The sequence below is a fragment of the Oenanthe melanoleuca genome, chromosome 4 (assembly GCF_029582105.1).
Source record: "Oenanthe melanoleuca isolate GR-GAL-2019-014 chromosome 4, OMel1.0, whole genome shotgun sequence".
Taxonomy (NCBI): Eukaryota; Metazoa; Chordata; class Aves; order Passeriformes; family Muscicapidae; genus Oenanthe; species Oenanthe melanoleuca.
In genome coordinates, this window is record NC_079337.1 from 6,043,446 (window position 1) to 6,264,673 (window position 221,228).

At 39.2% G+C, this 221,228-nt stretch overlaps 7 protein-coding genes and 1 long non-coding RNA gene across 14 annotated transcripts; 5 read left to right on the forward strand and 3 right to left on the reverse strand.

The window, feature by feature from the left end:
• Positions 1-33,908: 33,908 nt before the first annotated feature.
• INTU (inturned planar cell polarity protein) lies at positions 33,909-66,378 on the forward strand. 2 transcript variants are annotated; one of them, XM_056490039.1, is made up of 16 exons: positions 33,909-34,064; positions 37,592-38,178; positions 45,177-45,262; positions 50,439-50,642; positions 54,055-54,173; positions 54,472-54,561; positions 54,959-55,036; positions 55,843-56,008; positions 58,381-58,434; positions 59,566-59,628; positions 60,615-60,836; positions 61,207-61,683; positions 62,112-62,209; positions 62,806-62,995; positions 64,706-64,860; positions 65,672-66,378. In XM_056490039.1, the coding sequence occupies exons 1-16, from the start codon at positions 33,922-33,924 to the stop codon at positions 65,781-65,783; spliced, it is 2,844 nt and encodes a 947-aa protein (XP_056346014.1). In that variant the 5' UTR covers positions 33,909-33,921; the 3' UTR covers positions 65,784-66,378. The 2 variants fall into 2 exon arrangements, with proteins under 2 accessions (XP_056346014.1, XP_056346016.1); XM_056490041.1 differs by having other exon boundaries at positions 61,207-61,611.
• Positions 44,237-58,456, reverse strand: LOC130252478 (uncharacterized). Of its 3 annotated transcripts, none has more exons than XR_008840370.1 (4): positions 57,481-58,456; positions 54,971-55,091; positions 52,229-52,324; positions 44,237-46,454 (listed from the first exon to the last, which is right to left on the reverse strand). It is a non-coding gene; the product is annotated as an uncharacterized LOC130252478 (long non-coding RNA). The 3 variants fall into 3 exon arrangements; XR_008840369.1 differs by lacking the exon at positions 44,237-46,454 and adding an exon at positions 50,650-51,302; XR_008840368.1 differs by lacking the exon at positions 44,237-46,454 and having other exon boundaries at positions 51,325-52,324.
• Positions 66,379-74,219: 7,841 nt separating the features above from the next.
• HSPA4L (heat shock protein family A (Hsp70) member 4 like) lies at positions 74,220-98,002 on the forward strand. The gene is made up of 19 exons (XM_056490042.1): positions 74,220-74,462; positions 77,774-77,831; positions 78,448-78,588; positions 79,481-79,603; positions 80,963-81,062; positions 81,877-82,010; positions 82,629-82,873; positions 82,959-83,035; positions 84,178-84,329; positions 84,795-84,901; positions 85,333-85,466; positions 86,696-86,898; positions 88,967-89,068; positions 89,578-89,715; positions 90,058-90,183; positions 90,822-90,929; positions 91,849-91,968; positions 92,312-92,473; positions 92,919-98,002. The coding sequence occupies exons 1-19, from the start codon at positions 74,356-74,358 to the stop codon at positions 93,111-93,113; spliced, it is 2,532 nt and encodes an 843-aa protein (XP_056346017.1). The 5' UTR covers positions 74,220-74,355; the 3' UTR covers positions 93,114-98,002.
• Positions 98,003-103,336: 5,334 nt separating this feature from the next.
• PLK4 (polo like kinase 4) lies at positions 103,337-115,340 on the forward strand. Its single transcript, XM_056490038.1, has 16 exons — positions 103,337-103,525; positions 103,985-104,080; positions 104,541-104,636; positions 104,732-104,846; positions 105,236-106,268; positions 107,816-107,916; positions 109,106-109,479; positions 109,916-110,020; positions 110,404-110,506; positions 110,958-111,107; positions 111,485-111,615; positions 112,007-112,098; positions 112,327-112,465; positions 113,264-113,401; positions 114,293-114,399; positions 114,764-115,340. The coding sequence occupies exons 1-16, from the start codon at positions 103,496-103,498 to the stop codon at positions 114,861-114,863; spliced, it is 2,910 nt and encodes a 969-aa protein (XP_056346013.1). The 5' UTR covers positions 103,337-103,495; the 3' UTR covers positions 114,864-115,340.
• A 559-nt stretch (positions 115,341-115,899) lies between these two features.
• On the reverse strand, positions 115,900-126,078 carry MFSD8 (major facilitator superfamily domain containing 8). 2 transcript variants are annotated; one of them, XR_008840367.1, is made up of 13 exons: positions 125,923-126,078; positions 124,825-124,910; positions 123,767-123,810; positions 122,522-122,762; positions 122,072-122,185; positions 121,315-121,459; positions 120,656-120,714; positions 119,957-120,065; positions 118,847-118,981; positions 118,371-118,474; positions 118,024-118,283; positions 116,451-117,314; positions 115,900-116,365 (listed from the first exon to the last, which is right to left on the reverse strand). XR_008840367.1 is itself a non-coding variant. In XM_056490043.1 (12 exons), exons 1-12 carry the CDS (start codon positions 126,024-126,026, stop codon positions 117,099-117,101), a joined length of 1,617 nt encoding a protein of 538 aa, XP_056346018.1. In that variant the 5' UTR covers positions 126,027-126,078; the 3' UTR covers positions 116,124-117,098. The 2 variants fall into 2 exon arrangements, 1 of the variants encoding a protein (XP_056346018.1); XM_056490043.1 differs by having other exon boundaries at positions 116,124-117,314.
• Positions 126,079-126,527: 449 nt separating this feature from the next.
• ABHD18 (abhydrolase domain containing 18) lies at positions 126,528-144,489 on the forward strand. Its single transcript, XM_056490045.1, has 14 exons — positions 126,528-126,784; positions 128,309-128,454; positions 129,228-129,336; positions 130,429-130,513; positions 131,008-131,108; positions 132,786-132,864; positions 132,956-133,040; positions 133,531-133,558; positions 135,391-135,529; positions 137,235-137,324; positions 137,584-137,685; positions 138,571-138,949; positions 140,954-141,116; positions 141,779-144,489. Exons 3-14 carry the CDS (start codon positions 129,245-129,247, stop codon positions 141,828-141,830), a joined length of 1,395 nt encoding a protein of 464 aa, XP_056346020.1. The 5' UTR covers positions 126,528-126,784; positions 128,309-128,454; positions 129,228-129,244; the 3' UTR covers positions 141,831-144,489.
• A 2,857-nt stretch (positions 144,490-147,346) lies between these two features.
• Positions 147,347-173,876, forward strand: LARP1B (La ribonucleoprotein 1B). 3 transcript variants are annotated; one of them, XM_056489103.1, is made up of 19 exons: positions 147,347-147,846; positions 154,502-154,563; positions 155,295-155,354; positions 157,163-157,331; positions 158,697-158,834; positions 161,361-161,504; positions 161,613-161,781; positions 165,517-165,661; positions 165,873-166,047; positions 166,845-167,017; positions 167,187-167,558; positions 168,399-168,519; positions 169,033-169,238; positions 169,605-169,711; positions 170,192-170,349; positions 170,650-170,794; positions 171,262-171,371; positions 171,592-171,719; positions 171,922-173,876. In XM_056489103.1, exons 1-19 carry the CDS (start codon positions 147,624-147,626, stop codon positions 172,141-172,143), a joined length of 3,027 nt encoding a protein of 1,008 aa, XP_056345078.1. In that variant the 5' UTR covers positions 147,347-147,623; the 3' UTR covers positions 172,144-173,876. The 3 variants fall into 3 exon arrangements, with proteins under 3 accessions (XP_056345078.1, XP_056345079.1, XP_056345080.1); XM_056489104.1 differs by having other exon boundaries at positions 170,195-170,349; XM_056489105.1 differs by lacking the exons at positions 147,347-147,846; positions 154,502-154,563; positions 155,295-155,354; ... (2 more) ...; positions 161,361-161,504; positions 161,613-161,781 and adding an exon at positions 162,661-162,789.
• A 3,648-nt stretch (positions 173,877-177,524) lies between these two features.
• PGRMC2 (progesterone receptor membrane component 2) lies at positions 177,525-189,951 on the reverse strand. The gene is made up of 3 exons (XM_056489106.1): positions 189,588-189,951; positions 179,781-179,936; positions 177,525-178,745 (listed from the first exon to the last, which is right to left on the reverse strand). Exons 1-3 carry the CDS (start codon positions 189,913-189,915, stop codon positions 178,648-178,650), a joined length of 582 nt encoding a protein of 193 aa, XP_056345081.1. The 5' UTR covers positions 189,916-189,951; the 3' UTR covers positions 177,525-178,647.
• Positions 189,952-221,228: the final 31,277 nt, after the last annotated feature.

Here is a 221,228-nt window from a genome sequence, read left to right on the forward strand (position 1 = left end):
TGAATGCAAAATAAAATCTGTTGCAAGATATGTAAAAAAAAAAAGGGGGGAAGGAATTTCTGAAGGTCACATTTATGAAAGCTTGAGAAGAGATTAAAGTCATGCTGCTGATCTTCTGTTGGTTCTTAAACAGAGCCCTCTACAAATATTTAATTAGTGATACTTTTACCATGCTGAGAGAATGCTGCACATAGATTACTGTGGAAAATTGTTATTTAAAACAGGAGATTTGAAATCAAAGAGGAATCTGGCTAATCCCACCAGGGTTACCATGTTTGAAATTCCAGACACCATCTTCAGTGCTACACAGGCAGACCCACTTTAATTCTCCTGAAGTTCAACAGATAGGAAGAGCTACAGTACAAATGATTGTTAATTCAATTAATTACAATGTTAATGTGTGATAAATATATTAATGCTATACCAATTTTCACTATGTTACCTAAAGCAAAATGACCAGAATGTATAAATTAGAGTTCTAGTTCCAATGGGCAAATTGAATTTAAAAGCATATCCACACATGTATCTAGCAGCTACGTATTATTTTGCTGAATAATTCTCAGAATTTTGCTGACAGATAGATGTAATCATACTCAGTAGACACTTCTGTCTCTTGGTTTGTAGCTCCATTTTATCAGTTATGTTCATTGGCAATGTCCAGTTTCCAAAGCCATTTTCTCTGCCTTTTGAGCTGAATACTGAAAACAATCCCTCATTGAGATCTGGCAGATCACAGGAGCTGGAGACAAATTCCTCTCATAGACCCTTGACCAAAGCAGTTTTTATAGGTGTGCTGTGATGTAATTTTGTCTTTCAATTTTCTGATTTGCATTCTGTGTCTCACATTACCAGGAAAGAGAGGTTGTAACAGAGCAGCAGTCTCCTGAGTGCTGCAGAAGTTGCAAATGGAAACTGCAGCAGAGTTATGGCTTGTGCCATGTGCTCTGCTGCCTGATTAGAAACTGTTTTATTGCTGGATTCATGTGCTCTCTGGGATATTTTTTTCGTGACAAACATTTCACTGGATTTCAATTCACCAAAAGAAAAATGTGACTGTCTCTGTTGACAAACAATTTTGTGTAACACAAAAGGAACGAGAAACTTTCAGAAGTATTTCTTCACTTTTTTCTTTAAACTGATATAAAATATTGTGATATAAGAAAGCTACAGGAGTAAACGAAAGTATTGAGTTTCAAATATTCAATTCACCACCTCTTGAAGATGACTACCTTCCACTTATCCAGCATTAGAGACAAAACAATATATTTTTTAAGTCAAGAGGATGTCATTATTGTATTCAGTTAGTTCTTTGTGTTTCCTATTCGTTTTCTGCAAGGCAAGTGGTCCAAAGTGCAGAAGGAGTCAGAAACTTCCAGGAAGGGTAGATCTACTTCTCTGGTAGATAAGAATCTTAAAGAGATAAAGAGTTCCTACCCCTAATTTCACAACAGTTAAAACACTTACTAAAAGAGCAGCAGAGACTGACTTTGGAAAAAAATATAACTGGAGCACAAGTGTACATAAGGATTTTTGTAACTGACAACAAACATTTAAATCATGTTGAAAAGAGGTGGGAAGGCAAGGATAACTATATATATATAGAAATAAAAGGAAAGCATGCTGCTTTCCAGTGTCAGCCTAAATTATTCTTCAAAAGCAATCCAGTGCTACAACAATTTCAAAACAAGGAAATATCTATTAAAATGTGTTTCTGCAACAATAAAATCAAAAATTCTTTAAGCCTACCCAATATTATATTTATGATATGCACTGCATCTACATTGAGAGGTATATCTTGAAGGAGTCTCAGCATAGACCAAAAAATCTTCAAAATTTTTCATATCCTAATTCTTATAAATGTATGCAAACTACTCAAAAATAAACAGTTAAAGATAAGCAATTATATATTTTGCATGTAAAAGAGCAAACAGCAAAAGTAACCCAAATGTTATTAGCACTAACCTCCTACAGCTAAATTCTTCCTACCTATATAAATTCCATAATAATTCCAAAGCCAGGCTATCCATTGTTTACATTTCTCTGTATTAAGGGACAAATGGGTTTCTAATTCATGATGTCATCAACCTGCAAGTGCGCAGGATGTTACTCCACTGAACTCATTGATACAAAACAACAAAGTCTTGGGTTCATCCAACACACTTCAGTGAATCAATTGTTTTAAGGAGCTCCTTGAGGGAATCAATCCTGTAAGAGCTCCATTCCACACAATAACAGTCTCTCAAAGCAAACAGGTATTTATGCTTCTCTATTCCATGGTGCCCTACTTATAAAAGACTTCCTTCTGAATAAATCAAAACCAATGACAAAGAATTTTTTTCCCTCCCCAGAAATATGGTCCTTTGAGTCAACTTTTTTGCAGTTCCTCTGGGCAGCGCTGCTGAAGAAGGTAAAGGCTGTAACCCTGTTCCTCATTTTATGTGCATCAGAGCCCTAGAAGAACAGAGATGATGCTATAGATACCATAACATGAGGTAGCTATTTCCTATGGGACAGCAATTACTACACTGAGGGGGAGTAGCAAGAGCTGATTTGCTCTTCTGGCCCCCTTCTTTAATTAACAGAAGCAACAGTGGCTCTCTGGCCTTCCCTCATTCTCACAGGCAGAGGAGGAGGAATGAAGCATAGCAGAGAAAAGGGAGTTTTGGTGATTAAAACAGGTTTTGAAACCCTTTAAAAAAAGGGCCAGGGAAGGCTACATAATTTCACAAAGGTGGGAGAGGTGGAAAAAAGCAATTACATAACTTTCCCAAGTCCTTAAAACACCCCTGTTGTCTTACCCATTCAGATTATTTACTAGTTTTATCTCTCTCTCTCTCTCTCTCTGACTCCCAACACCTTTCTTTCTCCTTCTCAACTTCCATTTTCTTCGGCACTCTTCTCATTTGCACCCTCTTTATCTGCTCCAGTTTTCACTGATCCTATCCAACTGCTTTTCACCACCTCTGTCAGAATCACATCTCCACAAAAATGAACTTTGTTTGCACTGTTGAGATGCTCTAACCCAGTTTCCTCTTCACTGTCAAGGGTCTTTGATCCAGTTTGCATTCTCCAAAATTTGGAAATGTTTATCTGGTCTGCAGTTCTGCAAGGTCTAGAGTAGAATCACTCTACTCTGTACAAAGGCATTTCTGCCCAAATGGAAGTCTAAAGCCAGGTATTAGGATAGAAGATTCACCCTAACAGAAAGCAGGTGATGTTACAGATACCAGCTGGCCCTCTAAGTCCTTTCTTCATCCCATGGTTTTTAAATTTGTCTTTGACCCTTCTGAATTTCTTTCTCACATGGACACATAATCAGTCAAACAACGTAGTGTTTCCTTGGTTGGTTCATCAAACAGGGATATTATATAGCTTTTAATTTAAACAAAATGCAGAAAGTTGACACGGCATCTCTTTTTAACAGGTTTCAGACCACATATGAAATTACGCACCTTCCCCTCTCCTCCCACAATACTGAAGAAGAAACTTAAATTGCATTATTGTTTTCATAAACGTGTGTGTAGATATTTAGACATTGATCAAAACTAGTGCTGTTCAACAGATGTTACAAAGAATGAAAGCCAAAACACTGAAACTGTTGCATTCCTAATGAGCAAACTGTTCCCTTTTTTATTGTCTTGGTTGTGGTGCCTTGCTGGAATCAGCCAGCCATGATACATGGAATGGTACAGAGATAGTCAAACACTGTGCAGGTGTGCCTCGTTAATGTCAGGCATGGAAAGATGGCTCCTCTGAGACTGGAGATTTATAGAGCCGAATGCTTCACATACTCTTTGCTGGAACAAGCTCGATGCCACATGTCTAGGCCAAAGCAAAGCCAAAGTTCACAGCTAGACTCTACAACACAACTAGCAATCAACCATCTGAAAATGGAAAGCAGAACTTCTGCTTGCAAAGTACCATGGGACATAAACCCACATTTATTTCCAAGTTCTGCTGGAGCTGAAGTCAGAACATTTTTTTGTTTATCTTTTTTTTTTTTAATTTCTCACTGGAAAGGGTAAAAATATTATTGCAAGAAGAAAAAATGCTGTGGGTTTTTGGTTTTTTTTTTCTCAGAGAACATACCACGCAGTCCTAGGATTGATTTGATCACCAGTTCTTTGGAAGAGGGCAATGGAAACTTTAGCCTGCTATCAGTGCTAACTGGTGTAGCCAGCAATTCCTCATCATGTGGCACAGTCATGTCCCTGTGGCTTCCTCAGACACAGGGTCCTGGTGTGATCCTGTGATCTTTCCATTAAAATTGCAAAAATAATATCAGAACAGATTGGGCTTTTAAACTCAGGTGTTATGACTCTTCTTCCCACCATAGACTAGAATTTGCTGCTCTTATTCCTGAATTTTCCATGTGCCCCAAATAGGATGACTCATGTAAAAAGTAAATAGATCTGATAGTGTTTTAATAAAATTAGTTCAAAAGCCACAGATTAGTTCAATATCTATGTCACACTGTAGAGTTTTGATTTTAAAATTCTTTCACCTTTTCAAATAAAAAAAATCTCTAGCCTATTTCAGTTTTAAAAAACCCTAAAATTGTTTCATTTAGTGCAGGCAATTCAAATGGACCTTTGGAATTTAAAATATTCCTGACTCATTTTTACTTTCAATTTTTCTGCTTCCTATCAAACCCTTTTTTTTCTTTTGAACTGTCAGGCTAAGTGCCACTGAACTAAAGGTTTCAGCACACATCAGTAAGGGTTTTCATGGGCGGTCAGGACACAAAAATCTCAGCACACACCTACATATTCTCCATGGAAGCAAGTGGGACACAGAAAAAAGGGAATGGGAGAATGTTTTTTGTACCCCTTAGTGTGCCACTGAGTGGCAAGAAACCTGGGCAAAGCTGGTGGTATTCATCTGGAGGTACTACTTGTCTAGTAGGAGAGGGAATCCAGGATCCTTTAGCACTTCTGTGCAGTACTCCCCTTTCCCCATCATAGGATATGACTTTTGACATCATCTGTTGATATGAATTGAATTATTACGGCTTATGTTTTAATGCAAACATCTGTAAGTACTCCTGTAAATATTAGAAATTTCACTGCACACATGTTCTAAGGTCTGACCTCTTCAAGGGGGGAGAAAGGGAGGTTAGCTTCCAAATATAGAGGTGTTTATCTTATAAATTCTTATTAGGAAAGGCTGCAGTTGCCAAAAATATGCAGTTTTTCACTTGAATGCATATGCATACATTATGGGTATTTCCAGGTTCACAGCAATGTGAATCACATCTCCAGCTTCAGAAGGAGACTGCAAATCTGAAATGTTACAGGTAACACAGAAAGACTTTTCCACCTAAAAAGCAAAGTCCAACTATTTTGCTGAATTGTCCCTGTACTACATGACAGAAGTCAGGCTTGTGCAAAGTCAAACAATTTAGGGAAGATGCCAGAGGTTCATAGAAATTTTCATTCATAGCTTGAGAAAACAATTTCTATGACAGTGTGCACAAACTGCTGGCTGTGTGACTTCAGAGCAGTGACAGGTTCAAAAGAATCTGGGACAATGGATGTGATGCTCTAGGTCCACTTTAAATGACAAATGTTCAGTGGGGGTTACAGATTGATACACAGATCCTTGAAAGGTGCTGGAGCGGATGGATCTGTTTTGTCCATGGTTAGTATATGCTGCATTACTCTGAAAGGCTGAGCAGCTGGAGAAAAGCTCCCTGTTGCCATTGCACTGGTTGAAGTTTTAGGTCTGACAGGAGTGTCACCCCCTCAGAGCAGGTAAACTTGCTCAGCTCAGAACAGGTGCATTTTGTAGTTCTGTGCTCTCCTCATATTTGAGGGGACATCTTCATCATAAGAAAAATGGATCACAAAGGCACCTTTAAGTTCTGGGTGCAATGGAGTCCTGTCCCAAACATTCCTCCTCTGCTTTGCTGTGGTTTTGTGAGATGCCAATACAGAAATAGAACCTTTGTACAAGAGTGCTGGCTCTGAGGGAACCTGAGAAATTAAAACGAATCATCATTTTCTGTTCCCACCAAGACCAGCTACATTTCAAGAGTGTTGCCATCAGCAAATCTTTGGCCTGTTAGAAAGCATGCAGCTTTGAAGTGAGAAGAAAAAGAATTAGCTGGGTATGCCATTAAAGAAAGAAAACAATAGAAGGAAATTAATTCATCTGTCAACACCCTTCAGAACAAAGAATAGCAACCAGCATCCCGCGGAATAATGCAGGTCATCCCTGCTGGCACCAACATCCAGTCATGGATGAAAAAACCACAGGGTATTGATACACTCACTGATGTGGATCGATAAATTAAATGAATCTGATAAATGAAATAGAATGAAACTTTCAAAAGTGTTTATTTTATCTCAAGGTCAGATAACTCTAGGGGGTATTTTGCACCTTGTGTTCAGGGCAAATTAGACAGACACCGAGATTTTCTGAAAGCCCCACAAATAGGGGTTCACTAGTAGCTCAATTACAGACATGTAAACCACTCACTAAAGGCAGATGAGTGACATTAGATCAGAACAGATCCTATCCTCACAGCTTTGACTACTGCCAGCATACCAGGTTCCAAGTTCTTTTGATAATAGTGTCCATAGCAGATTGGGGACTTGAGAAGCTCTCTGATCCACGCCATTGCCAGGAGGCAGCATTAAGCAGACAAACCATCTCTCATACATGTTTTTCTAAACTGTTCTTAAAAATGTGCAACAGGTTCTCTCTGAGACCTGCTCTGTGTTTATCTGTCTTAGCTACAAGATACTAATAATTCAATATTTGATCCCATAAAAACACAGTCTCTGTTTATTCCTACCTCAGTGCAGTGGGTTTTACACACCATGAGTGAATTGCATTTTTAAATACTTCAAAAGTTTACTGCAATTGACCTTTGCTTTAATAAAATATTCTATTCCATCATTCACATTATTAGTGAAACAATGAACAACAAACACAGGAGACACTCCTGAAGAGCTCCACTTGGTGTATTTTTCCATTTTGCTTGGAATCTTTGATGCATAGAATATTACTTTCCAGCAAAATCTGAATTCACATGGGAGTAATTTAATCTACACCAAATTGTACTCATTTGTTCAGCCTGAATGTCATCAGAGACAACCTGAGAAGCTTTTTTAAGGTGCATGTGACATGCTGTTTCTAATCTACACAAGGAATCCTGCCAGAGATGAAAAATAGATTGCTTCAATAGGATTTATCTTGAAAATTCCATGTTTGTTCTTTCTAGTCACCTAATTACCTGCTAGGAAATTCCAAATAGGTCAGCTGATTATTTGCCTATTTTTCTGAGACTTTTAACTTGGGATGACTCATGTATAATTTTCTTTCATTAATTTCATTGTGAAGACAGGGAGGGTTACTGCACATGAATCTCACCTCTTCTTTATGAGTCCTCAAATATTTTCAGCTTTTATACATCCAAGGTCATGACAAGAAGGCATCATGAATATATGACACTTTTTTTCACATGGCAATATCACAGGCATGACAGAGCTGTACTTGGTTCCCACATAAACGAGAGAGCACCAGAAAATGGAGGTAAAAGGCAAGAGGAAGTATGTGGACAATACTGTCAAAGAGATTGAAGTGGTTGCTTTTTTAAATAATTTTACCAGTTGAATAAAGTTACAGTAAGCCAGTTTACACTATCTGGAAATGTCAATAATAATAAACCAGAAAAAAACTCAGAGAAAGAGAAAAAAACCCAAAAAGTGTTACTTTTTAAAGATTAACTCAGCAAGCATCACAGGCCACTTCACCAACAAGACTGCATTCCCAGAGCTCAGCATTAAACATGTCACATCACAAAGTGATAATCAGAAGACCTAAAAACAGTTGAAGTCTGTGAAAGTGAAGAACGTAGCGGAATGATATGGGACCAAGAAAACTTTTGCTATAACAGCACTTGAAATTGAAACAAGAGTGTGACTTAGTGTAGCAGGGATTGAGGTGAGCAAAACTACATGCATAGTCCTTTTAAGAACCTTTCTTCCTTTTTATTTCCTTTAGAGCTGAAGTCAAGCAAGAACAAGCTGCATCTCATGTGTTGGACAGATTTTTACCCTCAGTATAAACATCAAAGAGAGCATCAAATACTGTTTTTACCACTCAGCACAAACTTCATAGATTTCCCCAGCACATGGAGAGCTTCTATCACAAACCAGTACAGAACATCTTGAATTGTTATTATGTTCCAACAAAAATTATTGCCATCATTACGGTGGGGCTTGCATAGATCAACAGAGGCTTGAAGGAATGGCTAGTCATATAGACTGATATTAAATAATGGTCTTGTTTGGAATTGCCACTGACTTTAATATTAGAAATACAGATGTATGATATAGATTTGGAAGATCTACACTTTGTTGATGACATAGTTTTAATTGCTAGCTCAATAAAAGGGACAAGACAAAAGCAGTCTCGCATTATCCCCCAAAAATATTTTTCTGTTATTAGAAAATGATCAAAATTATTTTTTCGTAAATCTCCTGGGAAGAGAGAGTGTATGGGAACTAGGATTTTCATCCCATTTTCAAAGAATCATAGAATGGTCTAGGTTGGAAGGAACTTTAAAAATCACCTAATTCCAGCCCCCTGCCATGGGCAGGGACACCTTCCACTAGATCAGTTTGCTCAGAGCCCCATCCAACCTGGCCTTGAACATACCCAGGTATGGGGCATCCAGTTTCTCTGGGCAACCTGTTCCAGTGCCTTACCACCTTCATATTAAAGAATTTCCTCCTAGTATCTAATCTAAACCTACTCACTTTCAATTTAAAATTCTTGTCCTGTCCAGGCTCTTGTAAAAAGTCTCTCTCCATCTTTCTTGCAGGCTCTCTTCAGGTACTGGAAGGCTGCAGTTAGGTCACCCCAAAGCCTTCTCTCTTCCAGGCTGAACAATCCCAATTCTTTCAGCCTTTCCTCATAGATGTGCTCCACCTCTCTGATCATGCTGAGGACCTCAGCATGAGGTCCACTGCAGGTGGGGTCTCACCAGAGCAGAGCAGAGGGCCAGAATCCCCTGCCTTGACCTACTGCCCACAGAGCTTTGGATGCAGCCCAGGACATGATCAGAACATGGCCCAGTGCCACTTTAAAACTCAGTGGTAAAGCCCTATTAAACCCAAACAAAACTCTGATACCACAGAAAGATTTCAGACTTCAAATAATCTATAAAAGGTATAAACCAGGCATATTTAAAAAATATTTACTTGAATTATATCCTATTTATAGTTCTTGCAATTGGAATCACTTGCTGAGAATTCAATGTAATAAGAAAAAAGTACAACATACTTGATCATTAGCTATAAAAGAACAGGAGTCCATCTGGAAACCATGTAACAGATATTAAAAGACTATTTATAAATGGAATTTAATTTAAAGTGTTTCTGAGATTTGATCCTTAAAAAGTTTTTAGTTTATTTCTATTGGGCAAAGTCAGCTTTCTAGCATGTATGAAAATATATAGAACTGCTTCAGGTTATTGATCAGACATGTTGCCAAATCCATACTCTGTATTTGGGACTAAACTTTCCATTATAGTAGGAAGAGAAAAATCCTCACCTCCAGCCCTCTTTTACAGATGCTTATTAGTCAGCAGTGCCAGCAAGAGCCACTGGAAGAATGCACGTTCCTGTAGAGTGGCAACCATTGTCATGGCATCCAGGGCATCCAGGATTTTTACCTGCCTGTGTGACAAATGGAAGAGCTGGGCTGGAAGAGCTGTCCTTCCTTATCAGCAGCTGGAAACCAGCTGGGATACACCAAAGCACGTGAAATAACACTAGATACCTACACCTCAGGTATGTGACTCATCCTCATTTTTATATTCTTGCGTATTTTATCAAAGTACCAAAAAAACAATCACAATCTGATTACAATGTATACAGAATGAGGTACAACTTACAGCCATAACTTAATAACTTATGAGCTAAGCCCATGCACACACATCAAACAAACAGATGGAGATAGTTCCATTTTCATGTTGCTGCTGTTAATCAGTCTATCTGAATAATATTAGTTTATCTGCACTCATGGCACACATCACTGTTTAGATAAAAATATTTCATTTGGAAGGATAGGTTTTTGAATAATTTTATCCAGATGTTGGACAGAAGCTTCCAAAATAAAAGAGTTTACAAGTGCCAGATCTTATGCCCCTTATTTGTTATCACAGCTGGGAAGCAGGATGTTGTCACCCAAATACCCAGTGGAGGACCACCTTGTTTGACACAGAGAGATGTGGAAGTAACTAGTGCTGTTACTGAAGAAGAACACTAAAATGGGATTCAAAGTCCAGCTCATGTTGCAGACAAGATATTATTGGACAAAAAATGAGTAAGGGCAGAGAATGACAACAAAAGCAAAGGAAACAATCACATCTCTACCTCTGACTGCTCTGTTAATAATTACAGACAATCCATTAATTCTTCCATAACTGTTACCCATCCAAAAAAGTGAGTTGTATTTCAAACAACACAAAAGACTACACAAAACTACCCCACAATGCCTGACTGACAGCTTTGAAACAAACTAAACAAGATGCCAGGACAAAACAGCGCAAATCTCTTCCCATTTCCAGTATTTTTAGCCAAGTACTGCAGTGACTCTCACCGACAGTTTTGTATCAGTAGGGCAATCTATTTTTAGCCCATGGAATTTCCTGTATCACTTTAGTCTGTCAAACAGAAAATGCTCTCAATGAATCTAAGCAATGACAGAACTTACAGAACATGACTTTTTCCCATCTAAGCCTTTTCTCTCCTGCCAAGCCTAATAACTTTTTATAGAACCACTGCCTTTCCAGTTTTGTGCCATTTTGTCCAATGACCTCAAAAGGCTTAGCCTCCCACTGTGAAATCCTCAGCAAACATTAATTAAAGACACAATAATTGTAACCAATTATTAAGAAAATCATAATGAATGTCCAAACAGAATCAGGTACAATACTTATTGTTCTTTAAACATATGATTGCTGGTTTGGGCACGCAAGAACAGAGCTTGAGCTGCTTTTCTATTTTCAGAAAAGACTCTCTCACCGTATTATATAAGGGTATGTGGAAGAGCGAGTCAGTCCCCCAAGAAGTACAGACTATAAAGTCACAACACAGTTTTAATAGCAGATACTCTTTTTATCAGTTCCACTGACACAGCTTTGAAGACATTGTATAGCAAAAAGCATAACCTGATACACCATTCCCAAACAAATGGAGGAAAATTTATTTCTTCTGCACTTTTTTACTCCTATGCCTCTGTAATTCTTCTAAGGATGGACATTCCCTAAATTTTTAAAGCCACAAAGGCAGATTTCCTTGCTGAAGGGAATTCATTCCTGTCCTGTCAGGTGATGGGTGATGTTTCCTCAGAGCTTTCATGAGTGTAAAATCTGGGAGTATTTGCAGAATTATTTTTACTTGACAAAGCATGTATTTTACTTGATAAACCCAAATCACTGATGATATTCACAGGAATCTGAAATATTAACTTCACCTTCCTAATGAAAATCCTGCATCAAAATCACTTCCAGAGAAGAAATAGTGAATCTTCTCCATTATTTTCATAGTTTCACTGTAGGTATCACTAAGGAAAACTAAAAAACTCCACATTTCCTCAAAGGCTGAAATTCGAGGAAAACAGCCTTTGTGGATGGAAGAAAGTACATAGTCCTATAAAATGGCCAACTAAATCCATGATATCGTTTTCTCACCTATCAAAATCTTTGGAATTTATGTTTAGCACTTCCTTTTATTTATTCCTGTGTATGTAATAGAGGCATATTTGACTCTTGCTACAACTGTAGCTAACTCAACTTCTGCTGCAATAAAACTAGACACAGGAGCAATTAAAACTTTTTACAGGAGAATAGTCCAAAAAATTAAGATGCTGCATGATAGCAGACACAGGAAAGAGACAGTCATACACATATGCAGTAAATCCTCAGAAACATTTGTGCTCCAAGATTTTTTCCTTGCTGTCCCCCTCTCGATTACAAAGCCTCAGAAAAGTCACTGGTGTTGAAAAGGAAAACATCTGACCCATCCTATTGATAGAAACAATTAGCATGTTTGTTATAAGAGCAAATGGACTAGGTTAAGGTTAGGGAAATGGGAAAGAGAAAAGATTTGGAGACCTGGAATCAGTAGAGTGGGAGGCAGACAATGAGGTGAGCCAGCTGTGCTCTTACACTGGAAGAGCTGCATATGGGTTTAAAAACAACAGGTGCCCTTTGTCACCTTGAGAATCACTCCAGACACACAGCTGAGGGTGAGTTTTAAGACGAATTCTTAATATACAACACAAATACGCATGCTAAGAAGGCAAATTCTAATGGAAATTTCTTGAATGTGTTTTTCAAATTATTATCTCTGTAACTTCATAATGTTTTTCCTTCAAGAAAGAGAAGTGAAGGTTGCTGTTCCTATATTTAATGCATTTCAAACAAAAGTAGCATGGTTACTGACTTTTCTGTGTGTGTAAGGATGATTTCAATGGCATGTATGTAAAGAGACTCACTTCTGCTTTACTGTTATTTTTGAACCGAATTTCTTCTACAATGCCATTTAAAGAAAGAAGCCTGGGGTTTTTCCTCTGTTGTTGTAATTCAAATAGTAATAAAACCTAGTAAAGAAAATGATTCAGAGTCTCTTATTTTGTTCTCTGAAACAGAACTGCTGATTATTAAATAGTTGCTTTTGAGCTGCTTGTTCAGAATCCATTATACAATCAACTCTGCCAGTTTGCCTGTTACTGATCTGCCTGAGGCAGATTGCTATGTTTTCAGAACAAACAAATATTAAAATACGTCTAGAATTCAGCTGAATGTTAAAAACAAGGGAGTCTGTTCATAGCTCTAAGCAATGTTCTCATAACAATTGAGACATTTTATTTTATTAAAGTAATTTAAAGCTCTGTTTATCACAGCATTTCTATTGATGTTTTCTCTCTGGATGGTCTATTTAAATCATCATTAAGTGATACAATGAGGCTGGTTTAAGTTCTACTTTAGCACTCTCTCCTCCAGATTTTATCTATCTGATGTTTCTGGACCATAAGTAGTAACACCATTTGCAAGGAGAATTTTGGCAGACCAAAGCTGTGGCTCCAACGATTATATCCTGTGCATTCAACCCTATCTAGTCAAGAATTGTGTCATTTGAAAAGGGGAACACGTAATGTTAAGTATTTATTATTTTCTGCCCTGCATTTGTGCTCTTGCCTGCTAACCATTTTCAGGCCCTACTTTATTTTTCAAAAACAGGTAAAATCCTGAATTAATACATAAATAACACATATAATAATTTTTTGGCTGAGGCTTGATGGGCTTTTTGGTGCAGCAATGATTGTAGAGAAATTTAGATGTCATGTTGAAATTAGTAATGAATGGCTCTATCTTCATTAACCAATATTCACAACTTGCTGACACTTCCTGTGAAACTATTTATCAAAAGAAAGTTTTACTTGCTGAATTTGTCCAGTACCTTTTTTGCCTCAACACCTCACTTACCCATTTTAGGGGTAGGCAAACAAAATGAAGAAGGCTGTGGTGGACCCTAAAACACAAGGGATCCCAGTTGCTGTTTTTGAGATGTTCTAGATCTCCCTTGTCTACTATAGAAACAGTTAACTATCCCAAATATGCTTTAAAGAATCATTGGAACAGGAACTTCTTTGCTCATAAACTAAGAGTTCTTGTCACCAAGTCAGAGAACTGTTCTCTCTCAGTCCTTCTGAATCAGGGCACACCTCAGCATCTTAAAGAAAATTACACAGCTTCTGCAGCAGTGCCTTTATAGAGGTACAAGACAATCCTGCTCCAGTATAGTCACGATTCTGGAAGACAGATTTTTCAGGGTCAAATACAGAAATGTCTCCTATTTTTATTTGTATACTCCATTTGCTTTACTTGTAAGGTCCCCAGCCACAGGACTACTATATACAAGAGAATTCCCTAATCTGCAATATTTATGGGAATTTGAGTTGAAGGTTATGTGACTGTATCTTGAACACTTAGTGACAACTTAAGAGAGAGGCTCTTCAGAAAATTTTCTATTCCCATCCCTTTCACTTCTATTCCCATCCCTTTCACTTCAATCTCTGCTTACTGAAATGTAACCAGGTCACAGTAAACAAATTAATGCGCTGGTTTCTTTATCGTTCCACTGAAATAGGCTCTGCAAGGGTCAGCTGACTCTTCTGGAGCACAGTAAATGATCTCCACAATGTCAGGTCAGGTTAAGCTAAATTAATTGTAGCTGAACGGCCCTTTTGCTCACAAAGTCTGCAGGCATGTTTCTGAAACACAGGAAGAAGTTTGTGTCGGAAGGAGCAAGAACTTAAAGGACTAATGAAAGCATAATTAGATCCCAAATTTTGTCCCTTCTCAGCTGGTCACCATGACCTTTAATTTTTTTAAATTAGCTGCATAACTACTGAAAGCTCTCTTTATTTACATAAATGTTATTTACATAAATGTAAACAGTGCCTTAGGGTACAGGATGTAGCAAATACTACATCTGGTAACTGGTTACACCTATCTTACTCTTTCCATGTAAGTCTACCTTGTGTCATCTGGGATGTGTTTTACTCCAGCCTTGCTCTGCAGGATGCATTAGTCATAAACACAATAGCCTGATAGGGCTTAATTGAGAAAGCTGCTGGTTCTTTGCAACAATATCAAGCTTTAGTCTGTTAATTCAAAGTTCTCAAATATCTAAGACAAGTTGCTTTGCCTTAAACTTCCTTTTTGACCTTTTCGCTGGCATATCCCTTCGCCTTACACTCTTTTCCAAATAATCTCAGCTTTTTCTTGACTCGAGTCCAAAATGTTCTGTTTGAACTCTCTCAGCAACAATTCCTCCTCTACACAATTTTGTGTTATCTGCTCAGTTTTTCTTGTTTTCTTTGACATTCAGCAATCAGCAGGCCTGGCCTGTGATCAAATAAGCACTAGAGCTGAGTCCCCCCTGAGCACATGCAGTGGCTGCTGACATCACAGGGTCAACTGCAGGATACACTTTCCTGGAGCTTTTGCTGTAGGGTATCAAATGAGCTGGTAATTGCTCTTGTCCTGAGACATTATACCTATTAGTGTCCTAGAAAACTCTAATATCATAGAGGAAAATTCTGTGGGCTAAAATTACTGGAGAAAAAAAATATTTACCAGTGGAAGAAGTCATATTGCTGAAGATTTTCATTCACTTGTTCTCCATAATGAGGATTTTAGTTCTGGCTTTTTGATAACAAATCAGACTCCAAGTAGGTTTTATGAAATGCAGGGTCTCAATGCCTTACCCTCCACACCTGCAAACACCTGTGCATAGGATTCACCATGGAAATCTCTTGCTAACATTTCCTCTTGAGACTGTCTTGTCCCAATCCAATTTTAAACATTCAAGAATCAGGAAGTATGATCAGTTCCAGTTAAGAACAACTTGAATCATTAAGTTATTTAAGGTCTTGCTCCTCTATATATACAAATCTAATAGCACTCTGTGGTCAATTTAGGAATGTCCACCATCCAACCATCCAACCCAAACAGTCTGAGAGCCTAAAAACTTGTGAGCTAATGTTTTTCTCATTTGTTTATCAGGCAATTAGGCTTATTTATATAATTTAAATTCAGGCATGACCGGCCTTTCTATGTACATAAAGAATTAGATCTGATATTCTAGTGGAGCCAAAAGAAACTACGTTCATTTGGGAAAATGAATACAAGGCCATTACATTTCCCAAATCATACCACTATAACTAGTTTTTTCCTTAACATACACAACAACTATACCTCTTGGAGTTCCTTCCATGACTGTTCTATCATAAAAATTGAGCTCTAAGGAAAGACAAGATGAGAAATTAGAGCAGCAAAAACTGAGTGTTAGAACAACAAGGAAGATGTGTCAGTAGTACAGGACAAAAAGGGAATAGAATGGAGAGAGATGAGCTGTTAAAACCTCTGCAAGGGAAGGGAGGGAAAAAATAGAATCAATACCAAGCCTGAAAAAAGAGTCAAAACGTGGGGAGAGGTGGGGGAAGGAAGGTGGCTTATTTTTGTTGTAGAAAGAAATATGTTCAAGGTTTGGGGGGGAAGGAATAATCAAGGATAGAAAGCTATAAAATTATGAGTTATTGCCTGGAATTTCATCTGAGGCTTTGTGACTTCAGTTTCACTGTTAATAATTTAACTTAATAGACCCACCCGCTATTCTGATAGAAAAATGGCCCCTTGGTTTATACTGCACTGTTTATTCTATATTTAATACTCCCTGTAGGTGATGGAACACTTGAGACTGCCGACTCTCAACACAGCCATCTGACATTCAGTATTAACGAGTCAATAAATATGCCCCCTTTGTTATGTGCAAAGGCCCAAGATGTTCCTCTGTCTTTGATTTTTCCTATTCATTAAAAATACACAGCCTTTCAAAGCATTCCCTGTCAAACAGAGATAATGGAGATTTCATTGGCCATTGCCTTGTACATGCTGATATATCTTCTAAACAAAAGTGTCAGAATGTTGACACAGGAGGAATCTGGCCAGCTGGAGGGCTTTAGCGAATAATAAAATATAAAATTAAAGCATTTGTAACTGTTGCATTTAATATAAAAAATCTGCAAAAGTTAATGACTGGATGGGTAATTTAAAACAAAAGCTCCAGCAGGCAGAGAAATATAACTAAAAGCTAGCAAGGGGAATTCTTGATCCAGCTCTCTGGAGAGCATAGTTGGAACATAGCATGTATTTTTGCAATACAAAGCAATTACAGGCATCTCCAAACAATAAAAATCCATAAAATGTTCTGGTGTTCTGATTATTTTTCTTTCATTAGATAAGGTTGAGAAGTTACAGGATCCCATTTCATGCTGACAGCTCTCCACATCTGATAGGAACACTAGGAGATAAAAATGCTTAAGTAATCAAATGCTGTGCATATTTTTAAATGCACCCATTATGTTTAGTACGCCATCATGAAAATAAATATGTGAACTTATAAAAACTGAGAGCTGTATTTGTCCCTTAGAGAATCAAATTCAGTGTGTGTGGACATGCTGAAACAACCCAAAGTACAGCCAGTACAAGATGTAAAACATCAAAAAATCAAATCTGGCCTCTAATAAGTCATTTAAATTGACATTTGCAGCCTCTTGTTGATAGTGACCATAATCATGCACTGTGAGAAAATGATTTGCCTTGACTCTGCAATCTGATGGAAACTTTCAATACTCAGAAGTAAAAGAGATTTTCAGTTATTTTGAAAACCAGAAAGTTCTGCTTCCAGATTCACTCTATAGACACAAATCAATAGCAAACGTGGTTTTGTAAATCTTCTTCCCATTTCAGTTAATCAAGATGTGTTAAGCTGATCCTAATAAGAAATATTAAACATAAATGAAAAAATAGATTGGACTCATTAAATAAAAACTTCACATTGTAAAGAAGAGTAAAATAAAGAAGCTTTCCTTGATTTTGCACCACACTATAAACTGAATAGCAATATGTGTAGATTTTTTTAATTATATCTGAAAAAAATATTCTTTAAAATAGCACATTAACTAACTTGAAGAAATTTGTTTATATATCTCAAAGTGTATATCCATTAGAAATCCTAATTTAATAAAACTGCATCTGATAGGATTTTCTTAGTACTAGGACTAAGTTTACTGGTATTTAATATTTTGATCTATGATCTGGAAGTAAACATAAAATTGAGTTGGTAAAATGTGTGGAATCCATGAAGAGTGCCAGACTGGAAGTCTGGGGGATGAACTGGAGAAGGTTACGCCACAGACATGAAGGCACATTCTGCTCTCCTTGCATCACCTTGGAGTGAGAGAATGTACACTGGTCAGCCTATTTATTTAAAAAAGAAGAATAAAAACCCAACAACTGAAGAGTTGTCATCTTCAGAAAAAGAAAAAAGATAAACTCTGTTTAAGAAGAATAATGTGGACAATGGCTGTAGCTGAAGAAAGACAAATTTAAACTGCAGATAGGGCACAAATTTTTAACTGTATTCACCACTAAAGGAATAGATGCCTCATTTATAAAACATACTTCAAAATACTAATGAGTTATTATTCTTCACTATATAAGAACAAGAAGGTAACAATATTGTCCCATTTAATTTCTTAAGAATTCTTAAACTGCCTTTTTATAAGTTAGAATGCTGGCCAGCCACTAGAGAGATAGCAAAGTAGGGAAGGAAATCTTTCAAAATGCTTCTAGTTTTCCATTATACCTACAAGGTTGTTAACTGCCTTTGCCCAAAGGAAGCCTTCCATGACTCAGCACAACTGTCACTAGAAAATGTCAAGGATTTTGAAAGTTCATGTGCATTGATTGTATCAAATAAGACAAAAGAGATAATGACCTATGGTACAGAGAAAAGTTACCAGGAACTTCTTACTGACACATGAAGTTTAAAGTGATTCCAGGCAATTCTGGTCAAATAACAACATACAAAGTAATTTGCAGTCAGCTATTTCCTTGTCTCTCCCCTTGGCTTACTAGTCAAGAAAAGTTCCCATGATTTCAGGGGAAGCAGCTAGCTGCTGTTTTCAGTGTTATCTGCAGATTAAGCAGAATTTGCTTCTTTAAATCCTGAACGTGAGAAAACACTCTATTATTGAGCACAAAGTATGAGCTGGAATGTTTATTTTTATATCTGAGAAAACATAAAAGCTTTCAAATACAGAAATATTATTTAAAGGTTAGCTATAGTATAAGTTGTTAGGTATAATGACCTATTAACTTAAAAATAATGTCTTACAATTGATGAAATAGGTACTGGTTTTAAATCTTTGCTTTAATGTATTTTAAAATTGCACAGTATGAATATTTGACTTTAGTCTTCTGTGAAATCGTATTGTGTGCATTTTCCAGCCTTTAATCAGTAACACCCTGCTGTTACTGTTGGCCTCTTTTGTGGAGGAGATCAAACTGGGATTCTCTCCAGAAATGTAACTCCTTAACCTTTACAGAATTCCTTAACCGGCTAGAGGGCAATTTGTCGTGTTCTCCCCTTACAGAGCTGAAAGAGCTGCCTCTGCTGTCCCATAGAACAATGAGAGCAATCAGGCCACATCCAACCTCAAAAGAATTCTGGAAAGTAACTTGTTAGTAACTTTAAGTTCTGTTTTGGGGGTGCAAAAGAACATCCTGGACTTGCTCTCTCTAGGCATTCCTCAATACTTAGCATGAAATCAGAGATTCTTCTTGAAAGCTCTATCTTCTAGTCAGATGCTGAACTACTCTTTAAAAATCTGCATACATTCCAAAATTTTATTCCTTATGGAACTGATGCATTATGAATGACAAAGTTTTGTTTCTTTTTTCATGAAAGGCCTTAAAGCTGAGAATCAAATTCTCCAGGTTTAAGATGTGCTTTTAGTTACTTGATCAGCTGCTGTTTTCAGAGCTCTTTAACTATTCCTCTCTGTCCTGAACACTCATTTACAGTGACATAAAAAAGAAAACTGGATGCTTTAACCAGTAAATATCCAAAGATATGCACAGCACCACTACAGGCTACTTGTCAAAAAAGCTGCCACAGCTACTAAGATCCATGAGCTTTGAGGTGTTTGTGTATTAAATTATTTTTAAGAGATTTTAAAATAATGTCTACATGTAATACATGCAGAAATATTCTAAATGTTTCAAATAACATTTCAGGGAAAAAAAAGAGGAGTATTTTAGAGTTCACTATGAGATGGAAACTAGTGCATAATCTAAACAATATGATTGCACCTTGCCCTTCCAGTGATCTCCATTAAATCCATAGCCTGACCTCATCGGTTACCAATCAGAAAACATAACGCTAAGCTACAATATGATTTTATGGCATAACTTGTCACTGATTTATTACAATAATGAAGGTCTGTTATGCATCTTGACATAACTGGGCATTAATAAAAGCAGAGTTGCATTAGCTCTGCCTTTATAGATGTTTCTGGAATGTATCGGTATTATTTTGGCATGGTGGTTTAAATTGAAGAGATGTGCTCTGCTGCACTGCAGTTTAATTTTTTCTTCCTATAAACCACTTGTGCTTAAGAGAGCGCCAACTAAACATAAGTTGCAGTGGTTTGTGCAGCAGGTACTAGATATTACAAAGAGTTTGAATCTATTTTCCAAATTAACAGATTATTTCCTTTTTCCCTGTATATATCATGGCAGTCTCCCTTCAATGCAGCCTGGAGTTTTCATATCCCTTTCCTGCTTGGCAATAGGCTGATTTGTTTTCTCTTCTTAATAATCTTCCTGATGAATCCCAGTCTTCTTTCTCAATAAATTACTGAATATTAGCAGGCAGTCACACACTTGTTCTATGCACATTAAAAATGTACACATAATTTACAGATTAAAGCACTTGAGATTCTACCAAGAAGGAAATGAGGTTTTATCTTGCTAATTTAAAAATGTAATTACATCTGCATAAAGTACACTGTGACTTTAATGTTCATGTTTTCCTGTTGAAGTCAAAGGTGCTGTCATCAGGTTAGACAACAGCAACAGTCAATAAAAAGTATTTTAATTAATTTTGATCAAGTTCTGGTTGTGCATCTGGCTCTTCAACCTGGCTACAAACACTTGTCCCATGTTTCACTTGGTCTGTGCCAGGAATGTGCTGAAATCCTGCCACAGTCTGTGCCAATGAGAATAGACAGTAGCTATTAAAGTTTATGTTGTTTGGAACCTGAAAGCTGCAGATTAATGCATGGATTGCTGGCAAGGTCACTACCAAAGAAGCAAAAATAATTTTCTGACTAGCCATAGCAAGAAAAAAATTATTCTATGATTTGCCACTACCTGGAATGGATGACAAGGTAAGCACGGATGCCCAAGTTCTTAACTACAGCTGATTATAAACAGAAAGCATATTTGAGAGGTAAAGAAAATAAGATTTAAAGATAAACATAATGATAAAACACAAGGTATTTCTGGTGCAGAAGGTGCAGATTCTGTGCTTGAGTTCCAGAAGACCCCTTGTTCAGTAACTTTCATCTCATCAGTGTAGAGCTATAGCTGATCTGTCAGCAGCTAAATTCCCTGTCATAACAGCTGCTACCAAACAGCAGAACCCATGGCATCTGACACTGAACAGAAACATGTTCAAATCTTACACTGCAATTGTTCCAGTATAAACTAGAGCTAGTGGCCTCTCCAGCAGTTTTTCATAACAAGAAAGCAAGCAATTCCCAAAAGCATGAACAGTCAAACACAAATCTGATGCTGCTCCACTGGAAAATGCTACAGGAGTTCTGGTCCTCGTTTTGTAAACTTCCATTGAAGATATTCTGTAATTTCCAAACATTTTTGTGTAACCTCAAGCCTCACAGATTTTTATTGACAACTTGTAAAGAATGCAATAAGATGTCTGTTATTTTTGTTAGCCTCAGGGCTTAGGACAGGTAGAGAGAGCTCATTTGATGTTCTCTCTTGTTGAAAGTTGTTCTTTATTCCTTGTTAGCAGATAAATATACAATATACTATAACCTTGTCACAAGTGTTCTCAGAGCTGATCACATTTCTCTTCTTTTTTATTTTGAATTACCAGATTTTTTGGAAGTGAACTTGAAAAACTGATCCAGTGATTAAAAAAAAAATCATTTCCCTTTCTTTTTCCCTATAAAACATACCTTTTTGAAATTGTATACAATATTGTATATTGTAGCCAAAGTACCAAAATCAGGTCCTCAAATAATAGGTTTTCTATTTGTGAAAGCATGATTTTAGTCACCATTACTTTTATCTGCAAGTCAAATGTTACATCCTACACCGGATTTTGCACAAAAGCTTTAATCAAAAGAGAAGTGTTGTCTGCTTGTTTTCCTACTGCAGACCTTCCTAGGATTCCTCCCTATGTGTCTTCATTCTCTAACAGGAATATGCCTTTGCAGAGACTGGCCTAACATCATGGGAGGCAAATTTCATTAGAGTCAGCTTTCTGATTTTCTGATATTCCTGATAATGACATCTGTGTCTGTATGTATTCTAGTTCTCCATTTCCTGTGATTTTACCAAAACAGAAAACTCAGACAGAAAAATGAGTAATGTATTTTTCTTGATATGAAATCTACAACATTCCTGAGAAGAGTTCAGTTTTGACAGATGCTGTTAAGCAGCTACATGGGCTGGATAAGTTACCAATATGCAAAATTACTTAAGGAAAAACATCCAGGCTTTACCATTTTTGGTTAAACACTAAAGCCTGTGATAGTGCACAGCTCTGTGAAGGTTTGCCAAGCTGTCAGGAATCAGGGAAGCAGGAGGAGGCTGCCTTTCCTTGCATCACTCCCTCACCTCCAACACTGTGACACCCTTTGCACTTTTAAAAAAACAAACCAAAAAACCAACCAAACAAAAACTACAAACAAAACACAAAACCAAAACAAAGCAAACAAGAAAAAGACCAAGTACAATCCCCTTTGAAGTCTGACACATGCAGACACAAACAGGCATCTAAAACAGATAAAGAGATAAGGGAGGGAAGCAACTTGTCTCCTCAAAGTAAGACATTCCTCTGTGCATCCCATATGAGCAATTCTGTCTCAAGAATTCTCTGCGTCCTTGGAATTTTTCCTGCACTGTTATTTCCGGGAAGAACAATCAGTGACATTTTATAGGGGACAGAAGCTTCTGAAAAGCCTGATGTTTTGGCAGCAGAATCAAAGGACAGTCTTGCAAATTCTACAGCCATCACTGACTTCCAAATTACTCCTAAAATCTCCCCTTTGTGCATATACATTGTGTCTGTATTTTTCTTCTCTCTTTATAAACACAAAAGCACAATTTTGAATGCCCTTAAAACTGACCTAGTGAAGTTATCAGCATTTTTTAAAAATTTGAAAGGAATTTGCACTATGCATATGGGGAAAAATATTCTACTTTTCAGACCAGAGATTGCTTGGAATATATAACCCTGCCAGCTGCCAGGCACAAATTACACAATTCTATTTGCAGAAATGGATATCCTTAGCATAGTTTTGCTTCTATTTTCAGAGAAATCCATGAGCAGCTTCACATTATATTGGTTTTGATGTGTGTGCTATGTGTGCTTGCTGACCAAAGCAAACACTGTATTTGTCATTTAAGTACCAGAAGGTCTTTTGCAGTCTGCAAATTGTCTCCACAGGTTTTCCTACCATGTTAGCAAGTTTTTATTAGTTAATCTGAGTTATTTATTAGTTAACTGAGAAGACTGCTGTTACAGAAGAGCACTGTGGAGTTACTATATGGATAAGCAGAAAACTTGCAATGCCCTCTAGTGTTTCTTGTCTGGAAATTAAAATTTAGAGTGAAATTTTGTGTCTTTGAAAACAAACCCATTGTAAATACAGCCACACCGTGAAACACAGACTCTCTGTACGATGGAAGGCAAACAAATTAAGAAATTAAAGCTGCACTGTAGCTTGATTAGAATTGCATTATCTCAGAGACAGGGAGAGCACCCCATCCCAAACCTCCATTTCACAACTGCCCTGAATTTTATGTGTGTGTACAGTGACAAACAGTCCTGATGTTGTAAGACAACAATCAAGCCAAGACATGACACAATGTATTTACAAAGCTCAGAAATCATAAAAGCTACGTGAACATCAGGATTTTGTCATCTAGCTAGAACCTATCTAAGAAATAACAATTATTTTTGGAGCAGTGACAGCTTTGATTAGACATGCAGCACAGCAGCAGCAATGTGTCATTACAGCACTGTGCCCAAGCTAAACAGCTTTGATGGCGCTTTTATGTTCAAGCAACTCTCTCACACAGTATCACTCTTGTTCTGCAAGGCTCTGGCTTGGTAGCTGAGATCTCCCCTCCCTCCTGCTGTGTGTACTCAGGAAGATATGTCCCTAGTATCTCTTAGATTCCTAGTCAGCAATTTCTTGATTCTGCTTCATTCAGCTGAAGAAAAAATTCCATTTTTAGTTGGTTTTCATACTTCAAGCACATCAAAATAGGAAAAAAGTTTCAAAACAATGTCATTGCAAACTCCCAAGTTATCCCATACTCATTTGTGAGAGTTTACCTATTTGTTGGTTTGTTTATTTTATGAATGTGCTGATGTTTATTCCAGGAATGTGTTGGCTTTAATTTTTTTTTACTTCACAAGAAATGACACACAAGTAATTTTTAAAAAGTAACATAAGCAAAACAGTGGCACACAAAGTGGTGTTTGTGGGACAAAGTGATCATAATGATACCATCAGTCACTGAGGAGGAAATGAATGGGGAACTTTTTTTCAGAAATAAATATATAATGCCTAGAAATTGAATTCTTAGAGATCCATCCTCAGACATCAGCCCATGGATTTTGACAGGTTTCAGGCAGCTGAAGTCCTTTCAGGATATAGGGATTAACCTCAATTAGCCTTTTATTTCTGAGCCCAGAAATAGCAGAAATGAAGAAAAAGAGTGGTGAAATTCACTTTTATCTGGAGTTTCTAATCATCCTCAAATCTAAACCAGCTGAAGAAAAGCCTAGAAATCATATTTTAAACAATAACTCCTTACATATATCCAGACTGTTTAAGCTATAAGAACTTTTTCTAAAGTCTCTAAAAACTGGTAAATAATGGATAAAGATTTAGAGTGAAGAAAGGTCTACAAGAAAAAGGAGCCAAAACATTAATAATAGAAATAGTGATAAGGTTATTTCTTTATCTGACCTCCAATTGATATTGTGAAACCCACTGGTTTATCTGCACAGCAATAATCTCAAACTGAAATTGGAACCGATCGTAAAAACTTTGATCAGCACCAGGTGGTGCTATTTTGCTTTTTAAAAATTTTGTAGCTTGGTAAAATATTTACATTTTTAAATAATAACCTCTGATGAAAACTAAATGAGTGAGAAGAGCATCCATTTTCTCATGCTGTAAATTAGTTGTGGCTGTTTTTGGTGTTATGCATTTATATATTTAAGAAAAAGAGAATTCCCAACACACCTGATAGGAAAATGTAAAAAGTCTTTAGCCTTTAAAACAATCCCACTTCTTTCACAATTAAGCTAGTTTTATAAACTGTTTAATCCATAAAAATTCTACATATGCTTCTCTCGGATTCTCACACAAAAAAAAGAAAATTCATATTGATCCAAAAGTGCTGTTTTGTGAGGTGGCACATATAAAGCATGTGTATTTGCTTGTAAATTTTTAAATTAATTTTGAATTAAGTTTTTGGCTGTTCCAAAGCAATGCACCAAAGTCTGTGCCTCCAGAAACTCAGACAAGTCCAGAAGTTGGGGATAAGAGGGAGGGAGAGATTTAAAATCAATTCTAGAAAAAAAAATTTGGGGTCAAAGATTTTTTTAAAGTTAGCATGTTTGCCACACATTCTTATACTTTGCCCAGATATTCATTTAAACCTTAGTAGCCCCTTTTTACAGTTCTGATCTATTTCTCACAAGAGTATATGGCCACAAACTGTATTTATAGACAAGTTTACAAAAATGTTATCAGCTTCAGTTTAACAAATTCTAATGATGTTTTGCAATATATCAGTCCCGTAATAATTTTTAGGGTGGCTTTTTCAATCGGGTTTAGGTTTCTCGTTGGTAAAAAAACTGTCTTAGAGGAAGCAAAAAGAATCCAGCAAGTTATTTTAAAGGCCATGAAGTAGCCACGTGTTGCCAACCTATCCTCACTGTTCTGCAAACTGAAGATTCTTTGCAGAACTGAAAGATTGATATGAAATGAGTGACATCATCCTATGCTGCTCTTCAGCTTATCATTACTCCTTGGATTAATGGTTTCCCCACAGACTATAAATTTGTGTTTCCAGGGGTTCCTGTACTGCTGACTTCACCAGTTTGCCAAAAGAATTGTCTTTGTGGCTGCTTTTGGAGAGAGCCCAGAACCGTAGGAGATTCGTTTGACAAATGAACTGGGTTTTCTCTCTTGCTGCTGCAAGGCTGGACTGAAGGCAGAGCCTGGAATGAACAGAATGTTTAGTGCCCTGCAGTCTGAGAAGAAGAGATCATTAGATTCAGTGCAGCAGAGCTGTTCCTTCTACTCTCTGCAGTGCAGGGCTGATGTCACACAAGGAAGGTAAAAGAACAGTTTGGGAACCCAGCTGTCTCCATACAGACACAAAACAAGAAGCTATTCTTTAACAGATGAAGTAACACCAAAATCTGTGTTTGGGTTTTTTTTCATATGCCACTTGCCTCAATGAGAAGAAAAGCAAATCCAAAGGTGGATGTCCATATCTGATGGTGTCAGAAGTGAAAATTAGAGTGTTCCCTCTGCCTTTTAGAATCTTTACAGTTGTTTGTAGACAAGAGGCAGAAAATACCCTTCCAATCCCACTCTTCAGTCTTTCAAACATGACAACAGACAGACAGTAGCAGCCTAAGGACGCATCTTCTGGGGAGGGAGAACCTACCCTGTTGTCCAAGAACAAGACCCACGCCACAGAACTGCCATCACTATCCACTGTTAATCAGCAGAAGATCAAGTTATATCAGAAATAAACCACTGCAGATTTGAGGAATGTTTCTGATAGAATGGCAGAACAGGAGAGTACCTTTACCCTAACAAACATTTGCCATGGTCCCTACTTTGGGAATTGAATACAGTAAAGTACAGTGTTCCTTACTCACAGCTATCATCAAACAGAAAAAAAAAAAAATATAGGGACTTTTTTCCTTCAGTTGAAGGAATGAAGTCTCTCACAAAACATTTCAACTCTCCCCATCATGTGCTAACATCTCATGAATTATGACATAAATGATACATCACACATAGGAAGTAATAAGACGATTTCCACCTTGTACAGCCCATGAATGCTGGTTAATCCTTGATCCCTGGGCATACTAAAATTCACTAGCCAAGTCAAGGAGATCAAAAGTGTTTGAATATTGCAAAAGTAGCTTTAACATATCTTTTAGTCTTTTCCAAAAGGGGATTATGACTCAAAAACTTCTGACCTTTTCAGCATAGGAAACAGTCACATAATATGTTAGAGCCTAACATCCGATGGAGAAAAAAACACTGTAGCATTCCAGAAAGAGGAGTATATCATAAACACAGCATCACAGTATTTTGCTATTTCATTTCTTCTTTCACATCAGCAACACCAGAATTGTTCTGTAACAAAGCAGAAGGGTTCTAACAAAGCAGTTCAGCTGGCAGCAGAAGTACCACTAATAGAAGGGGAGCCCAGGTATGCTATTGTTACCTTGTAACTTTCTCCAACTGCACGTATTTTATTTTCAGAAAAATGTGCTGTAGTGCCATGTTCTCATTCATGTACAAATACAAGAGCTGACAAACTTCAAATGGAATAATGACCTTCCTTTTAGGCAGCCTAAAATCTTGCAGAAAATACAATGCAATTACATTTTGTATTTTAGTGAAACTGCAATCTATAAAAATAAAGAAATTCTTGTAAATGTCAAAGGCTGGGGTATCTGCAGAAGTTCTTACAGGATTAATGCTCAGACCTCTTTCTTTTAACTTTAGAAACTTATGTGCAACTAAGGTAATGTAAATATATTCAGGAAAAATTATAGGGCTCTGAAAGTATCCACTGTATCACTTTTGACTCTCTTCTCCTCTTTCATTTTCCAGTTGTGTCACCCATAAATATTGACTCTAGACATACTAAATGTGGTAGAAGTTGTAATTCACACCTAGAAAAACATTCTACTTGATTTTAAATCAGTAATCTAGCCTGTTTATCAGCAGTGTGGTGCTTTGTGATCTTCCATTTCATAACTTACACAAAACCTAAGTCACGTTCTTTCATTTTGGCACATTTTGGGAGTCTCTACACTTATATTTACATGTTCTAGTTTTGCTGAGTTGTAAGCAATTCTAATAAAGATCTTCACAATCAATTTTAAACCCATGTAAAAGTAAAATACTAGTAGAAGATGATATTACCATTAAATTCAGCATTAGCTCAGTAGTTTAAGAAACACCAAAAAAAAAAAAAGTGAGAAGGAACCCAGGGAAAAATAAAAGATTACATGGATTTTGGAAAGGCCTTCTGGACACACAGTGTGATTTTGATGGTAATATTTGGGGGTTTTGTTGTTTTCTGCCATCAGATTCTAGACCCAAAAAGGTACAAAGGTTGAAATATGGATGGTGCCTAAGTATTTTTCTAAGGCAATGATGACACAACCACCACAAATTTTCCATCAAGAAAATCAAGATGATTTTTGATCATGATTTCTTTCCGAAATCAAGATGTAGGTATTGCAAAAAGTTATTTGCTCAGTGCCCACTGTGTGCTGATCTTGATACTATACATACCAAACTCCTCCAGTCACTGATACTTAGACACAAAATCCTGGTGTACATTCAGCTTCCCTGGCACCCTGGTGTGAAAGATTTTATGGTCATAATTTTTAGTCCTGCTCGCCTCAATGGATGACAGTGTTACTGCATCTTTGACAAGAGTAGGATTCAGAGGGGATTGTCCTTCTCTTTAAATTTCATGCTGGTATCAAAGAAAAAAAGAAAACAACATTTTAAGAAAAGGAAAAAAACGTTAAGACGCCTAAACATTTGAGTCACACTACTCAGTGAGAATCTCAGTCACAGACTTATGGTATTTATGCATTCACCCTCTCCAAACTGAGTTGTTGCCTCCATCTACTCAAGCCAAAAACTCTAAAAATGCTGAAGCTTTTGCTCTGTGTGGTGGCTACCATCCCACAGAGTTTGGTGCCAAAATATTCAGTGGTTTCCAGTTTGCTATCCATTATGTGTCATGCCAGTGGTCCTCATCTTAATGGTCTTTCTGGGTAACTACTGCATTGCTGTGCTGCTGTTATTACCTCAGGCACAATGTCTGAGGGAAACTAAAATTCATGGGTTTTGTAACAGATTGCAAGACTTTATTAGCTATTGATCTTATGTCAGCTGCTGGAGATAACCTGGACATGACCATACGATGAGATGAAAAATTCTCATCATTAGAGAAAACTGATCTCATAAAAGGGAACAGAGAAAATAAATTTTAATTTACAGGAAAGAATAAAAATGGTGAAGACATAGGTTTTAATACATTCACACTGTTCATTCAATATACTGCATCAGCATTTTACAGATGGGAACCCAGTAAAGAGTCCTGTGATCATCTAAAACCACTTGTAACTAATATTTTGTGAAAGAGGGAATCAAAGACTGGATTGGACTTCGTGGGATTGGAAATTATTCATATTGTTACTTAAGGAAAGAAGATCAAGTGGGCAATTCACTACTTTGACCAGCAGGAAAATACATGGGGAAAAACTATTTTCTCACATAACGGGAGCTGGGGATGAAGCTCCGGAGAGAAAAAAAAATATATATATATCTACGGCTGCAGCTAGATATTGCTTTACTGCATTTATGTGAAAGTCGGGTTCAGACAGAAAGCATGCAGTGCCACAGCGCAATCCCGGCAGGAGCGGCCGCGCTGTCCCGGCGGCGCAGGGCGTGCTTCCCCCTCGCCCCGCGGCGCGGCGCCGCTGGGCCCCGGGCGCGGGCGGGCGGCGTGGCGGGGACGGGACAGGACGGGATGGGACGGGCGGGCTGAGGAGCTCAGGGGCTCCCACCTGCCCGCGGCCGCCCGCAGTCCCGGAGCCGCGGGCCGGGCGATGCGGGGGCGGCGGCCGCCCGCGATGTTCGGGGCGGGCAGGTACAGCATCCCGCGGCCCGTCACCAGGAACCTGGAGGACCTGGACTCGGTGCAGAGCGTCCTGCTGCACAGGTCAGTGCGTGCCGGGGACGGGGGGCAGCTGCCCGAGATCGCTGCCCGAGCTCGGGAGGCTCCGGGACCCCTGTCCCTCCGCCGAGCAGCGCCCGCCAGGCGGAGCGACAGCGGAGCCACCGGATCGCCGGCGAGGTCCCGTTCTGCAGTGGCGGCAGAAGGGCGAGGGGCCGTGTCCTGCCGCCGGGAGCCGGGGCTGCCCCTGTGTGCACGGCCAGGGAAGGGAAGGGGCAGCTGCGGGTGGCGAGGGCTTCCCTCCTTCCTTCCTGGAGAAGGGGAGGACGTGCAGGTGAGGGGAGCTGCGGGGCTACATGTGCAGAGAAATGTGCTGATACTCCTTGATATGGATGGATGCTGTTGCATCCATGCCATAAGCGTTCTGAACCCTTCTCTAAGGGGAGGCGATAATGTATTCTAACTCGCACACAAATCCAAGAGGGATGGGAAAAAAATCCCTAAGTGGATGTACAGGAGGCGGCACACTATGAGAAGCAGCTGCTTTTCCTCCTGCATTCACCATCCCTAACGTGCGATTTTCCACGGTATCCCCCCACAAAAACCATCTCGACAATAGGATTTTGCCCAATAGGCAGGACTCTGAAAGCCACACTTAATGGCATTTTCCATGTGCTAGCTGAGAGCCACAGAAACTTTACAAAGAAAAACGCACCCCATTGTGCAGAATCCAAGGAGGCTCGTCCCCATTTCTGCTAAGTGTCCGTTTCCTGTTCCTCAGCCACCCCGGTTTATCTCCAGCTACACAAAAAAAGCACATGGGCACTTGCAGTGCCAGGTCCAAGCCGGCCTTGCCATGGAAACTCACAAGTGGTTATTAACTCCAGCTCAAGGTGTCAGACGGAACAGCCGTGTGAAATCCATTCCTGTGAGCGCTGGGGATGCAAGCACTGAGCAAAGCAAGGAGAGCACGCTGCAGTCAGCCTGCTCCGGCACGGCACTCTGAGGCTGCTTCTTGCACAATAAATGTGCTCGTATGCACACAGAACCCCACGGACTTCTCAGAGAGCTAACAGAAAATGTTCAGTTTCAGAGCCCGATTAAAAACATGCTGCCCCATCGTACTGCATACGTTAATATACTCTAACTGGAAAAGGGATACTCATGCTTGAAACATTTGCGTGTTGACTGACTACAAATACTGGTTTTCTTTCATGCCTGACATGCCTGCTATGCATAGCAGGTGGTCCTAAAAAAAATTTAAAGCACTTAAAGCAGTAGGAAAAAAAATGAAAATTACAATTGCTTTTCATTCTCAAGAGAACTCTTAACTCTATAAGTGTTTTTCAAAAGAATGAGATGGGTTGTACTACTCTTCCCAGATTCTTCACGGCTGTCTTCCTGTCGGTTTTGTGTTCTCCTGAAATACCTTCTGAGATCAGAGCTGACAGAGAAAGCTTAAGAAGTCAGAATACTCTTTCTATTTCATTTACTAAGCACTAGAGTGTTTACTCACAAAACTTCTGTTCCTTTGGTCCCAGAGGTAGCCTTTATTCTCCATGGAGTCTGTTTATATGTAAATATCCCAATGAAAATGACAGCCCAGTGTCACTCTTCAGTTCAGGCCACTTTGCTGTGGATGGTCTATACACAGTCTTGTCAGAGGAGTTGTGAACAGAAGATTCTGTAATCAGAGTCTTACACAGTTTAATGGAAACTTTGTAATCAAAAATCTTAATTATTAAGGAATCCATGTGAAATATGTATTTTGCCCTTTAAGAAAGACTTGGGCAGGGGAGGGGAAAGTTGTGTTGCTGTCATTAATATTTAAAAAAGAGTGAATTATTTTTGACGTATTTTGCTCATGCTGTGTGGAGGAATAAAAAAACCCAGGAATCAATAGCTGAAATATAACATCACTCATGTTTTTTATTAGCTTTTCTTTCAGTAAAGCAGGTGTTAGCAAGAAACACAACTGAAAAACAAAAGATGAAACTATTTTCCTCTTAATCTGCTTGTAATGTACCATGTTTTAACTGAAATGTATCATTGTGTCTGTCCAGTTGTTGGTAGAGCCTCCCTGGAAATATTAAGTGATCTGAAAAGAAGCAGCAAGCCAAAAAAAAAAACATTATCAAGTCACTTAAGGCCTTCTTACCTCATTATAACTAATGAAGAGCTGCAGTTTGAAGCATGGAACCAGTGTGTCCTATGCCCTGTCTTCTTTTAACTTCAGTCTCCTTCTGAATATAGGCATGGATCAAGGCAGGTTGCTATTTTTAAAGCACAACAGTTTCTAAAACAGGTTAAGCAAAAAAAAATTAAAAAAAAAAAAAGAAAAGAAACTCTTGTTCAGGAAATAAATTTCCACGCACGGATTTAGTTCTTTGCAGGAACAGCTAATCAGAACAGCCTTCAAGCTTTAATTAGCCACTCCTAAGTGCTCATTACCCAGCTGTCCAGTGAGGGTGAACAGTGCTACTGATACCAGTGATGCCCCCTGGCAGATTTTTACCATCTGCATGTTAAAAACAGCAACTTGGCATAGAAGGCTCATGGATTCCTTAGTGAGGAGCATCAGCCCCAGCTACTCAGATTAAGTGTAAAGTGTCTGCCAGAAGACAAATTATTTCAAGTCTCATCCTAATATTTATGCCCAAGAAATGAGAGGCTTTCCTCTCAAGGGGGATTGTGTGGGAAAATCTGTGTCTTCACTAAAATGAGATCCTGCTGTGTGAGATATATCCTGCAATCTTTAATTGTTCCCACAGCAGCAAAAATTCCACATTTGTTTCAGCAAAGTCTTTAGGTGGCTCCCAGCTACTCCTCTCAGAGGACCAAAGCCTTCCATCATCCTTCCATTCATAATATGCTTATTCCTATAAAATAGCATGGTGTAAGACCACTGCCTTCTTGAGAGAGAGCCTGCATTTCTCACTTAGTGAACAAACAACTGGAATCAATTAATCAGCTCTTGAACTCAGCGAAATTTAACTAACACAGCACCATCTGGCATTGACTATCACTTCTCTACAGAAACACTTCAGTGTGCTGCTCAGTGTATTAAAAGTGCTTGCAAGTGTAAGCATAATTAGGGAGAGTGTGACCGTGTATCTCACCTACTTCTAAATGAAAGCATAGTAGAACAAACTTTTTTCTTTAGGAAATGTTTCTGTCTCATCCTCTGGATAGGTGTGTAGTCTTAATAACCATGCAAGAGTAATTTATCTTGTGAAATCAGGTCTTGTATAGGAACTTCAGAATGGCCACAGTACTTAATATAGGTATTTTTACTCCAGTTGAAGCCTTAATCACACGGATATGAGTCCAAAACATTCCTGTCTGTTAATTCACTTGAAATCACACTTACTAATATATGCTTCCCTAAAGCAGTTTCAAGTACAGGAATTTCATACGAGGATTCTGTCACTCCTCCGTAGTGTTCCAGCACTATAAAACCTCTCTGCTGAAGCTGTGCAACTATCCCACTGAGCAGAGATTAAATCCAGCACATTAAACTGGATGTTCCAACAATTACTCTCCATCCCTTTCCCTGCTCACCATGTGTGTCCTGATGGGTTTACTGACACAGCTACACAGCAAGTTGTCTGCAGGGCTTCCATAAGTCTTGTTTTTCATGGATGTGAATAATTTAAGTCCTGTAAACCGAGTAGGGTTATTTTTCTGTCTCTCTCTTGACTGTGCATGATTTTACACATGTGGACTGCATGGGATATTTTAAGGTACTTGTTTGGCCTTGTCACATCCTTGCTTCTCCTGAAGCGCACTGCTCTCCTGACAAACCGAAGGAGAATCTAATTTCTCACACTAGTTAAATTAATATAATAACATATAAAATAAAGCACAGAGGCATCTCACTGCTTACCAATTGACCCGAGAATCACTTTTTACCTCATGTTTCCCCCTCATGATCAGTGTTTGGTTACAATGCTCTGAGCTTCACCTCAGGACTCTCAAGTTTCACTAATGGTGTCTTTTATGGGATGGGCGCTGGGAACTTGGAATCAGGCAATTAAATAAAGTCTGGTTCTCCATGTTGCGTTCCTGTTGAGCCAGGGAAAGACGTCTGAGGGCCGGGTGAGGCTGGGCACATGGGAATTCCCATTATAATGTAGGATTTACCCTCAGCGCGGAGGGCCGGTCCCTCACGGCCGGGCCCTCGCGCTTCCCGCCGTCTCCATGGCGCGCACGGCGCCGGCCAATGGGAGGGCGCGGCGCGCGTCACGCGGCCGCGCGCGGCTGTCATGGCGTCCGGGGCTCCCGGCGGGAGCGGCGCTGCTGAGGGGATGGAGCCGGAGCTGGAGCCGACCGGGGCTGAAGGCGCTGAGCCCGCGGGCAGCGGCAGCGAGAGCGGCTCCTGCGGCTCCTCCCTGTCTGCCAGCTCCGAGTAAGGGCGGGGCCGGGAAGGGCGAGCCGCGGAGGCCGTGGGAGGTGTGCGGCAGTGCCGCGGTGCAGAGCCCTCACGGTAGCACAGAGCGGGTTCGGCTGCGGGCAGCGCCTGCACTGAGCCCTGCATCCAGCTGGGAAGGAGGCACTTGGCGCCTGCTTCAGCATGAACTGTGTAGCCTTTCTCGTTAAAGTTAGGCAGTTCTGTAATAGTGCATATTTTAAAGTTATAAATGCATCTTCCAGCGTTTTAATTTATTGGTGTATTTTTTAATTCGTATGAAGCTAAGCTTACAACGTTAACTTGGTTCCCTGTGTTATAACAGTTCTGCTTTACACTTCAAATGTGTATTTCAGGGCCGAGTGAATAGCGTTGTTGTTTTCATCATGCTGTGCAGAGGAGGGAAAAAAAATATTTAGGTAGGAGAAGTTAGAATTGTGTTCCAATGTACTTTAATTTGTAGTTGCCCTGTATCTCTGGCTCAGAGACAAAGCTGTTGTATGTACACCTACCTTACTTTATTCTTGTATTTATAAGCCAGAAATCAACTGTAGCATTTCAGCCTGAAGCCATGTTTTTTTATATTTTGTGTGTTTGAGTTTTTTCTTTTCTCAATTCTTTCATCTAAAATGCCATTTTGCTGTCATTCTTTGTATATATTTAGGGGATAAAGCTGTTGCACAAATTTCAGCACATAACAGTCTAATACTTACATGTAATACTTTTAATAACTTGTCTATATAACAATTTATCCAGCAGACCATGGATCCTTTCTTTCCAATTTATCTTTCTTCCATAAATAGACAATTTCAATCAGTGCAATTTTTTAGCCATATATCCCTAGGAGGAAATATCTGTGTGGAATCAGTGAAACTATTATTACAGAAATGCAAGCCTTCAAGTTATTTAGCTCCCTTGACTGAAGCTTCCAGTCCTAGAGGCAAGCTGAAGCTATTGTGTAAGTATTTGTTTTGACACAAGGGAAAACAGATCAAAATAAGTGGTTTTTTTATTATTTTTTTTCCTTTTTCCATTCCTTGCTTGGTTTAAACTTATTGTGACAGTAGAGCATTAGGGGGAAAAAACCTCTCCTAGTTGCAGGCTTCTTGTTTCAAATTTTCCTTTCCAGATGTCTGGATCTCTATTGGGAAAGTGAGAGGTTTTTTACAGTACACTTCCTTCTTGACTTCTCTCTGGAGTGGTTCTGTTTGGGTGAACCCAGAGTAAACACCAGACATGCCCACACCATTTTTTTTCCCCCTGGTCCATATTGTTCTAATAAAAATAGACAACACAGCTGGAGAATATGAGTGTATGGACTGACATCCAGGCTGAAACATTGACATCTACCCCAAAGAAGAAACAGCTTTTCCAAAGATCACAGTCTCTTTTAAAAAGGGAATAAAAATGCTATCATATATGACAGGAGTTTTTGTTAATCCATTAGTGTAAATTTCTAGTTTTCTTTTTTTGTCTTTTTTGGGGGGGTGGAGGGAGTTGTTGATTGGTTGATTTGAGGATTTTGGTATTTTGTTTGTTTGGTTGGGTTTTTTGTTTCTTTTTGTTTGGGTTGGTTTTTTTTTGTTTTGTTTTGTTTGTTTTTGCTTAATTTTGCTTACAAAGGCCAGAATGTGGGAGTACTCCTAAAAAAAAAAAAAAAAAAAAAAAAAACAAAAAACAAAACAAGGAAAAACTCTTTTAATGTTATTTCTTGCCTACCACCTTCTGAGAGATGTTGGGTCAGTGTGTCCTTGACAGCCTTTAGGTTTTGTTAGCATTCTGATACTTTCTTGCATAAGGATTTTGTGGAAGACTCAACAGAAATCACAAACTTTGATTTATCCATCAAGTATAGCCAAATTATCACAATTGGTGGCTCTTCTTTTAAACTATCTATTTGGGCAAAAAAAGCTAATAAATACAGAGGAGGTAGGTGATGTTACTTCCTGTCTGCAAGATCCATAGGCTTTTCTCAATAATTGGGGCTCCAGAAAGAGAGTAATGCCAGTGTTTTCTGTATATTAGTCCAGCCAGATCCTCTTGTTGAGCCCTTAAAGGTGCTGTGGTGCAATGTCTGTAATGTTCTCTCTTCAGCTAAACTTTGAAACTTTTTCATTTATCTGTGTTTTCAAGTTAATGCTCTATTTGATTCTTTATTACTAGCTTTAAACTGGATTTGCGTTCTTTATTCAGAAGTAGTTCTAGTGTAAAATACATTAATGTGTGTTTAAACTACTAGATTAATTACTATGTCAATCTCTTATTTTTTCTTATATGATTTCTATGAAACAGAATGTCTTCTTCTCATCTGGTTAGGGAGAATTAACTGATCTTGTCTGTTCCTGAAAATCTTCCATGTAGAACAGATAATTAAACCTCTGAGTACTCTTCTTACTTTGGCCATTACTGATTCTCACCTATCTAACACTCCATAGTTCACCTTGAGGCTCATTTGGTCTGTTTCCCCTCAGCAGGCATTTTTTGGTTGATTTTTTTCTTCTTTCCCTCAGCCAGAAGAGTATGATTTCCTTCAGTTTCCTTCCCTTTAAATGTGTTTGTAGGCTACTTAGCATTTGTCTCTTTGCTCTGGGTATGTTCCAGTTATTACATCTTTCTTAAAACCTACTATCCAAAACTGGACATGGCTGACACATTGGCATTTCCAAATTAGGACAAAAATTTTTTTGCACTGTGCTGATGATGTTTCTGTTATATCCTAGGGCTGTTTTGCCTTTGCTTTGCTGAAGTGTCTTGCTCTTGACTTTGGGTGATCCACGCCAGCTGCCAGATCCTGTTTCTGCAGCAGTGCTGCCTCTTTGCATTTTTAGTGTGTATTTTTGCAAATGCTGTTTGGAACTCGGCTTTTTAAAACTATTACCTAAATTTCATCTTAGGTTGTTTTGATTTTGATTTTTTTTTTTTTAATGTTAAATCCAAGTGATTTTTCAAATGTTTATCTTTTCTTTCCAAAGGGCTAGCAGTGCAATCTGTGTTCCCATAGCATTACAGAATATCCTGAGTTAGACAGAGCCCACAAGGATTAAAAAGTCCATCTTCAGGACCACCTCAAAAATCATGCCATGAATATATTACAAATGTACAAGGGAAAAAATAATGGGAGATAATAAATAGAATGGAATTTTTTCTTCATAAGAGGAAGTCCTGTTATGCACATGAATGTAATTACTAATTAAAGCTTGCATATCAAAGAAATATTTGCTTTCTCAAAAGAGAATAGTGCTTTTTGCAATGGCTGTTTTCCTCTAAGGCATTTGAAGAAACTGTTTTATTGGTGAGAGGGATGTCTTTCCTTGCCATGTCCATCATTTATCTAAAACGAGCTCTAACCCTCATGACAGACTTAAAGCAGTTGAGCTGTCAATGCTCAGGAGGCAGCTATTTTTTTTTCCCTGCTTTTTATTCAACCCTTTCACTCTCCGTGTCCTCTCCCTACTTAAATATCAGATCTCACTTGCACAGTGATATTCCTTATTAGAACTCACTGATCATTCTTGTTTCTTTCCCAGTGACCTTGAGCCTGAATGGTTGGATAGCGTGCAGAAAAATGGAGAATTATTTTATTTAGAATTAAGTGAAAGTGAAGAAGAGATTCTGCTTCAGAACAGCTGTCCAGAAATGCCAGCAGTGAATCATGTCAGGTTTCGTGAAAATGAAGCTGAAATTATTCAAGAGGGATCACGAAAGGAAAGGAAGTATGAACTGAAGAAATGGACCAAAATGCTAAAAAAGAAGAGTCTTTTACCAAAGGGTTCTGGTAAGAAAGGCAACGGAAGCTGCAGTGTGCTCCCCTCAGGTCCTACTTCCATATTGAAACACCGGTCTGCTCAGAACATGGGAGTTCCTGTTCAGCAAAAGTACAAAGATGTGTCTGTTTATGTAAATCCCAGAAAACTCTACAGTGCTGAGGAAGAAGAGCAGCAGAGGCTGCTGGAGGCCTTGGTAGGGATTGTCCATCAGTCTTCATGGAGCAGCAGAAGAGTGGAAAAACAAGGCAGGAGGGATAAAGGCGCCAGAGGAGTCAGTGAAGAGAAGCTTGTGGTACATGGCTTGGTGCCAGGTAGTGCTGCAATGAAAACAGGTCAAATCCTGATTGGTAAGTAACTGAAGGAATAGTTAACTTCTGCACTCTTCTTTTAATATGAAGATTTATGGGTTTTTTTGCTGTTAGAGGCAGCTGACTTGAATATTCCTGAGACGTAAGCAATTACATCAGTTCTCGAGGGATTATTTCAAGTCAGTGTCATTCCATCTCATGGTTTGTTGCCTAGTCAGTTTTACTGTACTATTTATTTTAAGAACATATGGCATAATCTGACAAGTGTGAATACAGTAAAGAGATGACCATCCTTAGTGTTCAGAGCCTGAGAAGCTTGGAGCAAGAAATGCCCCACCATCACCTTTAATTTGGGATTTGCTCAATGGATTAGTGGGACTAGAGCAAACCTATAGTCTGCCAGATACTGTATTTAGATTTCGTTCTTCTCCACAGCATCCCCCTTAGATAAAAAGCTTTGCTGTATATATGCTTTCAATGGATTTTTTATCATAAAAATGAGGGGAAAAATACTGAGTAAGATACATTATTATGTTACAGACTTTCTCCACAGCAGAAAACTTGCAAGTCCAACAGCAGCTTCCTCAGCAGCTGTGACTTTGGGAGGCTTCAAATCCATGGGCTGCAGTTTGGGGAGGCAGTGAGCCAGTGCAGCCTTTGTGTTGGTTTGGCTGCTCAGGCACTTCCATGATCTGAGGAAATAACCTGGCAAGAAACTAACCCAGAAGAGAAATTGGCTGTCTAGTACTTTGCTGGTGCAGTAAGTTAAACTTGGGTCACAGAAGGTCTGACAGGCACCCGAAGGTGAATGATGGAGGGGAGTGTGTTGTGAGGGGTAATGAGGGAGCACTCCCACTCTCAGCTCTGAGGCCACTCAAAACTTGGAGACAGTAAATGTGAGACAACCAGGCCACATCCGTAAAGGGTAAAAGATTATTTAATTATCCTTGAAGCTCACAGAGTGGGAGAGCAAAGATGTGATATTGGTTAGAAGATCATTAAAAATCTTATTGCTATAAGTAGCACAAATCCCACAAAGTCAGCATGAGTGCTTTTGAAATTCCAGTGCTGTGTGTATAAAAAGACACATCGTGCTTCGATTGGCTGATTGCTCCAGCATGTGTTTTTGGTAGGGATGCTAAAGAATACTCCAGAGGGAAAATTGGATAACTTTCAAATTTTACCAGCAAGAAATGATTAGTCAAGAAGTGGGGGATGTGGGTTGAGGGGGAGGAGAGAGAGTTTCAACTTGGTCTGCTTATGGGTGTTTAATCTATTTAGTGTAAGAGTGGGTGTTTGTAACCTGTAAGTTAATTTTGGGACACAGATTTGTAAACAACATTTTCGTGAGAGCAGGTGTGAAGTCAGAACAGTGTAGGCAAGTACCAGATCCAGGAGATCAAGCTGACCTAACCAGAGATAGTATTTCATCTGCTGCACTTAATGCTTTCAAGAGCTGTTGAGGACAAAAACTGTGGGGTTTTTTCTGTTTGTTTCAAATAGAATAATATTTAGTTTAATCTAAGAAGAGTCTTGCACTTTATTATGTCCTAGGCTATCATCAACCCTTGCCTTGTTTTTTTGCACATTGAAAATGAAATAGTTTTAAGCACACTGGGGTTATTCAGCTCTTCACTGGGAAAATGAGCTGTGTTCAGTGCCAACAGTGGAAAATGTGTAATTTTCATATAAAAATACTTTAAAATTATATATCTATAGTGAAGCTGAGTACTCCAGAATTTTTATGTGGTGTCTAGAAATAGGGATGCTTTGCATAAATTAGATGCTCAGATTTCAATCTTGTCTGCATAAAGAATATACAGGAAAAAAATTCTGTTCTGTCAAAAATCTGTCCAGTTTACTGCTTCTGTACAGCACATCACAGGATGGGATAGCTGTGGTGTACACCCAAAGCCTGATTTAGGTAGCTCCTCAGATTGTCACAGGGGCTGGAGTTTGTCAGAAAGTTCAACAACAGTAGAACTTTGCCTTTCAATTGTTCTTATCAAAGTAGTTTTTAGGAGTTGTGTGGAGTAACAGCCAGTAAAGGACATTTTCATGGTCAGTCTAAAACTGAAGAAGCAGCACAAAAGTGAGCATCTTCTTAGGCCATCAAAGAGGAGAAATATTTGATGAGCACAGCCCTATGCTGGCTGCTCTGCTTATAACTTTGTTCATCTCCATTGGCCTCTATGCACATAAACATTAACCTGTTCTTGTTCAGCTTTATAACATTTCAGTGGCCTTCAGTGGTCCACACCAGCTTGCCAGTAGTCTTTTGTGAGGCAAATCAAAATTATATTTTCCTTTAACAATACATACTTTAAAATGACATCTAGTTGTCTTCCTGGTGACCAGTTTGCAGCACTCATTTTGACTCACAAAGTGGTTTATGCTTCAGCATTTTTAAGTGAAGTAACTTCTTTTTCCATCCTTAATAATCACTTTCCTCAGGTGGCTTCTCGTATTTGTTTTGAAATGTGTATCCCTTATAGCTTTGAACACTTAAAACATCTGTTTATTATTTGTGCAATACACTTTAATTTTTGGTTTTTAAGATTGCATATGGAAGTCGTAAGTCTTGTTGCTGTACTTTATTAACCAAGTGGAATACAGGCGCTGACCATATGAAAGTAAATACAACAGTTTTGCAAGCTAAAAAACCCTGCTGCTTTGTAACTCTAAAAAGATGGCACTCTATCCGTGTGTTTATCAGTTCATTTATCTTTTTTTTACATTTAGCAGTCCAGCATCCATCTTAAATTTTCAAAGTGGGAAAATCCTCACTGATTTTTAAACTCGTCACCACTTTCATTTCACAATTCTATCTCGTGCTTTTCAAGTGCCTTTTGTATCTTTGGCAAAACATTTTCCTTGCTTCAGTTAATTAGTAACATTATGCAAAGCTTGGTCTGCTGTGGAAAACCTGGAGCATATCTTCAAAGAGGAAAAACAACTCAAAATACTTGCATTTAGATCCTGACGAATAAGGGTAATGCCATTATAATTTGGTTCCCACCCCACTTCAAATTGAAACCTGTTAGATTCACGCTGGGGAAAAGTTCCTGTAAATGCTGATGAGCATCATCTTTACCATAGGAAAAGTAAAAAATTAATTCCAGTGATACTGAAAATACAGCAAAGCTCTTTTCACCAGCAAAGCATACTGTGGTTGTCCTCTTTGAAAGTATTTTATTGCTCTCATAACCAAATAGCTCAGCATGAATCTTCTCTTTTTATCAGTACCTACAGTTGTCAAAAAATTGTGAAAACTGCCCACTGACAAGAATGAATCGTGTTTGATAGTAAAGATGTGCTATAATAATCCAGTTTTGAACATGTATGCAAAATGTACAGCTGCTGTTGCAAACTTTACTTGAAAGGTCCATATCCTTAGAGTCCTGTCAGGAAAAAAAGCCCATGAAAGGACCAAAATACTGGGAGGGTTTGAGATTTTTATGTGGAATTACCATGGTATGTTTGTTGAAAAGACTCTCCAGAGTAGAGATGTCGTGTTCACAAGATGGAAACAGAGTTTGTGTAAGCTTTGCTGTGTTCTCACTGTGGTGTTTGAGATGTGGCTTTTGTTCTTTTAATCTCATCTTGAAGCATAGCAGCACTGGGTTGGATGAAAGCAGCCTGCTAATGTATAAATTAAGTCATTGATCTGCATTTCTTCAGTAGGAATGCATTCCAGAGTTTGCCTCTTTTGGAAAGGCCTACTGGAACTTATAAAAGTGCTCCCACCAAGTCATCACCAAGAACAGAGAAAACTAAATACCAGGATTCCATGATAAAAGTGTCCTCTATCCTCTCCCATGGGAACAACTTGATTCTCATGATTCCAGAAAAATAATGTGCACTTCTCATCACAGGATGGAAGTGGTGCTCACTTGCCAGTCAGTGTCCCTGGGCTTAATCCAATGGGGATCTACTTTTGGAAATGGTGCTTGCAGGTTTATCTCTAGGGAAGGGATGGTTAACAGTAGTCATAGTTTTCTGATAAGAACAAATAAAATAGAAAGAATTCCTGTCTCATCTCTATCTATTTCATCACTCAAGTGACGTTCAGCCCTGCCTAACACTGTGCAGATAACATGCATGGATGTCTTAGAGTTTCTTTGTGAACTGAGAATCTTTCCACACTAACTGATAGAACTCAAAAGCTTGATCATTCATTATTATGAAATTTAAGTAAAGCTTACTTCATTCCTTAAAGAGAGTCATAGAATCATGGAACAGTTTGAGTTGGGAGAGTCTCTAAAAGTCAGCTGGTGCTAACCCCACACTACACCTATCCAGCCTGGCCTTGAACCCTGCTAGGGATGGGGCAGCCACAGCTCTACTGGGCAACCTGTGCCAGGGCCTCTCCACCCTCACAGGGAAGAACCTTCCTAATAGGTAATCTAAAGTATTTTCTTTCAGAAGGACATGTCTTTTTTCTAAAGGTAAGTTTGTTGACTTAAGGAAAGATACCCTGGAGCTGCCTGAAGAAAATTCCGTTCTTCTATTGCAGTGGCTTACTGCATGTCTAAAAATGGAACTGAGTGACATTTTGTTTTCATGTTTCTCCTTATATCTCTAATTCAGTGATGTTTTTAGATTGAGATCGTTTGACTTAACTCTGCAGACCATTGGGTCTGCAAAAGTTATTTACACTTTGATTTCATTTAACCTGAATTGTTTAAGCATTAGGTAAGTGAAATTAGATTAAACTTTATACAATTGCATTAATTTTTTAACATAGTTAATGTCTGAAGACCTGAATCAGTTTGACTTTCTGTAAGTTTTTCACACTGCTAAAGGGCAAGAAGCAATTCCTAAATAAAATGTAGATGTCAAGCTCTTAAAAAGTATGACTTGCATGTATTAACTAATTCTAACTGAAGTTAATTATCACACTGAGTAGATCTTGTGGTCATGTCTTGCTTTAGGACTACTCTGGGTTCAAAATTTTACATAGCTCATACTTTGCCCAGTTATGTTATTTATTCTGTTACTTCCTAGTCTCTATTCTTTGACTGCTGTTGTGTGTGGCAAAAAGAAAAGTAGCAAAACATTGAAACACCCACCCTCCCTGCTTCCACTCCCAATTCTGGAAAATCCAAACTAATCAGGAAAGATTTTCTGTTGTGTATCAAATTGCTCTTCTTTGATAGTGATACACCCATTTTCTGGCAGAAGAAAGGCAGCCTTACAGAACTTCTTGGGCTGTGTGCTCTGGAAAGCTGTTCCATGTATGCCATGATTACATTTTTACCAATTGGGTGGAATAAATATTTACTGCTGCAATGAAAGTTTTACATGTGTACATTAGGCATTGAATAAATAAAACACTTGGAGTATGTAACATGTAAATACTGATGGCTCTTCTCCTTTCCAAGTGTCTCTGTCTATTCCGCCCTGGATGATGTGGTTCCAAAACATTCCCTCAAGTGCTAAGGTGTGGGTGTCCTCACAAAGTGTGTGCAGCTCCTCTGAATGGCTTTACAACAATTCCTATGGAACACAACACAAACAACTTCTGTGTAAACAGATGAGTTTGAATACAAGAGCAATTTATGCTTTCTCTTTTAGTTGTGAATAATGATCTTTAATACAGTGTTCTTAACAAAGAACATAGTAATCCTGTTTATAATTCTTGTTATATTAGAGTAGCCTGAGTGCTCTGCTTTTCATTACTAATTTTCGTGTCCTGGGGCTCTGGCATGGACTTACTGAGTTCCTTTAAATGCTGTTTAGCTTTCAGCTTTTCTGTCTTTGAATTACTGTTGTGTTGAAGATTTGACAGGCTAAAACTTAACTGTGCTGTGCATCAAGAAACACAGAGGTTAGGGAGAGAGCTATTTCTTGAAAAACCCAAAACATTTTTATGTGTAGAATAAAATGTAACCTTTTCTTAGTTTTGCATTCAGAAGTAGAAATTAATTCCCTTTTAATGTAAAAGAAGAGTGAGCAACTGGTTTTTGCCTGGTGTGTTAAAGAGGAATATTGCTTGCATTTTGGAGGTATTCAGTGTTTCCGTAGTGGTTAGTTCAGAATAATGTTTTTTCTCTTGTTGGCCTTCATTATGTGTTGCACTGATTTTGAGCAATCGTACCTGGGAAGTTGCAATTTGAAGATATTTAAAACAAGGTAGACATAGAAATAATGGTAACTCAGTCTCCTGAACTTGAACATTCTGTGGCCTTGAATAGACTCTCAGGGAATGGAGAGACCTGAGAGACTCAGGCTGTGCTTTTCCATAATGTGCATGTCATTAGCACTGTCAGTTTGAGCTGAGCAAACTTCTCCCTGGAAAACTGACATACAACCTTACAGTGGTTCAGTGCTTTATTTCTGCAGTTGATGACATCTGTGTTGCCAAGTCAAGGCTTCAAATATAGCTATGCTAAACATGCACTTTTGCTGCAAATCCATATCCTTTTTCTAATCCCTTCCACAGCCTGAGTGATGAACACTACGTTAATGATCTTGGAGAGGATGTGGAGGCACTTTCTAGGGGAGTCTTTGTGCAGCTCAAGCAAAATGAAGCTTGGTTTTCCATTTGGTTGTTCAGTTCTTGGTATTCTTAGTTCACATGTAAGAATGACCTTAGGACCACTGGAATACTTCTTGAGAATATTTTCTTTCCCTTCATATAGAAATCCCAGTTTGATTTTTGTACTTTAAATGTGGATTTTAAGTTTTTAAGCTATAAGTCGGTTCTGTTTACTTTTGCAGCTGGTGCCTTTAATTTTTCAAACCTTTTCCTCTTGCAGTTAATGACTTTGTCTTTGGGACCCTTAGGGGCTTTTTTTCCTCATTTCCAGAGATGGTAAGGGTGTCAGAGGTAAAAAACACAAGATGCCATTAGTGAGACCGAGGTAATAGACTAAAAGTGGTAAATGTTGCATATAGCAAACATCTACTTAAATGCAACAAATGGAATTTATGACAGCTTCAATGGCATATTACTTTTTTAAATAAGACACTGTTTTACTCTATTGTGATGCAGTACCAACTGGATTTCTCATTTCCTGTCTGTTCTACTGCAGGAGATGTTCTTGTTGCTGTAAATGATGTCGATGTGAATTCTGAAAACATAGAGAGAGTTTTGTCTTGCATTCCAGGTCCTATGCAGGTACAGTATACAGTACAGTTGAACATTTATTCCAAAAATTCTCTGTAAAAGTTAGTACTGCTTCTAGCCTTTTTTTCCTGAGGAAACAAAATTTATGTGGTGTTTTTCTTAAAACTTCCTCTTTTATCTTTTGAATGTGTTGGTTGACTTCAGAGTAGAAATTTCAGAGTTTAATTCTGATAAAAATCCAAATCAGAAAAACCCTATGAAAATAGGTAGGTGCTGATGTCTAGTTTAAAAATAAATATGTCAGCAGAATAGTAGTGGATTTTTTTTACCAACTACTGTATTTAAAATGGTAATAATTGCTCTGAAAGTACTTAAATAGAATAATTATATCTTCATCAATATAAACAAGACTCACAAACCACAAGAGAGTAAAAACAAGTCTGAATTAACAAGGAGTGCTATTAAAAATATTTAAGAGCATTTAAATGGTGAAATTTATACTGGTTTAATATTTAAATACAAAAATTAATGCTTGGGTTCTAAGAGATGTTAGATTGAATACTTTTAAGATCTTTCAAAACTCAACAGTGATGAAACTTATGGAAGTCAGTAATAAAAATTGATACCAAAAAAAATGTTCCAAAATACCTGACCTGATGAATGATGTTTCTTTCCTCAAAACCTACTGCATATATTTTTTTCTTCTAGCTAAACAATTTTGGAGCTCTAATGAAGAATTAAATAAGTAATGAAGAATTAGATAGCTATTTCAGAGCTAAGTCAGGAGAGTGTTACTTACCTAGGATGTTACTAGCCTAAAATAAAATATTTTGAGTTATTCTGCTTAAATCCTCTTCCTGATGGACATGAAGACAAAATGAAAGTTGAAACTTAGACGAATGAGCAGTTAAAAATTAGTCTCTTGGTAGTGTTTGTTTGGGTAGAATGTACAAGGTGATGATAACAATAGAAGTATTTTACAGTCCAGAGATTTTTGAAAGTGGAAATTTTATGTTTTCTTGAACACAGAAGTTCTGTTCGCAACTTATGGTACTTCAAGTTCCTGTGGAAATAGATCTGCAGTGAGGTTGAGTACTGGGGATGTCAGTTCAGGCAGCTTTCCAAGATCTCTGACAGCCTGAAGTTTGCCTGAGCTACTGGAGTTGTGGTCAAGTACTGGCAGAGCTCCATGGACCAAAAACCTTCTCTTGTCCATCTTTGACCAAATACGGAGTTGCTGTAACTGTTGTTAAATACAGAATGATTAAAAAGGCAGAGATGATACAGTTGTGTAATTGCATCCTCTCTAGATTAGGGTGTAGGTATTCCTTGTTGCTAAAAGGCAGTGCAGCCCTTCCCAGAGCAGTTCCTTGTGGTGCAGTGTCAGTGTTTGCACTGTCAGTAAATCTGTCAAGCAGGCAGCGATTACTTGAAATGTGTAACAGTTTGTCATGGTGCCTTTCCAAATCCTTTCATTAAAGTGCAATTATTCCTTTTCTACTGTGCACTTTGAGTCAAGCCAGACAAGTGGTGGCTAGAATAGACCATGGAGATGTAAATAATGACTTCTGGGGTTTTTGCAATGCAGTACACTGCAGTTGTGCTGCTGAAGGAACAGGGGATTGTTGTAGCTGACATTTTGTAATACAAGCAAAATTGTTACTGTGTTTTCATTCATCTTATGTTGCAGAATATCAAAAAATATGCAGTTTAAAGCCTTTATACTTATATATAAGTTATTTCCTTAAGTGAAGTCCCTGCACTTCTGGATTCACGTTAAAAATTGCTGGAATTTCCAGAATTTTATTTTTCTTACCTCAGTTTAGGCAACTAGATCTATGCTTGTAAGGGCTGGTTTAGTGCATTTACTGAGCAATAGAAGTCCAAATGCTACATTCATCCTTTGCTTTACATTTCTGTAGTCAAAATAGTTGCGGTTTCCTCACACCGTGAGACAGAGAAGACAGAATAGGAACAGCAAGATATGCTAAAGGATTACACTTTTCTTTACTCTGATACTCAGAATTACAGAACCATTTTACTGAAAACTTTCTAAAAATACCCAGCCTGAGGCAGACATCTAGAATCAGAAATTTCAGCCTGAAATTTTGAGTTCCAGTTGTGCAGACTATAAGCACGTGGCAAACAGATACCAAAACAGGAAGCAGCAAGCAGCCTTTAAAAGGCAGGCAGTGCCCCAGGTCTGTCTGTAATAAAATCCATCTTCAAGCCATGCTGCTTTCTTGCAGATGAAATCATGCCTTTCTGGGGCAGACCAGTGGTACAACAGCTACATTTTCTACTCTGAGAAATGTATAATACTATTAAGAAGCAGATTAAATACAGAGTGACCTTCCAATCATTACTTTCCAGCAGTTAATAGTAAAGGACTTATAACATTAGTTAATGGTTTCTATGTTCTCCTTTGTTTCTTAAAATTCCTTAGATCTCCACAGCATCCTGGAGCACTGGTTTATGTAACTGATCAGTTTTATGTTAATTATCACTGGCTTTCAAACTGCCATCCAATCAAGTGCATGTCATACCCGCATGTCCTGTGTTATGAGAAAAAGTTGGACTGTTCATATCTTACCCTGCCTTGGCTGTGTAGAGCACTGTCATGTTCCACTTTGTCACCTTTCCTAAGCAGAAAATGATGATCCATGTCCCTCACAGTTTGCTGTTCCTGCCACCTTCCTGCCGTTTGGTTCAATTCTTTTTGAGAAATGTTCTAAGTATTGAGAACGTGAGCATGATGTATAGAGTGGAATATTAATGTTTTTCCCATTCTTCATGTCATTTTGTTTTCTGTTTTCTGTTGTGCATTGAAATGATTTTCTTCAGGAGAACTGGAATCAAAGCTGGGGAAGGTTTCACAGTCAGTCCTTATGAAAAGGGACTTCAGTAGTAATATTTAATCAGATCCTATGGACTGCTTGGGATGAATATTCATTTCTTCTCCACCAAAACAAACAAACAAACAAAAAAAGGGATATGTAGTCATCCAATCTCTGGTCCGTTTTTATCACAGTGATGTGGGAGGCAGCATGGATGACTCCAAGTTCAAAAAGAATTAAAGTTCTGTTCAGTCCAGTTTGCTTTGAGCATCTTCCCTGGAGGATCATATGGTTGTGTATCTAAGACAAGACTTAAGTTTGTTTTTTTAAAAACTGAGCGACTAAAAGATAGACTGCAGCATGAATGACATTTGTGTGTCATTAGTGTAGAGACTGTAGCCTGTCTGACTAAATGCCCACAGACAAGATGCAGTAGAAGTTAAGAGAAATACCTATTTAGCCTTGAGAAAATCTGTAAAAAGTTAGAAGGGTATGAGGAAAATACTCTGAAATATGTGCAGGTAGCCTGACAAAGAAATAGAACCGAGTCTTAGAATGTTGGAGAAGAAAACATACACTTTTGAAACTGTCAACTATCAAGTTACTGGGTCTTAGCAGCTGCTTCTTATCTGGGTGTTCCTGCTCCTCTGCTCACGTGCAGTGTCAGGAATCAGAACTGATCTGATGAGGAGAGGGTGAGGGAGGAGTTACTGCCAGAAAAGAAAGGGGTAGTACAGGACAGGAGAGCAAGACTGACTGCAGTGCTGTACAGGGAAAAGGAAGAGAAAAAAGGCTGAGAAAAAAAAAATAGGAGAGAAGAAAATTGATGGAAGGTGTTGGGAGAGGGAGTAAAGTGGAAGGGGAAGGTGGCAACCAGTGACATAAATGTAGCTGTAAGAGCTGATGATGGCACTTCTCTCTGAGCTAGTTTGACAGGCAGTGGGTGTTTTAAAGCATCATTATTTCTAGCTGGTGCTCCTCTTCTGAAGTTTGTGTACACACACATACAATTATGAAAATGATCTGGTTTTACATGTATAAATTACCTCTGCTTGGGCTTCTCAAAATTTATCACAATTGGGAAAATAAAAATGGATTTTGTTGCATCAGTCCTCAAGCTGAATTGCCACTGATTTTAACAAAGAAGCAAGATTTGGTGTGATGTGTTATGTTCAGAACTTCCCAGTCAATAGGCATGTTACAGGTATTTCAAGGCAAACAGTCTTGAGTAAAAACATGTGAAAAAGGGAACTAAGAGCATGCCTACTTAGTCCAAATATATCTTCAGTTGCTTTGAAGACTGATAAAAAATAAGGTCTCATCCAATTCTCATCTCATGTCATAAATGAATTTTTTCTCCATGGAAATTGCGATTTTATTCTCAGTCATGAGATGGCTGTTTCTCACATCTCCTCCCTTCATACTTAGGAAAATGTGTTCATTCACAAAAAAAATCACTTTCGTGACTGCTGAAACCACTAACAAACATAATTTTTGTAAGTCAGGCTTAAAAGCAAATTTTGAAACATATTTCACATCAAGTTAGGATAATGTGTTATTTGTGTATCAGGAAATACACATTTATTCTAAAACTCCTGGGTTTAAACTTATTTGGGAAATAAGGGACAGTAAACATCATATAATTTTTTGGCAAATAAAGCTTGATCATCTAAACTTTTAAGGTTTTGTTTAAGAGAGGATGCTTTGTGTTTTGATCTTTTTTCTTCTGAAGACAGCACAGTAAGGGATGTAAACAATTTTTAGGCTACTTGGTAGTTGTGCAAATTGTTCAATACAGCAACAAAACTTATATTCTGATTTTACAGTTAAAAAAAGGAAAGTTAACATATTGAAAATGAAAAAAAATGCTACTGTTACAATTTAACAGACTTTTGTAGTCCAGTGTAAATTTAAATGGATTTCTCTGTGCAAATGTGTCAGTGCACTCAAAATGGCAAAGAAATGCTCAAGAAAGTGCCTTCAGGATATGTACTTGAGAAACTGCTGACATTTTGAAAGATGTCAAATACTGTGTGTTTTCAAAGGCACAGTAATGGGTGTTTTTGCTCAAACAAAGCCAGAGCAGTAAGTATATTTTTCCATTCTCAAAACCATAAGAATTAAGTATGAAAACACAGCAAACCACATGCTTACTCATATGGTTCATAGAGCATGTAATAGCTGGCTTTGTCCTTTGTAATAGATGGTTATGTAGTGCTGAATGTGTATTTGGTTTTCTTGAAACAGCAGGAATTTTGTTTGCTTACATCTTCGTCAGTAAAGCTGAGGCTGAGAAGACCTAACCTCTTAAAGGGCTCAAAGTTTCATTTGATGCTGGAAAGTAATTTTAAGTGCAGCCTCATTCTCACAGTAATTAATTACCTTAATAGGTTAAACTGACATTTGAAACCTCGGTATTTGAGCCTGAAGGAACTTCTGAGCAAAGGAACAGACAGACACAGTCAAGTATGAACAACCTGGTTCGGCTCCTGTGGGGAGGGGACAGTCTGGACCTTCAGCAGGCTGTGCAGGATGTGCCTCACATTGTCATGTTCCTCACACTCAAACTGGACTCTGAGACATCCAAGGATGAGGTATGTGGTTGATTCAATAAACCTGAGCTGAAAGGTAGCCACTAACCACAGCAGCTACTAGGACATCTGATGTAAAAGGATAAATAAAAAATCCTCTTAATGGTTTGGAGTTGTGAATCGTTCGTAAAATACCCATTATGGCAGAAATAAGGCCTGAAATTGCAGAGGAGAAGAATCAGCATCAGTGCTGAGGAACTCCTGACTGGCCTTGAATGCAGCTGAGCTCTCTGAGCAGCAGCAGGTGAGGAGCAGCCCAGGTGCTTTCCCCAGTGCCCTGCTGTCTCTGGATGCTCACAGGGATCTGCCTAGTCAAAAAAATATCCCCCAGCAGGGGCTATTGGCAGTCCACATCCATCATCTGTCTGGCTCCTCCTGTTTCAATATGCTAATGTGCCTTTTCTTAGAGGGCTCTGGCATGTCTGCAGTTAGCAGTCAGCTGCTGATTCTTGCTTGGGCAGGGTTTTTAGAACCACTGAAGTACTTTTCCTTTGTCCTGTAAAGCTGCTTTTCACGTCTCTTTCCTTTTTGTGTTCTTCAGGAAAGTTTTGCCAGTGTGCATGTAAGCCATTGTAAGTTTGTGTAGTTGTTCAGGATGTAGCCATAGCTACAAATACTTCTCTCCACCAGGGACACAGAGCTGAGGTTGGCCTCTTGCCCAGTCTGTAAATGACAAGTGGACAAAGTGGGCTTCTTAGGAACAGACATTTGGGAAAAGAGTCTTCTGCCCTTGTGTGAATTCAAATTTAGCATTGTGTCGCAGTGCTGAGGAGACATCAAACAAAGCACAGATTTTTCAGTCCCCAGGGACTACGATGGCAGGATAGTGATGGAGTGGGGAGCAGAAAGAAAACATTTTGCTTTCTCTCCCTTGGAATTTATCCTTAGGTTGAGAAACTTTTACCTTTTTTTATATCATTTTTCAGCTGGTACAAGTCTACGTTCTGTTGGTGATGTGTAAGAGAGGAAAAGTGTTACAGCTACACAAAATAGGGTTTAATTGTATTTTCTAGAGACAGGGCTGAGGAGAAACCTAGAAAATTACATGATACCACAATATGTACCAAGACCAATGTTTTCTTGACCATATAAACTGGAAGAAATACTTCAAATAAAAATTTCAGGGCCTCTGGCTCCTCTCTTACACATGTAAATGCCTGATTGCTATTCTGCACTTCACAGTAAATTGAATAACTGGTTTCTTGCCCCATTGTAGCTTTACATTCTCCCAAGAAACAGGATTAATCCTGAGCATTGAGCAGAGGTAAAGGAGGGATTGTAATGCCCTTGTTGTCCCTTCACAACATGGAATAATTCTTTCCTGAGAAGTCTTGGCAATTATGTAGCTCCAAATATGCTGAGAGATGCTTTGCTGATATAATGATGCTCTTTGTAACATTTCCTTGCTAAAGAATGCTGCCTTCTTTAAGGCATTTGTCTTTAATTTCATTTTCTGAACCTTAGGCAACTTTTATCCTGTAGATGTACTGTCCCAGATGTAGTTTAAACAGTACTTGAAATGGAGTTATGGTACACCAAAGCCATCCTGCACAACAGAAATATAATGATCCTTTAAGAAGCTGCTTTACCCATATCCAGAGGAGGCACGGTATGCAGATCACATCCGTGTAAACTGTGGCAACTGGAACTTGTAAATAAGTATTCCAGTTGTGAGCTTTTGGCACCTAAAATAGAATTAATGAGCTTTAAGACTTATAAGCTCTGCCTGCTCAGCTCTACAAGGAGGTAGTATTGGGAATCATTTGGGCTGTGTGTATGCCTGTGGGGGGTGTCCCTATGGTAACAGTTTCTCAGTGAGTAAGGGCAATCCTGCCTTTTTTTGTATTTTAGTTTAAGGTGGGTATTACAAGTATACGCTATTTGTAGCAGTGTACAACACTGCCATCTTTGTCTTTGACCTGATTTTGGCAATAGCATATTTTAAAAGGAATAATGTTCATGTTCCTCCTTCTGTTACTAGAAGACTGTTCCAGGTTTGGGGGTTGGGTTGAGGGAAAATTGACACTTGCAGAAATGAGCTACTTGTGTTTATTAATTCCATTGTCATTGGCCTGTGACCTTTGGGCTGTTGATCTGCCAGTTGATCTGGTGGTATGTGCTGGCCCTTGTTAAATCACTATATCCACACATGATAACAGCTCTGCCTGTTTGTTACAGTTGGCTTTTCTTTCCCTGGGAATGTGTTCAAATAATTCTCTAACAAATTTTGTGTAAAGGCCCCAGCTCATAGTGAGGAGGGGGGGGAAAGGCTCTTTCTAGCCCTTTGCAGTTCTGCAATTAGAAAACAGCTGGGTTTCTCCAGTTGGGGGATTGATTCCAGAAAAAAAGATCCTTGTCACTAATGAGTATTTATAAATAGAGTTAATTAAATTGGATATGAATGAAGAGTTTGTCAGGTCCTTCTGTAATGAAATTTTGCATTGTTTGAGTGTTGATGAAGGAACATTTTTTAGTGGGTGTTGGCACTAGCTGAATGTGCTTAGTGACATAAACAGGAAAGTTAATGATGCCTGTGTTTCATTTATTTGTGGAGAAAGATAATTTACTATAATCTTTGCAGCAGATATGCTTATTATTACATGCATTATTTTTGGCCCATCGTGATTTGGCAGAAAGCAATAAATGACAGACAATCATGTTTGCTTGTGACTATATTTTATAGCTGCTGAAATAATACATTTTTGAAAGTGCTTGAATAAAAGAATTATTTGTTCTAAATGATTAGAAAAAATATCTCACAAGTATTTATCTCTGCAGAGCTGTAGTTTCAAATTACTTGTGTATTTGGTCAGATGTTTCATGAGAAATCTTAATGGTGTATTTTAAAATTTGAGCATATGCATCAGCTATGTTTTATGCTATCCACATAAAGCAGCTAGGTAGGGTTGTACAGAGAGGTTTGAGTTTTCCTATTCTCTTATTACTTTTGTAGAGCTTTATGTCTGATAATAGTTTAAGTCAGGGGCAACCTGTGCCAGGGCCTCAGCACCCACACAATAAAGAATTTCCTCCTCTCCCTTGGCATCAATATACTAACAGTGTACTTAAAGTTGTAAGATGCAGTGGTCACACAGTTTGTCATTTTATGTTTCTCCATGTAATAATTATTCTAATTCATGTAATAATTATTCATGTAATAAGTCCTGCTTTTCTATAAAATAGAGAATTTAAAACTGTCAGAAACATTCATATGCCTTTTGGAACTTTCCAGTATGCCCATGCAGCACACTGCTTGTTTCAATGTCATATGAAAAGATATAATAAAAGATTTAATGTTTTTTTAAAAACCCAACTGTTAGCATACACAAAAAAAATCATTATCTTGTTTTCTATGGGGATTTTTGGAGGGATTTTGGTTTTGGCTTGCTTAACTAACAGCTAACTTTCTTCACAGCAAGAAATTATTTATCAGTACCCCATATCTGAAGCATCCCAAAAACTGAAAAGTGTGAGAGGGATATTTCTCACACTGTCTGACATACTGGAAAGTGTTACTGGTACCGAGATTATCAGGTAAAAGTGTTTGAAATGTAATTACTGTTTTTTTTTATTTTATACATACATGTACAGGACACATGGGTCATGCGTCAAGTTCTAGACAAACCAGAGCAATTCAGCATGTTTAGGCAGTAACACTTTAACTGCAACAGCATGCCTGAAGTTGGAGTGCTCAGCCTGGATGTAAATTGATTTGGGGGAATTTCATTGTAGTGGGTTGCAGTGACTAGGATTTTTAGCTCAGTGAAATGATTTTCAACTCCTTTATAACTTCCTAGTGTTAACAGAAATACTTCTGGTTTCATTTTTCTAGTTCCTCCCTTTTCTTATGTGAAAAACTGGTTCAAGTTGTTTACTGGAAAGAATCTGACAAGTTGCTTGTAATTGGCCTTCCTGAAGAAAAGTGAGTTTCAAAGGAAAGGTTTTGTTTTCCTTTAAATTTTGTGTCCTCAAATTTATTTTGTGTACTCTTCTAACAAAAAAGGCAAGAAAGGGCTTAAAATGTACTCTTTTTACTCTAACTAGTTTTTATGTCTGTGATTCCACTATTTTGATTGATTTTATTCACATCTTTCATATATCCATTGTTGTTGTTTCTTTTTCATTTCCTCTGAAGAGAATAAATCCAAGAAATATTTGTAAGTTAGAAAAGAGTAATATCCTAGGATTTGTTAAAGTCAAGTTCTTTGCAGAACTGCTGAATAACAGTAATAATACATATATGCATGTTCTAGGAGGAGTACTTATTCATCATAAAGATGTTATAACCATAGCTGTACGTTTTAATTTTTATTTGTTAGTGTGCCACTTACTCATCTGAGGAACATGATTCAAGATGTTGTCAGGACCTTGACATTCATGTACAGTTCTTTGGACAGGTGAGTTCTTTCAGAAGTATTTTCTCTTCAGTCACTCATTGTTCATTGATGCTCACTGAAAAAGTCAAATAGTAGGGTTAATTTTAATGTTTCTAGGGAATTTCTTTGCCTTTCCTTTACACTTGTATAAAAACAAGAATTCTGTTGTTCTTGCCTTTTGGTCTCAGTCTTAACATTAGTAAGACACTGTTAAAGCAGTCTGTGTCGCTTCAGAAAGTTTTGTCCTTGATTAGATTAAATCATTCCCATAATCCAAATCACTGTGGATGTCAGCAGCACTCTGCAAATGTTATCCTCTGTGTCTGTAAAACATAATGTGTATCAGTGTTAGATTTTTAACAGAGTAAACACTCTGGACTTCTCCAGAGTGAGTGTCTGGAGTGCCAGACTCCATTTGGCAGAGTGAGTGTCTTTCTCTGCATTTGGAAATCACCCAGGAGATTTTCAGTCTGATTGTTACCTAAATAAAATTGCCCAGGTGGATTACTCATATTCTTGCATTTAACTCACAGTTAATGTGTGTACACCATAGTGAACAAAACAGAATAAATCTCAGTTTCCAAATAGATGAGACTGATGTTTCACTCACCATAAGTTGCTTTCAAACATCTACTGATACCATACTGGTTTAGTTTGCTCTTTGTTTGTAGGTACTGCCTGGATATCAGCCTAGTGGCTTTTTCCACGTTAAAAATACATCCAAATGTAGCATCGTGCTGCAAAGAGGCTTGTGCAGCACTGAGGGTTATATAAACAAGCTGCAAATTTCTCAGTGTTATTCTAACTTGGAGTTCATGTTTGTCCAGTGCTTTTTGCCAGGTGGAAAATGTTTCTCGCCTGGATCATTTTTTCAACCTGTTCTTCCAGCGTGCCCTTCATCCTGCGAGGCTGCAGCAGCAGGATTCCTGCAGTGCCCTGTTCCTGGACAGCCTCCCAGGCCTGCGCTGGCTGACACTGCCTCAGGAAATCAAGGTCAGCTCCTTCTCACACCTCTCCAGGAAACCTGGGCATGACAGGCCAAAAAGTCAATGCAGGTGTCTTCTGCTCTTCCTGTCTGATTTACCTAAGTGCTCTGCCCATCCCAGAACATCCATTTTCTTATAAATTTCAAGTTTGGAGTTACACCATCATTCCCACAGGACTTCTATTGTGAGTGCAGTTTGGTGACTTTAGAGTTACCTAGGAAGGGCTGAGAAAGCAGCCCCTGGTATGGAGCTGTATGTTTGATTTTGACCACTGAATTACTTGGCAGGCAGGAAATATTATTCTAGAAGCCCATGTACTTCTCAAAATTTAGGAGAATTATAAATGGCTGTCAGAGAATCAAAATAAATATCCACATGTCATTTGTTGACACCAGACAGGTACAGTTTTTCTGCACCATTTATTTAACTGTGCCAGGTTATCTCCATGTTAGAAACTGAGTTGTGCTTTAAGCAGTAGGAAGAAAAAAGGTAGGTCACTGTAAACATTTCATTGTAAGATTAATAACATTTTAGCTGCCAGTCATAAATCTCACTTTCATTACTTTAGTATCTGTGACTCCAGTTTAAAATGTTAGTCTTGTCACCATAAAGCTGGTTTTTTAATGACTATCTGGTATGATTTAATGCAAATAAAACAGCTGGGAAATTTTAAATTCAGAGTTTTCTTTCATGGAGAGACACAAAATATTTGTAAGTTTGTAGATTACATAGTTAAGGCTAATTCTAATTATTAGAAAATTATTCTGATCTGAGCTGACAATAAACTCCATTATCCAAACGTACTTCATTAGCAACAAAAAAAGAAACCACATTGTACTCGCTGAACTTAGAGGCTGTGAGATGGAAAATTAAAATTGCTTCTCAGAATGGCTCTGGGAAAGGCTCAAGTCTAGATGTTCATAATGACTTTTCTGCTACATATTCTATAATTTATAGGTCTTTATTTGAAGGTAATATTAACTAGGACTTTGCTGCATTTATGTTTTTATGTTTAGTAAGACCTCAGTGTATAATTTTCTTGGGAAGGAATGAAGGGTTAAAGTCTTTCAGTTTGCTGTTGACAGGGTTTGCAGAATGATTTCAGGTTTGCTATGGTTCAGTAAGAGTTGTCAGGGATGTTCCAAGTTATGCATCAGTCTGTGCCATTGTTTCCAAACAGATTTCTCTTTGCCAATGTGGCTTTCTCCCTTTTCCCCTCCAAAGGAGAATTGTCTTCTCCTTTATCTTTAGTCACAGACTGATAATTATTTAATTCTTTCCACCTTGCACTGTAGTTGTTTTATTACTTTTTTACAATTTGTTGATCAGGGTTTTTTCCATGTTTTTTTCTTACTTCTCAAGTTTCTGTAGAGAGGCTCTGTTGTCCTTTGGTCTCCATTTTGGCTTGCAGGCTGTATTTTTTTCTCACAAAATAGTAAGTTTTAAAAGGACTTAGAAAACAGCATCATTAATACTCACAATATAGACATCACTTTCCAGAGTTCTTTGAGATCGTTCCTATTTGCCAGAAAAGTGTTGTTGTTGCAGAAGATGACATTTCCAGTTAGTGTTCGGTGAAGATCTTTTTATTTTGTAAGGAATACAAAACTAAAAATGTCAGTTCTTCAGGCAGAAAGCCATTTAAATTTTGACTGGGAAAAAGCTAAGAGGTTAGTTAGTTGTCAAGTGCCAACAGCAGACTTGCTGACATTTCTCTGTTTGAAAACTGGCTGTATTTCAATTAGAGGCAGCCTGTTAACACAGCCCAAGAAGTTTGTAATTATGTGATTTAGGTTCTTTTCATTAAGTAGCACATTTATGTCATGAGTTTCAGTGCCTAGGACCAATGAAAGTACTCTTGGTAAAATTTGATTTAACCAACAGCTCTTGCAGTTACAGAAATAAGGAAGTTTAAAGCAGTTTCAGTAGAACAAAAAGAATGTGTGAGAGAGTTTTGGCGACTTCCATAGAGACAAAAAGCTGAAATCCATTGGAAAAAAGATTTTTCTGAAAACTTAGCTGGATGCAGTAGTGTGCCAGGTTTGTCTCTAGACCTCGTGTTTTAAAGCACACTGAAAGTAAGAGTGACATTTCCTTTACACCAGACACTGGGGTCAGCAGGCACACAAGCGGAGAAATTGTACACTTCAAAGAGCAGGGAAATAGACAGCAATTAGAAAGGATTTTTCTTAATTCTTGCATCTCTAGGTGTTCTTGATACTTCATGTTACTAATAAAATATAGGTGAAAACTTTTATCTGCTCACTTTGTACTCATGAATCCTAATCTGAGACGAGCAAGACACAGAGCAAGATGTGCTACTACTGGAAATTAATGTGTTGGAAATCTCTATTAAAAAGTATTTTTTTACTATTTCAGATGGAAATTGACACAGCACTGAGTGATCTGGAAGCAGCTGACTTTGCAGAGCTGGTAAGCATTTTATTTTTGTTTGCTTTGCACAATATCTCCTTGCCTTGGTGTCACATCCAGTGGTTTAAACAAGCACTAATCACAAAATCCATGAACTTTTAATCAAATGGAAGTCAAAAGAGTTTATCCTGAGTTTCTCTCCATGCTTAATATTGTAAGGTATTATAATCCTATAGGATTGGTCACTGAAAATCCATGATTGAATGTAATTTAAATCCATGGATGTCTACAAAAACACTAATTTCAACAGAAGGGATTGTTGTTACATTTCTTCTTTGTGTAAGTAACTTTGTGTAAGTCCCAAGCAACTGTGAACAAACTTGGAAACATCTATGGATCAGAATTTAATTTTCCAGCTTACAGAAGGCAATTACAAATTCTGCTTAGTTTTAGTACTGTTTAAGAAGGTAACAGTAATATAATTTACTTAGGTAACTCTTAGCTCAGCAAGGTGTAAACGTATTGACATTTTAGCATTATTTTGTAATGAAAGAGCTCTCTTGAGCTCATGTTCCAGAAGAGTTACTCTAAAATTCTGTTGAAAAGAATCCCTGTACTAAACAACCTGGATGATTATTTAGAGAAATCAATGTTTATATTTTACAGTTTACTGTGCAGTAATTGATTCTACCTACTTAATTTAAAATACAGTATTTCCATCTAAAAGCAATGCTGCTAATGGGAGAGCACTGGCATTGAAAGATGAATGAATGGGAATATTTTGAGTAAAATGTCAAAGGCTGGAAAAAAATGCTTTGACTTGTAAGTTTTACTCTAGGAGGGCCCCTGGTGTCAGTAGTTATGCTAAAGCTACTTTGCTGTTAGCTGTGAGAATGAACATATCCTAACAAAAAGAGTTCATGAACACATAACAATTAAATAGAAACCAGTTATTTTGAACTGAAATTTTTATAGAAAATTGTAATAACATGAAATTCAATAGTGGAGGCTAAAAACTTGGTATTTCCCTTAACTGCTCAGTATTAACTGCTGTACTGGCAATAAAAGGTAGTCAAATATGAAAATATTAAAGTATTGATTACAACTGACCAGAATTAATTCACTTGCGTTTGGTAAATAAAATAAAAATCCTGAATTAAAAATTACAGTGCTTTTCTTTTCCCCTAACAGTCTGAAGACTATTATGACATGAGAAGACTATATGTGATCCTGGGCTCTTGTCTCTTTTACAAGGTAGTATTATGATTATTATGATTAAGACTTAAAGATTAGGAAAATGCATCTAGAAATCTGATTAGTCTTTCAGAATCTCAAAAATTTGAAGTGAATATATGACTGATTTAAGCATGTATTTCTAGTAACATACCTAAAGCTCAAAACACCATAACAGAAAAAATCAGTGTCAGGAAATTATATGTACTGTTTGAACAGCAAGAACAAAAGTATTTCTTTAAAACTGGAATTTCTTGGTCTACAATCCAAGGATTGGAAAGAGAGAGTAATAAGAAAGTAGTAAGAGTCAAACTGAGACTGTAGGATATTCTGATGGGAATGTTGTTTATTCCCATGTTTTAGTAACAGGTGCTCTATCTTGAATCTGTCTTTAAATCCAAGACTTGAGAAATTATATTGACAGCTTTTTTCATTTTGGCCTCATTCGTAACTTTATTAATCTTTGGTAAATATAGACAGTGTAATCAACAGTATAAGAAGCAAGGTAGCAGCCTTTGCTTTAAGAAAACTTGCATTTTAAGGATTTTATCAGGCAACTGTTCTTTGTGCTGGGAATGTTATGAGAGAAGAGAAGCTGCACAGTATCTACTATACCAGCACTTCAGCTGTAAAGCCCTTAATGCTGGAACCACCGTACTGTGGATCTTCTTTAGGAATTTTATTAATTCCAGTGAAAGCTCACTATTTTTGGAGAGAGAAATAAATGAGAATTTGTAGCTGTTTTGCAAGCTGGAAAAGTCCAGGTCACCTCTGATAACTTGCATATATGCTGATGGTTGATTTGTTTTTATTTAGTGTTTTGATTATTTAGATGTGGCCCAAAAACTCAGTGTTGTACAACTGCACACCAAAAAGACAGTCTGTGGCCAGAAACCTTAAGATCTCAGTGCATGTGGAGCAGGGATATCTCTGTATGAAAAGGACTCTGAAGTGCTGTGTGGTGGTGATATATTTCTCACTGAGCACTTCTTTTTTGTTTAATTAAGGGTTACTTGATTGGTAATCACTTGCCAAAGGAAGACCTTCTTGATGTGGGTCTCTACTGTCGGCACTACTGCCTGTTACCCCTGGCAGCAGAGCAGAGGATTGGGCAGTTGGTGATTTGGAGGGAGGTGTTCCCACAGCACCACCTCCAGCCCTGTGAGGAGGCAAGTCTGACAGGATACAGGGAACCTGAAGCAAGATACTTCCTACTGATAGTTGGCTTGGTGAGTTAATGCTGCAGCATGCCCATTCTCTGAGGTCCCGTTTGCTGTTCTGAGTTGTCTGTTCACTACATCAACACCTTCCATGCATTTCTTTGGGTAATTCTTCAAAATACTCAAATTGTAGCTGTTTCATGAGATAGAATTTCCCAGAGAGTAGCATTATTTATATATCTACAAAGCTTTCAAAGTTTAATATAAATTCTCATTATTTTTATGCCTTTTCACTTCAGTTAAAGTATTTCTACCTTTATAATCTTATCTTTTCAGACAGCTCACATCAGAAATGTCTGGGTTTGGTTTTTACTAAATGTGGACTTTCTTTCAAGCAAACAGCTGATGAGTTTGTAAGCAGTCTTTTCTGTATTTACAGAGACACTTTGTCCTGTGTGTCCTGCTGGAGGCAGGGGGCTGTGCATCCAGAGCTGTTGGGAATCCAGGACCAGACTGCATCTATGTAGACCAGGTCAAAGCAACCATACTGCAGCTGGAGGGAATAGACGCCAGCATAGAGGAAAGGCTGGATTCTCCGTCCATCCCACCTTTAGCCTGTGCTGACTGGTTCCTTCCTGCAGCACGGGACAGACTGGAGAGCTTGAGCAAGCTGCAGAACTCCTGCAAGCCTGTGAGCAGTGCAGGGAGCAAGAGGAGCCTCTTTGGGGACAGCTGCCCCAGCACACGGACGCAGAGCCCCCCAAGGAGCAGCGGGGCAGCCGAGCAGGGCGGCCAAGGGCCCGCCCAGGAGGAGAGCTCCAACCCACAGCCTGTGGGGGAGCAGGTCAGGCAACACGGGCACAGAGAACTGATGAGGTTTGGGGACTGGGGAGAGGGCAGCTCATTCCAACTCAAGGTAACTTCTATAAAAAGTACACTATAAAAGAGTAAGTCGCTTGAATTCAGTAGGAAACACTTTTGTTGCCTTGGGAAGCTCTGAGTCAGCCTCAGAGCCATCACACTTATTTGATCATTGCTTGTAAATATTTGGGGATTTCACATGACTGAAGTGGGCACAGCTGTGTTGCAAAAAGAAGACGTAATTGGAGAATATCCCCAAAATAACCTATCAAAACTAACTGCTGTACAAGTTGTTCTGTACAGCAGTTGTACAACTCCTTCTAACCAAGTTTATTCTAAAATAGGCTATCATACATTTATATAAACTGATATAACAGGGCCTTATTAAAAATGCTACATTATCCTTTCTGTTGGTTTGGTTGGATTCTGTTCTTTCTTTAGCTGTGTGTTCTTTGTTACTTCATCTATCTGCTTGTTTTTCAGGCCACCAGAAAAAAACACATCCTGCCAAACCCATTTCATTCCGGAAACTTTAAAAAGAACTCTTCAGAGAAAGATACAGAACTTCTTAATGCTATCAAGTAAGAAATTGAGTATTTCATTTTTTAGGCCATTGGATTGTTTTTTGAATATACACAGATCACTGAAGTCCCCACATGATTTTATTCCAACCAAAGCTTTGCTATGCAAAGATTATCAAAAGTGAATCTGTTCAATGAGAACTTAATTAAATATAAAAATCTGAAATAATTCAGTAAAAGACAACTGTTTCTAATAATATGTCAGTATTTTGCACACCTGTCCCACATCTGTATGTCCTTGGAATTTCAAGTGGAAATATCTGGACCACGCAGATACTTATCTTGTGCCTCCATATTATTTTTAGGTAGGTGTACAAAGAACAAAACTTATATTTCACTTTTCTTTTTTGGGGACAATTTTTGAGAACACAAGTGTGATGCCTAGCTGGCACCACAGTTTTTAAATTTCTTGGTTTTTTAGATTGAGTGTTACAGTCAAAATTAGCAGGATTTCTTTGGTATGGAGACAGGAACCTTTTGAATCCCTGTATCCATTTTGTACCCTGTTGTACTTAGAAAAACAATTCTGCCTTAAGAAACAAAAGCTGCAAATTATTTTAATTTTTTAAATTAAATGAATTCTCCAATACTTTAAGGTTGACATCTGGTCCTGAGAATACCCTCTTCCACTATCTGTCTTTGGAGACAATGCAGGGAATTTTTATTACTCCAACTCACAAAGAAGTAGCACAGCTTGGTGGCTCCATCCACCCTCAGTTAATTGAGAATTTCTACCAGTGCTGCCTTTCAATTCGTTCCATTTTCCAGCAGTCCATGAGGAAAGAGGTATGGAAATTTGGATTTTTCTTTGTCCAGTCACATTCTCAATTCAGTATTTCAAAATTCTTTTCATTATTTCAGTGGTTCACAGGCAGCTGTATTTGCATGTCTGCAGACTCTGGTCCAAAGTGGAATACTGTCAGTTGTGTTTTTTAGATCCTAAAGTGACAATTCACGCGAGTTAAGTGAGGAAAGAGGAAATAACAGTACAAATTGAATGAAAGCAAGTTTGCAAATAGCAGTATAGTTTTTCTTAATGTTCTTTGATGTTACTGAAGAAGTAATTTCTGGCTAGACCCATGTGCCTTGTAAATCAAGGAATTTTTAAGTGTTAAAAATAGTGATACTTTGGTAAATTGGTCACATGACACTGGGTTTGGCTGAGCAGGACTTTGGCAATGAGCCATACATTTTGGCATTTCTGTTGGAGATGCAGAAACCCAAAAGCAAACAGAGAGAATAAATTAGTATTTCTTAGCATCAAATTGCCTTTGGCAACAGCCATTAAATAGACATTTTATAGTTCAAGCCATAAAAACTGAGAATCAGGAATAACTGATGGCCACATCTCTTTCAGGGAAATTTGGTGCAGTCTTTGGCATATTGGCTCCAGCAATTAATGCTGAAATTATGTATTATGAAATATAGCTGAAATTAATGCTGAAATTCTGTGTATTATGGCATGAGGACAATGTAAAAGAATAAACAGAAATTTGCCTTGTTCATAGTGAATGACAAAAAAATCAAATACAGAAAGGTACTATTGTACTGTGTATTCTGTGTCATCTGCTAAATATTGTTATGGCTTAGGACCCATTACTGCACCAGTAATGCAAAGTAACTGTAAAATGATCAATAATTAATTTAGCCTCAATTTTTGAGAACTGAAAATTCACGATTTAACTTAAAAAATGTGTACAGAGCAAAAATAAGCTGTGTCATCTTAAACACTTAAAATATGATGCTTTGACCGTGTTTCCTAGATCTTCAGCCCCTGCATCTTCAATATTGTAGGTAGATTGAACAATGCGGTTTCTGCATGTGCATATGGCAGACAGAAGTTCCTTGAGTTGTTTTATGAAAAAAACTTTTCTTTCACCTTCGAAGGAACTGTTTCACTGGCAGATCCAGAGATAAACTGGAACTTTTGCAAAGTTTATTGAAAAGCTCTGCTCAAAACATAGCTCTAAAAGCTGGAGGAGACACAAAAATATCTTTTATTTTCTATGCTTTTATGCCCTCATAATGAGTAAGAGTCAGAAAATGCTCTGAGCAAAGTGCTTCAGCTGTTTATTTACAAAAAGAAATTCCTGCCTGGCCATGTTTATTCAATAGACTCTTACTATCACAGTTCTTAATTAAGGAGGCACACAGAGAAAGATGAGAGCTTTAGCTGTTGTAACACACTTACTTAAAGTGCTGTAGTAACTCAGATGTCTTAATAGAAAAACTGTGTTTAGCTAGAAGGAAAAAAAGTCAAAAAAGGGAGCGTGTGACCAATTCCAACTTGAGTAACAATGGAAAAGCCTTTTGATGCCAAAGTAACAAAACTAAGGAAAATAATCATGTAAACAAGTTAGTTATATCTTCTAAGCCTGGCTTTTTAACAGCAGAATCATCCATGAGAGAGTCCTGAACAAATCACATGGTTGTATTTGCTCATGTGTATGTCAAAATGTCTCATTCTCTACTAACATTTCACCAGTTGTGTTACAGAAAAAGAAAAAGGCAGGCAGTGGGATTTCAGAATTTAGTAAGGCAGCTGAGGACCCAGGTCTGGTAAGAGAACATGGACTTCTGTTTGAGTGCTCTCCTGAAAACTGGACTGACCAGAAGAAACCACCACCAACAATGAACTACTGGGTTGTGGGGTAGGTTTAAAGACAAATTTCACTTCCAGTTTTTATCTTGAGTATGCCACTGTGTTCTTTAAAAATAAATTTAACTGTAGCACATCACAGAAATACTTGATCTGACTGACTGAAGTAGCTTTTATTTAAAGGAACTGGGAAGTTGCATTAATGTGAATTTTCACCTTTAACACTTGCTGAGTCAATGATATAAACAAATGAGGTGAACAGTTATAATTACTGTTATATTAAAAAGAGACTTTTTCATTGGGAAGAAAAATGTCTAAAAAGAATAATAATTGTTTTTCACATGAATGTAGGTAACTGAGGTTCATGTGGAAACATTAAAATCTTTAATTAAAACATTACAAAAATGTTTACACTACTGTTGATATCTTTTTAAAAATAATTATAATGCAAAGGTATTAACAGCTTCTCTATTTTAGCTCTTTCCCAAGAAGAGCTCATTGGATTAATATGTGGGAAGGTAACTACCCACATATTATTATGTTTAAAAATAATAAATATATAAATCCTGGGGCTTGCTCCCAAGGACCTTGATTGCAGCTTGTAGCTGCAAACAGACCAGTAACACAGAAGATCCTGAAAACCTGAAGATTTTTTCCCTTCCATGTCCTTAAAAAACCTGAGTTTTTAAACTTGATTCAAAAATCCAATGTACTGAAATGCAGGACACTGAAATCTGCCAACTGTCTGGGACAGCAGCTTGTTTTCACTTCCTAGTGAAACCTTGCAGTACAATCAGAGTCTACCCTTTGAAGAGAAAAAAACACCTGTGATGATTTTTTTTTTTTTTTTTTTTTTTTCCCAGGAGACTCATTCTCCATCCCAAACCTCAGGAGTGTTACGTGTGTTTCCATGACTCAGTGACAGAAGCTGCTGTGGAACTGGCCTTTAAACTGTCCTTTGGCTTAGCTGCATAGATGAGCTTCCTGCTCGCTCAGGCATCCTGCATGGTGTGGTAATTCTTTAAAGCAGCCCATATAAAGGGAAATGAACTCAATTTGGGTGCCACTCATGGGGTATCTTTGAAATGCTTTGAAAAAATCAAATACCTTGTGGTATGATGCAGCTAAAGCTTCAGTGGTGCTTCTAATGAGCTCATCAATTGAATACTTAACAGTATTTCAAAGAATCAAAGTTCTTATTTTTATAAACTGTCACTTTTTTTATCCTGGTCATAACCTTATTATATGAAAACAACACATAATTTGTATGTTCTCTGCTGTTCAGTGTACAATATGCAACATAAAATGGTAAGCTGATCCTTAAAGTACTCTATGAACATGGAAATTGGTGATGGGAGGAAAAAAGAAGTTCTCCAGTTAGTTAAAATTTTGCACCTCCAAGGGCCTGAAAAATACTGAATGTTTTCAGTAGCGTTGTGTTAATCTGAGAGAAATCTTTTAGGCAATTCCTGGCACAGCCTCACTGAACTAATGGCTTACCATTTTTGCTCTCCTGCACACTCAAGGACTATAGGTGGTTGATGTTTTACTTGACTCCATGAGTTTTAACTATAAATAATACTTTATTTGTTAAAATGCAATTTTGAAGACACAAAGAAAGATTGGGGGTGGGCAGGGTGGTTTTAAGATATGCATGGACTTGGTTTATTTTATATTCATAATTTCATAATAAAAATGTATATTTGTTAAAGAACAGTAACGCATTAATTTTTAATTATTTTTTTAACATAATGTATTTTCTCTTATTTTTTTATTCTACTTGTTTTTCATAAGTGCTCATAAAATGCATAACTAGAATTGCATTTTAAACAGCGGGATCAAATAGTTTAAGTGTTCAGGAAAGCTAATTCAATTTCATGGGCTCTCATGACCACATCTTTAGATCTTGTTTTCACTAGTAAATGACACCGTTTGGGGTAGTCCTAAAACAGTCAATCAAATGCTCGAAGTGCTCAGGGTGATTCACAGCTTGTCTGGATCACTCAACAGTTGCTTTAGTTCCAAGCTGCAGAAGTCTCAGGCTGTGATTGAAGACTTTGCTAATCAGCATTCTCCGGGATTTATGGTTCCTAGCAGATGAGCAACAGTATTTCAGTCTGAGGCATACAAATCACTGCAGTGCTGTGTTAGCTGTGTTCCCCGTGCATAAATCAAAGTGATGAGAGAGTTACTCTGTTACACCTCTCAAAAGCCCAATATACACCAAGTTGGGGTATTGGATTTCCTGGTATATGGAAGAAGGAAGGTGGAGGAAAGCAAGAAGTCTTTGCTGCAGTGCTTTTAGCTGTTTATCTTACTGTCCAGAAGAATCCTCTCTTTAATTGAGAAGAATCCTGTAATTCTAGAAGTGCCACCAAGTTTAACACCTGTGTAAAGCTGTTGCTTTAAGATGGAGTGTGAGCACCCTCTCTTGTCAGCCAAAATGTGTAGGGAGGCTGTTTCAGGAGAGCAGTCTGCACAGCCTGCTCTCCTGCACTTTCCATAGGTATCCCTAGTCTTAGAAATGGATGAAGGAAGTTGAAAATCTAAGCTATTTCTCTTATTACTGATGTTTCAATTCATAGGCTATTGGTAAGTTTCAAAATAAATCGAGATTTCCAAAAAGAAGTGCTTGAAAAAGAAAGGACCTGAAAAGGAAGATTTTTGGCCTTTATTGCAGCTCATACCAAATAGAAGAGATATGGTATAATATCCTTGCTGTAGTATAAGCTTTGGAAATTTTAAAATCTTCAGTTACTTTTAAAAATCCTTTTCTCTGTAGAATGTCTGGCACTGGTGGTTTGGCAAATGTTACACATATTTCCCAACACAGGCTCTAAAGGTTGCTTTTAAGGACAAACACAAACATATTTTTATGTCCAAAGGGGATAAAGGAAAACAGGTTAAAATAATCTTTTGCATATTAGTTTTAATAAACAAACTAGATCTGGTCAAGAGCTATGCATTTCTTGCCCTCAGCATGGCTGGTAATTAGTGGCCGTAGAAAGAGGCAGGTTTCCTGTGTAGCTTGTTGTTGCAGCAATAAAATCTGGGGTTTGATCTTAAATGATTAATGATTTTGTGAGGTGCCTGTAAATGTCCCTCCACTGAGATGGATTCTTGAAAGGCACACAGGCCAACACCCATGGAATTAATTACAATAAATTTTGGTCTTGGAATATGAAATGTTGATACTGGCATTTGGCAAATTGCATAAAATTCATTCATATCAGCAGAATGGAAAATAAATGTTCATATTTGACTTGTTTAATGTGAAAATAGATGGAAAATCTGCTTCATTTGTCTCTGTCTTAAGTTATCTCTTTCAGGATTTCTTTGATTAGGTTTTGATAATGTAAACAAAAATCCAGTGTTCTGTGATTTCTCATGTTGACAGTTCTTTACTACACTGCCAGAAAGTTTCCTTGCCACAGGCTTTTCTGGTAGTGCTGACCAGGAGGAATTCTGTCAGTCACTAAAGTTTGATTAATCTCCTGATATCCCATGCAAATTTTTAAGCAGTCCTTTTTCAATTACAGTCTATATAAGAATTTAAGGTTGTTTTCTTTCTTTCCTTGCAGTGGAAAAAAGTAAAACGGGCATTGTGTAAATAACACTGTTTATAGTTCTTAAAATCTCCCTTCCATCTCCTGGAAGTGCTTCCAGATGGCTCACATGTGTATGAGCTCGTGACTCAAATTGTAGAAACATTCCATGAATAACCCTCAAGATTAATTTCCTTAGAAGTACAATATTTAGCAAAGTGGCATATCCACTGTTGAAGCTCAGGGTCTTTGGATGCTTTCTTTCATGTTCTGTTCAGGACAGGAAATGGGATACTACAGCTGTGGAGTTGTTCCCAAATTGGCAAATAAAAAATGGTTTTGGGCACACATGGTCTGCATTTATTACACAAGATGTACAAGATGTACCCCTGATGCAGTTAAAGCCAGCACAGCTATGTCAGAGCTGTAAAAAGTTATGTAAAATGTTTCTCCTACTGTGATCATCCTTTACAAGTGCAAAGATAAAAGACCTCAGTGTAGGAATTGCTCTGAGACTGCCATGTTTCTTGATTATTTTGTAAATACAGTGTTTTGGATAGATCTTGTCCTTGTGCTTTGAAGTTTCATTTAGTACAAAGGTCAGTACTCTAGTATTGTAATGCTAGACTAGTGTTGTCATAGCTGTATACAACAATCTTTGTGTTGCAGTTTTGGAAGGGCATTTTGGCAAACCTGGCTGCTAGCAGAGCAGCAGGAGCATCCAGTGAGATCAGCTCAGTTGGTCAGATCATGGTGCTCATACTGGGGAAGGCAGGGGAATCTCTGCAGTGGCAGTGGCAGGTTTACCTGATGTGCTTCAGGTGTTATATTCACTGCATTCTAGAGGCAGACCAATGCACAATAGTATTAGAATCCTTTCTGTTACTTAAAAATTTGCTAATTTACAATTACAAGCATAAAAATAAGAAATGCACAATCTTTAAAGAAAGGGTGAAGTAGACAAAAAATTCTCTGGAAATAGTGCTGTAGCATAGCTCTCAGTTTTGCATTTGTTTAGATTCTGTAGGGAAAAGTTTTAACTGAATTTTGCCAACTTTAGGTGCAGTAACCAGAGGAGTTTGGCTTTTCCAACTTAAGGTGTTACGGGGTGTCATTTAAAGAATTAAGGACCATCCTTGTTCTGCATCAAGAATATCAACAGAAGATTTTCTCACTGGGTATGATTTCTGGGTCTAAATACATGTTCTCACCTGTAGAGAATCCCAAGAGCTGGAAAACAGATTAAAACCTCCACATGATTTAATATGATTTTAATTTTGATTTTCACTTTGTCACACAGAATTTTTAACTTTTATAGCTCCACTATAGGGAAAAGCTGAAACAAATAAGGCTTCTTACACATCTGAGCAAGAATGTGTGGGGAGGAAGTAAAAGCATGGTGTTGCATAGAAAAAATTCTTTGCAGAGAAAGGGAAAAGAGTTTGATCCACAAGGATTCTGCTGAATGACAGCAGCATTGGAATGGTAGTTATTTGACCTGGAAAGTGTTTCAGCAAATGGACGTCAGTATTTGAATACACTGTCTTCACCACGTCTCTATGCTTTGTTAAAAACGAGACAAAGCAATGATCTCTTCTGTTTAAATGTTTCAGTTATGCTGGCAGCCTGTACTGAAAAGCAGGGTGTCTGCATGCAAACAATGTGCATAGATTTCTCTTCTATTAGGTGCTGCTGAGCAACAGTTCCAGGAACTGGGGATTGGATTATTAAAATTACAAAGACAGATGGACTTCGTGGCCTGTACAGGGATTGGGTAGTTCAGTACAGGGAATCATTGTGCACCAGGACTTCAGTTTTGGATGTTATGGACACCATTAAAGCAGCTTTTACAAACAGAAATGAACACCTTTTAATCTGTCATCTGTCATTATTATGTACTAATGAGGCTGCTAGCTACAGCTTTTCCACTTACAGTTATTTGTGATTGACAGACTATTAGTGAAGAGCCAAGTCTTTCTACAGTAGGATTAACAGTATAGAAACTGATCTATATTACATTTCTTATCTACTGGATCTGATGTGCATTTTACAGAATTTGTACAGGCTTTTATTTTGTGAAAGTATGTTCAGCTCACAGCTCGGTGAAAGCTCTTAGTAAAAAACTAGGATTGACTTTCCTTTTCCTACTCAGAGCCAGATATTTGGGGTAGGACAGGTTTGTGAGTAGAATAAGTTTCTAGGTTGTTCAGTAGCCTTTGAAGTACATTTAATAATACAAATTCTTGCTGTGAAGGTTATCTTCAAACAGTAATTTAAAAAACAAAACAAAAATGCTCTTGAGAAACCAGGACTTTGTTCCCTGCATCCCTGAGAAAGTTTTGCCACCCTATAGCAGGAAAGAGTTGATAGTTCCAAAGTGCTTTGTTTCAAGCATCTCCTCTCTTGGTATTCCAAGAAGTCAAAAGAAAATCTGAATAAATGTTGGCATAGAACATGCTTAGGTCATTTCAGAAAATGCCAGGGATACTTAAATTCTTACATAATGCCCTGCATACCTCTGGTAATCTGTCCTAAATATCACAAACCTTGAAGCTTACCCCATTAGCACTACTGACGTCTTCCTTTCAGACTAAATGTGATTTCACTGTTTTGTGCTTTATCTCAGCAGCAGGCCTGCAGTTCATGCTGGTTTTGTTTCAAAGTGCTGTGCCTCTTGAGGCTTTAACAAAAAATTTCCTCTGTTTCTGGTCATTAACTTACCAGTAGGATAGAGAAGACTATCAAGATTATTAAAAACATAAATTATAATAATTTAGACTAAAATAATGGGTTTACTAGCACAAAATATGAGAATGAGAGGATTTATGTGTTGTGATTTACATGTATTTTGTGAGTGATCATTTCATTCATGTCGTTCTGAAGGTACAAATGAAGCTGATTAGTATGATTTTAATAACTTCTTATCATGCTGCTTATTCTGATCCAAGTGGAGGCCTTGAATTAAATATAACACCTGTTATTTCTCCATTTAAGACTCTATTTTCCTGATGGGATAACCTTCTGAAACAACAAGCATGCTACAGTTGCTGCTTTCAGCAAAATTGGTTTCTGTCAGCTAAGCATCAACAATCATTATCAAATAGCCTCTTATTTGCATATATTCATGTTGATCCCAAACAAAATATGCTGAATGGTTTTTAGCTATCTTAAAACACTTACTTGTATTGATCATGTGAACATATATTTCTTATGTGTATTTATCAGTGGCCTAAAGTAGACAAGATTGTCTTTCTGCCATTATGGAGAACCTAGAACCTTACCCTGACATTCCAAGTGGATGTAGCTAAGTTAAATCTTCAATATTTGTTTAAGGGGAAAAAAAAAAGTATCTTCTCTCCACCAGAATTAGACATAATGAGAGGGATTTGGGTTTGTGTCTCCCAAAAAAAAGTGTGCATGTTTTGCACTAGTGAAGACAAAAAAACAGTGCTGGTTCCTAATATAGCATAGCCCTTAGTATGTTTGAGAGGACTCTGTTGATTACTAATGAACTGCAATCGACTTAGTATAAAACTGTTTCATTCATTCTGAAGATGGAAAAAATTTAGCTGTACAAGTTTTAACAGCACTGAAAGAATTCAGAGCACCCTTAGGACCAGAGTGACCTCATTTAATTCCTAAGCCTTCTACTTGCCCAGCAGAGCTTATAAAAGGCATCAGAAGAAGGATCACAGCTTTTCTAAATTTAGCCTTTGGTACCAGCTAACAGAGCGTGACACCAGATAAATATTTAATAGCCAAAAGATCTTCCTTTGGAGTGATCCGTTAGGAGAAAAGTTCCTTAGTGTTCTTTACTACAGAAAGACCAATAAATCCAAGAAAATATTTACTTGCCTCTTCTTTGAAATTCTCAATGTTTCCATTTTGTTCATACTAAAACAACATTAAAAAAGCTCTTACCTGGCTAGCAGCATTTTAAGCCAAAATACAGCCCAAGAGCCAACACCTAGAACACAAACACTTAGTACAGCATTGCTGGAGAAAATGAAAAATGGCTGAAGATTCTTCTCAGTATTGAGGATGAATCTTAGCATGTACATAAATAAGAAGACTCTTATTTCTGAGGTAATAATTCAAGAGAGAAAGACCAAACCTTATGGAGTATTGAAAACTTAGGATCCAAAAGAAGCATTTAGGAGGCCTTTATTTAAATGTCTGGTTTGAAAGAAATCAAAGCAAATTTCACCCCAGCCATTAAGTTTGACATTAAACCCTTGGCTCGTGAGTTTGTACAAATATTTTCTTGAGCTGCTAAAATAACCAGATGTTATCCACAGGCCAAGAATTGGAAAGACTGGGGTCCAGTCCTTAGATTGCTTCATAGTGGAGGATAAGAAGGGGGGCTGTGCTCAGGCAAGTCTGTGGCTTATGTGGCTGGCGTGAGTTTTGTTCATACTCATAGCCTGGGCATCAGCCTGACACTGAAGCACACAGACAAGTTTTAGGACATCCTCCAAGAGTTTGGCTTACTCTATACTCTCATCTCTGTCTCCTGACAAAGCAAATAAAAAAATCCATTGGCATTTTCTGGTGGCTGTCAGGAATGTTTGCACAACTCTGCTCCCCCAGTGCAGCTTCTAACCAGCTGGCTTGGCTTGCACAACCACACAGGAGCATTTGCATTTAATCTCTTTGCCCCCGAGGTTTCAATTTAGTCGGGAGTCAGCCTCAAGTGGTGCTGCTATACCTTGAATCACTGTTTTTCTAACAGAGGTGGAAAGAGTAGAGCAGGAATTGGAGCTGGGGGATTTGCCTCACTGGCTACTGTAGATGGGACTGGACCTGGTTTTCCTATCTGATCCTAATCCTAGCAAGTAAAAATGAGATAATTAAGGCAGATAGAATAGTTGTGTCACAAATAATTCTGTGTACCAGTGGTTTCTCTTGACTCTGGTGGTTTTAGAGGAATAGAACATGTTTTCATTAGGAAAATTCTGGTTGTTTAATAGACCATTGAAACAGTGATAAATGGGAGAGATAATCAAGCCTCTTGACATGGATGTTAAACTAGTTTAGTCGTTTTGTGCTTATTTTTAATCTCTCCAGTGGAACAGAACTGTGCAGTGCAGTGTCACATGCTGTGTCACAAAGACGTCACATTGCTGTGTGAAACTGAGTGTCATTTTTAGAAGCAAATAAATACTTAGGGAACTTTTCCAGCCTGTAGGCTTGTTTTTGTGGAGTTTCAAGGCACAAAATTGACAAATTTATAAAAAACAAATACCCGATACCTATAAAACGTGGGATGAGCAGAGATACTTGGGGCCCGGGATGACGTTTTTTCCCCAGGGAAAGGAAACAGACCAGGCTGTGTCTGGAAACAGACCGGGCCCACCCCAGCCGGGGACGGATGGCTATTCCATAGGTGCTGGCAGTGGGCGGAATGAAGGACTCCCCGGCCCAAACCCTGCCTGTCCCTGGCACCAGGAGGCCCCAGGAGCCATCCCCACCTCAGCGTCGGACACAGCTTCCAGCACAGGGCTCACCCTCTGCCTTGGCTCTCTGGGCTTCTCCAGCTCCACCTGCTCCGGAGCCGGGCGCTGCCCGCCCCTCACGGCGGGTCCGCGGCGCCTCACTCCGCGCACGGCCGCGTTCATGGCCCCGATGGCCGCTCTGCGGTAATTGCCCCGCATTGTTATAATCTCATTAACCCGGGCCATGCCGGCCCCTCGCAGGCGGGCGGGGCGGTGCCTCCGCAGCGCTGACGCGGGCGCGGGGCGGGCTGTGGGCGGCGCCGCTCCCTCCCCGCTCGCCCGCATCCCTCCCGTTCCAGATCCTTCTGGAAGGGCAGCGCCTCCCGAGCGCTGCCGGAAAGAGCCGAGGCGGAGCCGGGGCCGGGCGGGCTCCCCGCCGGCGGCGCCTGCGCACGGCGGGGCCGCTGCCGGTTGGTGCCGGCGCTCCGCAGTGGGGGAGCGGCGGGCGCGGAGCCGCGGCCGGTCCCAGCCCCAGTGCCAGCGGCGTGCGGAGCACCCGGCGCAGCCATGTCTGTGGTGGGCATCGACCTGGGTTTCCTCAACTGCTACATCGGCGTGGCGCGGAGCGGCGGCATCGAGACCATCGCCAACGAGTACAGCGACCGCTGCACGCCGTGAGTACCGGCGCGCCCGGGCCCCGCTCCCGCCGCCGCCGCGCGTCCCCCCGCGGGATGCCCGCCGCGGCCCGGCCCCCGGGAGCCGGCGGAGCGCCCCTTCCCGGGAACGCGTGTGTGGGTCCCGGTGCGCGTCCCGGCTCCTGGCGATGCTGGCGCGTCCTTGAAATCCCGCGCTGTGCCGCTCCGCGGGCTCGGGTGCTGCTGTCCTCGCAGCGCTCCGCTCTCGGGTAGCCAGAGATCCCCGTGGAGTGCATGTGTTTCCCCAACTCTGGAACGGCTGCCAGGGCTGGGAGCGTTTCCATGAACAATTACATGAGCGGTGGCGAGACTGGCGAGGAGGAGGAGGTTGTTTCGGCAGGGAAGCGGCGCGATGAGTTCTCTTTCTTTAAACCTGTTCCTACTTGCACCGCATCTGCTGGCCTTGGAATACCGAGGTCTGGCGAGGAAAGGGGGGGGCACTGGGCAACGTCCGTGATGATGGGAGACGCAAGAGTAGGTGGAGATTTTGCTCCTCTGTTTCTATGGGATACGTCTAGGATTTTTCGAGCTCCATCTGTGCATAATTTTGAAGGAGGATTCAGGAATTCGTGTAATACTCATAAAAATCGGGGGTTGGATGGTGCTTCTCTTTTTACAGAGGGATTTGTAGCTAACAGAGAAAGCTGTTTCTGCTGTGCGAGACTGTAGTAACTTGAGCACTGCTGCCCTGGTCCTCGAGAAATGTAGATTTGCTTTCTAAAAAGTTGATATTTGAAAGTACAAAGAAGTTGATTGCCGAAAAGCATGCCGTCTGTTTTGATGGGAATAGTCTTGAAAACTCGTTTTACTGTTTAGAAAAATACGCTTCTCATATTGACTCTCAGGAAGCAATTATCCTTGTGCAGTAGATACGCAGTGAGAATGAAATTCTCTGGCCTTTCAAATGCAAAGTATCCCATGAAATTGTTGCCCAGAGAATCCTCAGGCCGCTGCAGTTTCCTGTCCCCTTGTGAAGAAGAGTCCTTCCAATTTTTTAGCTGTTTTTGGAGTGTGTTCTTTGCCGGTAGGCTTACCTGCATTTGGTATTTTTCACGCTAATGTATGATTAACTGTATCTTCAAGAGACTTGTAAAGTGATTATGAAAGAGGTTCAAGTTAGCAATTACAGCATCTGGAGCTCACATATGCTTACCGACAGTACCTATCACACTACTTAAGTGACATTTTCATTGACCTTTTTTTCAAAATGTAGTAATACAGGAGACCTTGAGGAGCATCTTTTCTAATGTTACTGTCTTGAGAGAAATCCAACAAAGGTAAATAGAAGTGTAACAGGTTCATTACTGTTATGTAAGTTTACCATAGTAGCTAAATCTTTACTTCAAGTGGGGTTTGAGTGATGTAGACAGATCTAAGTCTTCAATCATAAAAACTTTGCTTATTGCACACAGCAACACAATAAATGGACTTGCTTGAATGTTCCTATGGAGGTGCTCACATCATGCAGGTACTTGAATGAGCTATTAGTTAATTACATTCTGTAATCCAGTGCTTGGGATTGTCAGTGTTAGCACAACGGTGTGTCATCCTGGAAGCTATAGCACAAATACTTCACAAAGAAGGGAGAAGGATTCTGCCAAAAAGCTGTGCATTGCAGGAGAACTTGGATATTTCCTGGCCTGTTGGCCTGTATGTCTTTGAAAGTTAGTTGACACTTGACTTTCCCTGAACTGGGAACTTCAGTTGGTCTGTTTAACACATTTACAGTGCTCCTAGCACTTTTAAACTCATGGCAAATGGCCCTTTCAGGTGCTCTGCCTCACCACTTGGGTTTGTGGAAAAACGAGACAGTTGTTGATAGCTCAGAACTTACTTCACTTAATCACACAGGTGTGATTACTGTGATCACATGCTGTAATTAAGATGATGTAATAAGGACTCTTGGAAACGACTGAGTTTTTTGAAGCCGAGGAGGGCACATTTATTTTTCTGACATCTCTGCTTCCCAGCAGCAGGAGGGAGAAACCATCCATCCCCCTGTGCTGGAAGTGAGTAATTGAAATAACCCTTGGCAGGAGCTGTGGTGGCTCTGGGCTGGTGCTTCATGCTCTGCATGGGGTCATGTGCAAATGGTGCTGTCTGAGAGCAGAGGCAGATTCCTGCACTGAAAAGGTGTGATGCAATAGCATCAGTTGGTAAATCGTTTCCTTGCTGTGGAGATTGCTTGATTATCTGACTTTTACTAATTATCACGAGGAGTAATTGGAAACTGTAGTGTTGTGACATTAAAAATTGTTGTTTGTGAAAGCTGAACTAGAATTTGAAAATGTAGGGTAATGCCTCATGTATTTGCAGCAGTTAAATCTGGAGAAGGTTTTGGATGTCACAGAGAAGAGGTTGCTAGAAAATACTATCAAATTGCAGTGGCCTCAGTGATGGAGAGGAATCAGTCTGCTCGAGTGACCTTTATGCATTCATTAAACAATTACGTTTGAGCTGTATGAAATACGGGTTTCTCTGTTACTCTTGAATGGTCGTAGCCAGATCAGCTGCCTTTTGGGGAAGAGTTATATTTCAGGTCTGTGATGTGAAGATGTGGTGTTGGTAACTTTCAGAACAGAAAATAACATTTCCAAAGGCAGTGCTGAGAGGCCAGCTGGTGGCTGGGGCCTGAGGCAGCCTTTGCTGATCCAGGGGGTGTTCAGTGGTAGCCAAGAAGCTGCAGGGAGCTGTGGATCACAGCTCAGAGGTTCTCAAGCCCTGGGTGCCTGGGAGCTGTCCTCAGCTCTGTCCCCTTCTGCCTGTTTGCTGCATGTACCCGGTAGTCTGCAGTTGTGGAAGCACTAAACAGCTCATTAAGCTCCCGTGGTTTGTGGGATTTTTAATTGTTGTCTTAGGATTGTTGCTAAGGGCTCTTGGAGTGTGGATGTGGCCCTGTCAGACACAAGGGTTGTTGAGTCAAGAGAAGTTCAGGGTTTTGAATTAAATCTCACAGACTTTGTAGGTTTTGACCTGTGACCCAGAAGTAACTATTGATGCCTTTACTTCATTATAAAATCTGTAGAACATTTGAACTTCTACAAAATTCCTTAAATGCACTTAGAATGACAACAATTGCAGTTGCTTGCTGTTTCTGAACTAATTTACAGAGAGCAAAATAACTAGAAACGCTACTTTAGATTCTGGTGCTTCATGCAGTAATGCTGTTATTTAACACATCCATGTTCTGCTGCTTGAATTTTTGTAGATGTTCTAAAGTACCACGGGAATATTTTATGATACTTTCTTTTAATTTTAAAAGCTGAATTCTAATTTTTTTTTTTCCTTAGAGCATGTATATCTTTAGGATCCAAGACCCGAGCCATTGGGAATGCAGCAAAGAGCCAGGTAAATGGGTCAAAACTTATTTTGGCTGGTAAACAAGTTTATCTTGGAGAAGATTGTCCTGCAGTAGTTTCTTTTGATAGCTTAAATATTGTGTTCACTGGGATTAGTTTATTTTCTTTCTTTGGTTGAAAGCCTGTCCTGAAAATAACTAGATTAAAACACTGATGAGAGGATAGGTGTGGGGAGGCTTTACATCCAGATGGGATCTGAATTGGAGGAGAAGTTTAAAGGAAGGGAAATGTGTTAATTTGTTGAAGGTTCATTTAAGGTTAATGTAGGTAATAACTTCATTAGTTCCTGCAGGCAGCCACTGCAATAATATAGGATATTAAATATTTCATGCTGTATCAGAAAGCTCCTCTAAAATAAAAAGGACAGTGAAAATTGATGGCAGCAAGCTAATGGATATTACAGAGAGAAGTACATATGAATTTTTTTAATAGAGGCCATAGATTAAAAAGTAGATGATTCTTTCTCTCTCCTCACACTTTGCTTTTCAGTGAATGTGTGGGGCTTGACACAGGCCAGTGTGTGCATTAAGCCCAACATAAAAAATTGCTTTCTGCACAGTCCTCTGTATCGGAATGTCCTTGTAATGAAAATATCTTTGCCACAGATTGTCACAAATGTAAAAAATGCAGTGCATGGCTTCAAAAAACTGCATGGAAGAGCATTTGAAGATCCTTACATACAAGCTGAAAGGGCCAAACTTCCCTATGAACTTCAGAAGATGCCAAATGGCTCCGTAGGGGTAAAGGTGAGTGAGAGCTTTTGGTGGAATCTCTCTGGTGGTAGAGATGAGCACTTTGGGCCCATGTCACTTAACTTCCTGTGTGGTCACTTACATCTTCCTTTAGAAAACTAAATACCTTCCTGTATCTCTAATAAGTCTGTACTTTGTCTGAGATATCCCTTGAAGCTTCTCACCAATCATATTAGTTTTCCTTAGTCACATTAAGTTTTCACTTCCCCTTACTGGATTTACCTTCAAATCTGTATAATTACAGTGTGAGATTATTCGTTTCTATCAGACATGCAGAGCCTAAGTGTCAGAAAAACAACATAATACTCTGAATATGAAATTTGAACAAGTTATTTTTAATTTGCTTCCTAACTAAATGGCAGGAGTGCTTGGGATTGCTGGAGAGACAATAGCTTGTTAGGAATTCAGGACACAGAATCTCCCTTGAAGGCTGAGGATTCAAGTGCATTTCCTGAGCAGGGCAGGACTGTTGGAATTGCCTGGTTTACACCTTCCCTGCCTCCCTTGCTTGAGTGATTGTTGCAGGAAGCAAATGTTCTTTGGGCTTGTTCCAAAACTTGTATTTTTAGCTTGTGTTATAGGACAGTGTCAGCCTACGTGTATTATGCTCTTTTTTTTTGCTGTTGTTTCTTAAATTCAAAATACACAAGCAGCAGAAATACTGTATCATTGTGAACAGTCCCTTGAAATAACTGAGATGCCAAGCTTCCCACAAAAAAAAAAAAACCAAAACTGAAGTGAAGATTTGTTGTGGGGAGCACAGATCAATTGACAGGGAGTTACCTCGTGTCTAGAGCTGGATGCTTAACATCACAAATGTCCAAGCTGCACTTCTTGAGAGCAAAGTTGAGATGATTGATCACCAAATCCCAATTCTCTGTTTCAGGTGAGGTACCTGGATGAAGAGAGACTGTTTGCAGTGGAACAGATCACAGGAATGCTGCTGGCCAAACTGAAGGAGACTTCAGAAAGTGCTTTGAAGAAACCAGTGGCCGACTGTGTGATTTCTGTAAGTTGTGGTATATTTATTGCAATCCATAGGCAGCTTTATTCAAGCTAGGACCATTTATACCATGATGCAATGGTAAAAGGTATAAGTAGTGGATAGAAATCATATCCCCAAAAATGGACCTTTTTTGCAGGTTTTCCAAATGAAAATACTTCTTAAAGCATATGTGAGGAGATAAAAGTTGTTAGATCAAGAGTGTATTTCCAGAAAGGACACAGTGCTTAAGCTGATCCAGTCAGTCTGTCTCTAAGAGCTACAGACAGTATTTCTGATTACTGCAGTTCTTGTTACAAATGGGAGCTGTCCTAGGTGTAAGCGTATCCTCCTTGCTTCCAAAGAACCTTCCTAAATTCATGGTGAATTTCTTTCTTGTTACATGGGTGAGTGCTGTTGTAGTGCAGGTGAGAGTCACCTGAACTTAGAGCTCTGAGGGTCATGCTGATAATTTGACACACCCAAACGACTTGGCTTTGTTTGAAAAAGTCTTTTTGTTTTGTTGGATACCAAGTCCTATGTCTGCTTTTCATATGGTCTTTGTTTACTGGCACTGGTGGGAAGTTTGGGCATGAAGGATTGCAGTTGTGCCTTCTCTGTCAGGCAAAGACATGGGAACTGGAAAACTGTGTACTTCAGCTGTTAAAAATCTGCTTTGATCTTTTTCCTTGTTTCCTTACTGTGTACAAAGACACTGGGAGAATACCTCCCACGCACCCAGGGATCCTTGGCAATGCCCCACGGCAGCAGCTAGCAAAACACACAACAAAATGGAGCTCTGCGTCTGCTGAAGAGGTGCCAGCTGATTGCAGCCAGATCCTAAATGGGCTCTGATCCTGCTGTGCCTATTTTTGGTGGCACTGAACCTTTCAGTACACTGTAAGCTGGCACTGTGGTGGCAGTGACACCTGAAAAATGGATACAGGTTCAAGTTTGATTCCAGCATCACTGCAGTGCTTCTGCCATTGACTTACTGTGGGGCTGCGTGTGAATATTTGTTGGGTTGGCTTTGTCCTGCACAAATGTTTCCAGAAACTGGTGATGATTTTAGGATGAAAGACTCATTAAAACAATCTGAGAAAGCATTTTCAGGATTTTTTTTGTGTGTGTGTATCAAAATCTGCTTTATTTAAAACAACCTTGGATGCCACTTCATTTTTGCCATAGTTTGAACTTTTAATTAAAATATGCGCTAAAATGAATTAGCTGGCTGTTTTATTCAGACAGCCTTATTAATTTGAGGTTAGCTTATAACAGTTTCTTGTGGTAATGACATTTATAGGATAGCTTGATGGGCAAGTCTTGACTACTCCAAATTAAAAATCCATATCCTCTAATATCTAATGTCATTATTTTTGGAAACAGGTCCCTAGTTTCTTCACTGATGCTGAAAGAAGGTCTGTAATGGCAGCTGCACAGATTGCAGGATTAAATTGTCTGAAGCTGATGAATGAAACTACAGCAGGTAAATGGCCAGGATTTTTTTTTGTCCTTCGAGGCTGTTCAGGCTGTTGAATGTGAGGGTGATGACACACTGCAGTTACACAACTGGGAGCTTGGGAGAGAGCTGTCCTGGCTAGTACTGCCCAATCCAGTTTGGGAACTGGAAACACAGCAATGGGGTGGTGTGCAGCACTTGGGAGGCACCTTGAGAGCTGGGATTTGCTAACCTGGGCACGGTCACACTTGGGAATAGCTTTGGAAATAAACTATTTCTGTTAAGTAATTTACTCCCCTCTTCTGGTTTTGGTGAATTCTAGGCTAGAGCATAGAAATACATAACATTTCATGGGGACTAAAGTTGGAGCTGCTTAAATTAGTAATTTTTATTTTTCCTGATTCTCTCTGTTTTTAGAAAGTCTCAGAAAGCTTTCCAAATGAGTGCTGGTAGTGGAAGCTTAGGTTCATGTAAACTAAGTCTTTCAAAACATTTTCTTTACTTCTTGGGCCTGCTTGAATTTTTCAAAGCTGAGGTAAAAAATTCTGAAAGTAAGGCATTTCAAGGGAGAGGTGTAGGCATGAGTCTTAATCTGTGCAGTTTCACAAATTTGTGTTAATTTGGCCACAAGCAAAATTGGGCTAAAAGTTCATTTGGCATCTCTTTCTCTCTTGCCAATGAAAAATGTGTTTTCAGCATGGTTTTGACTTTTTAGTAAGAATTATGGAGGTATTTAGAAAGGGTAAACATGGGTAGTGTCTGTCTTTGGGTGGTGCTTTTAATGCATGGTCTGCAGCTGTGTGTGGCTTCCCCTTACCTTCCATGGGTTGGTGTTTTCCAGTTGCATTAGCCTATGGAATATACAAGCAAGATCTGCCAGCCTTGGAAGAGAAGCCAAGAAATGTGGTCTTTGTAGATATGGGGCATTCTGCATATCAGGTTTCCATCTGTGCTTTTAACAAGGGAAAACTGAAGGTAATCTTTTAAGTCATACATTAAAAGCCTGAAGTATTTAAAACTCAAAATACTGCTCTGTGGAAAGATTAGTTTAAAAAAAAAAAGCCAGTCAGAAAATATTTTTTAAATGTGGAATACAAAATTTTTCTGTTATATTTTGGCTCTTTCATCAAGTCAGTTTTTGTAAAATGCAGAAGTGAGGCATCCTAAAATGTGTTTTGCAAAGTGCTTGGTAATTAAGGACACTGCACAGTTTTTGTGTCACATCCCTGAAGTACTTGCATATTCAGGGAGCCTCCTAAGCCTTGTAGTTGTGCGACTGACTCACTCATGGGAGACTGTTGAACTGTCTTGAGCCGCTCCAAGATGTTGGAGTTCTTTTGGTACCATCCGTGACAGTTCAAAGTCTAATTCCAGTGGGATGGGAAGCGGAGCTGAACAGTCTTTGCTTCCTGATTTGGAGACATTTTTGGCTGTGACCTACTAATGGCTGAATTAGTAGGGCCTGTCTCTGGTAGCCAAATGCCATCTGAGGCTGTGTGGAAGGTGATGATGGCACGTCTTGCTGCGCTGAGTAAATGACACAGAATGAACCTTGTCTAATAACTTCTGATCTTGTTCTTTGACTTCTGCCAGGTCTTGGCCACTACCTTTGACCCTTTCATAGGTGGTAGGAACTTTGATGAGGCTTTGGTAGATTACTTTTCTGAAGAATTCAGGACAAAATACAAACTGAATGTAAAAGAGAATCCCCGAGCGCTGCTGCGATTGTATCAGGAATGTGAAAAGCTCAAGAAGCTGATGAGTGCGAATGCATCTGACCTTCCACTCAATATCGAGTGCTTCATGAATGACCTGGATGTCTCCAGTAAGATGAACAGGTACTGGGTGTTGTTCCCACAGAGGGGCAGAGGGTTGTGGTCTCTGAGCAGCCTGGTAACAGCAAGCACTCTTCCTGCCCTGCAGAGCTCAGTTCGAGCAGTTGTGTGCTGCCCTTCTGGCCAGAGTGGAGCCTCCTCTAAGAGCAGCCATGGATCAAGCCAGTAAGTAGAAGTTACTTGAGGTGCTGCTAGTAATCCAGTCATTCCTGATCTCTTTAATGATTATCTTTTCAATGTATTTTTGTATTTATTAGAATTGCAAAGCTAAATACTGAAAAGTTAAATGTAAGTTCCATTCATATGCTTGCCATGAATGCATGATCCCATTCCCGCCTCATTTAGTGCACATGCTACTCTGCAACCTTGGTTATTGACCCTTATTCACCCTGTGTCATGGAAAAGGTTGGCACTCTGCATTTATTTCTAAAACACCACACAACCAAACCAAAATGATGGTGGTAAAAGATATTATTCTTTACTGCAACCTTCTGGCCAGCCTGTTCCATGTGATACTTACATGTCCTCACTGACCTGGTAATTTGGCAGTATATTCTTAAAATGAATTACCTAAAGCATGTGCCAATAACAAAGTAATTTTTTTTGCCTAATGTAGAGTAAAGGAGAGAATTAGACTTCAACAGGAAAGGTTTTACCCCCAGTTCTAGACCTTCAACTAAAAGAAAGGGAAGAATTCTGCTGATCTTGTGACTTGGCTAGATAGCAAATAGAGGAATTAAAAATCTGCATAACTGCTGAGCAGAGCTGTTCAAGGACTGACAGTTGTTTGAAATGACTTCATACACATATATCCTGATTCCAGAACTAAAATGTTAACCTTCAAGCACAATGTGCTGTTTATTAGATATATTGGCTTTAAAGGTTTTCTTTTCTCTTTTGGCAAGCAAAATTAAGCCAGACATAAAATGAGATCTATCTGGGTTTCATTTTGTTGGTCCTGTTTGGGGGAGGTGAGTTATTGTCCAGTAGTGCAGAAGACCCAATTTCACCCTTCTGAGTTCATGCTGAGCAGAAAGGGGATGCACATGGACAACACACTTTAAAGAACAGCTGTTCTCATTGATGCTTGGCTTCTGCATTTCCCAGGTTTATGCAGCTAGAAAACTGTAGCATACAGGAGGGACAAAGAGTTCTAAAGATCTTGTCAGCCATGAATTATATTCAGTGCTTCTTCACTGTGCCTAGATAATAAGAGAACTTCTATCCTTTTTTCTCTTCTTTTTGTGTCCAAAGATAGCTTTCTGGTGTCTTGATCATAACTTAAGGGCATGCACTCTCTTTTCTAGAACTTCAGCGTGAAGATATCTACAGTATAGAAATAGTAGGTGGGGCTACTAGAATTCCAGCAGTGAAGGAACAGATCTCTAACTTTTTCTGTAAAGAGATAAGCACCACACTAAATGCTGATGAAGCTGTGGCAAGAGGCTGTGCCTTGCAGGTATAGTTCCTGAAATAAAACTTTAGTATTGCTTCTTTAACATAATGTACTAATGAAATACAGCTAACCACAAGCAGAAGGTACTGCAGCTGAAACAAGGTGCAGAGTCTTACTTTCACTAATTGGTGACAGTGACCATGTCAGAAATTATTCTGTTACATTCATTAATTTGCTGCTGTGTCATGTTAGAAGGATGGGCTTGTTAAAAAGACCTGTTAAATTTGAGTACCTGAATTCTGCTGTTACTCTTCTGTGTTATCACTTGGGACCTTTGCTAGGTATCTTTACTGGAAATCACTGAGGAAATAACATCTAATACTTAACACTTAAGTCTTTTAGTTCAGTTGACTCTAGGAAGTTTCTGTTAAAAAAAAAAATATGACCTATATGATAAGTACTAATTCTTGAACTTGATAATATGACTGAATGGATATAATAAATAGTTGGTATGTTTTTTTTTCCTAGTGTGCAATTCTTTCTCCAGCTTTTAAAGTACGTGAGTTTTCCATCACAGATGTTGTTCCGTACTCTATAACACTGAGATGGAAATCATCTTATGAGGAAGGAACAGGGTAAGTTGTACAGTGCCTGCAAAAACTGGTGTTTGGATATAAAGAAAAACGTTGAGCTGGGGAAAAAAACAGGCCTCAGGCTGTGAAGCTGTTGTGCACTTGAACACTTGAAATTTTAATTTTCTTTTTTAGCATTTTACCTTTTGGGTTTCAGTTACTGCTTAACAATTGCAAATACAATTAATTAAATAGTTGGTGTGAAGTTGCCTGATTTTTAATAAGTGTGACATAAAATGCAGAGTCCAGCTTTGAGATCTAGAGGCCTTGAACCTCCAACTCTTTAAACTCCAACTTTTTTGTTAAAAACTGACTTAAACTAAATCGCTTTGTTGCTTGGTTATCAGGGTTGCTGATTGTTAACATACCTTGGCTTTGATTATCCATGAAGTTATGCTCAGAGGTTTAATGTTATCTAATGTTTATTGCTTTAGGGAATGTGAAGTCTTCAGTAAGAACCATGCTGCTCCATTCTCAAAAGTAATTACTTTCCACAAGAAAGAGCCTTTTGACTTGGAAGCTTATTATACTCATCCACATGAAGTGCCTTATCCTGATTCCAGAATAGGTAAAGATATGGGAATAAAAGCCCCATCCCTAACTCCTGTTGATACAGGAAAAAGTGGTTCTCCTTTCTTGTAAGATATGTTCCTTCCATATTTTCTAGCTTATAGAAAAGCTTAGGTTCTTTAGAAAGGCTCACCACAGGCTTCTTTATTTAAATCTAGTGAGCAAACCATATTGACATCTGTTTGACATGCCTAAAAAAATTTTGCCTTTTTCTTTCCGTCTACCTTTACATTCTTTTCTGAATGCTTCAGAAGAAGCGGGCATAAAGAGTTTAGTGCTCTTTTGTATGGTTCTTTCAGTTTCTATAAAATTGATAAGGATCTTACGTGCCTGCCAGCCTGGATTTTTCAAAGAAATTGGATCAAAGGAGCTGTTGCCTGTCTGGACAGATAACTTGTCTCATGCTATGTGTCATGTCTCTTTCTTTTAATCTGAGAAAATAAAATACAGGTGTTTCCTCAATTTAAGCATCTGTAGTAGAGTCTAAAGAACTAAATGGCATAAATAAGTTTCTTCTTAGCTAATGCTACCTTACTTGCAGTTATTAGTACACTCCTTGGGGTCTTTAATTCATTATTTTATTCACTGATTTATGAATCAGGTACAAACTTGCTGCTGTCTGTTTGGCTGTCTATGCAGGAAGTCTGTGGTCTTGAGGGGGAAACATTCTCCTTTACACAAGCACATAATCTAAACTTAAATTTTCAGCAAGTTGCAAAACAAAAGTATCAACCTCACTGCTTTCAGAAACTTTGCTAAGCACTGTTCATTCTCCAAAAAGTGTAGTGCAGCCATGTTATCAAATTCAAACAGAATCTTTTATCTCTGTTAACGTTTTATTTTTCAGTGTGAAGTTTGAGTTACGTGGACAAAAGAAACCATTTGAGATGAATCAGAGTAGTTTCTCTAGTGTGGTGGTTACAGAAGGCAACAGAGAAGTAGAACACCTAGTAAAGTACTGTCTTGTTTTTTTTATGAAATACAGATAAATCAAAAACATCTTAATAATTATCAGTGAACTGAAAATAATTGGGGAACCAGCTTTTTTTAGTTTATCTACCTTCAGCTTACATTGTAGGATTGTCAACTGAATAGAAAGTTTCCAAATAGTTCCAGTTATGTGAAGTTGCTGTTTAAATTAACACCCTTAAAGGATTATGTTTGGGTTTTTTTCACCTTTCTCTGCATTTTGGAATAATAATTAAAGCTACCTCTGTTGTTTCCAAGGGCGTTTCACTATTCAGAACGTTGGTCCCCAGCACGACGGCGACAACTCCAAAGTGAAGGTGAAAGTGCGCGTCAACATCCACGGGCTGTTCAGCGTGGCCAACGCGTCCATCATAGAGAAGCAGAGCGTCGAGGGGGATCACAGCGACACCCCCATGGACACTGAGTCAGCAAGTAAGAACCAAGGCAGAGATGAGGAGCTGGTATGTAAAGCTTGTAAACATCTACACTGTCATTCTGACAACAGAGCCCATAATTGCAGGATAAATCACAGTGTTTCACTTCTGACAGTTACTGCTTCTCCACCCTTAAATTACTTCTTTGCTTATATAACACATTTCTTCATGTTTATTGCTTAAGTGCTGGTGGAGTGTGGCACTAAGAACAAAGAATGGAAAAACAGATTCTAAAAAAATAAATTAGTTTTTTCATTGTTCTTTATCATCTCTCTACTAGTCTTAGCATTATCTAGTGTCACTAGCAAAAGGCAGTATATTTAATGAGATCTGTTGACAAATTAATTCTAAAGGTTTTTCCTCACAAACTGTTTTCAATGAGTAAAAAATATATAGTATTTCTTTACACATGGAAAACTGCACTACCTCTTGAAAGTAGCTCACTGTGAGATGCAGCTGTGCCCCTTGGCAGTGCAGAGTTGAGGACTGGGTAGCAAGGAACAGTTTGCAGCTGGAAACAGCAACACCAGCGCTGATCCCAGCAGCCTTTCTCTTAAGATTTGGCCTTAGCTTCTCCCACTTTAGATGGATATTCTACAGGAATTAAAACAAATGGTTACACAACTAGCATTACATAAATGGTATAAACAACTTCTTAAATACTACACTGCTTTCCAGGAATGTGGGCATATTTGAAATGCTGAGCATGGTGCAATTCGTTGTGGGCAAGTGCTCCATGTATGATGTTCATAACCAAGTGAGCAAAGGTTGGAAGTGCTAGAGCTGGCATTTAGTGTAAAAGGCATGTGGAGCTTACTGGGAGTGTGCTGAATTCAGTATGAGAGTAGCTGCTTCCACGCTCAGGCTTTCAATTTGTAGCACTTAATTCATCTAACACATCTTCTGTTTTACGATGGTGCTTGTCAGCAATTACCTTTCAGTATTGAGGATGATCCCCTTGACTCTGAGGAGGAGGTTTGTGGTGTCTGTGTCTCATTATTCCCTCTCTAGCTGTTTCCTGTAGGCAGAGCAGTTCCTTCCAGTTGTTGGCTTTTCTATGTGAACAGTAAGAACAGCAAATGAGGATTTAGATACTACTCTTTTCCTACGCTGAAGTGACAAAACTTTAAATTTGGTAGAAGTAGCCTTCTTGTTTTACACTTTAAATAGCAACATAAGCATCTGTGCTAGAGTTTGAAATCCTTAAACAATTGGTTTTATTATTTTGTAGAACTAGTGGTAAATTACTCTATATGTATATGTAGTTTGTGAATCTAGAGACATTAATTCCTTGTAATGGAGGCAGTCTTGGACCTTTCAGACCTTAGCTACATCTTGTTAGTTATTAATGTGCTGGATCTCTGAGTATTAGAATCATCCTGATGACTTCAGGCTTACCCACTACTATGTCATTAAAAGTGTTTTTCAGTGATGAGATTCAGTGATGAGTATTACTTAGACCAAGTGATTTGCTCTAGAAATTTAAGCATCTTTCAGATTGTTAAATTTAGAATAATGCATGAGTGATGAAACTAAAGAAAAATTTATGTGATGCTCTCTTTATTTTGGGTGGCAAGGAGGGAAGATAGTTTTTTATGTAATCCCAAGAGGCTACTACTACAGAAGCTAATTTTTATTGATTTTACTGTTTTGTGAGACAGATGCAGGTAATAATTGCAGTGATTAAATTATTTCTGCTTTAGGTTGCAAACTAAAGTTTAGGTCAAAAATGATACGAGGTCAAAGTTCTGGCTGTTCCATAGAGAATCCATTGTTGTTTCCTGTGTTGGTGGTGTGTTGCTAGAATGTTCTTTTGATTTAATTTTATATGTATTTATTTCTAATTTAAAGTGGGTGTTCACAAGGCTTTTTGTAATTATGTAATGGGGACAAACAGCAACATCAAGCAGCAGAGTAGAATTTTCATTTAATTTGAAAGATACAAATACTGCATCAAAATGCTGGTTTAAACATGGTGAAGCTAAATTTTTAAGATTGATTCCAAAGTTCATCTGATGTCTGTGATTTACTGTAGTTGATATCAATCCTAAATCTTACAGCAAACCTTTGCATTCAGTTATGTAACTCTCTGCAGGATAAAATGCAGGTTGATCAAGAAGAAGGTGTGCAGAAAAGTCAAGCTGAGCAACAGAACCAAGCAGATGAGGAAACTGAAAATCCTGGAACTGAAACCAAGGTTTGTATTCAGTATTGATATGACATTTTTTGCCCAGTATTCTCACACTTACTGATTTTGCTAGTTGGAAAACATGAGACTGTTTAGAGGACAACTATATTAACTATATAACTATTAATATCAACTATATTAAGTAAGAAATCCTATCACAGCACTTTAATTTTCAACATAGCATGATTAAGACTTTGAAGTAGGTTTGCTGTTTAACCTGGTCCTATAATGAAGATGGAATTCGGGGAGATTAGGAAACATTGTGAAGAATAATGTGCAGTGCTTTAAGCTTTTGAAAAAGATTTCTTAAGAGTTAATTTAAGAAATTAAATTTCACCTGTTTGGTTCCAAGCTCAGGTAATAGAGATTTTGAATACCGAGGAATAATTAGGTGCTTAATTTACATAGGAGTAATTTGTAGCTGTCTTAACTAGTTTTATTTGTGTCTCTTTTTTGAGCATAAATGTTGTAATACTTCAATTCCTGGAAGTTGCTTAGTAGTGTCACTCTTTTCATAGGCTGCTTCTGGAGAAAAGCAAGATCATCCCTCCCAGCCAAAGGCTAAAACAAAAGTTAAGAGTATTGACCTCCCCATACAGGCAAGCCTCTATAGGCAGCTGGGACAGGACCTGATCAATTCCTATATAGAAAATGAGGTAAGCAGCATAAAGAGGTGACCACTTTAATTAATGTCACTGTAAATAAGTATCTAAAAAACATTTGCAATCATCAACCTAATTTAGAATTCTTTAGGAAGTTGCCCTTAATTGTAATGAGTTTTGTTGTGGTTTGGGTTTTTGGTGAAATGACTCAGTTTCTCTGGATTTAGCCTGTTCTGGTTGTGCTTGTAGTGATGGCTTACACAGAGGTGAATGTTTTTATCAGTAATTGTGAATTATCAGGCCTTTGCCAAGTTCTCTGGTACAGTTTCAAGAGTAGCCACTAAGCTTAACACTTACAAATGCTTTCAGTTTTAAGTGTGCCTTTCTCCACCCTAGGGGAAGATGATGATGCAAGACAAGCTTGAGAAAGAACGAAATGATGCTAAGAATGCTGTTGAAGAATATGTGTATGAATTCAGAGACAAGCTGTGTGGAGTCTTCGAGAAATTTATCACTGAAGAGGTAAGACTTGCTTACATGTTTCAACTGTTGGAAAAGAGTTCCTTTGCATTTATAAACGTTGAGTGTGTTGCCCTGTGGAGGCTGCAGGGGTCTCTTGGACTGGTTTTGGAATAGGAGATGGCTTGCCAGCAGTGAAGCTGAAGTTAACACACCTGACATTTGACTTGCAGAGTTCTGTACTGCCTCAGAAGCTCCACAGTGGCAAGGAAGGATCGGAGATGCAGGCAGAAAGTAAAAATCCTATGGTCAGCATAGGAAAGTAGGACAGATCACCACAAGCTTCTGAGTGGCATGAGTGGGTAGGAATTAAAAGGAAATGAACAGATAATATGGAACACTCTTCAGAGGTGCATGGACTGTCTTAAACAGCCTCAAGGTCTGATTTTATATCTCTGGTAAACTTCACCTGCAAATCACATGACTAGGGCTGTCCTGCCTCTCTCATTACTGTAAAATCTTGGCTTTGAAGTCTGTTAATTACTGTTTTCCTTCACTGTCACTTTGAATATTTTAAGTTGATCTATTAAGCTGAATATTTGAAGCAGTCCTGTTTTGAGTAGGGTGGGTTTGTGCCAGGGAGAGAAGTCTCATTTGATATGTTCCTTTCTGACTTGGAGTGTCCATAACTTGATTTGTAGGATTCAAATAAGCTGACCTTGTTGTTGGAGGACACAGAAAACTGGCTTTATGAAGATGGAGAGGACCAGCCAAAACAAGTTTACATGGATAAGCTTCAAGAATTAAAGGTAAGGTTTTAAGTTGTTTTCTGGAAAACTCACTCATAGATGTTTGGGGGTGGGTGTTCAGGTTGTTTATGTTCAGTTATGAAATGAGCATAATATTTAGAATTAGAAGTACAGTGTAATGTGAGTTGTGCTCCTCATTTGAAAATGGTTGAAATGAAGCAGACTGTCACTAATGACAATAGATTTAATTGCATTGGGAATTTTCTGTCAGACTTCTTACAGTCTGAAAGAGGCTTTTGAGTAGTTTGACTGCACTCCTGGGTAATGAGAAGTACATTCCAGAATATATATTCTGTTTTTCCTGTTCTTAGTGATCTTCTGATCTAGATGTATAGTAAGACCAATTTTTGGGTCTAATATCCAACAGTAAAGGCTCTGGAGTGCTTTAACAGTAGCTTCCATTGTATCATTTGATAATTAATGACAACCAACCCCTGAATGCTTTAGATTTTAAGGATCTGGTGAGGAAAATACGAGTTCTGATGAACTCTTACTACTTAGTATTAAGTAGTTGAAGTATATGTCTAGTATATGTCTACCCCTAGCAGTGTAGAGCCAGGCAACTGCCTGGATGCCAGTATTCAAGAGAAGGAAGAAGCAAACAGTGGATAAAATTAGAAGTTTTCTGATTAACTACTTGAAAATTAAAGCATCTGTTGAAGCTTAACTGGTTTCTGTTCCAAATGCTCTTTTTGCAGAAAACAACAAAATACCAACCCTAGAAAGGACAGTCATTATTCCTGTGTTTAAACTTCTGCTTTTTTTTGTTGTTGGACTAAAGCAATATGTAAAGACTTGGCTGTTTCAGTGGGTGAGAAAAGGAGTTAAAGGCAGCCTTCCTTCCCATGCTGCTTTGTGTTCTTAGAGCAGACTAAGGGAAATACGTGTTTTGTAAAGATCTTTGTGCTTATTATTCCAGAAATTTGGACAGCCTATCCAGGAAAGATGCATGGAACATGAAGAGAGACCAAAAGTTCTAAATGAACTGGGAAAGAAGATTCAGCTCCTTATGAAAGCAGTAGAAGCATACAAAAATAAGGTAAAGCCAAATGATTTAGCTACTCAGTGATTGCAGGTGTTCTGAGTTTGGCCGCAGAGTCTTTTGTGTCTAAAAAAATCCTGTAAAGTTAGCTCTTATACTGCTTTAAAAGGAGTGTTGTACTTCTGCTCCTGAGAACTTTAAACCTGCTCTGCATTGCTGGCAGAAAGAGCTTCTTCATGAGAATGTAAATCAAAGGTTTGTGTTTTTATGGTGGCTGGTACCACTTGAAATGGATCTCTGACTTTACGGCTGTTACCAGTGTTTCTGTAACTTATAAGATTAACTTACTTGGGTGAGCAGCATATTTTAATTGGTGATACAAATACCTCTCTCTCCTTAGGATGAAAAGTATGACCACCTAGATCCTGCTGAGATGGAGAAAGTTGAAAAATACATTAATGAGGCTATGAATTGGTTGAATAGCAAAATGAATGCTCAGAACAAACTCAGTCTAACTCAGGATCCAGTTGTCAAAGTGGCAGAAATACTAGCAAAATCCAAGGTAAAAAAAAAAAATAATTGTACTTGTTGCATTCTAATCAGTTTTTCCTGAACCACATTTTAGCCTAGATATAAACTAGAATATTACATGTGCACAGATTTTAAAGCTATTAAAAGATCTATACAGAGGGAGCAACAGTTACAGCACTCTTCAGTGCTGGCTCTTGATTTACAGTAGTACCTCTGCACAAGCCTTTTTAAAATACTGAGTTACAGCACCCAGTTTCTACAGAATGGATTGTCATACAGGTTTGTAACAAATCAGAAGCTTCTCAGGTAATGAAAGGCTTTTTTTGAAATTTCTAGATTTGCCAGAATAGAGAAGTCTGGTCCTTGACAATGAAACGCCAGGCCATTATGGACCAGAAACAAATTAGAGACATTGTAGTTGAGTGCAGTTGCTGTGCCACCAAATGACCTTGCTGTCTCACCTGTGTCACTACTAGGAACTGGATAGCTTCTGTAATCCCATTCTATCCAAGCCCAAGCCGAAGATAGAACCTCCCAGTGACGGGCAGGCCAAAGCTAACGGGGAACACAACGGGCCAGTGAACGGACAGAGCGCCGCTGAAACAAAACCCGAACCAGCCAAGGACAACCCTCAGCAGACCAAACCCCCCGGAGAAATGGAAGTGGACTAAACCTTGCAATTCTTTTACTTCATTAAAATAGTGCAAGTAACCACAGGGTCCATTCTTTTTGTCTGGTACACACCTCAGATGTTCAGTTATTCTTAGCCAAACTTCTGTCATTTGTTGCTGAGTAGTTTTGAAAGTGTTTTATATTAAGTACACCTCTGATGTTCATTTCCACTGATGCTGCTTATGTGGAGCTTTAGCCAAATGTAGATTGTATAAGTCAGTTGAAGCTTTCCCAATATATTTTATATCAAACATACAGAATTGATCTATAAATGGCAACAATCTACCTTATTTAAAGCTTTTATTGTGGATAAACCTCAGCTCCTTTATTCAGGAAAGGATACTGTATTGCACTACTGATGCTCAAGTGTAGATCTAATCGCATCTTTATTTTGGAAAAATATTGGAATTGAAGTGGCAAAACCTGTCACTTGAAGCACTGACCTTTTCTAGTTATTGTATTGTTATAATTTAAATATTAAAATAGAGGTTAGTTGGCATACCAGTCCATCTTATTGATGTACCATGAGAATCGTACAGTCTTTTTCATAGGAACTGAATAATATGAGCTTAAGCATTTCTGGGTTCCCATACCACTACCAGTCTTCATTACAAACTGCTCCAGCATCCTGGCTCTGCTGTGTGCTGGAATTCCTGGTCTCTGCACATTGCTGTACATACCCTGCTGTGCTTAGGACAGGGTGATGCTGGTGAGAACAGGATGAAAGGGGAGAATATTCAAGGCCTGCTGCATAGCTTTCCCTTGAAAATGTCTTATTGCACGTGGAACTATTTCCACTTCTTTTGTTTTGAATTCAATTTACATCTTGATTGTATCTCATCCTGGGGAGGAGAAACAACAGAAACAGTGCTGTGCAATCAGGGAGGGTATCACCACCCTGATTTTGAGGTTGCTTAAATGCTGTTTGGTGCAAACTTGAAAGAAATGCTGAGAGCTTATTTAAGCCTTGATGCTCAGCAGATTAATTTTTTGGTCAAGGACCAAAACAAAAGAGCTTAAAAACTGGATATTATTACCCCAAAGATGGAATCTGCTTGATGAACTTGCATAGCTTACCACTTAGCCTTGGTCATTTAGCTATAATGAAAGCGTCTACAACGTACTACATAGTAGAATCACTGTTTTCTTTGATACGTCTTTGACCTTGTCAAGGTCCAGTGTGTGTCTCAAATATATTCCAAATGCTTCTGTCAGTCACTGAGGTACTGCAGCACTTGCTAAAGCCAGTCACTATTGACTTCAAACAACTCTTAACTATCAGAGTGGGAATGGGCTACTCTTACTATGAGAAGTGGTTTCTTTATCCAGCATAAGAAACTAAAATAAGTTGAAGTGTAATGCTTCAGTGACTTGAACTCTGTCCCAGATACAAATCTGGATGTAACCAGGTAATCCTGCAGTAGTTCCCCAATATGAGGTGTTGCTGTTGTAAACAAGTGAAGAATCACAATCTTGTTTCTGGCTTTGGCAGCCGGCTTTGGCCTTGCCCTTTATATTCTACCACTGTTCATGCTACCAAAAAATAATTCCCGACCCCTGGAAGAGGTGAATTAAACTCTCTTACATCTTCACAGAAAAAGTGGCTGTACATCAATCTGCCAGACTAGTTCAAGTGCTGGAATTGTATCTTCATGACTGACATCAAGTGACTGAGATGAGTGTACTTTGCTCTTTTTCTATTCCTGTTCCTCTTCCATGCAATCAGTGTGGATGGTCTGACACTGTAAGTTGACATGTTTAATGTCCTTGAAAAAAACCTGAGTGACTTTGAGGAGAGTTGTTCTGCAGCTCCTCTGCAGCTTCAGTCTCGAGTTGTGCCACGGTAGTCACACCTCTGGCACTGAGGGGTACTCTACTGCAGCATCAGCTGTCCTTTCAGTCAGGCTCAGCTGGCTTTGTTCTTGCAGGCTTTAACAGCATTTCTATCCTAATGGCTTTTACCATGGCAGTATCATAAACAGCATTCTCAAGTACTGGCTTTCTAAAATCTAGCTACACAATAATTTGTCTATGTAGACTTCTTGGTACCTGTGGCAGAAGAGCACAAATCTGCAGAAATCTCCACTGTCAGCTCTCCAGTAGCTAAAAGGTCATGTGCAAGAACAGAGTGTCCTCTGCTCATGGCTATGAGATGCTTAATACTACATCACAGATGTTTGAGACAACATAATATAAGAATAAAGGCTAGAATAATTCTGCACACTTAAAAGCAGATAGGGTTCAGACAAAGAGTTGTTGTCAAGTTTTCTTACTAGAACAGGAGGGGTTTTTTGCTGTGCTTCTGGTCTGTCTCTAGGTCCCTTCTGAAGAGGGATGCCCACAGAATGCCCACAGAAGCTGATTCTGAGGTCCATGTGTTTTGGGATGATAGAGTTGATGTTTCCACAGTGAGGTTCACATTAATATATTATTTGTTCATACGTAATCTGTTTCCTGTTACAAAGAGGAGATTTTACCAGGCCAGATTTAGGTACTTAAACCCTATGCACAGGTTGAGGTTTTTTGTGTCAGACTCAGCAAGCAAGTTCCCTCTGCTTACCCAGACAGCACCACAGTGAGTGTCTTTGCAACATAAAGTTTTGTTGGGGAACCAGCAATAGTCTGCTGCTCTGCATCTTGTATATTTTAACAGCAGGTAGTTGTCGATAATGTTTTACTTGAAACTTTCTGCTGAGGGCAAGATACATTTCTAATATTTGAAAATGTTCCCTCTGTCCCACAAAAAGAAAAAAAGGAAGCAAAACTATCTTTGTAAAGGCTGTAGAGTTTGTTTAAAAAGCAAATGTTTAATTAATAAAGTTCTAGAATTTCATGTAAAGATCTAGTTACAAACCAGCATAAATACTTTGTTTCATTGTACCATTAAGAGCTTCCTTCTTTCCTTTGAAGAGGACGCATTCTCTTCTGTCTGGAGCATTACTGGACTTGCTCAAGAAAGAACTTAAAAACTAATTTGTTTTAATTTTCTCTACTAAATTAAGTTTAGTTTAGAACTGATTCATGAGTTCCTTTCCACTTTTTTTATTATGGTACTTTAGACTCCAAGGAGTTTCTTTGAACTTCATTCAGATGTAACATAAACAGATTTGTAACATTTAAGTTAGGGGTTTGTGCTCTTCTTTCTTGAAGCTGATGCTTCATGACAAAATGCCCCTTGATTTTGAATGAAGGTTTTGATTTTGTATGTCTGAATTTGAATGAAGACTTCTCTCCCTTGCGGCTTCTAGCAGTGTCCCTGCACTGCTTAAATACTGCCTTTGGGGCATGCTTGCAAAAAACATGGAGTGAGCAGCAGGGTCCTGAATGCTCAGAGGCAATTGGGAAACACCCAACCTGTATTTCCACAACCTGTAATTCCCAAGGCCCCGGGGCAGAGGGAGGGGGAAGGTGCCCTATCTCTGGCACGAAGTGCAGTGTCTGTGGTGCAGCTCCAGCATTCCCAACACCTTGTGGTGTGTGGGATGGAGGTTTTGGTTCTTCCACATAGAAGTGGAAGCTGTTAAAGTAAAGCATCCAATCTGTGTGTTGATGAGATTTCCTTGTATCTTCAACATATTTTCCAACATCTCTGTGTGCTGAACTCCAATCTCTCCTACGGCTTGCTAATAACAGTTCTCATATACTCCATATTTAAGCAGGGGTTTTCTTGTAAGGATTATTATGTAAGCGTAATTTCAGGAAACAAGCAAGGAGCTGGCAGGAGGCTTTTCTTCCCAATTATTTTTTGACACCAGTGTGAAAAATTAACAGCCTTAACAAAACTTGGAATCTACACTTCTCAGAGCTCTGGTTTTCCATGCCTGTCAGTTAACCAATGCTAGCATCCAAAACACAAAGCCACGTTACAAACAAGCTGCATTTGCTGTTTCAAAGCACCTGCCCAACTGCTGTAGGAAAAGAAGTTAAATTCAATTTAGATCAGTGCCATCATGAACCTCATTCCTCAAAATAGGACTTTTCATCACTGTGTGATCACACTTCCACAGTTCTGTGAGCCCTTCTCAAGTGACGCTCAGATGCCCAAACTTGAGTTGTGGGCTGTTACACAGTCTGCCTGCTCTAAGGATGCTTATATTAATTGCCACTAGCTGTGAGTTTATTAACTGGATAGAAGAATGTTCTGTTGCCTCTTAAACTTCTGCTACTCTTAAGTTTTCTCACCTTTCAGGCACCAGGCGACAGAAACCCTCAAAAGAGGTGGTAAAAAACACATCACTAAATAAAAGGCATTAATGCCTCATAAATTATAATTTCAACTTCCAATATAGCAGTTGGAGTATAAACACAAGCTCTTAGTAGCTACAGAAAGTGTGTGGTGGCTGACTCCTAGCTGAATTCTGAATGCTCTGCAGTTGAAATTCTAAGACTTCAACCACTTACTACACATATAAATAACAGTGAAAATAACTAATTGTGACTGTTACCACTGCAGAATACTAAACCAGGAATGTGCTTGATGCAACTTAGTTGATAAGTTTGATACTTGGTATCCAGGAATCATTGCAATGAAATCCATCAAGAATAATTTTAAACAAAAATGCAATTAAGAGCTATACCCACCAGCCACCTCTACCAAGTGTTGAAATAGTTTAACTAAAAAAGGTGGTAGTCTCTGAATGCAGCAGTGGTTCCTTTCCATAGGCGATAACCGTATCTCCACAGGTTGAGGGGGGAAGAGATGGGAGTGTCAGAATTGAAAACGGTGTTTAAGTATGGAAAATGTTTACGATGTATGTAAATGGGATTCTTAGTAGTGACAGATCATGTGCAAATTGACAAGACTTCAATTTATTTTTGAGTGGCAATATAGATTGTCAAGGTTGTGTATAATTATAATAAATATATAAACCGCTACTTGAACCATAAATGACCACCCAAGACCTCATTTTTGCATCAGTGTTCCTAAGAGCAGCTTTGTCTGATGTTGTGGGTTGATACAATGTGAGTTCACCCAAGAGGCCACAGGTAAGCTAAAGGCATTTTTGGTGCCTCACCCCTCCTGCTGTGGCTTCCATCACCCTTTTCTGTCCCAGGCTGCTTCAGCCCAAACAGCACTGCTTTGCCTCTGGGGAACTGCAGTTATTTCCACAGCTGCCATCACATCTCTATGTTTGGATGAGCACAAATTCCCAAGTTTTTTGTAATTCATCTTTCATGAATGACTTACTGCAACAAACAAGTTCAAAGTGCTTTTCCTGTGCCTTGAACTGCTGGGGGAAATTGATGGCTTTGAGCACAGTTAATTCTCTGAGCAGATGCAGAGGTGCAGATGGAAAGCAGCAACCTGTGAGATTCCTCCAGGAATTTTTCTGTGTGCTAGCAGTGTAACAGGAATCCTTGGGTCTTCCACTAGGATGCAATGACTGGAATTCCGCATGACCAATACAAACGCACCAAAACAACATGGTTCAACATTTTTGTATCCATCTTTGGTACACTTTAAAAGCTCCTCAAAGTCTGCATTTCTTTCAGGCTTCACATTCTTAGATCTCAATAAATAATAAAATATTTCACTGTATTAATTTCACAGGCCAGGTTTGGGATTTAGGGGTGGAGAAAACTCCTTACTATTGAAAAAATTCTGTATTTACATATATGTACATGCACATATATAGTGTATATATACAAATCAACTTGATACCTTATCAGTACAGGGAAAAGTACTGCCCTTAACCTACTCTGCTGTCTCAACATCTCTGACCACTCAATCAGCCCCCTTCACACTCCAGAATTTACCAGCTGTGCAAGGATGTTCACCACCAGGAAAAGTATCCCATTGTCACAATGTTCTAGCAAAATAAGGTGAGTGTTGAAAAAAAACAATATCCTGAGTTGGAAGGGACCCACAAAGATCATCCAAGTCCAGCTCCTGGCTCTGAACAGTCCATCACAGCATTCCCACCATGTACCCTAGAGCATATCCAAATGCCTCTTGAACTCTGTCAGGCTTGGCGTCATGGCCACTTCCATGGGGAGCTTGTTCAGACACCCTCTGGGTGAAGAACCTTTTCTTATTATCCAACCTAACTCCCCTGACACAGCTTCAAGCCATTCCCTCGGGTATGAAGGTAGCCAGCTAAAACTCTCAAGGAATTAAAAACACAGCCACGATGCAAGGCTAATGGTATTTCCATCAAAATACTGAAAGACATTGTGAGGCCCCTAAATTTCATATTTTGCCTGAAAACCAGCTCTGAACTGTAATATCCTAACACTGCCTCAAAGGACTGGCTCAGTGCAGTTTCAGGGAGAAACGAGCTGCTTGCAGAATAAAAACTATTCACAGGGACTGTGTTTGTCACAGAGCTTCTGAAACAAGTGTCCCTGTGATCATTACCATGGCTGCAACTAAATATTATCCTTTTCTTTCTCAGCTTAACTCTGTACTTCTTCATTTTCCCTACAAATATCAGTGTGCTCTTCCTTTTATAAGGTTGATTAGATTTTCAGTAGTGCTGAAGTATTTGCAATTACAAAGAAAAAAATGACACTTTCTACAGCAAATACAATGTTTAAAAACTACTCATCAAGAGCATTTTACTTGCAAATTTCTTCAGAAAATGGCCTTACCCTCACATGAGAGGACACTCCAGGAATAAAACTGAACATTTTATAAGCATTGAACAGACAAAAGTAAACATACTACTTATGCTTCTGAAGGATAGTGAATTTAAGTGATTCATTCAAGTCACAAAATATCTACTGCAAGGGCAAAACATGCTACAAGGCATCTGGAAAATCTTGCACAGTGGTTTGTGTCCGGCTCAGGAACAGGGCACAATCTGGGGCTGTGTTCCATACAGTAATAAATACAGACACCTACAACAGAGACACCAGCCATATTAGCAAATCATTCCAACCACCTCATTGTTTCCATAACACAGCCATGATGTCAGCCTGGCTCTAGTGCTAAATCACTGACTAAGCTCACCCTTGGTATCAACAGAGACAGGCTCGACTATACCACAAAAATTCTGCAGCTTCATTAAGATGGACAAAAGATCTGAGGGGGAAAAATCTTATGCTGGCATAAATGGTAAAGTACCACTGGGCTACCAGATGCTGCCATTACAGTCCAACACAACCAATGAAAACAAAATACCCATCTATCTTTGACAGCATTAACACAAGCAGCACAATATTCTGGTAGCATAGACGTAAGGCCACTGCTGCAGGGCCAGTAACTTGATAGGAGGGTTCAAAGTTGGAATGTCCATACAAATGTGTTAGTCACTGCAACAAAGCCTTCTGCCACACCAAGGATTTTACTCAAAACAGATTATATTTAATAACCAGCTTCTAAGAAACAATCATTCTTTCAACAAAATTATTTTTTGTTCACTTACATTACAAATTACTTCCCTCCAGCCACACCCCTCAGCTAAGGATGAAACATGTTGTCACTTTTACAGATGAGTAGACTGAATCACATGGGTAACTGGTCTGACTAGTTTCTTAAAGATACAGATTTAAATTAAAAATTCCTTCTCTGAAATAAATTGAATTTCACTACCAAAGAATTAGAGGAGGCGAGGAAACAATTTTTTCCACATCTTTTTTCCTTGATCAGCACAGCAGTGACACAGTCAGTTCCAGAATGAAAAAGTTTTCAGTGATTTTTTTTCTGTCTGAAACCTGTTCCCTCTGGAGAACTTACCATCCTACAGACAGCCCTTTCCTATGTGAGGCAAAGCATCAAAAGTGATCCCAGTCTCAAGATATTTGGTCAACTCCCAGCCTGTCTCAACACAAAGATTCTGCCATCTGAATTCACATTTCCTCTGAGCCTGCTGAAGAGAGAAATGTTATTCTCCTGAGCAGTCACAAGAGAAATCTGAAGTGGAGAAAGTTTTTAAAACAAAACAAACAAACAAACAAACAAAATCATACACCTGGGCTACTGAAAGTGAAAGCAGAGACAGTATGCACTGTAGCTATGCTACTGTTAGTCAGACTTAAGCAATAAACATGCCATGGAAAGTTCTCAAGGAAACCAGTCTGATCTCCCTGGTAGGAGAGAATATCAGGGAGGAGAACTAAGAGCTCAATAATTAAATCTGAGCATAGGCTTTTGCTTAAGAAAGGAGTTTCAAAGCTAAGCTTTGAACACCCTATTCATGTGCCTCCAAACTTCAGGCACATTGCAAATATACCCCTGCCAGTCTGAAACTGCCTTGAGTTCTATTGCAGCCACAGCAGCACAAAGCTCAACACAGGCCACTCAATTCTCAAACACAGGCTCAGCCTCAGGCTCCTGTAAAACCAGGCACACAGGGTTGTAAGAGTAGCGAAACAGATGTGCAGCAATTAACTCAAAGTAATTTTGAGACTGAACATCCATTAAGAAAACCCCAAAAACAAACAAACCAAATGTGAATTTCACTGGGGAAAAAAAACAAACCAAAACAAAACATTATTCTGTTTTTTCCTCCTATTCAATATGTGTAAGGCTGTTCACTGTTGAGCTGCAAATGTAACGGAAGAAATATAACATCCCTGCTTTTGAAAAATTTAAATCCTAACCTAGGAATCAAATCGTACCTTTGTACAAAACGATACAATTTCTCTAATTTCAATGGAACTACAGCTGCTTATGTTTAGAGCTGAAAATAGTCCACTACAGTTTCTGTCCTTGGAAAATGCTGTCCTATGATTGCTTCAGAGGAGTTGCATGGTCTAAGTAGGCACTTCAAATTTATTTTCAGCCAAGATGATGTGAAATAATCACATTCATTTAATTAGTGATTGGTTCTATTGCTAAAACTGACAGAAATCTTATTCTATTTTCCTAAGCTCCTCTTATTTTAAAGGAACCAGAAGCTGAGGCTGCAATAGCCCAGCAGCTCCATGAATGTCACAGATTGTCTAGGATCTCAGGAATGCAGACCCAAAACTTTTAAGGAGTTTTCCTCCAAGCTTCAGCATACTCAAGACACGGAGGTTTTGTTCTCACAAATTTTGGCCCAGTGCCTTTTAAGATAAAGTATGTGACTGGAAATTCCTTTTTCTGTAAGATGTACTTATTGCAATTATGACATGACTACATTTAACTTTAAAAGCAGGCTATGAAGACTGCAGACCACTGTTAACAGTGAACATCCAGCAAGTACATTCCAAAATTCATGATCAAACTGCTGAAATACCAGACTCAGAAAATCTGTTGACAGCTCCAAGCTGTGTGGTGCAGTGGACACGCTGGAGTGAAGCGATGCCATCCAGAGGGACCTTCACAGGCATGAGTGTGGCCCGAGGCAAACCTCACTAAGTCAAATAGATCCAAATGCCAGGTCCTACACCTGGATCATGGCAATCCCAGGAACACCAATAGGCTGGACAGAGAAGTGATTGAGAGCAACCCTGCAAAGAAAGACTTGGGTGTGATTGATGATTGATAAAAATCTCAGCATGAGCTGGCAGTGAGCCCTCACAGCCCAGAAAGCCAAGGAAATCCTGGGCTGCATCCAAAACAGCGGGTCAGAGGTGATTCTTTTCTGTGCTCTGGTAAGGCACCTGGAGTGCTGCTTACAGTTGTAGTGTCCCAACATAATGACACAGAAATGTTGGAGCGAGTCCAAATGAGGGTCACAAGGTTGATGAGAACTGGGGCACCTGCTCTGCGAGGACAGGCTGAGAAATTTGGGGCTGCTCAGCCTGGAGAAAGACTGAGTGGAGACCTCAGAGTAACCTTCCAGTACCTGAAGGGAGCCAATAAGGAAATGGGAAAGGGACTCTTCATCAGGAACTGTAGTGATCTGACAAGAAGTACTGGGTACAAATTGAAAAGGGGGAAACTGAGGTTAGTAAGTAATTTTTTACTGCGAGGGCGGTGAGACACCGGAGCAAGCTGCCCAGGGAGTTTGTGGGTGCCCCATGAGCCAGGAGGGGCAAGGCCCTAAGCAACTAGATCTAAGGGGTGTATCCTTGCGCCTGGCAGCGGGAGTTGACACCAGACGACCTGCAGGATAAACCCTCAGCATTGTCTAGTACCCGCAAGCTGGGACGCCGCCGGCTGAGGCGACCCGCGCTCCCCTCACAGCGCACGCGCCCTAACGGCTGCCCGGGCACGCACGCACCGCGCCGCGCAGGCGCGGCAGCTCCGCCTCCCAGCCCGGCCGCGAGGGCCGCGCGCGCCGCTGCGTGGCGCGGTTGCGTCAGACGCAGCCTCGGCCCGGGGCGGGGCCTGGGGGTAACGGCGCGACTTTTCAAAATGTCGGCGGGGGGGGCGCGGAGCGGCCGCCGCCGGGCCCGGGAGCGAGCGGGGTTGCGCCGGGGCGGGCGGCCCGGGACGCCCTAATGGGCAACCGCGGCCCAGGCTCTCAGCACGACCGGTAGCGGGACCCGAGGGAGAGCGGCCGGCGCCATGGCGACCTGCATCGGCGAGAGGATAGAGGTGCGCCTCGGGGCCGGACGCGGGCTCGTCCCGCTCCCGGCGGGTGTTTGAGCGAGCGCGATTCCTCCCGCGCCTTCGCCCCCGTCCCCACGTGTTTGTGGGGAGCGGCGGCTCCCCGGGCGCTGCCATGGCAGCTGGGGCGGGTGTATCCCGCGTCCCGGGAGCCGCGGCGGGAGAGGCGGCGGGAAGGCGGCCCGGCCGCGCCGCCCCGGGCAGCGCCAGTGCAGTTCTGGCTGCAGGATGCGGCGGGGGTGGCTGTGCGGCCCTGCCGGGCTCCGCCGCCCGGCCCCGGAGAGCTCCCTGCAGGTACACCCGGGCCGCCTCGGGGTTTGCCCGCATCTCGGGGGTGTGTGGGCTCCCCACTGCTGGTGGTGGGAGGAGGGTTCGCATCGGGAGAGGCGCTGCGAAGCCTGGCTGACAAAGCCCCAGGCTAACGAGGCTGGTTTGTTCGGCTTGCAGGATTTCAAGGTGGGGAACCTCCTGGGGAAGGGCTCTTTCGCAGGGGTCTACAGAGCAGTATCCCTGAAAACCGGCCTGGAAGTGGCCATCAAAATGGTAAGCAGCCGGCCAAGGAAGTATCCGTCTCCTTAGAGACCAAATGCGAAGTTGCAGCAGGTTATGCTGCAGGGGTTATGCAGTTGGGCATTGAGGTTTAAGTTGAATGTTTGTATATAACGGATATAAAGATTGTGAGTCGATCCTGAAAGATGCACCACAACCAAATAGACTTGGTAATTAATATAAATGCTTTTGAGTGGTGATTATATTTAGCTTATCTGCATAGCAAAATCAGATTTAGGTTTCTTTGCTTAATTACTTCAGAAAAATTAGTAAGTGTTAGTATTGATAATGTTAACACTTGAATGCTTTCACTTGTGGTGTTCCTCCAATCTATCTATTATACTTGTTCATTAAAAGTGTAATTAAGTTGAACTATGTGAAAACTTGCTTATACTTAAAAACTGTCAGGCAAGTATATACAGAATATCTAAGTTACACTGTGATCTACTTACAGATAGACAAAAAAGCCATGCACAAAGTTGGAATGGTACAGAGGGTTCAGAATGAGGTGAAAATACATTGTCAGCTAAAGCATCCATCTATACTCGAGGTAAGACCCGTGGGGTTTGTAGAGAGGGCTGTACATGGGACTTGCTGCATAGTCTGCAAAATGGAATTTCGTTTTTTCCTTGTTTTATGTTACAGCTTTATAACTATTTTGAAGATAGCAACTACGTATACTTGATACTTGAGATCTGTCACAATGGTGAAATGAGCAGATACATAAAGAACAGAAAGAAACCCTTTTCAGAAGATGAAGGTGAGGTTTTTTTGGGTTTGTGGAACCCTCTGCATTAATGTTTTGGCTCACTCAATAAATATTTAATTCTAGGGGAAGAGTATTTAAAGCTGTCATCACAATTTCTATACCTTAAAGTCTTGTGCAAGTGATAGTCTAGAGATTAATTATTATTATGCGTATATTCACTTGCATTTCTATATGCATTTGTTTCTGTGCTATTTGGCGTATAAAAAGATGGTGATCTTAGAAGGCAGAGACAGCTGGAAGGTAGAGCTTACCTTTGTATTTAGAATTGTGTTGAAATGTGGGTCAAGACTGGGAAGGAAGGGACAGGAAAACTCAGCTGAGTTATTTTCAGAGCTATGACTTCAAATATAAGACTGTAACATCCGCTTTTGTTTTGACAGCACGACACTTCTTGCACCAGATTATCACGGGTATGCTGTACCTCCATTCCCATGGAATATTGCACCGAGACCTCACCCTCTCCAATATCTTACTCACCAGTAACATGAACGTCAAGATTGCTGACTTTGGCTTGGCGACTCAGCTGAAGATGCCTCATGAGAAGCATTACACCATGTGTGGAACTCCCAATTACATTTCTCCCGAGATAGCCACGAGGAGCCCGCACGGGCTGGAGTCGGATGTGTGGTCTCTGGGCTGTATGTTCTATACCCTTCTCATTGGAAAGCCGCCTTTTGACACGGACACGGTCAGGAACACGCTGAATAAAGTGGTGCTGGCAGATTATGAAATGCCAGCCTTCTTGTCGAGAGAGGCACAGGACCTCATTCACAGGTTACTGCGCAAAAACCCGGCAGATCGCTTGAGTCTTTCCTCAGTGTTGGATCATCCTTTTATGTCCAGGGGTAGCTCTGCACGGAGCAGAGACTTGGGAACCTCAGAAGATTCCATGGACAGTGGGAATGCCACCATCTCTACAACCTTCACGGGCTCTTCCAGCATCAGTACCAGTGGTAGCTTGAAGGAAAAGAAGAAGCTGTTAGTTGGACAGCCACTCCCAAATAAAATTACTTTTTTTCCTACAAACAAGAATTCCAGTAATAATTCATCAGGTGATGGAAGCGGTTCTTTCCGACAGTGGGGAATTCAGGGAAAGGAAGTTGGTGTAAGTGGCAGGGGAAGAACCATGCAGCCTGATGAAGAGAGGCCACATTCCCGCTATCTCCGAAGAGCCCACTCCTCAGACAGGTCTGGCACATCCCACAGCCAGACTCAAGGCATTTCCAGCATCATGGATCGATGTCACTCTTTGGAAGTGCTTTCCAAGCCTAAAATAGGAACAAGGGAAAACACAGAATACTTTTCACCTGCCAACAGCTATACTGATATAGGAGAAATATTTAAGGAGAAGACTTCTAGTACTTCTGGTTCTTTTGAAGAGCAGATATCCCCACCTGTAAAAGATCAACAACAGTAAGAATCAGTTTTTTATTCAGACGAAATTTAGAGCTCTGTTATTGTCTTCTTTCCACTTGCAAGTTGATTATTTCTTTCCCCACAGTAATTGTAGTAGAGAGCATTACTAATTGTTCTTTGTAGAAGAGACAGATGAGGGGAGAAGGCATTCAAAGTGCAACTATCAACATCTTTTGTACTTGCTGATCTCTTGAGGTGATTTTTTTTTTTATTTATGCTTAGAGAGGATAAAACAAAAATTTAGTAAAGATTAGGCAGTAGATTATGAATGTGGGGTACCAGAAAGGAAAGTGTCAATCATAGATAATTATCTGAAATTGAGTTCTGTACTTATTTGTACCTTCTTTGTGAAAACCCTGGCTTCTTTCTATAGACTTTTCATGAGCAGAATATCAAAAGAACATTTTCTGTTTTAATGTAAGGACTTCCAAATCTTAGTTTCTTCATTTCTCTCTACATTAAGACCTGGCATAATTTCCTATCTTTTTTCTTTGCAAATCAGTTCAATTAAAAGACAAACAAGCACTTTCCTATAAAAAAAGTAAATGGAGTAAGAAGTTTTTCTTGACTGTCCTCAGGTGTTTGACATAAGCAGTTCAATGGGCATGCGCATTCTTTCTAGTTTGAGAAATGTTTGATGAATCAAAAATTTATGCAAATGTTACAGTAATGCTTACTTTTGTTCCCCATGACTTCATAAAGACACGCTGACTGTAAACATGAGAGAATATTGATGTGACTATCGGGTATCTTAATGGTTACAGCTTTTTTACATAGTTGATTATACGAAAGCCTCTTATACCTGTAGCTAGCTTGCACAGCAGTCTTATATGCAAGGTCCTAAGACTTGAATTGGATGGTTTGTATTCTGTGGTTTTGGGGTGGTTTTGGTGATAAATGAGCCTTTGCCAGTGATGAAGTAGTCATCATCACTACAAGAAAGTGCAGACAGGTTAAAGCTATGGAGATAAAAAAACTCACAGGAGCACAGTATGAATGAGTTTACAACAGATCAGTGACTGCAGTAACTGGTTTTGTGTATATTCTTTATCCTTCAATTGTATAGTGGATTATATGTTGAATTCACCTGTGGCTGCACATATGTCATCATCTAAAAAGCTGGTAAAAAAAAACCTTTATAATTTTTGGGATTGACTGTATATTATATAAATTCAGATTATCTTGTGTGGTAGGATTGGGATCTGTCAGCTGCATGTTTGTTATGCTGAGTGAGATAGGTGGGGGGTCAAGTGTGTCATGTCACCACTGTCTTCTCCAAGGCTGTGAATTAGGAGCTAGATGTAAGAACAGCTACTGCTGGCAGAATTATCATAACTTCTCATTCCATTTGGAATCTATTTTATTTTCCTATTCTTTACCCCATGAAATAGAAGCATGTTCTATGCTGCCTAGAGCTATATAATGCCATCTGCATTTCCTAAATGTTTTAAGTGTTGTGGTTTCTGCAGCTGTAGCATTGTAACTTTTGTTGTGCAAGTATCTTTGATGCAATCTTGATTAGGTGTGTAACTTTTATTTTGTAGCTCTAATTATCTGTGCCCAGTGAAGCCCCAGGTTGGTTTGTTAGAGCAGAAGTCCCAGGCTGAGACGATGCAGCAGTGGCTTGGAAGCATGCAAACAAATGGTGTGTTACTCATCACTTCTGTATTTTTGCACTCAAGTTAGTGACTTGTAATAGTTTCAGTGGGATTTTCTATTTGTTTTTATTTCTTTGTACATTAAATTTGAATACATAGTTTTCTAAAACAAGCTTGTTCTTTTCTACTGCTGTTGTAGCAAAAAAAAAACCACCAAAACAAAGACAAAGAAGAAACCAGAATTTTAGACCCTGACATAATTACTCAGTTGTGTAAATGTGTCAGTTGAAATATATGACAAAATATTAGCAGGTGACTTGAAAGCCCTGTTAATTTAGTTGTGCTAATACAACTCAATAAGATGAGACCTCAATGAATAAGAAAGATAATAAGGCTGCAGAAGGATGGGTGGAGGAAAGGACAAAGACACAGAAGGGAAGGAGGTATTCTTTGTTGTGCATCATATTACATCATTTGCAAATAGTGTAATTTAATCATAAGAATAAACCATAAATCCATTCTGGCTTTTTTTGATTGATATTACTGGACTCCTTCCCTTCCTATCTACAGGGAATTGGAATCAGAGAACATATGGTCTGAATAATGATATGTAATTTTTGGTCTCTTCTCAACTGTTCAGCCACACAGCAGGAGTTCAATAGTGATGTGGGTGAGGTGAAAGTTGATCAAGAGCTTAAATATCAAAATTAGGAAAGGTTAAATATAAAAACAGATGTTTAAAAGAAATAAATACAAGGATTTTAAAAATAAAACAAGGGATTTGGAGTATGTATTTAACATTTTGAGTACTAAAACCTCTGGCAGATGGTAAAACACTAGTTAGATAAATTGGAGCTTATATGAAATTTGCTACTAGTGGTTATCTGAATGATAAATAAGCTGTTTTTCAACAGATTAAACTAATTCTTGTATAAGAATCTATTTGAAGTCTTGGTATTGTGTTTATAAGTTCTTAAAAATTATTTGATGTATAAAAACCTAAGACCATCATAACTGAAATAAAGGAACATCTTATTTTAAGTAATATTGGAATTTTGCTAGCACTGGTATTGATGGTACTAAAAGGCCTGATGATTTGGACTGAGGATTAAAGAAATCCCATTCTTCCCTTAACTAAGCCTTTTAAGACAATCCCTTGAAAAGCTTTTAAAGCTATACTAGAATTTTTTCCTTCTGGCTATGACTCTGAATCTCCAATGTTTGTGATGCTTTCAGTTCCTCTGAGACCACCTGCAGACCTGACTGGCAAGACTAACACACATGGAGGTTTTCGGTACCATCTGGATCTGCAGCAGGATGCACCAAGAAATGCATGGAACACCTTAAAAGATATAAGGAATCAGGATGCATCTGGTGACTGTCCACATTCTTTAAATCAGAGAAACCCAAAGACATGCATCCCTGGAGTTCTCTGCAAAAATGAGAAAATTGAACCATCTCCTACATGTGGCGTTTGGTCAGCTCCGGAACAAAACCAAACCTGGGGCCAAGAACCATCAGCACACCAGAAACCTACACTGCGAAGTGTTGTGTCACCTCTCACTGCTCACAGGCTGAAACCCATCAGGCAAAAAACCAAAAATGCAATGGTAAGTATCAGTTCTAAAAATGACAACAACTGAGGTGCTTAATGTAGTGTGACTGTCTCTTAAAAATCACTTGGTAGAATAGAAACATGTGTTTTTAGGAAACTTAATTGAGAGTAATTTAATTAAAAATCATATTAATAAAATGCATCTTAATTTTTGTATAGAGAATACTTAGAAGCATAATAGGGCAGACCTGTCTGTGTTTGACTTGTCACTTAAGAAGCCTCTCCCTAAGTTACCATCTTGATACCCTTCAGTCATCTTGCAGTGCTGTTTGAAATAAAATTAGCACTAATCACAAAAGTTACCATAACAAGCATTTATCAGCTTGAAGTGCAGAAAAAAGGAGAGCATTTGTGGAAAAAAAAAAGTAGTGCCTTACCTTTTGCAGAAAGTAAGGGTCTTTTTGTTTAACTTAAATATTTATATATTTTAGGTGAGCATTCTAGATACTGGGGAAGTGTGTATGGAGTTTCTGAAAGAACACCGCTCACAGGAACTTGTGAAAGAAGTTCTCAGAATATCTTGTGATGGAAATGTGGTGAGTATATTTTTGATTTCTTAACTGTTGTATAAAGTGCCTAGAGTTCATTCAGAGCTGTTTTTTATTTTTTTCTTTTAAAATTATTATTTCTTTTGAAATCCACTGTTTATATATGCATAAGTGTAAACTTTGCCCCTTTATAACAAAGCCATATAAATGTAGGGAGCAAGCAATTATTTCAGAGAAAAATTGGACTTGACTTTTGGAATAGGTGAAGTATTTGTGAAAAAGTGCTCCTGTTAAGTAATTACTTAGAGGAATAGAGCTTTCACGGTAAATCATAGTAATTAATTAAAATGTGAATTAATTCCATACCTGTTAAAAGTGCAGAGTGCTGTAGTAAGTTGCAACTACACACAATTTTTGTTCCCTTTTTGTAGATTGCAGTTTATCATCCAAATGAAGGAAGAGGTTTCCTTCTTGATGACAGACCTCCTGCTCCTCCTGAAGGCATCTGCACATATAATTTTGACAACTTGCCAGGTAAGCTGAAATTTATTTTAAAATTTTGATGATTAATGTGACATTTTAAGTGAATCTCGTGACTTTATAGCTTTTATCTATTACTTTTCAGATAACTCTGAAGTAAATCTCCTTTCAGAATTAGATTCAAACTACAGTTTAACTGGAAAATGTTTTGAAACTTCACAAGGAAGTATAACCCACAGGTTTTGATTCCTTTTATATAGAAGTTTTAAGGAGTCTCCCCTTTACAATGTAGTGTACAAAAATTAAAGCTCTTGTAATTTTTTCTTCATTCATATTGGGAGCTATTGTTGCAAATAAGTCAGTTTCTTTAAACATACCTGTTAAGTACTTAAATATTACTCACAACCTTAAGCTACCAAATACATAATTGAAATGACTTCTCTTCAAGCTGGTGCACAGTGTTTAATCTGCTAAATTCTAAATTTTTAAAAATTTTCTTTTTTAGAAAAGTACTGGAAAAAATACCAGTATGCAGCTAAGTTTGTGCAGTTGGTGAGAACAAAAACCCCCAAAGTGACATTTTATACAAGATATGCCAAGTGCATGTTGATGGAAAATTCACCCCCTGCAGATGTTGAAATTTGTTTTTATGATGGTATGTATTAATTTTTGCAGTTATACAAATAGGTATATCATTATTTTAGGGCTGCACTAAAATACTGCCTAACACTAAACAACTACCACTCTGGTTTGAAGAAAATAGTGCACTATAAGCTGTTTTTTGGACACTCTGCCTCTATTCTAGCACTTGTAGATTAGCTGATTCTTTAATTCCTTACTGATATCTTCTTCAGGAAGCGCATGTTGCAAAAGTGTTATTGAAATTTTACTATGGTTTATTCATGAGCTCTTCTTTACATCTACCTTTGATTGTTAACCAGCTTAGTAAGAGGCATGTTCCTGCTCCAAGCCTTCCATGGTTGACTGTTATTTTATACAGCTCACACTGAAAGTGTTCCCATTTTCTTGCAGGAACAAAGATCCATAAGACAGCTGGAATAACTCGTGTGATTGAAAAGTCAGGGAAATCCTTCACTTTGAAAGGAGAAAGCGAAGGAGGGTTGAAGAAGGAAATCCAGGCTTACGTGGATCATGCAAATGAGGTAAGCTTATTTTACATGGGCCTTTTCCAGTGCAAAGCAACTTCCTGAAAATTCAGTTTCTCTTTCACAAATGTGCTTCCTGTGTTGCTTTCCATGTTTTTCATTACACAATTAAGGAGGGACAATGGTGTTTTTTAGGAAGAGCAAGTATCAGAGTAGAGGTAATGGTTGCAATCCCTCACAAGGAAGACAGAGAAAATTCTTACTACTGTGTAAAGCAGGTTTGCCTGTCTGGTGAAAAGATTAAACACAACAGATGAAACTGCTTTATACAGCTTAAAAAATTCAGTACCTTTGAAATTTCCTTGTGTAGGTTCAGTTTCCACAGTAAATGTGTATGAAACAGTTCTATAATTCTCAATTTAAAATATTAATAAACTCCTCATTTCAGGGACATCGTACATGCCTTGCATTGGAATCTGCTATTTTGGAAGAAGAGAAATGGAGTGGAAGTGCTCCATTTTTTCCAATAATCGTTGGAAGGTAATATCTTTAAGTTCAAAATACTGAGGTGTTTGAATATTTATGTATTTATTGACTATTTATTGAATACTTATGGATTTGAACTGAAAAACAGTTCTGCAGAAGACTCCTGCCATCAGGTGCTTTGGATGGTCCATGGTAAAATGAAGGAAGAGCTATGTCTCCTCACTTATTTCTTTAATCCCTTTTGGACAGACCTTTTCCCCATTTTTCTCATTATTTTTCCAGAAAACCTGGTAATACTGGATCACCACAGGCTGTAGCACCTCCACTGGTGGACAAGACAAACTATTCAAAAGAAGTTGTGGCATTGGATAGAAATAAAACTGCCAGTTCTAATCCAGTTCAGACTCCAAACTGTGCTCCTGTAAGTACACAAGGATGTATCATGGAGACCAATCTCTCATATTGCTGTTTTACTTGAATTAATGTATGGGCATAGGCTTTTATTAGCTATTTGTGAGCATACTGACTAGACATGCTAACTTTGATTTCAACTAACTTTTGATATCTGGATTTAAGAGCATCTGAAAAATCAGAACACTTCAAAACGTTACCACAAATGCCTCCTGGGAACAGAGTTTAAAAATTACTTCCTCGTGTTAGACAGCAGAGTCTTCAGTTTGAGAGCACTGATGTGCCCTTGGTGCTGTATAACAAATGGAGTCACAAAGGGTGTTGGCACTTGATGTTGTTCTGAAATAATCAAGTGTTAGTGTGTATATAAAAAAAGGGTAAGTGAAGATACACGTGTAGCCAATAAGGCTTTGTGAGCACTTTCATCTGGTTTCTTTAAAGGGCCCACCAAGTTTTGGTTCCTTAGAAAACTTCCTCAGCTGACTGAATTATACTGGAGTCTTGGCACACTAAGTTTGTATTGTGAGTTTCATTGAATATACATCAATCTACATTTGTTGGATCTACATCTGTTTTGATTGTGTAGTTTGTGTCCCTAGTATAGAATCTGACCATTTCCACCTGCCTGAAGTGAATTGACAACAAAAAGTTGTATCCCTGTGGGATTTTTATACTGTAATGCTGGTTAAATGAAGCATAGAGGCTAAATCTGTCTGTATACATGAACAGGTGGCAATTGACCACTACAGTTCATCAGGAGGATTAATGAATGCCAAGGCTTTTAATTCTGTGCATCTCTGGGTTTTAGGTGGTGTCCTGTGAAAAGCCTATTCTGACTAACACTGTGGAAAAGATGTGTTCCTCTGTTCATCAAATGGAATGCAGTCCAAATTCAGCCCAACTTGTCAAGTCTGTTTTTGTGAAAAATGTTGGTTGGGCTTCTCAGGTGAGAAATTAATGAAGGAGGCATGTCTATTCTTTTTTCCTGCTAATTTGAGATATGTATTTTAAGTCATTAACTTTACATTAACTTTAAACTTGATTTGTGAGGAATCATTCAGTTCATCATCCACTACAGTTTAAGTCAAAATTTGTATGCAGAAGATACTTTTAAATAAATATCTTAGATAAAAACCATGGTGAGCTACATAAGTAGAAGAAACCAAAATAATAGTTCAATATCTCAGTTACTACAGTTTACCTGTGGCTATTATTGCCTATTTCAGTCTTTTGTCATTTAAGTTTGACTCTAATAAAAAACTGAAACTGTTTAACTTCTCTGGTCACTAATATAGATGCAAAGGTGTCATGACAGAGTTTTTAATAGAAATATACCAGATCTATACAAGAGAAATGCATCTTTCTCTACAACAGGAAAATCTTTTTTCTTGCAAAGCCATTTTCCCTCTGCTTTTCTGTTGGATAATCTTTAGGTTTAAAACATTGTTCTTAGCAATGCAGATAAAGTAAACTTCTTGTCCTAACAGAAAAAGTTCTCTTGATGTATATAAACTTCAAATTGTGTATAGCTGTGAACTCTCACAAATGGGCCTCTTTTTAGTGTTTGGCCCTTCATAAAATTTCTTTAGGAGTGGTTAAGGTAATTCTTTATCTGACACTGACAAGGATAACTAAAGCCAAGCATCTGAAACCTGAGCAAGTCAGCATGAGACTACTTCCTCTGAAGTAGTATCCATACAATCTTTAAAAGACTGACCAAAATACCTAAGTCCCTTCAGCAATTTTGAAAAGCTTTCAGCTTCTGTTATTAGCAAAGTTCTAGGTTTGTAATTTTGTATTTCATATGCTCAAACCACAATATAACTTCTCTCATCAGCTGACCAGTGGAGCAGTATGGGTTCAGTTCAATGATGGATCCCAGCTGGTAGCCCAAGCAGGTGTCTCTTCCATCACTTACACTTCTCCAGATGGCCATACAAGCAGGTGAGTCTGTTCCTGCCATAAAAACATCCAGGTAACTCAGTGCAAGGCTGTTGTACATCATGTAATTTTATAGCTGCTATTGATTTTGGTTTGTAAATTTTAAACCTTAGCATTGCCATCACTTGATGGTTGGTTAGCTTATGTAAGCTTATTAAATAAAGGCATGCACCCATAGCTGACTGAACTCTGGATCAGAAATGAACAAAACAAGCTGGGAATGCATCTCTTTGGTCTCCAGAGTACAGCCACTATTCATGCATAGTATTAAAAACAGAGAGGTCGAGGAAAGTAGTGTTTTGAAATTACTATTGTCATGAAATGAAACAAATTATTTAAGCATCTCTGTTTTTCTTTGCCACTCTAGGTATGGAGAAGATGATAAGTTGCCAGAATACATCAAAGAGAAGCTGCACTGTCTGTCTTCTATTCTTGTAATGTTTACCAATCCAGCTGGTCCTCACTGATTAAAGGAACTGGGTGTCACAGCATAAGACCTTAATAAACTCACTCACTGACTTCCCAGTAAGTGACTGATCTTACTCAGCTTATACAGAGATTCTTCCAGAATCTGGTAAAATGTTAGGAAGGGGAGAGTTACTTTGTGTAGCAAATTGTGTGTGAAGTATCATACAAAACATACTTTTCATTAAAGGGATGGATAAACTCGCTCAAGCAAAACTTTGAGGAACTTAGTTCTTGACTGCATTAAGTCTTTGGAAATAATCTTACTCCACTGCTTACTCAATGCCAATAGTCAAGGAAAATGCATCTGTGCTGTTCAAGTACTTTTATTTGTAAATAACTTATATTTTTATGTCTTACAAGTAATATATGTAAATATGTATATGTTTTATAACTCTGTTTTTATTTTTTGTAGCAGCAGCTTCCCTGCACAGGCGTGTTATAAAAAAAAAAAATAAATGCAGTGGTAATTGTCTGGATCCATTTATTTGTTTTATGGTCAGGTAATGGTTAAAGGAGAAGAGTTAATAACTTGAGGTGGTTTTACCTTGTACACATTGAGTAATACTTACAGCAACTGAAGTAGCATTAACAGTAGCTTTTCTCCCAAGCATTTGGCTTTAAGGGTGCTAACACTCCTGACGGTGCTTGTATCTGTGCTTAAATACTCAATGACTTCCTTATCGGGCCAGAAAAGATCTTAGAGTGGGATCCAAAACAGTGTTGGAGGGGGGAGGATGAAGAGTTTCAGGAGCTGCTGCTGGCTGTATACAAGCATAGCTCAGCTGAGATTCAAGCCAGTTCTCCTTGTTCAGCTACTGTTTAAAAGACAGAATTTTGGTTCCTTTGTCATGTCCAAATCAAGGAAGTAGCTTGCAAATAAAGAATTTAGCACTAGGAACATCAAGAATGATATACAAGTAGCACTTACTATGAATTAGCTTATAAAAGTGAAGTCCTTTTTCACAACATTTTTTGATTCTGTAGCAGGAAAGCCCATAAGAATAAAACTTCTGTATCCGCTTCAGTCAGTATTGAAAAAAAAACATCTTTTAATTCAGTAGTATCTTAGTGTTTGAACAATTGAGTACATAGGAATTACATTTATTAAATTAAAATGGTAGAGACAGCAGCCACAATTCATACTGGAGTTACTCCAGAGGTTTTTTTCCCAGTAGCATTAAAACAGCTGAACAAACCTGTACAGATGAGCTTAGACCCCATTATGAAGGAAAATTAGAGTCTCACTTTTAAAAATAAAATCTGAATGACTAAAACAGTATCAATTCCTGTTTCTTGTACCCTAATATCAGAAAAAAATAGAAGTCTGCAGATAACAGTGAACACCCAGGAGCCAGTTTTCTCCTTTCACTTAATTAATCACCACTGCTCAGCACAGTGCATTCATTTTCACCAAGCACACAAGTGTAAACTATCGTGCTTAAGACTTTTTTCCTTGTAGTTAAGAAAAGCAGTGCATATTTCAATGCTGCAGGTTATCCTTCTTGCTACAAAAAGGCATTCAGCAAAACAGTAGAGGAAAAATTGCACATTTGGTTCACCATAGTTCAAGTAACAGCTGCTGACACTGATTTTCAATGGCTCTTGTTCAACTGAAAGACCCAAATCCCACACCAACTACCTGTATGAAGGGCACCTACCTTCCTCTCTGCCTCTCTCACTTGTCATTTGGAATCCTAGAGGAGATGTACCAGGTTCCAGAACCAGATGATCTGTATCAACCAGTGCTTACAAGCCAACACACCCAACATCAGGAGGTTTGCTCAAGTAGTGGTGTCTCCATACAAAGTGCATGCAGCTCAACTAATCTAGGTACAAAAGAGTTACTAATCCTGATTCACAGAATCAAGATAATATTTCTTTTACTTCTTTCTGGAAAAGGATACACATAACCTGTGACCTTCACAGCTGCACTCAGTGCACATGTACATCACATAAACTGTACACACTTCAAATGTGCCTTGTATCACTCTAACCCATCACATTCCTTCCTCTGCTGCTAGAAAAGTAGAAGACAAAAGCCAACTGCAGCAGCGGTAACCAGGTATTGGGATATGACCACGTTAAGTGTTCTGTCAATCTATAAGTATAGTTGTACAGTTGTTAGCACACAGCCAACAAGGTCAGTGGTTGAGTACTCCTCATTCAAAAGCAGTAATAAACTAAGTATTACTTCTGCTTGGTTTTACTGTTTGGGGTTTTTTTAAAATATGTATTTAACAGTTCTCTTCCTGCATCCTCCCATATCTGACAGAAAATGCAATTAGTCTTTTGTATACTATCTCCAAAAGTAAGAGAGAGACTACAACCACTCCACAGATCAAGCTGAATGCCCAGCGTGGCCCCAGGTGAGTGTAGATTTGGCTCACAAAAACAGGCCCAAGGATCCGTGCTCCACTTCCAGAGGCCGTCAACCATCCCATGTAGACACCCTACAGCAGATCAAAAGCTTATGTAAGTGATACAGGCATTGTTTAACTTGCCATTAACTGCAACCTATTAGCCTAACTAGAAAATTTAGAAGTATTTAAACAACCACTTATCTTTCTTAACTCATTAAGACACTGATTACTTTGTTTCCAAGAGTACTGCTCAGCCTCTCCAAGTTTTAATTCCAAAGCTCCACTCATAGGTACTCTACTGCTATCTAACAAAAGGCATTCTGGCTCAAAGCATTAAGTTTCTTTCACCAAAATATAACATGAAAAAAATGGGCAAAAGGGGAATAAAATTTTTTGTTAAGCAATAATGTAAGTTTGCTATAGTGTTTCACTACTAAAAAATGCCTATACTGGGGGTCTAGTAGCATTTGTAGTCTTTATACAGTAAACATAGTAAGGGACATTATTCCATACTGGTATTACGAATATGTTGTTTGTTGGTAGTTATAAAAAGGACTCTGCCAGAACAATCATGAACTTTTCACATTGTTATATTTGCCTAAATAGCACAAGCCTTCCCCTAGAGACTTGCCTTGGATTTTACAAAAGATTGGAGCTCCTGCAAAGTTCTGCCCTGCTTAAAACACACTATTATTTTTCTGATGACAAAAGGAATTTTAACTATAGACCCCTCATTCTAATAAAGAGAGTGCAAGTCTTGTGGAGCAAATGAAATAAACAATTTAGGGACGGTGCTTACCTGAGGCTTTGGTCCTAGGACTTTTGAGTATAAAGTGTAGGACATGACATTACAAACAGGATAGCCCAACCCTATAAGCACGTCAGAGCTGATGTACTGGGCCAGGTAGATCATGGGAGTGTTCAGGCACCAGGACTGTGTGACAGGGCAGCCCACGGGTTCTGCTGTGTGGTTGGATGGCAGCTGCAGTTCTGGCAAGCTCCAGAAAGGTGCTAACATTTCACTGGGGGCTGTTCTGGGAATGGAGTTGTTCTTTATTTCTATAAAAGTAAGTTATTCGTATCATTAAGAACAAAAGTGCAATAAAAGAACACTATGATGGTGGTCTAGTAAGACTTGAACTATACCTTGCCACTGGATATTTGGTAGTTTCTTTCCCCAAGGCAGTAAGATAAAGAATCCAACCAAGACAATCAGTAAGCCTGCATGGAGTATGGCACGCTCACCAGTCCTACCAAATAATGAAATTGCAGTTAAATGTATCATTTAATTAATGTCAAATTTAGGTAGCTGCTAATGACATAGCCCATTAGTTTGTGGAAATGATATCTGACCACAACACCGGCAAGAAAAGTTATAAATTCACATTAACTTAAAAACAGCTTTTCTTGTGATTCAAGGGTAGAAGATAGTAAAATAAGAGGGTTGTGTTAACAGAATAAAGAACTATCACAACATCAAGGCTGTGTCAAAATTGGAAGTATTTAGTTGTCATACTAAACCCATACTCTTTACTAAGTAAAAGACTTGAGTAAGAGATTTGGCCTTGCAGTAAAGCTTTTCACATTTAGACAACATAAGTAACAAAATCCCAAAAACTTACTTTTTTGATAGTGTTTTAACCACCATAAAAACAATAACTGATTCAATGCCAATTACGCTAAGGATTATCCCATTATAAAAAACAGCTTCTTTTCTGGTCCAGGAATACATATCCATTGTCAGTGGAGTAGCTATACTGAAATGACAGAACAAAAATACAGTAATCATAAAAAGCTTCTTCCATACATTAGTGTCCATACACACATCATCAGTGCACTACACCAGCCATACTCCAAAGCATCATTAATCATTAATTTCAGATAGTTCATGAAAAGATGATGGAGTGAAATCCAAGCCAGGATAATAGAGACAGAAAAACATCAGACCCTGTGAGAACAAAAATAATAAACTTTTGATGCTGTTTAAATTTTAGCAACCAACCAGTCTCTAAAACCTCAGTTTTCTAAAAATAGTGCAACTTATGATACATCATATTGTAAAACAAATTTTAACTACATTAAAAGAACTCAAAAAACTTGTAGAATAAATCTTATATCCTCGAAGTATTTTCTAAGTCAAAAAAATGAAGTACACTTGAGGCCAAGATAATGATATATTTTACTTTCTTTCTTACAGAAAATTTGGGAGTAAGTAACATATCTCTTTAAGCTTAAAAAAAAAATAGTCATACAAAATAGTGTATTTCAGAGTACAACTGTATTAACTATCAAACAATTTTTTAATCATTACTGAAATAAGAGATGCACTGAAGCTTTTGAAGATAATCAGAATCATACTAAGAAATCACACAAAATTAAAACAAAAAATATAGAACAAGACACTCAAAAGGAAACATGTTTTCTCTGAAGATTTTAGGCAGCCCAAGTTAAGCTTTTTTTTTTTTTTTTCAATACTTAAAAAGTTGAGGATATGGGTTTGCCTCCATTCAAAAGCTTTTACAATAATGTTTTCTATGCCACAAACTGTACATATCTTCAGTTATGACTGATCTTTATTTCATTACTCTGTATCAGTACCCATCAACTTGATAGCCTATGGTTTTGGACTTAGGAAGTTAACAAGACGAGTGGAACAGAAAAGCCTCTATATGCTCCCCCAGTCTAATTACTCTATCTGTCTGAATATTTTGAGAGAAAATAGACAAACTTACGTTTCAAAGACAGCAAACACAAACAAGATGACAAAGAAGAGAATGTTGAGTGCTACCACAGCAACGTGGTCAATGCTTCCTTCTGCGTTCTGATCCAGAACATCACTTCCTGCAGCAACACAATAGAATTACCTGAACTGCACACTGAGCTTTTTCTTATACCATCACAAATTATAACAGTAATGATTCCTTTAGTTTTCTAAGTATTAAGCATGCAAGTTGGTGGGCAGCTAGGCAGTTCTACTTGGACAGTCAAAGTATAAAGCTTTTACATCAAAATGGAGTTGTTGAAATCTCAGTTCTGTGCACAATTAGAGAAAATTATTATCAAGCTGGTTACATGGTCTATTTTCCCAATGACTCCTGAGTGACAGCAAAATAAGCAAACTTCTTGAAATATGTGAACAGTAGAAACCAAAACACTCTCTTCAAAGGTCAAAATTACACAGCAGAATTCTCAGGGTGAAAATATGGAAGGATCCATACAATTTCTTTTTTCCTTCTTTGCTACCAGCCAGCATTGTGTACACAACACGACAAATGAAGCAATTTCTGGACCAGCTAGGGAGAGACGTAGCCTATTTTCCACATCAACTTTCCAGGGCATCTGACTTTAGAATACTTCTAAATGCTTCTATGTAATAAGAGACTACTTTAAAATTATAATCACAGAATAGATTTTCAAGGAAACACTGGTACCTTCTCCATCAGAATTGATACTTTTGTACTGCCGTCCCATGTCATCCACTCGATGCTCCCTAGAAATTTAGAAATTTTTCAGTAATACATAAATTTATTTGATCTATTATTGAGTCAAGTTTCTATTAAAATAATTGTAAATTGTATCATCTATATGATAATTATTGGCAACTCCATTAAACATCTACAAAGATGACACTTGACTGCACTGAACACCAACCTATTCAGTTCTACTGGGAGAATATCATATATCCATATGCATCTGCACCGATGGGATAATGAATAGAAATCCCCCTTGAGAATCTTAAAGACACAAACAGTGAGATCCCTACAGACAAGCCAACCATACTTCTCCATAGAGAAAAAACATGGGCAGCAACTATCAACACTAAAACTGTATCAAGCCTAATAGGCTAATACTTTTAACTGTTTAAATCAGTTGACATTCTAACCATAACATCACCAAGATTCATTTATGGGCATCAGAAAAACAGAGGTATTTAAAAAGGTAGAAACACTGAAAAAATAAATAACAATTTATAGTTATAGCACTCCAGATTTCAGGTTTATTACTCCTCCTGCTGAGCAGCATATTACTTGCTAAGAGTCAACCACAAAAACGAGATAGGGTATTTATAAGGTTTTTTGTACTTGATTACCTGAATATGGCAAAGATGAGAATAATATTAATAACTCCTAAAAGAGCTCCAAATAAAACTGGTGTTGTATACATGTTCAGCTGAAGACAAAGGAATTTCCACGTTACTCCTTCTTCTCCAATAAGTGTAAAACATGTCTGAAAAACTTAAGAACATCAATGTACTGTGAAAATAGTAAGAATAATTAAGAAAATATTAGAACGCATAAGAAAAGTTGTTCTAGTTGCAACTAGAACAAATGTATTATACCTGTCAAACCTTTTACATTTTGAGAATCCTACTCTAGATAAACAAAATGGATACCAGTGGAATCTCAGCTAGCCAGGAAAGTACTTGATTACGTGAAATAAACAGTATAAACAGCATCCTGACACTTTTAGAACTGAATTCTGAGTGCACCAAAGGTTAATTTTCTTGGCAGACAGATGATTTGCTCTTTTTTCCTCTTGCTCCTACATGGAAAACCTTGGTCCTGGGACTGGATTATCCCTCGTGCTAAGGTCAAACTAGAGAGAAAAAATGCGGGGGTGGGGGGGGCATGTTAAATAAAATTTTAAATCTACACAGAGCAATTGGACAAGAATATTTCATTTATATTGGCTTACAGAAGTGTAGATGAGTGGACCCCATTTATTCAATTTTGATATCATTGACAAACTATGCCTTAAAATCCCTGCATACAGCTTCTGAGGATTCCTACTTCCAATGCCCAATTTCAGCCTAATAAGAGAAGTGAGGAAAGAAGATTTTGCTTTACCTGGCCCCAGTATGAAGCCAACTGCTTGGCAGGCACTGGTATTGGCCATGGCACTCGTTCTTTCTGTTAGAGAAGTGGCACCCGCAATATACGATCGAACTACAGCCACATTTCCTTCAAAAAAAACCAAACCAAGCAAGTGTTCATGTAAATATCGAGTTAATATTGTTAAACTATTGACTGATATTTATTTTAGGGGTTTGTTTTGTATTTTGCAAGATAATAAAATCCAGCACTCCCTCCAGTATTTTTATACAACAGCACAATTACACAATTTTGTTACAAACCACTACGGGTCAACCCTTTGCTCTGTTAAATATTAAGTTATCATTCACATAATGGTAAATCTGGTATTAAAACATAATTTTAACCATCTTATACAAGACTATAATAGAGAGATCATAAACAGAATGTAATAATTTCCAGAAATGTAAATCCTGCTGTGTTTACCTGCTCCAAACCCCACGAGAGCACGGGCAGTCAGCATGTAGTACTTGTTGTGGGAATGGGGCACGTGGACGTAGGCATAGAGACAATTAGCAGCTACTGAAATAGCAGTGGAAATGACCAGAGGTTCTCTCCTGGGCCTGTAGTTGGACCACAAGCCAAAGAGGGGTGAGGCAACCATTTGGCCAATGCTGTATGAAGCTATAATCCAGCCCAAGAAACTTGCATCCGCTGTTGGATCAATCTGCAGGAACACATGAGTCAGTGGGTAAAGCACTGGAGTGTTTTATATTGCCAGCAACACTCTTTTTGAATCAGCACCTGGGACACCAAGGACTCTGTACTTTTATGCTTTATCTGAGGTAATAAACCTCGGTCACTCTCTCCAGCAGTGCACCAAACCAATAAAATCTGCTTTGCTTCCAAGCCTGGAAATGGCTCACTTGCAGGAAACTCCAGGGGTTTTTGTAGAGCACTGCTGATGTTCTGGGCTAGAGACAGAACTCCAGCAGCATGGCAAGCACTTTCCATGCCAGCAACAAGGAGTCACTTCCATTGTCTCTGCACAAGCCTGAATCTGTCCTGATTTACAAAGCTGGTAATGCATTTTCTTGTCTTCTGCAAGAGTTCAGCATCAGCCTCACTTTCAATGGCTGGGTCCCTGCCCAGGTTACATTCTTCAAATTTGCATCTGAAACTGCCTTCTACAGTTCCAGGGGCACTAAAATCCTAGCACAGATTAAATTAAAGTTTTAGAGACTTTTGTGGTGCTTCTAGGATTGCAACTAAGAGGTGAAAATCCCCTAAAGAAACTAAATTCACTGTACAGGAACAATGGCAATCCCCTGCTAGAAATATCAAGATCTACGTGCGACAATGTGACATTCACAGAGCAACTTCTACCTCCAGTTTCCTCTTTTTTTTTTTTTTTTAAACACAGACAAGTCTTATCTGCTGTGTTTTAATAGTAAGATTTCTATTGATTCGCTGTCCAAGAAATCATGACATTGGAAAACCAAGCATTTCTGGATTATGATGTACCTTTATCAATTCAGGAAAAAAACCTGACAGATTTTGCAAGAAATAATAAAAGCTGTCTAAGGGGGTGGTAGAATTGAAGCCTCTTAAGCCACACATCCCCCTCTATTTTTTCTCTTCCTAAATAAAATGCCAGGTTTTGTATTATCCACTATCTGAGCAGGAGTTTTTTATTCTTAATTATTTTAAAAAAACACCATATTTACAAACCTTTTGGAGATACGGCCACACAGACATAATTACAATTGAGAAACCTGCAACACAGTAAAAACTGAAGTTATTTTATTTGCTATTTTTATCAGTAATTTTCTTTCCTGAAACAATTATTACAAGTTCATTCTTCTCCCTCTAAATGTTTTATAGTATAAACCCGTGCATTTCCTTTTTTTGGTTTTTTTGTTTTTTTTTTTTTTTTTTTGTTTTTTTTTGTTTTTTTTTTTTTTTTTTTTTTTTTTGTTTTTTGGTTTTTTTGGTTTTTTTTTTTAGGAGTAGTAATTGGAACTATTTTCAAAAGATCATTTTATAGGTGCATACACACTAAACAAAAAATCTCCTATGTTGTCCTCCCAATGGAAATACAACAAGGTCCCCAAAGTAAAAACAATTTCTTGATATATTGATATATCTGTATTCATTAGTCAAAGAAATTTTAATTAAAAAAAAAAAAAGTTACTGAAGTATCCTATCAACTTCAAGATAATTTCTAGGTCCACAGAAAATCATTGCAGGTCAAAAATCAACAGCATTCTTGCTTCTGGGGGGAGTTATTTAGGAATAAAATTTCAATTTGTCCTGCAATGGAGATGCAAAGGCCAGTAGGAGAAAAGAAGTTTGGATACGTATTTTGAAATAGACTGTATACATTCCTATAAAGATCTTACCTCTTAAGAACTCCACATTATTTCTATTTTCATTCTCTAGAAGTTTCACTCTGGATGATAAAAGTGCAATCTTTGCTTTGCTCTGTGCAATACCATTACCTTGCCACTACCAAACTATTAGGAAGTCATAACCCACATTATGCAATACAACATTTTGTGTAAAACCAGTTTTATTACTTATCTCAGTAGACGTAACTTTATGCTTGATTTGCTAGATTTATATATTGTTTTTTGAAGAATCAAACAATGCACCTTTTTAGAGGTTAGAACAGTAGCATTAAAGAAGTTCTGTAGTTGGAATTGCTGGAATTTAGAAAGCCCTGTCATTTTCAAACCAAAGTATATTAATTAAACAAGTAACATGGAATTCCACATGTATTTACTCACCTACACTACTGAGAAACATTGTCAGGTACATGATCCAGATGGATCGCCACCTGCTCTTATAATGCTCCTGTGTTTCCACAACATCCCTGGTTTTAAAACAAAAAGCAAGAGAAAGAAAGAAACCATTATCAGATCCTCTTCTGGTTGCTCCCACATGACACTGAAAACATTTTTTCACCAATCTCTCAATACAATTGTGTAACTTGTTAAGCAGGAGTGGATTTCCGCTCAGCAAAGACTATAAAGAATTTCTTTTTCTCTGGAAAACTACTAGACTGATAAATCAGACAAAATAACAGAAATGCTATCACACACCAAATGTCACAAGCAGGGAGCTTCATCTAGGGAGGTCTTAAATTCTGCAAACTCTTTGTATAGACACTTTGAAGCATCACAGATAATATAAAAGCTTTAAAAAGTGGGTGTTAAACCATAAAACCCCAGAGATTTCCTCACAGCTGTAACCTTAAGAGAACCACAAATCTGAACAACTCTTGATTCAACAAAAAAATGCAGCCAGTTTGTTCTTACGATGAGAAAATAACAATGTACAACGTAAAAGTTGTGTGTAAAAGACACTGCTGGAGGTTGCAAGCACTGACAATAAATTAAAACAAAACTTACAAACTAAGTTAAAAGGTAATTTCTCTATTCGGATGATGTAGACTCAGGCTAGAGATACATAGATGCCTAAACATAGTTTATAAACACTGTTTATATAAGTCATACCTAGACTTAGACTTATCTGCAATTTTAAGTTCAAGACACCTGTTTTGCTGTCACAAGGGGGGACAAACCTCAAGCGACGAGCACGGCTGCTATTAAACCCCCAGACTTCAGCCCCACATAAATCCTGTCCGGCGTTTTTTAGGAACTTCCCAAGCCAGTGGGTTTGTGCTTTCCTGCAGAGGGAAGCAGCCGGGCCCGGGACGGCCCGGGACGGTCCGGGACACGGGCTCGGAGCTCCGGAGCGGCTCGGGCCGGACTCTCGGCCGGGCAGCGCCCTCAGCCAGGCTCGGGCTCGCCGTGAGGGGCGGGCAAGGACCCGGCACCCACGGGCGGCTCCTGGCGCCGCCTCACAGCGGAACCAGCCCCTACCTGCTCTCCTCCTCCTCGTCCTCATCCGCCGCGGCCCCAGCGGACCCCAGCAGGGGCTCCTGCCCGTCGGAACGCGCCTCCGGAGCGGAGCCCGCGGCCGCCATGGCCCCGCAGCGCCGGGCCCTGCCCGCGCCCGCCTCACGCCGGCCGCCAGGGGGCGCCAGAGCGCGCCGCCGGGGCGCGAGCCGCGGAGGGGCGGGAAAAGGGCGGGGCGGGGTCTCGCTCGCGGCGGGGCGGGGCCGGCCGCCTCAGGCGCGCGCCTCCCGCGCTTGTGTTCCCCGCGCGCGCGCGCGCGCACGCGCTCGCCTGGTCCGCGCGCGTGAGGCGCGTCCCACCCGTCCTGTCCCGTCCCCTCCCGCCCTTCGCCCTCCCCCTCCTCCTCCTCCTCCTCTTCTTCCTCCTCTTGTCGCTCCCGCCCGCCCATGTGGTGCCTCAGCACCGGCAGCAATTCGGGTGAGCAGAGGGTGACCTTCGCGGGCCGGGCCGGGCCGGGGGGTGGCGGTGGCGGTGGCGGAGCGGCTCCCCCTCACGGCGCTGCCCGGCCCCGGGGCGGGCTCGGGGCGCGGAGGGGCCGCCGTGGCCATGTCCTGCCTCCCGCCGCCACTGAGGCAGCGCCGGCTCCCGCCCGGGCGGGCTGGGATCGGGGATGGCAGAGATTTGGGATCGGGGCTCCCACCTGCCCCCAGTCCAAGTCAGGCTGGCGGGGAGCTGCTGGCAACCCTGCTTTAGGCCCCGCTGTTTATCCTCCGGTTCCTGTGTGCCCATCCCGTTTGGTGGAGTTATTGTGGGGCTTGTGTCTGCCTTGCTGTGACTTATTTGGGATTTCTCTGATTTTCTATCAGAAAAGGACCTGGCGTTAATTGTAAGAGAGTTTTCTTTTTAAACAGAGAGGGAGGGTAGGGAAGTTGACAGCTCCGCCTTATAAAACAGAGCCTCCGTCGTTTTTTCGGGTTGGCTGCTGGCTTTTTTGCATCCATGTACAGAATAGAAACCACACTGTGGGCCTTGAGTGAAGTCCTCGTGTACTTTCCAGGGGTGGTTTTCTTGAAGCTGTTTGCTCGGATAAAAAGCAATAGCTGACCTTTTATGTGTTGGATTTTGGATGAATCTATGTGTCTGTTTCTATGTTTCTTCTTAGTGTGCCTTTGTATCTGCTGCAGTTTCCTTTTAGGGATCACATTATGTAAAGCTTTCTGTGTTGACAATCTATTCATTCAAGATTCATAGCACAGATCCTGTCTCTTGGGCCACACAGCTCCACAGCATCGTTGTCAGGTCACTGCTTCCAGCTGACCTGTCTCACAGTGGGATCGGGATGTGGCATGTGTGCTGTCAAATGGAGGAAACCGAGTTTCATTCTGAAACATGTTTCATCCATTTCAAATCCTCACTGCTGGAATCCACCTGTTAATGTGAAATGATAAAACTTCAGCCTCTTGCAGTTGGATTTGCCTTTCCTGGCAGTAAAAATGTTTGTAATTGTCTTGCCATGTAGTCACGGATGGGCAGTGACTGAAGCATGTCCTGCCCTTTGGTTACAGAGATACAATAGGGGACATGCTCCAAAATTTTTTATCTCAGTGATATTTCTGAGAAGTTCTAGGCAGCATACTTCACATATTAGGAATATTTTTTAAAATTTGTTTTAGTTTTTCCTGTCCTCTTTCCAGTAGTGCTTTTATCTTGATTCTGATTAATTGAAATATCCCAAGTTACTTCAGAGGCTCCATTCCATCAATGAAGCAGAAGAGATGATGAGAGAATGCTTTTGCCTTGATCAATATTACATTTAAATGTAATGTGCTTGCCTAGAAAGTTGTTTTGGCACTCTCTTGGTGCAGTAGAGAGCTTATCAGGCCAGACTTTGGATTCAAATCAAAATCTACATCTTCATGTCGTTAAAACAAAGCATCCCCACTATGGTTTCTGCTCATTTTATGTATTTATTTTTACCCTGAAGTGATTGAACCATTCTGGAGCCATTGTGGCTTTCTAGCATGCTTATTCTAAAATTCAAGTGCCTGTAATTTCTGTTTGGATAGTAATTTATTCTAGGTGTTAACAAGTTCTCCTTTTTTTCTGTATATTGATTCTTAAATATTGGCTTTCTAGAAGTGCAGAGGAATGTTTTTCTTAATCTGACCACAATTTTGACTTGTCATAGTCAAACAAGTTTATTTTTAAAAACGACCATATTGCAGTGTGGCAGGAAAAGTGCTTTTGATGAAAATAAAATTTCTAAGACCCCATTAATTAAATTACACTATTTTGGACTGTGACAAGATTATTGAGTACATTTAGAATGGAGGGATCTGGAAATATTAGAAAATGCCTGAAATGAACTTACTAACCAAGTGTTTGATTATTAAATCTGTTATTTTCTTAGGTGTATACAGATCCTGGACATTATTTGTAATTGAGTAACCTGTATCCTGCTGATCAAGAAACCAGATTTAAATTCTCCTTTTTAATAGTGTTCAGTTGTTTTTCTTCCTCATTGGAAGAGCTCAGCAGTGGCTCCCATTCACTTCAGTAAGTATTGCTTTGAAAATAGTACTCAGCTTGCCTAAAATCTCATTAGATTTAGCTCTATTTGAGCTGGTGTATTTGTTGAAAGAGAAAAGATCCTGGTCAGGATTTTGAGGGTGTGATTTTTTTTCCCAGAAAGGGATGGGAGGAAAGCCATAAGAAATAGCAAAATTGGAAAGGAACAGATAAAATAATGATTAGGATAAGTGTTTACCACAGCAATGAAGGCAAGATTACAAAAATAATTTCTCTGCTGCAGTGACTGGAATGACATTCTTTCCCTTCTCTCTCCCTCTCCTCTCTCTCCATTAAGAAGATGAAGAGATGGAGTCTTCTAGTGTTTTAAACCCAAACATTGTTTCAAGCTTCCATTCTGAAATGTGTTTATGACAGCCCACTTTTGCCATCTTAGGTCTGTTGAGAGGACACAGATCAGTGCTATTCTTTGTTTAATCTGTTTGAGTAAAATACACTTAGGACTGGTTGAAGATGCAGTTTTGATGTAGTCCTGATGTGCCTCTTCAGCTGGCTTGACACCAGTGGTGTAATGAATATCTGGTTTTAATTAGTATTTTAAATTCCTTGTATCAACTGCCTTTGTATTTTGTTCAAAATGAAAAGAATTGACCTGAATAGCAATAACTTTATTGGAGTACATTAGATGGCTTTTCCTTAATGTGGAAACCAAAATAAGAAACCATTTTGTATTGCAATCAATGAATTTGCCACTCCTGTAGACTTTAACTGCCTTGTTTTCACCTCTGCTTTTTCCCTAGATGACAGTGTGCTGCTCATGGGTGTAAGTAAATTAGATGTCTTGTACAGAAAGCTTCTCCTCACTAAACTTTTCATCAGAGGATGGGGAAAGCCAGAGGATCTGAAAAGGTGACTTGTTAAAAAGTAACAGCATAAACAATATGTTACATTAAAAGAAAAAAACACAGCCCTTGAAGTAGCAACAGTTTTTGCTATCCTGTATTTAAAATAGCAAACCCTTGAAGTAGCAACAGTATTTGCTATCCTGTATTTAAAATAGCAAAAGTGTTTAATTTGGTTCTGTTCAAGAAATCAATAAATGCAGTATTTTTGAAAAATTTATAGTCAAACAAAACATCTTTTCATTTTGCTTACCCTCCACACTCACATCTTGCATCTTTACCCTTACTTTCTCAGAAATACTTAATGCAGTTTCTATAGGAGAAAAGCAAATATTGTAAAGTAGAACTGGTTTTTTGTGTGGTGATAAACTGGATTTTCTTTCCATTCTTTGGGTTTTCTGTGGTGTTGGGAATGTGAATAGGTCGTTTCTCTGTACTTTTCACTCAACCTGTTCTAGCTTGTCAGGTAAAGTGAGTATTTATGAGCATTGGAATGAGCAAGTCATAGAGTATTTAAGGTTGAAAGAGCCAATTTGAAGACATCAAGTCAAAATCCCTGTTCAAAACAAAGCTGACTTCTTTGTTTCTTCAAGTCATTTGGCACTTAATTCACTTAAAAGGCACTTCATCCCTTGAGGATGAAGATAATTTATAGTTTCCCTGGGCTGTTTTTTCATGTGCTTAACTGTGAAAGCAATCTTTCACTTTGCTCCAGAAGGGATTTCTTACACTGCACCACATGATCCTTGCTTCTTCAGTGTTCATGTTCTTGTCCTCTCACTGTACACCTCTGAGAAGAGGTGAGTTTCATTTACTCTGTCTGGCTCTGCAGCCCATTTAAGTAGCAGAAGAAAGCAACCAGATTTTCCCCTTAGTTTTCTGTTCCCCAGCAAGATACCTGAGGCTTTTTGTTTAACTTGAAAGCATCCTATGGTAGCTACCTACCTGATGGTGGCCTGATTAATCTGTATATGCAAAGCTGGCTTCTTAACTTTTATTTGTTTGTGGCTTACTTTAGCTCCTGAAATGTTATATAAATGTGTCTCTTCTTTTTTTTAGATAAAAAGTTGAATCTTCTCTACTTGTTTCCTTTCAACAGAATATTTGAATTCAGAAAGATTATTGGAAACAGGGAAAAATGCCAGACGCTGGTTTCAAAAGATTACCCAGTGTTCATTGACAAGGTACTTAAAAGCAAGAGATGATGTGATTTAACTACATTTATTTCCCTAAGGGTATATAAAGGTGAAATAACTTGGTACTTAACTTTTATCGGCTGCTAGAAGAGAATGGAAGGAAATAGGGAATAAAGCAGTGCTTGTACAGATACTGGGTTTTTTATTTGTTTCCCAGTAGTACAATAGTTGGGCAGGGAGATGCTGAATGTTAAAACTCAGTGTTCAAAACTTAGTCTGTGCTATCAAGTGTATTTAAAATGGGACAGCATTGCACATTTCTTTGATTCCTTTAAAGGGTTATTTAATAAAAGCAAAGTTGAAGAAAATTGTTTTGACCCTGTTGATAACATGTATCCCTATTTTTAGGAGTAGGCCTCAGCTTTGGGGTTTTTTAAGCAAGCTTTTTTATCCTATAATAAATTCTACTTTAAGAGATTTGCTTTCAGAGCAAGTTAAAGACTGACATAATATTTATTGCTGTTGTCTCGTTCTTTCTGCAGGTTGAGGGGCAATCAGACTGTAAAATCCTTGAAGGGCACTTCATTTCCCCCTTGGCTCATTGTGTCCCAGGTATCCTGCCAGTCGAATCTCTTGTAGCAAGGTAAGAGAAACCAAGAGGTATTCCTGAAATTAGTGCTGCAGAGAAATAATGGTCTGTAAGTAGTTTTATTGTGCAACTAATTGATTGTAATGCAAACAATCTGTAAAGTTTTATTCATGTGATAATTCAATCTATGTATTAAAAAAAATCACTAACAAAGTAGTTTTTTGGTTTGTTGTGGGTTTTTTTGTTTTTGTTGGGTTTTTTGGTTTTTTGGGTTTTTTTTTGCGTAGAAATCATATTGCACAAAGATGTGGAATTCCCTGGGTTTTTTTAATTACTGGTTTGGTTTTTTTGCAAATGAGGGGGATGCTAGAAATTAAGAACAGTAGTTATTGTTGTATATGTAGCAAGAGAAGCTGTTTATATCAAAGCATATTATGTTATATTTGAAGGAGCCATTCCAGCTTTCCATTTGCATTGAATACAAAAATTTTGTATGTATATAAAGTAGCAAGCCTATTTTATTGTAGCCAGAGAATCTGGTTCCTTTCTTGCTTGGCAAACAAACCAGCAACAAAAAAAAAAGAAAAAAAAAAAGCATTCTTACAGAAAGCTGGAGGCTCCCTAACAGTGCTAGTTTCACATTGACACTTCTTTGCAGATTAGGAGTGGGTTTGCAAAGGGAGTATAATTTCTGTTTGCTTTTTTGTTTTGAGCTGAACTGTCATGGTGAATTTTTTTTCCCAGACTTTGTTTGTTTAATAACATAAACATAAGAGTTTGTCAGCTCAAGCTGATACTGACATTTTAAATTTTGTAAGTAATACTCATTGGTATTTTTATATGTGTGCTTAAGCATGTAACGTTAAAGTATGTAAGAAAAAGGTTGATAGTCAAGAAATCAGTTTTGTTCCACCTCTCTGCTGGTTAGAGGAAGAAACTGTCTGTTAACATTATCAAACTAATTAGTGCCATACTGGAAAATACAATATGCTCATTGTTTCTTCATCTATGTTCTCTTGTTCTTTGTGACCAAGTTACCATAATTGTTATTTTGGTCAGTATTGTGACAATTTCAAAAAGCTGTACAAATTTCCCTCATGATGGTATGAATGTATTTCCTGAATGGGAATGAATGTATTTTCCTCCTGTAGGTAACAGTGCTCCATCTTGTGGGGAAAATAGTGATGGCTCAGAAGGGATTTTTTATGCAGTAGTTTAGACTGTAAATAAGTAGCAGGAGAAGGCATTAATTTATTGATGTTGAGTGTGTAGAATAATTTCATGGTTTGTATGTTGGGGTTTTGGTTTTTTGTTTTTTTAAATTTATGGCTCATCTTAATCTTCAATTGCAGCTGTTGTGCCTTCAGGAGAAAAATAGCAATGATGCCTAGGAGAGCTGGACATGATTGTTTAGGCTGCTCTTTATCTGAAGTTGCATTTCTCCACTCTGCAAAGTTTAAATTGTGATGATGAGGTAGTAGTCTTTTTTAGGAACATGATCTTTCGTCTTGGCTCCTTTTCTTGTTTGGCCTTTCTTCTGTCCTACTTTCAGATTCCTTTGTTTGCTGAATGTGTTTATGGAAAATGATGTTGCTGAATTACTGGCAGTTTGCCTGCATGAGTTACAAATACTTCTGTTGTTTTGGTTTTGTTTTTTTTAATTCATTTTTCTTGATGCAGCTTGTTAATAGATATTCTTACTCTGCTAAAATAGGTGTTCATTTCTCACAGATTTCAGTTCATCATACCCAGAAGATGGAATGGCAAGCACAGACCTGTGTGCATTCATTTAGCAGGCACTGGAGACCATGTGAGTGTGTAAAATGTAAAATTGATTGTTACTGAGAAGTTCAACCATCATATTTTGTCTTACCTGTATTGTTTGTGCATCTTGTCTTTAGCACTTCTGGAGGAGACGCACATTAATGGCACGGCCAATGATTAAAGAAGCCTGTATGGCTTCCCTGTTGCTAGAAAATCCTTACTATATCCTTTTGTGGAAAACAGTAATTATTCCTGATGTGCTCTCTGGAAGGTGAAAGAGTTACCACACTCATAAAATACCAACTTTTTGATACCCAGTGGGTAGAAGCAGAGAAAGTATGACCATTATGTGAAACACAATTGTATGGTAGCCCAGGTAACGTCTGAGAAACTTGCCATTACCACTTCAGATTTGGCTGGGTTTTTTTAAAGACAGTTAATTTTTGTTCTGTTATCTTGTATAACAGTATCATTCTGTTTCATTAAATGGGATCTCTGGTTACACCTTTTTTTATGCCCATAAATCTGACAACGGTAAAATGTTGCAAACTGCATCACTGAAATAGATTAAATTTAATTTAGTGATAGTTGAACACTTGCAGTTTAAATTCCAAATTTCAATTAATTCATGCTATTTATGCATATTATTTATTTATTTTTAAAAACAGTTTTGATTAAGCCTTTTTTACTTTCTTTAACTGGAGTCTTTTACATGGCTGTAGAAAACCTAAGGATCAATTGTAAGTATTCCTGTTACATTTATGGATACCATATTTTTAAAATACTATTTTTTTTTTCTCTTTTGAGCCAAGAGCTAAACTTTGATTTTGATAGCTTATTAAGAAAAAAACATTTCAAAACCCACTTCTAACCTGCCAATGTGAAATTGTCTGCTCTTTGCTAAACTGCTCTGGGTGTTGTGTTAGGAGATCTCAGGGATCAGGAAAGTTTGCACAGGATGAACTTACAGTACAGAGTGAGATGCAAACATCTTGTGTGAGTGCAAGCCAGGGCCATTTTATTTTCCTGACTCACAACTTCATGTACAAGTGCTGCTGTTATATTTCAGTCAGCTCTGGATAATCTTTGCTCAGTTAGCATATTTCCATTATAATTGCTAGGATTTTGCTTTTCCAAGATCTTTTAAGGATTTACAGGCATATGAATATATCTAGTGTTGGTTGCTTGTTAGTCAGGACGCTGTGCAATATTCAGTATTTTACAGGATTTGTTTCTTCTGTCAGTTTCTTAAATTGGAATTTGGATGTCTAATTAGGCAGTCTTAGTTTTTCACTTTTTACATTTTCCAAACCATAGACATATTATGAGAATTCAACAGGATATGTGTCTGAGGCAAAGCTTTAAGTCTCCCAATATTTCTGAAAGTCCTAATATGAGTTGGTGTTTTAATCCTTTTTAATCCTAATTTGGATATTTAACATGACTAGGAGACACAAAGAAGGTGGTTTTGATAAGATTATAGGAAAGTGACAGGAGAAAGCCTGTGCTGGAATACATCCATTGGTAGGTTAATTTCCAGTTACAGGTGATCTGGTGCAGAAGAAAAAATTAAATAACTGTTCTCAGTTGTCCAGTGTGTCAGTATTGTTTCAAGGCTGGGAATGCTCAGTCTAATACCCCAGCAGGTGATTGTCACTCTCCAATACAGAGTTACAGAGCATCAGTGTAACAGGTGACAGTGTTCAATAAATAGAGCAGCTGCAGAGGGCTGAGTGATCTCAGGAAAGAATTGCATTAGGCTGTAAATGCTGCTCTGCAGCTATGTTCATTTCTGTGTGACTTCACAGTGAGCTTTGTCCTTGTGCTTCAGAGTGTTGCAAATGTGACAGTGGCATGCTGGCAGGAGAGGCCAGGAGCTTTTTGTAACCTGGCTGTGGTACTGAAAATACTCAGTCCCCCTTCCGAAGTTAGAGGTCTATTATTTTTACGTCCCTCTGATGGCTCAGCCAAATAGATTTCTACTTTTTTTGTGTGTTTTCTGTGTTTTAGTGCTTTGCAGTACACTGCCTGAATTTCTCAATACTGTGACAAACTTCCCACTTTACAGTTTCAGTCTTACACTGACATTGATGAGTGCTTCCAAAGCTGACATACTGATTGCTCTTCAAATGTTGTGTGCAATTTTTCAATGATGTAAAACAGGTAAATAAGAAAAGAACCCAAACTTGTTTCTGCAAATGAGGTAGTGTATGCCTAGGACTGTATCACTTTGGTTCTGTTTCTAAAATATCTGTTACAATTTCACAGGACAGAATATGGCTACTAATGAGATGCTAATGTTGGTGATTGTTTCCAAAAGATCAAGCTGTCAGTGATATTATATTAAAAGCATAGGCAGGTGTCTATTTCTAGTCCTCATTTGGATGATAAATTACAAGTGCCAGAAAATCTGGGCTTGCTTTCTCCTCCTGTTGAATCAACAGGGGTTCAGCTCCAAAATTCTCTGGGATTGTCATGAAGCTGTGTATAAAAGTATGTGTAGAATGATAAGAACTGTCAGAGTCTAATCTTAGAAAATAAACCCTCTATTTTCCTTTTCTGGGGAGAAAAGACGGTCATGTTTAAAAAATGTCTCGGACCTGTTTGTGATGGGAGGAGCTCTAATTCTAGAATCGGCAGCTCTTTTGCACTGGCTAGAGAGAGAAGGCTATGGACCACTAGGGATGACTGGAATATCCATGGGAGGACATGTAAGCTTTTATATCTCCTGTTCAGTAATTTTTGTTTTAACTTCTCATTTGATTATGTAGCATACGGACATAATTTGTTTTACAGTGTTGATCTCAGAAGTGCTTTAAAATAAACACTTAGAGTCATGAGAAACAAATTGTTGGCAATTCTCATGTTCTGTGGTGCTGAATTAGTATAATCCTTAATATGTACTGACAAATCATAGAGCCCTTTGTCAGCCATCTCCCAGCAGGCTTAATAAGAATATAAACTTCTCACATAATTGTTTTTTTTTCCAGGGTGGGGGCCAGAAATGTTTGCTGAAAGAAAGTCTGCACTGATCGATTGCTAATTCTCCTTCTTTTCCTCCTTTCTGCTTGCTTAAACCTTTGTGTTTTAATGCATTGTGTGAAATACCCCCTCTTTGTGGCATGTTGTAATTGAGGTGACTTTTGGTGTCAGTGATCATGGGTACTGATCAGAGATTTCTGTGGTGAGGTGGATAACATTTTCTGTGTGACAGTGTGAATACTCAAACTAAACCAGCAGTGTATCACTAAGGTGCTTGAAAGACTAATACACAGTTATAATGTTACTGCTCATGTCTCTGCAGATTATCACAGCTCTGTGAGACACAGGTGCAAAGCTTACTAAAACAACATACCTTTCTTTGTTTTTTAGGAGCTCAGTAAATAATGTTGGTAATGGTAGTGTTTCCCAAAAGGAAAATATTCCCCTAATTTTATAACTGTAAATGTCATAAATGTACAGAGCACCTTTGGTTTATATCAACATCACCCTGCTGAATTAAAAACCTCTGTGAAATAAGTGATATTTGATCTATAGAGTGTGTTTTACAATGGAAGGTTGCAAGCACTGATTCTGTTCTGCTAAAGGGGAGAGACTTCTACTGCTGGAGAGAATCAGAACATAGATGTGTGGTGCTCTGGTAACTTTTTATTAATAAAAATAATTAGAATAGAATTATAGTTTAGTTGCATAAATCCGCTTATTAGAACATCTAGAACAGACATGAGGTGTTTCATGTTACTAAAATAAAACTTGTCAAGAACATATATAGGGAACTTCTGTAAACCAAATTTACTTGTTCTGGCTTTCTCTAGGATAAACAGGATAGTCACAAAAATATTTTCTGAGAAGTGATGCAAAAGTAAGAATTGAAACTTAAAGGACAGAAAAAGAGTGTGCTTAACATATTGAATTATTTCTCCTTCAAATTTTGTTTCCTGCGTACAAATTTTGAAAGTATAGAATTTTAAATAGTCTTTTTCATAGATTGCCTTAGTTTTGCCTTGAAATAAACTTGCAAGAGCTTTGTGGAAAGCATTGTAGTAGTTTTTTATGGTTTTAAACAACTAATAGCTTGTAATAGTTTTTATAATTATAATGATAATTAATGGATTATAAATATAATTAATTGAATTGTAATTAATGGAATATGTAGTAAACATTCCATTGGAAATTCTTATAACCAAATCCCATTCAGCCTTGAATAAGTCCTTTCCAGAGCAATATTTATTTAAAAAAAAAAAAAAAAATCACTGGAGACTAGATAACAACTTCTAAAACTTCTAAATAGGTGAAAGTATATCCATCTGCCACAGTCCTTAACTCTTTGGCACCGTGTGTTTCATAAATACCATGTAAACAAAGAAATTGAAGATAAGAGAGTTCTTTTTGTGTGATAATTGTCTTTGATTCTAGATGGCTTCACTGGCAGTGACAAACTGGCCTAAACCATTGCCATTGATTCCATGTCTTTCCTGGTCAACAGCCTCTGCAGTCTTCACTACGGTAATTAACAAGTTACAAAACACATTTTTTGTTAATGTATGAGATTAAAATCAGAAATATAAGTTAAAATATCTGGGCTGGCCAAGAGGGAAGTGGGATTCCATGTGCTTTGATTGCAATAGTTCTAGGGGCTGTCTGGGAACAGAATGCCACTGAAAAAAATCAGGAGAGGAACAGGTCAATTTCCTGTGTGTATCATTATTTTAGAATGACCTCTGGGTTTTACTTGTGTTCTGAATGTTTTTGTTTATCATCTCAGGGTGTGCTGAGTAAGGCAGTGAACTGGAGAGAGTTGGAGAAACAGTATTTTACAGAAACTGTATATGAAGAAGAAATCATTCAAATGCTTGAATATTGTGGAGTAAGTATGGTTCATTTTACCTATCTGCTAATATTTATATGTGCAAATCTAGCAAATAATGCTACTTCCTTTTACTTCCACTAAAAGTAGACAATTGTTAGCTAGAACATACTGGCATACTGTTTCTTTATGTTTTGATAACTTTAGTCTTTGATGGAAGAACGTGAGAAACAAGACTAATATTTTGGTTGTGTAACATGTTAAAAGTGTAACCCTTGCTACAAGTTTTTCCTTTGATCACACTTAGTGTAATATACAGCATAAAGTGCATTCAATCAAAACTCTGATTAATGCCTTTTTTCCCCCCGTAAATTTCTTTCCTTTGTGATAGTTCTTTTTCTAATACCTCAAAGCAGGAGAAGAGGAACTGGGGTGCAGATAGTTGTTACTTGGGCACTTGCCATTTTTAAGTCAAGTACACTCCAGAAACACTGATGGAGAAGACAAAATGAAAGGAAGAAAGATTTTTCAAGATGTTCAGCTTGTGTCTCCCTAGTGTTTAGACACTGTCAATTTTTCAGTCCTAAACATAACATTAGACCTCATCACATACATTCATTTTTTTAATTATAATTAGGTCATTTAAGCTTAAATGACTGTAATTACATATTCAGAGTTTAATATAGAAGGAAAATCTGTTGTTTATATCACAAGCTTCTGTATCTATAAGTACCTCCTGCATTTTTTAAACTGACAGAAACATAGAATGAAATTATCAAGAGGTTATGATGATCAGGATTTAATTGAATGATCTGCAAGCTGAAAATGGAAGTGAATGGTGCTGGTAGTGTCTTTTTTAATTTATTTTTTTCTTATTATGAGTTCAGCTTAAAATTAACCAACTGGTTTAAGGGAGAAACCCTTAGTTGTTTTTTTTTTTTTTAGACGGATTCTTTCAAGATGGGACAAGACTTTGTGAAGAACTTCCCTGACAGTGTGGACAGTCTGGCGGACATGGACGTGACTTCCAGAATATTCAGCTTTGAGTCCTTGAACGACACTGTACCTAAGGAATCTGTTCACAGCTTTGCCACAAATAGAAGTGCTCTAAGTGCCTCTTCAGAAAGACTCTTAATGCAAGATGCTCCTAAAATGCAGTGCATAAATCAAACCTTTTCCACCAGTAGCAGTAGCAATAAAAACTTAACCAGCCCAGAAGGACACAGGATTAATACACGGAGAAGGAGTGAAACTTTACAGAGAGAATCTTTAATGTTCATGAAGGGAGTAATGGATGAGTGTACCCACGTAGCTAACTTCCCAGGTATGTATCTCTTTGTTTCAAGGAGCACTTTCAAAAGCTGAATAAAATACAATGGAGGGAAAGGTATTTTCTTCCTTCTCCTGTGTAAACCTGCTGGTACTGTTGCTGGAATATGGAAATATTGTGAGCATTATTCTGCAGCATCTATTTACTACTCCATTTCCTAATTGTTTTTCTGTTCCTTCTTGATGGCCAGCTAATGACAAAGTTAATTAAAAATTTGCCTCTCAGTGTCTTTGCTCATTTTTCTCCTCTGCCTTGCTGTGGCTTTTTTCAGATATGAGTTAGTACAAATTTGTATTATCTAAAGGAAGAAAACACCTGTGTAATGTGAGTAAAACATAGGTCTAATTAATCTTAATTAATCTGCTAATAAGTTTTTTCAAGCAGAAATGTCATACTGACTTCAAATAGAAAGTAGCCTGCATAGCTGAGCACCAGCTTTCAATGACATTGCCAGTAAAAGCATTATGGGGGTCTTACTGAGCTGGTGCAGTCTGGTTAATATTGTTTCCCAGGAGAGGCATAGCATATAGGGGGAGCTGTAGTCCAGCATTCCTTGGCGATCAGGACAAACCCTTTCCAGCAATGCAAACAAGTGATTGCTTCCTAGAGCCGCCTTAAAAGGTTCTGCTGGAGTGGGGGCTCAGAATTCCTTTTGTGGCAGTTCATGATTTGGCTGTGCATGAACCTGCTGAAGGCATCTCCTATAACATGCTTTGACTTCAGGCAGAGTCATCTTTTAGTGTTAAAGCTTTCTTGGTACTGAGCCCTCATGCCACCTCATTTCTTAATCCTGGCATTCGGTACTCCATTGGTACAAGTGTTTAGATTTGAATAAATATTAAAAAGAAATAAAAGGAATCTACATTAGTGTCGATTCTTTCACTGCTAGCCAGAGATGTTTTGTGACAAATACCAGTGAAGTGCTTTCCTTAAAGCTTTTAAAGTTATTTCAGTAGACAGAAAAAGCCCTCTTTAAGTTTTATTCTATGTATAGACTTTCTTGTTCATCTAGACTTATCAGACAGGTACCACTTAGCTAAGCACTGACCTTTTTTGGAACTTAAAAGGATCTGTGATTCTGATGCACTTGTCAAAGTGATGGAGTCCATTGTGTCAAATCTCCCAGGTCTCATCATCCTCTGGGAAACTTTGCTCCCCCTGCCAGGGTATCCTTGGAGTGAGGCACGAGAGGAGTTTCAGAAAATGTCTACTGCTCAGATTTCATGAAAAATTGAATGGAAGACTTGAATTTGTCTTAGCATTATGTATTTTCTAAATGTGCTGTAGTATGAAAGAAGGAAAGGTTTAAATTATTTGAGACACCCCACTGCCAGACATCTTGGCTGGTCACTCTTCAACATATCACATATTCTCTTTTTGAAGGGAGAAATGTTCTGTGTTCAACACAACTTTGGTGTTATTTTTCTCAACATCATATTGGTGTTATTCCTGCTAGTAATCTGTTTGGTGTAGTTCTGGTTATGAGTAATAAATATGTATAACAATATGTTGGGATTTTTGTGTTGCAAGTAAACCATGTAGGAAGCTGAAAAGAAAGTGAACATAGGCTGTACTTTCTGACCTCTTGTATGAAAAGTTTCCTTGAGGGAAAAAAAAAAAAAAAAGAAACTTCTACTCTGTTGAATTTTATAGTTCTTTTTGCCAATAAAAAGGGATCTCAAAGAACTGACAGGAATGCTATAGAGTTTTGTTGATAAGAGGAAAGAGAATTCTCCTGTGAACTTCATAAGTCTTTGAGGAATTTTTGCTCTAGGGGTGGAAAGGGTAAGAGTTAGTTTGTTTTTCCACTGATGGCCTCACTACTGTAACATCAAAAACCAGATAAATTCTGCTGGAAACTTTAGAACAATGTAGTTTTATTAAAGCCTCGAATAATTTAAATTTTTGTGAAAATAGCATTTTGACAACAGAAATCTCAGCTGTTATGTTTCTATTTGTTACCAGAGATGAATTCAGTTTTGCTTTGTTTTCCTTTAGTTCCAGTTGACCCAAGTTTAATCATAGTAGTGCAAGCCAAGGAGGATGCGTACATTCCTCGCACCGGCGTGCGCAGCCTCCAAGAGATCTGGCCAGGGTGTGAAATCAGGTATCTGGATGGAGGTCATGTCAGTGCCTACCTCTTCAAACAAGGACTCTTCAGGTAAGGTGAATAGAAAAGTTTAAAATTAAATTTTAGATTTAATCAAAATGAAAGCTTTACTGTAAATAAGTAGTACTTGCATGAATTTGTGCCTTAGTAATATTAGGCATTGATTTTGTAAAGACAGTTATGTAAATCAGCTTTATGGGTGCAGCTCTGTAGTTTTCAAAAAGTTAAATACTTGTACTATTAATTTTAAAATACAAGGAATTAAGAAGACTTTACACACCACTTAGGAAGTCTAAGCAACAAAAAAAAAAAAAAAAAAAAAGACACTTTATTGGATCAATATATGCTAACCAGTAGTTTATTGCTATTTAAAACTTCGGCCTTACATTTATGATAGTTGCTCAAAAATTTCAAGCTATGCATGTCTCTGATGTGTTTGAGTAGAAAACTCCTAATTCATCTACATTTCCTCTTGCATGAAAGCTGGAAAATAGTCCCACTCATTCCTGAAATATAAATATATTAGTAGATTGAAGTGAGAGAACCCAGAAATAAAGGAAGGAGAAAATACCACTGGGTGCCACGTTTTTATTGAACAGTTTTGAAATTGTGGTGATAGTTTTGTAGATATATTTATAAATATATGGAAATATGCCACTTATATCTGCCCTTTCCCAAATTATACAAATTCCCTTCTCTTTTTCTTGTTTCAGGCAAGCAATTTACGATGCATTTGACCGCTTCCTCCAGAAATACACCATGTGATCTTTCTAATGCATTCAGACTGATCTCATTTGTAATTCAGCTTACTGGAACTCATGTTTGGAAAACAAGCCTCTTGTAGTGTTGAGCAGATGGTCACTGACTGTTGTAGGTAGCAATTACCAGAAGTGGTAAAGTACCAGCATTGCTTTCATTTCAACCCAGTGCCATTCTGACACAGCTGCTTCAGTGTTACCTGTGACAAAACAACAGCAGCATTTGTCAGTGCATGAACGGTTCATGTACGTCATATCTAATTAGATTGTGTGTTCCTTCAATTCTGAATAAATTCTGAATCGTGTGTCAGTAGAAAACAGACCAATCAAGTATTGGAAGAATGTAAAATGTGCTGTGGGGCTAAGCTGCTCTCTTGTGTTTAGTGTAGTTTTGGTTTGTTCCAGATACCTCGGTTACCTCTTTCTTCCTCATAGCCTTTCTGTTCCTATTGTGTGGTCCCGTGGCTTTGCTCCGCCTCTTGTGTTTGTCACTGCTTTTCTCTTCAAATATGGATTGAAAATGAGCCTTAGCAGGAGGCTCAGCACCACATCTTGCGAAGAGAGACTTTGACAATTCAAGGAAAAGTGAGAGAGAGATGTTTTCGTTCAATACATCCGTGCAGTATTCCTGCCACTGAATTAAACTGTGCCATTACAGAAGGATCATGTAACAATTCATCAACCAGGTTCACAAAACTGGAATAAGTGAAGATCAAGTGTCTGGTAATTAATTGTTTACATTAATTGAGTTGGATAACATAAGCTTCCAGATTTCTTTTCTTTTTTTGGAGTGATAGATGAAATAGAAATATCAGCATTTTACTTTCTAAGCACTGGCTGATTCTAAGCAGTATAGTTGACAGCAGATTGTATGGTGCTATAAAGACCTGTTGGAAATACTTCAACAGATGTCCTTTCTAAAGTCCACTCAGTGCTGATATGCAAACTTGAACTATATAATTTAAAAGATACATGAGACTAAAGGTTATTGAAACAGTTAGGTTTGCTCCTTATTTTTCAACACTTGTCTTTTTTAATTGGATGAAAAATAAAGAAACTTGGATTTTGAACACATTTAAGAAAATCCAAAGTCTGTTGTCTCCTCTTTTGGGATCAAAAATGCCAACAAATTACAGTAGAATAAAAGATTGTCACGTACTAAGTGTGTGGGTATCTCTCCACATCTCTTTTTTTTGTGTGGTAATCTCCTATAACATTCTTCTAAAACCAATTTGCAGAAAAGTTGAAAACTGAAATACTTTGGTATTTTGTACAGTCACAACCAGGATTACTCTGAAACAAACAGAAAAATCCAGCCATTTCTCAGGATGTGTGACTTCTGCACCTTTCCAATCACACACTTTTGGTCTCTGTGGTTGCTGTAAATGTTTTTAGTAGGCAGAGTATGGAGCAAACAGCTCAATGTATATATTCTCTTAACTTTTAGACAAGTAAACAGGACTAGTAATTGTGAAGAGATCATGGTTCAGGTGTGTTCAGATAAAACTCAAGAGCAACAGTTTTGAATAACCCAAATGATGTACCATACAAATATACTGAAAATGCAGAAGAGGTTCTAATCTGTTGGAAGTTAAATTGCTTCTTTCAAGTGGTTTTTCATAATTTCTTTGGAGAGTATTGGTTTTATATGTGGGGAGCAAGTGTGAAGTGACTAGTACATTTAAACACCGAATATTTGGAGGGTTTGAAATTAAATATTAGTTAGTTTACAAATTTAAAATTGAAGTCTTGACTAGTGTACTAAAAGATTCGCGTGGTTTTCAAGCATATTCACCAACTAAGAGTGCTTTACCAGAGCACTGTCTGCTGTTCAGCTTTTGTAGCTCTCACATTTTAAATGTAATTGTGTGCTTTGTGTCCTGCTTCTGTTGCAGCTATGAGAAAGGGAGATAACTGGTGGCAAGGGAAAGGGCTTGAATAAATGCAAGAGAGAAAAGACAGATTTTGTAAAGGCCAGGAGTAAGCACAAAAAAAATCAACTATGCTACAAAGTATAACATGCCAAAGCAAATATTTTCAAAGCGCACAATACTGGGAATTACACAACTGATGGGAACTCTGCATCCTGAGGTTAGTGTCCCAATGGTATTACTAACAAGGTTTAACTTACCAAAAGGGCACAGAAGGAGGTTTAGGCTAATACCACTCCTGCTGTGAGAGTGTCTTTTGGGACAAATGCTGCTCCTGGTTGTGAGAGTGTCTTTTGGGAGAAGCAGTGAAAGACTGGTTTCTGACAAGAATGAGGAATCGCACTTTGCTCTGTAACTGAAGTCGTGTTGCCAAATGTGAAAGCCCAGTAAGCATTATTTAAGAAATTTCTCAGGTTAGAATAACAAAAAATGGAGCTCAGTGGTCTATTTCTGCCATTATCAGATATAGGGAGCTGGTGAAGGGAGGCATCTTGCTGTTTTTAACCCTTGGAAAATCAACTTTTAAAATCATATTTTAAGATTAAATCCTAAGAAAGTATAAATAATCCATTTTGATGTTAAATGAGAATGTGGTTTTAATCCAGGAGTTGCATGAGAGAAATATTGTAGTAAGGTTTCTTCCATGTTGCAGGTAAGCCATTCTGTATGTCTTAAATTTATTGTAAAACTGGCCTTGATTTTTTTTTTTTCTGTTTTAATTTTTTTCAATAAAAATCCTAGAAACATTTAGGTGTCAGGGGTTTTTTTTCCTCTCTTATTAACAGGTGTTCAAAATGCATCCCACTGTCATCCTGTAATCCTTTCTGTTTCTACTAGAGCTGTAGCACGAGGAGAGCAGATAATCTACAGGACACGATAAAAGTTTCACACAACAAACACTGGTGCTACTTTGATGTTTTTCTACATGCCTAGAAACCTAGTAAAGAAAATAAGCTTGTATCAGCTAATTAAGATACCATTGTGATTCCAGTTTTACACTTGCCAGGGCAGGACACATCTAACAGTTGTCAGGTGGAGTGTTTTCTAATTTTTTCCCCACGGCCAATAAAACCCCCCAAACAATTCATAAGGAACCACTCGGAATTTTTTAGGATTTTTACTTTTTTCCTTTTTAGCAAGCATAGATTTGTGTTTTATTACTCTTGAAAGTCTGCAGAAAGGAAACATTACATGAAGAAATGGAGTCTTGCTGCTTTTACTTACTTCTTGCTGGAATGTCAAATGCCTGTAGTGGATATACTCTCTAAACAGTAGAAAAGTGAGAATCCTTGGATCCTCAAAATACTATTTCTGCTCAATAGCTGCTAACACTTTGAGGCAGGTATTTTTTTTAAATTTATCTTAATTGTTTCTGTCGTGTTTTGGGTTTCATTTTTTTAATGTTGATCTCAATTGCTCTTGGTTGGGCAGGGAAATTTCTTTATCTCAGACTGCCAGGTTCTCTGCCAGCTTGGCAGTAATGATAAGTTACAGGGCATGGAAAGGAGCTTTAGGGTGGTCTGTAACCATGCAACTCCTGAATTTTTACCCTATGTGAGTAAAACTCTGCTATTCCATGCAATCCTGGAATTTGAAGTGTTCCTTGGTAGGCTTGGATGCTTCCACACAGGATTAAACATGAGCATTAGAACATAAATAAGAATTGTTATTCTCTTGGTTTCATTTGGTGTTAATCAGCCCTTTTCCAAACATGAGTGTTTTACATATTGTGTTCCCGAAGGAAAGAGAGTTTTACCAAAGAAGTCTGACTTTCACTGCTAGAAAGTAACAAGGAGGAGGATACAAGTGGACAAAATATGAAGGATGAGTCCTGCAACTGTAACAGCTTTTTATATCCTTTTCAGTCCCAATCCGTCCAACAAAGTCTGCAGGGAACTCTGTCCTACAAAGTTAGCAAAGTAAGTCTAGACAAAAACTTCTCAAGTGCTATGTAACTGATCAACTTTAGTGCTTTTTTGTCCCCCCCAAGTAATTAGCCCTTAATTAGTTTCCTGCTTTTTTCCTGCTCTGTTTAGGTCCCAGCTGGCCTACTCCTCTACTTCCTTATCTTCCTAAGCTTGTACGGGAAAAAGAGGAAACAAGAGGTTAATCCCCTTCTTACCTGTGACTTAGGTAGGGCCTCATTACTTTCATATCACTCTAACCTCTGCTTAACTTCTGAGTTTGGGAGACCAAATAGAAGAAATGCAAATGGTTTTAGTGTGACTGATTCTCCTTTTTTCAGGAATGTATGCAATCAGCACATCCTTGATTAGTAAATGAATGGCATCTGAAAAAACTTGGTATCAAAGAAAAATGCCTCTAGGGGTTTGAAGATTAATGCTGTAATTTAATCATTCTACATTTTTTAGTCTTTCTCAATATAAATTTTAAAAGAAAATATATGTCCCTTCCAGTACAAAAAGTGCTTAGAAGCAGGAGTGATGTTTTTCTCTGCTTATGAAAATTCCTCTAATGTTTGGAGCTGAAATCTGCAATTACAGGAACGTGCATTAACATAGATACGTAGTTTGCTTCTGGTCACATAACAATTGCAGCAGATGTTTTAATTTCAAGCCTTTACCACAGCAGGTCATTAATTTTCAAGTATCTTGAACAATGCCACAGGCACCTGGGGTTTACTTTGTGGTAGGCCTGGACCTCCACCCCATGATCTGATCTGCTACTACTGGACACACAGTTCCAGAATAATCCTAAAAAGGTTTCAGTGCCCAAAGTGTCAGCTGTGGTCGGAATTTGTTGAGTTTTTGGTTGCTTTGTGGTGGATTTTTCTGATGAAGGGGTAAAACTTCACATGATCTCATTAGAGTGGAGAACAACATGACCCCAAACAGAACATATTTTACTGCTGCAAAATCCAGGAAATTTGTTTATTTGTGACACTACTTCAAAAATATTTGACTAGCTATATAGAAGCCTATTTTGGAATTTGCTTACTTAGTTAACAAAATGTTTGTGTTATTTTTTGAAGACCTTTTGTAAGAAAGGGAGTTACACACAGCTGAGAGATGAATGAAAAAAATGGGAGGAGAGCAGGAGTTTTAAGGTGTAATCAATGAGAATTGTTGGAGCACTAGGATTTGACAAAGAAGGGAAGGAGTGATTAATGTCGTGCTGTGGTGGCTTTCCTCATCCTGTGTCTGTAGTGCTTGTGGGATAATACAGTGGCAGGAGTGTGGGTATAACCAGTGAGCATGGAATGAGTGCCCGTGCTACAGTGAGATGATTTTCGGGGGGATTTTTCGCAGTAAGTGGAAGGGCAGAGGAGAGATGGTGTGGTGGCAGAGGTACCTGTCTGCTGGAATGCTTAAATGATACGGGATTCCCTGGCTGCTGACACCTCAAGTGTGTTCTCACTCGCCTGTCGAACTTGTTCCCGAGGCCGTGGCCCGGGGAGCGCCCTCCGCACCGAGGAGACGCGCACATCCTCCCGCTCACCATATCGCCGTGCAGGTGCGGGCGAGGCCTGCCGAGCCGAAATGTCCGAAAGGGCCTGGAAAGCCTGCCGGCCGCGTGAGGTCACGGCGCACGGGAGAGCCCCGGGTCCCTCCCCCGCGCGGGCGGGGCCGAGGCAGCGCGCCCGGAGCGCCGCCCGTCCCTCCGCAGGCGGCGGCGGCCCCGGCGGGTCGCGCTCGCTGTCGCTGTCCCTCGCTCCGCGCGTCGCCCCCAGCGGCAGCGAGCGGCCGCAGGGCAGCAAGGAGCCGGCGGCGCTCGGCCCGGCCGGGGGGCGCTGGCAGCGGCTGCGGGGCGGGGCGGCCAGGAGAGGAGGCGGGTTCCCCTTCCCCCGCCGCGGGCTCCTCGCCTCGGCCGCCCCGGCTGCGGCCCCTCCGGCGGGCGCACGGCCGGGCATGTCCGCGGCGCAGGTGTCGGAGCGGCGGGGCTGGGGGGCGGCCCAGGAACCCCGGCAGCCCGAGCCCGGCTCGCCCCGCGGCGAGGAGGTGGCGGAGGAGGGCGGCCGGAGCAGGGAAGCCCCGGCGCCCAAGGAGAACGCGTGGACGCGGCGCAGAGCCCGGCGGGACAGCCCTTCCCCGCCCGCGGGGCCGGACGGGCGGCTCGGACCGCAGGAGCCAGGTGCGGGGCCGGGAGCGTGTGCGCGGCGCCTCGGTGGCATCGGGGTGGTTTTGGTTTTGGTTTTTTTGGCCGGGTTGTTTTTGGGAAGGAAAAGCGCGTGTTTGTCGGCGGCCGCGGAGCCGGGCCCGTGCGCAGCGCGGCGGGAGCCGGGCCGGGCGCGCTGGGCTTGACATACATGGGCACAGGAGGGAGCGCTCGGGGCGGGGGACACGGCCGGGGACAGCAGCGCCGGGCTGGCTGCAGCTCCCGGGGCTTGCAGTGGCCATCCCGGTGACCTCCGGCCGGCGCCTGGCGCTCGCAGAGAGGGCTGCTCGCCCACTCGTCTCGTTTAGCCTCCTTCAGAAATGCCGCTTTGCCACAGCTGTTTTTCGGCCAATTGTGTAGCAAGGCCCTCGGAACTATCCGTTACTTGGGTTTGGCTTCCAGAACGGGGCTGCAGAAGCTCTAAGCACTGACAAAAGCAGACAGTTCGCTTGCTGTTGGGATTTGGTGTGTTTACATAGGGAGAGTAGCCACGGGATAATTTCCTGGCCTTAAATCACTACAAGTAAGATAAAGCTGCTTTATAGGCACCACGCTGCCTGAGCGGGCATATGGCTGTACAAAGCTGGTCGTCAAGGACCTAACTTGAAGTTGCCAGGCTTTATGCTTACGCTAGCAAAGAGTTCCTAGAAGTTTGTAGCTTCTTGGAGTATTGTTCTTGGCTGCAAGTAAACTGCTGACCTCAAAATAAATACTTCAACTAGTGCTTCCCGAGAATTTCAATCTCAGTAGTTGCTCCCGAGGGCACCTGACAAACCTTTTTTGTGATCTCACAGTCACTTTTATCCTTGAATTAAACATGTACTTCCTTGACAAAGAGAAATATATAATTTACAGTTTCAAGTATACAGGTCATACAAACGGACACCACATTCCAGACCACAAAATCTCTACTTGGCTGAAGAGCAGAACTTTTGGCAACATATGTACCCATCTTTATTATCTGGACTGTTTTGTTTATGTGTACTGACGCGCTCCTAAATACCTGTTTGTGCCGAGCTTCCAAAATCCGGCTACTGGGCAGTAGCTTGTGGTCTGCTTCATGCATTGAAGGGGACTTGTCACTCATCTGCCTTGATGTGGAAGAAATAACAACAGTGCTGCATCAGAAGCAGTGGGGAAACTGCTTTTGTTGTGTTAGCACCTTGTGTGCTTCACCTCTGTAAAGTTTGCTTTTCCAGCAAAGATAAAGCACGTAAATAGTTGCTGAAGGAAGGAGGAGGCAGGAAGCAGTGCATTCATACACTGTGCGCATTGTCTGCTTCATTTCATGATTTTGGAGAGCCTTCTATTGCTTTTCTCCTGCAAGAAGTTGTGCTTACCATTAATGGAATTAATAATTAAACTGAGGAGTTGTACTAGAACATAATTTTCAGTGGCCAGGTGTATAACTAAGCAAATAAGGGAGTCAGTGTTGCTGGCGGTGGCACTGGTGAAGAACACACACCAGGGTGTGTGTTTTGGTTTGGCCACCACCAGAAGCACTGTGAGGAAGCCACCATTCTTAACCTTGTAAAAGGCAAAGCAGCTGATCCTTCCTGGCTGTTTGAAGGAAGAAATTGCCATGTGCCTCCACCCGCAACAAGGGATGTATTTTGAAGAAACTAATTGCACGTTGGCAAAGCAAAATCTGTCACACTAGGCTCTTATGAATGTTGTAGTATGGAAATTAGTCATGTGAAATAATAAGTGGATGAGCAGAAATGCTACTGGGATGGAATGTAGAACTATCCGTAAAGAGGATAATAAAATGTAAAAGGATCTCACATCAAAGCAGTGACTGGATCCTGTTAGACTTGTTGATCCTGGCATAATTTGCTAAAAGTTTCCTGAGACGTGCACCTATGGTATGTTCAGTGATAGTTACAGACTTGAGAAAATTGGTTCCAGCCTCTCATCTTTGGGCTTTCAATTTATCATAGGATTGGTCTGTGATAGAGGCAAACCTGGCTCTTGGTATTGAAACAAACAGTTAATGTCACCTGATACTACCAGGAAAATGTAAAATTTTGGCAGAAGAATTCAGTCCAAGCATTGTTACTACAACTGATTATATTTTTTTTCTCAGATACCTTTGTAGGTTTTAATCTTTACAGTAAACCAAACACCCAGTGCAAACAAATCTGAACTTTTCATGGTGTGTTTGTTACCACAGCTCAGTGTTTCTGACCAAGCATTTCACTAAACTTTCCTTTTAAGCAGAATAGCTTCAGAATTACTTCAGAAGCTACTTTTACATCTTCATCTGCTTTTAACTTGTAGGGAAGGACTTGTATCAGGTAAAAAATTGCTTGTGAAATTTATAGGCTTCTCTCTAGTTGAGGAGGAATTGTTTCCCTGAGATAGTGGTTAAGCTTTGAAATACACTGCCCAGGGAGGTGTGGAGTGTCAGAGGAGGGGTCCAAGAAATCACTCAGTGCCAGAGTTTAGTTGACAAAGTGGTGTTTGGTCAAAGGTTGGTCTCAATGATCTTGGAGGTCTTTTCCAATCTCAGTGATTCCATGATTCTGATCCTGGTGATCGCGGTGAGAGGGAGTAGGCTTTAACAGAGGCTACCAAGTGATGAAAGGTGCTTCTGTGATGTGCCTCCCTCCCCTTGTAGTGCCAAGCCAATGTATTGCAGTAAGTCCTCACTTCTTTAGGTTGAAACTGTAAGTTTCCCATCCTCCACATAAAAAAGTTCACCCAGGATCAAGTAGTTAAAATAATTTTGTTTCAAAGGTTCTCCCACCTCTTCATCTTATGACACTTCGGCGCTGCCTTTTTTGTGAGGTTGCAAAAAAGGAATCTGAATGACAAGTTCTCAAGTCTTCCTGTGATCTGTGTAGCTAATGTGGGTCTCTAATAATTTATTAGATGACTATTCAAAAATCCTTCATGAAATTCATTAAAATATTCAGTGAAGCAAAATACTTCTGCTGAAAAAGTGGTTGAAGTGGGTTTGCCTACTAGTGTGTGCTTGAATAGTGTAGTTAATTAAGTGCACACTTTATTATTATTATTTTGTGCTTATTGTGTTATTTCTGGGCATCAAAGTATACATGTTATGTGTTTGCTATTTTGGTAGCAGAACCATTTCACTGTAGTGCTATTGTATAAATCAATTTGCTTTAGTCTGATAGCAAAACAGGATGTAAAGGTAGTTTAGTGAAGATATACTGTGTTGCTAGGAATAGCAAACCTTAAATGAGCAGATTCATAAATGATCTGATAATCAGATTTTTGGATGTATTAAGGCAGGTATTCTCATTAGTTCTTATGAATTTATGGAGTGTTTTAATAGCAGTGTCTAAAAAATATTCAAAGCATTAGCAGAAGTTTCAGCATCGACAATTTCCCCAACCCTAAAGGGATTAAAAATATTATCCTTACAAAGCTGCTGCCTGTATTTTAGTTGTACCTAACAGCATGTGTAATTTTGTGTAGTTGTTTTTTGTCTGGGGTTTTTTGTTTCTAAACTGGAGACCTGTTATGAAACTGAAACCCACCTCTCTGTGCTATGCTATGTGCTACATTTAACTGTGAAAACTTCAGTAGAAATTGAGTCACAGGTTGCAGTTTTCTATGAAGATGCTAAGAAAAAAATGAACAGAGAAATTAAATATAAAGAAAATAAATAGTATCATGTTGAATCAATAATATATTGTGGATTCCCACCCCCCACCCCCAAATTTCTTGTTACATTGAGAAATTGATGGGTTTTGAACATGAACAGGTGGAAGGGTGCAGGTGTCATAACTCGCTGCCTTGGTTAATTGTTCAAATAGTGTGTAGATTGTCAATCTAATGTAGTTTTTTGCTATAAAATGCTAGAACTCTTGTATAATGTTAGGATAGTAATTAGGATTTTTAAAAATTGTTTTGTAGAATTTCTGCTCTAAATCTTTGCTCTGGATTTAAATTAATTATGTTCTCCAAGGGGTATTTTTTGTTACATTTGCTATACTTAATCTGTTAAAACAATAGAGCTTCAAACCGTCCTTTCTGAAGTCCTATTACTTGTGATCCTATTGTCTTGTGATCCTATTGTGATTGTGATCAGGGCTATTTTGGTGAGAGATCTTACCTACAGACTTTGCTCCTCAGCTGTCCAGCTTTCCCTTCTCTGTTGCCATTGTCCCAGAGGATTTGCTGCAGAGCTGGTGGTTCCAAAATGCATCTTTCATTTTTTCAGACCTGTTGTTCCATTTATCTTGACATGCTGCACATGGTGTGGTTGAAAGATGATCATTGGCAATTAAACTGCCTCATCCTTGGGGCAGCTTAAGTTCATACTTTATTTATTTGTCCCACACCCTCAGAACTCTGAAACTCGGCAAGTAAGATCATTGAAGAACAGTGAATTCTTTTATCAACACAGCATGCCACTAATGAACATGTTCCTTGTAGCATATCACAAAATAAACAATTTTAATGCAGTTGTGGTGGAATTAACAAGTGAAATAGTTCATTTGAAAGGCCTTGTTGAATTCTGCTGAAACTAAAGATGCCATTTTGGGGTACCTAACGCTGTTAGGGGGTGTTAAAACCAAACCCCAGAGTGATGTTAAGCAGAGGGCTTTTAGCTGAACATGTGTTTTGCCTCAATAGTGTCTCTGGGCCTGTTCATGACAACAGAACAGGTATGAACTGGGTAAAACCTTTCAGTGATCTCATGTTAGTTTCTTACTTTTACTCTCCCACCCTCCTTCTTGTTTTTCCTTCCCCTTTATCTTCACTTTCATGCTTCACACTGAAGCCCAGCTCCCACGTGATAAGCTCCAGAAAGCTGGCTGGGAAGGACCTGTAAAATTTGGTTTTGAGCATGGCTTTTTTGGGAGGACAAGGAACTTTGTGGAGGTGTTTCCCTACCTGTACTTCAGGGAAGTACAGAGTGAGATGAGATCTCAAGCCCTTTGAGTTCTAAAAGGGCATCATCTGCCAGGCGGTGCGTTGCCTAATACTTTCTTTGTGTTTAGCTTGCAAATGCATCTTCCAAGTCTTGGATTACTCCATTCAGATAAGAGAGATTCCTTAAAACGAGTTGGGTCTCATTCTGCTCAATTCAGATAGCCTCTCCTGCTGCCTGGAATAAATTATATCCCATGACTAAGATGGTGCAGCAACAGCGAGTCTTGCACTTCTGAGTGCCTCGCTACGCCCTGCTGACACACAGAGCAGGAGTTCTGGCAGAGCTGTCCTTCAGCAGCAATTTAAGTAAAAGTGCTGTGAGATGGAAAAAGGGCTTCAGTCAGGTAATTGGACAGAGTCTTGTGTTTACAGCCACTCAGTTTACCTGCACGGGTAATTGGCAGTTCTGTTGGAGAGTATTACAAATTTGCTTGCTGCTCCACCCCTGCAGTCGTTTGTCTTGTTTTGTAAAAGGGCAATTAGTTTACTACTGAGTGGCAAGTGAAAATTAGGGTTACATGGTCAGTGTGTGTTTCTTAAAGCTCTCAGTCTGAAGTTAATTGAGATGTGTGTTTTGTCTTTGTTTTAAAAAGCAGATCTGCAGAAGAGGCAAAAACCTGCTGGCAAATGGTGGTGAGGATTCACTGGATTCATGTCTGGTGATATGCCTAAGTTGTATGAACCATATACATGAAATTCATAATTTATGTGGCTATAAATTATATTAAAATTCATACAGGAATATGGAGTAAGCATTAGTTTGTGCTTCTAACGTTCGCTGTGTATTCCAGGAAGCAGACAGAGAGGCTTTCCAGAGTCACTGGGGCACAAGGGTGGGGTTCCCAGTGTGGAGCCGTGATAAGGGAGATTAGTCACTGGATGTGAAAGAGATAAGGGCTGAGGAGGTGATGTTATCCCTGTATAAAATAATCCACTTGTGATTTCAGACACGTTCAGTGTTTCAAGCTTGTCTCGCAATAAAACACCGAATGAAAAGTTTCAAGGAATGGTTGTGACTCCCATCTGTATGGGAAGACATTAATTGGGAGAACCAGAGCTTAACAGAAGCAATTAAGAGATGGTTTCCTCTTGCTCAGTCGATCAGATGGCATCATTATTATAATGTTTAGTCTTTAACTAAGTAGTATTTTTCTCTTTTCCTATTTTCCTTTATTTGTTTGTTTGTTTTGTTTTTTACTTTGGCTTGATTTTGAGCTATATGGCTAAACTCTATTTGGCATCCGAGTAACTGCTTATTAAAGAAAATTACTAGGAATTTGGGAATATATAATTGTTTCTATGGTTTTTTTTTTTCCTTACTTTTATAATTATAGATTTCATAAATTCTGCCTTAAAAGTATAGCTTTTAATAGGAGAACTAATTAAATATGTATCAGGGGTTTTCTTTGCCACTTATTAGATTAAAACACCAGCATTTTGACATAGCCTTGACCTTCTTAGTTGAAAAAAGGTGCTTAAATACTGAGTAAGGCAGCATCTTGTACACCTGGCTTGCAAGAGGATTTGCACTTACTGTGAATGTGAGTTTTCAGTATCATGTACTTTATTCACTAAAAAAAAGTTCATAGGCTTTGATATCAAGCCCTCAGAAACACTTTGGTGTAGTATGACAGAGCATGGCAGAGTTGTTAATACACACCTGCCTTACTCATTTAAAGTGCAGCCTAATTCTTCACCTGAAAATGTTTTTCTTCCTTTTCAGAGCTACAAAATTTCACTAAAGTGATAAAAGCAGGAAAACCCAGGTCAAGAAAAAGCAGCAAGGTTTGTATTTTTGCCTGTAAATATTCAGTGTGGTAAATAGCTGACACGCTCTAATAAAAAGATAGAAGGTGTTTTGGAGTTCCAAACAGAAGTGTTATGTTATGTCTTGGTAAGAGACAATTTTGAACACAGAGACAAATATATATGTATAAAAAAGGAAATTAAAATTAGAGTTGCTAAATTAGTGTATGCACGAGGGATAAAGAAAAGCATTTTTTTTTAAAAATCAGTAGGATTACATCAAAATGTGAAGGGGCTGCAAAGAAACAGCATCACTTCAGCACAAGTGATGCTAGATTGGTTTTGGAAATCCTCTTTGCATCCTATGTGATGAGTGTCCTTTATGTGCATAAATTTACCAATATGACAACAGGAGACACCGAGTCCTTTTATTGAAACATTAAGTTCCTAAAATTTTGTACAGCTACCCCTTTTTAGGTTGGCTAATAGCTGTCAAAGTTTCCAAAGAGCTAAAAGCTTTAAGCAGTAGATGCCTTTAAATCACATATGTGTAAGACATTTAATCTGACAATTGTTTGATGTGAGCTCAGAACTCTTTCTTAAGTTGTGTGTTTGTTTAATGTTGCATTTCTTTTTTTGTAAAAATATTGCTACTTTTAACAACTCTGCTTCAGGGGGTAGTCTGGCTCTCTGAGCCATGACTGACATCTTTCCTGGGTTAAGAAGGGCTAAATCAAGGAAGGAATATAAACTGCTTGTCACCTTTGCAGGCTGATGATTTGGGTGATTTCGCAAGCTGGCCGACCCCAAGCGAAATAGCAAACAATGAAGTAAGTGTCCTGTGTAATCCTCAGGATTATTATTATTTTTTTTAAACCGTGCTGTCTCATCTGTTTAATACTGTTCCCCCCAGAATGTGGTTTGGGTGTTGTAGGGTCTCAGTAAAGGTTTGTCAATAATTCAGGATGCTGGTGTGTGCTTAACTGTCTGCACTGGCACTGAATTTTTTTTTTTTATTAATGGTGTGCCACAGACATGTACATTAAGTAGTGCCTTATTTTTTAACTCCACTGTTTAAAAAGTTTCATTTACATTTTCTGTTGTTTTAATCTGTTTGTGCAGAGATGAGAAAGCCTTTGGAGCTGTGAACATGCTGCCCTCTCTTGTGGCTCAGAGTGCTTTGTGCTCATTGCTGAACACAGTTTAGTTACTCTTAGTTATCTTATTCCTCTGATATATTTCTCCCCTTCTGGGTTTTAAGTTGACATCTATTCTGTCAAATTATCTTCCTTTCTCTTTATCTCAAGTGGTAAGTGCATAATGTATTTTAGACCTCTCTGATGCTATTTAAAGCAAGAAGAGAGCACAGATGATTGCAAATGGTAGGGAGCCATTTCACTGTGCTGTAGCTCTGCAGCAGCATCCCTGTGGTGCTTTTACTGTGTTCTTGGTCAGGGAAACCACAAAATTTGGGTTCCACAACATGCATTTTATAACTGAAAGTGTCCTATTTCATGTAGTGTTTGCAAAATCACATTCAGTTTGTATTTAAACTTAGTTTATTTGTCTAGGGGAAGGCTTTGTGTTCAAATTAATTACAGCACAGTACTGCAGTATCTACTGTATGTGTTCCAGAAGGTTCAAAGCTGTCTCCACAACCTAGGAAAATTCTTTCTCTTTAGCAGAAATGTCTGCAAAACTTCCCATTTTGCAGGTAAAAATTATATCTGATCATAAAATTATTTGGGTTGGAAGGATCCTTTAAAGGTCTTCTCATCCAGCCCCCCCTCTCAAACCAAGTGGAAGGGACATCTTCCACTTGATCAAGTGAGCTTCATCCAACCTTTAATGTTTCCCAGGAAGTCCCAGGGACATCCAACCACCTCTCTTGATAACCTGTGCCACTGTTTCACCACTCTCATAGTGAGAAATTTCTTCCTGTACCTTGTCTGAAACTTTTATTTCAAAGCCATTCCCCTTTGTCCTATTGCTACAGGCCCTGCTAAACAGTCTGTCCCGCTTTCATAATCCCCCTTTAAGCATTGAAAGGCCATGATAAGGTCTCCCTGAAGCCTTCTTTTCTCCTAGCTGAGCAATCCCAGCTCTTAGCTTGTCTTCATTGGAGAGGAGCTTCAGCTCTCTCATCATCCTTGGCCTCCAACAGGTCCATATTTTCATCCTGGGGACTCCAGAGCTGGAGGCAGCATTGCAAGTGGGGTCTCATCAGAGTGGGGCAGAGGGGCAGAATCCCCTCCCTCCTTCACAATATTCTGTGAACCTAGCTTTTTAAATATAATAAGTCTGAATAGTAGATACTAGTGAGAATACTTCTTTTTTTCCTACAAAATAAATTTTCATGTCTGGAGTCATGATTGTTATGCACACTGCCATTTTACATCTGTTAAAAACAAAAAAGACCTTTCTCAGTCTAAAAATGCATTTTATGCTCTTGCCATGTTAGCAGAAAATAAAACTATCTGAATAAGAGACTTTATAAAACAAGACAATTCTTAAAGTTCATCCTGCTGAAGAGGCTGTGAGCAGGTAATAAAAAAGGAATTTTAATAGCTAAAGGAATTGTGCGCCTCCTTCTATCAGCAGCTGTACTGCCAGAAATAATTACCTGTGTCTCTTACAGTGTAAGACTGTAAGTCATAGTAAGAAGCCAACAAATAGAAGAGAAAAGGAGGAGAAATCTGATCAAAAAAGCAATAATGGAATCAAGGACAATCCTGAGGCAAAGCCAGATGGTCCAGCAGATAACACTAGTGAAGATGAAGCTCAAACTAATAACCAAAGGAAAAAAGGTGAGTTTAGGCACTGTGTATAATGCAGTAAATCACTGTTGATACAGATGCATCGATTCCAGTTGCGTGACTCAATAAAACTTCTCATGATTTGCCTTTGCTGGTGAATATGCCTGCATGGAAGCCTCAGCCAGACTGCCTCCCCCAGTCTGGAGTGTTCTGTTCAGTCTGGGGGAAAAGCAGCCTATGCCCTATTGATGGTCCTTGGAGCTCTGATGATTTCTGGAAGATTTTGTCATGGCTGTACAAGCCATTACTATCTCTGATATCTTTGTTTCCCTCCATAGGTAGCACTGTGTTAATTCAACTTAAAATATGTGTGTGTGTGTGTGTATGTTATTGCATATACACCAGCACTTCAGTTTTCATGCTCTACTATTAGCTTGCACATTGCAGTGATCATTTGAAAACTAAACCAGGTTATTTGCTTCCTTTTGATCCAGTCTGTTACATTAAAAATGGGAAGCAAACCCGTAGCTCATTTGATCAGGAGGTTGGAATAGGCTGCAGAAGCAGCAGAAATAGTTTCAATATCAGCTTCTTTTTTGTCTTGCTTCCCTGCTGGTGTTTTTCCAGATCCTAAAGACTTTTGCTGTTCAGATTTATGAATCTTCCTATATACACATATATATTAAAAAAAAACCTTTACTGCTTTTAATTTTTTCAGTCTAAGTGTAAATCTAAAGCAAAGCATTCCACGTGTTTTTCTTCCCCTGCCCAGTGCAGAGAAGACATTTTATGTGCTTGCTTATATTTCTTAGCCACAAAAGAATGGACACAATATCAATCACTATTCTAGTTAAATAAATTATTAGTGGATACTTTAGGCCAGCCTGCAAATACAACAAAATAAAGCTTTGCTAGTAATTTTTGATGCATGTGAATGAACTTTGAATATCTTGAGGTGAAAGTACAGTACCCACAGCTAAATTCTCAGGAAAATTTGTATGGCTTGTGATTGAAATCTTTATTGTGGTGGTTAATTTTACATGCTATTTTGTAACCTCAAAGTTTCATATACAAGTTATGAAATTTTATAGCAAGGAAATTACTGTCTTTATTTAACACTGATATAACTGTAAATAGTTGATCATGAAGCATCTAAAAAGCCATGAAATAAAGGCAAACATTTTATTTATTATATTTGAAGCTTAGGTGAGGTTGCATTTCAGTCTCAGAAATTCTTGTTTACTGCATTTATTATTTAGTCATTATAGTATCTTAAAATTTCAATGTTAAGCTTCTCCTGCTTTTTAAAATTTGAAATTAACTTGCTAGTTTTACAAGGAAAATTCTGTAGAGTCTTTTCAGGAGCTGAAACCTCAAGTATTAGTATAATTAAGAGTAATACATTAACTTTTCAAGGTAACAAGCAGAAATGGGTGCCGCTTCACTTGGACGATGTGAGGTCAGACAATCAAGACAGAGCTCGAACAAGCTCCAGATTCGTGCTGGAAACAAACAAGTTAATACCACATAACAACAGGAGGAATGAGGCAAGAAGTAAGTAGTTCTCAGTCTCTGGGTCTTGCTGTTGGTAGCAAATCAAGTGTAATATCACTTGAGCTGGCAGTTTATGTCGAAACTTGGCTCTACCTGTAGTAGGTAAAACCTGGTGTTTATATTTGCCAGTGACCAGCAGCATATATATTCCTCTTCATGTGGCCCTACACCATCTAGTCCCACAATTTTACAATGCAGAAAGTTTGGAAACAGTCTCAGAAATTGTCTGCTCAGTCCTGCTCTGCTGCTATTCCCACAGTTTGTTGCTAGCAGAGCAGCTGCTTGTGGAGCTACACTTTGAACTCTGCTTTGGCAGTTCTACTGATGTTGTTTTTTCCTCCGAGCTGGACCGATTCCCTCAGCTCCCTGACCTATTTCTCAGCACAGCTATACAAAAAGCTGTACTAACACCACAACTGGTGCTGCTTCTGGTCCTCAGGTGTTGTGAACACAGCTGGTTAGGGGGCAGAAATCTTAGGCTAAGTGAAAGTTTGTTGGTTTAAGTTTTAAAATTGCAATATATATGCACAGTTTGAATGTTTGCTTATTACAATAAGAACTAGATGCTACTGACATGGAATTTATGAAGCCACTTTAGGAACATGGATGTAAGAGTTTGACCTGGATGTCTAAGGAATGGATATGGGTGGGGGGAGGATTTTTAACAGTTATCACTTCTTTCAGCAGTTTTTTCTTAGGATGGTCAAATGACTGAAAACCATACACATACAGATTATATTGTCTGTAAATTCAGAGTCTTATTTGACAGGACTTGAGTGTGTGACATACATGTGTAGTTGTAGGATTGACTAAAAATCGTTGCTAAACCAAGATTTTTAATACAATTTTTAATACGCATCTTTAGTCAGTCCTTTGTTAAATTTAGCAGCTCTCAGTTTGATCCAGTAGGGGCTGTATCCCCAGGCATTCCTGTGGCAAAGTGGTCTCCCTGGCATCTGAAAGACTATCCAATTACAACTCAGAGAAACTCTCAGCAAAGCTGTCTGACTGAACATGGAAGTCTCTGCAAGTATTAGGAAAAGGAAAGAAAATGAAACCCTCTCTCACACAATTCCTCTCACGACTGAAGTGGGAATTACACCTGTCCCTAAGTTTTGGGGTGGATGAAGCCAAGGTCCATGAGGTTTGGTTTGGACAGTTGCTGTTCAATGGGCAGAGTCAGGGGAGTGGTTGGCAGCTGCTGCCAGGGACAAAAGGGAGATTCCAGAGATCCACTGCTGTGGGATCCTGTCATCAAGAACTGGGCAAAGGGATCAGTGCACCCTCAGCACATTTGCAGATGACCCCAAGCTGAGTGCTGCAGTGGACGTGCCTGAAGGACAGGATGCCACTCAGAGGGACCTGGGCAAGCTTGGGAATTGGCCAATGGGAATCTCGTGAGGATTAACCAGTCGAAGTGCTGGAGCTGCACCTGGATGAGGGCAATCCCTGGCATCAATCCAGGCAGGGCATGAGCAGATGGAGAGCAGCCCTGCCCAGAAGGATTTGGGGTGCTGGTGGAGGAGAGGCTGGACATGACCCAGCCATGGCACTCAGCCCAGAGAGCCAAACGTGTCCTGGGCTCATCCAGAGCCCTGTGGGCAGCAGGGCAGGGAGGGGATTCTGCCCCTCTGCTCTGCTCTGGTGAGAGCCCCCTGGAGCACTGCATCAGCTCTGGGCTCCCAGCACAGGGAGCACATGGACCTGCTGGAGCCAGTATAGAGGAGGACCAGCAAGATGATCAGAGGGATGGAGAAAGGCTGGGAGAACTGAGTTTGTTCAGCCTGAAAAAGCAAAGGCTTTGGGGTGACCATAATTGTGGCCTTCAGTACCTGAAGGGAGCCTGCAAGGTGGAGAGAGACTATTTAAAAGGATGTGGAATTACAGGACTAGGGGGAATGGTTTTAAAATGAAAGCAATTAGGTTTAGATTATATATTAAGAAAAAAAAAAGAAAAAGACTTAGGGTGGTGAGGCCCTGGCACAGTTTACCCAGAAAAGCTGTGGATGCCCCATCCCTGAAGTATTCAAGGGCAGCTTGAATGAAGCTCTGAACAACCTGGTCTTGTGGAAGGTGTCCCTGCCCATGGCAACGGTGTTGGAACCAGACTGGTCTTTAAGAGTCCTTCCAACCCAAGCCATTCTGTAATTCTGTGAGTCCCGTCTCACTCCAGTAGTGGTGGGAGCTCTCCACAGGAGGCCTCTGACCTGTCATGATCATTCCTTCCTGCCCCAGGCTGATCATAGGTACTGTGACCTCTGAGCTGGCACCAGGGTGTCCAGTTGCTTCAGAAGGATTTGGGATTGATTGCCAGCCCATGCATTACCTCCTTGCTGCTGACCCCTCCTGCCTGACTCACCCTCTGGCAGACCTCTCCTGTTCCTCTCCTGCAGCTTCAGCTCTGACCACCTCAGCATGACTGAGGCTGTGGATTGCCTGGGCTCAGGCTGAGAACTCTGGTGGCATAAGGGACTTTGAGGCACCAGGAGGTTTCACTGAGATTTTGTGGTTCTTTTTCTCTTCAAGACTGGCGTCGTGATAGAGAGAAGAGAGACGACCATGACGAGGTGTGCAGCGTGAGGAGCGAGGGCAGCAGTGTCCGAGGGTTCTCCAGAGGCAGAGGAAGGGGGAGAAGCAGAGGAAGAGGACGAGGCAGAGGAAACCCCAGCAGTATGCAAAGAAATGGATACTTGGCAAAAAAAAAATAAAATTAAAGCTGGTTATAATGTTGTTTTCATTTGCTAATGTTGTTATTTTATGTTCTCTTTTATGTTAAAGTGAACTTTGACTATTCAGTTGGTTATCAAGAACTGTATGGTGAAGGAATTGACCAAGTATTTCAGCCTGAACTTAACCCTGGTGTGATTTATTACTATGGTGATGGAACAGGAGTGCAGATGTATTCTGTGGACGAAGCACTTCTCAAGGAATATATAAAACATCAAATGTAAGTAGATTGCTTAATGTATAAAAATTTTCAGAGATGTAGTTAAGACAAAATAACTCATTTCAAAGTGTTGAATCCTTATTATCCATGTCAAGTTGGAGATTAAGGCATTTCAGTTTAACTTTTTGAGTTAACTTTGACCATTATTAGTGTCAGCTCTAATTTATTCACTGGTGGAGTGGAAAAACTTGAGTAATGGGGAGGAGTTTTAAGGAAGCTGTTTCTGCATTTTGTACTGTAGTCTGGCTCTAACTTGTACAACTGCTTTATTTATGGTACACAGCCCTCTTTATGTTGTCATGTAATTGAGATATGGATGTCTCTGAGCTTGTGCTTTTGAGTACTGTTGGTCTGTTTGCCTGTAAAGCTCTTCTCGGGTGATGTTTCCCCTATTTGCTCTCAATTTCACTTTGAAAAGTCTTGTTAGTTTGATGTTTTCAGTGTGTTTCACTTGAAACATGTAACTGAGAGAGTAGTTTTGCAATGATACTTGATTTTTCAATAATCTGAAATGTTTACTTTCTCGTGTATACCATTAGGCAATGAGGAACCATCTGGAAGACTGATTATCACCAGGAGACAAGTCAAAAAGGGCCTGGAAAGCACTAGTTCATTTTAAAGAGACAGTTTCCACCACTGGCAGATATTTCATCCTCTGTACTTGCATTTCTCTGCGATGCCCTGTGGTGGTTTTTGATTGCCCTCGTGTTCCGTACAGCAACTTGCTTATTTTATTCTCGCTTCTTTTGTTACAGTTCACGCAAAAAGGAAGAGAAAAGCCTCTTTAAAGGGCAGAAAGTATCTGACATGTGGCTATCAACTTCAAAACTTCTATTGCAGTCTTTTTTTGCTCTTGCTGCCAGGCCCCTATGAGACCTGACAGTGGACATGTACCCCCATGTCAGGATAATCGGCCTTCACTGTCCTCAGACAAGTGGGGGAGGAGCACAGCCACTCCACTGTTGGCCAGATTTCTGGGCATGCAGTGTAGAATCCAGACCTCCTAAGGTAGGACATGACAATGTCCCCCTCTGCTGAGAAAATGTCAGTTACAGCACTGGTCACATCTGACTTCTGGGTATATTTGTATTCCCTTGTGGCACCGAGAGGTTGGCAGGTGTTGGTAGAAGACTTGGCATGGCTGGATAACCACAGCCATTGGTTGCTTGCCTGGTGTGAGCTCCTAAGGCACTTGGTTATGGAGTTTGCTTTCCATGAGAGGGAGATTCCTGAGCAGATTTAGAACAGAACTTCACAAGTTTTATTCTCCCTAGACAACAAAAAAAAAGATGTTTATTTATTCCCTTCTTTTAGCATATTAATAATGATGGGAGACAGACTTTATTCATCAGTTACCTATTATTAGCCTCTAAATTGAGGTGGCTTTGTCTGCCATTCATAATTTAGCTATAAAATATTAAAGTGACGCTGCCAAAGAAGGAAGTATATACAGAATAAAGGTACACAAAATTGTGGTCTCAGAGTTCCTATTGGAATCCAAGATAAATCAGGATATATTAAAGAAGTGAGATTGAATCCTAGTGATGAATATATTTTAAAAGTTTACCTGCTTAATAGAGAAAAACCTTAGACACTGTCCAACAGAGCTGATGTGTAATTACAGGAAGAAACATTGTTATCAAGCAGTTTATGCTTGTCCCAAGAAGCAGCTTGATGTACAAGAGAGTAATATTTGTACTGTGTACAAAAATATCTTCTATGTTTTTAACAGGCTGAAGTTGTCAGCCTAGAAAGTTTCAGTGCTTAGCAGCTCCTCATTCTGTAACATGCAGCAGAACTCTATTTAAAAAGCCCTCTTGCTTTAGAAAATAAATAAAAGTTCAAGTATCAATTCAAGAGTAAGGGAAGGGACTGTGAAGAAAAGGAGAAAAGCTGCAGGAGGTGTATGTGTTTAGGTTTGTCTCTACTTGGAGCAAACTTGTGCATTGTCTTCATTTATCATTAATGGTCTTTCACATTCCTTTTTCTAGAGTGATGGACATCAAGTGAGGCAGTTTGAGTCAAGTTCAGTCATTGTCCATTTCTGCTTGTGGAATTTTTAACTAGGCGAATCGTTACAGGATTTTACCTTTACTGTATGATTGTAAAGGTAACACTAGTAAAATGTTGGTATACGGCATTCGTGCTTGCTTATCTTCTAGACTGGGAGGGGAAAAGGAATGTAGCAGCTCAGAACAGTAGACAGGATATTCTTGCAAGAAACTATCTCTTTGTGCCCAGTTGCTTCACTGATCATACTTGGCTCTTAGTAAGAGCTTAATTCTCCAAAAGCCTTGTTCTCTTCTCTTCTCTGTTCGCTTTGATTTAATAGCAGTGTTTCCATTTGTCCTGTCTTGTCCAGCATTGAGACTTTAAATCCATTCTGTGTTGGTCAGAGCATGGTGCTGATACTGCCAAGGTCTCAGGGTTGATCCCTCCATGGGCCATTCCCTTGGGAGTTGGACTCAAGGATCCTTGTGGGTCCCTTCCAGCCCAGAATATTCTGTGTGTGATTCCGTGTGTTTCATAGAGCCAGCTTTTGCTTCAAATTTCTTTAGCTACAAAAAATTAGAGAAAGAAATGGTATCAAGGTGCTGCTTGGGTCAGTGATGGCATCAGAGTACTCTTGGAGACTTTGGCCTCGATCCCAGCTTCAGTGGACAGACTTGTTTTATTCTTTGTTGAAAGTAGAATGATCTTTATTTACATTTGCATGTACAACTTTTTTCCTCAGCATTTTAATACCCTCTCATTTTCTTTTTGCCCTACCTCTATTTTTGTCATAGATTTTAACTGCTTTCCATGAAGTCTTTCCCTACTTGCATTTTTCTGAATGTGGAGTTAGTATTCCGTGCAAAATCATGGCATGATGTGTAAGCTCTATGAAAGGCTTAGGTTCAGTTGTCATGTATATCGAGGAGGTTTTCCATTCTTTTTCATAGGACTTTTTTTCTCATTCCCTTGTTCTGTGTGACAGATTATGATTTGAATTCCTTACTTTTTGTCTTCACTAAGTATAAAACATCTTGACACCCGGATTATTTCCTAGAGCAGCTTCATTGTTGAAAATTTGTCTTTTTGCTGTTTGTCCCTCATCTCTGTGGTATTACCAGATTCCTGACATGTCCTTGTCCTTCAACTTCATCTATTCTTTAAGACTGTTTTCCTCCATGAACTGTTGTGCCTTTTTGGTACAGTTCCATGCCAAATACAACATTACTGGTTTTGTTTTCTCATCTTCCCATGAGCATGCTTGATGATTCAGGGTATATATCTGTGCCTCAACACTCAGATAAGATACTTAAGCCTTCCAATACACTGGAAACTGGGACAATAAAAGATGCAGTTCAGGATGAACTGTATGGGACATAACTTATGCTCTGACTGTAAGCAGTTCTTGTCCTTCATCTCTGTGGAGGCCAAGACAATGTTGTTCCCTTCTGTCTGTGTAAGTAATGAGGGAGGGGGTGGGTGAAGGAAAACTGGAGTGTAGTTTTTCGTTGTGCAAATGTAACAAAGCTTTGTTTTTTACCCCTCTGTGCTGTACTGAGTCATAAGTCTGTCAACCTGTCAAGCATGCTTGCTGCTCTCTGGGTCTTCTGCTGAAGAATGGTTTTGTTGATGTCAAAGTATTCTGTTTTTATAATGGAAGACTTTAACAAGGAATCTAGGTTGCTGCTTTGGGATTTTCTTTAACCATAGAATAAGCTCAGGTTTGTATGTTTCCTTCTGCAGTGAGTATTATTTCAGCACAGAAAATTTGGAGAGAGACTTCTTTCTGAGGAGGAAGATGGACCAACAAGGATTTTTGCCTGTGTCATTGATTGCCAGTTTCCGTCGGATGCAAGCTCTGACTACGAATGCTGCACTCATTTTGGAGGTAAAATCATTCAGAAGGATGTGTCTGAAAAGTTGCTTGGTTATTTCTGTGCTTTCATAGCTTCAGAGCTATGAAGTTGACAAAAATTTCTGTTTGCAATAACAAGGGATTCTATGAAGAGGCTGTAAGTGGCCAAGCTGGTGGTTTGGGGTTGTTTTTTTTTTTTTTTTTTCCTGATAGTTTTTAATGTTATAATATGCTTGTCACACAGGCACTTAAGGACAGTACAGAAGTTGAAACTGTGGATCAGAAACTAAGAAAAAGAGTTGATCCAGAAAAGTGGCCAATTCCAGGTCCTCCTCCATGCAACCTGCCTCCAACCGACTTTTCTCAGCTCATCAATTGTCCAGAATTCATACCAGGCCAAACTTTTGGCTCACATACTGGTAAAGGATTTATTTTACAGAAACATAAGTTTAGGGCTGTCTGTCTAGCTTAGGAAATTTGCCTCCTGATACTGATTTCATAATAGAAGTTCTACTTTTGGTAATGGTTTATTCAGCTGCTCTGCCTGCCAGCCTTGCACTTGCCAAGTCATGTGGCTGATGTGAAGTAGATAAAAAGGTCTCTTCTGTGTTATGGCTGTGACCATTCTCCAGAATATAGAATGGTGGATTACAGTCCTGTGGAATTAGTAATAGTAATCCTTAACTAGTCCTAAAATCTGCTTCATTTTTGTGGCAGCTGAAAGTTCGCTCTTTATTTGGGGCATACTTGTTTTGGATGAGAAGCTCATTCACATTTTTAATAGGGAGATGCATTTGTTTGCTGACAACCCTTGGCAAGGGAATCTTTTCCTAAAATGTTGGCTGAAATTAAATGGGAAGAATGAAGATGGAGTTAGGCACCCATCCACAGAGCTAGAGAATGACACAGAGAAAACACGATCCTAATGATGCTGCTCTTTTTTTCATCCTCAACAACATGTAATGTCTCAGAGACTGTGAAGAAACTTTCCATGGAAATAAATTCTTAGAATTGATTTTATTCTGAAATGTTGAGTGAAATGTGAAAAGCTGTCTGTTAAAAATGAAAATATCTTTGATCAGCATTATGCTTATCCAGAGAGGTAGAAAAATGGTAGCTGAGGTTAAAAGAAAGACCAGTGAAACAATTGAAAAACAAGCAAAATAGAACCAAAGCAATCCACAACAGGAACTGAACTACTGTTTTCTACTGCTAGAGTCTGCACCAAGTTCTCCAAGAGTGGGAAGCCCACTGAGTCCAAAGGAAAATGCTGAATCAAGTAATTTTCAGACAATGTGTAAAGGACTGTCTACAAGTTTGCCTGATTTGGACTCTGAACCTTGGATAGAAGTGAAGAAGAGGCATCGTGCATCCACTGTCAAGCTAAAGGTAAAATCAAAAACCTTTATGTTATGTTTAAATAAACAAATGCAAAACCAACTTTTGAGGCTACACTGTAAACTGAGGTTTAAACATCTTAACATATGTGATGCTTGAGAATGCAATAAAATTTGGAAAATCATTATCCAATTCAAATATAAGACCTTTTCCAACTTAGGAGACTGCTCCTGTAGCTGATCAAACACCAGATCAACACCAGCCACCCCCACCTCTGGAGGAACAAGAACAGGAAGAACTTGAATTTTTGTTTGATGAAGAGATGGAACAAAATCAGTGTCAGAAGAATAAATTTACTGATTGGTCAGATAGTGATTCTGATTACGAAATTGATGATCAGGATGTAAACAAGATTTTAATTGTAACACAGACACCACCATATGTGAAAAAACATCCTTGTGGAGACCGTGCTGGCAACCGTGTGTGCCGTGCAAAAATTACATCAGAACTTGCTAAAGTCATTAATGATGGCTTGTACTACTATGAGCAGGATTTGTGGATGGATCAGAGTGAAAATGATGCCATGATGAAGGTAATTCACTTTAATTTTTGACTTGAAAACCATGCCTGTCCAAATAGTTTCCAAATTAATTTCAGCCTTCTGCCATGAAGTTGTAAAATGCTACAGGAAAGTGACCGTAATTTGCAGGTTTGCTGAATTGTCTTTACAGTTGAAAGCAAACTCCAGTTTTTAATGCCACAGATTTGACCAAAAGCACTGAATGAATATTTTTTGTAGCATTTTGGCGAGGGTTCAACTTTTCCAATGTTTTCTTGTTCTATGAGTAGTTTGTTTCATAACAGCTGCAAACCCCTACCCAGAGGGGAAGGGGGTACGTGTCAGAGATGAGATGATGAGAGGGAAGTAATGCACTCATTTTAAAGCAGTTTAATATTAAGGTTCTGTTTGCCTTGTAGTTTGTTAGAACAATAGTTAGAATGAAGTTACCTAAACACTGATTGGTGAGGGAAAGGGGCTTGCTTTGTCTGTGCACCAAGAGGGGGAAGAAGCTTCGTGGACAAATGGAGCATGTCCGTACAAAAGCAAGATGACAAAGGTGGGAATGGTTGTTGAGAATAAGAGTGAGAAATAAAGGTAGAATACGGATTAGAATGGACCAAGAAAACCAGCAAACGTGAAGAGGGTAGTGAGAAATAGCAAACTGCAAGAGAGAGTATTTCCTTTTTTGTTGTTATGGACTTGACAATGATTTGACGAGATTTTCGTGCACAGGATGCACATATCCCACCTGAGGTGTGTGGGTACTAGTGTGTCAGTTCTGGCTTATTTTCTCTTCATGAAATGCATCTGTCTCTCAGGATGGTATCTGTTACCCTGCTTTGCATTTACAATTTGCTTTCTCTAATTCAGCAAGAGATTGAGAACTTTAAGAAGCTAAACCTAATTAATAAGGACAAATTTGCTGGTCTTGCACCAGAAACTGCTGATCCAACCCAAGAAGTTCCTCCAAGACCTTCAGGGTTACAGAAAGGTAAGTATAAAAGTATTTGTTTTTTAGAATCTCTGTAATAAAGAACAACTCTGTAGGTATTTTGACTCTTTCTGCCTGTGCAGTATTTTAATTTTGGTTCCAGTCAGCAGTCTGAGGGGGCTTTTTCTTTGCTAATTTTTCAAGTTGTCAACTGTTCATGGATAGTGTGGTTTCAGTTGAATGACAAGAAGCTGGCACTTGTTCTGCTTTGTTGTCACTCTCTACCACCGCCAGGTGCTCTTTGTGTGACTTGGAATTTACAATGTGTAAAGTTAAACCGAAGCTGTGAAACATTTTATAGATTTCTTTATGGGATACAGGGATGGAAGGAAATGAGATTAGAAGAATTTACCACTTGTATCATACCATTACTGAGCAGTCACAACGTCTTATCTCTTGTGTGTATTTCTGATACAATGGTACTATTAACATTTACTGGGTTACATGCTAATAGCATCTCTAAAGCAGCTCAGTAAAACCACCTCACTCTCTCCTTCCTGCCTCCATATTTAGTAGAGGAGCTGGTCTGTCATTTCCTGAGTACTGAAGTTCCTCCAACAGCAGGAATGGCTCGATCACTGCCAACAGCAGTCCCAGATTCCCCCCATTTCCACCCTGGATTCATCCCACGAACACCTCGCACCCCAAGGCTCCAGGATCCCAACAAAACACCCAGGTTCTACCCTGTTGTTAAAGAAGCACGATCCTTTGATGTAAAGGTAAATGGAAAAACAAATTAAAAAAAAGAAAACTAAAACAGTAAAAGCCTGTAAAGCTCATGTTTGTGTGTATTTAAATGCTTGTACTGCTATTGCTTTACTCCAAAATATTTACCATATTCATTTTTTTTAATTTCTATTAAATGCTTTTCGAGTCTTTTTCCTGGAAAGTCCTTACTAAAAGAAGTGTAATGCCTAAGATTTTTGATTAGTTACACAAGACTAATCTTCAGGTTATGAAACTGTCTTCTTGTGACTTTATAACTTGTTAGATAACAGAATAGAAAACTTTTAGATCTCTCTTTTAAAAGAGAGAGAATGAGTGAAGTGAAATTAGGGAAATAAATCCTTCATTTACTTTCTTAGACCCCAAGAAAAAGAAAAACACGCCACAGTACAAATCCTCCCTTGGAATGCCATGTTGGTTGGGTGATGGATTCCAGAGACCACAGGCCAAGAACTTCCTCTGTGAGGTAAATGCTGTTGCTGTTATTCAAAATTTCTTTGCAGATAGTTCTCACTACTAATGGAGAAGCAGGCTGTAAAAGGCAATTTATAAATACAATGGAAGGAAGAAAAGAATGATCAAGAAAGACGAAAGTATGGAATACAGAGCTGTCTGGAAACAAGCTAGGCAGATTGATGTTCAGTGCTGTTTGATCAATGATGCAGCAGCAGTAATGTTACTTGAGGTACTCCAGTGGTCATTTAAAATCAAGCAGGACAGTAATGTTTAATTATCATTGTCCAAAACTGTTTTATTTTTGACATATTAGCACAAAATCTGATTTCCTTGAGGTGCACCCAAACCCAGATGCACTGCAGCAGTCCCCAGGTGACCGTACTTCAGCTCTTGCATAGGTCAGGGTGGGTGAAAACTGATGCTGCAGAAAAGCTTTGTTTACAGGGCAGAAATATCTTTTTTTTTTTTTTTTTTTTTTTTTTTTCCCCAGCAGTTCCAATGCCTCACCTTCAGAAGGCGCTCCACTGGCAGGTTATGGCTGTACTCCAAATTCTCTTCCCAAATTCCAGCACCCATCTCACGAACTGTTAAAGGAAAATGGCTTTACTCAGCAGGTGTACCACAAATACCGGCGGAGGTGTTTAACAGGTAAGCTGTTCCATGCACCACCTCAAACTTTTAGAAGCTTCTAGGTGTTGTCTGGTACCAGTTTTCTTCCCATTGTTCCTCATCCTTAATTTTTCTTGGGAAAGGCAATCAAAATTTATTTGGTTCCTCCATTTCAGGAACTCTGCTTTCCATTTAATTTTACATTCCCTGACAAAAAAATCACCCTCAAATTTGAACTGAAATTACCAGAAGATCTGGTGTGTTTTTTACTAAAGGCAAGGCACTTCAAGATATTCTGGATATAGTGGTTTTGTTCTTCCCTTTCTTTTTTTCTTCCAGAGAGGAAACGGTTGGGAATTGGCCAGTCCCAAGAAATGAACACACTTTTTCGTTTCTGGTCCTTTTTTCTGAGAGATCACTTCAACAAGAAAATGTATGAAGAATTCAAACAGCTTGCTCTAGAGGATGCAAAAGAACACTACAGGTATTTTTTTCCTGAGCCTTACCATTGCTTTTAATGACTGTGAAGTTTACATACATCTGCTGTGAACATTTTTAGTATGCCTTCGACTTTTTAAAATAGCAAATTGTGTATTTTAATAGCAAAAATCAATATATAATTGTGCTTTGCAGATGAATAGCTGACTGTACAGCATTTCCTGACCTGTGATCAGTTCTAAATTTTACAAAATCCTGTAACTTTTTGACCATGACAAGTCAGTTCTGTACTAACACTCCTCAGATTCTTCCTTCTGTCAGTGAAGATGTTCTTAATCTCCTTTCACTTGTTCAAACTGGTTCTTGCCTTACAAAAAATTACCACAAAGGAAATTGTCACTGCCCTTCAGTTCTTGGATATAATTCCCTTCCTTCCACCCAGTTCTTCCACCTCTTATTTCTCTGAGCCAAAGAAACAAGGTGGATTTTTTGTACCTCTCTGTTCTGTTCCAGGTACGGCTTGGAATGCTTGTTCAGATTTTACAGCTATGGCCTGGAAAAAAAATTCAGGAAAGAAATATTCGAGGATTTCCAGCAAGAAACAAAGAGGGACTATGAAGCTGGTAATTATCACAGGCCTGCCACTGCTCACACTGTGGTAACATTACTTAAAGATAATTCCAGTTCCTTGGCACTGACTCGTTAACTAACCAAGAACAGCTTTTATTAATATTCTTTTTATCTTCAGTTCTTTTAAAAATATAGTTACTAATGGACCATTAAGTTTATAATTAAATTTGACCTTTGTAATAAAGCAGTAAAATTATCTTTTTCTGTTACTAGGTCAGCTGTATGGACTGGAAAAATTTTGGGCTTACCTAAAATACTCTCAGCACAAGACTCCAGCCGTTGACCCCAAACTGCAAGAATACCTGAGTAAATTTAAGAGACTGGAGGACTTCAGGGTGGATGTAAGTTTTAATGCCTGTTTTAAATAATATTTGGTGTACTAATATTTTCACTGCAAGGTAATCTGAGAGCATTACTTGATTTCATGAAAATGCAGCCTGATAAATTCTAAGGGCATAATCTTTTCAGTCCTACAAGTCTGTGGAGAGGCAAAAATATCTGACTTTACAGGAAAACACCCAAATTGCCCATGTTTATTTTCAGCCTCCTCTTGGTGAAGAATCTGGCAGGAGGAGACCAGGTGAGGATTCAGGTCATCGCAGACATCAGCCCAACTCTTCTAAAACACTTTCCACCACCAAACCTGCTGCTGCCTGTCAGTCCCAGGCGCTGGGGAGCGTTTCCTGTGGAAATACAGTGCAAGCCTCTGCAGGCCGTAGCAATGCTGCCACCAAATCTATAGAAAGTGATGTACCAGAAAAATAGACTTGGGATGAGCTCGTGCCCTCGAGAGTCAACTCTGGCATCGCTCCCCTAATCTGGAGATCTTCAAGGCGAGGCAATCTCTACTACGTGATTAAAAATGTATGGAAAGACAAAGGATGGGATTCTCTTTTTCACAGGATATAGTTCCAAAACACTTGCCCTAGGAGAGTTGCTCTTGGTTATGGGATCATTGGAAGGATGCTAGGGAAGATTCTTTGGCTTCAGTATTGCTTTTCTCAAGCTTTTGTTTACAAAGAACTGCATTCCTTGCATATGCAAAAAATACTTCGAGGGATGCCTTACATTTCAGCTCAGATTTCTTAAAAAAAGGTATGATATATATCCATGTTATTTACTGTGCTCTCCTTACCCATATTTCCCCATTATTTGTATTTTACCAAAGCAAAAAAGATTACATTATATGTAGATTATTAAATGGAAAAGGAAGGATCTATGTGACTGGTTTGCTTTCAAGGCTATCAAAAAAGATGTTTTTCTGCAAAAGCACACTTGAGAACATGCAGCTGTATATGAAAACTGCATTTCTGGATTTTATTTAAAGATATAGTTTCTATTTTTTTCAGGGTCTCCATAGTTAGTATTTTATTAAGTATGGAGTTTGAGTGGACATAACTGGGATAGTTTTGCAGATATTTCCTTCAGTGCTGGCTCTTTAATAATTCAAGCAACAGAAAACTACAGGGGAAAATTGAGTTTTTGATTTCATAGTGTCTTAAATTAACATTCAGTATCTAGTTTGTGCAGATTGTTAAAATAGCCAACCATTCATACTCTGGGCTTGAGAGGTGTCTTCATTTGAATTCTCTTATTATGAAGTCTAGCAGGAGAGGCGTAATTTTGAATTTTTTTTCTCTATATTTCAAGTAATAATTAGTTTGGAGGGAAACAAAGTATTCCTTGTAAATTTTAATTTTTGCTTTGTTTTGAAATATCTGAATGAAGTTCTGCTTAAATTATGCTTGCTAAGCCTAAATGATTTCAAACAGGTCTAAAGACAATTTCACTGAATGTAAGTTATTCAAATACAAATCCACTTTTGTAGCTGAAAGAGGGGGATGTTTATAACCTGTCATGTCTTATTAACTTCATTACTTTGTTTTTAAAGACTCAAGAAGAACCAAGTGAATAACTTCCCTTCCAGGGATAGGTGAGAGGAATTCCAGCTTTTTGTTAGTTAACTGCAGAATTACTTCAGGTAACTTTTAAAGTTATAAAGTGATGTCTAGCACAGATGCCTTAAACTGACTGCACAGCCATGGATGGAGCTTTAAACTAGCAGCTCTCAGAGGCTATAGTGAATTTGTTAATTTTCCAGTCATTGTCCTGTGAATCTCACTGAAACAAATGATGGATATTTGCATTGAAAGGAGTGGATGGTAGCGGTGACTTTCCCCACAGTTTATACCATTTCAGCACAAAATCCAGCCTTTTGTCAGTGGCCTGTTCTAAATAAATTTAAATGAACACATACCAAGATTTGAAGTAAATATCCTATAAATATGCTGAAGTGACACATCTCAATCCTGTGTTTGATCCATGCCTTTTGCTACCCATGAAAATGATGCGAATGTAAATTTGGATTGAAATTGTATATACAAGTAATAAATTTAAGATATTTCAATTTTTCATTGGAAAATGTGCAGATTGAGCTTATAGTGTGTGTAATTTTGTGATATCTTGAAAAATTTTATAAAAACAACAAAAAACTCTAATAGTGTTGTACATCAAGTTTTTTCCCCTCAAAAGTGTGAAGAAAAACAACTTGAAAGACTGCAAGGCCATAGATTTGCATGGGAATTTCTGTTGCACTGAGGTGTTGGGGAAACCCAGCCTGGTATTGTTGGAATACAAGCCAGCTTTCTACTTCCCATGGGCTTGAGTCTCTCTTCCCTTGCAGACAGTGGAAAGAAAAATCCTTCCATTGTTTGTGATTTCACTGACTGGCTTCAAGTGGTTCATCACCTCTCAGTAATTGATGGGCCTTGGTGCAGGGCTGTAACTCTGAACATGATAGTTGTGTATCCAACATCCCTTCCCATGCCTTTTAGGTCCATTTATCCCAACTTTAAATATGTCTTAAGATTATGTGTGTTCTAACAGTGGTCTGTGACTGACCACTTTGCAAGTCTTGTCTAAAAATTCTCCTGTCTGCTTACTGAGGAATTTCTAGATTTGTCTTTATTTCTTCTATTGACAAATAACCATACAACACTTCAAAAATGTTACCCTGCCTAAAAACAGATTTTTGTCATGCTCAAAATACTGGATTCTAACAGCTTTTTAAAATGAAAGATTCAAGCTGGCTGTTGTTCCTCTTGTAGACCAGATAATGTTTTTCTACACTGAGCTGCAGTAGCCTGTGTTTTAACAGGGATTTGGATATCTGTGGGAGATAAAGCATTAATATGGATGGAAAACAGTTTGTATTCATGGCAGCCTCCATGCTGCAGCCTTTGCTTCAGGCACTGCTGAGATGACAAACGACATTCCCTCGGCTCCGGGCTGAGAGGACACTTAAGAGTAGCCGAGGATCTCTTCCTGACACATCCCACAGCTCCACCATGCTCGATCTGTCACCTCAAGAGTTTTCTTCTCTGCCGTCTTCAGCCTCTGTGCTTTTGGGATTTCAGGTAAACAACCCTTCACCTGCATTTCAGCCAACCCTGGCACACAGGTTCTGTCAAAGCAAGCTTAAACCCACCTGTGAGCAGCTGTTAAGAAACATTCACCTTTAACCATAAATTAGAAGCCAGGAGAACAATTTGCTTTCCATCTGTATGCAAGTCTGCAAGGCCAGAGTTACATTATTACTCACGTTAAGGGGGAAAGGAATAAAGAGCCAAATCTTTAGTACTATTCCATATGGAGGAATAGTACCTCTTCCTAGAGGAAATAAAACCCCACAAACTCTTACAGCATGGTCAAAGAGAATATTGTCAAAGAGACTAAACCAAAAGCCTGTGAAAGGTTTAACTGCTCCCTGTCCTTTACAGCAGACAGTAAAATCAAACTGATTTTGCAGAAAAGAAAAAAGTTAGAAAATAGCTTAAAACTTAGATATTTAAAGTGAAACAAAATCCATAGCAGAATGCCAAACTGATTTTATATGCTGTGTCCAATTCTGAATGATAGAAAATTTAAGCCTTAGTCAAAGAAAAGTAGATCTATAGCTCAATAAAAAGATACAAACAAGTACAAGCATATGAGATAATTCTGTAGTCCCTACTGGAAATACAAAATGTTCAGATCAAGTAACAACATGGTACACTTTTTTTTCAAAACCAAGGAGGTTTGAAAATGGATCTCCTGCCAAAATGAAGCATTTTTGGGAAGTGGTGTACAAAATGAGGCAGAAGTGTCAAAACAAATGATGACTAAAACTAATTTAACACCAAGTTTAGCCTAGGAAAACAAGTCATGTATTAAACTGGAAATGTATTTTATTTCTGAAGACAAGACATTCTTCCATCAAGACCCTCATGTTGCTTAAACAAAATTTACCACAGTATCAACATGCCTGTCATTTTACCTAACACTGAATTTTGACCAAGTGATTGACACAAGTGTTCCAAGGTTGAACACCTCCATCAAATTTTTATAATAATTGCACTGAAGTTTGGATGGATCAGATGTTGTGCTAAATTATGCTGCATGTCAACGTTTTATAAATATGAAAGCTACAGTGTGCTTTAAAGCACTTTTTTAGGTTGTCAGCTTTAGATCACTAGTGACTTTGTATGTAGGACGGATGAGGTTAATTTAAATCCACCAGACATCAAGATTAAGTTTATGCAGTGTTCTGCTGCCATGGAGTAAGTTTTGTATTCTTCATAGTTACCATTAAGGTGCTTCAAAGCAAAAGTCACCCTTTACCCATCTTGTTGGTCAGCTAATCCTGAAAGTTAAATTTTAAGCATTGTCCTTCTAAAGCAATTTTAAAACCCCAGCAACAGAACTACATGTACCTTCACTGTAATTAAGCTTCACTGCCTTCCTGAGCCAAGAAAAGACTGCACTTGGGCTAGTAAATCACAGCAGATACAAAAGTACTCTTCCTTCAAAAGTTACCTTTCTTTCAGCAGTAGGAAGTTAGTCCATCAAGCAGCTACAAGCATGAGGAGCAGCTGATGCTACAGCTGTGCCAGACTAGCAATACCAACAGCTGACTGAGTGAAGAGCAGAGAAACTCACAGCAAGTGTCAAGAACTTCCAGCTCTGACGCTGTATGCTAGAAGCTGTAATGCATACATGTATTTTCATGTGGAAGCCTGGGGACAAACAACTTATCCAATTGTGCTAAGGCAGACTTGGGCAAGCTGCTTTTTCTTGTTCCACAGCTAGATGAGCTGGGTGCCATGATGAGGTGCAATAGCTATAAGTGAAAGGCATACTGTAAATGTAATGTAAAATCTTTTATAGTGAGACTTACCTAAAAGAAAAAAATTCCCTAGTGTTTAATTACTCCCAGCCCCTGTGCTGTGCAAGGAGGCTTTTATTTATCCTGTTGGTTCCCACTGCTCCATCTAAACCACATACTTCTGTGGTTAGTTACAGCAGCATGCCCAGCATTTCAGCACAGTTAGATGATTAGCAGACACTCAATCCAAGCCTGGACACTGCACTGCTGCTCAGCTTATAAGGACGTGACTCAAGCAGAAGGCAGTGCTTACTCAACTCACACCTCCCAGGAGTGTCCAGCCTTGACAGGAGTCTGCAAACACAACTTCTAGGGAGAAACAGCTCCATTTCTGTTACTTCTTCCATGCCAAAACAATTCTATTTCAAGGCTGGAGATGAAAGAGAGAGAATTCATCCTGCCTTTTACGACATGTGAGTTACACATGGTTCCACAGAGGAATTTTTGTTTATTTATTTAATTTACATCAATATGAATCTCTTTCAATCAAATAGGAATAAAAAAAGTATTCATCCCTGGAATTTCAGTTTACAGTTCAGCAGAATATATGTATATAAATTGTTACTGTAGATGTAACACAGGTGAAATCTGCAACCAGAGGTACAAACATAAGCCACCAGGCTGCTGGTGCTGTTAATGCCATGTGAGCCATGTGACATACTCCTTTACACTCTACCTTGCACTCAGTTACTAAAATGCTTTATTTGTATCACTTCCCCCCCGCCCCAGGTGGCACAGGTTTAGTCTTTTAAATACAGACTTACCTGAGTAAGTCTTCAAGATTCCTCAAGAGCTGGGACTTGAGAGGGAAAATAACTCCACCAGGACAAAGAGCAGTATTAACAGCAGTGGCTGCTTCATCTATCCAAGACTTCTCCCCCTTTTTATTGCATCAGATTCCAGCTCTGCTCAACAGCTTCTACACAAAGTCTGACAGCACATGTGGTATTGTACATGCTTTATTAAAATGGTACTCGTATTTACAATATCTGCAGAAACAATCCCTCCCAAGTCTTGCATTCAGACAGACACACACACAGACACACGCGCGCAACGCCCCTTCACTCTACGGGGGTGTGAAGGCTATGCTCCCAAAAGTTAGGCAGCTTCTGGAAGAGGAGGAAGGGAGACTTTTTTGTGTGTTTGTAATTCCTTAAAAAGAAGCATGGGAGTATGCATTTGGCCATCACAATGCTAATTTAAGTATATGTAGTATTAACATATGGCAGTAACACTGAGTACTCCTCTTTTACATTCTATACACAGAATGACATCAAGGTTTTCCAGTCAACAGAACATTCCAATTCAGTCTCACTGCTGCTTGTAGTGACTATGAAACCGCAATTTGGGGGCTGTCCCTTAAAACAATTCAAGTCTATGTAAGCGAAATAAGGCACAATTAATATTTGATTTGATTTAGAGGATGGGAAAAAGGGGGAGAGGCAGGCTTCAGATAATAGTTGTTGTAGAATAAACTTTTTTACCCAATCCTTTTGAGAAAGGGATGAATTTTATCCCCACCCTAATCTACATGGACTTCTCTTAGAGAACTGAAGTATTCTGCCGGGCTACTAACGCCCACATAGAAAACAAAACTGGAAATTCACATTTTTACCACCGGCTTCAGTAGTCTTACCTACTGATGCTGATGTGGAGGATGAGTACATCTTTCTTTTAATGCTGAAGGAGAAGACACACACGAAACAAGATTCAAACCTTCCTCTGAGCTTGAAGACTCACATCTTTTAGAGAGCTTGTAAAGTACACTAGTCGAAGGCTTCAGCTTACTGATAAAAAGGAATAGCATTTTTGCCTTTAAATCCCTGGCCCCTCTTCACTAACGAAGCCTCACCAGACATTACAAATAAACTGCAACAAAAAATTTGGCAGCACAAAGAATGTCTAGTATTCAAATCTTCATTTGTGAGTATATTATTTTCCTTGTACAAAACCTGTTGAATGTTTTTTCGCAGCAGATGAACTGTACCCAAAGATGCAGGACATTCTGTGATGGGGAATAAGAGGTTGCAGTTCCGAAGGCCCCTGACTTTGGTTGTTTACAAAGTTCATTCCTGTTTAGTGTGATCCTTGGTATCTTCCTCATCTGTGTATTCTGATGGTTCTTCCCCTGGTTTTAGGAGTCTACCTACGTAGTCATATTTTTCTGAAAGAGATTTATGATTCCATTACAATTAAATACAGCTGCATTTGCTTGCTAGCCCCTACTACTGCAAATTCACTTTTTCTCCTACACACTACAGTTCTAAATCTCAATCACTGAAATTGATGGTAATTTAGCAGCAAGCTCAGCCTCCTAAAACAATCTTTCTACCATTACTTTCTTTAACTGTGAGTACTTTCTTTCCATTCTCCTCCAGCTGATCAGGCAAGATTTATCACCCAAGGGCTAAAAACCGCTGCTCTTCAATCCTTCAGCCTGTTTTGATTTCAATTAGTGTGAAAAATTATTCCCCCTCCCTCCAAAGGCATACTTCCATATTTGTCAGAAATTATTTCAAGACAAGCTTGTTCAACCCTTTATGTTAAAACAGCTCTTAGTCTTAACAATAATTCCATGGCATCCAAAGCCAACAACCTCGAGCGGGAGTTCCACCAGCTGAACTGAGATTTGGGAGTGAAATTCTGTGCTGAAGAGCTAAGAGAACAGTTTCCTTGTATAAAATTTAAAGGTTAAAAAAAGCTATCGTGACATATAGTGAAAGCCTCTGTGGAAGAAAGGCCCCAAATGCCTGGTCTGGTCTTAACAAAGTCACATTGCACACACATTAGAGGGGGCCTCGCTGCAGTCCACACCACCCTTATGAGGGGACAAGGAGGGGCAGACACATCAGTGACCAGTGACACAACCCCCAGGTTGTGTCAGGGGAGGGTTAGGTTGGATATCAGGAAAAGGTTCTTCACCAGAGGGTGGCTGGGCACTAGCAGAGGCTCCCCAGAGTCACAGCACCAGCCTGACAGAGCTCAAGCAGCATTTGGACAACACTTTTAAGACCAGGTAGGATTTTTGGGGATGGTCCTGTGCAGGGCTAAGAGCTGAAATCGATGATCCTAGGGGGTCCCTTCCAACTCAGCATATTCTGTGATAATATTACTGTCAACACCTCTTTAAAAGCTTCCCCACGCCCAAGTCAGTCAATCATTAAAAGCATTTCCTTAAGCTGATAATTTGAGAATTTACCTTTAAATTGCATTTCCCACTCTCTTACACTTTCCATCTGTACAGCATTTAAGTCCGATAGGTCATCATATTCATCTCTGAGTGCATCTTTATCTAGACAGAAAGTTGCTAGTCCCCTGGAGGCATCTCTGCCAGCAAATATTCCATATGGACCCTCTGAAAACAAAAAGACAAAATTGATACCTTCACGTCTTTGTTTGTGGTGACCAAATCTCAGTTCTTTATGTAGTCTGCCAAAGCCACACATTAAATTTCTGCAGTGATTGGAACAGCAGCAGTTTCAATGACATGGCTATTTGACATTCAACAGCACTGCAATTCAATCTTTAATATCACTAGGAGATAAAGTCTGCTGAGAGAAGCAGAACCAGGAAAATAGCTTTGAAGGGATATCTGGAAAAATCCCTGTCAGTTGATGCAAGCCAGTTGTTGCAAATTCCAAAGGACCAGAGGCTGGAATTCAAAAGAAATACACTTCTATTAAGCAATACATTGAATATTTACCAGTCAGGTATGAACAGAAGCAAACTGCATAGACATCTTAATTAGAAATCCATTATTATAAATAAATGAGGGCTAATTATTGGTTTCACTCACAGAATCACAAGAACTTTATCTTTTGTGACATTTCTTATTTCTGAGGAAATCATCTTACTTATTTTGGGCAGCAGATCCCCTATACCCTTAGCCTGTAATGCTCTTGAAAACAGCACAAATCGTCACATTAGGAATATAAACCAACTGCTTCCTCTGTGCTTTTTGACCAATGCAAAGCACCAAAAATATCGCAATAAAATTTTGAGCAATGACTGTGAAGTAAATATTACTACCAAGAGAAATGGATGATTTAGAAACCAACAATTTGCAGAGTAAGGTTGTTAACTGGCTTTCCCTAATTTTAATTAACGGAAAGAACTTTAAGCATATTGTTATCTTAGATTTTCTTGACCTAAAACCAAATACCTTAAATTCAAATCAACTAAAAAACTCAAACCAATCAAAAAAAAAAAAAAAAACCAACCAAAAACAAAACCAAAAAAGCCTCACATTTTAAAAATTTCTGCACTAACTGCAGCAGCCTAGCACCACAGAGATACCCAAGGCTTGCTACTTGGTGGTGAACAGGCCAGAACCCTTCTCTGGCTTACCTCAACAGTGGCCGTCAGCCTGAAGAAAATGCAGCACCCATGGGCAAGAATGAACACAAGCAAGTGGCAACACACTGTCCTTCACCCCCTCTATTGCCTGCTGGAGCACCTCAGAGCTCTTCTGCATCAGGACTCACTGCTCTTCTGAGCCATGGGGAATCATTCCGAAAGGCTGGCTCCTCCCAGGCCGCTGGCTCCAGCCACCACACCTATCTGCTCCTGCTGGGCATTGACTCCAGGGCTGAGACACAGGCTGAATGCAGCAGGGACAACTCCTGAAGTGGGGAACCCGAGTGCCATATGGATTAGAAGAAACTAGGTCCTCACCGGAACTGCTGCCGTCTCTCCACCCCAGGGTGCTTGGCATTGTAAGCTGCTTACAGTGAAACCTGAGAACAGAAGGTTGTCCTGTGTGCCAAAGACAATTCCCTTGTCTCTCTGGAAACAAACCAACTGATTTCAAAGCACAGTTTCACAAGAAGTAGATACTAGAGAAGGAACTATCAGCTGGAAGTTTACACTGTACCAGTCTGACCACAATGACGAACAGCATCTCTGTGCTCATCCTTTCAGGTATTTAGCTCCAAGAACAGCATTCATGAGAACAACCTCAGGGATCTGGGACTAAAGGTACAGCACCTCAGGAAAACAAAGTCAAAAGGGCTATCTTTCCTATCTGCATCCTGAATTAGGTATTTCTTTGAAAAGCAGGATTTAGAGACTGAAATCAATCCTATACCAATGCACTCTGCATTGCTCAGTCACTTGCACAGGACAGGCTAAGAGGCAGCAATGACCATTATCTGCAACACAATACAGTTTCTTGAAAAAAAAAGTCCTGCTTCAAGCAAAACAGCAATCATACAAATGATCTCATTTTTCATGTTCTGAAAGAAGAACATAGGAGCTATAAACAGCTCTTACAAACACCAAAATTAGTAAATCCTTAAAAGCAATTAGAAATTGTTACTTAGTGACGCCACCAACAGTATTCTGTCCCCAGTTTTTCCTTTCTCTGAAGTATTTCAAGCAAGGTGTCTTCCAAACTCTGGCTAATCAGAAAATAGCACCTGCTGCCCTTCCCTTCTACCCTGCATTTAGTGGTTTATGGAGTCTCAAAGCACCTGCTGAGATGCCACCTCTCGGTCCACCAGCTTGATTCCAATTATTTATATTGAAAAGAGAATAATATTATATTTATCTGTATCAAGCATTGAACACTCTTAAATCTCAATAACATATTTAATTGAAAGCATGAAAACGTCTAGAATACATCATCTTGCATTAAGATTAATGGATGCAAAATTTCAAAGTATCTTGTTAACTCAGACACTATTACACCAATATATTTTTTCTTTCCTAAAACTGAATTTGAACTTTAACATTCCAGAATGTTTATTACATAAGTATTCAGAAGTCACAGAGGAATCATCAAGCCAGGTCCAAGCACTCAGTGGAATGCTAGCTTGTAAAAACCAACCTTTGGACTCAGTAGACAGCATTTTAAATTCCAGCTTTGCAAATGTAACTTAGAAAACATGTTCTATTCTTTAATCCTATACTAAAAGGTAAATATTGAATTGTGATTATTAGTAAATGGTGCAAGCTTGGCTTCACCTCAGTTCCTAAAGCAGAAGTTCAGAGATCTCAGTATGAGCGATCTACTTCAAGATTTAAAGCAAGGTGTTTCTACACAGAGTTTAACCACAGAATTTTATATTAATACAAAACATGCAGGTCTAGGGTTCTGCTCTAAGCCCCGGTCTATTACTCACTTTAATATAAAAAACTGTGCAACAGTCTGAAAAAGCTATTTTGCACTTGGAAAAGTGTCCAGGAAGGTGCCAGCACATAAAATCCTGGGGAGAAAATACCTTTCCCGAACATGATTGAGGTAGAGACATCAGTGCAATTCTAGACACACTCCCACGGAGTTCTTTCATGGCCTGATGCAATTTACTCTGCAAGCTCTACCCACAGTCCTTTCCTTTCCTTTTGTCTCCCCACCTATTTAGCCTAGCTCCTGCTGTAAATAATTGATTGCAGCATGACATGACAGACATGCTGAGGAGAAGGCAGGCAGAGCGGCTGGAGCACAGGTATGTAAACCAAAGCAAATTTGTGAGACCATATTGCAGAATTTCAGTGGTATTTTTTTTTTGGGGGGGGGGGTTCTGTATCCCTAGATTAGCCATTTCACAGTCAAATACGTCTTAAAAAATTCTCTTCCCACTCCTATTCGGCATAATACAACAGCAAGAGTCAGGGAAGTGTCAAAACCAATTAAAACATGTCTGCTACATGTTACTTGGTTATACGGAGTATGATCTTCCATAAAGGAAAGCTGTTCTTTAAAGAATGCTTTTCTTCCCATCATGGCTTGCACATTTAAAGAACTCATTTCCAGGGCCTTTGTTTATTTTAGCCCTGAGACCAGTTATCAAGCCCACATATTTGCCTGCCTATCTCCACATCTATACCTCCACGTTCATACACTGCATTATCCCGTATAAAGTCCTCATCTTACAACTCCACCTTGTATAAAGTACACCCTTCCCTAAGCTACAATACATGCAAAATGTTGCTACCCACCTCCTGCAGATCTTGACTTCCTTTCAGAATCCAGTTAAGAATTTAGCAGCCTCAATGAATTTGATATTCTGTTCAGCCTGACATTTGTCTTTATTCACAATAAACTTAAGAATTGGTATAGTCAAAGTCTCTTCAGACCACAAAAATGCATTCAAGATCTTTGCATCTCTTAGTGCTGGTTTGGTTCTCTAATTAAGATTTAATTTCTCTTTGCAGACAAGTAAAAATCTATTCAACCTAAAGCAACATATTAAAAATTTTGAATAATGAAGTTTTTATTTGGAAGCACTGCTTCTAGTCACTTCCTCCAAAACAGGGTAAACTGGATCTTGGAACAGCACACATTTCAGTTTTCAGCCAGTTTGGTCAATAGCTCCCCCAGCAAAACCTATGCTGGTATCCAACTTCAAAGTCTATCCCTGGTTGCCAAAGAGGCTCCCTGACCCTTTCAGTTTGGTAGCAGCTTTGTGGAACATCCCAGACTATTACTCCAACACCAGTAATGAAGGTGAGTGTTGTACACTGAACTTTGGATGGCTCCAAGGGGCAGCACAGAGAATACACCACAGACAGCCACATGTGGACTTTATAGCTAATGAAGTGATAGGTGAGCTAAGAATTGTATTCGTTTTCACAAGGTTCATGTGATTTCTCTAAAGAAGACACACAGGTTAACAACAAGATTCAGTTTTAAACCAGCAGCTTTGGGTTTCTTCAAGTAGTCAAAAAGCACTTCAAAGCAATCACCAAATATGCATCTGTGGGCTCCATATAGCTACTGGAAATAAACTCCAGTTTTTTCTGAAGTTTAGATACTAATGAACAACACATCTTAATCTGCAGATAAGAATAAGGACTAATCTCCCCTGTAATGTGAGTTAGGGCAAAGGGAGATAGGCTACAAAATTATTAACAACTGCATTATTCTATCCCTTTGTCTGCTTTTTCCACTCCAAACTGAAGTGAAACCTTCACTGGCTGTTTCAAGCTTTCTATCTGAATCCTGACACCTGTTTGTTCAGTGTTGCATCTTTCATGAGAGAACAAAAAAGCTGAAAATTAGATTAAGTCATTTGGAGATGTAGCTTGAAAGCAGAAGGTTTCTAATAACATTTATGCCTGGGAATTCAAGGTGACATAATTTTAACTACTGCTCTAGATTTACATGAATGGGAAGATGTGGGTCAATTTTAAGTTACAACTTTCATGGAAAGTATGTGTTCTTAGGAGACTAATCCACATGCTAAATGGAACTCTACAGATGTAAAGTCTACATGCTAAGATGGGAACTACCCAGAAATAGGGGTCTAAACCTGATTCCTCAGGCACAAGGCCAAGAGTCTCACTCTCTCTTTTGCTTACTTGCTTTTTAACTCTGTGGGAAGAAAAAAAAAGTGCAAGAATCAATGACCCAATTTCAACTAAAGGGGCAGAGAACAAGCACTGGTAAGAGAGCCTGCTGGTAGGCCAGCAGTCAGGAGCTTTCTGGAAGATAGCTGCATTCTTGAGAAGGAACTAGATTTCACATCTTGGTTTAGTGAGAAATGCTCTGACCACCAGTTTATTTCCTAATAAATAAAACAAGCAATAAAACAAGCTGGCCAGGTTTCTTTGTTCAGTGAAGGTAATGCTGATGTATACTGGACTTAACACCTACATGTCACTAGCAATGATGTCACTATCACATTTCATAGATCTTGCTTTGAACACAACTGCTTTATCAAGCCTTTCAAATGGCAGGAGACTCAATGATCTCAAAGGTTTTTTCCAGCCTAATCAATTCTGTGATTCTGTGAACATGATTGGTTTAAATAGGAACTAGGAATTTACACAGACCTCTTATGAAACACACAGTTGTTCAAGTTTCAAGGAATACACAGAGGTTCTGAAAAAGGGAAAAAGAAATTTAAAAAACAAGAAAGAGAGAGCTGATAGACAGAGCAGAAGCAGAAGGAGGAGACAGAGAGCTGCTCTTCCTGCACAAAACCACTTTACTGCTCTCCATGAGCATAGCCTGGAGGCTCAGAACCACCTCTACCCTGGCAGCAAAAGCACTACTCCCTTTAACCAGAAGTATGGAAACAATCTCTCACCAGTATCCGTGTATACACCTTTTAGTTTTACTGCTTCTGGCTGGAACTCCACTTCTTTATCCAGAAATGCTATTTCTCTGAAAAGCGGAATGCCAGGGTGAGAGACACTTGCACGACACAGACAGCCAAAGAGCTGACAGACATCAGAACCACTGAGAAGACCTTTCACACTCTACAGAAAACATTTCTTTCCCCCAGTCTTATCCTCTGTACTTATCTGTAACCCCTCAGCCTGTTGTGTTCTTAAGATAAGGCCACCCTTAACAGTATTCTCCAAATACAACATATGTAGAGTCCCTCCTGCAACATTTCACTCTAACCATACCCTTTATAAGGATGTATGGAAAAGCACCATTGCCAGGTGGTCAACAGAGACACTGTGAAATTTATGGCACTCAATTCCACAGTCTAACAGCATCAGATTATTTTTATACAAATTACTGGGAAAAATGAGGGCTGTTTATTACAGTGAAATAAAGGCAGTTTTCCCTTCACGGAAAATGAACTACGATGGAATATTTTTTGTGGAAGCAACTATCATCTCATCTATTCTTCTTGGCAAACTTGGAAAATCTGAAATCTCCATGACATCGTGAAAGACAAGAGGGATGACCAATGAGTTGACAACATACTGCATTGAAGGGAAGTCAGGAAATTGATTTTTTTAAGATCATGAAACATTAAGAACCAAGAAGTGACGTGAACAGTTGCACACTCAGTGTTGACATAATCTTGCTTTGTCATGCTCAAAGACATGTATTTTTCATAAATGCACAAAGTATTTACTAAGTTAATCAAAACCTGTTTACAGCATTACCTTGGCATGCAAATTTAACTGCTAAAGATTAAGATTTGCTGACATAAAGTACACTAACTCCTACAATGCTCTTCTACTGACAAATATACAACCAGAAATCTTGATGCCAACAAACACACAAAGTTCAATGTTACAATGAAAGTAAAAAGCTGTTTCTCATTGTTAGATACAAAACCAACAGAACACACAGAATGTATTAATGACTAGACCCTAAGTCATGAGATGTGATTACAGATGAGAAATCATCCCAATATAGGTTCTCTGACAGTCTGGTTATATGATCTTTTTAAAATTAGTGAACCACTAATTGTTTACTTTATTTCTTCTGGAGTTTGTGGATGATAAAGGGAAAGGCAATTAATTAGATTTAATAATCAGTCAAAGCATTCTAGGTCACTTACTCATCTGGGCACAAGCAGAAGAGGAATTTAATACACCTAAGTGAAGTCTTGAAACAAATGGTGTATTCGCAGGACAGAGCAGCATTTTGGAAAAGAACTTGGTAAGTAAAGTTTTAAATTAAGAGTTCAATGTAAGCAGAGTGGTTTTCGGAGGCACAGGCTGTTATATGTGCAGTGTAGCCTTTCTTTACTCTTAGCTAAAATACATTAAGAGATATCAAAGACTAACAGGATACCAATGAGATAAACTGTGGACGGCTTAAAGAAGACATGAGAAAAAAATTTTAAAAAATAGGGAAACATTTGGATTAAATGTTCACAAAAACTAAGTCTTCATGTCACACAGACATTTCAAAATGTCTCTTTGAAAGGATGGTTTCAACACTCCATCATCATTTTAAAACATCTTAACTGTGAAAGGGACCAAATTAAAACAGGATGTGCTGGACGGAAACTTAAAACCAGGAGAACTTTGAATAAAATCAGAAGTTTGGTGGAAACTTTAATCGACAAATTGTTGGACAAATGGACTCAATTGTTGGACAAAAATCTGGACTAGATGAAAATTTTGTGCATTTTAAGCTTTCTGCTCCAAGTAGAAAGAAAAAAGGAACACCTTGGCATCCAAACTACACTGAAGGAGAAAAGACAGACCTTACTATATAGACATGTGAAGCCTCCTGACGTAGCCACGTTATTCAACATTAACCCAACCCTCCAGACTTGAAGACTGACAGTGAGCCCTCAGCCACTGCTTCCCACAGCCTTCAAGGCTGAAGCACTCTCTCTTCACATCAGTACCCCAACAAACTACTAAAGGCTCACAGTCAGAGCCTGAAATATCAGCAAAGCCAATGTCCTCAGCTCTTTCTTCTGTTAAAATTTGGCCACACTTTGCACTTCCCTTGCCACACTACAGCTATGAGACATAAAATTTCCATGAGAACTTCTGTGGACATCTGGCTACTCTGGCTGAAGCCTTTCTGAAAAGATCTCAACCAGCTGTAGGAGACTTTTCCCCCTGAACTCTTCTCAGGTTTTTAAGGCCTGCAAACTACCTACTAGTATTTTTCTTTTCAGCCACAAAACAGCTGCAAGAAAATATTCCCTGATATGTATCCAAAGAGGGAAACCACGTCAGCACGATTCAAAAACCATCATGTTTGGCAGAGAACACACTGATGCTGATGATGCACTGGTTGAGCTTTATATGCAACATCCCAAGTTACAGATCTGATAGACAAAAACGATGTCACTTCTGTTAGAAAAAGGCAATCTTTCACTACAGGGACAAAAAAATAAAAAAGCCTTTGCCCCTCTTGATGAAAAGCTAGAACCACTACTTTTAAGGAAACCAGCTGCTAGCAGTTATCAAAAAGCAGATTGACATCCTAGAACATTAAGTTTTAGTTCCTCACAATAATAGACCTCCAAAGGTTGACAGTGTGAATCACTGATGCTATCTGGAGAGCAGAGCCTAACATTTAAATGAAGTTTGATACACAAAAGAGAGAAAGTGAATGTGTAGATCATGGTTCAGTATTATTTCACTCTATCAGCTTACTGGTGTTTTAAGCTTCATGCAGCACATGTATTACCTGCATTTTATGTCAGCACACAGGTCTCAGTATAAAAACCCCTAAATAAGAGAGACAAAAGAACTAGCCTGATTAAGTGTCATGAAAGCTGCAGCTCACCAGGCTGCATTTTCTCAGCTTTACTGGTTAATAAACAACATAAAGCACGGCAAGGCACTTCGGATTCCACTGTGAACTTCTACAGTATCCAGCCAAAAAAGCATTTCAATTCAGTTACAGCAGTTTCCCTTTCTGCAACCGATATCACAAACTTTGAGAGCAAAGTGGTAACAAAATTCTAGCCCAGTTCAACCATAGAACTGCTTGTCCCTTCCCCACCAAGAACCAAAGGCTTGTAGCACGCCAGCTTTGTATTCTTCTTTTTGTAACCCCAGTTATTAAATAATAATGAATGATTACTTAACTTGAACTATTTCCTGGGGGAGTGGGAAGTATCCTCTCTCTCCCCTCCGCCCCTCTCATAAGGAAGATTGCCATGCCTACTATGAAAACTTCTGCATAGTTTGATTACAGCAAGTTTTCCAAACCACCATTGTTTAAAGAAGAAAATTAGCAGCAGTCATAAACCTCATTTCCTTTGGCATCAGTTGTGAACGCAGTGCTTACCAGTAAGTTTACCCACCTCATTATTAAGAATGCTGTTTATCATGAGGAAATATGCTGCAGTTTCACAGTGTACAAGGTGAATACAACACCAGAACATTTGTTTGAAGCTTGCTTTTCTGAACCTTTGAAATACACATTTCCTCTCCGAAGAGGAGTGCTGTCTGTCTGTCTGTTTATGAGATCGGCTTGATTTCTGCACTCTTCCCAACAGCAACAACACACTACTCCCAGAGCTCTCCTTGTCTATCTCTATCCTGACTAAAAGTCACACTCAATATGCCATTTACACCTAAACAAATAACCAGCTGGTTGGTTTCCTCTCCTGAGCCGTAAGCGCTAGAACGAAGAAAGCACTGCTCAGCTGCACTTGGGAAACCTACTAGAAGAGACAGAAGGAAAAAAAAAAAATAGAATTAACCATGGCACATCCAAATCAAGGCATCAGGGAAAACGAGGGCTGCCTGAGGAGAAGCCAGACCCGCTGAGCATCACCAGTGTAAGAGCGCCGGTGGGTCCCAGGCCGGGACTCCCCCCATCCCCCCGCCGTCTCACCGGGCCCGTAGAACTTGCTGCCTTTGGTCACGTCGAAGACTTTCCCGTTGACAGCCAGGAGGATGCGAGGGTTGCGAGCGCCGTCGAACTCGCGCAGCTGCTCCAGGGAGAAATCCCGGCGCTTCATGCGCGGCAGCGCGGCGGCCTCGCCCTGCCGGGCCGCGCCCCCCGGCCCGCTCCGCGTTCCCCAGCGCAGGTACAGCCGGTAGGCCGCCAGCAGCGCCAGGGCCAGCAGCCCCACGCTCATCAGCATCTCGCCGCCCGCCAGGGCCGCGCCGCCCGCCCGGCCGCCCTCAGTCCTCAGCCGCCCCTGCCCATCGTCCGCCATCGCTGCCCGGACAGCGCGCGCCCGCCCGGGACACGCCCGGCCGCGGCCCCGCCCCCGCCCACCGCCCCTCCCGCTTCCCATTGGCCGCCGGCCCGCGCCGGCCCCGCCCCCGCCCGGCTCGCGCCCCGCCGGCGAATCGGGACGCGGGCCCGCCCCGAGCCCGGCCCAACGGCGCGCTCGCGCCGCTCGCGCGAGAGGCGCCGCGGCCCCCAGCGCGCGTGCGCGCGCACCGCCCCCCCCCCCCCCCCCATCCTCATCGCCCCCCCCCGCCCCCGCGCGCCCAGGTGGCGTTGGCGGGAGCGGCGCGCGCGGGGGCGGCGGAGGGGCCGCTCGCGCCGCCGCCTCACGGCGGAGAGCGGGAAGCGCCGGGAGGGGCTGAGGGCGCCGCGCCAGAGCCGCGGCTGGGCGGGCAGCGACCGCCTGTCCCCGCCACCGGGACACCCTCCGGTTTGGCCACCGCGGTGCGGCCACGTCGTGCAGTGCCCGCTCGGCAGCTGCTGAGGGAGCGACACGTCTGCCTGCGCAGGGCTCTGCGGCGGCGGCGCTGCCCGTCCGGCTGACACAGGCCCCGTCTGTGAGGCGCAGGGGGCTGCTTGGTGCACTTGCTGCTTAGGGTAAACGTACTCTTCCCTCTTTGGCCGTCAGAACACGAGGTGCTTGCTGACAGATGCACTGGGATCACCCCCCGTGCTGTGAAATGTATCACTGGCAGCACATAGATGGCTCTCGCATGCCTCCTTACGTGCCTGCTCCCCGTGCTCCTCGGGAGTGAGTTTGCTCAGTTCCGTGAGGGGAAAGACTTCTTATTATTCCCAAGGGGAGAGGTGGTGCGTGTAGATCGTCTCAATAGGAGCACACCTGTAGAGGAGACAAAGACCTAGAAGCAGAATTAAGCCCTTCTGCACCTCTCACGTTGGGAACGTGTTCCCAAGCAGCGCTTGCCATCCATCTCACCGGCTAATACAGAAGAGTCACTCTATGGATGGGTAACAGGGCTCAGGAATGTAAGCCTGGCTCAGCAACTCTCCCTGCGGCTGGAATGTGGTACAGGGAGCAGCACTTGGGGCTCGAGAAACGCTCTTACTCCACAAACTCCGTGGTGCTGAAGCATCCCTGCCTAGTACCGGCTTTATGAGTAATTCACAATCACATAACTTGCTTACAAAACTCAAATGTTTCCACAAAGCTGGGAAAGCAGTGTGAGGGACTAAACTCAGTGGGAAATAACATTAAGGATACTTGACATTTTCATGAAGGCCCGAGTTTCCAACACCCTATGTAATGATTAGGTGTTTAATCTTCTGCCCTCTGAGCCGGTTCAGTAATGACTGCCTCTGTGAGGAAACAGGATAAAGTTCTTGCTAGATAAAGACCTGTAATTAAAATACTTATCACTATTCTCCTTAACCCAGCAGGCTCTATTTAATATATGTGTAAGTAAACACTATTAGGAAAGTCCTTTTATCTGAACAAGTCACAGCTTGATTGTGGTTAACAACTGTTTTTATTACTGAATTATAACATGTTTAAACTGTCTGGGCACAGCTATGGTGCAGATGAGAAAAAGACAGTCTTATCTCAGGATTTCCTTCCCTCTTAAGTTTCATACAGATTTTTCCACATCATCTTAAAGTGGTCTCTTAAATTCTTTTGTATTTCAAAGATGGGTTCAGAAAACAAAAGTGGTAAGAGTTGTGAAGTACGTTTACCCATCTTCCTAGAAAGATCTTGCCTCTAAATTCATCCAGAGGGGCCAAATCATTTTGCATGTTTCTTTGAAAACCTGTGGTTTCCCACAGCATGAATGTGGTGGTGTGGTAAATCCTGGCAGGAATACTTTAAGAAATTGGTGAGGCAACTCCAACCTTTTCTTTTAATCTTCATTTCTTCTGTTCTGGATGCCTTCTTAAGAGATTATATTGCTACCTGGGCTTGGCTAGGACACCTTGGCTTAGTTCTGTGAGCCATGGTGACTATTTTTGATCCTCAGATAAGAGCTGGAAACCAAGAGGAATTTCAGGAACCCAATCTAAGGGCATGAAATAAGTTAAAAGATCACATTTAGAAGAGTTGTACTTGAAAGAATTTAAACACTAGGAAATAGACAAATACTAAATAAATCTGGATTAGATAATTCCTAAACCTGTCAAATTTTGTTACAGTGCTCTTAGCTTGACCTGCCAAAGAAATGCCAGAAAACAGTTTCTCCATTATGACTTTTCCAGCTTTTCTTCCTTGCCTGACAGGTTTGCCCAGACAAAAAGTCTGTCCCTGTACAGTGTAAGAGTTATACAACTGGTAAATGGTCTCCAAAAGTTTCCCAGCACTATTATGTGCTCCTGCTGTTCTTTACCTGTGCTTCTGAGTGGTTATAGAGGTGTGAACAAATCTTATTTTGATCTAATTGACAGCCAGCTGTCATATATCCTGATCCCTGATTGGGAAGCCCAGGTATAGCTAATTCATATAATTGCAGGTGTCCAGGGAGTAATTGCAGCAATAAGATTAAAGGAGTGAAAGGAAGGTTGGGCACTGTGGGTTATCTCTGTAGAAAAAACCCTCAGAATGTTTAAAATTCTGAAATCCATGCACAGCTATTTCATTCACATGGATTTGATCTGAAGAGCAAACAAAATAGGAATAATATTTTCATATGACAGTTTCCCATAAAGTGCTTAGTAGGTCCTGAAAAAATGTATGGAAGAAGTTTCTAATTACAGATGTTGTAGCTTTGGTTGTTCTTGAGTAATTATTTAATTTTATAGGGGCTTATTTTTCCCTGAGAAAATTCGAAGAACACCTAGAAATTGAATAACTCATCACTGTATTCACACACAGTCTCACCTTGTTGTGCTTCTTCATCTTCTGGATAACTTATCCATTAGGAGGTGAATGCCTAGATTCAGAGTGATGCTGTTCACTTTTTCTTTTCGAGCACTGCTTACTGCAGCCTTTGGAAAAAAAAACACTTAGGGAAAAGCACAAGGAGAGCACAGCTTTAGGCACAGAAATTGAACTCTGACACTAACCACTGTCATGGCTGAGACTTGTTTTCCTTGATTTTGAAGCTGAAGGGACATCTCTCATTGCACAAGGACGTGCTATATTCAGGATAGATTAGGAGGTGGGCTGTGTGTGGAGGAATGTAGGGATTTCTGAGTAAATTTGGAGTCACAGAACAATCAATCTGCCCCATTGATCTGGGGTATTTTTAAACCCAGCTTAATGTATGGGATGCACTGACAATTTCGTTTTAAGCTGATACAGCTTGGAAACACTGATGAGGTAAATGCAATGTTTGATGTCTTATTTCAAAATAGTACCTGCCTGAATTCCTTTGCACATATTTATTTCATATTTATTTTAAGTTCTACATGTAGACCTATGAAAATTGTTTAATATAATGTCTTATAATGAAGGACTGCTGAATTATTCAGGAATTTCATTAAAACATGTGAAAATGCAGTCACATAACAAAATTCGTATTGGCCCACTGTGCTGGTTTGGGCTAGGAGAGAGTTAATATTCTTCAGACTTATTGGTCTGGGGCTCAATTTTCCATTGGTAAAAATTCAACTGCCTTTACAAAGGATATTTTTCATTTTAACTCTCTCTTGGGCTTATCCTTGTAAAATGCCATTGTGTTTGCATGTGCATACTGTTTTGTAGGATCAAAGTGCAGGCGTCCATGTCTCAAGCCAACATCCATTTTTTTTTTAGCCCTATCAGTTACAGTGTTGGTTTTTCCTGAAGAGATTGGCTTCTGTAAAGGGCAAAAGCCGTTTGAGCACTTACACAGAATTTTATGGCCATCACAAAGTCCCCTTCATTATTGAGGAGGGAGAATGGTAAATACACAGCCAAGTGTAAATGTGTCATAGTAGTGGCCTATATATTTTAAATAGGCACCATTCATACAATTAGATGCCTTTTCTTTTGTGTGGTGTCATAATCTAGAACTACATCATTCACACATAATGGCAAACAGATTGAGATAGAGTTGTCATGATAATTAGAGCTCTTCATTGGACCAAGCATGCCAGGGTTCAAAGTCACCAAAAGTCAGTCTGTCCTTGTAAATTTTTTTTTTTTTTTCTTCTGCTTTTTGGGAGGGGTGTGTGTGAAAACTGCACACGTGCAGCTCCTGTTCTTTGGCAAGCAGTCATAGCAAGAATTAAATTGCTGAAGTCCTCTGTGGCAAAGTCCATGTTTATTTCAGGGTTTGCCCTTTGTATTTTTCTATTTTTGATGTAGAAAGGGGAGGAAGTAGAGGAATATAGTCAGATTTTGTTTATCATGTAGGATCATTCACGTCAGCCACCCATCAGTAGCCTTTGCCACTTTCTAGTAAGTGCTACCTACAAACTTATTGCACAGCCAGAATTTTGATTGGTTTGGTTAATAAGGTGAATTTTGCTGGGTAATTTCAGTTATTGAGACTCACATTCACTGGTACATGGTACTGTCACCAGAGTCTACAAAACTTTTTCACTTGCAGAACACGTTCCTGTACTGGAACACACCACCTTTTCATGTCTTAGACAGCACAGCCTTTGTGTTGTAGTTTGTAAACTGGGGCCTTTATCAGGGAGAAGCCTGACAGCATTTTTCTTTGGAATCTCAGATCAACAAATCCTCTTTCTCCAATTTTGCAGGTACTCAGAGAATGGAAAGGCCAGTTTAGGAGGCTGAACAAAGCCACTGCTACAGGTAGCAAGGAACTGTATCTCATTCCCAGTGCCTTTGCTGTGGAGATGCAAAAGAGGAACACCAAATTCCAAACTTGCAGCAGGTACAACAGGGACAAAGGATAAGAAATTTTGACAACGGTGTGGGGGGAAATGAGGGAAGAAGACACTTGCTAGAAGGGCAATAAAGAGTTTCCAGCATCTAAAGTTTATGTGCAGATACAAATTCTGTAAAGACTAATTACAAGGTCCCTGAGCAATAACTTGTGGAGTGTAGCAAATAAAAGTTATGACAGTGCATTTACAGAGTTTATTTTCACAGATTTAATTTTAGCTTTGGTCTGCCAAACTCTAGGTAGTTAAAACCATCTTAAACATTTCCTAATTTTTTAATATTAATAAAGTTGTTGTTTAGACATTTTTGTTCACTTAATCATAAAGAAAAGGCCATCATGCCATTTTCAGAATTTTTAAAGATTAGTAAAGCAATGAATCTGTAAAATCAGCTGCAACTGCATCCTGTGCTCACAGAAAAGCAAACGCAAAGATTTATGTTTAATTTGACACGTCATCTAAAAAAGCAGTCAACCCTATGGAAACCTTACAATGATTCTGGCACTGTAAAGCTGAAATTTATGGCCACCTAACTTAAAGCTTGTTAAGGAATAAGCACCATAGGCCTCTATAAAGCCTCCTAACATTCAGGCCTGGTGTTTCCAAACCATTTTTCTAGCACCAAACCACCTTATCTATCAGCAATAAACTGCTCCCTGAAATGGCCTCATTTGAATACACATAGTCTTTCTAATTTTAATCTTCCTGGTTTCTTTTCAAAAGCATGGATGCTTCCCAAAAGTGTGAGTCAGCTCAAACCAACTCCCAGCAAAGAGTTTACAAGATCCAAACTGTGTCAGAGTCCTCACTTTCAGTTTCTCAAGTGAAGGTGCAGAATGAAGTAGGCTACAAACAAGTGTAAACTGTTGATAGCATAAAAGGAAGTGTTGTCCTGCCTGCCAAACCCCTGTTGTGTTTCAGCAGTGGCTGAGAACAATAGCTGATTCTTCTTTGCAGGTCCCACATTGTCTGCGTCCTGCTTCTAAAGTAATGTCAAGACAAGGTAGATGAGGTTGACTCAAGTATGTTAACAACCTCTAATCCACTGCAAGCAATGCCACTGGTTCTGAACAAGGTTCCAGTTTGTCCTTCCAGTGCTTGGCACTGGAAAACTGTGATTTTGACATAGGTGTGACTAAATTCCTCAAGACATTCCAAACAGCACTTAGATTTCTTCTGATGTTAAAACTTTTGGGAGGAAAGATTAGGCCCAACTTTTTCTGGGAGGGGGATACTCCCTATGGTAGTTGATGTAGACAGGCCTTATTTGAGAGGAAACAACCATATTCTTTTTGGTAGTAATCTAGATCAAGTGATGAGAGGGGTGTAATTATTGTGCATATAATAAATACATTAAATATTGAAATATTTAAAGGACAACTGGAAAGAAGAAGAATGTAATTTTTGTGTTTTGTAATGTTTTCTTGACTGTACATGTTAGTCTGAGAATATCCAAGGCTAGATGCAAAGTTTCTAATTCACAAGTGAAGTACACTAGATACCTTGCAAATCATTGGTTATTAAAACCTTTTTGCGAGTTAAGTAAACAATACTAAGAAATTAAGAGGAGCCCTTGTCCTGTGTTCTGCACTCACCTAGCAGGCCTGTGTGTGAATAAATAAAACACAAAACCCTGGAAAAAGCAGGCTTAGTGTGTGTATATCCATCTGTTATCTCTGTACCCCTATGTCTTCCTTTTGATTTTGAGTAATGACCAGGCTGAAACTGAGGGAGAAAATCCATGTTCCAAAGAGGCAATGCAATATTATAATTTAACAATCAGATTGTTAGAATTGGGAGCTGGATGAACACTAGACAGAAAGAGCCTGGAGAGAGTCAGAGAGGTTGTCTTTAATACAGGTAAGAATCTGGGAACTTTGCTGTTAAGATCTGTGTTTGATGCAGACTTGAAGAAGTAATCTCAGAGCCTAAACTTTTCTTCCAATGGTAACAGCAACCATGTACTTATGGTAATTAGTGTTGAGAAGGGATTCAAGTATGCAGAGGTAGGAGAGCTCAGATGTAGCATAAAGCCTGAGCAGGACTATGAGCTGTTGGAAGTCAGAGTAACCTGTTGCCTCTATTCCAGTGCTGTTAATGGCTGCAAAGAGGTGAAAAGTAGCCCAAAAGTGCACGAGTTTGTATCCAGTGGTGCAGATATGCTGCCAGTCCAACATCTTTGTTGCAGAGGGATGTTACAGCCTGCTTTGCCTTGTGCGAGGTAATTTCTATACAGACCATAAAGGTACAAAATCATGTACACCAGTGTTACGAAAGGGACATTGCTAATCTCTGGAGATCATGGTTTTCCCTACTTGAAGAACCATTATGCTATAGTAGACTCATTCGACCAAGTATTTGTCAGGGAGATTTCAAATATCTTTATTCTTTATTTGTGCCCATCATAAAGTAATTAAAACTCAATTAATATGTAGAAGAAAATGAAGCAATGTAAGGCTGTGGTTCCACAGTAAGTCATATAAAATTTGTGAATGTGGGATTTCCTGGCAGTTGAAATTTGATCTGTATTGGTGTGAGCACATGATTGCATTTTTACCAAATGAGCCAGAGCATATGTTACATTGTTTATTCAGGGTTTATGCCAGCTTTCTGTCAGTTGAGCTGGATAAATTATGCCTGGTCCAGCACAAAATTAGAGTGGTCCAAACAGACAGTATCTCATCTGATAGGACCTCTCCTGGGACAAAATTATTTTTTCAAGCTATTTACAATTACACAGCATGATAGCCTACCACCCTAATATGCTATAAACCCTCCACAGACCTTAGAAAAATCTGTTTTAATTCAGAGGATGCCTATAGGTGATTAGCTGTGAATAAACTGACAATTTTTTCCTCGGAGGGTAAGAAGGGGAGAGTCACAAATTTGCATTACATTTTACACCTTAGGCGAGTACCAAAATGTTCCAGAATATGATTTGTATAAAAATCTTGAGTGTACTCATGTGTAAATGTAAATAATGAGGTGGAAAAAAATGAGTCATAGTGATAGTTAGAAACATAAGTCTTGAAATTATTTAGTTGGGTTTGGGCCCATATTGTGAAAGAAAAAGGATTTGATTTTGTGTCTCCCACCATGTTTCATCTTTAGATATGTAGCTTCTGTGTCATATTATGAATCCTTGGCATTTCATTCTGAAGCTGAATTGTCATGACAATAATTGAGGGAAGTGAAGATAGCAAACCAGAACATTACAGTGTGAACCCAATGATTTTTGAGATCTCCTAAGCTGGAGGGCCGAATCCATCAGTAAGTGTATGCAGGTTCTACCAGTTTTGATATAAAATTGGCTGAGGTCCTGTAAGACTTGTGTTGGGATTTTGTTAATTTTCATTTAAATTTCATTAGAATTTATTAACTTACTTTTGTCACTGTACCAGTGTCAGTCTTTGGCCGGGGATGGTGACTGACTGCAGTGCAACATTCAATGACAGTACTGTGTATCATTGTTCAGGCCTCCTTGGCTACCTGTTTCTGCCTGCAGCTGTACTGCAGCCTTTACTAGGCTGGAACAGCAGTTTTGTGGATGCTTGCTAGACCAGCTTATGGAACTGATTTAACTGATGAACAGCAGGGATTATAACAGCTGGCACTGCCACTGATTTTTTTTCCCCCTCCAAACTACGCAGTCTATGAAAATAAATGGAGCTGGGAACTTAGAGTAGACCCAGCAAAAGGTATTTCAGCATGGAATAAGCTGAAAGGAGTATTATCCCTGACAAACTTGAGGTAAGAGCGTACCTGTACCTCCATCCCAGTAGGAAAAGATTGCCTGAAGAAGATTCATTCATATGGATACAAGAACACTTGAAAAGTACAACATATACTGGGGGCTGTACATCTGATTTTTTCTGGTATGACTACATCTATACCAATGGTGCTGGTATAACAGTGTCAATAAAAATGTCCTCCTAACTGAGAGAGTGATGCTAATAAAACTTTTACAGGTACAAGACCCCTAAAAATTGGAATCAGTAAGCGATAAATAACATACCCATCTAATGTAAACATTGCACACCCCATTGAAACAAGAATTCCTATTATGCAGGTCTGGGTTTGTAGAGCTGTTATTCTACTAAGCTAGCACTGTGGGAGAATGCAGAAGTTACCTTTTAGAAGCTGAAGAGCTGTTTTACCTCCCTCCATACATTGTGGTGAACTTTCCAAAATCAGTCGTGGTGCAACTGAAGCATTCTTCCATTACTACTACTTCTATCACTATTACTTCTTAAAAGCTTGTATTTGTTCTCCAAATGGGACCAGACTGTACTGAGAGATTTTTAACCCAGTTTGCTGTGAAGGAATAACCTGTGCTCCTGGCAGCACACCACTCTTCAGCACTCCTGTCACTCTCTCCTGACACAGGCTTAGACTCCAGACCATCTCAATGTAATCTGCACCAGCAGTGTCATTTTAGCTGCAATCACTTTACATTTTATGCAAGTACTAAAGATATGCAAGGACATAAAACATCATTTGGGGTTGAATTTTGCAAAAAGCTCATCAACAGGAAGCATTTCCAGGCAATAGTTGATGAAATATACCAAGTTAAGGTCTGGTGACACATAGCAGTTTGCTGAATAGAAGGATAATTAAGCCAAAAAGTGATTTATATATTTGAATTCTACCTGCAAGAGAAACACCTGCTGTGCTGTTTGTGATTCCAGTGCACTTAGGATGGAAGGGATCCAGTCGCTGAGCAGCAGGCCTTATAGAGGCACTCTTAGACAGGCTGCTGTGGATGCTCAGAGTCTCAGGACTGACCATAAATCCTAAAGTAAAGGAACTGCTGAAGATTATTGAGTATGGCTGGCCCAGATACTTTAAGAGGATCCAATCTCCTTGAAGGATAGGGCCTGTTAATTTGGGGTAAACCGGGTGGGAATCAGAGTTGTGGGAAAACAAAACAAAACAAAACAAAACAAAAAACAAAACAAAACAAAACAAGACAAACAACCCTATGCATGTGATTTCTCTTGGTGCATTTTCTTGTAAAATAATGGCAAATTTGTGTAACATCACATTCTATAAGTCAGAATTTTCCTCTGCCTCTTTCTGTGCCCTTCCCATAAATGCTATGCTGAACTCCTAAGTCTTCTTGCTTTTTGCATAGAAGAGGCGAAAGTACAGGGAGGACTAGAATTCAAGCTTTTTGAGGCCACTTGTGAATTGAGCTTGGTCACAGGCCCTGGTGCAACACTGCATTAGAGCAAAAGGTTTGAACATATCCGAAAGAAAAACTCACATGTGCTGGGCTTTTATCATAATTCAAAATATACAGGATATTTTAAAAAGGCATTGGCAGTTTACTCTTCCATTTTGAACAAGGACAATATGGGAGAGAATAGTTAGTGGGATGTGACTGAAGAGCATACTGAGGGATTTTTTTGTATGGAAATACTTGATTCCTCAGGAATGGATGTAGTCCTGTGTTCCTCCACCTTCCTGTTTCCGTTCTTCCCAACATCTCTATTACGTCTTCTGTCAAAGAGATACTCTGTCTATAAGCTACACTATATATTGAGTCATTTCTCATACCACTGTAAGATATTGGTGTAAATATGATGTTGTGTACACATAGTATTTATTAATTTTAATTCCTGCAATTTGATGCTCTTAACATGTCATGTGTACACAGGTTTTGTATAGGTCTAATTAGCCTTTTCCAGATACAAATCTCTAAAAACCCCATAGCTCTCACGTTGCACTAGTGAAGCAAAATGCACAGAAGCATTTTGCACAATTTATAATTATGTACAATTATTATAATTGCTATGCTGTTAACTCCCAGTGTGCTTAGATCTCATTGCACAGCAATGATAATGACACACCTAACTTAGGCTTTGCCCACAGATGATACTAAGGAAATTCTCCCAAATGTAAAGTGCTTGGAAAGGCTCTAATGCAAGGCAAAACCACATTCCTGGGTAGGTCTCTTAAGGTCTTTCAGCCTTACAAAACATAATAACAATACTGTTCTTAGAAGAATATAAATATTCTTTTTTTTTTTTTTTTTTTTTTTTTTGAAAGGTAAGTTAAGGCCTTTTACCTATCCTTGTCCTTCTCAGTTTTTCCTGAATTGCTTAAGGCTTTGCTTCCCTAATATCAAGCTTTCCCATAAGCTCTGTACTCCTATAAGAGATACTAATAAAGAGTGAGAGCATTTGCTGTGCTACAAACAGCTGCTATTTCCCTCACTCCTCTGATGCAACTACAAGCAGTATCAGAGCTATGGGCATTTTCTTAATTTCCAAAGCATTTGAAATAAGAGGTGGGAAAAGACATGTGATCTCCATTATCAGGAAAGAGGCTCAAAACCCAAGATCAAAACCTTTGCTACTGAAATTGAACAAAACTCTTCACCTTTCTGGTATTGCTTCTAAACAATGAGCTTCTTCAGACCACCTGTGTTATCAAGTACTTACCTGTCATAGTTTAGTGAAGGATTAAAGTTTCTTTTGGTGACCTTAAGAGATTGAGGAAATGGGTAAATGATAAAAAGGATAGATTGAGGCTTTACTTTTTTGGGATTGTCTCTGAGCTATTACTTAGTTGAAATCCTTAGAGCCTCATCAGTCATGCAGGTGGCACTCCTTGGTGGCAGAATTGCAGAACAATTTAATTTGTAGGGATCCTGGATGTCTCTTGGTCAATCTCAGACCATAGCAGGGCCATTTGAGATCAGATTAATTGTGGCTTTGTCCTGCAGAGTTCCAAAGGGTGGATAGTCAATAGACACCTTTGGACAAATTGTTTTGACTTTTTTTACACAGTAGCTCTTCTATCTGTTCTACAATCCATCTGTCCTACTGTCCAATCTACAACCAAGACCATTTTAGGAAGCAATTTTTTCTCTTCAGAATCTGCTGCACAGGTCTGTTCATCAGGTCTTGGACTTTGATGTTCACAGAGCACTACTGGCAGGAAATCTCTTGTCAGGACACCATAGAGTTATCTTGGATTTTAAAACCAAGAGATTACACTGCTTTGGATGAGGTCCTAGTATAGCTCCCACTGAGCAGCTGAGCTGAGGAGCATCTTTTAATAAGAGTAGTCAGGAGGATCAAGGTTTGCACTTCGGTGGAACCTAAATTTGGTGTGTCTTACTTTTGTTTTCCCTTACGCTGGTGATTTGCAGTCAGGTGCTAAGAGCACTACTGTTTCTCCAATTCCTGCTCTGCTCCCAGAAAGGCAGGAAAATTCCCTCACAAACACTGGCAAAGGATTACATCTGCCTCAGCTTATTGCAGTACTTAGAGTTGTGGACCACAGCCCTTTAACTGGCCAGTGCACATGCAGGTGAGCAATGCCACATGGACAACAGTGAATGTATTGTTCTATGCACACTTTTGCCAGCAGCAGCCTATTTCCAGGCATTGCCAGAACCCACCTCAACTGCCAGCTGCTTGTTCCTGAAACTCTTTCAGCTGTGCCAACACAGCTGTGTGTGTTTGTTTGGGAACTGAATCCTGAGACTGATTCAGGTTAAACTGACTAAATGCTTTTCTTTTCGGAGTTTTTCTCTCTTTTACATTCCCTGGGCCTAATTCACAGGGCAGCCTTATAGACAGTTGTGTTTCGTTGAAGTCGTATGGTCCTTGAGAGAACAGGACAGGCAGCAAGGAAGGAAAATTTGTTGGAAGTACCTTAAGTCAATCTTGCTGCCAAAGGCAATGTCTCTCCAGACTTATAGCCTTATGATGGATGCTGATGCTGACAGCTGAGCTGTTGTTGTTGTGTCCATCTCACAGTCAGCCTCTGAAATGCTGCCTCAACCATGTACTGATAAAAATTTGCTCATCAACAGTGGTAAGCTAAAGGTTAAATTCAAAGAATCTAGTGGAAAGGGATGTCTCATAAATTTGTGAAGCTTTTTAAAAGGAATTCCTGGCTCTTTACAGGAACAGTGCTGCTGAATTTGCAGAGCAATGCTCTTCGCAGTTGTGGAATAGAATCTGAATTAGCAGTGTATTTAAAGCTGAGGTCCTCATTTAAATTTTTATGTTAATTTTAGTCTTCCACTGATGTCACACAAGTGTACAGCAGGAATAATTTTACTGAAATCACAGACATTGCTGTGTCCCTTGTGAAGTAATTTCTACCTGTGTAAAACACATATGAAATGTTACTAAATCAAGTCAGCATTTTTTATTGTCTTGACACCCATATTGCAGTGATGTAAATTGTTGCAATATGAGGCATCAGTGAATAAAATTGCTCTAGAATAGAAGTCTCATGTCAGAATTTGATCCCATATAAGTGTTTAGTACTGTTGTTTTAATGGAACATTGCAAAATTGAAAAATCATTAGCAGCCCTGCCAATGCTTTAGCATTTAAAAGGTCCTATTTTCTATTTCCCCGTAGTCCCTTTATGCCACTCCATTAGTTTAAAAAGGCTATAAAGAGAGCACATTTAGCCACTTGGGAATATTTTCATTTCTGTGTTACTCTTGCCTTTGGCATAGTAGATATGTTAGGTTGTGGCTGAGGAGAAAGGGTCATGGCTGGCCCGCCCCCTTGTTCCAGCTATTCTTGGCTGCTGGAACAGCTCCTGGGGGCCCCAGGCTGCCAATTGTACAAAAATTGCTGGTAGCCTTAAGACTATTCAAGGAGTAATTAGCTACCAAATGTGGGTAATTGTGACAGAGTCTAGCTAAGACTGCTTTTGTCTAATGGACTAATTAAAGGCTGCACATATGAGAAGAAGAGAAAAAACACTTCTTTTAAGAAAAAGAATTATTATGAAAGAAAATTTGATCTAGTATCTTTAAAAAAAAAAAGAGTTCTGTTTCTTCTGGCAGGATCCTAGAAGCTTTTGATAATTAATCTTGGAAGATGAAGCAGAACTAGAGTTCTTAGATTGAATGCTTGATTATGGCACCCTTTCATGCACTTCTTTGATTTCATTTAAAAAAATATTTTTTTTGTAAAAGCATTGTTCAGTGCAAGAACATTTTAAAATCATTCTTGCCTATGAAAAATCAGGAGTTCTAATTGTGCTATCAGATGTAGTTTGAATTTAAAGAAGCCCAGCTGGAGATATGCCATTGTGGGTATCTGATCTGTTTCTCCTTCTGTACAAAATGGGATAGGGAAGGGGAATAATCACCTGCTGGCCTGGCAAGACTACAGCCCTCCATGCATCAGTAGAGCTGTGTTTGCTGTAATTTGTAGCTGTGCTCCTGCCCTCTGCTGCTCCTGCAATCAGCTGTGAGTAGTCCCATTCCAGCCCATTTATGTAGTCTGTCTTCAGTGCACTTCGATATTTGCTAATGCAATCATAAAATCTCACATCTCAGCTAAATTTTCTATGCCTTTAGCTGTGCTTCAGGCAATAGCAGGTTTCTGAACTGCAGGGGTCCCATCTATAGCTGATTATATTTACTCTTTCTCTACTCTGAAGTAGATCAGAGTTAAAAGTGAACAAGCGCAATGAGACCCTTGCATGAGCAGCAGATTGAAAAGCAAACTATTCCCTTTCCATCCTTCTGCCCAGCTAAAACAGATTATTTTAGAAAACACTTTCTTGTGTTCTGAGATGCTGCAGTGTCACTAATATCCTCTCAGGCAGCACTTCCCAGCCACCAGCAGCCACCTGGCCACCCTGAACATTCTATTTCTTTTTCTTTGACCTGTAATACATCTCTCAGATACAGCAAACAACTTGCAGTGTCTTGCCTTGTGAACTGACTCACATATGCAGACATTCTGCAAAGTTCAAATCAGACTGAATTCCAGACATTTTAAAGGTAAGAATGCAAGTGTTACTTTGTTATGGCGGCTGCAATAAAACTCCTTTTTTATAGCCAGCTTCAAAGAGCAGCTGATACAGCCTTGTCTCCCTGTTTAAATGCCTTCCTACTCCATGTCCTGAAAGTGGATTAAAAATAACATATTGCAACTGCGCTTCATGATTCAGAAAAAAAGAGAACAAAGCTCTGTGACTTACTGCAGACTTCAGCTAGAATGGGCAGTTTATGATTTTCTTGCTGGGGAGCAGCAGAGTTTGTGGCTAATGCTTGCTCTTTCCTGCTGTATCCTCTCTATTGATTTGCACTTGGGAGTTCGTCTAAGTGAGATGTTCTGCCTTGGTGGGAGAGTTCCAGTGGACATGGGAGGAACATGGCAGTTCTTTGAACTGAAAATTCAGGTGTCTGAATGCAGCTGATTAAAAAGCTCTTTGGTAAAGAGCAGGAGTGATACTGGTTTAACAAGACAGACCAATCTGAAAGAGTCTTCAGGTGGCCTTGCTTTTGAGGTTGAGGATGAAAGTTTTGTGCATGATGTCTGTGGAAAGATGTCAGAAGGCCCATGACACAGGGTTTCAAGCAGTCTCTGTTTACAATCTGTAACATCAATTCTCTTTCCCTTGGTATTAACAATTGGAAGCATCTTGTGAATGAAAGGCAATCATTGCAGCCCAAAGGTAGGGAAAAATGTAGAAATTGCTCTGTAGCCTCATGACTTTCTATACAATTCAGAGAAGAGGAACACAAAAATAGGAATGGTCATGTCTGTACCTTTTCAAAAAGTCTGACAGCTGCTTGTTACAAAATGTGGCATATATAAAGTTTTCTTAAGAAAGGGTGTTCTTATATGTTTGATCTTTGTATGCTGTCAAGGCTAAACAGCAAGAAAGGAGATTTAATCTGTGAAGCAGGCAGCAGCTAACAAGATCTAAGTGATTTCCAGGTCCAAATTACCTGTTGTAGAATTGCCTTGTTAAGGTTTAGGGCTGGCTTCAATGGTCTCAGACTTAGGGGGAAGTTAACCAAGCTTGGCAAGAAGGGTGTACTGCTCTTAGAGGACACAAAGAATGCAGAATTTAGGGGTTACGAGGATGTTTGGCAGAACCCCCAAGATAAGGAGAAAAATAATAAAGCCAACTGAGCAGTTGTGCTGTAATCAGCTCCAACTGGGTCAAAGGTAATTCTGGCAGGGGTACATCTGTGGTCTCCAACTCATAGACCACCAGTCCAAGAAATACACTGACCCAAAAGAGGAGAAAGACTGAGCATGCAGACTAATTAGCATTAGAATTGAGAGAATCACTAACCAATAGAAGATAGAATACTAATTAATAAGAGAACTATGTAACTTGTAGCCAATGAACATTAATCCCCTTGTTTGCTGGAATGTATAAATTGTAAAAGTTTTGGTAGTTGGTGTGCTTCCTTTGTAGAATACCACTGAGCACCCAGGCTTGTGCAACTCTAAAATAAATAATCAACATCTCTTTTGAGTGTGTATGTGTTGGCTTGTTGTACACTTGAATCAAACTTGTGTGAACAACAATAGAAACTACATTTTAGAAATACCTGCCATTGTTCATCATTGTTCACAATACTTTGCAGAGATGGAAACTGGGGCTTCTGTACGAGTGCTACCTTGCAGTAGGAACTGCAGAGTTGATAAAGTAATTGAATGTGAGGTAAATTAAGTTAATAATATAATACTTGATAAAGCAAATTAAATCAATAATAAACATGCAGGTTCCACTTGGATATATGAAAAAACCCAGACTTTTAACATTTTAGAGGACAAATCTGTGGTTTGGGTTGGGGTTTTTGTTTTGATTTTAGTTGACAGTAATTAGCAGCTTACATGTGAGAAATCAAAATCTTTTTTTTTCCTCTTGTTCATCTGTAGAGCTATGTTTCCCATACCTACAGTTGGGCATCATATAATGAGGATGAGTTCCTTCTTTGTTTCTTTTTACATTAAAGGATTAGTGTCATGCTTTCCATCTTTCCCAGTAAGCTTGGAATTCTGTTTTCCCTTCAAGTAGCACAACTTCAAGTACTACCAGCACCTGACCATTCTCTTGGCTCCAGCCCTCATGCAAGAGCAAAATGTTAGCCTGATGATCAGAGCACACCTCAGAGAGGTTTGTATTTAACTGCATTTAGACAAGGAAGAAATTAGGCCAAATGTCCTGCCTCTGACCAAGGCTTAATACAATTTTTTAAATTTGAGTGTTATCACCATGAGCAGATCCTTACAAACAGAGATGGAGGACAGGATAGGGCAGGACAGCTGCTTTCCCTGGCGGTGAAAACAAATTGCCTTCAGCTCCTGTGAGACCACAGGTACAGGCTCTAGGTATTTCGAGGGAGAAGTACTTCTCTATTTTTAGATGAAATAGCATTGCCACTCCAGTTTATCTAAGTAGTCTGGCTACAGAATGTTCCTATATTTAGAAATCACTTAATGCAAGAACAGCATCTTACAAAAAAAGGTCACAGTACACTTCTCTGTTCTCTTAGTACTGAGTTTTACAATTTGTGCTAAACCACTCTATTTGTCTTTAATTACCATGCACTTGAATGTACATTTTCCCTATGTAATTTCCATTTCCATCAATATTTGTCTCAAATGTACCTATAAAGATTTTCAGAGTCATCGTTAGCTCTGAGCTCATACAGAGGCTCTGATAGGCAGAAAAGGAAATGCATCCTGGTACCTGAAATTAGAATACTTATTGATGCATACCAATGCATATTGCTACATGAAATTAGTACCCTGCATTGTTCTGCCCACTCCTTTTCAAGGAATCTATTCCCTTATTAGGGTTGGATTGGCTGGCTAATGAGGGTGGATTTACGGCATGCAATCTGCACATCAGCACACACTGTGAGATATCTGTGGGGAAATGCACTGTGTAACACACTTCCACATCCGATTTCCATGAGTTTAAATAAAGAACCAATTCATAAAAAGACACACATCATTGTGTAGCAGTGAGGATCAAGGTCAGACATGGATAGGGGCGACACAGGACAAGGAGTCACTGAAGAGCAGCAAAATAAGGGTTGGGTTACCCTGGAACAGGACTTGCTTCATTGTGCCTATGAATTAAATTGGTCAGCTTTGCATACACATTAGCTAGTGGGGAGACAAATCCATTCTAACCAACTTCTGGCTTAGGAATTTGATTATGCATAAATGAAAGGAGCTGTTCTTCAGGATAGAAGGTTTATCAATTTTTTTCATTTATTTTTCAGGAGTTGTAAATTATTATTTTTCCTTTTGAATTTCTTCTTTTCCCTTCACATTTGCATGGGAATTTGTTTTCAATGAGAAAAGGCTGTGTGTGTGTGTGATATCAGAAATTAATGTCTGCACTGTGTAGAAATGTATTACAGAACACATGGAAACATGTCCTGGTAGTCTTTGCACCTTTAAAAAGCTAATCTGAAATGCCAGGAGATAAGAAAAACCTATCAGCATGAGTGTATGTAAGCACTTTGGATTTTCAAAAATTAATTTGGCATGAGGTTTAGACATTTCAAATGTCGGGGTTGAGCACTGTGAGCACTATTAACTTGTTACTTCCTTGGAATGGCATGCACAAATGGCCAAAGAGAAATCAAAGCCAAATCTCTAAATTTTAAGGATATGCTACTATATATTTTTTTTTGGTGTGTCAGAGAAAGTACACAGTGTTAATTAAGCAAGGAGAATTCATATTGAATGTCATATGTCGTCCACACTTGCAGTGTTCCAAGCTGTGCTTAGCCTGTGCTGCGACTTAATATACGCAGTGGCATTGCACAGAACAGGTGGGAATCCACAGGCCCCAACACAGAAAAACCAGGCAGCCTTGGCAACTGTTCTCCTGATATTTGTCATTTGGCTGTAACAGGACAGATTTGCTATTACACTTTCAGGTGTACAGTAGCAGGAGCTATTTTGTTACTAATTTGAACGATTTTACTGGTGCATCCAATGCAAATAAACCAATTTACCAGACAATCTGTCAGTAAAAATATTCGGAGCTTTGCATCAGCTTTGTCATTTGTGAACCTAACAGCTAATTACCTGACAGAACTCCACATAAAAGCAGCATTATAGGTATAGATACTTACTTCATATTTCCTAACTAAAGTAGATTGAAAAAATTGTCACAGCAGTAGAATAATGAGATTATTCTGCAATTCTGCAAATTTAGGCAAATATTCTGTTCATAGGAATAAACAGTTTGTTACTCAGTGGTAAATGCTGAGATTTTTTGTCTGAAGGAGGACCACTCCCAAACTGAGCTTGTGTCTCTAAGCAACTTGAATTGTAACATGTAATTTAGAAGCACTGAAAAAATCTAATTCGTGTGAGCCAGTCCCCCATTATATACCCAGTATCATGTGTGTGCCAGAGGCTTGATAGACCAGTAAGGCAGATGATTCACTTGATTTGCTTATGTAGGTGGTTAGATTAGTGATACCACTAATTCCATAGGCTCTGTCTACATCTCCCTGTGTCATATTTGAATGTTGCCCCACCCATTTTACTGTCCTAGCTTGGAGCTGGCAGCTCCTGGTGCCACCTACCCTGGGAGGAAGCCTGTGACCTAATCTCTCTATGGTGGAAGATTCCCAGTGCAGTAGCTTAGCAAAGGCTTTCCAATGGTATGGGAAGATTGCTGCTTGGTTGGTCTGCTGTGGTTAAAAGTGCGCCAGCACCTAGTTCCAGAACAAGGTCAAGAAATTAAAGGAGGTCAGAACAAGTCAAGAATAGCAAGTTATGCTCAGGGGCTTCGCAGGGGAAAGCATTCCTGGCTGAGATATGATGTTTCCTGGGAAGATTTTAGCAGGGAATTGTACACCTGTGACATGACGCTGTGTGTAGTAGGGAGAGCAGGGAATGAATCTCATTGCCTACTGTGTGGTACAGAAGAACCTGATTTGTCACAATTCTGCTTTTAGGCAATGATATATATCAGGCAGCTCTGGAGTTTCCAGCCCCATTCCTAGTCTCTGACTCAGGCATTCAGTGTTCTTGTAGCCTGACTTCATTCCTGCAAGATTGCTGTTTCTGTAATTGTCAGGAGGGGTAGGGTGAGAAATGGGGTGGGAGAGAGAGGAGCCTGGAGCCTGCAGTCTGCAGTGCCAACTGTGGGGCTTTTATGCCAGATGGTGTTCCCCCATCTGAGGTCAGGACAGCATATGGCATTCAGGAGTCCTGGCATGCCAGGGACACACTGCATGCATTTTGTGTCTAGTGATGGGCATCATGATTATTTTAAGTGTAAGAGGTGTCATTCCATCCTGTTCCATGATTTGTGTGCTCATTGTAGGCAATTAATTCATGGATATCAGCTCCTGACTTAGAATGATGTTAAAGTGCACGCATAACTTTAAATGTGGCTGCTCAGTTAGTTTCTTTGGGCCCTGTGAGTGGCTTTGCTTTTCTAAAAAATAACAAGAATTTAAAGAATATGGCAAAAAGCAGCAAAACCAGTGAGATCCAGAGAGGTTTCTCTGCAGGTGTTTTATTATCCACAGAGTTGCTGTTACACACAATGAAGAAATGAATTAGGCTTGGAAGGAGTTGCTAGTTGACAAATGTCTGCAGTCTCCTTTCATGCCTTGTTCCACATGAGGACTGAAAGCAATTGACAGCAGCACTGAACCTGACCCAGCCTGCCTTGCCCATGCTTTTTTCCCACTGTCTTTCATTCATCCTGGCTATAATAGATACCCAGTAAGGCTATCCCATGCAATTAAAGAAAGAGTCAGAGGACATTCACTCACTACACAGACTCTGCATATGACCTTCACAACACAAAGACAAAAGAAATGCAGGCATGCAAAGTTAGGTTTGGTGCCATTCCAAATTGTTCAGGACAGAATTGGGTGAGGGCAGACAGACAAAATGACAAAACCATATGATCCCTTTTTAGATCCTGTTACTAAGTGTGTCTGCAGAGGGGAGTGAAGGGGCCAAGCTTGTCACTGTCACTGCCCACATGTATAAGGAGATTTATGCAATAGCTCTTCATCTCCTTTGCTCATACATCTATACTTTCATTCCCCAGCTTCACTTAGTTCTCCCCACAGCAACCCTGTTTGCTTCCTTGGAGGTGAATTTACCGAGTTTTCCTGCTACAGCTGATACCTACTACTGCTCTTACCTGCACACCAGAACACAGTGAATGGAATCACATTTGTATTTTATCACTGTTGTATACACTGAAATGGTAACTGGTCCAGAAAAGTGCATTAATTTAATTGTAATATAGTTAAATGTAATACACAGAAAATATTCAGGACGAATTTTAACACGATAAAAAGAGAAATAATGTTTTTATATTAATCAATGACCATATTCTTGATGCAGGGCTTGTTTTACACTTCCTATGCAGAGTAGTAGGCTTCTATTCCAGAAAATGGTAAGGAAGCTTAAGCAAATATTGTTCTATCTTCATGAGCATTTTAAAGTAGCATAAATTTAAAAAAAATTAAGCAGTATTTTAAATAAGTATGATCTACTTTTGTTTGCAAACTGAGCTACCAAAAAAACCCTAGCATCTTTTCAGTAAAATTTTTACTGCTTTTACCCTAAAACTTTAATGCCAAATAATCACATTTGGAACTGACCTGTATGTTCTACAAACCAATTTTCTATTACTCTGGTTCATTTCAACAACTTAGTTGTTCTTAAATTAAATATATTGAAAAACAAGTACTCGATTGAAAAGGAGAAGCTAAAATTCCTGCTTGTAACTCACTTTTTAGGCTCAAACCCTTTTTTGCAGAAAACTTCTGGCCAGAAAGGAAATTTCTTGCTAGTTGCTCACTTAATTGTGCATCTTGTCTACAGTCAAGAGGTTTCACTGGTTCCATAAGTCCATCCAGTGGCTGCATATGGGAATTGCATATTTTCAAGGGTAAATGCCAATTTTGTACAATTTAGTTTATTAAGAAGTGTAATTAATTATATTACTGGAAATAAGCATGAACTGAAATGTAGAATTGGAGTACTCCAAGCCTTTGCTGATAAGTGGATATATACCTGTAAAGTATCCTTTGTATAATACTAGAAGTTGATTTGTTATTACAGCAACAGGAAAAAGGTAAAAGTTTATTATTATTTATTCGTATTTAAATTAATCACCTACTAGAATGAGGAACCGAAACCTGCAGACTGAAAAGTTTTGGCTTGTTTTCATTGTGAACCTGGGACAGCTGAGGACTTGTGACAACTCTTGTGAGTTGTCCTCTTAGATCTCATGCTTGGGTTTACACTAAAGCAAACCTCCATGAAGTTACACCTTCTGATTATTAAATAGGTTTTTTGTCAAATGGTATGAGGTGCTACAAAGAGTAATTAAAAATCTGAATGTAAAGAGGACAAGATCTGAACAGTGTGTTCCAGAAGTCATATTAAGAATTTATATACAAACTATTTCCAGAAAATGCTGCTTAAATTCAGTATCCAGTCTTGATGGGTCATCAGACTAAATCAGGCCAGCTGATTGTTTGAGAATCTGTGATTAGTTGCAGTACTTCCCCTTGATGATGACAGCAATTTGAGCCTCAATGCCTTGAACCCTAATTCTAACATTACTTCCATTATTGTACCACTGTTGGGGTTGTAAGTGTGGAGAATATCAATGGAATACTTTTACCAGTTAGAAAAAGTCTATTTGCTAAAAGCCTTTTAATTCTCTGTTCTTAGCAAACACAGGCTTCTAAAATGTTCACCATCATTACTGGCTTTTTTCTTCACATGAAAGTAAATGTATCTTTAATTTTGCCTTCTAGAGTGAATACATTATGATACAGTGTACAATTACATGATAGCCTATAATTTGCCTAGGGGTGCCCTGCTTCAGTTAGTGCATAGTCTGGGGAGGCATAAATAGAGAATGACTTTTTAACATCAGCCTAAATCTAGCTTAAAAAAAAAAAAAAAAAAAAAAAAAAAAGCTTTATTTTTTCAATCTACATAAATAAAAATAAATTTTACCCTAGAAAGTTTCAGAAGTGTGTCTAAGATACTTTGTTCATGGTGAATAATAATAGCTGAAATAATAACTACTGCATGCTGTGGTACAACAGTTGCCTTTATAATCCTTTCCAGAGTTTTGCACATTTCAGATCTTCATTATTTTTAGTCTAAAATTGCCACTGCTGAGGTTGCTGTGGTTGCGAACTCTAGCAGCTTCTCTTCAACAAGAGGTCTGGTTTTAGTAATAGAGTTTAAAGTTAGGCTATCACAATTCTTTCCTGCTGCAGTGATTATTATAGAAATAGAGAATGTCAATGTTTTGAGGATATAGTACAACTCAATCTTTTCTGCTACAGAAACTCTGCTTTCAGGTTTGGATTTATTTTTTATTTGTTTTTATCTAGAGCCACCATGAATTTATACCTTATTTGGTAACCTAAGCACTTCCCAGACCTGGAAACAGAGTCCTATATTTAGGTTCTATGGAACTTTGAGTTAAAATAAGGTGTCTCAGAAAATTAATGCAGAAAGCATTCAGCTCATCTCTGGACTCCACTCTAGCAGATTTTGCACTACTTTACATAGTTGGCTGATGTCTTAGGGATTCACCTTCCTCTGTAAGGGTAAAGAGCTGAGTAACAGAACCACTGAATGAGCTCATCCTTTTCCTTTCTATATAAGCTATGGCTCTCAGCATATTTCTAGTTGGAGCATAACATAGGTTTCCTTAGAGCTAGGTGTTTATTTTAATACTGTGTACTTGATTAGGCCTCAAAAACTGTTGTTATAATACTGCCTTTGTCCTATCCTTTCTCACAACCAGAGTATCAGCTGGTTATTTTATTTTATTTGCATTTGCCACTGTTGGGTTTTTGTTCAGGTGTAAATTATGACTATCTCATTTGCCAGAACCAAAAAGATTCTGCATCTTTCTACATTACATTACAATAGCTACAGATATTTCCAGATGTGTCCAGTATATTGTTTTGGTTGTATTTGTTCCATTAAATATAAAAATATATACAGTTCCCATTAAATATATAGGGAACTATTTTCCTCTAGAAGACAAGGAATAAACACAATGTATTTCTGATTTATTCTGAGCTCTTTACTGGAGATAGGAAGAGAAGTCAAAAAGTGTTACAGCTTTTCTTGAGGCCATAGCAGATCCCACTTTTGTTCTCTGATAACTTCCATTCTTTCTGTCAAGAATATTAATGCTGCAGTATTCTTCTTTTAATGCAGGGCCATGTTTTTTCCTGTATTTTACCATGTTCTGTGATCTGGCTGATCAACAAACCCCTTCAGAGGAGAGGTTGCAAGTAGAACTGTAGAATTTACCAATTTAGCCAATGATTTTTAAATCAGCCATAGTTTTCTAGCTAAACAAAACAGGGTTAATAAGCACATGCATACCTGACTCTTCCTATGAGAGTTCACAAAATTTACTAAGCCTATGGCTTTTTCTTACAGTTTAGCAGGTTTTGTAGTACACCCTAATCCTGACTTCAGATGATAGGTTGTTACAGAGACATCAGTATGGAAAAATCTGTGCTGTTCAGGTTTCACTTTCAAAGGTCTCCAGCAGTTCCTGAAATCATGAGATCCATTACCTACCTCAGTTTTGCCCTTTCACAACAATTGCAGACAAGGAGAAGCAGTTTTCTGGTGTCTGTAGGCAACCTCCTTTTCTAGAGTGAACTCAAATTAATTATTAAAATTTCCACTTTTGGCATACTTCTCATTAACATGTTCTTGCTGAATGGGAAGATTTCACTATTTTATCTGTACTTACTTTAAAGTGGAAAAATGCAGAATAAAAGAATAAACAAAATTAGAAGCTTTTCAGAGAAAATAATGGTCAAAGAATTGAGTTTACAGGTCAGCAAAAAGCTTACAGACTTATGCTAGTCTCTTGTAATTATGATTGTCGATTTGTTCTTGCCTTATGAGTAAAAATAAAATGTGACGTTTATATTTCTGGGACAGGATTTTCTTTCATCTTTTTCTAAACCAAGCAGTCCCGATCTTTTCAATATTCTCCTGTGCACAGTAGGGGCCAATTTAGTAAGGATTGTCTAATGTCATTGCAAAACTGGGTTTTTCAAATTCTAAAATAATTTTTAAAAAGTCTTTTCAGGATTTATGATGCTGTGTTCTGTATTCCTTACACTTAAATCCAGAGATCTGTTTCAATTATATTTTCACATTGTTCAGTTACTATTTGGTTAAGAGGTTAGAAGTTAATTTTGAAAATTTGTTTCATGAATATTTACAGTCCATCTGTTTATGAATGAAGCACAGACTGAAGAGACAGCATAACACAGAGTCATAAACTGGTTCTCAATTATTTCAGTTTAGAGGCTTGCTCCTGTATAGTCCTGCAGCTCCTGGCCTTCACTTGAATTAATTTCTTAACAGAGCTGGAGGACTTTTAGGTGGCCTTTAACAGTGTTTTTGTGGGCACCTTTGTGTCAAAGAGGGTACAAGTGGAAACCAAAGGAACTAAACTAGCTTTGAAGCAGGAGGGCTGACTACAATGAAATGGGAGTAGTGTTGTTTCAACTAAAGAGTATTTTAATATAGTGAACAATCTAGAAAAATCTTATTCCCAACAGAGTACAAAAAAGATCCAGTGGTGTTTGATTTATTCCTGCTCTAAGGCCTAGCTTACTTCTGAACAAGTGTTAAAAGAAGATATTCTGTCAAACCTATTGAAAACAAGATTTTTTTCAACATGAATAGTGGTGGATTCTTCTATGGATAAGATTCGAACATTATTCTGGTTTTTTGTAAGTGAAGGAAATAAATTAATTAAGAAAACCAGCAGTGTTTGTGCAAACCCCAAATGTTCTTCTCATCTTTGACTTCTTGCTTGTCTTTTATCAGGCTCGCTTTCCAATAGTTTTGTTTCTATGGATAGTATTTAGAAGGCAGCTCCTCTGATTTTTGCTCCATGGTAAATATTTTTGTCCAGGATATTTTCAAGCCTGATTGGAGTGTGGATACTAGCATCAGGCAGCTTGCAGTCAGCACATAAGGGATGCATACTGGCTGCTTTGCATACGTTTGGTAGGTCACCCATGTAGAGAGTAAATGGAAAGAAACTGTAAATGACGGGGTTATAAATACATGAAGAGCCTCTTGAGCAAAGATGGAGTGGTTTCTGATGTCAGCAGAGCCCTGAGATTAATTTAGTGTCCTGCTTGGGTTTGCTGTTTTTCCATCCCCTCTGAAGCAAGGCTCCTTTATAAAGAGCAAGAGAAATCCAATGGTATTTAATAGAGAATTTAGACACTAAAGAGATCACTAAAAATTTATGGGATGTCTTGTTCTGTCATGGCCATAAATACGTACATACAATTGTGTTTCATGGATGTAGCTCAAACAGGGATTCTGAGCCTATCAAAGTACTTCAGTTCCTGGCTTTAAGGCTGTTGTAATTGGATATTACAAGGAATAATCCTGGACTTTAAAATACTGTTGGTATAGAAACTGAAGCATAAAACCAGAACACATGTTAGTGCACTACAGATTTAAGTGGGCAAATTAGGAAGATAATGAATAAAGAATTAGGAAGATATTATATGCTAAAGAATAATAGGTTAATTTATTTTCATGGAAATGCAACATAAAATAATTTTAAAGATGAAGAATTTAAGATTTCTTTAAAATCAGTGGTAACCAAGGAGGAATAATATCAGTCAGTGACAATTAGAAAAAAAAAACCAAATAAACTAAATTGTTCTTCTAATAGGCCTCAGTAATAACAAATTATATATTTTGCAAATTGCACTGGAGATTACTCTGAAACCTTTAGGCAGAATCAGTGTGACAATGCCCAACTGTATTTGCTTCTGAGTCAGAGTGGGAAGAGTTGTGATCTGAATGAAAAATATAACAGCATGTCCTGTGTATGAGCCAAAGCCATCAGGCTTAAATTCAGTCACAGCAAACAATAACTTTATTTCTATAGAAATATCTATTTTCACATTGTCCCTCACAGTAATCCTAAGAAATCAGTTGTGATTGCATTGAAGGATGTTGCATATTTCCTGTAGCTGATTTGAAGGGGCTTTAAGCATTTAAACAGCATCATTTGTTTCAGAGGTTGAAGGTCTAGACCAAAACCAAATGTCTGCTTGGATCAAAAGCTGTCAAAACGTCTGACATTTCAGTGTGGGGGGAATCTATGAAACAGTGAAGACCCTCCAGGCAGAATTACCTTTGTGGCACAGCTAAATTGTGTCTTACCTGCCAATACGTATTTGAAAGAACCCAATAATCAATCAAAATCCCATAATGTCTCGAATCTGAAAAATTATCTAAGGACAACTGTCATTGAGAGGATGTGATTATTCTGTGCCCCCATCTTTTCCTATCCTTTGTAAAGTTCCATAAAATTAGGAAATATTTTCTGATATTGTTAGTAAAATATGTTGCCCTGGCAAAAATCTGGGTACTATGACTCAGCTGTGATTTTCAGGTGTGCATAGAAGTAAGTTTGAGGTTATGGGATTACAATTTGAGATGTTTTCTTCATGTCAGATCCTTTGTGCTGGTAAAAATGCTCACTAGATTTCAGGCTAAAATGTGGAATAAGACTAAAAGTAATGACTTCTGTGTGACTACACAGCTCCTTCTTCTGACAGTAAATTTATCTCAGGTTTTAAGGAAGTCTACAGGCATTGAAAATTATATTTAACATATTCCATATGTGCAAAAGTGAAACAGAAATTTAAAATACATTAATTTCAGTCACGGATGGGATATAACTCTTAATATTTCCACTTGCACCCCGGACAATATCTCAGAACTCTGTAAAATTTCTTAGTCTAAATGCAGGTGTTTTCTTAAAGCAACCCTGTAGAGAAAAGTACCACTCCTTTCCCCTTGGAAATCTAGAATAATAACTCACAGAGTAGAACAATAAATTAGTTATATCTGGGCAATGTTACTGGTTGAAAAAGAAAAAAAGCCTACAAAATATAGGTTTGATATTGCTTTCCAGGTAATGCAGAACCTAGATTGAGCACATGACTGCATTGTCATACCATGCTTGAAATTGGCAGCCCCATATGACATCTAATAAAGTCGCCTTGCTGGGTCTGGCCTGATGAGAAGAGAGCCCTCAACAGCTTTCACTCATCTGTTGTAAAATCTTTCTCCAACTGGGCTTTTTTTCCTCCTCCACTAGATTGCTTATAAAACCCACTATAACAGTTATGTTAGTATTTCTGAAATTAGGTGCATTTCAGAGAAATGCACTGTGCACTGTACTGTTCTGAGCCGTAATGCCCAGTAATTTATCTGTGTAAAATATTTCATCATATATATTAGGATGATATTTTAAAATATAGGTCTTAATGAAATTTAGCCATAGTAATACAGGAATAAACATACAACAGGAAACTCCTAAAAACTTCAGAGTAGACCAACTTCTTATGAGCGTATTATCTAAAGATAAAGGATATTCATTGTAACAATACAAGCTACAGGTGTAGATGAACATGATGAACACATATACTTTTTTCCTTTTTCATTTCAGCACATTTGGGAAGATCTGTGATGGAACATGCCTTCCACTTTCCCTCTTAGTGGAAACTGATGAAGTATTTGGCAGGATCAGTTACTTTAAGGTGTGATTTCCTGCTGGAATAAGATCTGGAGGCCAAAGGGGAGGTGAGGACTTTATTAATCTTAGCTGGAAGTAGGTGCAAGAGATCACATCATAAAACATTCTGTCAGTGTCAGCTGTATGTTCCAAGAATGGATTAGCATTTTAAAATCTTACTGAGTCTGACAAGCAAGTCTTTCCATTCTTAAATAAGAGAAAACAACCTTCTCAAGTCTGTGGTTTTGTCAGAAATTAAATAATTTATTTATAAAGAATGTTCACAAAACCAGCTTGAAGTGATGTCATACTCATAGATTAAGGAATCTGGAAGTACTGCATGAAGGTCTGTGGGTTTATGGGTGGGATTTTTTGTATTTTGTTTGGTTTTTTGTATGGTTTGTTTTTTTAATGGCAGCTGGATCTAGATCCACCAGTGCAAAATAGCAATAGGAACAATAAAGGAACAGTAAGTGTCAAGTTTTTCTGCGTCTTCCCAGAACACACTAGTCAGGGCTTTTTCCTGGAGCTGGGGGTCTGAATCTCTTGTTCTCTATATTTGGAGCCAAAGGGAGAGGAGAAAACATTGATGGTATCCTGAGAAACAGGTAACTCGCATCAACCATGAAAGAGCAAAACTCAAGGCTTCAATTTATCCAGAGCAGGAATTCAAACAAGCCCTTACACCTACAAAAACAGTAACTAAGTATTGCAAAGTGGGAAACTGTGTGAACTTTCTGTCTTGGTTTTTTTTTTTTTTTTTTTTTTTTTTTTTGTGTTTTTTTTTTTTTTTTTTTTTGTTTTGTTTTGTTTTGTTTTGTTTGTTTGTTTGTTTTGTGGTTTTTGTTGTTGTTTTGTTTCTGTTTTTAGTGAGTAGGGGCTGCTGGGACATAGCTGTTCTAGAGGAGAGACAGTAGCTAAGAATCCTGAATAAGGGTAGGCCCTTAACTGATGCTAGGGGGAGTATATTAGATCCTCTCCTTTTTTTCTTTTTTTTTTTTTTTTTTTTTTTTTTTTTGAGGGGGGGCATCTTTTACTGGTAGCCTAGGTGTCAGTCTGCTAAGCTTGCTGGTTTGAATGCCTGAATTTCCTGCATTTTATAGGGATTGTGGGCACATCAAGAAAGTGAATGTTACTGTAATACATGCATCAGTGATGGAAGTAAGCCAGGGTAATTTTTTTCTACTATAAAAACTACTTTATTTTGTTCCACAAAATAAAGTGCCAGTTTTTGTGCTCATTCAGCATCAGGCAGAAAGCAAACCCAAGGTTTCTAAAAATTCAGGTGTGAGAAGTTGTGCAGAGCTCTGCTACAATGTGTAACTAAAGGAATGTGAAAAGTTTTAAGCCCTGGTGTCATCTGATAGGACAGACCATAGTATTGCAGAGTTTGCTGCCAAATCCTCTTTCAATCAAGGCAGATACAATTCCTTTAGTAAAAGTGCTTCAAGTCATGTCAGAAACAAAAAAATAAGCAAAGCAGTGAAGGAAATTGTGATCTACTTAAGAAAACAAGGTAGTTCTTAATGTGGATAATAATTTATTACTCTATTTATAAAAGGTTAGATTCAGATTGGGTGTTGTTTTAGTTGTTTAGTTGCTGATGAGTGATGCATTTATTTTGGGAAGTATAGTAATTAAAAGCTTACCTTACTGACAAAATAATGTCTGTGCACAGCCAGAGTGGGAATTCAGAAGCATGTCGGATTACATTTCCAATGAAGGTCTGTGAATTTAAATCACTATAAATCAAAATTGTTTCGCTTCCCATAGGAGCAAAATAGGGTCATTTGGACATCACTTCATCAGAAACAAACCAACAATGTATTGTCTTTCTCAGGCCACCAAATTTGTAAAATAAAAAAAAAAATCAATTTTTTTCTGGTACCTAGTTTACATGAATGTTTTGTGGGTAAACTAATTATTTTAACTGCACTAAATATGAACAATTGTGCATAAATAGTAAGAGATTATAGTAATTACATGGAAGGACTATATTACCCTCTTAGATATTTTTTTATTTTAGAAGGGTTTCTTTTTACTGCCTTTGTGGTTTTAAGTTACTCATGATTAAACTTCAGGTTTTGGGCCTACTCTTCACATGTTTTATATCTGAGCTTTCTGGCGTGGTCACACCCCAATTTCACATCCATGTTGCTTGAAAAGGCCATGAAGGCACTCAAGGATAAATGTATGCAATGGTAATTATGTAATCAGATGCCTGTAGGTTGCTTTGAATGCTCTACTGCATTAGGAGCAGAGTAGATGAAATGAGGTTTGGTTTCTTTCCTGAAATACCTGTTCTGTCTCCATCTCCCTTTGCACCTTCTTTGTCTCCTCTGATTTCTGCTAAGAGCTGCTGTAGCCCATGCCCTACAGCTCCAAGCTTAAGCGTGGATAGATTCCTTTTTAAATTCCAGAGAATTGTTTAAACTGTAGTTTCCTTATGCCACAAATATCCTGCCTTCTGACTGTCATCAGCTGGGAATAGCAGGTGATTCCTGCTAGGGGGCACAGGGGAATTCCAGTGTAGAAAGGGATCAAGTTCCTAAAGAGTTGGGGAAACATGCTTACCCTCCATGAAAGGAAACTCTTAGGTGAAGGCTCCTCTTAGGAACCAACAAGAGAGTCTCTGAGAAATGCACTCAGTTAAACAAGCCTTCAAAATATTCAATTCATATGTTCTTAGTCTATCTTCAGACTCTTATCTATAAGGCAGAAGTTGTTTTTTGAATAAATAAATAATGGTTACATCATTTAGAAGGTGTGTCCTTCGAATAACTTTTATCCAAACCAGCACAGGGAGAGGAAACGCCTTATCAAGCCCTGGCCACCTGAGACCCACTGGGCTATTCAGGCCAAGTTAATTGGTTCTGGGCAGGGCGATATGAGCAAGGCCAGCACCCCTCCCTCCCCAAAACGAGCCACAAAGAGCAAAATTCTTCCTGTCGTGGAGCTGCTGTGCAGCTTTGCAGGCAGGAGAGCAGGAGGAGAGCTTTTGCCTTCTGGAAGAGGAAGCAACCTTTGCAGCTGTGAAACCTGAGAGAACAATGGAGACTGTTCAGCTACAGGGGGCTGCTCTGGGGGCTTGATGCCAGAGATGTCCCACAGCAGCAATCTTTTCTCTGTAATAAATTCTAAACTT

Coding starts and splice junctions, on each gene's coding strand:
- INTU (XM_056490039.1), top strand. CDS start 33,922: ATGGCGTCCGGGGCTCCCGGCGGGAGCGGCGCTGCTGAGGGGATGGAG. Junction 54,174..54,471: donor ACTGGTACCGAGATTATCAG/GTAAAAGTGTTT, acceptor TCATTTTTCTAG/TTCCTCCCTTTTCTTATGTG. Junction 62,210..62,805: donor GAACTTCTTAATGCTATCAA/GTAAGAAATTGA, acceptor CAATACTTTAAG/GTTGACATCTGGTCCTGAGA.
- HSPA4L (XM_056490042.1), top strand. CDS start 74,356: ATGTCTGTGGTGGGCATCGACCTGGGTTTCCTCAACTGCTACATCGGC. Junction 74,463..77,773: donor TACAGCGACCGCTGCACGCC/GTGAGTACCGGC, acceptor TTTTTTCCTTAG/AGCATGTATATCTTTAGGAT. Junction 90,930..91,848: donor ATAAGCTTCAAGAATTAAAG/GTAAGGTTTTAA, acceptor TTATTATTCCAG/AAATTTGGACAGCCTATCCA.
- PLK4 (XM_056490038.1), top strand. CDS start 103,496: ATGGCGACCTGCATCGGCGAGAGGATAGAG. Junction 110,021..110,403: donor TATCTTGTGATGGAAATGTG/GTGAGTATATTT, acceptor CCCTTTTTGTAG/ATTGCAGTTTATCATCCAAA. Junction 111,108..111,484: donor TGAAATTTGTTTTTATGATG/GTATGTATTAAT, acceptor ATTTTCTTGCAG/GAACAAAGATCCATAAGACA.
- MFSD8 (XM_056490043.1), bottom strand. CDS start 126,026: ATGGCGGCCGCGGGCTCCGCTCCGGAGGCGCGTTCCGACGGGCAGGAG. Junction 122,186..122,521: donor TCTCGTGGGGTTTGGAGCAG/GTAAACACAGCA, acceptor TTTTTTTTGAAG/GAAATGTGGCTGTAGTTCGA. Junction 120,715..121,314: donor CTCATCTTTGCCATATTCAG/GTAATCAAGTAC, acceptor CTAAATTTCTAG/GGAGCATCGAGTGGATGACA.
- ABHD18 (XM_056490045.1), top strand. CDS start 129,245: ATGGGTGTAAGTAAATTAGATGTCTTGTACAGAAAGCTTCTCCTCACT. Junction 129,337..130,428: donor AAGCCAGAGGATCTGAAAAG/GTGACTTGTTAA, acceptor TCCTTTCAACAG/AATATTTGAATTCAGAAAGA. Junction 138,950..140,953: donor CCACGTAGCTAACTTCCCAG/GTATGTATCTCT, acceptor GTTTTCCTTTAG/TTCCAGTTGACCCAAGTTTA.
- LARP1B (XM_056489103.1), top strand. CDS start 147,624: ATGTCCGCGGCGCAGGTGTCGGAGCGGCGGGGCTGGGGGGCGGCCCAG. Junction 161,505..161,612: donor AGGCAGAGGAAACCCCAGCA/GTATGCAAAGAA, acceptor TTTATGTTAAAG/TGAACTTTGACTATTCAGTT. Junction 171,372..171,591: donor AAAGAGGGACTATGAAGCTG/GTAATTATCACA, acceptor TTCTGTTACTAG/GTCAGCTGTATGGACTGGAA.
- PGRMC2 (XM_056489106.1), bottom strand. CDS start 189,915: ATGGCGGACGATGGGCAGGGGCGGCTGAGGACTGAGGGCGGCCGGGCG. Junction 179,937..189,587: donor CAGCAAGTTCTACGGGCCCG/GTGAGACGGCGG, acceptor TTTTGTTTTCAG/AGGGTCCATATGGAATATTT. Junction 178,746..179,780: donor GTGGGAAATGCAATTTAAAG/GTAAATTCTCAA, acceptor AATCTCTTTCAG/AAAAATATGACTACGTAGGT.